The sequence below is a fragment of the Zosterops lateralis genome, assembly GCF_965231275.1.
Source record: "Zosterops lateralis genome assembly, chromosome: 2".
Taxonomy (NCBI): domain Eukaryota; kingdom Metazoa; phylum Chordata; class Aves; order Passeriformes; family Zosteropidae; genus Zosterops; species Zosterops lateralis.
In genome coordinates this window covers 76,015,215-76,303,572 of record NC_139763.1, presented here as the reverse complement: position 1 = coordinate 76,303,572, position 288,358 = coordinate 76,015,215, and the positions used below count along the sequence as shown (strand labels likewise).

General features: G+C 39.0%; 1 protein-coding gene across 4 annotated transcripts; it reads right to left on the bottom strand.

The window, feature by feature from the left end:
- Positions 1 to 63,882: 63,882 nt before the first annotated feature.
- On the bottom strand, positions 63,883 to 205,312 carry PDGFD (platelet derived growth factor D). Of its 4 annotated transcripts, none has more exons than XM_083884808.1 (8): positions 204,655 to 205,312; positions 122,715 to 122,919; positions 118,509 to 118,689; positions 117,796 to 117,837; positions 93,679 to 93,738; positions 88,186 to 88,387; positions 78,095 to 78,309; positions 63,883 to 67,272 (listed from the first exon to the last, which is right to left on the bottom strand). In XM_083884808.1, the coding sequence occupies exons 1-8, from the start codon at positions 204,782 to 204,784 to the stop codon at positions 67,138 to 67,140; spliced, it is 1,170 nt and encodes a 389-aa protein (XP_083740934.1). In that variant the 5' UTR covers positions 204,785 to 205,312; the 3' UTR covers positions 63,883 to 67,137. The 4 variants fall into 4 exon arrangements, with proteins under 4 accessions (XP_083740934.1, XP_083740935.1, XP_083740936.1 ...); XM_083884809.1 differs by having other exon boundaries at positions 122,715 to 122,901; XM_083884810.1 differs by lacking the exon at positions 117,796 to 117,837.
- Positions 205,313 to 288,358: the final 83,046 nt, after the last annotated feature.

The window sequence follows — 288,358 nt, the reverse complement described above, 5'->3', positions numbered from 1 at the left end:
GCTCTTCAGGAATTACAGAATTTTTGGCAATTTAAACCAATTAATATTTGATCTTCTTTCCCCCCATGATTCAATATGTGACCCTAATTCTTCATTAAACAATATGTAAGTGTGTTAATACTTGCAGATAGAAAAAGCTTTGCTTAGGACTTTTGTTTTTTTAAAAAAAATCTTACTAGGAAAGCAATAATATAAGTTACTTTTTTATGAAGAAACTGCCTCTGAACACAGCTATTTATAGACTATCAAGAGCAATTTGGCTAATAACCAATTTTCATTTGCTTGCAAGTAAAACAGCCCAGAAGAAAATACCAACAGTTTTGTCCTAATCTAAAATTTAAAGAAAAATCTAGGTGATTTCTAATTCTGTTTTGCAGTTTCTGCTGGCTACAGATGTGCAGTGAGGTTTGCATTTTGTAGCTCATTATAAAACCCACTAAAACCATGGAAACCATGAAAAGCCTCTTGTCCCAAGCAAGGGAACTCAGCAATTGCAGCAGTTACCAGCTCACACTGAGACTCCTGTGAATACTTACATTTATTGTGACCCAGATCAGCCATGGTGAAAAATGTTTCCTTCCCTTTGTTGATGGTCCTAGGCTTTTCTATGACATGAATAAGTCCACTGTAAAGTTTGTACCATACGCATACTTAAAGTCTTCTTAATCATCACTTCAGCTCATGGATCAGGTATTTCTGCTTTCAGTCATTTCTCAGTTCCCTCTGAACTGGTATCTTAAGATTTTTCATGCTGCTTGGTTAAGCATCTTAAGATTCTTAAGAATTCTTAAGATTTTTCTCTCTGCTACAAGGCTTTTAAAGTGCCTTGCACTTTCATTGTGATCTATAACTGAGCAGAAATAGGAATTTAATTTCATAATTTATAATTATTATTATCTGGGGTTGAAACTAGAAATACTTAAAGCTTATGAGACAGATTGCTCTTCTAAGATTTTAAATTAACTTCCATGAATGAAAAAAGCTGGAAAATTGTAGGGAGTTATCTACATTAGGCATGAACTCTGCCTCACCCAGTTTCTGTATAAAAGTTAAATGCCTGGTCTGAGCTCATTATGGGCCTCCCTTGACAGCTAATGGAGACAATGACACCTTCCTGCTCGAACAGAGACCTTTGCCTAAATGAGATATCTTTCATAGTACAAGTTAAAATGCTATATAAAGGTTCGTATTTCTCTCTGCTGATATAAATTAGATGGTTACTCTGATTAGACGTTTAACTCTTAGCCCACATAAATTAACTGTGATGAATCCACTCGTTAATATCTGCACGTTCTATGTTTTGTTTTTAAACTGAAGTAGTAAACAAGGTGATTTGATATTGATTCTTGATTAGTCAGACATGATTTCTTTATCTGTGGATATTACTTTTCGTTTTTGGCACGTGAATATGAGGCTTGGAAACAAAATAATGGAAAGGGAGAAATTGTCTAGATGCCTGTTTTGTTTTCTTGCTTTGGTCATTCTTGTTACAATTTTGAATAAAAAAACCCCATAAGAACTTGTCCTTTTTATGTGCTTAATAGCAAAATATTAAAAAATCAAAATTATCAAAATAGGAATAAAGTTGTATAACTGTAATTAAATGAGATAATTAATCAAGTATTGCATTTCTTCAGACTAAGATAACTGAAGTCTCATCAATGAATTGATGAATTAACTATAGTAGGTAATTAATTCAGTTATTCATCAGTGTTGGATAACAGTTAAGATTCACTTAATGAAAATCTTCTACATACAGATGTTTCTTATAAATGATCAATTATAGAAATAAAAATGATGCAACCTGCTTCCCTTGCTGTCCTCTGTGTGGGAAGAAGGATTATCAATGCTTCTGTTTAATATGGGATTTACATAGTTAACTCTTGCTCCTTGTGTCAATCTAGAATAATGCTTACGTTTGTTTTAAGGATTTTGTGCCAGATTTCTTTTTTTCCATGATTACTGTATTAAGTTAGAGTGATATATGGCATTGTGAAATGGTATTTGCCAAAAATAAGGATCTTCTGGTGCATTTGCTGAATACACAAGGGCAGACTCATCTGCATCTCTATATATGCTTTGGAGAATATCAGAACAGTATTTATAGGCAGAGGTAATATGTTTATTAAACAATCTTCCTGGAAGGATGTGACAGGCTTTCAGACAGACAAGTCTCTTTCCAGATCTGAAGTAAAAAGAAGGAATTTAAAAACCAATGCTCAGAGGAATGCATTAGATGAGACGTATTTAAATGACAGCAGTTGGTACTTGGGGAGATGGAAGGAGCAGAATGGGAGAGAGTAGAAAGGCATTTATTGCCGGCGGTAAAGACAGTATTCCCTGCACGCCTCATTCTTGTGTATTTTTATTGTCTCAGAATGCCTTATCACTTCAGCAGAAAATTAACAAAGATTCTTGCTTATTTGGATCACATAAAGGACTGTTTTTAATGGTAGACTACTGGAATTCCACAAGATTCAAAGTACTTTCAAAAGAAAATTTAAAACTCATATACACTAGTTCTTACCCAATCTACATCCTCTGTCCCCAGATTTAACAATATGTAGTATAGCCTTAAGAAACCTATTTAAGACAATAAAAAGGTTAAAATTAATTTAAATAGGAACAAGACAGACAATTATGCAATGGAATAGAATGTACTTTACAGGTGTCTATGTGATACATTCCTTCTCAGCCGTTTGAACATTATGGAAAGGACATGACCAATTGGAATAAAAATCATGTCTAGTTATTTATCATGTATTTAAAGACAGGAATTCTGTCAAAAGCACATAAAAATTATGGATAATGATTCTTGTACAGTCTTTGTACTTCGTTTGTAACATTATTTGATGTTTGAAAGTGAAAGTTTATTCATCTTCTAATGCCAATGAAAAAATTATTCAGGTTTACATTGAGCAGAATTTATTCCCTGAATAACCCTACCAGAATCAGGTATAGAATGAATTTCATTGATTACTTTTTGTAAAGAATCATTTTAATTTGCATTTACACAGTGCCTGGTATCAAAGGATCTCAAAGCATATGACTGTTAATTAAATTTCATGACTGGTCCCTGTGGAAAATATGCCTAGTGTTTTCATTTAAATTTTTATTGTATTATTAAAATCATGGCACTCCTTCTCAACATTGTCTTCCCATTGAAAAGGCTGAGCTGAATTTTGTGTGAACTTTGTTTTTTGTCAGTCCTGCCTCTGTGATTACAGTGATAAACTTTTTTAGGTGTGATGGCCCATGGAATGGAATGTTCATTTTAGGAGATTTGGGGAGTATTTTAGGTCTCATTATAAACTTCTTAAACATTGAAGAATCTAAGATAATTACAGGAAATACTGAGGCAAAGAATGATTATTGAGGTCTTGCTTTTAGCCCCTTGTTTAAAGATGCAGGACATATTCCCTTCATGGGGGTTGCGTAGTTCTAAGTCCTAAAAATAGGTCCGCACCTCCATTTGAGACATACTTCTAAATGTAGGCCCTGTAGAGGAAGATAATGCTACCCTTCTTTCCAGTGTTAGATGTCTTGCAACAGTAAGCTTGATTTTGGATTTAGGCATCTAAAATTCACCCTCATCCAACTTAGAGTATTACTAGCCTTTTTTTTTTGCAGCTGACTTGATGAAACCAAGCAAATGCAACAAATCTCCCCCTTTTAGGAAATCATAGGAAAAAAGTGTATGAGGAGTATAGTTCAACACCACCACAAATTACCCAGGGAGATCACACAATTTCTGTCTTTGGAAATTTTCAGGAGCATATTAGACATATTCATGATACCTGATTTCATGTTGGAAACTCACCTCCTCCAAGTAAGACAGTGGTCTAGGTGACCTCATGATTTCACTTACCACTGAAATGATTATGCTTCTATGAAATCTTGCTGTGTGGATATCTGGTCTGGATATTCTGGCAGAAACCAGCAATGTATTGTCAGTGGTTTTTCTGGAGGTGATGCAACTACTCAGTCACTGGCAGTTCAAAACAACATGAAGATAAATGTAAAGTATATGTGCATACATATGTATATACAAACATAGCATAATATTTTTATTATGATCAAAACCATGGGACAGGATAAATTTGGTTCCATTGCTTACTTGCATTGATTGTTTTACTAAAATTTGCAGCCTGGGTAACCATAGGTAGATATTAATCTCAACTAACTACATGCAATTAATTTCAAGCTCTTTTTCTTCAATGAGTAATGAGAAGAAACTGGGCACTATAAAACAGTGTGTCATGCACGAAACATCTAACATAGATGCATGGATACAGGAGATGAATCCTAACCAGAACCTTCCCCCTTCAGCTCAGCAATCATTAATGTCATTACTTTCTTAAATTCTTCCAGAAAGTGAATATTCCAGCTTCCAAAATTTTTTAAATTTAGAAAAGTGGTGTGATGACTTCTGCACTCTTCTGTATGGTTACTTACATGATCTTAGTGGATTCTGTCTCTCATCATATGATTTATGAAAGGTGTTCCTGCCAATGGCAGGGGGCTGGAACTAGATGATCATGAAGGTACTTTACATCCCAAACCATTCTGTGATTCTATGATCTTCTTTCTCTAGGGATCTACCATGAATATTTATTTCTGGGTTTTTTTTTTTTTTTTTTTTTTTTTTTTTTTTTTTTTTTTTTTTGATTGCTCTTTTTTTTATTTTTTTAAATTCTCATTTGAGTGCACATACAAAATAAGATGCAGAAATTGATTCCTGTTGTCAAAAAATCAATAAGTATTAACTAAGATATTAAATATTGATGAGTTCAAAACCAATGCAAATATCAATGAACAATACATTTTTGCTGTGTACCAAAAAAAGACATAAACCCAGTATTTTTGCCCTAGTATATGTGTGGATATTGCTAAATTCAGTACAACTGTGTAGTTGAAGATAAAAAACTGATGAGTTATGCTTAGCTACATATATTGACCACCATAATCATATTTCTGCATTGATGCATCTAATTTGAACTTCCTACTTAAATTAATGGGTTGCTTTACTTATTTTTCTAAATGAAAATTCTAAAGAAGAAGTGAAACTAAAACCACTGAAAAAGAAATAATGGCTCTTCTCTTCTGTAAAGGCAGCATAAAATTTGATAAAGTTCATTGTTATGAATTAGGATTGAGTGAATTATCTTGACAAGGGAAATGTATTTCCAGGACTTGTTATTAACCATTCCTCATGATCTAAAAGAACAGAGATAGTTTCAGCTGGTTTCAGTCAGTCAAGAAATATGCTTCCTATGTGCAATAAGTATTTCACAATAATTTTTCTTTATATGTCATCTTTACCATTATTTTAAAATTTATTTCTTTATTAATTTCTCTATATCCATACTTTCTGGAGCTTTGCTTACTAGAAAAGATTCAATAACTGTGAATGAAATACAGATATGGAAAATATGATGCATGGGAAAAATGTTTAAGAAGATAAGCATGAACATAAACACACTAGAAGGTCACCTTGGCAAAGCTAAAGAAAAATTTGAGCAAAGTTAAATTCTAACCATTCTGTTCAAAATATCCTGATTCATCCATGATAAGTGGTTGCACACTTAGGGAAAAATGCTTAAGAATTTCACCCATATCTCAGAATTAGCCTCCTTGTTTTGGAGAAAGTACTTAAAATTTTTCAGGACCAAGAAAGAGTTGTTTGCAGTGAGTCTTCAAGTGATGAATATCAGGCTATACTGGGATGTTTTCACAACAACAAAGATTGTGAGAAAATATTTATTAGATATGGTTTTTGTATCTTTTTGGAGTATGTCCAGGTTTGGGACCCAACTACACATTCAGGAATCCAGACCACATGATGTATGAAAAGAGGGAGCTGGGTTTTTCCAGCTGGAGAAGAGATTAGAAAGGGAATCTGACTGTTCTCTTCCCCTACTTGAAGAGAATTATAGAAAAGATGGAAGCAGATTCTCTCAGTGGTGCATGATGAACAGACAAGAACCAACAACTGCAAGTCATAATAAAGGAAATTTCCACTAGGCATAAGGGAATAACTTTACAGACTGAAGGTGACAGAGCCCACAGAGGCTGTGAAATCTCCATCTCAAGAAATGTTGCAAACTGGTCTGGAAAAGTTGCTGAGCAGCCTAGTCAGACTCCTTGAACAGGAATTTACATCACATAGACTCCACAGATCCCTCCAAGCTTAATAGTTTCTTATTCTATGCCATCCAGCTTCAGATCAAAATATTAATTCCTATCCATCTTTTACTCCTAAAAGTGTCCAATTACTGTCTTCCAGTAGTCTTATAGTTAGTCTTTGGGTCTAAAAAAAATAATTAATCAATCTTAAAAGGAGAAAGAACATAAGCCAGGTTGGGAGAGAATAAAAAGAATACTACAGTGCAAGAAACCTCACAGTTCTCCAACGGATGGAAACCTTATGTGGGAAGTTTAAATTGTGGATCATATAATTGAGATGGCTTTCTGTTAACTCAATGGATTTAAAAATGGTGCATCAGAGAGGACATGACTTAGTACAGACACATTATCAAAGAAGCCCCTTGGCTCTAAGTTTTTGCTGGAGGAAAAGTCATTAGTGACACAAGGACCTGGGACCAAAGAGACAAAAATAGTACCGTTTTCACTATATAAAGTCTGGGCACTGCAGTTAGGAAAAGAACAGGCAGGCAAGATCTTGTGCATGTATGAAGACTTTTAAACATCAGTGGGAATGCAGAAACTGTGAAAAGAGCTAGCAGAATCTGTAACTGGCCAGGGAAAGTGTTGCTGAGGATAGGCAGCCTGACAAGTGAAATGTGATACAGGCTTGCCGAGGAAGGAAATTGGAACAAAAATTGGAAAGAAATTTAAATAAGAGTGTCAATCTTCATGACAAAGGCTCTGTTAATCACTCCATGAGAAATGAAGTACGGATCTGGTGAATAGACCAATCCTCCACCATCAACAGAAGTGCATGGAACATACTTGGTAGCATTTTTGCATCCTTTTCTTAAGTCTTTGGTACAGGTTGTATTTAAATTAGGTTATATGGAGCTCTGGAGCCTCATAACAGAAGTAGATGGACTGCTTGGACTGAGTCCAGAGAAGGGCCATAAGGATGATCAGAAGGATGGAGCACTTCTTGTATAAGGAAAGGATGAGAGAGTTGGGGTTGTTCAGCCTGGAGAGGAGAAAGTTTCAGGGAGACCATATCGCACCTTTCTGTATGTGCAAGGAGCTACAAGAATGCTGGAGTAGGGCTTCTAACAAGGGCATGTAGTGATGCAACAAGGGCTAATGGCTTTTAACTGAAAGAGAGTATATTTAGACTAGCTATTAGGAAGAAATTCTTTATTCTGAGGGTGGTGAGACACTGGCACAAGTTGCCCAGAGAAGCTGTAAGCCTAATTTCTTTTTGCATTTTCAAATTCTGATTCTGAAGTCATATCCAGCTGCAAAGCAGGTGGCAGGACAGAGCAGCCTATGGCAATACTAATGGTGATGCCTTGTTCATTAGATGTTGAATTGCCTTTTCCACCCTGAGAGAGTTTGTATTTTATATTTGAAGCATATGGACGTTTATGTCCTCTGATAATTTTTACACTGTACTAGTGCCATTCAGAGATTTATTTTTTAAAATTCATCCTACTTTTTATTAAAAAAAAAAGTCTTGTTGAAGTTTTGATATTGGCAAAATTTTTTGGCTGTTCCCCAGGTTAAGTGTATGCCACAGAAACACTATTTTGTTCCAGAACTTCCGCATCTGCCACTTTTTTTTTTTTTTTTTTTTTTTTTTTTTTTTTTTTTTTTTTAATATTCTCATGATGCTAGGAAAAAATGCTAAGGAGAGATATTTGCTGTGCAGTAACTTTTTAATCTTGGGCCTTGCATTCCCCAGTTCACAATGCATGGATGTAAGAGGGTAAATTCTTCACAAACATAATTCCGTCACGAAATACTCTTTGTTTTGGAATATGGAAAGTAGCCACAGGCTACCTTTGTTTTACCAGTGTTTCCTCCTTTTTGAAAGTTGAATTTCGAAAAAAGACCTGAAACTCTGAAATAGTTTCTTTAGTTTGTTTTTGAGCTTCCTCTGTCTAGATAAACATGTCAATCAGTCTCAGATCCTCTATCTTTCATAGGCCTGGGAAAAGAACAAATAAAAGACGTGTCTCTCTTCTCTCACCAACTTCCTCTGTTTTCTTGAGTCTTAATCTACAGGGTCTGTTTGGAAAGAAATTAAGAGTCTTAATTTCTTTCATCAGCTTTTCAAAGATCTGAACTTTTTAAACTAAATGTTCCCCAGGCTTCACGCAGGAAACATTTTACCTTAGCAGAAAACTGACTGAGATCAGTGCTTGGCATCATAATGATAGAATCATAGAATGCTTTGAATTGGAAGGAATTTCTCAGATCATCCACCATCTCTTCCATGAGCAGGGGCACCTTCAACTAGACCAGGTTGCTCAGGGTATCATCCAACCTGGTGTTGAATAATTCTAGGGATGGGGCAGCCATGACTTCTCTGGGCAACCTGTGCTAGTGTCTCATCACTCTCATAGTGAAGAAATAATAGTTCATTTTATTAAGTGATACTTAAATTAACTCCAGCGGTGTTAATTTTGTTTTCTCACAAGCCCAGAAGAGAGCTGGAAAAAAAAAGGAAAATGAGAGATAAATGAGGTAGGTACACATTTGTGGTCTGGCTTGCTCGGTGATTAATTTCTCTATGCATTTTCCAGGTTCAAATAGAATATTCTGGTCAATGTCATTCTTTCATGCAGCAGCACATTTTTTCATGAATTATGTATTTGCACAAAGTACCTATGAGTCATGAATGGTGTGTTCAGTACTCAGGTGCTTCTTTTTCCTATAAACAGGGTAATGTGTAAATGAAACAAAGACTCTAAAATTTCATCATTAATCTGTTTGGCTGTAGTTTATGGCTTCTCTGCTATTCATGTGTATTTTCTCTTTGCTGTTTTTTTGCTCATCTTCTTGCATGGAGGTTTTATTGTATCAGGTTCCCTTTCCATGTCCTTATGCAGCACTACTAAGCTTTCAGTTCAGAATTGCTTACACAGGCAAAACTTGACTTCACATAGAGATTTCCTTCAGTGAGATACACTCAAAGTACTTCATTTTCCCCTGCAAGAAGTTAGAGGGGGAATAGAAGAGTTTATTTCTTTTAAGATAAGTGACTCTAAGACAATATGATTAATAAGTGATTACAGAACACACACCGTAATAGAATATTTTTATGCCAAAAGATATATCTTATTAGCTGACTTGTTTCCTTTCCGGATTCTGTGTTGACTTTGTACATCTATTAATTTTGTTTCCATCATAATATATAAAATACAGTTTGTGTTGTAGAAGCTCTAATTAGCACTTCATGTTGAGTCTACAGGCCTTTTTTTCTTTTATCTTTTTGAGCTTTCACTATAATTTCAGGTTAGTGTGTGCCTTGCTCTTTTCCATCTGTAAAACTTAGTTCATGTCAAATGATGTGTGTGTATATATATATATTTTAGAAACTGAAAGAAATAGCTTACAATCTGAAAAAAGAAAATTTGAAGCCAACGTGGGATAAGAGCAGGTTAGGCAAAGAGGATCTTTTATTCATTTTGATGCCTGCAACCTGAAGAACTGCATGGAAGTTGCAAATCCACATTTCCAAGTCCACACTTGCATGTTCACTATGTTCAATGCTGACAGTGGACTGGAAATAGCAGGTATTCCTTTAACAGAGAGATACAAGACAAATAACATAAAGGATGGAGTCTTGTTCTAAGATCTGAAGTGTGGAAAACCATGTGTCCCACAATGTTTTGTTAACTCAGTGGTTCCATAAGTGTCTGATTCTAGGCCGTAGAAACCCCTTTTAGCAATGAATTTCATAAATACATACTTTATGACAAACAAACCCAATCTTTTTAACTGGCTTTGTATTTCCTACTCCATAATACAAACTTCATTGTTTTATAAGACAACGGTGAAGAAGCAGCTGAAGCTCCTTTGGTGTTCTGTGTTTAGTATTCCATGCAGAAACAAACAGTTTAGTAAATAGATGCAGGAATTTCTAACTTCAAAGAGAAAGATTCTCCCAAAATGACTTCCCGTATTACTAAATTATATAAAAAAACATTTAAGTTGAAAAGAAAATTTGTAAACAAACACATCAAAACAACTTATCCTGCTGATAGACCTGAATCAAACTATTAAACTAAATTTCCCTATGGTTCAGTGGGCACAGGTGGCACCTGAGGACTGTGGTAGGTCATCCTGCCAGAGGAGATGTGTACAGCTTTTGTGTTGCAGATGGACAATCGCGCTTTCCTTCCCAGCAAAACAACACAGCATTGCCTCCTGTTCCCAAAAGAACAAAGAAATGTTATTTTGCACATTCTCTTCTTTTTTGTACTTGAATTAAAAATCGGTTGAAGTTGCTTGACTGGGAGCATCTTGCTGTCTATAAAGCAGCATGTGGAGCACTGTTGGAAATCCCTCCACCATGCTGTGAGCCTTCTGAGAAGCTGCTCTACTGGTTCCCTAAGTTAAGACTGCCAATTATTTTTCCAGTAAAGGCTAGATTTAGTGTTACTTTCTGTAAAGGGAAGCCATGAGGCTCCTTTCAGTGAGCCATTGGGCAGGTTTTATGCACCTTTTCTTTTCTGTCACTGTCAACAGGAGCTGACTCCAGTAATGGCCTAACTCGCTGTCATCCAGACATTTCTGGCTGTGTCCCAGTCACTTTTTGTGGTTACTGAGGTGTCATTCAGTTCCAAGGGAACCTGAGACTTATCTATCCTTTTGATGCTGCTCTGCTATTATAATTGCACAGATGACTCACTGTGGACTATAACAAAGTCTTCCAAGACAGTTAATGGGAACAATAAGGACTTAAAGATATTGGCTGCTGCTTATTCAGTGGAAAAGTTTCACTTTGTTGTTATGTGGGGTAGGATACTGGGTTCTGGCTTCTCCATGTTCGTGATATAAAAGCCTAGATACTCAACCAGAATAGACCAATGCACTGGGTTTGGGATGGATCTCAGTTCCTGAAATCAAGAAATGGGTTCCAATAAGACTTTTCCCAGATAGACTTACACTTGCTACATTTAATTTTTTTCCTTTGAAGCTACGTCCTGAGCTTTCTAATCACTATACATTTACATACAGTCATTCATCTTAAGTCCTACCTGTTCCCAGATATGTTTAGAAATCTGAGGGGGTGGGGGGGTGTTAAACCATTTCAGCAAATGTTTAATGCAGGAAATTTTTGTTGGGTATAGGAGCTTATATGAAGAGTCATCTGTCTGGTAGCCCTAAAAAATAGGGAAATTCATGTATGTTCCTACATGAAGAAATTCCTATTGCTTAGCATGTGGCTTCTGCTGACTTTCTGGATATTGCAGATTCCTTTTCTGAGGTTTTCTGCTTGTAGTAACAGTGACCTTTATGTTTTCCATCAGTGCCAGGCATGTAAAGTATTTGTGCTATGATATCCAACTTAAAGGCAAGTAAAACCATGCTGAGGCTTGCTCTGAAGTCTACTTTTCTTCCCAAATCAACTTAGTCAATACAGCCACAAGAAAATACAGTGCATAGAACTGTAGCAGAATCTGTATTATCTCTGAGATCCTAAACAATTAAATCTATCAGGCTATTGAAGAGCATATCCCTGAGGCAAGCTATCACTTTTTCTTCCATTGATGTCATGACTTTTACTTCAGGCTGATGGTCAGGAAGCCTGAAGAGATGATACTGCAATGGCCATTTGTCTCTCTCTTCAGTGGGTCTTTCAGGATGGCTGAATAAAGCTTGTCACAAGGAAAAATGAAACTTTTCAAGAGTTCTTGTTATTAGAAAATGTGAGGATAAAATTAAACCTAAGACTGAAAAAACCCCAAACTCCTTACTGACTGGATCTGCAGCAATTTAATTATTCACTATATTGCACGTTGAAAAGTACCCAAAGAGTTAATGTACCTTTTTCAAAGCAACTATAATAGGCAAAGTTTTAACACTTTTTCTTTATTCAGTCTGCTGAAAACATTCACCTGAAACTCATTCGTTCAGCTTGTTATATCTCCCTGACTTGCAATTTGTTCAATACATCTTTTTCCTGCTAATTTTGTATTGTCCCTCTTTACTGAAATGTGAAAGAGACCTATAAGCAGAAACAATTATTGTAGCTTTTCCCTCCAACTTCAGAATGTAATTGTTATTATTTTGATTTGTTTGGGTGCTATGGAAATTCTTAATTTACTTTTAATTAATACCCAAGCTAGATACAGCTGAATATTGTTTAACTGGCATATATACCTTTAGGATTTACAAACCACCACTAACCCACTTCAAACTGTGCTTGAGCATGCCAAAGATTATGCAGAGTTATTCAGAGAAAGGAAAGTTAAGAAGGGCAAAAGTTGCAGTCATATGCTTCCTGGGAACTTATCAAGCAGAAACAAAGTCTATTTAAAAAAACCCAAGGTTATTCCTTTGCCCAGGATAATCTGTTGTGTTCTGGCAGATCAAAACTTGAAAGTACAAACACAGTTTTGGAATAGAGAACTGCCATGAGCCAGGAATTTGCAAAAATGGAGCTGGCAAAGAGGGGAAGGTGAGCAGGCTGGGCATAGCTTTAGACACGTGTTTTTAGACTACCTTCCTCAACTTCAATTTCTTCTTTAAAACTGTATCTGTAGCCATGGAATTTGTGCATAAAGGACATTGTTTCAAAGCTTTGCATAATTTACATTCTCTCCCTCTGAGCTTTCTGTTGGCTGCTTACAAAGAAATCCATAATAATTTATCACTGGACTAACCAGGAAAAGGCAAGGATGCCAATGCTAAATTTTGACATTTACAGTATCTCCTGTATTTCATCCTTATATTCAGTGATCTCAAATAATTTGAAACATTTTCATATAGGCCAACTACAAAATCGTACCCACAAAAAAATTATGGAAATACTTACCCATTCAGAAGCTGTCAACCTCTCTGTTCAGGATACTGGATCCAGACTTCCAGAAAAGTTCATCTGCATAAGCCAGTTCCCTCCTGCCTTTTTATTTCAGAAGCCATCAGACATGGGTAAATGGGTAAATCAAGGGCTGTTATGTTTTGGCCACGTGATGAGTGATCAACCTGTTACTTGATGGGCATGAGTAGAAGTACGTGACCAGTTTGATTGGAAGAGTTTAGTTAGCTCAATTTAAAGAGCTTCGTATGACTAATGACAATGCAAATGTTGTGCACCGAGAGTACAAAGTTACACAACCCCATGTTATTTTTTTTTTAAAGCTGCAAAATGAAGTACTTTTGAATAGCATTTATCACAGTCAAATGTTCTCTGTCAGTGCAGTTATTCAGCCAGAGCAAACTGAATTTGCAAGAGAACTTTTTGAGAGCTCTACTCCCATTTAAAGAATCTCAGTCAATGACTAGAAACTACACTTGGGGCCATCTCCCTCCAAGTTGTACATGCCTGTATGGTGGCTCAGTAGCACAATGTAGGATGAAGAATTCCAGTTCACACACTTCTCATGTCCTCTTTTCTTCAACCCTTTAGCTTCTCTGCCATCTTTAGTTCAGTATCTCAAATGCATTTTGGTTCATAGAACTCTTAGGAATTTAAAAGAGTCTGGGCAGTATTTGTGGAGTCCAGTGTAGTATACAAAAAAGCAGGGGGTCATATGATGCCTTGAAAAGTCATTCTGATGATTGTAGAAGTTTCTTTTTCAACCTTGAAGGAAAGGGAAATTGTATGTATTACCTTTTATGAAATGATCAGAGTTTCTTTGATGGTAGCATTTCAGATGCACTTGTTATTATCAAAGAATCAGAATAGCAAGTTGATATCTTGTATTTTCAACACTATTTTAAATGCTTTCATTACATAGGTCAGGTTAATCTGCTAGTGAATGAATATTAATACAGTTCAATGTCATCTTTTGGGGTGTGAATTTTGATTTCATAACATGCCAATTTCCCTGGAATTACTCCCAATTTAAACTGGTGAAAAAGGAAAGCAGAACGAGTCAAAAGTTTATGAATCAAATAGATTTTCTTTGATTTTGATAGGACATGCTTATATATTCATAGTCAGAATTGGTTGTGCAGCAATCATCTGGCATTTTGCAGCTCTCACACTACTTGAATACAGAAAATGAGAAAGAAGTTTCGGAAACTCAAATAGGTCTCATTACTAAGTGATGCATGAACACCCTCATGTGCACAGCCTGCAGCACCTAGGAGATATGAAAAATTAAGAATGGCATAAAATTAACACAGAGCTTGCTGTTCCTGTATCTCTTAGGATGTAATTTAATGATTATTTCTCCTGAGAATAGACTGTGTCAACTGATCAATGCAAATGAAAGCTGTTGAGGGGCTAATACCTGCAGTGATGGTTTGAAAAGAGGATGGAGCTAAAAAGTCTTAAGCACCAGAAGTAAAACTTGTATTACATTAAGAGACACTCTTTTTGCTTCACTCAAAGCAAGTCTAGTATGCCTGTGGAAAACAGGAAACACACTCACTGCAAATAAGTATCTTGTCTAACCCTGGTGAAGTCTATAGGGTGTGATGGGATGATGTTGAGTATGACCTTATGTCTTCTGTAAACTGTCTTATCGATTATCTCCTGTGAAAATATAGTTTTCTGTACCTGTCCCAATATATTTTCTCTCTGTCTTTTTTCTGAGAGCTTGGAATTCTCTATTTAAACTTAAAAGATGATACCATAAAGATCTTGGTATCTAAATATCATTCACTGATATGTTGAGTGACACATAGCAAGTAACTCAATTTTCCTGTCTAAAAATATCTGCATTTTTGTGTTTGTACTGCACAGTGCCATTTAAAGAATTTCTTGTTCAGTAAAGTTTCATATACAATGTCATCATGATGCATATTGACTTGAAATCCTAAAAAATTAAGCACAGTGATGGCTGTCATTTAATTAAAAAACCCAAACAACCAAAGCCCAACAAAATAAGTGGAGGTTCAAATGTGGCATTAGAAAACATTTCTTTACTGAGAGGGTGGACAAACACTGGAACAGGCTTCCTGGAGAGGTGATAAATCCCCAAGCCACTATGAAGCATATGAACAATGGCCATATGCTTTTATTTTGATCTGCTCTGAAGCAGTCAGGCAGTTGGACCAGATGACTGTTGTAGGTCTCTTGCAACTGGAACTATTCTATTTCATTCTATTCTATGAATGCCATGCAAGGTCAGGTTCTAATCTTTTGCCCCTGACTGCTGATCTTAATTTGATCTGAGAGCTCTTGGTGAATCTTCATTAGGAAATTTTTTTGATTGATATTGAATTATTGGTCACTGTGGCTCTTGTCCTTTACTAGTTTGTCTTTGCCAGTTGATGCTACTCTGCATCTCCAACTGCTTATGTCTCATTCTGCTGTTTTCTATTTTTCTTCTGTGGTCTTTATAGTTTTAAATTCCACTCATCCACATTTCACAATTTTCCATTTATTTCCCTACATTCATTTCATGGACCATTACTTGCATAAGTTTTCAAATGATCCTATGGATTAAAATCTCTCTTGGATGAAGATTGGCAGTAAACCATACTCATTCATAAAGTCTTATCAGATATTATGAATTTATAACACCCATTTTTTTCTGAAAAAGTCTTCCTTGCTTTTAGACCTTTGAGAAAAAACTGCATTCCTTATTTTTTATGCTTAGCAGAGTGAGGGTGAATTTAAAATGAACTGTAAAGACGAAATAGAATTAAGAGTAGAAAATGTACAAGACCTTTTGACTGGGAGTATATAGTCAGAAAGGCAAAAAGTAGAGGACAATACAGTGTGATATGGTGTGGTGTGGTATATAACTATCTCATGAAAAATCTGTTCTGCTGAGAAATGGCATCCTGCTGATGTTAGCTTTGTCATAAATACTGAGATGTCTCCTAAACAGGGCAACGTACTGAGAAAGCAGAAAGGATTGCCTGATGTATGTTTCTTTCTTGCTACAAGAACATTGTGCAATCATCATAAGCATTTAGATGTTATTTATGATGGAATTATCAGAGCAAATCAAAATATACTACCTTGAGTGCAGTGACCTCGTCAGCTGTAAGCTGAAAGCTTGTTTGACTTTTATATTTGGCTACACATACAACTTGAGAAAAAACTCCCTGACCTCATGGATGGATAGCACCACAGCAACATTATATGGTCCTTTGTGAACTTGGTTGTTTTTTTCAACAGATGAAGACCAGAAAGGCATTTTAAACACGTCAAAAACACATCAAATCTTTTTTTTCAAAGCTACCTGAGCAATATAATCCATCTTGGAATAACATCTGGCACATGCGATTATTGCTGTTGGATGGGTCACTGAAGCACTTAACACAAATCTGCATCCAAAAAATCAACCCAATACTGCCTAACAGCTGCAGAACAAATGGTGAGACTAGTTTTGGCAAAAATTACATGACAGGAAATCATGAAGTGCTGGTCTGATGCTCACAGCTGCTGCACCTGCTTCTGAAACTCTTTCCAAGAATTATTGTATTAGGAAAACCAGCAAATTTTATATTACTCTTTCTTCTTGCTTCAAATTCCTAGTTTAAATTATGTAAAAGTTGTTTCAGTTTAACAGTTATTTAAATAAGAAGCATAGATTGTGCTAGGTATTGTAGACCTAATCAGCAGCAAGATGACTGTTGTGAAATTTATTTTTAAGCCAAAGTCTGGTATTTTTGTGTCAAGGCTGATGAATCATATGCATAGCCTGAAAATAACCATACATGCACTGCAGGTGGAGGCAGTTTCTGGAAAACCTCTGGTTGGAGGGAACTAGTCAAGACCACAGACCAAAGATTGAGAAGATACATGCCAATCCTTAAATTTACGTGTTTGCTGTTTTGGTGTTGGTGTGACTGCCAAACACTGCGTGATTTGAGGAGTCTGTTCCCACTTTAAACAAGTTAGGACAAACTGAGTTCAGCACCTTTGGGATAACCTGGAATGATGCCTAGAGTTTTGATCTAGGCAGCAGTCTCCCAGCTAAATGACTTCGCTAATCTGGCTGATGTTGATGAATGTTGTGGGTTTGGACTTTATATGCTGGAAGTCACACCAAAGACTTTAAGGAAGAGGAAAACTTGACAGTAGCTGGCTTGGTCTTCTCTTAGATGTCCTAGTGTTGCTCCTGTGGAAAAAAGCAAAGCTTTTGCAATGTCACACTGGATAAGGTGCAGAAAAACAAGCTCCATTTTTATCCTTGGAAGTGTATCCAAGGCACTAGCAAAAGGTCTGAGAATTTGTAACAGATTTGATGGCATTTGACATAGTGAGCTGATGAGCCAATCTTGATTTCAGAACATCATGCTGAGACTGTCTTAGACAGCAAACTTTTGTTCAATTTTGACACAGAGAGTTCTGTGCTGGTATATTTAGAACAGAGCTTTCCAGTAAAATAATGGCCCAACAGTAATTAAAATGGAAATTCATTTCCTCATGTGAAGATTCAGAAATTATGGTGGATTGTTTTTTAGTACCAAAATCCAGTTTGAGAGTGTTTAAAATCCTTTCTATATCCTTTTATTTTTCACTAAAACTGTTTTGAGTCCACATTGGCTCTTATACACATTATCAAGGTTTTTTAAGCTTCAGCTCAGCAGATATTTTTGATTACTTCAGCAAGTTATATCAGCCACTCTAAGTAATGCATGTAAACTACATTCAACTATGAAATTCTTTTTACTTCCCTTGTTTTAGTCACTACCAGTAAGTAAAAACTGTATATGTGAGGAATTTTTTTCAAGGAGGGCCTACTTAATAGACAGTTTATGTTTTTGGGAACAAATTGTGTAAGTGTCATACACATTACTGGAAAGCATATACCAAAACATTCCCCTCAGCATAAATTTTGATAAGGTCTTACCAGTTTGTTACATCAGAGAAGCTTAATTTGCATGTATAGATTTACATTATGCTTGCTTACATCATATTGCTAAATATCCTATGATCCTGCCATAGTCATAAGAAGATAAAGGCCAGTTTTTGAGAAGTCTTCAATGTCCATGGAATTTTCTCATACTGTCATTGGCTGTTACTTTGTTGGCTAAGTTTCCCTCAGATCCAAAATAAACAAAAGAAGTTCTCATATTGCAGAGAGAAGTTGAGGGCACTGAAAAATAATGTTTATATGAATATAGTGAAAAGGTTCATGCCAAAAACTTCTTTCAGACTTTCTGCTTTGGCTGATCTTACAGTGTTGGATGTGTTACATTTATGATCTTATAGCACCAAAAAACATATTAGATGCTTTCCAAAATGTCTCAGTTAATGTTTGTTTTGACTCTTAAGACAAAAAAAGATCAGATATTTAAACCCAAGGATTTGAAATAATTCTGCATTGTTGTATAAGGACCCAGTTGGTAGAATCAAGTGATTCCATCTAGATGTATTGGTTTTATATAAAAATTTTCTTAGATTTTACTATTACAAAGATGTGAACTCAAGAGCCAAATGTAGTTTAAAAAATACAACAGAAATATTTGTTTCTGCAATGAGTTCTCTCTGAATATGTAGTCTTAAGTGAGGCTTTTTAAACCCAGGGTGTTTGAGACTATTAAGGGAGGATCATACAAAATATTTAGCCTGACTTGCATTTTCCTGACTATTTTGTGGAGGAGTTTCAGGGTTAACCCATTTTTGCCCTCTGTATTTTGTGATCAAGGGTGGTATCATTGAGGAAGCAATTGATTACTCAGTTAAGTGCATCTGTGATGATCACAAATGTTTTCCAACAAAATTTGCAGTAATACCCAAAATATGCCCTAATGATTGTCCTTTTATTCTGCAATGCTCCAGCATATTCTTGTGTATATTTATAACATTGCTGTACACTGAGTCTTCTTCCTTCTTTTATCTCAATATTCAGTGCTCTCTATTAAAAGGCATAATATCAAAGGACCTTCCTCTTGCAAGGCTTAAATTCATTGTAGGAGAGCTGCCTGGCCTCTTCTATGTCATTCATCAGAAGCACAGGAGAGATTCATCCTAACTAGGTGTAGACATCCCTACTGATAGCTATAGCTGAGTTTGTGTCTCTAGTGTGTTCATAATGACTGGAGGGAAATGGTAATCTCTGGTGTGCATCAGCTGGTCCATTCTAGACATCTACTCAGGATAAAATCCATCAGAGAAACACTAGGCACCCTAATTTCTTCACTGATTATGGGAAGAGTCTAAGGCCAAGATATTGGCATTCACTCAGATGACTCATTAGTTCCTTGGTGCACATTGTCAGCCAATAATTTGTTCTACTGCTTAGGGTAGAGCAAAGTGGTACTCAGATGAACATCTTCAGCAGACAGGCAAATGCCCCACACAGGATAAAATCCTGGTCTTTCAGAGCCATAGATGGACTGGGTTTGATTGACAACGAAGGCTGAGAGAATGATTTTGGTTGGAGAAGTGTAAAAGTGAAAGATGCAAATGTCATTTCTAGCTATATGTATGAGAAAGCTGACAGCTAGCCATGCCTTTTGCTTGGCTTTGGGTATTCTTCAGTAACCCAAAATAAAGATAACTATAATTTTCTGAGTGTTGTGAATTTCCATTACCTTGTCTGCCATAAACTAATTAGCATTTAGGTAAAAGCAGCCTCATATCTTGAAATATGCCAAGAGCCTAAAGCTTCTTCACATTTCAATGGTTCTTGTTAGCCTCTAATAGCCAGGCAAAGAAGAGATTTAAGGACAAATTTTAGGCACTGAAGACAGAGCCTGGGCCACAAAAATCTGTAGCATTTCTAATATAGCTGTCTGGGATGAGAAATATTAAGTGACCATAATCAGAACTGATACAGAAATCCAGGGCTTTCAGATGGACTTGGTCAGCTTTCTGGCCTTTTGAAAATGGAAACTCTTATTCACGTATTTCAGCATATATGTCTCTAAGACCAGAACTAAGAAACTGTAAGAATGGTAACCATGGAACTATAAAGCCACTATAAAACTACCACATCTGTACTATCCTATGGTTGTATACTTAAAAAAATAGAACAAAAAACCTTTCCTGGACTAATACAAGACTTAAAAAATGCAAATTATTACAGCTGAATTTTTCAGACCCATTCTGTCTTTCACAGAATCTAGAACCAAATCCTGCACGTCTAGAATATACGTTTACTTAAGAGTTTACAAGTGTCTCAATGCATCCCTATAAGCATTGCTATTATAAAGATTGAATAGTAGATATGCATTTGATGAGGAATTTGTATGAGCTTATAAGAGAATTTTTTCATCCCATCTTACCAGTGTCCTATTCACAATGAGTACAATGTGCTTTAACATGGCCTCAGGGAAAAGTCTATTTGTGGTTCATTAATAAGGGCTGTTTTCCAAAGAGCTATCTGTTATATAATTACAAAGAACTCTGAAAAATGACCTCACAGTGTCTGTGGTGGGGCTGTTCAATGCTTCCTGATGGCATGAGAACAGATGAAAACATCTGTGCAGTCCTAGCTTCTCGCCTAATTAGGCAGCTCTTTTATATTGCTTTGCTTGTATATTTGCTTTTTCTTAAACCAGGCAAATAGACTTTGCAATTTCATTCTCTCATTTGTAGTCTATTGGGTGTACGGATGAGATGTAAATTACTGTATTTAACCCTTTTTCTTTCTGCACACAGATAATATTTCTCCTTTTATATGTCTGTGAGTGGAATGCTGGGTATTTTCTGGGGGACCTTGGGATGTAACTGTGCCTGATCTATCATTAAGGGGAATAATATACAGCAGGACCAGCAACTGAGAGGCAAAACTTCTTTCTTTAGACATTTGCATCACATTTGAGGAAAAAAAGGAGTCATGACAGCCCTTAGGTTGGGCAGGAGCCTGCTCAGTAGACTCAGTGAGCAGGGTGCATCCTACTGATCCTCACTGGCATAAAACACTCTGCCATCTGTGTGACTCTAAGCAAGGTGCTGGATTCCTTGTGAAATATTCCTGTGAAATATTAATGCCAATATATAATCATCCAGCCTACTGTGAAAGGGTAGTTCTGTTTGTAATGGGCTTTGAGCTTCCAGAACACAAGGTGCCCTACCAAATGCTGAATATATGATGGCTCTGAAATTGAATTATATATCTAGCTGGATAGGGGAAAGGACCCTGCTGGACTCTGCATAGTGATTCCAAATACTCATTTTTATAAGTGTTTTCCAGGAGCATTTATTGTTTTAGAATTCCTTGTACAGGTGGAAAAAACAATGAAGTGACCAGATCTAGAAATGTTGATTCTGCTAGTAGGTGACAGTATTATACAGAAAAGAGAAAACCCACCTTCCTCTTCCTAGCTTTCCTCCAATCTCACAGTGTAGTTCTTAGGAATGGAAAATCAATACAACTACCACCCAACTGTGCTCTTTTTTCAGCTCTGTAAAACAAATCCTTAATAATAGACTCTTCTCAGATCATCTCATAATATGTACTGAACTGCTCCACATTATTAGATACTATTGCAGGCTTGTTCTGAGTCATTACTGCATGAGTAGGAAAGAAGGAATTTTTATTAAACCTTTATATATAAATTTAGGTATAGAGGCTAAACAGATGGTTAATACATATTTCAATAAATAACTAATTATTACAGAGCGTATCAGGTCATTATTTTGCCAATTAAATGTATTTATGTACATGATGCACTCATAACCATTTGGTACATGTGCAGCTTAGACCTGTTCCATGCTCTTAACATCTATTAATTGCTATAAATTATTTTAAAATTTAATATTTTAATGATATGTGGGTTTTAGCATATAAAAAAATAGCCATTTCAGATTTTTTAAATGGAAAAGAATAATTTAGTTACTGGTTGTATGTTCAATATGTTCAGCATCTAATTTAATTTTAGCTTCTCTTGGTTTATGACATGATCTTTCCCTGACAGCTTTCCTTTGACAGTGCCAATACTTGCAGTTGCTTGTTCATGTGTGAATACTATTTGATAAGTCTCTATATCCATATGCTGTCATTATTCTGCAGTAAAATAAACCACCATCCTTTTCAGACATGTGTAGAATCAGATCAGAGCTTTTCTTTTCACATGAAGATAAAGTAAAATGCTGAAGGACAGTATTGCTGTGTTTTGGGTGCTTTGTGAACTGAGCTGATGAGGAAGCAATTAAAGACAGGAAAAAACAGTCCTGCTGAATCCTTCTCATACAAATTACAGGAATCAGAAAAGCTTTTCCTATGTAGGAACCCGTTTCAAAAGCTCTGAGCAGTGAGGAGTAAAAAAAAAAAAACTGATTTGTGAGCAATGCACAAAATGGACTATGTGTGAACAGGCATTAGCTCCAGGAGCTTGGAAATTGTGATTCACCTCTATTGTATAAGTGTTTTGGGGAGCTAGATGTCCAAATTCTTTCAGAATCTGTATAATAAAAAAGAATTCTACTATAATTGCAAAATGTTAAATATTTCTCACTTACATTTCCTTCAGGGATTAAAGGCCACCCTTCCTGACTGAGACAGAAGGCACAGGTTTAAAAAGAAAGTTTAATTTCTTGCACACTGGAAGCAGATAGGTAGAGATAGCACTTAGTATCAAGGACTACAGATAAATCTTCATATGACATTTAGTGACTGACATATGATGTGCTGTAGCCAGGCAGCTGCCTCTGAAAGTGCCTATTGCCCAACCTGTTCCCAGGCTCAGGCAGACTCCCACCTCTCAGCACTGCTGCTGCTGAGGATGTCACATGTGCTGTACACAGGTTTGCAGGGTCCTCCACAGCCACACAGGGAGGCTGGTGCAGCACCAGCCAGCACACCAGGTAGAATTTTACTCAGAAGACTGAGAGATGGACCAGGGGGTGATAGAAATGGTTTTAGCAATTTTCAGTATAGCTAAGCCATGTGTAGGAGTCCATTTTGCCTTAAACAGCTTCCCCAGGGTTGCAAATTCTTGCTGCTTGCAGGATGAAGATAAAGGAAGCTCCAGTGTAATGCAATATTACAGAAAATAAAGTAGATGCCTCTCTTCTCTTCCTCCACCACAGATGACTGTGGATTAAAGAGTGGTGAAAAGATGGTTATGGGCACTGGAGCTAAACTGACCTGCTAGTAGAGTTCCCTGTATGCTTTTCATTCTCACCCATACTATTCCTGGATATGACTCAAAGGCTATTTCCAAGGGACTGCCACATGATCTTGGAAGCTCTGAGAGTTCACCCTATGGACACAAGCTAGATCAGCCCTGTGAGTCTCAGGGCCAAAGAAAGACCCTGGGAACATTTAATTTACTCATACATGTGGACACTCTGTGCTTAACTGGTACATTAGTAAGTCAGGTTCCTCTGCAACCTCCCAAGATGAGGAGGATGGAGCAGACTGTCACTGTAGATCTCTCACAAGTCAATGAAAAGCACAAATCAATAAAAATCTGATGAGCAAAATGTTTTGCGAAAGATGATATTGAGTGCATTGATCTTGTTAATCGGGAAATTAGATTCAAATTGTTGGAAAGCAGTGCAAAACCAGGCATACAAGAAGTAATTCCTGGAAAAAACTGGAGGAAGTCAAGGGGCAAAATGCCACACTGTTATACACAGAAAGCAATACAGCTGTAGCATGGATGGGGCCCTGCATGATAGCACAGGGTTGACCAGACAGGGAGGATAGAGGTGGAGAATGCTGCAGCCACTGCTGTCCCCTCCAGCAGAGGCACAATATGGGTGGAAGAGGCACCTCACCATGACAGGACCAGATAGCTTCAGTTCATGATTTCATCATGGCCTTTGTGCATGGACAGACCCCTAGGCATCTCCACTTTCGAGTTTTGTAAAACCCAAAAATATGAAGTAAATTTATGTCTAGAGGTGAACAGCACTTAGCATTCTTACAGTGTTTAGTGTGAGGATCTCAATACCAAGGAAACTCACCAGCATTCAGAAACAGCAAAAGGGTATTTTTATGCTCAGATTTTTTCCTGAACAGACAGATAGCAAAATCTAAAGACTGATCAAATAGCAAAATCTAAAACCCATTAACTCAGTACAGCATCACAAATAAGCATGGATTTACAATTCTAGTTCAACAAGTAATTTTTCAGTTTGTTTTAACCTTTTCCTTTTTATACACAATATCAATAATATAGTATGAAGTCAAGCCTATTTAACACATATAGGATACCCTATATGTGCTAAATAATGTTAATTGCAAACTACCTCTACAAGATAATTTATAACCATAATTTTCCATTGCAATTTGTGCATTTGCTCACTCTATGGGATCCCTGGTCTGGGGCCGATCTGGGAACCTTGTACTCCCATGGCAAAACCCATTAAGTAAATGAAGATCAAGCCCAACGCTATTTCATTTAAAGGACGAAATTCTTTCTATGTCTTACAGGAGCCCTAGGTAGTAAGCTTACATTAGATTCTAAATTTACAGATATCTAGACTCAAGCGCTGTGACTGTCAACACATGTTATAAAACAGAGGTCTTTATCCTAATTAAGGTTACATAAAGCTACAAAATCTCTCTCTACTTTTGCTCTTAACAGGAAGAAAAGCAGACAGCAGTCACCCTCTTCTGTCCTGCAACAAGAGTGGGAGAAAGTGTGTGGTAAAAGGGTTTATTTGTACAGTCCATGTAGAAAGGACTGACTTGTAGTCTTCCACCACTGCCAGAGCAGTGGGTGCAAGTAAGGCAAACAAAGTCTAATGTTCCACCTGCCATACATCAGCACCTCACAGTGCCAGGCTTCTGCTAGCACAGGACAGAGGATGATCCTTCCAACAGTTTTACCATTCAAAAGCATAATAAAATATTCTTTCTGCTAGCATTCCCTGATCCATACTGGTCTGAATAGCAATACGAGAGTGCACCTGAGACAAAACAATCTCTTCAGCAATATGAATAATACCTGAATCTCTATTTTGTAATTTATCTTTGCTCACTGCTCTTGCAGCTCATGTGTCTGGCAGTGAGCTGCAAGGCCATTCTGTTTGCTGCTGCTGGAGGACCCATCCATTCCCAGTCATCTATACTTCCTTCCATTCTATTTGCTTGTTTTTTTGAATGTATCCTCTTAATGATTCTGCATTCTTCCCAGATGAGTTTCACTCTCTCAATTGAAACAGCTTCACCAGCATCTGGATGTTTCTGAAATCTGGAAACTGGCAAAAAAAGTAGAGATTTAAAAAATGTCATGTAGTTGTCTCTTACATTATAAGTAATTGCCAGCTCTGAAGGCCTTTTTTCAAGATAATCTGTGATGAGAGAATTTATTCTGCATGTAATTAACTGGGTTTGTTTTATGGAACTAAGGATAGGCACCCAAAAAAAAAAAAAAAAATGCATTAGCAGTGATTCTGTTTTCACAGAAATAGGCCCATCTAGTGCACAGAATTTAATTCACCTAGGAAAAGCACAGGTGTGTAAAAGGACATGAAATGATAGTGATGTAAAATATGGAGAAAACATTCTGAGTTCAGTTAATGGGTAATGTAATAGCGAAAAAAAATCAGGTAAACAGAATACTTTGTGAACACAAAATATATTGCTTCAAATTAACAGCATAGCACAGACATAGATGACAATGAGCAGAGCCATATATTTGTCTTTGTCATAACTGTGCATTGAATACTAAATTAACTCAAAACCAAAAACAATTCAGGGACATAGAAAGCTTGTGTCTAAGTCATCAGTACAGGAATGCTGGTGTAGAGCCAGAGCGATATAGTCAAGACCAGGGGCAGTGGTTAAATCAATTGTCCTGACATGTCGCAGTTCTCATAAAGAAAATAATTTATTACTCTTGTGTAGCACTCTGAGTAAAGACAGAGAAATGCAGTGGAGTTGTAAGTGAAGAAACTTTGATGCAGTAAAACTATGCCCTGATTCTGTAGAATAAATGATAAAAAAGAATTACAAACTCTCACAGATACTGAAAGATGATGAAAGAAACAGTATCTGTTTCCCTTATTTGTATTTCCTGTCCAATTCTGATTATATTCATGTTTATTTTACATACAAACAACAATAATGTCAAGATCTTAAAAATGGAGATAAGGCAGGCCATAGACAGTCCTGCCTCACCTCCATTTGTGTAAACAGAATTTGGACCTCTGACAGCAGCAAGATAGAAACTATCAGGGAGAAATTATAAAACCCAAAGTAGAATGATTTTCTCAGTGTGGAACCATCCTTCATCTGTGAAGAGCTGCTTCACACAGTATGGTCAACTGCTTTTGTCTGTGGATTAATCTCGCTAGAAGTCAGGAGAGAGAGGTCAGGATTCAAAATGCTAATAGTGAAGGAAATTAATTTCCTCTCTCATCCTCCAGAAATGAATTGGAAAATCTTTAAAAACCCCACCTGATTTGTGGGATCCTGCCTAGCTCAAGGGTAGTAAGCAAGCAAGCTTCAGCATGGGTGGTTGGGGAGGAAAGACCTGAACGTGGTACAGGAACCAAGTACCACTTGTTGTTTGGAAATACTTGAAGCTTTCAGGGTTGGTGTTGAAAAAGCAAAATGAGCTGGAAAATGTAAGGAGCTCTCTCAGCCTAGATGTGACAACAGAAAAAGAAATGAATAAACCTTGTTGGCAGTCATCTAGGGGAGTGGAATCAGGTTCCTTAACTCCAAGTGTCCAAAGCATCTTGTTTCTGGTAATACCAGTTTCCTTTTGGGTAACTGTAGGGATGGAGGAATGTTCAAAGATACTACAGATTGCTCTCTGGATGTGCTTTTCTTTTCTCAGTGACCAAAGGACCTCAGACAGTCAGCTTGTACCAGACACCATACTCAAGATGCATGGAATTAGGTAAATCCTATCTTTACTAACCCAAAACATACCAGAATTTTGCCAGTCAAAGGGAGTGACAGAGACACAAGCCACACCAGGCTTGCAGGTATCATCAGAAGCTCGAGTATTTCTCTTTAAGAGTGGGATTTGGGACAAAACCAGGTCTTCATGACAGCCTACAGTGGGACAGTTCTACCAGTTCAGGAGCAAGATTCCAGAGCTGTGTGAAAGCTGGTCAGCCCAGACTCCTACAACATGCTTGGTGCTCAAAATTAGTGAGTCAGTGCTGTTTTGAGTGAGGATGTGTGAGTGAGCACCCATTGTGCTAAGAGTTTACCAAAGCCAGTAGAAATTTCTAACTTCTGGAAAAAAAATAAAAGAAGATTTGAAAACTGGATTCAAAATATGAAATCTGTTTCTACATAACAACTTTTCCACAAGGCCCCACAGTACATGTTCTTCATATGCCCTGCATGTGTATTAGGGTATTATATTCATTTTATTCTCCATTTTAAATTGTGTCCTTCTGATACCAATTTTGCAATATGCTACAAGCTCTATGGACAAAAGATCCAGGGATGGTTATCCTCACTGTAATTCCTTAATCCCCCAAAAAAGTTTGCTGAAATGATTCTTTATTACTTTTGGATGGTTTTGACTTAATATTCCTGTGTGCACATGTGAAGAGACAGGTACCAGATGTTGACAACAATATCTGCATGATCAAAATTAGTAACCATTGTGCATTATTTCTTTCATCACCACCTTGAATGTATAACTCAGAAGCTGACCGGTGAGCGCTGGCTGCCGTGATCTTGGCAGCGTGAAGAACAAACCTCACAAAGATTTACTTAGGAGCAAAACACCTCATTAAATAAGGGACTAGAAAGAGGTAGAATAAAACAGCTATGAGGTTGAAAATAAAGGAATTGTTTCACAAGTTTGCCCATGCTCAAGGGAATAACTCTAGTTCAAAACATGAAAGGGATGCTTTGACTTACAAGCATATGGCAAGGTTGTTCAACTCACAGCCATGAAATCTACAAAAAGTAGGTAAATATTATGGCAGCTTTATTAGGCATTCTGCTTTCTCTAGAAAGGCATATCCTGGACTGGATTCAGTTCAGAGAGAGGTTCTTAGGCATTACCAAAGACATAAAATGCAGCAATTATATCACCCAATTGAGGAAGCTGCCATCCCTTCCCTTGGGAGGCTTTTCAATCTGGTAGACCTCACTACAAGGAAAATCACAATAAAATGTTAGGTTGAGATCCAGTCTATTTTTTCCTTTTTTTAGATTTCTTTTCTTTTACTAATGTATCTTTCTCCCTCTTCAAATTAATGTGAGACATTGTTACAATCATAAGCACTGAGGTAAAAACCCTTCAACTTCTGACGCTTAGTTGTATTTCTCTTGATTTTTGAGCCTTTTGGGTTAAGTTGTAATAATTTCCAGTGTATTTCCTTTGACAGACTCAATCAGGACCTTAGCTGCTGTAGTGACCAGCTATTACTGCCAGCCAGGAAAGCTCTCTACCTTCAGTGTAACCTGTGCACTCCTCTGTGCAATTCAAGGAGACATACAGGCATGTAAGCAGGGAATTTTCAACAAGCACAGTGAACTAAATATGACATGTCTAATAGGAGCAGACACCTCATGAATCCCTGCCATTTAAAAGCAGTGGATATCCACCTGCTCTTGGCATTTCCAGTCAATGTATCCAGGTCAAGCCTTTACCATAAAGGACCTCAAAATCTATTGCCAATGTGCTCCATACATGAGGTCTGTGTCTTCTCTTCTTTCCCATCATTTCTGCGGCGTGTAGTCGGATAACTCATTCTGCCATGCTCCTGTGTTTTCTTCTAGAAAGAAGGAATTATCATGTCCCCGAGCTCTTGGACTTAACCTGCTCCAAGAAATGTACTTGTCTGTGTTTTTTGAGGACAGTAACCTTGTTTAGCCTCAGATGGCATCATCAGCAGAGGCTGTGATGGAAGCTCTCGGCTGTTCAGCAGGGACACATTGTTGGTGGGCTGGAACAAGCATGCAGACAAGAACATAAGCACCTAATGGGTGTTGCTGTCTGTTTAGGCTCTCATCTACTGTAAATTTAGGCTGTAGAGGTTTGAGAACTGAAATATCACTTAGACAGTCAGTCCATTGTTTTCTCTGGAGAGACCTGAAGCCTGTATCTGCCATGATGTAGGTGTTTGGTTTTGTGGAACTAAGAAAACATTCCTTGAGCAGAAAGGAAAACACACCTTTTGAGGGAAAAGGGGGATTAAAATGATGCAAGAACTTTAATTTTTTCTTTTTTTTTCCCCAAAAGGACTGAAACACAATAGCTGAGTAGGTCCTACAAACAAACTGGTAGTAGTGAAAAGGTTGTGTGACTGTACACATTACAGATTTATTCTTGAAGCTGAAGTGGGTTTTGCAGCACTGTCTGTGGTGACACCTGGCCTCTGTGAAGTCAGTGGAGAAACTCCAATGACCCCAGAGGATGAGCAGCCTTGAATATGGGAGCCAGTGAGCAGGATCTGCTGTCTATCCCATCAGCTTCTGAAATTCTGACAGAGGCGTGCTCAGTTACTAGTGTTTTGGAAAAATACGCTAAGTGTAACATACTCAGTTTCTAGGCCAGTATCTTGTAGCCAAGATTTGGCCACGTCTTTTTAACCTTACACACAATTTTAGATTATTTAGATATACTTATCTCATTGCATGAGATATGAGTTCTTTGGACATGGAAAAGCGACATCCTCAGCCTTGAGACAAAACAATTTAACATTTCCACTTCTTTTTCACTGAGATTCAGGTCACAATTTGTGCTCTCTTTGGAGTGGAATGGATTTTTTTCATGGTCCAGACTACAGTTTTGTCCTATGTCTTCTGAACCAAACAGCTTCTCCCTTGCCCAAGGGCTCATCATCAAAACCCACAAGATACGCAGTGCACTGTGAAGTTTGCTTCTTTCCATTTAGTATTTAAAATGAGTTGGACAGGGAAATACAGAGTATGCAGAGCCCCAAGACAGCCTGGCACAGTTGCTGAGACACGTCAAGTGCATTAGTGCATGTCAGCCTATGCCAGGCTCTGCACAGGTTGGGAAGTAACACAGCCGCCATCCTAATCATCACTGCCCTCCCGGGGAATTCCGTGCATGCTTGTGAAACTTTTCCTGGGGGATGTTGCTGGCTGGGAGGGTGTGAGAATAGAGCAATGGACACAGCTGTTTTCCTCATTCCGTGTGCTGAATGTTTTCCCTTCTTGTTTACAATGCTATAAATTATTTTTTAGTTGAACCTTTGTTCTGGGCGCAGCTTAGCCTTGAGCTGGGTTTGCTTGTTTGTTTCCGTTCCTGCTTAATTTCCTCTGCCTGCCTCCCAGCATGACTAACACTGTCTGTGCTGCTTCCCTTGTCTCCACGGCTTCCCCCCCAGCTCTGTCCTGGACACAGGCAGTTGCCGTGCTGGTTCTCCGTGTGCTGCCAAAGAGCGACCTGCTCAGCATGGAGTAGCACGGGGAAGTCTGCTAACAGAGACAGAGAGGTGCTGGCTTCATGAAATCACAGAATTGTTTAGGCTGGGAAGGACCTCTGAGATGGTTGAGTCATTAACCCAGCCCTGCCCAATCCCCCACCAAAGCATGTCCCTAAGTGCTATGTCCACACGTCTTTCAAATACCTCCAGGGATGGTGGCTCTACCATTTCCCTGGGCAACAGACCTTTACTTCTTGTTAAGAAAATGAAAACTTTGCTAGGTTTTCTATTTTTTCCTCTTGTGCTACATGAGCAAAACAAGATGGATGTGTAACAAAGAGAAAGAAGTCTTGTGATCCCCGATATTGTGGTCTAACCCCCACCAGCAACTAATCCCATGCAGCTGCTTGGTCACTCCCTCCAGAGGGATGGGGGAGAGAATCAGAAAGGTAAGCATGAGAAAACTCATGAGTTGAGATTAAAGACAGTTTAATAGGTAAAGTAAAAGCTGTGCATACAAACAAAGTAAAACAAGGAATTGATTCATCCCTTCCTTTGGTCAGGCAGGTGTTCAGCCATCCTCAGGAAAGCAGGGCTTCATAACATATATCAGTTTTTGGGAAGACAAACTCCATCCCTCTGAATTTCCCTCCCTTGCTTCTTCTCCCCTAGCTTGATATACTGAGCATGATGCCATAAGGTCTGGAATGTCCTTTGGATCAGCTGGGGTCAGATGTCCTGGCTGTGTCCCGTCCTTGTACACCTTTAGCCCACTGGTGGGGTGGGGTGAGGAGCAGAAAAGCCTTGGCTCTGTGTAAACCCTGCTCTGCAGTAATTAAAACATCCCTGCAGTATCAACAGTTTTCAGCACAAACCCAAAACACAGCCCCATAACAGGTGCTAGGAAGAGCATCAACTCTGCCCCAGGTAAAACCAATACCTGATGTAATTTCTGATGGATTAATATGTCTGGGAGATGTAAAGTGGCACCTGCCTTCATTTGATCATATTCATTTGAACTGATATGCATTTTTCTTCTTTCTTTTGTTTTATGTTTTGCTGGTCTGGGACAAGCTTTTTGCTCTCCTATAATCAATATGATACATCTTCATAGATAACAACTCACTTTATCATTTCAAGCCTCCCTGCAGACTTCTACCACAGTCCTTCAGACTCTGCAGTGCCTTTGCTGCCTCTGCAGCTGCTGGCAGCCTCTGAGCTCAACTTCTGGTTCATGGGTTTTCCATGCTTCTCAGAAAGTGCACACACACCCTTAGCACAGGAATGGCTTTGTGCAATCATGGGTGACAATGCACTACAAGTGAGAACCTGGTGGTGGCTGACTGCCTTGAGCAAAAAGGGTTGAAATATTTCCCTTATTTACTACTCCCTTCATGTATTTTGCAAGCTGAAGTGAAAATGAACTTGAACCAAATCGTACTGCCATCAGTGAAAAAAATCCTGTCTATTTCAGAGGATTCTGGAAACTAGTCCTGAAACCTATAGCTCCTCAGGGCATCTACACTGACCAGCTTTGTACCTCAAGTTATCCTGACTTCAGGCAAGTATTTAGAAGCTTTGCTGTATTCACTGGGAGCTCACACAGACCATGCTTCAAAGGTTGTGTGTCAATGGAGCAATGACAGCTCAAAATGCAGCAAAGTAATGGGAAAAGCAAGAGTTCTGTTCCTTAACAGGAATTGATTCAACAGAATCAAAATGAGTCAGGGTAAGTTTGCGAGTGGATTTAATGGAAGATTTGCCAAATCTAGCACATGTTTTGCAATGGACTGATTTTACAAAAAGGCAATGTTTTATCTTTTTTTTTTTTTTTTTTTTTTGTTTGTTTGTTTGTTTGTTTGTTTGTTTGTTTGTTTGTTTTTTGTTTGTTTCTTTGATATAAATTAAGATCTTAATGGCAGTATTTTTCACTCTGGACTGTTACCTGTATCCTCTCAGGTGTGAAAAACAGTGCTGTGGGAGTTATTGTATCCAGAGCCTGAGATGCCTGTTTGGACTCAAAGGACTTGGATCATTCTAAAGCTTCATTATGGACATTGTAGATGGTCTGTGTCAGCTATTGCCTCTCATTTCCTCATTTATAAATTATGGATTGCAGTGCCTCTCTGTTTTAGAGAATGCTGTCAGGATAATGCCTCCTAATGATTATGAGACACCCGATAGTGATTGAAAGCACATATGTTGATAGATGAAACCTGCTGAGAGACACACTGACAAAAATAAATGGGGATAATCTCAGTCCAGAGAATTGTTTTCTGCTGAATTACATGGTAGCTAATCTGTTATTACACACACCACCCCAACATAAAAACACATACATTGTGTACATCCTTTATAGGAATACTTCTGAATGTATATGAGGTCCCAACAAACAAGGGAAAGTATTTCAGTGTATTCTTCATGCATGATCTTAGTCATTACTCACTGGCAGGAAGTAAGCCAGCTAAGCATATCCCCAGCTTGTCAGCCTTCTGGGAAGCTGAAGCCAGGCCTACGGCTGGGCAGGACTGCCAGTTGAAGGCTTGTCTTTCTTGAACTGGAGAGCCCAGACCTGGACACAGCACTCCAGATGTGCCTCACCAGGGCAGAGCAGAGGGGCAGGATCACCTCCCCTGACCTGCTGGCCCTGCTCTTCCTAATGCACCCCAGGATCCCTCTGGCCTTCTTGGCCACGAGGGCACTGCTGGCCCATGGACAGCTTGTTGTCCACCAGGACCCCCAGGTCCTTCTCTGCAGAGCTGCTTTCCAGCAGGTCAGATCCCAGCCTGTGCTGGTGCCTGGCGTTATTCCTCCCCAGGTGCAGGATCCTTTGGGTATCAGTCCCTGCTCCCAGTTCTGTATCATCTGCTCCCAGTTCTGTATCATCAGCAAACTTGCTGGGGGTGCACTCTGTCCCCAAATCCAGGTCACTGATGAATAAGCTGAACAGCTTGTTTAGGCAAAGCTGTGCAACCTGCTGACCATATATAATGTATTTCTGATTGCACATTTTATTACTGTATAAGTCTGTTAAAATGCTCTAGCATGGAGGCATAGGAGCTTAAATAAATATTAGAATGCTGTGAAAAAACTACGTGCATTTTAAGCAATAAGTTCCCCATGCTGTAGGGCTCTTTTATGTATCATTCAACAAAAGGAATAAGGAACATTTATCCTTATTGACTGAAAATGAACTACAACTTAAAATTAAAAAGTAAAATTTAAAATAATATTAAATTTTAAGTAGGCTTAAAAGCAATGGCTGTAACCCTTCCTGGCCTAAGCCAAATATCTTATTTGTATGAAGTCCAGATGTCAATTATAACTTGTATAGTGCAATGCAAGTTCTTGGTGCAGGAACATTGCCTTGCCCAAGTGTTTTATTCAGAGTAGCAAACAATATGTTAATAACTTATTTAAATGCCAGTGCATCCAGTAATTTTATGATATTGTGATTTAATTTACTCCCTAATTAAACTGAGAAAACTAAGACATGAGAAGAAAATTTTTAAAAAGGGCAAGGAAGGTGAGATTTGAATGTTAATGTAACTCCATCTATGATTTGGGGCTGGAAAGAAAGTGTGCATCCTATAATCCATATTCTTTTTCAGAAAGATAAGCATAAAATATGATTTACCTAAAACAGGTAGCATCGGAACAGCTCATTACATAGACAGCATGGAGTGAGAGAAAACTTCTGTCTTGCTATAAGGAACCTGTTCAGGAAAATTAGTTATTGAGGTCCTAAAGAAAACTGAACAAACGTAAATAACTTTGAATTAAGAAAAAAGGATAAGAAAATTTATAAAAATGATGCAATGTGCCCCCCAAGACAATCAGGAAAATAATCTAACCTCTCCTGAAAAAAAAGAGGAAGATACATCTGCTCTCAGCCTTCTCCATGCAAGGACCCCAGGATATGGATGCTTCCAAAGAGTGACTGTCAGCATTAGTACTCAAAACAGCACTAACAGGATGAGCGTAACACCAAAGAAAAGGAGGACATACTAAGAAGCCTTTTCTATATAAAATATTTTAAAGATATGGCAGTTTTTCTGTATTAATTTGGGTTAGTATACAATATGGGAAGATGGATATGATGGGTAGATTGTGACATGGATAGGAAAGTGGTTGGACAATCACATCCAGAGGGTGGTGATCAATGACTCAGAATCCCAATGGACATCAGTGACAAGTGGTGTCCCTCAGGGGTCCATACTGAGACCAGTGTTATTTAATATCTTCATTAATGGCACAGATTAAGGGATTCAGTGCACGCTTAGGAGGTTTTGAGAGGACAGCAAGCTGAGTAGTGCTGCTGACACACCTGAAGGACAGGATGCCATCCAGAGGGACCTGGGAAGCTTGAGAAGTGGGTCCATGGCAATCTCATGATCTCTCTTTATTAAATGAAGTGCAAGGGGCTGCAGCTGCATCAGGGCATCTCCCAGTATCAACACAGGCTGGAAAAAGATGGACAGCAGCCCTGCTGAGAAGGACTTGGGGGTGGATGAGAGGCTGGACATGAACTGTCAGTGTGCACTCACAGCCCAGAAAGCCAAACGTGTCCTGGGCTGCACCCAAAGCAGTGTGGGCAGCAGGGCCAGGGAGGGGATTCTGCCCCTCTGCTCTGCTCTGCTCAGACCCCACCTGCAGTACTGCATCCAGCCCTGGGCTCCCAGCACAGGGAGGACAGAGACCTGTTGGAGTGAGTCCAGAGGAAGCCACAAAAGTTATCAGAGGGATGGAGCACCTCTCATCTGATGGAAGCTGAGAGAATTGAGATTGTTCAGTCTGGAAAAGAGAAGGCTCTGGGGTGACCTAATTCCAGCCTTCAAGTACCTGAAGGGAGCCTACAGGAAAGAAGGAGAGACATTGTTTGCAAGGGCATATAGTGACAGGACAAGGGTGAATGGCTTAAAACTGAAAGAATAAGTTTAGATTACAGATGAGAAAAAGACTTTTCATAATTATTCTTTACCTCATAAATAATGTATCTGAGTTTTTGAAAATAGCCTAGCTGTTCAGCAAAGCAACTAAAGTTCTTCAGACCATGGGGAGCCTCTTCCTTTCTATATGACTGATTCACACATTGTATATAATACTTATTTGCAAGGCTATGATGTGTTTTATTTCTCACTGGTAGTATTATATAATATGATATAAGCTTTGGAGTACAGCATTTCAGTTTAAGTAAAACTTTCTTCACTGAATCATTTACAAAAAAGCTTTTTTCAGTGACTAAATTATGATTCTGTTAGCAGCTTCCTGTTCTATTTTATTTTTATAAAAATATAACTTCCTATTAAAAGGAGCTTAAAGTAATAAAAAAATATGGTTTACTTAGGAGTTCAGCTGCATCAGAATGGATTAATTTTTGACAACTTGTTTCTGAACTGTTAGTTTGGCTGTTTAGAGGGATCAGGCAGAGGTGAAGTTTTCAGGTACTTCGTATTTGTCCTACGGGTAGAAACATGATACCACAGGAAATACATGTACTCTGTTTCAATATTTTTACAAAAAAGACAGCTTAAGCCTGAGACCACAGGTTAGGAAATGGGTACTTAAGTGACTTTCTTTAGATGGGTATTTTCAAACCTAGATTATTTTTTTTAATCAACATTTTGGTGACTGAAAATAGGACTAAGTTTTTAAAAGAACTTAAACATCGCAACGATTTAAAGTGAAGCATTTAACTGTAATTGTGCAGCCTTTGGCAAATCATGTAATAGTTTTTATGCTAGGTTATGCAGCATAAAGCTAGTCCCCACACATAGAGAAACTCTCAGAATTAGCATGAGGAACCCTGATTTCATCCCAAGTGGCTGGTCTTTGGGCACTGAAGGAGGGTTGTTCTCTACCATGACAGACCCTAAGGCACAGAGACACATGGACTCCCAGTGTCCCCATCCCTGACACGAAGCCCAGTTCACCCCTCTGGGATGTTCTGGGAAGCCTCAGGCCCTGGGCTGGAGTACTTCATCACCACAAGACAAAGGAAGAGTTGCCATCACCCCACTGACAAAGAGGTCACTTCCAGGGATGTGAGGAACACCACTGGGGGTCAGGGAAAAGATATTTTAGGATTTCTGGGATTTCTGGGATGTTCTGTGAAGGATAGTGGAAAGGGGGACCAAGGTGTTTTGGAGAGAGGTGAGTGGAAAAACAGTAGAATAAGGGGGTGCAATGTACAAGTGTGAGCTGGTCAGTGTACCTGCCTAGCTGTGCCCTCTATGTGACCAGTGTAGTCCATCCCAGACTCTGACTAAACCCCACTTGTAGCCATTTTTCCAGGCAAACATCCCTGTCCTCTGTGCAGGGGGTCTCAGCGACAGCTCCTGGATTGAGACTAGAGGCTGGAGACCCCTGTCTCCCTGATGAAAAGGAGACTCTGGTGTCTGGAGAGACCAAGCTGGCTGTTGAAGGGAAGAGAGGGTCCAGATCAGAGAGACTGTGGAATATGGATGTCAGCTGAGACCCACCTGTGTGTGTGTGTGTTTTTGCATATCAGAGTCATCCATTGCAGCAGCTGCAGGGTAACAGCCTGAGAGGCTCCTATGTCCAAGTGCCAGCAGCTGGGGAAACTGGGAACCCAGGGCAACTCCTGAAACAGCTGAGCCCAGCTGCTGAAGGAATTCACCTTGCAAGATCACATTTCCCAGCAGGGGACATTCTGCCTGAACTGACAGACAGGGGAAAGAATGAAGCCGTTGGTGTGTTTTGTCTTTTGGAGTGGTAGATTCTCTGTTGCTCTGTGTGATCAGCATATATACATGATGTATATATGTGCATGTGATATATATATGCACATGTCCCCCTTCTGGGGACACCAGTGCACCCTCACTGATGGCTGGATCTGGGGCTGTGAAGATGTGGCAGCCTTGCCTCTTGTCAGGCTGTGGGATTTAGCAATCTCCTAACATCACTTATAGCTTCACCTTCCTGTAAGTGCCAGTAGCAAGGCAGTCCTCTGTTCTCTAACATACAATCAAAGTTCAAATTAAAGAAGTTTTCCTTAAACAATTTTTTACTTGGAGCAAAAACCTGGTGTTCAAAGGACTCAAAACAATCTATATTCTGTGACTGTGTGGTCTCTGATCTGAGCTGAGATGGGAGGCCAGGCAGTTCAGGTGAATAAGGAAATTATCTGGTTTCCAGGAATGGAGTGCAGAGCCAATCTCAATGAAATCTTGGGAAATCCCCTTGGAAACTGAGGTAGTGACTGAACCATGAGGACGTTATGGCAACTTGGACTCTAGCCTTTTTTTCCAAATTGAAAAACTCTCTTGTGTTAATTTCCTTATCTGTGCTGAGATTTTGTTTCATGAGTCAGTACAAATAATTGTCTTGAGAATTACAGTAATTGCTGGGAAACAAAGCTGAAATCCTAGATAGTGACTCTTGGATCAAAGCAGCTTTGACATTTATCAAAAATTCTTTTTCTGTCTTGTACTCAGACTGTGCAGATGTGACAATTTCCTCTACACCAGACGACAGAGAATGATTTCCTGGGACTAAAAACACCAGTCTTAGCCAATGACCAGTTTTCAGGTTTTTTGTTTTTCTTCTTTTTTTTTTTTCCTTGACTTAAGAGGGTCATTTTCTATTTCATATTGCTACCCATGTCTTGTTGCCTGAATGGCAACAACATTACTGACATGCGAGATGGATTGCTGTGATGGATTGCTTGAGCAGCAGAGCCAGTGTGGGGAGAATACCAACAACCGACACTGAGAGAGAAAACAAATAGAACAAGAACCAGCAGATGGCTGGGATACACATCGATAAGAAATGTTTGTCAAACACCAAACAGAAGCTCTAGAGGGTCATTTTGTAGGCACATTTTATGCATTGTTTGGTGCTTGTTTAAAGACTCACCACATCTCTTTCCCAGTGAAGCCAGGTTGCAGAAAAACATAGCAAGCAGTTACATGGGAGACTTGGCCCATGGATTCTGGTTTAATTTGGCAATTGGTGTCTACTGGCAGTAGACATTCAGTGATATACTAAGAAGTATTCAAATTAAAAGACAAGTGATTTCCTGTTTCTCAGGGTCCTACAATGCAGTGGGGTGTATCACTCTATCTTTGCAATCCTCATGTTTATTGTAGAACTCAAGGATAACTTTTGTCCCCCACAACAAGAAAATCCTGACCCTACAGAATCTCTTAGACATTTCATATTCTTAATTATTTCTCTGTATCTCTCATAGGCACTATTTTTCAAACTTAGAACAATATGATTAGACATGCCATTTGATTTTTCTGTTGTGGTTTGCTTATTTAATTACAGAGCCCAGAGAAATCCAAACCTATGAAACCTTTGTTCTTCATTCTAAACTATGAACTGAAGAAAGGTGAAAGGGCTGGTTGATAGACTTTTTTGAAGACAAGGGTCAAGTAAGAGTATATTCAGCTTATTGGTAAATAGGACATTGTTTGTGGGAAAGGCACCTGGACTTTCCACACAGTTCATCCCACAAGCTGCTTGGACAAGCCAAAAATTAGAAAAGCTGTGGGAGATGTGGTCTTTTGTGCATCTAGTGAATTTTGTGCATCTACCATATAGTGTGCAATACTGCAATGTTCAGAGACTTATAAGGACAGGCAAGGGAGTGCACAGGAGCCAAGGATCCTCACACAGACATCATACTATATAAGATGGACTCAGACATTTAAAGCTTAAAGCAATTTATTACCACCCCGCAAGGTTTTTGATGCACTGACTTTAAGAAAAAATGCTTTCCTGCAGAGCACAGCCATGCTTGCCCATCCTTGCCCTGACTTCCTAGAATCTGTACATTCCATGGGAGCAGATCACCCAAGCTTTCTCTGCTCTGCCACTGTGGTGGTGGCAGCTACACAAGCCTAAAATCAACATACAGACTGCAGCACCTAAAGGCCTTGGGTATTAGCATTCACACAGAGCTGTGTTACAGCAAAGGGGTTTGGGTCAAAAATGCCATTCACAGAAAAAGAAGATAGAATACATCAGTTTCAGAGTCTTTATTTTTGAGGTTTTTCTTCAAAGGGGGAACATGAGCTGAATTTCAGGAGTATTTTTACTTGGGATGACTCCTCATGACTGACAGATCTTTGAGTTTAGAAGGTTAAAACAGGTTAATAAAAGTGGCACAGGGTTGATCTCCCCAGTCCCCATCCTGTAGTGCAATTGCACTAAGTGTGCTAAGTATTGCTGACTGCTGCAGCTTCTGTGGGTCCATGCTCATGGCTGCATTTTTTTGGGGTGCATGTGCAGTTCACCAAGGGCACAATGGCATGTTAATTCTGCAGCTTTTTCAGTTTGGAGAGTTTCCATGATACTCTCAGTATTTCAGGTAAGGAGGATTGCTCTTTGTGGACACCACCAGTCCCTCCAGCCCCACAGTTTGGCCACCCACAGACAGCAGCAGGGGTAGTGGGTGCTGCTGGCACCAATAAGGCCTTTGCAGTTGATCTTGCACTGCCACAGCTGAACTCACATCTGGTTAAGAGCAGGGTGATCTGTGCAAATGCAGATTATGGTATTCTTGGGTTTAGATCACCTTTTATAGAGAGGCAAGGGACGGCTTCACACCAGTGGCTGATGGGATGAAGCTTGTGTAGTCACAAAGTCTTATCTCATGGTATTGACTTTGCCACGATGGGCACTCTCAGATTCATTATTAGATGATGGTAAACGACCCTCAGAGACAGAGAGACTATAGAGTGACAGTGATTTAGTGCCTGAGCGTCCTGATGCACAGAGCTTGCTGAAATCAATACCTGTTAATTATCTGACCAGCTCTGAAGATCTGGGCCAATGGACTCTAAAGCTTCATCAGCTCAGCAAGCACAGCTTTTGATCTGAAAAACAAGGACAGAGGCTCCTGCTGAGTGTCTAATAATGCCTCATTATGCCAGCTGATTTTACATAAGAGGTGCTCAGACCATCTGCAGACAGACAGCAGCACAAATCTTTCAGGAGCTGCCTAGAGAACTCAGTGTTGGTGTTCAGTCCCTTGGATGCTGCTGTTTCACATTGATGCTGCTTATGCTCCTTCTTGTTGCAGCAGCGATAAACTGTCAGGTTTATCAGCAAGTTCTTGTCAAAGGTGGGACTTGCATGTGCATTCAGAAATCTCTTTTATCAGTCCTACTGTAGAGTTATCTATCAGCACAAATTTTAATCATTGTTATCTCAAGAGGAAATGCTATACTGCAATTAATGCCTCAAATAATTGTGCTCAGTGTGTGATCTGGCTGACAGTCACAGTTCCTGTTAACTGTATGATCACTGTTGTGGTGAGTACTGGAAAATCCTGTTATTGCCATTCCAAGATAATCAGCATTAACTCTGTGAATTCGAAGCTGAGCAGGACAGAGCTGCACAGACCAGAGTTACTCTCTGTAACATACTGCATTGCAGCAAGACAGCTAATAACAGCAAGACAGCTAATAACAGTGCAGCAAAGCACATTAGCTGTCAAGCAATACACTACGCTGTGGAGAACAGACTGACACCGTGTCATATTTTGTAATCATGCATACACTGAGGGATTTTTTAGGAGCTGAGGCGAATTTCTAACAGGGATGCTAATATAATGAGCACTCAAATGCTCATTTCTTTCACTTCTGTTATTTGCAAAATATTATCACTCTGCTATTTGTAGATGTTGGTGAGATAATTCTCTATCTGTTAGAGTGCACTGTTTGTCTGATGGCACATCCCGTTGGGGACAGAGAATGATGTGATGAGCCTGTTGCAGGAGTTATACCCTGGTTTAAAGCAAAATCCAACAGCAAGAGTTATAGAGCCACAATATTTTAGGATGATTATACTTTTTCTGTGACGATTTTTTAATTATACAAACCAGAGATGGGCCTTTGTTTTCCAGTAAATATGAGCTGCTCCTCTAGAACAAATGGAAATTTCACTAGATAGTTATCATTGCTGTAATGATTGTCACTGTTTTGACTCCTAATTGAGGATGCTTGCAGCAGAGAAAGTATGAGAGCTAGACCTACTCCCATGGGTAAAAAATTCTACTACATTCTCCCAGGTCTTTGCAGATGATGTGGGAACCTCATTAACTCAGCTATCCTGGACTTTCCCACTGGCCAGAGCATAGTAAGGGTTGTGGTAGAAAGAAAGATAGGCCAAGTCTAATGGCTGCTCAAGTACCTGTGCAGACCTAAGCACAGTAATCACACCTTGCAGTAAATAAATAAATAAAACAGCTTTCTGAATTTTCTGACACTGCTTTTAAACAGATCACATAAACCACACAGTGATCCAATGTAAAAATCAGAAAATTTTACCATGAACACTGCAGCCACGATTTAGCAAATTCACAAGGATATATTAGAAAAACCCCCCTCATTTATTGTATACAAAAATAGCTGTGCAGAAAACTGAAGAAAGGAAAGCATCTTGCTGCATTATATATGTCAATAAATGGTTACATTATATATATACAAATTAGGTATAGCAAATTTTAATGCAAACATAAAGAAAACAGAGGAAAGGAAGAGAGAATAACTGCCTGTCTGGCTTCTAAATTTCTGATTAATCAGAAAGGTGTTACTGTGGAGAGGAATTTAACTGGTCTATAGTCTATATGGCCTTTTAAACTTTGTCATGAAACAAATGAAGAATCATGAATAGAAATGTTGATCTCCTTAAAAGTGCTTTATATGAATGGAATATTTTAATAATAAAACAAAACAAATAGCAACAGCTCTTTAATGACCTTGAAGTGATTTAATTCAAACTCTCTCCAAATGCTCCTTTTGTCAGAGATAAATACAGGAGACTCCAGGTTTACAGGCAGGTTTTTGAGAAAAAAATGAGGAATGCATGATAATTTTTTCCTAAATTATAACCTTTAATATAGTGTCCTTTTTCAATAAATGATGACTACTTTTTAGTTTTGAAAATACAGATTTGTCTTTGCATCTTTGCATTCACAACTTCTATGAATATAATGGTATTTTTATTAAGGCGATTCCTGAAGTTGATTAGTCTTTATCAAAGAAATTTTAGGTCATAGGTAATTTTTGAGTGGTTCTCTGCACTATTTCTTCAACTATGTGACAGTTTTAAGCCATCACGATGCTTGTGTGGCTACTGAAGATAGAAGGTGAAATTAGTTCCGTATAAGGAAGCCATGAAAATTATTTATGCCTGCCAAAAGTAAATCAATCATGATTTCTCCAGCAGTGTCTCTCAAAGTGTGATCACGGAGACTTGTTTTTTATGCTGCTGCTGCTATGTGCATCTTTGCAATGGGCTTCTGTAGCATTTATGAATAATTTTTGTCTAATTAGTTAATTTTCTTAACAAGGCAACCTGTTAATTAAAATGTATTCTGCTCCATGTTCAGGGAGTTAATCCTTCAGGATCCCTCTTGCTGACCAATTAAAAAATCTTCTGTAAAGTATATGTGAGAGGCAATACTAAATTAACTAAAAAATATGGAGATGAACAAACTACCCTTTATTTAAGAGTATTGATTTCCTGAAGTGTTGAGTTGTAGAGCTCTGTGCTCCTTATTTCAGCCTCAGAGTGAGCTTTTTTAAATTATTCTTTTAACAATTCTTAGTATTTTGGTTTGGAGAAGAAACAATATAGCTCAGCTAGGAAACACAACTTTCCCATCAGGAGCCTTGAATATTTTATCACCAAGTAGCTAACAAAATGAAAAGTACTGAGATATTCTCTTTCTTTAAAGTCATTTGGGCAAAAGAATGGCATCAAAGAAACATTTTCTGAAGAGGATAAAAGGCTTCTGGGCTACTAGCTGCTAGTGGAGCTTTTTGTGCTGTTTTGGGGTCAGTTTTGGCTCAGACTGAACCAGCTAATGTTGATCTTGACTGGGACATTAAAAACCATCATGGTCTGGCTCCATCTCCTCTGCAATATCCCATCAGATGACTGTAGACATCACCCATTTTCCAGTCTTTGTTCCAGGGTGAACAGTGACAGCTCACTCAGCTTCTCCCAGTATGACATAAGCCAACTTTATTTCCTGTCACCATCAAGAGTTGCACTCCACAGAGCTTAGTTAGAACTACTACACCAATGGATCACGTCTAAGCATTGGCTGGGGAAGTAAAGGATTTGTGTGCTCAGCATCAATTGATTTCTGCTGTCATAGTCTTGAAAACTAATGATTTCAGCTAATTCAAAATAATTAGAATCACTGTTTGAAAAAAATACAATCTAATGCACTGGTTTTGGAAATGGTCATGGGTTTCTTTTGGTCATTGAGAAAGCAAGCGTGGTTTTGAGTCACTTGGCCACTCTTGTGAATTATGAATTTCTTGTGTTCTTGTTTACACAGAGCCCTGTTAAGGTTCACTTTCCACCTGCTCTGATTAGAAACAGGCACTGAATAGTCATCAACAACAGAGATAATGCATCCCCTATCTACTTCTGCAAGTTGCTTTCCTGTGCACAGGTAAGACAAAGCATCCAGAGATTAATTTGTTCCATGCTTCGTAAAAGAGTGTTAAGCATTATGAACTAATGTGATTTCAATGGGAATGCCATAAGTACCCCAATGCAAATTCTATTTTAATGTAGCCATTAATTCTGCTATAATTTCACCCAACAAGATAGCTGGCAATGCAGCATTAGAGCTGATGCACTGAAATGATGTGGCTTTTGATGCAGACCACTGTTACTGACAGGATCTCCCTACTTAAGCCTTGAAAATAGTGTGGGTCAGGGGGCTGGAAGGGGGTATGTACAGACCAAACTTGATTCTCTACTCTTGTTTCTTACATAGTAATTAATCCAACTGAAGGAATCAAAAGCAGGCTACTAGAGGATGACTGGCCAATATTTGTGATGGAGAAACTTAGTTTCTAAATAATTTAAGACAATAATTCCTAATTTTCACAAAGAAAAGGACCTCTGACTCCACTAACCAGCATGACTTATTCTTTTGTACTCATTTACCTCTACTGTCACTGTCTCATTACTTGTACTATTACCAAGAAGTACAGACACCAGAACAGACCTTCCCAACTCATAAAGAAGGGTGGAAATTTCCTCTATAGTGCTGCTGAAAGAAATGGCCATCTTCCCAGTGAGCTGGGACAGTAACAAGGGTATATAGCCCTCAGTACCTGCATCAACAGCTGAGAAATAGGTGTTTGGAGAGGTGTCTTGAGGCTCTCTCCCACACTTCTATGGCTACCTTATACTGAAGTGGTCTTACACCTCCCCAACTCATGTGAGCTCATAGAATTGTAGTGACCTTCAAAGAGAAGAGAGGAGGGGGTATTAACTCTTCACAGCTACTGATAGACACAGTAGCTATGGTTGTCCTGACTTTGAGCAACAGTCTTCTCTATCAGTTGGGAAGGGAAAGGCTGACGTTCAGGTCACTGGATACAAGCAGGAGTCAGGCTCCCTCCCAGGCATATTCAGTCCTGTCAGCTGGAATTCGACTTGCCTTGTGTAATACCCCAGTTCTGCTAGTGGTGTGATATATATATATATATATATATATTATTTTTTTTTTTAAATGAACTAAGGGCATATTCTGGGAAGGGAGAGGAACCAAGAACAAGGAATTCAAACCCTCAAAGCCTGAGAAGGAAAAAAATTCCAAACTTCCTCTTTTTCCTAGGCAGCAGTCTGGTTGATAAGTAGTCTTCTGAAATATATCTCTTCTGAGGAGATTTTGAACGGTCTATACTGTGTATAGAAAGGTTTTAAAGGTAGGTTGCAAATAAATTGATGCTGGCTCATTGTAAAAATATGGGTAATATTTCTCCAAGGTGGGTAAGAGTCACTTGAACTTTAGGGCTTCTCTGGGAGGAAAATTAATTGGTATAAATTGGTTATAAACAAAAATAGGTCAGAATTTACAAGAAATTTCTTAATCCTCTGAAGACTGAATCTTTGGTAGACTTTTCCAAAGCTCCTTCGACTGAGGAAAGAAAGTCAATACTTTTTAAGGCAGAGTTTGTTAAAGATAATTAGGAGAAACTTATAACTTGGCCAAATGTAACATCAAGGGACTGGACTGAGTGAATCAGGAAGTTGGTTTATATTCTTATAGCTATCGTCTTAGCAAGTGCCTTTAGGGCAGGACTTGGCAGCTTACATGAGAAGATTATGAGGGAATTGCTATTTTTCATCCAGTCAATTTTGCCTCTTGTTTCTGCCATTTCATTTCCACTTTTCATCCAAAGTGATACCTGTGATGAGGTTTTGTTTTTCTTGTTTTCAATCAGGATGAACAGAGGCAATAAACACCTGAGATAATCCCACAGCTGTTAGCAATTGGATTTCTTTTTTTTTTTTTTTTTCTTTAGGAAAGCCTTACAGCTACTGAATTGGAATCAGAAATTAATTTGGAAGTCAAACAGTTTCCTGACTGATGCACATTCCTGTTTTCTAGATGAGACTCCCGTCCCCCAGAGCAAGGAGAACTACATGCAACTCATACAAAGCTTGAGCCTTTGCTTGTGGCTGTTTCCTGCAAAATGTTTTCAGAGAAAATTCACTCTGCAGCATAGATCTCAATTACACATTTATTCCAATTGTTAGATGCATTGTCAGGGGGATAATAAGGATAGTGGGAACAGGGAAGATTTATCTGACTAGGAAAAATCACATTGTGTTCAGGCTCCCTGTAAAGCTTTCATTGACTCTGCTGCCAGCACAGATTAGTGCAATGCAAAATGTTAAATACGAAACCAGCAATTCCCATTTAAATGGTTCAAATAATTAGCAGTTCTGAGCCTTTCCACTTACATCTTTTTAACAATTGGCAGACTAATTTTCAAAAATATATCTACATGGATTTTTCTGCCCCTTTAACACTTCTGAATTCAGTCTTTTACTGGGTAATCAATAACTTCGGATAAACGTCTTACCCAGTGCAACATTTTCAGAAGAATAATAAAGGTGTTAAGTCACTGCCTCTTCACAAAATTAAAGGAGCCACATTTCATAGGAAAATAAATTTATTCATTTATATCAGTCATATAACTCCCATACATACAGAGCTTTACATTGTGTGGTAGCACAAATACAATAAATTACTTTCTGATTCTCTTTCAATCAGATTTCTTTCCACTGAAAATAGAGAGACCCTGAAGGGATTCAGTCCCATCTTGACTTCAGTATCTAATAGTTTATAGAAAGTTGTCAATGTTTGCTCTCAGGTGGCCTTTCAGACAGCTGGTATTCAGCACTGGATGGGAAGGAAGTGAAGCAAGGATGAGTCTCCAAAGTGTATTGCAGTTTGTGTACTGGGTTTTCATGGACAGGTTTTGGAAGTGGGAGGGACTACAGGAATGGGTTCTGTCAGAAGCTGCCAGAAGCTTCCCCCATGTCTGAAAGAGCCAATGCCAGCTGGCTCCACGGTGGACATACAGACACTGGCCAAGGCCAAGCCAGTTAGCAATGGTGGTGGTGCCTTTGGAATAACAGATTTAAGAAGGAATAAAAGTTATTGCACAGAGGTAACTGCGGCCAGAAGAGAGAGGAGAGAGAATATATGAGAGGAATGTCCTTGCAGACCTCGGGTCCATGGAGAAGGAAGGGAAGGATGTGCTCCAGCTGAGATTTCACTGCAGCTCCTGGTACAGGATATGGTGGGCAGCTGTGCCCCTGTTTCCCCATGGAAATCCATGATGGAGCAGAGATCCACCTGCATCCCCTGGAGGAACCCCACACTGGAGCAGATGGATACCCAGAAAACCACTATGACCCTGTGGGAGGCCCACCTTGCAGAAGTCCCCTGGCAGGACCTGTGGCTCCATAGAGAGAAGCCCACACTGGAGTAGATTTTCTGTCAGGACTCCTGATACTGTGGGGGGACGCAGGTTGGAACATCCTAAGGACTTCATGCTGTGGAAGGGACCCATGCAGGAGCAGTTCATGAGGAACTGTAGCCTGTGAGAAGGACTCACATTGGAGAAGATTTCTCCTGAGGGAGAGACCCCACACTAGAGCTGGGAAGGAATCCTTGCCTGAGGAGGAAGGAGCAGAAGGAGCTCATTGTGGTATGAGCTGATGATAAAGCCCATTTTTGTCTCCCTGTGCCACTGGAGGGGAGGAGATGGAGAAATGGGAATTAAGTGAAGCCAGGGAAGGAGGAAAGAGTGGTGGAAAGGTGTTTTTAAAATTAGTATTACTTCTCATTATTCTACTCTGATTTTAATTAGTAATAAATTCAAGTAATTTCCTTAAGTCAAGATTGTTTAACCCATGACAGTAACTGGTGAGTGATCCCTCTCTGTTCTTATTTTAAGCCATGAGAATTTAATTATAATATTTTCTCTCCTGTCCAGTGTCAGAGGTGAGTGATAGAGAAGCTTTGGTGGGCACTCAGGGTCAACTCCCCATGTACAGTAATCATGTTCTCAGCTCTATTTCAGATCCAAAGGGTTATACTTCAAGACAGGGATGATACAGGAGTAAACTTTTTCTGTGTGTTCTTGGGTGTTCCGTTATTGTTGTGTGTGAGCAGCACTTTGCATTGGTTTGTACAGTGCCATATAAAATTTTCCTTCTTCTGTCCTCTTGTCTAGTTGAATGATGCTCGACGTTTGCAGTAGAAGAGGCTCAGAATTCAAAGATATGTGGACAAAATAGTGATGGAGAGGAGGTCCATGCTGTCTATAAATTGTCTACCTAAGAGCAAGTAGATAGAGTCCCATCTTCAGACAAGATGGGACCTTGTGAAAAAAAAATTATAAAAGGGACTCTAAAATATTCTTAAGAAAGGAAAAGCCGATGTGACCCTGCCAGAAGCTTATCCACCGAGCAGTCAACTTCCTTTTCTTGTTTCCATAAGCCCACTTTCCCCAAAAAGCAACAGCAGCAGGATTAAAGGGAACAGTATATACTTTGGCTGTACCACACAACGACTGCAGATCCAGCACTACGTGCACTGGTATTTTTTTATTAGTTTTGATTTATGTCTTCCCTCCTGCCAGACTCTTTTGAGTCTGATACTTGACTTGAGAGAATTGGCCCCATGAATTTGCAGGGATCATTTTACTTAATCTGTTCTGAAATTGCAGGCGTCTTTAGGGTGTAAAATGGGAGACATTAATTGGTAATTGTAATGACCACATGGCTGAAGTCCAACCCTGTAAAAGTTGCTGCCTTCAAATCCTCTGACCTTGGTATCACTGTATACTCCCAGGCAAAAGTTCTTTACACTGGTAGCTGTGGAAAATCAATTTCAATTCCCTAAAGATGTCTGTCGTTAAATGTCACTGAGAGTTAGAAGCTGCTTTTCACTGGCTGTAGCTTTGAAGAGAAATATTAAAGAGCGAACACTGGTTTGGGGACTGTATACAGGTTCAAGTCTCTGGGTTGATGTTTCAATTGTGATTTTTAATTTTTGGTATCCCTATCTGAAGAGATTTCATCTCAGTGTACACTGTTGTCCTTACCTCTCCTAAGTTTATAATGTCTTTTGGGGGTCATCCATAGAGTTGTGTGTGTTGTGGGTCCTTCTTCCAGGCTATGAAACGGAGTGGGGCTGACATTCATATTATTTTGGTCCAAATTCTCTGTGAATAATTAGTAAAATAAAAGACCTGAATTCATGAGAATATCTTCTTCTATTAAATTTAAATCAAACTCAGAACCAAAACATCTTAGGAAAAAGACCCCACAAAGATTAAATAGTAAACTGACAACTAGAATGTGCATATGTGTACCACTATATCTGTGTTCTTGCTTTCTGCTGGGTATAATAGGCAGTTATTGGGTTAAATTTTTAAGTCTTTGTTGGTTTCTTGATGATTGATACATTAGAAAAATAAATAAAACAAAGAAAACCCAAAAAACAATCAAAGGAAGAAAAACAAAACAGGTGATTAAGCATGGAATTAATAATGAAAAGTTCCAGAAGTCCTTATTTCCTCAGTGTCTTTGGCAACTCCTGAAACCCTCTTCTTTCTGGAGCATGGGCATAAAAGAAGCTATTTGTCTAATTCATTGTGAATTTGAGGCTTTTATAATAGATTTTTTTTTATGTCTTAACTGTTGTTACTCTGTGGTTTTTTTAGCACTCAAAACTGCTGAAGGACAATATCTTGAAAAAAATAGTTATGTTTGTCTTCTATTTTTCTCTGGATATTTCATTTCTCCTTCAAATTCTGAATTGCACACCAGCAAATTATAACCCTGCCCAGATAATCCTGTATCTTTCTTTTCTTCACAAATTTGTAGTATTACAGTTATTAATTTGGATAACTGTTATTTATAATCACTGGTGTCAGTCTTGACTACACAGATTACAGGGTTAAGGGAAAATAGTGGTTAAAATGTAATTATGCTCTCCAGGATATTCATAAATCCTTTTCAGTGTGTTTGATGACAAATACTTGAAGGAAGTACCCTAAGACCCTGAAAATTATTTTAAATGAGATATTGCAATTTTATGTTTTAATCAGCAGTATCAAATTATTGCTGACATTAACTATCTGCCACAACCGACACATTTAAACAAAAAAGCTTCACTGAAATGTTAGTCTAACCATGCTGCCAGTGTGCTTTCTCAGAAATACAATAAATTATTTGACTAATAGGGTGGGATGCAGTCTTCTAAATACAGGTTTCTGCCTTTCCAGAAGGGTTTGGGACTCTACAGACTCTGTTTCACATCTACTGGTCCCAGCTGGCTGTCTCAGATACCACAGAGCATCTGAGAAATGTGTTTCTGAATATCAGTGTTCAGGCAACTGGTCTCTGCTCACTATGTGTCTTATCTATTTGATCTGCCCTGGGGGAAGGAAGGTAGAGAAAGAGGAAGAGGATGCAAATTATTTGTCATCTACATACGTTGTACATTTCTAAAAGACCTTGAAATTATTTAACTAATTTCTGAAAATTAATCCTCAGTCATTCATACTTTTCCCATGCATCGGGACTATGTGGGAATCTTGGAGAGTCACTTATTTGTTTGGAAGGAAGTCCTGGAGTTTTTTCGTCCAACCTCTTGCTCAAAGCAGAATTGTTGCTGACACTAGGTGATGGCAACGTGGCTTTAGTGAGTTGTGGAGGATGGAGGTTTGAATGACTCTCTGAGCAGCCTGTGACAGGGCTGCACTGCTGCAAAAAATTTTTTTCCTCATGTCCATGCAGAATGTCTCAGGCCAGGAACTGTGAATGTTACTCCTTCTTACACCATTTTATACCAAAGTGAGTTTCACACTGCCGCTTCTCTAAGCCTCCTTCAAACAGCCACTGACAACTCTTAGCTTTTTCCTAACTCTCCTCTTCACTAGATCAATCAAACCCATTTCTCAGCCTTCCCTTATGGGGCATGAGCTCAAGGTTTCCTCACTCTCTTGTATTCTCCCAGTCTTTCAATGTTTTTCTTGAACTAGGGTGACTAAACCTCAACATGGGATTCCTGGTGTTGCCTCATCAGTGGTAAATGTGGGGGAACACCACCCATCAACTTCAGCTGATGAAAATCACCCTAATGTATGATGCAGTTTGCACTCTTTGACTGAGAGCACACAGCTGGCTGATGTTCAGCCTGATGCCAACAGGAATTGTCCTTTGATTATGGCTGCTACTCAGCCGGTCATCTCCCAGATTGCATTGGTGGACTGACTTGGTCCACCTGGGCACAGAGATTTTTGCTTTCCACTACTGAAAACTGTGTGATCTCTGCTGGCCAGTTTTCAGAGTCCCTTTGAACTGAGACTTTATAATGCACTATCTTCACAGTTCCTTCCTTTTTTTCACCTCCTATGTATTGTCATTTAAAGGTATTTAAAGTTTTTACTTCTCTATATACAGGACAACCATGAAGACACTAAACAAGACTTCTTTTGTTCTGGCCTTTGGGTATCATGTTTACAGTCTTGCAGAGAATTCACAACTGTTATCTGGTTTACATTATTTCCCAGTCAATACTTTGTTGTTTGTTCACATATATCAGATTACACTGGCACTGCATATTCCTAAACTCAATAGACCTCTTAAATTAAAACAGACAGTTAAGGTCCAAGTGCTGGGAACATATGCTTCCTGCAGAAAACAAAGACAGCTGGGTGAACTCAGTAACTTTGAAAGAGTAGAGAAAAAAAACTAGCTTAAATATGGACTTAGGTACTAAATTTTTGTGATGAAATGTCATATTATTCATTAAATTTATGGCTTGTACCACATCCAGAGAATGCACTAATTTCTACAGTCAGCTACCTAACAGATGTCTAAGGTAGAAGCTGCATTTAATTACTAAATTCAGTAAAGGAAGATAAGAAGATAGGAACAGAGAAGCACAGCTCCAGCCACACACAACTTTGTCCAGTGGGTACTTCATCCTACCTCAGAGGCACCTTTGACTCCAACAGTTTCATCAGGGAATTCATCCTGCTACAGGGATTCATCTCTCTTCATCTCCACTTCTGTTGGAAGTCTACAATGCAGATACTGAGCATGCTGGTAAAAAAATCTGTAGGGAAATAAGTATTTTTCTGGGCATAATTCTTCTGACTAAATGTAGAAATCCACTTTAGGTTGTCTATTTCTCTCTTTTGGTTATATATGGGATGTTCTTATTGTTGATTTACTTCTGAATGCTGATGTTATGGACATCTTCACCTTGTTGACTGAATCTCACCCTTGTTGACTATAGAGGGATCTTCTCGTTTGCACAAATACCAAACATCCAAACCTAAATGGAATTTGAATTAATATGCTCCTTCTTTATGTTCTGGAATGAAATGAAAGCTATCTCTTACTGATTTCTGTGAACTCAGATCAAGAGAAGTTCATCTATTGCTGTCAAATATCTCATCTAAATGCTTTGTAGCGACTTAGATTCATCTTTGCTGTACTCATTTCCATTCTACATTTTAGTCATTGTAAGAATGGGAGTGGGTCCAAATATTAGAGTTATCCTTTCTCCTGTACAGCCATGATGAGAGGACACCTCTGGAGATTATCAAAATGCATCCTAGACATGTGGTTTATCCAAACTCTAAAACAAAGTGATCTAAAGTGGTTGAATCTGTAGGTGACAAAAAGAAAAATCTTTGGCAGAATCAGAGAGGAAAGAATCAGGAGAACATCTAGGGGGATCACAGAACTTAATAAAATTCAGTATCCAAATAGAAAATTCAATTAACCTTGCTTTTACTCAGTTAGGCAAGACTGGCTCCATCACGGTGAATAAGCCACTTACATAGCTGTCATTTTAGTATTAGAACATATGCACAAGATTTTAGTTTCTTGTAATTGTACACAAATGACTAGAGACCTTGAATCACTAATATTACCAGGATTGAAGAAGATACCTGCTGTTACTGCCATGTGGGAAGAACAATGTAGTGTCCATAGAAATAATCCAGTAGAATACCATTAGTAGTATTAGGTAACTACTAGTATCAAAGAATCACAGAATCATGGAGTTGGAACAGACCCATCAAGATCATTGAGTCCAACTCCTGGCCCTGCACAGGACACCCCATGAGTCACATCATGTGCCTGAGAATATTCTCCAAAAGCTCCTTGAACTCTGTCAGGCTGGTGCTGTGACCACTTCCCCAGGGAGCCTGTTCCAGTGCCCAGCCACTCTCTGGGTGAAAAGCCTTTTCTCGATATCCAACCTAAATCTCCCTCAACTCAGCTTCATGCTGTTTTCTTGGGTTCTTACTTACTTTTTTTCTCAGCTATTTCCTGTAATTTGGGATCTGCTACCCAGAAACTTCTTTTGCAATCCTCAGCAATGTTCCAGCATAGAAGAACCCTGACATAAGCCTGAGAGCACTCAGAGGCCTTTTTGTGCTATGGAACCACAACTCTGGCCTTCAGTGGGGAAACAGGATCCTTCACAATGCAATGCCAGACACTACCTAGAAATCATAATTTGTTTGACATAAAAAGCTATATTCTACTGTTTCATATTCTGTTTGTTACATAGAATCCCTAGTCTGGGAATTGGACAGTTTCCCAGTCGATCTCAGTGGGAATTTTTCTAGTGAAAAAAGAGGTAGTTTATGCAGTGTTGCATATGATAAAATTCCTTAATGAAATCATGCTTTTATAGGCTATAAAACACACCCCTTCTAGTGTAGTAAAATTCTGTAGGTTCTATGGAAAGCCCTGGTGTGCACTGCTCAGATAGTCTTTCTTCTCTGGCAAGCTGATGAATCTTGCCTCAAAATCCAAAGTGGTAATGTGTGCTTTTGGCAACTAATTAGGTGGTAAAAGTTTCTACTTCTTTTGAAGACTGTGTAAAACTTACAGCGTACTTGTTTTCATTGCAGAGTTTTAAGAATAATTTGCTGACTGCAGCACAGCATTACTCAAAAAAAATTTTGTTGAAAAATTGGCACTATTTACTGTGCAGTCAGCAGGGGTGGCAGGTAACATTTAATTACATATTTAAATGCCTGCGTGTTCTGCTATGAACATTCAAACAAGAAAAAAATACCACATTTTATTAATAATACTAATTCCCAGTCTGGCTATTGTTCCTCATGGCAGGTGGTGTTGCTAGGATCACAAAGCTGTAATCAAGAGTATTAATGCAAGATTGATCCTGTTGAGAACACTTACTTTTTTCAACTTGCAGGATTTTTAGAGTTTTTCAGAATTGTCTTAGTTTGTGCCATTGCAACTTCATGCAAAGGCATAATTTTCTGCAGTTGCCTCTCTCCATAGGGATTGGATTTTATTTTTTTTTTTTTTATTTATGTGTTTCCTTCCTTCCTTCCTTCCTTCCTTCCTTCCTTCCTTCCTTCCTTCCTTCCTTCCTTCCTTCCTTCCTTCCTTCCTTCCTTCCTTCCTTCCTTCCTTCCTTCCTTCCTTCCTTCCTTCCTTCCTTCCTTCCTTCCTTCCCTGTCTCTTTAAATAGTTACCAATAAACTTGAGTTTAGCTAGCTAAAGCAATTAATTATTAAAATTACCTAATTTATGATAAAGAGTTTACTTCCAGCTGCAAAAAACCAAAGCTGAATAAGCTCCACACTATGCTGTCAGAGAACAAGGCGATATTGCCTTCTCCAGCCAGCCTTTCCTAACAGTTTAAAGTAATGATTCCAAAGAGGGGTTTTTGTGTGGTTTTTGTTTTGGTTTGGTTTGGTTTTATTTTTATTTTATTTTATTTTGTTTTATTTTTTCAGTTAATTTTAATAATACTAGATACTTCCATAGTGTAGCTCACTTCATGATTATGTGTTAGCAGCAGTGGAGGTCAAGCAGAAGCAGCTTAAGACCACTAGACTGCTATCAAAGCTACTGGAACTTGGCTTTTTGGATGAAGTACAAACCGTCCTAAGTCAAAGTGACAACATTACTAAACCTCATTACCTTCAAGAAATTAACTTAAGCATGCACACACAAGCTTCCCTGAAATTCCATTCTGAACAAGTCTCTTTGAGATTCAGAGATCGAAGCTGTACCCTCTAGACAGGCTCAGATCCATGAAACCAAACCAGAATTAGCAACACACAGATTAACTTGTTTTCCAGCTTATGATGAATTTTCTTCTCAGCTTCCAGGTTGGGGACCCTTATACCCCTCTGACACTTTTCTTTCTCTTTAAAGGTATACCATAAACCATAAACCCTAAACTGTAGGAAACTGATGCTTTATATATTCTGTATATAAATATTTCTACTTCATTGTAGAACAGTTCTTGTAAGTGGTTTTTCTGGATAATTTTGTTTTCTGACTCAAAAACTGCACAGGTAATTATTTTTAAACTCACATGATATTTACTGCCTACAATTAAAAAAAATGGTTTGAGAAATAAACTGCAGCACAAATTTGTTTTAGTGTTTAGAATCTGTCTCTGTTTACTAGATCAAAACAAAATTAATCCAGTCTTTCTCTACAGTATGAAAGCAGCACTAAATTAAATGGAACCTTCTCTATCATTCTGCCAGTGCTGCTAAGAAATACAGCAATAGAAATAAGATGCCACAGTACCTATCTTGCACTTTAATTCCTGCAAGGCTTCTGTAATTTGTTTCTCTGCAATCTAGGATTTCTTTAGCACAGTAAGAAACACAGAGAAGATTTTGGAGAGAGCAAAAGCATAATTTATAGCATGCTCCTTGACCCATTCCTCAACTAATAAGACCAGTTCTACCCTCTCTGATACCTGAATGTCATGGGGAGTTAATCATCAGAGCTTTTGGTTGTTGCACAGTTCCCATCAGGCTTACTGCACCATAGTTTCTCAGTCTAATATCTCTTCTCAAATTCATATTGCTTATCCTGTCCATAATATTCTCCTGAATTATTTCTTTGGGCTTTTTACTAATGCATCACACACTTCAGTGGGCCTAACATTGAGTAAATGAAGACATTAAGTGTCTACAAAAATTCTCAATTTCGGAGGTGATTTTCAATATCCAGTTTGTCTTTAATGTGACTGGGAAATTATAATCAGCTATGCTAGACAGCTACTTGATAAATATTTTTATTTTTCTGGAACCAGAATCAACATATGTCTCTTAAAAAATAATCCTATGAGTGCTAGGTTTCTGTTATTACATCTGCAATATTCATATTTTCCTTGAGTGCTCAGGAGTTCAGCCTCTTCCAGCAGGTTTTATTGGCACCCATTGCTCAGGAATGAGCACTGGCTGATGCCAATGAGGTTTGACTGAGCAATGTTGCTGCAGGGAGAGTAGGCACAATCAGGGCTTGCAAATCACCAGCTGTGCACAGGTTGGAAAGGAACCCGTTTTAAAGATTGTTTTTTTTCTGTTTTTCTCAGAAAAAATGGTTTTAGGTGGAATTTTATCTTCAATTACTCAGGAAAGCCTCTACAGAAAATAGATATTTGTAAAGAAGGTATCTACATATTCTAAGTTTCACTATTTTTTCAAATAATATCACACATCAGGAAATTCAGGGGAAATGAAAGCCTAAGTTGTGTTCATTTTTGGATGTGTGCTCTTAGAATGTTTTTTTAGCCTGTGGTGATGTCACTTTCATGCATATAAATAAATACTCAGCACAAGCTGAAAACTATGGCTCCAGTGAAGCATGGCTGCTCTGATTTGGACAGAGAGGTTTGCCCCATCGTTTCACCAAAATAACTTTCTTGCAGTCAGAATCTAATGTAAAATAATTAGCAGGACTTTCACAGAAAGAATATCTGTTCGTTTGTGAACAAGAATCAGCAAACTTGTGAATCCATAGGGAAAAAAACTGATATGGACATGAGTTTAAAATGAAATCCTGCTTTTGCACACTACCTGATATGGAGAGACCTGAAAAACCTGGAGCAAACTGGTTGTGTTGGAATAGAAATAATAGAAATACCAAGCTGTGATTTCTTAGCATGTACTCCAACTAAGCTTGGGAGCTTAGGAATTGGCATTTTGCTGTAGAACTACCTCTAGTAATGATCCACACCACGAATGACATGATATATGGCATTGTACGCCTGAATAGAATTAGTACTCCACAAGCATGATAAATCCATCTGCCATCCTTCCCAAAGGAAAGAGGAATTTCTATAGCTTCCCCTGCCTCACACAATCCATTTCAGCTGAATTCTAAACAACAGTTGGGCAGGGTATGTTTCCCAGCCACTTGTACATTCTCTTGTAATGATTCTTTTAGGGAAACTCAGCCTTCCTGTTATTAGTCGGAGTGTACTTTATAATTGCCCATTGATTCACTCTGTCCTAACTGTTCAGAATTAAGAGACAGTTCAGAATTAATAGACAGGAAGCTTCTGTTTTCTGCAGTTTTTATGACTATTTTGTTACATTGCATCCTGCCATTCAGTCACCACTGGAAAGAACAGAGAGCATTGTTTGCTGATAGATGTGAGAGAACACTTTGCAGTGATCTATAATTTATTTTTAGTTTCAACAGATTTTACTGTGAAATAATGAATGATGTAATCATCATGACCAGTTTAGTTAGCAAGCACTGCCTTGGACTATGCAGTGTGAATAAACAGCATTATATTAGTAATTTTCTTCAATGAGGAAAATTATTTATTTGCAATGCAATAGTGTGCTTGTTCTTGAATTTACCTTACTCTGTACAGAATATGACAACATATCTGCATTCTAGTCTTATAAATGCCACCTCAAGATCATATTTAACAAATATAACTGTATTTAACATCATATTCCAGTTCAGGTCTGTGTAGCAATAGCATGTAAAACCACTGTTTTAGAAGGAAGAGGTGGGGAATGGTTACACAATCAAGTAGGAACGGTTAATCTAGATGACCTTTATTCAAAGCCCTGGGAGGGGTGTGTTTAGTTACCAGTGACAACTCAGCCCAGTTATTCAGCTTTCCATCTACAAATGTGTCTACTGGGACCAGCCTTCAACCTTCACCAAAAAGACTTAGTAACCCTCTGTATTACCTTGTATGAGCTGTTCTTCCTGTGCCTCACCAGTCCCTACTTCTTATGGTACCACCTGCTAATTAGCCACATGCATTAGGAACTGAAGCTGTGGAAGTTGTACTGAAGTGAGCTTTTGGGTGACCTTGATGAAGGAGCTCCTCTTTCTCTCTGTTCTCCTTCCCTGACCTGGTTTAGATACTTGTGTTATGGTCAGGGAAGTTGGCTTGCATGGACCTGATTCTCTTTTGTGACTGGCAGAGGATAAAAGACTGGGCCAGAGATATATTGCCAGACATTTTAATAATGCTAAGTTTCTGGGACAAAGATTCAGTTAATTATCCTGTGCTAACAACTTCTAAGCAGTGTACAATCATGATACTGAATTGAAACAAAGAGTCTTGAACCAGACTAATCTTCTTGACGCTTTTAGAGGAAAGAAGACTTCATCATTCCTCTGTGTGTCATTTCTCAGTCTGTCAAGACTGCTGTAGTACATATTGGATAACTTCTTTAAGATCTCCTCTCTCTGTAGGTTGTGGCCTATGAACCCGAGACTAATTACCACCTTAGATGAAAATGATAGTGCTAGAGGGTTTTCTAGGAGTTACAGCCCAAGGTTGCTGCTTGCAAGTGAAATAAGGTAAGGAGAATGTTCATGCTTTCATGCAGTTCACCATTTCCCTAAGATCTTCAGGCTTTGCTGTATCTTGAGACAGTAAGACCTCAGGGTTCTTCTAACAGATATCTGAGGTCAACAGCAATGCCTAATTCAAAGACCTTGGCTGAGGTATATGTGGCATTTCCTCTTTTCTCGTGCATTGAATTTCTCAGTCAAAGGCACATTTCTTTGATGTCTTGCAGGTTTAAACACCCAAAAGACAAAGCATAGCTGTTGGCAATCTTTCAAGTTTTGAGCAGAAAAGCCAAACTGCAAAATTCACAGGAAGAAATTCAGCTGAAGAGTTACAATGAAGTATAACTAACAACCTTCAGTAACTGTGCTGAGAAGACATCTCAGGATTTCTGGTGTGAACAATGGAAGCCTGGAAGAGAAGACTGTGAGAAAAATGAGACTGTCTTGCAGAACACTTTTATTAAAAACCCTCAGTGATTTTTAAAGAAAGGAAATTTAACTGCGGTATAAGAATATTTCTCTTTGCCTGCTGATGAATTTTATCTTGTTGGAGGATTTGAACTTTTTCTGTCTATTTTTAAATATAGAGTTATGTAATAGTTTGTACACTTTTATATGAAAGAATAATTATATATATGCATGGCTATATTTATACATACACAGATAAGTTCCCCAAGATGCATTTGATCAGAGACTTATTGCAATTTTTTAATTAAACTAAGCAGAAGAAGCTGCTTGGAACAAAATGCAGTTAAAGAAATCACTCTGGGAACTTCCCAAGACCAGAAAAATCACTACAACCTAAGAGTAATTTATCATACACTGTTGTACAGCAAGTTTCCCCATTATTTGGTACTTTATCAGGTGCTCTACATGCAGGAAAGTTCATCAGGTCGTTTTCAGTTTTCAATTTCAAGGACCACCTAGATAATTTGTTTTTTTCTGGAGCATGCAGCCTCTGTAAGTTTTCTCTGAGTTAAAGGCTTTAGCATGGTCTTTTAAAATTTCCAGCATTTATCTACAGGCAACTTTATACCTACTCTATGCTGCATGTAATTGTGTGGCTTACACATTTTATAAAGAATAAATAACAATATTGTATGTCAGCCTTCACTTTGATAACATAAAAAAGGTCAGGTTGCTTCTTTGGTCAAACCAGTTGTAGAGTGTTTACTTGCATATTCCTGAAGGTCAATGTCACAGGGGATCAGAGATTGCAGTTTGTGTAATGTTAATCTGGATTAGTGTCAGGATGCAGTGGAGAAGGCAGGAGGTGTCAGTGGGAGGAACAGTTCACTTAGCAGATGCCTCAAATACGGTTTATAGGTGGATTATCACTTTCAGCTGATAGGTGGGTTATCACCTTACCAACTTGTAGCCACTGTTGATTATTCAGTAGGGCCCTAAATGAATATTCAACAGGGTGTTTTGGAAACTATAAGCAAACTGCTGCCTGTAAACACATCAGCCACAAAAAAACTCTCTCAACACATACCTACAAATCATTTGAAACATGCTCTGGGTTTATTTTTTTTTAATGTAGAGATTTGCCTGTCCATGGGAGCTCTAGTCTATGCAAGGAGTACCCTTTGGTCTCTGTTTTTCAATAAGCACTTTTGTGAGGGGTTAAGAACAACAGTTTAGTATTTGATGAAAGTTGCAGAGCTTCTTAAAATGGTTGTCGGACAGAACTCAGATAAAATAAAAAGCTCTCGATGCTGGCCACAGCTTTTTACAATCAGTTATGATAATAAAATGTAAGGACTAGCTTTCATTTGCTCCTTGAATTAGCTTTATGTAGAAGGACTTTTCAAGGGATACTTCCACTTTGTTTATTAAAATTGATGACTCATTCACTCCTAAACATTTTAGGTACGTGGTAGCTGCATTTCCCAATGAAACTAACCTTTGTTTGTCAGGGTATTAATTTGGACCCAAGTGTCCTTATTTTAATTGAAAAAAGCAATTAGTCTTCTTCATGCAAGCCTACATGGCTTATCTTCATTTAATAATCAGTTGTGTAATTGGTGCTCAGATACAGTTTAACTGAGAAAATTGCAGCACTTTGCCTATGTGGGGTTATTTGAATACTGAAAGTGAAGCTTCCTATAAATGCGATCAATTCCTTGAGGGCACACAAATCCTTGCCTGACCTTTGAAATAAATTAACAACAGAATTCAAGGGTTGGTATTTTGATGTAAAGGTTGCAATGAATGCCATCTGTTGGGTATCAGAATGGTTTAATGAAGGCCTCTCACATCAGGTGCTCTACAAGTTCAGGAAGATGCTCTGGGGGCTCTGCTCTGCCCTGCATCTGACCTGTATATTCCGGGAAAGCTGGACAATTTGCTTTCCTATGCCCTAATGAGATAATCTATCTGGAAGCTGCAAAATAACTGCAGCCTTCAGTCTTTGCATGATGTATAAAGGATCCCTGTGATGGCTTGCTGAAGAGTGAGTCTGGCAGGTGGATGGAGCCTGATGCAATCACCCTCCCATGATGATTCCCTAGCATTGACCACCCTTATCTCTGTGGGGTGATGGGGACCCTATCCTCTTGGCTTGTGGTGATGGGTATGCCACATCCCTGAGACTCTCCAGGGCAGCCTGGAGTGAGGGTTTTGGGGTCTCCATTGTTGTGGTGAGGTGACTGGGGCTCCCTCCCATGCCATGTGTCCCTCTGCTCCTTCTTGTGCACTGGCAGAGAAGTCTTTAGTCATTTAACCTAAAAAAAAAAAAAAAAAAAAAAGTTACTGTACCTTGGGAAAAAAATCCTCTGGCATGGATGTTTTACCCTTATCCCCACACCACCTAAGATACTCATTCTGGTCCTGGAATTTACCATCCTGGTGATACTGTTGGATATATGTGGCAAGGAGAAAGGCCTGGTCATCACAGATAGGAGAGTCTTCTATGAGGCACAGCCCTCAGTGGAGGTCCAAGGGTTCGTCAGACTTTTCTCTGTCTCCACATAGTTTGTCAAAACCAATGCCTCACCCATCTCTTACATAAAGTCTGGTAAAAAGAGATGAATCTCCATCCCAAAATTCAAAACCCAACTGGACAGGACTGAGCACTGCTGTAGTGCTGTAGATGACCCTGCTTTGAACAGAGGGCTGGACAAGACCATCTCCAGTGGTCCCTTCCCACCTCAGCCAGTCTGGGATTCTTCAATGTAAAATGGGCCCCCATTCTGGGGGAGGGAATCCTCTTTCTTCCCATAATACATGCAAGTGGAAGTAGAGTATTACCAAATCAAATGAAGTTTTTTACTCTTTCACAAAAAATGATGAGAATGGGAGCACATAGAAAGATTTGATAGAGTTGCATTGATAGGAAGAGTGGTTCTCCAGACCACCTTCATCTCAGAAAGGGTAAACTGATTGCAGACTGAAATGAGAGAGCTCATTTCAGTGTAGCCCCTACTTCAGATGATACTCTCCAAACTCAGAACAAAAAGGTTAAGATGTCTGCTCTTATTATTTTTCTAAGGTAATGCAATGAATAAAACTTTAGTTTTTTTTTTTTTCTTATGTCAAAGAATTTGACCCTTTATGTCAAAATATTTGAAGGTACCCAGTCGTTTTTATCCTGTTTGCTTTGTACTAGTTCTGAAACAAATTCTTTCAAGTGAAGAAGAAATCTTTGTCAGCTTGAAATTGAAACATCAAATACATTGTTATTACATAACTATTTTCATTTTTATTAAAGCATGTCTGTGCCACAGCAAGTTTCTATAAGCAATACATAAATGAGGTTTTGAAACTCAGTTTCAAAAATCAGGTTATATAAACTCAGTTTTGAAATACAATTTTTTGCGACAAGAATTTTATACCATCTTAAGTCAAATTAATTTTAGAAGACAGACTGAACCTGAAACATTTCCCTCCTATTATTCATGGCAGAACATTTGCTGGTTTGGAAATTCCATTTCTAGGACAATATTTGGAAAGAGATGATCTTTAAGGTCCCTTCCAATCCAAGCTATTCTATGATTCTTTGAAAAGAAATGGAAAATTGAATTTGGACTTTGGACACTTAAAGCAGTTTTTCACAGCCTGTCAATGAATGAGCAAAAAAACTATGAATGTTATGTATTTCAACATATTTGACCAAGACTGTCAATAAACAAAGTTAAAACTCCTAGAATGAGAGACAAGAATACTGATTTCTAAATTTTCATTATGTGCTGCACTGGAGTCCCTGGGAGAATAAGTACAAATTTGACCTCTGCTGAATTTACATTACAGCAGTGTGTATGGGCAATGCACTCCAGACAAGAGCAAGAGAAATCTTTACTGAATTTACAGGCAAGTATTTTTACAGCTGTTACATATCTTAAAATCAGCTAGAGGAATATTCTGTGTTCTTCAAAAAGGAGATGAGTGTTTAAAAATCCCACTACTTTTTCTAAAATGTGATGGTAAATTCCTGAATGACATTGTGAACCATATACTTTTACAGATGAAGGAATGTAGAGATGCTTTCCAAGTTTCAGATTTATTAAAGCTTTCACTCACACACTCCCTGTCCTGTGGGCATAAGGACAAACTGGTGTCAGCTAGCCATTAGTTCCAGAGGTGTGCAGCAATGTCAGGTGGGAGGAGCTTTATGCCATCCTTGAACATTTTGCAGTTGCTGAGTTGCTGTCTATGAAGTGTATTCAGTGCATTTCCAAAAGGCAAAAAACATCTCCTCTACCCTGCTCACTGTATACAAGAGAAATTATTCCTTTGTTAGAAAATGTCTCTTCTGACTGCCTTAAATAAAAATGGAAAAAAAATATACAGTTTTTTTTTTTTCTCTGAGTAACAAGGACCAAACCAAAGGGGATAAATATGCTCATCTAAATGGCTGGCTGTTTCAGATCAGTAGCATTACTGTACAGGAAAACGTGCTCATGCACAAGGACAGACTAAAAAGCTGGGTTCCCAGACTACCGTATTCTATCTGTAGTTCCCTTATCAGACAGTGGATCTAGCTCATGAATAATCAATTGGGCAAAATTTTCATGTTCTTATTTAGTCCAAGATCCAGCAAAGGCCTAAAGCAGCTTCAGCTTAACACGAGAACCTTAAATTGAAAGCAGTTACCAAAGCTTTGAAGGTTATTATTTGCCGCAACACAGCAGAAGTTGCTTCTGGCAAAGCTGGAGGAAATGCCCAAACTCAGAAGCACATCTCAGATTTGCCCAGCTCGAGAGGCTCTAGGCTCCTTCAGCTGCCCTGAACACATTGGGTGCTTAGCTCTGCTCTTGCTCAGGTGAGACACAGAGCTTCTGCAGCAGCTTCCTCTGGCAGGAGGGAGCAGCTACAGCAAGACAAGTGCAGACATCTCTGCTGGAGTGAAGCCAAGCCTGCAGGGGCTGAGATCAGCACCAAATATAGGGGGGTGCCCTAATCCAGCTGTAAGAAATGCTGTGCTGCTGTCATTGCTACTGCTCCACGAGGCAGCTGTCAGCTCTGCCAGCTCAGGGGTTCAAACTCAATTATCCCAAAATTGAACTTTGGTCATTCCCTGATGCTCCTGGGAATAACTGCTAAAATTTAAAAGGAGACCTTGTGAGTATAGATACTGTCATGTTGTGGGAATGTATTTCAGTAAATAATGGGTTTTTCTTCATCCAAATATAAATAATCACTCAAAGTATCTTCTTTCAAAAGCAGTATTTATTTTTTCATCAAGATAAGACACATTACATACTGCATAAAGTAAAAAGTACTGCTTGGAAAGCTGCATTTAACTGAGATAAAAAAAAAAATACACATAGATTGCACTTGAGAAAGTAGGCTCTATCCCAGAAGAATATAGTAAATAAAAAGCTGATGAGTGGTTTGAAATTAGGACTCTTTCTGAATTGCCTTTGAAAATGTATTTATTTTGGGGGGTTCAAATTCCACCAATAAAACTGAACCAGATTAGTTTTTTTAACAGCTTTGCTCTTTAAGTTAAAATAGTATGTAAACAACACAACCATTATATGGAGACAAAAGAGGAAAAAGAAAAGTATGGAGATACATCTTTGCAATTTCTGCTAATAAATAAAAAAGAAAAATTTTGATGGTATTTGGGTTCACCGGGGTCACTGCATCTTGAGGCTTGGGTTTTGGGGAGTTTTTCTTAGTTCATGTGTATGTTATCATTTCCACATTGCCACATGAAGCCCATCCTTAACCCTCCTGCACTGGCTGGGAGCATGGTGTCTGTACGACAGCAGGAAGCAGTGAATGGTTCCATTGATTAATAAGTGTCCCAGGAGTAATACTTTAAACCTTATGACAAGCTTAGCTTATATTTAAGAAGGTAAACCCAAAGCAAGAGGATTTTTTTTTTAGCTTGCATCTGAATTTTTCTGTTGGACCCTGGCATCCACTGCTGCCTTTATCTCAGTTAGCTGAACCCTCAGCTGTCCAGTCTCCAAAAGAAGTATCTACCTCTGTGTATCCCACTCAGATGTCCAAATGAAATTTCTAATCTTTTTATATAGTCAAAGGAGGGAAAGGGATGCTCCCAAACTGGGGGATTTCAACCTTTGGATTAAGGCACACTGTGGGAGAGTCTCTCTGGGTGGTGGCACACACCCAGTGCACCATTGCCTGCTGCCCACTTTCCCTCAGAGGGTGGGAATTAAAGGACCACTTAGAGCACAAAGTCCTGAGAAACTTGTGTATCCTGCAACCAATGGTCACTATGAAATCAGAGTGCTTAGGCATGATTGAGTCAGAGGGACAAACAGGAGTGCGGTATCTCAAAAACAATCCGTACTGCCAAGGTCTTGCATGCAAATTTATTCCAAATTTAGCCAAAACTCATGGAAGGGCTGGGTCAGTCTTGCTATTAAGCTAGAGACAGAAAAAGAATGAGATGTTCCTTAAATAGTCCTGAACTACAAAATGAAGGTGGTAATCTTTGGTTACAGGGCTGTTCTTTAAATGTGAATTGCTTTGAAAAATGATGAATCACTTCCCAAGTAAGCATTCAGGAGCATTTTTAAGCAGACATCTGGGAGCCAGAGAGGAAAAATTAATATAAATAATAAAGCCCCTACACTTTCTGAATCTCCAAGGTTAAAGTACAGGAAAGAAAGTAACACAATATTTCTAAAGGATCTTTCAGCAAAGTTTTGCTAAAATTATAAAAAAGCACTTACAAAATACTTGAGCTGATGAAGAGGGAAAATGATAACATTAGGGTGCATTTGTAACAAACCTGTGGAGTACTAAAACATACTGAAGGCCTTGTATTTTATAGCACATGCTATTTTCCACTAATTATAATGCATTATTTTCAACCTACTTCACTCTTTCAGAGAGACAGAAAGACAAGAGCTAATATAGACAAGATGATTTGATGCAGCCTGTATCTACTATAAAAAATAAAACCTCAGCCATTAAATGTGCCATCCTATTCCCTCTGTTACATTCATGATCAAAACTCCAATTTTTTGCAAAACTTAAATCTGCTGGTTTTTTACATTTTTAGAGCAGCATTTGAAAATCCTTAAAGCTAGTTTGGAAGGATTTTTTTTCTTTTTTCAGCTAGAGCACTTTTGCAATAGTTTAAAAGGCATAGGAAGCTATGCTGTAGCTTTTAAAGTGCTAATTTTATTATGAGGTGGTATTTAGTAATATTCTCCTGCAAGTTAATAAATGATGCACATTTTCTATGACTGACAGACATTACTTAATGAGTTAATATGCTTCAGGAAATGCAATCAAAAAACTGAAATTCACTGTCAACACTTTAACCACGGTGATGCACAGAGCTGGAATGAGACAACTAACCTCAGATAACTAAGATTAATGCATATATGACAAAGTTAAAAAACAAATAAAGAAACCCCAAACCAAACAATGATAATTAAATCTCAAACACAGCTTTTTTTTCCCAGTAACACAACTGCAAAACAAATCAATATTTTCAACAAACAAATGCCCTGTCTTCATTTCCTCCACAGGAAAGCATGGCACTCCTCGAACTGCAGCGAGGAGGATCTAAGGGGAGGGCTGTCTCTTCCTTCTCATATGGAGGGGGCTCCACTTGGGCAACTGTGGGGCCACTCTGGGCAAGGGGCAGGAATCCAGATCAGGTAGGTAGTGACCAAAATCAGTTCCAGCCCACAGGTATCTGCCTGGGGAGCTGGCAGGAGCCCCCTCTTGCAGAAGCACTCGGGCAATGGCTGCCATGGAGCCACCACGGCAAAAGCACCAGCCTCTACACACCCTAACACCCTCAGTGTCCTGGCTTAGGCAAAGCATCTACTAATTTCAGCACATGACTTGCTCGAGTACAAACAGTGAGATTTGACTTTATGGATGTGTAATTTCATGTAATGATGGATTTTATGCATTCTATCTCACTCTGTTGGGCCAGAATGCTGGGAAGTTCCCTCTGAGAGTGGGGAGTGCAAACCCTTTTGCACTCCTACAGGTTCAAATTCTCTCTTCATTTATACCCACCATAAAACCCTACCTACCATCAGGAGAGCTGAAGAGGTAGAAATGGGAGCGGAATTTGAGTCTAGGAACAGGCAGGTGAAAAACAAACACAATGCTATTTCATTGCCAGATACCACAAATACCTACATACTTGGTATTTAAATTCAGTGGGCACTGTGTGCCTAAGGACTGCAACTGAGCTTTTAAAATCTCAACCCTCAGAATCTAGCTATAGATAACCACAATCCTAAATTCTTGGATGCTGATACATAAATGTATGATATATTTGTTTAGTTGCCATGACACTAATCAGCACAGCAATGATTTTTTGCTAATTGCAAAGGCAGGCTAGTAGCAAATTTCAAATGATTAGTGAGTAAAGGTCCTCAGAGCAATCCTGCTTGAAAGGAAATGTCCAGTAAGATGCAATTAGTGTGTCTGTTTTTTTGTTTACTTTCTTTGCTTTTCCTTTTTTATCGGGGTGGTCTTGCACTGCAGACACAATCACAACGCTCATGGTGATCCAGCTGTATATCTACCAAGGACATGTTGTTCCTGATTTTGCCTCTTCTTCTGGTATGCCCAGCCTCAGGGATGAACTTCAGCACCTGGGAGGATCAACAAAAAAGGACTGAATTAGAAAACGCTGTTGGAGACCTGAGGATGGGAGCGCTGGGGCCCCAAGGGCACTGACAGCCCTTAATGGCCCTGACGGCATTAATTTGGACATATTTTTGTTTTATTTCCAGCTTTTTCTTTGCACCCTTTGACATCCTGCTGTATTGTTTGTCACAGAGCTTGGACAGACTGTATTTTTTCCTATGTCAGGTATCTTTATATCATACAATTTCCTAACCACATTCAGAGCTGCTCCTTTGCATGTGAACTATCAAGCATGTTTCTTTTGGCTCATTTTTGCAGCCCCATACTTATCTGAGTTGTCCTGTCCCTCTTCTCCCTTGTTAATATTTCTGCTCTTAAGAACAAGGAACATTTTTTAATGCAATTTGAAATTTCTGAAGCACACATCATTAGAATTGGTCCAAAATTTCCACACTTGTGAAGGGCAGAAGGAGATGAAGGAGCTTGCACAAAAGTGTCAGATGCCACTGAGTTTCTGTGGAATCTGAGTTTTGCTGGCTTACCTTAAAAATCTCTGCCTCAACCTAAATGATTTCCAAAGAATTTACCGTGAATAATGTCAAGCAAACAAAAAACCAAAATTACTTCCTACGCAAGTATACCTCATAATAGATACTTCTGAAAAAAATCTACCTAGGCAAGATGATCTTGAGATCCCTAGGAAGTGGGTTGTAGGTTGTATAAAAGAGCTAGCTTGGCCAAGTGACTGCTAGATCAGCTGGATTTCTCTTGCTTGTTCAAAGATGGAGAGATGTCAGTCTGTTAAGGGCATGACCTCCCAAAGCCAGTAGCCAACTGGGACCTAAATGTCTGCAACACCTCAACCACTGAAGCACTCACATTTCTGCCCTAACAGATCATACTTATTTATAATTAACAGATCACTCTGTGATCTCAACAATCTTTTTTAATTTTTTTTATTTTATTTTTTTTACAAAGTAGTTTCTGTATTTTGATGTTGTAACACCATATAAGAGTTGAGATGGTTTTGGAAATGGCACAGAATAAGAGGTTGTGTGCCAGATCAACAGAATATTAGCATTTTCAATAGAATTAGAAAGTCCCAGAAAGTAAATGTGAAGCACTTGCCAAAGGACAGCCAGAGCGCAGGGTGGGTGGGGAAGGGCAGGGAGGTTAGCATCTCAGGACAAGACCACTTGTTCTCTGGTATTAATGCCTTGAGGCCAGAAAAGTAATGAGATATAACAGAAGTGATAAGCACTGAACACAGTCTATTATTTTGTTCTCCATTTTGTGATGAAACTTATATTTAGCCTATGTAATACTGAGAAGAAGGACTGTTCCTAAGCAAGGTATAGACATGCTGCTGTACTGTGTTGGGAAAATAGAGTTACTTTGCCCTGTTAGAAATGCAGAAACATGTAATTTTACTTTTTTAAATTAAAGCAACAAAAATATAATATCTTTGAATTGATTTCAAACATTGGCTGCATCCATATATGCAATAAATCCTGATGGACACTAGGACAATTTGCTGTATCATACTGTGATCCCAAGCACAAAAGAACTGAACCCAATCAGGTTTCTGCAATTATTACAGAGCTAAAAATAGACTACATCTTCAAAGATGCTTTTTTAAAGAAAAATTACTTTTAAAATCTATTACAGATGCTGTCACTAAACTGATGATAAATTCCTTATTTAAAGACGTCTTCTAGCAAAATATGGCAAATCCAGATGACTGGCAGTTTGTAAGATCACGGGTAGTTAGAACTGATTTCTCCAGCTGAGAGCAAATCAAAGTATGCAATGGGATGAGAGCAAAGATGTGGACTGTGTTTAAGTTAACAGACCTGACAGCTATCTGACAGCTTGGGGACTTTCCCTGTGTTTTTTATCAAGAAGCATGAGCACAGTATATAGGCTTTGCTGATAAGAAAATGAACTGTCAGGCACTTCCTCAGACAAAACAAGAAAACTGTGATTGAACACAGCTGAAATTATCAAATCATAGAATGCTTCAGGTGTGAAAAGACCTCTGAGATCATTGGGTCCAACTGTCATCCCAGCACTGCCAAGTCAACCACTAACTTCTGACCCCTAAGGCCACATCCCATATGCTTTTTTAATATTTCCAGGAATAGCAACTCTCCCACTCCCCTGGGCAGCCTGTTTCAATGTTTGACCATCCTTGCAGTGAAGAAATTTTCCCTTATATCCAGTCTAAACCTCCCTGGATGCAACTTGAGGCTGTCCTCTTGTTCTGCCACTTAATATCTGGGAGAAGAGGCCCACCCCACCTGGCTACACCCTCCTTTTCAGGCAGTCAGAGAGAGTGACAAGGTGCCCCCTGAGCTTCTTTTTCTCCAGGCTGAACACCCTCAGATCCCTCAGGTGTAAGACTTGTGCTCCAGACCATTCTCCAGCTCTGTTGCCCTCCTCTGGATTTGAGGTGTGGCCTCAGCAGTGCCCAGGACAGGGGGACGGTCACTGCCCTGGTCCTGCTGGCCACACCATGGCTGATCCAGGCCAGGATGCCATCAGCCTTCTTGGCCACCTGGGCATACCTGGATCATGTTCAGCCACTGTTGACCAGCACTCTCAGGTCCTTTTCTGTTTGGCAGTTTTCCAGCCCCTGCTCCCAGCCTGTAGCACTGCCTGGGGTTGTTGTGACCCAGGGGCAGGACCCAGCACTTGGCCTTGTTGAACCTCATACAATTGATCTCAGATTCAGCCTGCCCAGATCCCTCTCCAGAGTTACTTTAATAGCTGATTACAGAACTGGTATTCAAAGCTCTCTGTCTCACCTAATAGTTTTATTTTCATCTAACTGCAAGGGAATTGAAAAGAATCTGGAAGTAAGGCCATTTCTGGTGACCACAGCAGATGAAAGACAGCCCTTTATTCTGCTGTTTGCTGCAGTTTATTTATCACATGGTCACGTCTTTAAAGCTGAGGAACTACTAATTAATGACAACAACTCAAATAAATTCTGTTCAGGACACTTTATCACCCGTTTTTTGCTGGGATCAGTAGCTGTAAGAAAATACAGATATGACAGGTCTAGAATGCTCAAAAGCTCAAAAGCTTGGTGGTTTTTTGTTTGTTTGTTTGTTTTTGTGGGGGTGGAAAAGAACAACCTTGTAGTTTTCAAATTAAAGGATCAATGTCTGTCACTTCTCATCAAATTGCAGTGCCTCAGCTACTCAGATCATTGCCTCACAAAGAGCATGTAACTATAGTCATGTCCCTCTCATCAAATTATGGTCATAAAACTATTAAAACAATTAAAATAAAATCAAGACAGATTATTCTGCTTCTGAGCTGGATTTGATGCCTATAGGTAGTATGAAAAAAAGTGCAGCAGGGCATTTTCTATGCAGAGAGCCCCATAGGAGCACACCAATATGCTGGACAGCATTTTACTTTGTAGATGTGCCTGAGCATCTGAGAAGTTTCAAGGTAAGATGACTGTAGACACTGCATAACTTTCCTTGGGGGCAGTGATGTAGGAAATATAAGAAAGTATTAGCTGGCATGTGTTTCCTTGCCAGCTATCTTGCTCATTGATCATGCACTGGATTTGGATGCCAGCTTCTGAAAGCCTCCTTAAATGAGATCAAAGCCATGACAAAAACCAAGATCTGGGAGCTGAAGCCAGCAAGTGGAGTTAGGGCACACTTGTTTAAGTCAGGCCCACACACCACTTGGACAGTCCTCCAAGGAACTGGGTGTTTCCATTCTGTCCGAGGGCTGCCTTTCCAGGAGGTGTACGGTACCAGTTTGGATTGTGCTCTGGGGGCAGCAGGCACTCTCCTGCTGCCTGTAGATCACAGGAAGTCAGGGCTGATGGCCCCTATCAGGTCTGTAAGAACAAGATCAGGGCTGAGGACAGCAGAGTGGCAATAACTGCCAGGAAGAGGACCCAGCTGAGGATAACCTGCTCACCCTGATCCATATGTGGCGTGTCTCCAGTAGAAGCTGCCATAAAGCAGAAACACCAGAACATGATTCACCTGAAACAGCCACCTCTGGGGATAGGAAAGGAGCCCAGAGCTTGGACCCACAGTGTTAGATGGGTAGAGCCACATGAGGGGAACCATCCCTTCAGCATTTGCTGATGGTCCTAGCCAGGTATCACTGACCTTTGAAGTCAGGCAACATTTAGCCATGACAGTCCATGATGGCTGATTTCTGTTTTATTAAAATGCAAAGAGGGATAGCAAACCCAGTCAAAACTTTAAAAAAGCTCCCCACAGGCATTTTTGACTTATCATTTACTTATTAGTAACAACAGCAATGTTGTTTTTTTTAATTATTGACCAGTATTTTAACCATCAATAGAAAAATGAAGCATCACTCAAAAATGGGCTTTTTTGTTTTTTTTTCTTTCTGATTATCTTAAGAAGCCTACAGAAAATCAATAATATGATTATGGCTTAACCAATATCTAATTAGCTTCATATTCTTGTGACAGAGGATGGTGAACAACTTTGGATGCTATTTTAGATAGCAAAATTTGTACTTTGCAGAACTTATTTTAAAATTGGCTATGCGGCATTATCTAATCTCCTTCTGCCCATCTAAAAATAACACCATTCTAGCATGCAAACCAAATTATATTTGTCTGAGATTCACGAAAGAGGAAGCATCAAAAGTGCAAAACATTCAACACAGATCCAAGTTCTGATAGACATAAAAAATCTTACCCTGAAATTTTTGAAAGTTATCTAATCCAAAGGTCACACAAGGTTTAGCTGTGCTCTGAGTACAAGAAGTCATGTAGTATGGGATTGTGGTTCATAATTTAGCACAAGGACCTTTACTCTAGTAGGAACATAGCCTAAACCAGCAACATAGACCCAAAGATATATTCTTTCTTGCCAGAGATAATTACAGGGTATCAAGGACAAGAAAAATGAGTTGGCTTGCTGATCAGTGATAACAGGCAAACTAAGGGATTATTAAATATAGATGGGATTATTGTTTCTATTTTTTATTTGTATGCATAAGAAACACCTGGTTGTAATACAAAAAACATGGGAAAATGAATTTGCTAAAAACTCAAGACCTGAAACACTCATTAAAGCTATGATGTTTTTGACATATGTGACACCAACAAGACACTTCCGCTAATCTTGTCAGGAATTATGCGAGCATTATGCTACAGCTGCTGTTTTATCAGTGACTAGATACAGGTGTTCCTCCTTCACAAACTGCCTCTCTGTCCTGACATGTATCACAGGATGTCTCACTTGCTAAACTTCCAGATGTCAACCCAAGAACTTTATTTTTTATCTAGTTAAAAATGAACCTTTTTTTTGCCTCACTGCACTTCTGTGCTCTCTCTGCTCATCCTGTGACCTAGCAGTCATTTCTGACTCATTTTGTTTCCTTGTACTTGCATTCCAAATAAATCCCATTGCTGCTTCTTGTACTATATTGCATGAATTAACTCTTTTGTCAGGCTAATTCTGTGCCTTTATTACCATAACAACCTTTTATCTCCTTTATACATGTACTATCAACTCCAGGACATACAACAATCAGACCATATTCCTGCACACTGCTTTTATGATTCTAGCTCTTTTTAATCCCTTACAAATTCCCTTTGTTGTGTCAGCAGCATTTAGATCATTTATTGACCAGTTATCTTATGTTTCCCTGTGTAAATACAGGGTGAGAATTATTGTCTTCTCTCTCAAGTGCCTCCTTAAGGTTTGTTTGTCATTTCTCTGAAAAATAAAAGAAGAAAAGAAAAAAGCCCTGGCACCATCAAATTGTATTAGTTACATTTCTTAACTCCATTGCAGTAATTTCGTCTTACTGAAGTTCCAATTTTTAATTCTCGATTGTGCTCCCGTGCTCTTTTCTCCTGTATAATATTCCATCTGTCTTGTCCTTTGCAATGTTGGGTTCAGTTGAAACCGTTTCTATGCCCCAGAAACTTGTGCCAACATACAGTATTGTGTGCTCTGGGGTACCTACTGCCTCTCTCACAGCCACCAAAGGTATGAATTTGCCATCCTAACACTAAACAAACCTTCTTTCTGAAAATTAACTGAATGTATGCCCTGTGAAGTCACCAGACAAGCTCCAGTCAACATCAAACTTGAATGGAGGCATAATGCTTCAATATGGGGTGGGATGGGGGTGGGGGAAGAAGCATCTTACAGACAGAGGAAAACACATCAGTCTTTACAGAAGAGGCAAATAAGTACGTAAAAGTTGCAATCAGCTGCCACCATTTTTCTTTTTCCTTATATGCTCCTTAGCTGTGCAGCTCAGCACTGTGTTTGCAGAGGTTTATACATTCTGACAAATTCTGGTTGCTACCTTATGAGCACTTATTCCCCACGGAAACTTGTTTCACATCTCATCAGTTACAGCAATGAGATGAGGAAACTGATTTCTTGTTTCTCTGGGGTATGGGCATGCTGGCCGGATAGCACAGCCACAGCCACAGCTGAACTGAATCCTGGCCTGAGTTCACACACACCTTCTCTGTGCTGAGTAATCTCCAGGTTCAGAGCCTGTGCCTCTTTAAAGAACAGCTCCAGGTCCACTTTAGAAAGTTAGAAGTAGGGTTGAGCTTTGATTAAAGTATGTTGCATCCATTTCCATGTATTGCTTTGTCTTTCCCTTGCAAAGAGCATTGCAACATAACTCAGTATCACTTATGGCAGACTATGCCTGAGAGACATTTTCAGACACTGCCAGGACTTGGCCCGTTTGGTTTGAAAGGTTTGTAACACTATGCGGTAAGTCATGAGCATTTGTCCAGAGTATTTGCTCTGCTCCAAAGCAAACCCAGAAACCACAAAAACAAAAACAAAAACAAAACAAAACAAAACAAAACAAAAAAAAAAAAAAAAAAAAAACCAAAACAAAAAAAACAAAAACAAAAACAAAAAAAAAAAAAAAAAAAAAAAAAAAAAAAAAAAAAAAAACACAAAAAACAAAAAACAAAAAACAAAAAAAAAACCACAGAGCATAACAGGACTCCTGCAAGGAAAATAAAATAACCCACCAATAAAACTATCTCTTTACCCAAGTTATGACCGTATTAATTTCTGAAAACTGCTGAGTATTTTGGTAAAGTCATGGCAAACTTCCAGGCTATAAAGAAGACTGAAGATCTCATGATTAACATCGCCCAGAGCAATAAAGAAAAAGATGCCCCTTCTTGTGACCATCTCATGCTCTTCTTTTCCCCACTGTTGCATCACTTCTTACAGTCAGACATGATAGAAAAGAGCTGTACATTCCATTCAGGGAACTGGAGCAGCACTCTCAGCTTGTGAAAATTAAAGGCTCCATGTGACAGCTGTTAGTCCTGAGAGGCCAGGCTAGGAGAGAGTGCTCAGTGATTACAGTGGGAGGCTTTGAACAGGAACTGAGAGGAAACTAAAAAGCATAAGGAGAAGATAACCTTGAAATCTCTCTGGACTAGAAACCTCTCTTTAAAGAGACACCCTGAACTTTAAGGTCCCCACAGCTGCCAACATTCAGCTACTCCAGCACTACCCACAAAGCCAAAAAGGCTGCTATCACTTCTGGAAAATTTGCCTGCCTGTCTTCCTTATACAGAAATACTGGGTAGCTCAAAAATGCCAGGGAACTTTTAAGCTCTCTCTCCAGAGACACTTTTACTTTTGAGGACAAGCATATCCATATGCAGGACACAAAGCTCTTGCAGGTTCAGGAGCTCAGTAGATGAAGCTCCAGGATAGAAGTCAGGGAAAATCAGTCTGGCAAGAGAAGGGGTCTGGGGTCTGCAGGTCTCAGTTCTAGCTACTTCAAACACCTTCTTTGCTCCACCATCTAAAATTTCCTTTTGGTGTCTTCTGTAGATAAAATTAACTGAAACTTGTGTTTGAATCTGGCCCACATCCTCCTGCAGTAGAAAGCTGAGCTTTTTAACCAAATTAATGGTGCTGGGGATTTCATAAAGTGTAAAACTCCATCCTTCATTGTGCAACTAAAGGCTCTTTGGATAAGGTTAGTGGGTTTCAAATTGGCTTTTAAGAGTGTAAACTGTCTCTATGGTTCTAAAACTGGTGTGTGGAGAGGCCTCTCCTCAGTGCCTTTTCCACCTGGTATTTAAGTAAAATTAAAGTGTCAAAGGAGAATAAGAATAAAACTGATTAACTGTGTGTGGCTAATAGTAATAATAAAGTGGAAAACATTTTGGACTAAAATTAATGGACACATCTTTAGTATGTCATACATGAATTTATCTGCATGACTTCCACTCATGTTAATGGGAGACACTTGGCTAAATATCTGCTCAGTGAGCTGTTAATTCATCCCTCAGGGATAAAATTTAAATTTAAACTTACAAAGGCCATTTAATGTTAAAGATGAAACGCTGTCTTGAATTCATATGGTTTTCAGAGTAGAAATGAGTAGGAAATTAAATTAGAAATGATATATTTGTGAGAATGTTGAATTTCCTGAATTTAGTGATTAATTTGGGGCAGCCATAAGTCATGACATCCTGATGCTGAGCAATACCTGGCTAGTGTGATATACTCTGGTGTTCCAGCACTAGCTGTTTCCTAACACCTGAAAAAAGTAAGTTCTTGATAACATAATTATAATCAGCATTTTTCATTCTAGCTACTCTCAACAGATGACCTAATTTCTGATACAGGTGTAACCCAGAATCCCTTAGTTTATATTTGACTTCTAGGTCTTTCAGAAATCTTCTGAATTATGCATAACTCATATTTAAGTGTTGAAATTCCATACAGATTTACTGTGAAAAAAAATTTGCTTTTTATAATTTTAATTTAGTTCCCTTCCAGTCTCTCCCTTGTTCATTTCTTAAGGAAAGGATTATTTAGGAATAATTTTAGTTCTAGTTTTCCTTTAGCTACTATTATTTATTTCCTATATTTCACTGTGTCCTCTCTTTAGAATTTTTTTTCTAAATGAAATGATCCACAACTTTTGAGCCACTTCCTTTACAAAGGTTTTTGATCTGTATCTTCCCCTACATCTCTTGTGATGTATGTTTGCTGCTTCTCTTTATTTTTTCTAGTCCTGCCTTTGTCCTTTTAAGCATCAATCGTCAAAACCTTGTATAAGTGCCCCACCAATTTATCCAGATAGCAGTATTCACTGTGTTATTACCCCTTCATCTCCCTTCTTGCAGAAGACTGTCACTTGTCTGTTTCTTGTCACTGCACTAAACAACTGTTTTCCTGAAGCTCTTCACAATGATTCACTGCTTGACCTTTAGCCCAATTTCCACCCCTCATTTCTTCCTCCTCCCCTCACACACCCAGTGTTATATGAATAAATAGTTGAGACCACTCATCCTAATGCTTGCTGCTTTTCTAACCTGCATTTATAAGCAGTTACAAAGACCTTTTGAAATTCCTCACAGCCTTCTCTGCTGTTCGAGTATGTTATCTCCTGTGCCACCTGTCATTTCTGCCACCTCTCTGTTCACCTCCCTACAAAATGAACACACATAAAATAATAATCTCTATACCGGGGGCACCCTCATATAGCCCTTTCCCATTTAGAAAATCGCTTGTCTCTTCCACCTCATCACTCTTTATCTCTTAACCAGCTTCTAATCCATGTCTGATCTTGTCTGGCTGACTGTTTGCTCTCTGCAGGAGATGCCAGTCCTTTTAGCATTCTTGTACAATGTTGTGGTGCTGTATAAATATTTATTCATATATAAGAGGCATTCTGAGTTAATTTTATCAGCTCATAGTCATCTAGGTGCTATATAACTATTAATTTTTTTTCCAATTAACTTTTCTATCACTGATACAAGGCTTTCTGTAATTACTCTGTAATTACCAGGGTCATCTCTTGCATCTTGTTTAAAATTAGAGAAAATATTAACTGTTCTCCAGTCCTAGCACTTGGAGTATGCTGTATTCTGCAGTTATGTGTGAGAAAATATCTCTTACCTTTGAAAAGAGTAACCATACTGCTCACAGTGTGGGCAAGTTCTGACCTTCAACAACCCTCTGCTGCTGGAGCCTCAGGGTCTCTCAAGGTAATGCCTTAATGTTATGAGCCTACATCGCATCCAGCTTTAAAATCCATAAAAATCATTTTCACTTGGGCCTTAAGCCAAGTGGTAAATCAGGCTCTGACAAGAGATATGTGTCAGAAGTAAGTCAGCATGGCATGTAGCAACCCTACCTTCCAACAACTGAAAGGCAACTACCAAGTAACTTTCCTAGATATGTCTTGATTGAAAATACTGCATTAGAGACAAGAACACAAAATGCTCTTTCCTTGTGTTTTTTCCTCTCTAGATGTGCTCTGAATGGATTAAAATAATGGGCATTGTTCCTATGCAAAAATTTTGCCTTCCTTAAAAATTGCTGAGTGGAAAAAAAACCTAAGGCTGAATGATTCAGGTGCCTCCTATAAGTAATAAATCTGGAAGGGAAGGGAGTGTAGAAGTGACTTAATTGTAATTTCCAAGTGTGAACATAAGTTTAAAGCAAGAGGAAATGAAGTTAAACATCTCAAGGAGCCCATGTCTCTGTGTTAGTATTTCCAGCAGTATATACATTTACTTTGTATTAGTCCTTGACTGGGAAAAATCAGTCCAACATAAGGCTCATTCTTGAAACAAAATTCACTAGGATGCTGTAGTGGCATCCACTCAGAGGTAGCGAAAGTTCTCTCCAACCTCTTCTAAGTTAACTCACTCATGAATATTGCCAACACCCCATTCTCATACATACATGGTCTATTAACAAGCAGCACACACAGCTCTGAGAAAAGACTTGAATCCATGAAAGCAGTAAATACCCAAAAGAAGTAACAAAGAAAGAATGCAAATACCTCATGATATTTTTTCACTGTTTTCCCTGACACACAGGTGCAGGATTTCCAGTTTGGAGTCCCACAGCCACAGTTTCCGCCACAGCGCTGGACAAGGAGGCAGCGGGGGAAGAAAACTGCATTTGTCAGCTTCAGCTCCTCCCTTAAATTGACAGAGTAGTTCCTTGGAGTGCAGCTGTAACGCTTCACATCATCATTCAACCTGTCCAGGTCAACTGCAATGCAAAAGAAGTTTCATTAGTGAGGTTAGAGTGGGACATTCCTCTGCTTTATGCTGCTCTCCAGACATTCAATAACACAGAGTGATGGGGTGCTTGTTGAAAAATATGTGAACTATAGGAGTGATTTCTGAACAGATAAACATCAACCTTCCTATTTTAAATCATTACAGGTGGCCATCCAGGCTGTCATCCTTCTCCCACTGTCTGCCACAGCAGAGATCACACTGACTATAAAGGTGAAGGGAAGGTTTGCTGTAAAATACTGGCCTGAAAGCTGAAGACTGGTCATTTTATTTGCTTTGTCACACATTGTTGGATCATTGGGCAAGACATTCCACCTCTGCTACTCTCTTCTCTCCTCTGTTTATACCTGGCTTACTTAGATGCTAAGATCTATTTTTTTATTATGGGCAAAACCAAAGCCCTTCCTGTGGTCAGTAGAGAAACATTTTTGGAGAATGATTCATCCCTTCCTAGGTAAGAGCATTTAGGACAGCCTGCATGACTTTCTCCCTCAAGTTCCCTGTCTCTACAGTTTGTGAATAGAATTTAGATAATTCATTTTTAGATGGAGAAACCAATCTAAGCAGTATTAGCTTCATCTGGTAAATGTTACTATAATAGGCATACAAATAAATACAATTAAAATTAATAGGCTCATTGAATGCCAGTAGTTGGTTGATGTTTAAATGCCTAGTATCTGAGATCTGTCATGTAAACAAGTGGTAAAGCCAGTCATAAAAATAACTTATAGACTATCAAATCTGAATTTAAATGCTGTTTCTAGCTTTAGCTTGTGAGGCTAAAACAAAACAAAAATCTGCTTTTATAAATACATTTTCCACAATTGTGACACAGACAAAAGTAACAAATTGAATGAGTTCTATTTCTAAAGAAATAGATTTATTTTTTCTTCCTTTTCTGTCTTTTTCTTTCCTCAGGATTCTATCCACCAACTAAGTGTTCAAAGCTCCGTAAATCATTCAGGAGTGGGGGCCATGTAAACTTTTGTTGAGTTCTATTCCAAATAGTATTTGCTAACAGAAGCATCAACAGGAAAATAGGGATGGAGCACATGAGAACTGAGGTAACAGTTCAGTGTTTGTGAACATACCAGATTTTCAGGGCATGTTTAACAGGTCAACATAACCTCTGGTTCTGAGAACACTTATGCTTGTGTTTTGACACAAATATGTCAAAACTTACCTCAAAGACACTTCATACTTTCTGTGACTCAGGCCTTGTCAACATCACTAAGTTAATTGTGAAAAAAAAACCCTGTTGATTTGTAAATATCATGGACCTTTACATTTTGACCTGGAGATATTCACAAGGCTGATATGCAAGAGGCAAGGGTACATAAATGTCAGAAGTGCTATTATAGAAAATCATAGCAGATTCACTTTCCTGACAAGGTGTTATCTCAGTCAATGGGAATTTAACAGATAAATTGCTATTTTATAGCAATTATGATACATTCCCCCATGAAATCTTGTGGTTCTCTCCAGAGAGCTAGCATCTCTCCAAAAGAGGTATAGATCATCCTCCTGCTATAAGCACAAAATCAATGGGACTGGTGGTACACTCATGCACTGAGAGAAAAATACACTGTGAGTGTTCTGAGCCAGGGCTGGCAAGTCCAGGGTATATTGATTTCTTTGTTTTAACAGATGATATTTTCTTCTTCACTGTCATTCTTCAAAGCCACCTCTTCTCACTGCAGGCTTTCAGGCTAATTCTTTCCACAGGGAAGTGTTTCCCACACCTCCAAACATTCTCATCAGGACCTTTTCCATCAGCTTTGCTAACTGATAAAGCAAAGCACTATCTGGCTAGTATTCATTTCAGCCAACTGATATGAAAGAAAAATCTACTAAAGATTTAGTAGAATCCAAAGATTCTGCTAAAGAAGAGAAGGGCTGAAAATTTTCTGTCTTCATCACTAATGAGATTGCTTGAAGGGAAAGCCTGCATCATCCACACTGACACTGCAGCAATGCAGGGGAATATCTATGAGATATTCAGATAAGAAGAAAGGTCTTATTTTAGTGATGCTGAAAACATGAAAATAAGTAACCTTAAGCAGAGAAGAAAAGCCTAAATAAACAATTTAAGAGATACACAAGTCATCCTCCATTAAAATTTATTTGGAGGCAAATACTTACACTCTTTTTTTACTCTGCTCTACAGAACTGCAGTGTTTGATGGGAAAAAGGTGAGCATGCAGTGTAATCTGTGAACGATGTATACTGTACTCTGGTAGCACCACACTGACACACAAACAAGAACAGTTCCCATTGCTTAATTATTTAAATACTAAGCTCTAGATCATGGTTTATTGCCCCCTAACAAAAGAACACATTTTATTCTGAACAACTCTCTCTGCTGAAAGCTTCAATATGCATTTTTTTCCTGTCTTTGGATTGTTTTACTGTCTGGAGCTAGTCCATTTCCTCATCCATATAACAATGAGATTTTACAGTACAGTCAGTTTCATGCATCACTTCACTGCTGTGACTAAATGTAACCGAGCCTTGGTATGATTGGTGTGAAATCCAGCGGCTTTACTTATCAAGGACTGAAACTACTGGAGTCCTTAATTTAAAACTAGAACTAAAAGGTTCTTTAGACTGGATGCAAATAATTCCCAAGTATTATTACAGAATGTCTGCATTGGACACAGCTTAAAAGTAAGGCAAATATAAAAGAGATGCACTGGAGCACTAAACTGGATACTTGGGGCCCAATGTTTACCCCTTCCTTCCCTTAAATCCTCTGCTTAAAACCATCCTCATTTCACATAGCTCTACGGCATTTGTTTACCTTGAAGAATTCATCAAAATATTCTGTGATTTTGTGATCCTAATCAGAGGTAGGCACTGAAATCAGAGACTGCAGCTAATGCCATGTTTTATTCTGAAAAAGAGAGCCCCTAAAGATTAAGGAGAAAACATCTGCTGCTGCTCACTGATTAATTTTAAAAATACAGGTAGTCTGTTAGTGTTCATTTTAACACTTTATCTGTTCCAAATTCACACATGGTCTTAACACCATCATAACTGAACATTCTACACCTTTTCATGCACCAGTCACAGACGAGAGCTAAGGTGTAGGATGGTAGCCACCTTGCCATGGTGTTCCTATACCACATGTCAAAGCCATCTAAAAACAAGGCACAGAGGATTTGGGCAGCTGCAGGCTGGTCAGCCCGTGATAAAATTAAGGGGCAAATTCTTCTTAGAAGAAATGCCCAGGCATATGACAGACAAGGGGATGACTAGGAACACCCAGAATAGATTTAACAAGACCAACCCCACGGCTGGCTATGATGAGACATCTGTCTTGCTGGATGAGGTGAAAGCAGCAGAGACATCTGCTGATTTCTGAAAGTGATCCATAGCACCCTTACAGCCAGATCTCTGAGATATAATGGAATAGGTGGGCTACAAATTCACTAGATAACTGGTATATCTGAGACACTTGAGGAAAATGGTCAGCAATTCCAAGTACAACTGGTAGCTGGCTAATATTTGTGTTCCCCACAGGGTAATGCTGGGGTCAATACTGCTAAAGATCTGCAGGTAAATTAGAGGCACTGTAAAAGCCATCAAAGACATTCAGAGCACTGTATCTGATTGAAGCTATGGTGTGGCTGAACTTGAGTGGGAAAATTCACAAATAAGCTGGAGAGGGACTTTTTACAAGAGTAAGTAGCAATAGGACAAGGGGATATTTCTTCATACTGAAAAAAGGTAGGCTTAGATTAGATATTAGGAAGAAATTCTTTACTGTGAGGCTGGTGAGACATTGGAAAAGGTTGCCCAGAGAGGTTGTGGATGCCCCATCCCTGGAAGTGTTCTTGGTTGGATGGGTTTTGAGCAACCTGGTCCAGAGCAAGGAGTCTCTGTCCATGGCAAGGGCATTGGAACTAGATTATCTCCAAGGTCCCTTCCAACCCAAACCATTCTGTGATTCTATGATCTCAACAATGTAGTAATGAACATTGGGATTACCAACATAATTATATCCTCACAATTATATGGCAATAACAGATGAAATATAATTTCCTAGTTGCCTCTTCCACTGATTAAATCATCTAAATGCTCTGACATGAAATAATTCTTCTCCATACCAAATTTTGACCAAATCCTTTGGCTTTTAGACTTCAGCACATATAACTGATGGTTTTGACTGTTCCACTGCACATGCTTAATGATATCACAATAAGCAATTCTTTAAATATACCTGGAAGCAATCTAAATCCTTCTCAAGGGAGCTAGGAAGATCTTGCAATTTGAATTTACTGCAGATTCACAGCACCAAGACAAATCTCCTCAATACAGCAACGATTATTTTAGAGAAACAAAAGATCAAGATTTCAGTAGAATTATAGCTGTTTTCATGGAACAAAGGGCAAAAAATATAGGCCTATTATGGACTGGCAAACCAATTATCAGCTGTGGTACAGGTCAAGTAGCAAAAGCAGGCCAAACTACTGGACACAGCTTCATTGAAATGGATGGAAAAGAGCAGCTTATTCCAGTGATAAATAACAAGCTATAACTTTCACTAGCATTTTAAAAAAGGGTTTAACAAGAAAACCTTTCACTGCAGTGACCAACAATTACACTGTGTAACATGTGAGGGAAAATCTCATTTGTCACCGAGAGGGAGAAGGTAGGAATTTAGATCTGAATTAGATTGTGAAATTAATGAATGTGTGCAGTTTGCATGCAACAGACGACTTGGTTCCTAACCAAAGAAGGGTGGGAAAAATATACTGGCTTTCAAGCACCAGGAATACTTTAAATTATCAGCTATTTAAGAAGGTATTCCATGTACTTGAAATGTTCAAATTTGCCATGAATGAGCAAGCATTCAGCATTTGTGATGCCTGCACTCACTGAAACTTGCTGGCAGCCATCCCAGAATCTTTCAAGGAAGAGTGCATGGACGTTTGCAGTAATTTATTGGCCACTGTTTGCAAGCCTCTGAGAAATAACACTAAAATTTTAACTTTTTGCTAGACCATTTTAAGTAATGACAATTAGAAACTATTGTTAAGGGCATGGTGAAACTTGCCTGATCTTGGGAACTGATTTGGCAATGAACAGCAGGAACATTCCGTGAAGACCCATGGTCTGACCTCACTACTCCCATTCCAGAGACCATTGTGGTTATGCCAGCAAGTGTTTATTTATTTAACTTGTAAAGCTGTCACTGCAGACAGATGCTATTGCAAGAATGTCCCACCTGATTAATTTCCTCTGATAGCCAAAGGCTTCTTGTGTACTATTTCCAAAAAAGAAAATGAGCTTAGAGGCACGGGTAGTCTTGTTAATTACCAGAATGTATCTATCTACATGTGTTCCTGCTCCCAGGTTTATCTATGGGAAAACAAAACAAAACAAAACACTCCATTCCTTTCTAAAGACAACTCCTTTCTCTGGGTACCAGTCCCATGACATTTGGATTTACTTCCATGATGAGAAACAGGGAACCTGTTCTTTTTCCTTTCTGTCTTCATTTGTACACAAACCATTTCACAGGTGGAGGTCTTTTTTTAATTAAAAATCCTTATTCAATGGGAAGTAAAAAATCAGAGACAAAAGCAAAACATAAATGCAAACAAGTATGTGGGAAAAGTTAAATAATATTTAAATGATGGTTGGAACAGTTTACAACGGTATCTCTTAGAAGCTCTTCTAATACTATTAACCAGATAACTTCATGCTTTAAGACATTTAAACTAGGAGGAAGATGCTTCCTTGAAACATGTCTGAACTCTCCTTATGACTCTCTAGAAAAATAGAAACCTGTTTGTGAAGAAGTTGAACATAATTGTGAAGCATGGATGTTTACTTCTTTACCTGTGTTCTTGCCATGAAGAGTATTAAATAATCCAGTAGCTAGTGATATCTTTTTGTAGATGCTTAATATTTGTAATAACCAAATTACTCTGACACTGAGGTCAGTAATATATTACAGCAGTGTAAAAGGAATTATTTTAAAGTATATACTTTGGTATGACCTGCTTTTTTTCTAGGATGAACATAAAGCTGAAAATGTGTACTCGCAGAGTTTCTAAACCGCAGCAATTGGTAGCAAACCTTCATAAGTATATTTACAACTGCAGAGGTTATTTGAAATATCTATCATATTTTCATGTATCTGTACACCATAGTTGATAGTTTATAAAATGCCTCTCATTTTGGAATTGTGAAAATCTGAATGTGTCTTCCTCTTTTCTTTCCTGTTCTGCCAGTCTGGATTGCATTGTGATTTTACAGTCAGCTTTCACTGGAGTGGTTAACAGCAAACCTTGCTGAACATATACAGAATTAAATTTCAAACTTCATGTGGCTATTAGACACATTTCATACCAGTATCTCACTTGAATAGTGAGAAATGCAATATAAATTTCAATAGAAATGCAATTTTGATTTCAATAGAAAGAAATGCACTTAACTCAATAGAATGGCATCAGTATTGTAGAGGTGTGAGACCAGATTTTGTAGACTGAATGGAATTACCATAAATACAGATTTAATCACTTTTCAACTTTCAGGTACTTGCAAGAAATGTCCAGGCAAGGACTGATCTGTACATGCATATATTAATGTGTACAAATACAAAAAATCATAGAATCCAGAACTGAGCACAGGATTTGAGGTGTGGCCTCAGCAGTGCCCAGGACAGGGGAATGGTCACTGCCCTGGTCCTGCTGGCCACACCATGGCTGATCCAGGCCAGGATGCCATCGGCCTTCTTGGCCACCTGGGCACACCCTGGATCATGTTCCACCACTGCCAACCAGCACCCCCCAGGTCCTTTTCCACTGAGCAGTTTTCCAGCCACTGCCTGGAGTTGTTGTGACCCAGAGGCAGGACCCAGAACTTGGCCTTGTTGAACCTCTTAGAGCTGGCCTTGGTCCATCAATGCTGCAATGACGGGACAAAGCAACGATGGAGCCAGACTAAACTTTGAAAGAACAAAAGGTTCTGGACTCAAATTTTAACATAGGAAAACCTATTTAAATGTTGAAACTACTTTTTGCTTGCTTGTTTGTTTTTGTTCAGAAACTGGTTCCAGAGAGATTGAGCAGCCTCCATTCTTGGAGATATTAAAAACCTGACTTGACATGATTATGAGCAATCTTCTATTGATGACTCTGCCTTGAGAAGGAGCCATTTAAGTTCTTGAGGTGTCTTCCCACTTCATCTATTCCCTGATTCTGTGAGTTTCAGCTATGACAAAATACTGTCTTCTTATTTGCCTGACCTTCATATTTGTAGATTATTAACTGGCTAATTAAGAAAGCATACCTGTCATCAGAAAAAGTATTCAGTAACACTACCTCTTTTGGCTGAATTTTGTGCCAGAGTTTGGTATGGGCAGAAGGTTGGATAGGAGTGAAATTATTAGTGATTATTTTATACCATTTATATGGTGTGATCTGAAAATGCTGTGAAAGATAGGCAGAGATTACATCAAATTGTTCTTGCCTGCCTCAGGGCTGTTCTAACTTAGGATAACAAAAAAAGCCCCCAAGCTGTAAGCCAAAACAGAGAGGTATCTGAAATAAATTATGATATAATCTACTGATCTCTTTGCTGCAAGGTTACCCCAGTGCCTATAAACATTCCTCAGAGATCCACACTCTCTGTGTTTAAAAGACACCAAGCATTTCTAATTTAAGGATTTGTTAAAAGCTATTCCTTACTCCTCACATCCTCTAAGAACAAGCCTTTAATCTTGCCAGAAGTTTATGACTAAATAAGAATTCTTAACAGAAATTTTTAAAAGATTTCATTGTAGCGAGGTACATTAGCCCAGAGAGCTGCTAACTGTCAGGGAATTCGGCCTTTAGCTTAAAAACAAAAGGAAAACTGTTCTAAAAGCTTTTTTTCTTTTTCCTGTAACCAAACCACCAACACCGCCAAACAATCCTATTAAAATAAAACAAGTACTAAACGTGAAACTGGAAAAAATTTTAGCTTCTTGCTGCACAAGAAGCTGAGTTACATTTATAATAAATGGAGAAAATGTTATGCATCTGAATTTTCTGAGCACTTCCAAATCAGATTGATACCTGTAGCCTGCATAATTAGCATCAATAAAGCATCAAATGCTATTTTATATTTATATGGTTATTTAAATATATGGGATACTGGGCCAAATATGATCTGAGAATGAAATGATATCTGGAGAAACAGATTCTAACCAGCTTCTATTTAAAACAGAACAGACCCTTCATTTCTTTTTTATACACATCTACTGGTGCCAAATCTAGTCTGGATGAATAAGGGACACACAGATCATGTCCACACACCCCCACAGAGACCACACCACTCTTGAAAGTCATGCAGTGACACTCAGGTGAAGTTTTTCCCTAAAAAAAGCTGTGGTGGTTACCTGAAATATTTGGGGTGCCAAAAGGGAGTCAAGGGATTCACTTTTTGCTGAATGTGTGCTCAGAGTTTATCCCATATTCCTTTGCAGTGCTGAGCCCAAAAATGAAGAAAGCCAATCTGTCTTGGAAATTGTACACCAGTAGTTGTGTCTACTAATACACTGTATGTGCTTGAGGTTATTGTCCTTGTCCTCCAAGGACAACAGCCACAGTCCTACCACTCACCTCTTATGTTCCAGTTAAGGTAGACACATGAATGGCAGGTGGCCTCTGCCAGATCCTGGTTCATGCCCAGCAATGACCAGGCTGACAATTTAGCAATATGGTGATTGTATTTCAGGGCCTGAAAACACTTCTTTAAAAAGTATTCCCTCATACATATACAGTCTATATATCTCTTTTATGAGCAAAGCCTCATAATTTGATAATAAATAAGTCACAAACACAGAACTACAATTCTCTCTCCCTCCTTAGAACATACTTAAGGTATGGGGGGATGGGATCTGAGATGTAAATAAATGGTAGACTGCACAGAATTGGAACTGTGATTTGGGAATTATAATTTTAAAGTTATAAAAAAGAATGCACGTGAATACAAAGCTTGAAAATAGATAACAATAAGAGAAATCAAATAAAATTCTTCACTCCAGATCTCCTGTGAAAACTATAGCAACTATCATTCTGGAGAATCCTAACAGACCTTCTACATCTCTACTGCACATGAAGGGCAATTTTATCAGGCCCCTCAGTGCATGGTTATCCCAGAGCACAGTTGTGTCTTCTCCATAGTGTTTCTTTATCATTATGGCTTTGTACTGCCAGCTAAATGCCCCTTTGTTTTACCATTTGGTGGATGATTTGAACTAACAGAAGGAAAAAAGAAACATAACCCAGAAATGTGTGCTTTGCTCAATTACAGACAAAGATGTTAAACCATCATAATGTTCCCTGCCAACATAATGAAAAACAGTGAGATGTTCACGTCCTAAAAAAACAGCTGCACATACAGGTGTCTGCACCAGATGCTTCCCTAAGCACAATGTGATAAAAGTGATTATTCCTCACTCAACAGAGAACAGTCCCTAAGCAGGGTATTTAAAGAAAGATGATAACACAGGTAATTAGGAGCCCCTCGCTTTACACACAAAACAATGCTTAAGAGGGTAAAGCTGAGAACTATCTGTATTTAATGTAGACCTGTGTTTTTATTTGTGAATTTATCATAAAAAGGGGGCAGTTTTCAGTCTGATTTCTCAAGTGAGATCCTACCTGGAAATTGATTAAGGATTAAAAGACACATCTCTGGTTTAAATGGGTGGCACCTTGCCCTGTGATTCCAACAGGAACATGAGCACCAGAATGTAATACCTGACTGTTGAACTTTGCTATGAGGAGTGAAGGAATACCCTGTCCTTGTCCCAAAGCATGCATAAGTATGTCCCAAAGTCTATTCCTACCTTTGGATTTCCTGTCATGGTAGCTCCTGCCTCGATAATGGTGCCCACTGTCTGTGTAGAGATTCTCAAGATCTTCTTGCCAGGAATCCGGGTTGAAGTGTTTGAGCAGATCCTCCACCGTGTCAAAGGCGGCAATGGTCTGATCCAGCGCCTCCGCTGTGAGCGTGGGGTCAGTCACTGATGGAGAGGGATAGGATACCCCCTAAGAGTGACATACATCTCAGTGTACTTGGCAGAAATTTCAGCACCATTTTAAACAACTGAAAACAGTTATTGACAAACTTGTTTCATTATTGGGTGAAACTGTTACTTTGGACCATCCTTTCAAGTCTTCCAGCCAGGACTTTCTTATACCTGTGTTTTCTTTTTGTAAGGAGAAGAGATACCAAGAAATTCCCAAGCAAATCCCAGGGGAGATGCAGGGAGCAAAAGCACTGGCACTGGTAGAGTGTCAGTATTTACATGCACTCCTCAAAGGGAATGATGATTTGCACATATACAAAGATGTAATGAAAATGTCTTTTGAAAGCACCATGATGGACATGGCCACAGAAATGAAGATGCCAGTTCTGTTGGTTACTTCACATGAGGCAGATCAGAAACTACACCAGAGAAAGACAAATGCAAGAAGTCCACTATCTTTCTCTGGTCAATTTGGAAAACAAATTTGGCATGGTTAGAGACTTGGAAAAATGGCCCTTTATTACCCAAAATTAAATGCATTACAAACCACTGATGAATTGACATTGAACTGACCTTTTACCTAAAATACAACTTACTAAACAAAGAGAAAAAACATGATTTTTGGATCATGGGGGTGCTTGTGGGTGAGAAGCTGGACATGATCTGGCAATGGGCTCACAGCCAGGAAAGCCAGTGATGTCCTGGGCTGCATCCAAAGCAGCAAGGGTGAGGGATGGGATTCTGCCCCTCTGCTCTGCTCTGCTGAGAGCCCACCTGCAGCACTGTGTTCAGCTCTAGGCTCCCAGCACACCATAGACATGGATCTGTTGGAGTGAGTCCAGAGGAGGGACATTGAGATGATTAGAGGGATGGAGGAAAGACTAAGAGAACTGAAATTGTTCAGCCTAGGGAAGAAAAGACTGATGCCCTTGTGGTCACCTCACAAGGGTGACCTAACTGTGGCTTTCCAATGCCTGAAGGGATCCTACAAGAAAAATGATGATAAATTTTTTACAAGAATAGGTAGTGATAAGACAAGGTGTAATGGCTTTAAAGTGAAAGAGGGTAGGTCTGGATTAGATTTGAGGAAGAAAATCTTCACTGTGAGGGTGGTGAGACACTGGAACAGGTTGCTGAAAGAGTCTGTGGATGCCTCACCTCTGACAGTGTTCACAGTCAGGTTAGAGCGGGCTGTGAGCAGCCTGGTACAGTGAAAGGCATCCCTGCCCTCTACAAGGGGATTGAAGCCAGGTGATCTCTAAGAAACCTTCCAACACAAGTCATTCTATAATTCTATGATCTCAGAAATGTAATAATAAATATCTGGATGACCAACATAGTAATATCCTCACAATTATATCATAACACCAAATGGAATATTTATTTTCCACCAGTGAGGATCAAGTACCATTCTTGAGTGTTCCCACTGAACTTCTGGCACAATTTGACTTCTACAAAATGATTGCAGCATTTTCAGTTTTATTGGAGAGGACTTGAAACATTTTTAAAATTCTTAAATTAGAATCACAATATTCACTATCCTGATATCACTTTTTCCCTTTTCCAACCACAAGGCCAAATAGTATGTAAAATATGTACAAGAAAAACTATTAATGCAGATCTCTTACTTTCCAAAGGACTATAATCAATTTTTTCCAACAACAGGCATGCTATAGCACATGAATTGTTTGGTCTTGTAAGTTAAAATATTGGGGAGAAACCCCCACAAACCTAAATTCTTTCATGAAAACCCACCTTGGAAGTAATGCAGCAGAAATATGCCAGTTAAAACTAATGGCTTCCCAAAATATTTGTTTTGCCTCATCTCCCAAGTAAATGTGTATGTTAAACTATTAATCTTTGTGATTAACTTCACTGTCTTGGGTCATAATGGGAGGGCCAACTCATTTGAGGAAATTCACTTACTCGTTTGCAGGATTGTGTCCTTATATTCCTCCTATAATGATTTTAAAGTATATATATATATATATATTTTAAAATAAAACACTTGTCTTTAATGGTAAGCTATATCACAAAACTAACAATTCTTGACATTGTCCTGCATAATGTTTGCTTAAAATATAGACAGTCGAAATTATTAAAAATCAGGAAGAGAAGAAACAGCAAACATAACAATACTGCACTCAAGAATGCATAGCTGCACTTTATGGCTCACCATCAACAGCCTGAGAAGTTTCAGTGGGCCCACTTGTGACTGCAATGCCTCCCTAGTGCAGTGCCAAGACATGGTGCAGAGGTCTGTAAAATTTTATGACCCCTTAAAAAAGGAAGGCACACCTCAAAGCCTCTCTCCTGACTTCTACATGGCTTGGAATAGAAAATATCAGAGAGATGGACGTCCCAGCAGCTGAAAAGCTCGCACCAACAAAATGAACACAGCATTGTTATCTCAAGCAATGCTGCAGGAGAGACTATGCTGCAGCCAGCATCAGTGTAATAACACAGCTGCTGAGGTTACAAAAGGAAAAGTCACCTAAATGCTACTTTCTTACTGAGGAGAGCTTGGTGGAGCTCATGGCAGTCCATCAGGGAAAGATCAGACTCTGATACTGCCTTTCAAAAGTGAGAGGAGGTGGTCCAAGGATGCGGAAGAAACAAGAGCATAAGAATCAGGCCACAGGTGTGTGACTTAATGCAGGAGGTTTTTTTCCCACATGTTCAACTGTACATTTCATTACAGAAGTGGAGGTCAAGCTGTGAATATGCAGGGCATTTCAAACTCACAGAGGCAGCTGGGATTCCCCATTTTCTTTTCATATAAAAGCTCTACTCAAGAGATTTGTGCAGCCTCGTTCAAACACAGAAGGAAGCTTAACTTTTTCTCAGTGACAGCCAAATCAAGAGGAATTATTTCAACAGCTGAGATAGCCTCCTGGCAGCAACATCATGTGACAGGCCCAAAAGCAACTTCAAAGCTGCCAACCCAACTGCCTCTCTTTTGTCCTGCCAAGAATGAGGCGCTGGCTTTAGGAGAGTTTGTGCTCGTTGTAATCTGACTTCTGAGATCACATCCAAAGAGGGGGCAAGAGGCAATGTAAGAAGCAATGAGGAGCCAAGATATTCCACATTATGTGTCTCTTTTGCATTTCTTATAAGCGCTGAATACATTTTTAATTTACTGGAACACAAAGGTATCTTTTTTTGGTATGTACTCTTGCCCTTAATTTCTGTTCACTCATTCTTTTCGCTTTCCTATCTCTATTGTGAATGTGACAGGCAATTCAATGTGCATCACAGTTTTTTCTTGGTCATAAAATTACTTTACATATAATGGAAACTAACCTGATAAGGAGTTGGATTTTGTTTCTTTTTTTTTTTTTCCCTGAGTTTGCCATGATGGGTTAAGGGCAGAAGCATTTTTTTTAAACTTTCTGAGAAAAACCCAAACAAAAAAAAAAAAAAAAAAAAAAAAAAAACCAACCCAAAATATAACTGTAATATGACCTCAGACATGGAAGAAAGACTTTTCTCACTCTAAAATTTTCATTCTGAGAGTTATAATATGTCTATGGGTTAATTGTAGGTTTGAGAGAAGAAACTCAGACCTGCCATGCTATCTGAGCATCAGCAGAATTTTATGCCATCTTGTCCAAGACTGACAGGTCTGAGTTTGTCCTTCTGCCTCTCAAGACCGTAACAGAATCAGTGAATCTTTCTCTCCTGAAGAACTTGGATGTCTTCAGACATTTTCCTTGGTGCCTTCATGAAAAATTGCTCAATCTCCCTGCCTTTTTTTCTCTGAGGATAAAAGGGACTTGTGGGTGCAATGTGCTGGAGAAGGTGTATTTTATCAGATAGGGAATTAAATGGGAAAACCAATGAAGCTGAGGTTCTGCTTCTAGTTTAGCTTTTGTTTCCATGTGACCTTGGGCATCAGCTTGCTACCTGTAATATTTGTATTGAACTTCCTTAGCTGCAACACATTGAAAAACAATTTTTCAGGAAATAAAAGGAAGCAAAAACATGAACTTGATTTTTCAGTATGAAAAGGATACTGGGTTATTGTTTGGTATATTGTGCGTTTTATGATGTTAAGGATGCTAACTAACATGGCATTTACCACAGGCTTAGTCTCATTTACATAGTTACCTGATGAGGGAGCCCTAGGCTTACTTTTTCAAACATCAGCCTACCATATTTTTAAACAAAATATTCCATCACATTGATTTTTTTTCCCCCAAGCCCACATTAGAATGAAAAATGAATTTGTGTCTTTCAGTAAAACTGTTGTTGCATCTCCTGCTTGGCACATCCAGTAGATCTCAGCCCTGCTAACATCACTCCTCAAGACTTTTAGTGCAGTTGGTTCCAGGCAATCAGTGAATTGTATCATGAAGGGCAAGTGTCATTTTGGTGTCATTTTGAGAATTTAAGAGTAAACACAAGTGAGATTGGCCTAACATCTTCTAATTTTGGCATCATAGAGTTTTCTTTCTACTTGCTGCCTTGATTGGACCCTGATCAGTGCAATTTACCCATATTTCATTTACTGCTCCTTCACCAGCTGCTCCTGTCAGCTACTGTAACAAAGGTGCTATCACTAAGCTCTCTTTCATGAATGCTTCAGACATTGGCTCAAGACTGCTTTAAGCACTTACCCCCATCTCATGTATTCTAAGAGGAGTTAACAAGAACCGTGACGAGCAGGCAGCAAAGCACACAGAAGTGGATTGCCCATATTATGAATTCTCATGCTTCTATGCCATTCCCCAGCAATAGGAAATGGCAGAAAGAACAGATTTTTTGCCAATGACACGAGTCACATGTAATGAAAAGAAAATTAATTTTTTCATTAGATTACTTGGGCTTTTTTCTTTCTTAATTTTTCTCCCAAGTTGCAATTCACTTCTGAATATGGAGTAACTGTATCTGACTCCAGATATAATATTTTATTGGAAACACTTAAAAAATATTCTCAGTACTGACAGTGAAAGGCCAGATTCATTTTCTTGCCAGATTGCTTTCCATATAGTCTTCCATGTAAGTCAAGACATTTCATGATTAAAAATTTTAAGTTTGCATCTTGTATTTTCATACTGGCAGGATAAGTTTGAAAGCAAGAAATATTTCACAATGGCTCTCTCACATGCTTACAACAGCTAAGGGCATATCCTGAATCTTTTATCCCTAAAACATACTGTTTGAATCCAGTATCAGATGGATAAAAACTTTATTCATCCTCTTTCAAAGGTGAATACATGGTTTCTCTGCGCAGATGCCATTTTATTGAGTTGGATTCAAGCCGCCCTATCAATCCATTCATAGGCAAAACAGTGAGAAATTACTTACTGAGACAGAGCTTGTGACTGACTCCCAGTTGGTTTCTGAGGCTGCATGCTGGAAATCATCCTAAGGGGACAAACACACAGGAAAAATCACCATTAAGGCAATATCCTAAATTAACTACAGAACCTAAAAAATGTTTTGGCATTCAACATCTGTCACTTTCTCTAACCCTTTTTAATGCAAAAATCCCTCACCATGTGTTACTTCTCAATAAAGCTACTTCCATTCAGGTTTCTCCCTTTTCAATGTTTATAAACTCCTTGTGAGCTTGCTTGAAAAGACTGGGTGAATATTATTATGGCTGTTGTTATTATTATTATCAACAACAATAGCAGTAATAATAATACCAATCTGATATATGCTGCTTTGCATAGCAGGACCTAATCTGGTCAAGGACATCACAATTCATCTGCCAACATAGATATTAAACACCATCTCCGTATGTTTACAATGAGAGTATTAATGCGGTTGCCAAACTAATCCATTTAAAAGAACGTGAATGTGCTACTTCCCTGATACTACTTAGTCAAGGTGAAAAGCAGGGTAATCTAATCCATTTGAAAAGTAGTCCTAAAATGACTGTACTGCATTTGGTACTTGTGCTGAACAGTACATGATGACCCCCGCACTATGTTTTCTTATATCGAAAAACCCAGGAACAGAACATTCCCATTAACAGTGTCATTGCAAAGAATCTCTGGATATTTATGATTAATTTGAGCACAAGGATGGGATTATATAATCTATCTTTGGACATCTACAAAGCCAACATCTAAGCTAGTTAGTCTTATTTCCATTTACAATACTAAACCAAGCTAGTTAGTCTTATTTCCGTTTACAATACTAAACCTAGCATTTCTGAGGTGCAAATCATCTGGTCTGTTTTAGAAGCTTTACTTGGGATGACAGTGCACCCTGAAAATGCATTTTTTTCGTCTCCATTGTCTCTACAAAGGGAACCTGGAAGGCTAATCTTAGATACAGATGTCAAAATTGTAGATATTGACATGTGGTCACCTAAATCCCAATCCACTTGTCTGACCAATGATGAGCAATCACTACTTAAATAATGAAGAAGCCATTTCTTTAATCTGTTGGCAGCTTTACTCATTTCCAACTGAAATAACTAAACCGTGAAAAATAGAAAAAAAAAAAAGGCAGCATCACAGAATGGTTAATGAACACACACATGCAGTGAATAGCTAATGATCAGCATGAATATGCAGGTAAGGAAAGTGGACTGAAGTGACAGCATACCAAGATTTTAATTTCTAATAATAGAATTTATAATGAAAAGGTTTAAGGAACATGGATCAATGCCTTGGCTCACAATTTTACACTGACTCAGTATCTGATAAGCTTTTTTTTAAGCTGGCAACTGAAAGAGGAAATGGAAAAGAAACCGCACAGCTGATGCTTGCTAGACTTGATCCTACATTGGACCATACACATATATATATGCATATATTAAATTATTTCTTAGGAATGGAAAACAGAAAATTGATCTCATAATTTGCTAATTCACCAATAAAGTGTTCCTTCAGTCAAGAAGGAACAGAGCTGCTTTCAGATCCAGAATCAATATATTTGTTTTTTTAATGTTTTTCATTTGCTATAGAAAAATATTTAAATGCCTCAAAAGTCACAAGATTGCTTATTCAATACTGTTACTGTTTCTTCTTCTTCAGTATTTAAGATTAATAGAAATCAAGAAATCCCATCACTAAGTGATCACTGAAGCTGCTGAGCATTTAAAATGTTAAAAATTATGTGGTCATTTTCTGCTAAGAATATAGAAGAGAAACACTGGTGAAATTTTCAATGCAGACTTTTTTCTTAAAAACAGTAAAGAGATCTGCAAGCTATAATCAGGTCATACACCATTCTGAATATGCCTACCTTGGCCATATTCTCTACACATTTGGTTGCCCAGTTCTTGACAAGCCACAATTTAAATTAAATAAAAATATATTTGAAAAGCTCATGAATCCTCTGGTAAAGGCTGCCAGTCGCAAAACTTGGAAATAATTTCCCCTCTGTCATTAGCTTCTATTTAGCGCTTGCAGGAAAAAAAGTGGCATTGAGTTCTAAAGCATTATTTTAAAACAGAAACAATTTGCTTCACTGAATGTTTTGAGAAGACTATAGTCTTGTGTTCAAAGGGATGGACCACTTGTTTTATCTAAACGCAGATATCAAAATTGTTTCTTTAGTCTGTGATTCTTTGAGCTGGTTCATGCCAGGAAACCCCTCCAAAATCCAGACATAGACACGTGTACCACCTGCTTCTTGGATCTCAAACCTGATGACTGCACATTTCAACTCTGATTATATTCAATCTGCATAAACTATTCACAACGCTATGGCTTTGTTCCACCACCACTCAAGGCAGCTGCAGTCATTCTTGGCTTCTCGGCACTTTCAACCTCCACAGTTTGGAGATTATTATTATCTATGGCTTCTGCTTGCAGCTATTTCAAATAATAATATCAAAGTGGTTCTCATCACTACAAAACCCTCTCCTTCTCACTATTGCCCCTAGCAGAAGCTGAAGGACAAATCTATTTTCAGTGCTATCTGTTCAATTTATTCTACCTCGTTCATGTGAATTTGCCTGTGATTGCTTTGGCTGTTGTTTTGCTGTTGTTTCTTCATTACTTAAAACATTATTAAAACTTTTAGTTATAACATTTCAAAACCCACAAAAATACTCACATCTTTTCTTACTGGATCAGGAACAACAGGGTGGTAATAATTTAGCCTCATCACCCTGACAACAGCGCTTCTATTTTTGTATTTGTGTCATGGTAACATAAAAACTTTACTAGATACTTCAGCAAAACATCAAATTAACTGTTCTACAAGCAGCAAAAATACAGGCAAAACAACAGGACTACCAATCACCTTCTGATGGCAGCTACACTCAGTGAAGAAAAATGACTTCCAAACATCAACTTCCAAAATTACACCTCAGCAAGACAAATTGTGAGTCAGTCCTCAGAGTTAAATATGTATGGACATTGATATATTGTTCCTGGCTCTGTTTCAGACAAAGAAAAGCTACTCTCTCCTTTGCAGACGGACTTTATCGCCTGTCTCCCACCACTGATCGCCAGTAAGTGACAAGGAGTCACAGGGAATAATCTGTGTTTCACCCAGGGCTTTCACAAGTGGAGATCATGATGCAAAATCACAGATATCAATGATCTATGAGACTGCAGAGCCAGACAGAACTGGTTTCTGAGGAAGATGATGTGCAGCCTGAGGGTCCATGACCTGCAGCAGCACAGGCTCTGCTGTGTTGAAGCCATGGGGCTTGGCAGGGTCAGTAGGAACAGAGAGGCATCAAGAAAACACCCGGGATGTGGCTGGGAAGCTTGCCAGTTGGAGAAACATGTTGTCATGACTCACTTTGTTGTACCACCCATGTGGCTAAACATGCGAGTTCTCCCAGCTATGCTGAGTTACTGCCTGGTCCTCAAATTAAAAGCAAGAAACACTGTGATTTTTCACTTTTTTACCTAGCTTTTCACTGTACGTTAGTCTTTTGTCATCTTGGTGCATGACTACGAGGAGGAAGGATGCCTGGGATAGGCAATAACCACCAGAGGACAGGCAGAGCACACTGACAGCTCTCTCCCGTGCAAAGAAGCAGCCCTATATAAGCAAGCTTTTCTGTCAATTCTTTTCCTTACTCTGCAGGTTTCTGGGGTGACTGGATTACAAAATATTGCTCATGAAAGTTGAGGAGATGCTCTCCAGTGAGTGGGAAAGGTTCTCAAAAAAAGTGTCATTAGGAAGAGTCCAGTCGAGGCAGCACCCCTGACTCATGATTAGGGCTCACCAGTCCAGTAAGGTGGAGTAAAGGAGCCACCTTCTCTACTGTGCCCCTCTACTCAGAAGAGAAGTGAGGGAGAAAGAGTCAAAATGCAGGCATGTTCCTGGGGCAAGTAAGCATGAGAAAGGGGGAGAATGAAGTAAGCTAACAAAAAATTAAGACAGAGAAGCTGGAGCATTGAACTCTGCCTGTGGTCACTCCATTTGGGGTATTTAGACACCATAATTATAAATGATCCAAAAGAAAAGCAGTTTCTAGAAATTTACAGAAGAATGGGATGAAGGGATGTACTGAGACACACAGAAGATCCTGCAGAAATGAATCATGGGTGAAATGGGGTGTTTTCAGAGGTCCAGTACAGAAACAAAAATAAGTTGTGAGGTCTTCCCAAAATGTAAGAATTAGGGATGAAGGACAATGGAAAGTTAGTAAGGAAAAATTAAAGTAAATTGCAACTTGAATAAGAAAGAGAGAAAATTATCCTAACATTTAGATTAATAAACAGAAACTCAATGATACCCATTGCTGAACAACAGTCAACATGTATCTATTGCATTCAGAGCTATGTGCAGACAAGTAGCTGATGAGCAGATGAACTTGTATTTTGTACCAACAAAATATAATAACCTGTAAATCTCTATATTTTTTTCCTCCCACAAGCAATAGTACCTATATTCTCACTAACAACTGAATTTACAGATATTACATTTCCTATACAAAGCAACACATATTTCAAGCAAATAAACTCCAAATTTAGAACATGCTGTATAACAGAAATGGTGTTATATAAGTTAGAAGCAAAAGAAAGATCATAGTTCCATTCAAAAAAATGCTGTGATACATATTCAAAGTTGTACACTGCAACTGATTAAATTTCATATTGCATGTAGCATTTCAGTACACTCTGATTTTTATAAGTATATTGATTTACACTTTGAAATATCTTTTTCTTGTACCATACTTTCATTTTGTCACATTGCTGGCTTTTAATTAATATCAGAATGGTATTTATAAGCACCTCCTAAGGATGCTAAGAGACCTACAGCAGGCTACTAGGAAGCCAGAAGCTGGATTTTTCTTACAGTAATGGTCAAACTGCTGCTCTGCTCAGCTCTGGTGACCAGACATTAAAATAAAAGTTACTGAATTTGGAGAGTGTGAAACAATGATGGTTCTTAATCTGGGAATCATGCCTTGCAATGAAACATTAAGTGCGGGCCAGTGTCTTTCAAGAAGGTGAGATGTGAATTGACCTTGTCTCTCTGGATAACAACCCACTCTCTGCTAAAAGAGCCTATTACCAATGTCAACAAGCTCTTTCATTTGGCAGTGCAGGCATTAACCAATCCAGGTAGCTGTAATGTGAAGGCAGCAATATCCAAACTGGAAGTATGAGCAAATTTTACCACTGACGCCAGCTATTACTGGAACTAAGAAATTAACAAATAACTTTAATCATATTGAATTTTCTTTTCTATTTTTTGATGCAGTCCCATAAAGGCAGGCTATCCATGACAACAGTATTTTAAAGTCAGTAACAAAAGGTCAGACACCCACCAAACTGTCTGATCTCAAATGTAATAGTGTGATTCTTGCCCCTCAAAAAAGACATAAATTGAGTTTCTGAAGCCCAGTTGCCACTACGTTTCAATAGTTACAACCTTATTAGCTAAGTTAATACTAATGCAAAGCAACATATAAAATCCCTCTTGATTTTTTCTGACACATTTACTGGCTATAAATTAACAGGAAACATAAGACACTTAAAATTTCAGAAGTTTAAGGCTGTAATAATGTCTTAGGTTAACTGCAGTTTGTTACTTTTATTTATGAAAAGCTGAAGTAAAACTGAAGCAGAAGAATATATTTAATAAGTTATGTTTCATCAATGGTCCTCCTCATCTTTCACCCAGCTCTGGAAATAGGCATTCCTGGGTGCATATTGGGAGAATGTCCAACACAGACTTTTAAATGATCTCTCTAAAAAGTCACATAATACTTGTTCAAATGAGACAGTAGTTATGCCTTTAAAAAATCCGATGTTATCTGACACTATTATGCCTATGAGCATCCTGTTTGCTACTCATACCCACAAGAAAGTGTGCAGGACTTCATTAGCATACTGTGCAAATTGTGCATTACCTTTATTTTTTCCATTTATCACAGAGGCCTGTACTCATATCTCCATGTACAAGGGATTTGCTAATAGCTAATCTGCTGCACACTGCAGTTAAGCAATTGTAAACAAAACACAAATCAAGTAACATTCATTGTAAATATTCTGCAATTCTTCCTTTGCCATTTTTATCTCAATGGCAAATTTTGATTCTGCAATTAAACACCGGGACACAAAACTTGAAAGGCTCTACGAGGCTGTCTCTTCCAAACTCCTCAGACTGGTTGGCTGTTTCCAAGCTAAATTTATCTTTATTGCACTTATGTAAGTACCAGCTTTATCCTTTTCTTCCCTCCCCAAGTTTGCTTCCTGCAGTAATTCTGAAGACATGTTATATCTCCTCTCAGCACTCATTTTATTACACTAAGCAAGCCAAGCTGTCTTGGCCCTTAGTAAGAAATGTCCTCTTCTCCCCCATTGTCCCTGAACTCAGTCCAAGAAAAATGTGGTTGCTCTGTACCATGGGGACCAAAACTGTACAAAGTATTCCAGAAAAGATGCAACTACAGCCTCATTGGTCACATGCCTAGTACGCTGAGAAATTTTCTTTGCCCCTCTTCAATAACCAGTGATATACCATTTAACAGCAAATACTTTTGCTATTAATCTCTACAGGAGTGACCTCTTTGCTAATTTTTGGGCTGTTCTATTTCACTGCAAATCAATTCTGTGCTGCTCAAGGTCATCCAGCTTGCCTCTCTGATACTCTGATTTTCCCATTCATGAGCAATGCACTGTGTGTGCTGCAAATACCATTAAAATGCTACTCTGCAGGCTGTACTCTGGTCCCTACAACATCCCAAAAATAAAAGTGACTATAAGATCATCCTTTTAGAAACTCTTATTAGCAATCTGTCCCTGGCTGGATACTCTCTTCTGTCTTACAGGACATTGCCTGCCCTCTGACTGCCACGCGCCACCTTCTCCAGCACAAGGGACTGTTTCCTGTGTGACACTGAGTGAGATGTGCCTCTGAAGTCCAACTACATTTGCTAGACAGCATTTACTTCCATTCCAGGCTACCCTTCAGTCTAGAATGAGTTTCTTTGATACGGAGATGTGGAGTTTATTTTCTAGTTTCCTGCATACCTAACCACCTATTTCGCTGACAAGTGCCCTGTAGGCATTCTAGGTCAGACTCAGGAAATGTGAAGGTGCCCTGGCTACTCTGCTGCCATGGATGCTATAGGCTGCCACTGCATTCACCATCTCCATGTCAGCCCTGGCTCACCTTACTGCAATTCAGGGATACAATCCTGGTGCATTACACTTACACTGCATCTGCTCCTCACTCCCTTTCTATTCCTGTTGTATATAAAGGAGACCTGCTTTCAGAAGTGACTCTTGCTGCCTTATGGTCTGCAGTGCCCATCTTTCAGCAGTGACAGTGGAGCAGTCTGGAGGTGATTTGGCTCCTTACTCACCTTGGGTCTGTGTCTAAGCACACCTGGGCCACAGTGGCATCCCATTTTGCAGGGCTTGCTGGTGCCCCTGTGATGGCCCGTGCTGGCTCTGCCAGGGCAGTGGGAAGCAAACATCAAGAGGGGTCCTGATCAGGGTAATGCTGCACATCCAAGTGGGGAGCTTGGGAGGAGTGATCCCATGAGCCAAAAACCTGCTGTCAGGTCAGTATCTAGTGCCCTTGTGAGGACAGGGGTGAACTTCTGCCATGATGACTGGTAGGGTTTTGGAAGCAGCCTCCCTGGTAATAGGTGACTCTGCCCTGAGCAAAACTGAAAAGCTGATACTTCACTTGCCTGGTAGTGTCCAGGTGGGCAAAAAATTCTTTCAGAGTTAACAGAAGGCAGTGACAGCTGGTTATTTCAGGTCCTCCTTCTTGGTGTGACTCATACCAAATGGGAATGTACTGAAAGGCCCCAGCACCAGGGATAGAAGGAAAAATATTAATGAGAGAGAACCTCTTAGGAACAAGCTATTAATTTTCTGACTTCTTTCCACTTGGGTTTCTACATATTTTTAATAGATTCAAACATGGTCCATAATCAGAGAAAAATAATCATTAACAAATACAGTGTAATTTCATTTAATATTCCAAGTTTTCCACTGTTCTACCAGGAAGACCTGCTAAGTGCTCGGACATGCACACTTAAATTTTCAGATGTACTTTGGGAGAAACATGGAAGCAATAATAATAATAATAATGAAAAACTCTAATGGAGCTAAGCAAATTTAATTCTAAAGCTGAGTACAAAATGTAAAAGGGTACTGGTAAGGGACATTAGCTATCCTAGCAGCAATCCTAGCCTATTGATTTTTTGTGAAAGATCCATTTGTTTTTGAGCTCTCTGTCAGAGGATGATGTTTAATTCTGCTGTAAGCATGCAGAAGGAGCATGTGTTATGTTTCACAGATAATGCAAAACAAAGCATTTGTTCACCCTCCTGCTTTGACTGAAAGGCATTGCATTTTCTAGAACAACAAAAAAGGACTGCTATCCAAGCTTTCTAAGATGTTCGATAATCATAAAAATAGCGAGAAAATCTAATCTTTGAAGAATAAAAGAACCATTTTCTCTTATCTTTTCCAGGTTTTTGATGTGATCAAAAGCATGCAATTTACTGCACACAGCACAGGATACTGCTTACTGGGGAAATTGTTTAACCTGAGTTTTATCAAACAGCTAAATTAAGGAAAAACCCCAACTATTACAACTGAACTTCCAGATCTATTCCTCAGAAACACCACTGCTGTTAAAGCTAAATACAAGTACTTTAGAAGCAGTTACGCTTCTCATTTCTCTTATGCACAATTTTACAAATATCAATTGTAAGTGACACTATGAGTAAAGACCAGATAAAAAAACACCTTACATTGGCCACCTTTTGCAAACAATCTAACTAAACCATGTATCAGTTTTCGGATCAACTTGCCAAAAAAATGGCCTTGAAAGTCCTTCTAAACACCAAACTGAGACCATAATCTCAGGACCAGGAGGGTGTGTACTGGGCCACAATTAGTGTGTGACACATTTTATTTGCATAAAATATAAGCATAACCAATTAGACTAAGGATGGCTGTAAAATTATAACAGGCTAAACATTTTCAAAGCGATGAAAATCAAGACAAACAGTTTAATTCAGTTTCATACTGATTACCTGGAAAATGTCACAGAAAATTGAAACTGGCAAAAAAAAAATAAAAAGAAGTTGTAAACATCATTTAATACAAAGAAATATGGTAGGATTACCAGAGGTCAGAAGCAGTGACAGGTATGAAAAACAAGCTTTCACTTTAAAGAATGTAAGTAGAGAAAATGGTACGAACCATAAACTCTATTTGATGGCACACACAGACTCAGAAAGAAACTGGTGCCAAGAGCCTGGATGGAACAAAGATAAAAAACATGACATTAATCTGGAATGTGACACAGTGGCACAAATGGAGGATGACTTATGCTTGCACACACAGAGATCTTCCCCAGGGCACAAGGAGATGCTTCCCCATATCAAAGGGACACCCACCTACCACAAATCACCACCAAGGGGTTACACATCACCACAAATCACCACCAAGGGGATACACATCACTACAAACCACCTCCTCCCAGGGGCCATGGGCACAGGTAGGGCCTCTCCTCACTGGCAGGGATGTGTGAGCATTTGCATATCTTCACCACCTTCCCATAGGTGCCGAACAGGGTTATGCTCAGAAAAAAAGTGATGTTTATGGGTGCAAGCAGCTCTTCTGGAAACTGAAAATGGGTATTCTCAAAACGACAGGCACAGTTAGGTTTAACCTACATGGGGGTGTGATATCAATATCAATAAAAATTGCAGGAAATAACTACAAAGCCCATCTATGGAGAGGCCAAGGTGACACCAAACCCCTGCCATCCTGGCCGTCAGGGCTGGTCTGTGCAGTCCAGGCTTTTCAGCTGCCCACCTCCATCAAGCTGTTCAAGAAAACATTGGGGAGAGCTCCTAGACACTCTGGCAGAAACACTTTGCTCTGTAGCATAAAAACTCTGAGTCTTTCCTGAACACCAGACAGTATTTTTAAAGTACCAAACCCACAGACTGTTTAGTTTTTACTGCTGGTTTTTAGCACAGCCCTCCTGGCCACCCTGTCCACCTTTGCCCACTTTGTCCAGGAGGACTAGACTTGGAGTGAACCAGCAGTAGGCCCCCACCTATATAACAGTCTTGGTTCCAGCAGCTGGTATTACAAGCATTGTCTCTGTTCTTAACCTATTCCTTAATGCGCCTGGAAAATGTACCTGAACCAGCACTGAGCTAGCCCCGTCAGCACACAAAGTTGCTGCTAAGGTGGGAAAACTGAGCGTTTATTTTCACATATTCCTGATGGAGATAAATTATGCATATAGGGAGCAGAGTGTCCTATTTTCTGCTGCCTTACATTATCTTCTCTGAGTTGGTTTTTTTGCTCTCTCTTCAGAGCTTAATAATGCCAATTTTTCTGTATAAACACATGCATATGCAAAAAGAGGTGGAAGACCTGAATCAGAACATGACTGACACATTCAGGTTTTTTCCTAACCATCAGCATAAGATAAGCACACAAGACCTTGTGTACACCATGCCTGCTTAGAGGAGAGGTGGCTCAGAGATAACACACATATGTTTTTAAGTACAGTGCACATTTTGAAATAGGATCTCATTTCTCATCAGACACAAAAGTTCCACCTCGTCTATAATAAACAGCAATTGCTTTGTGAATGGCTTAGGTTCCCACACTAACACAGCATTCCAAATTTCTTGTAGAGAAAGGAAAGTTTTCAGTAGCCTGTTTCTATCACTAGTGACCTCTTCAGCATGCAACACAAACCACACAGAGCAGTCAGACTACCTGTCCTCATGATGCTCAGGTTCTTTGAAGAATTTTTTTTTGTTTCAAGTTTATTGGCTTGGTGTGAGATAAATTTTTGCAGTCCCAAGGTGAGTTTTTTTTACCATGCCCTACAGCAGTGGAAAAATTAGCCTTATACTTTCTAAGCGGTCTTCTCAAGTTTCAAGGGTTTTTTGTTATTTTCATTTTTCTTTCCTCAAAGATAAAATTCTTTTTCAAACTTACCCGTAAGTCTGAAAACAGTGAATGCCAGGACTCACAAATGCCATTAACTGTGTTGCTCACAGTGTTGTCAGGAGTGACAAGAAAATGAAAGAAAATATGATCTCCATGTCAGAACTTCTGGACTACATCTATATTAAGTGGTAAAATGAGGTAGAGATTGATCAGATATGTGTGAGTCATGTCTCCAGACACAACTATTACCCTGTAACACAAAGTGGCCACAACAAACTGCACACTGGAAACAGCCCGGGGCTTGTGCTAGCTCTAAACTAGCCATGCTAAAAATGTGATGTGTGCAAACAACCCTATGGCTATGCCTTGAATCAAATACATCCTGTTGAAAAGTCTCTGCTGACAATTCTGGGTACACAGACTTACTTATTAGAGGGTCTGATCCTGCAAGAGATTGCATTTAAGCTTCATTTATATGGTTGATGGCTGGACAACAATGGTGCCAAGAATCAGGAACACACAATGAGACAACATAGTGTCTGATTCCTGCAGTCTGAGGAAAAGTTTATTACTGTTTTTCACAAAACATGACCTAAGGAATACATCAGGACACAAATATTGATTGAAAGGAAGGATTTTTATAGCTGCCAAGCTCAGAAGTATTATTAAGGAAAAAAAAAAAAAAAAAGCTTCTTCAGGTTAGGAAAGGGACCTGGAAGATAAGTTTGATCTACCACAAAACACCATTTTGTACAATTAAGCTATACTCCTGAACAAAAACTATTAAAATGAAAAAAAAACTCCTATTGTTACAGGTCACAGAAGAATTGGATGTTGTTTGATTCTGCTGAAAATGATCTAAAAATAAGATACACTAATTCCATCAACCTAAAAGCTATTTTTAGCTTTCAGTGCTATAGATGAGTTGCAAAATATGACCCTGTGTTGTTATAGGCTCAGACCTTCTCTAATTAAGCTCTGACTAGTTATCAAACTAACAATTGAGGAAAACAGAACTGCATTTTTCTTGGTATTACAAGAGATAGGAAATATGATTTTTTTTTTTTTTTTTTTTTTGGCATGCTACATATGCTCAAAATCAGTTCAACGGGGAGAGAAATCTGTGGGTTGGAAAACAGAGACAGGGCTGCAGGCAAAGAATGATGGCAACACCCCAAGCCCTGGGCTGGAGGAGGTGTTCAGTTCAGTAGCACAAAGCTCAGCAACATATAAGGGGTTATTTCGTGTAACAGTGCCACTTAGCCAAAAATTTTCAACTATGATTTATCTTATCAAGTCTAAAAATGACAGGAACCCTGAAACTAATAAAAGATGTGTGTGTGAATATACATGTGTAAGGGCAAACCAAAAACACACTGCCATGTCTGTCACCTATTTTATTATGAAGACATGGACTTTATCATGTGCTCAGGGCAAAACCAAAGGTTGTAAATTTAATAAAGATGTATGCATACAAAACACAAGTCAGTTACACAGCACCATGATTGTCTTTGGAAATGTGGTTTAGAGTGTGAAGGTTATTGAAGCCAGAACCACTGTGCAGAGCAAACAACAGCAACAGCCTGTGAGCAAACCAGCATCCCCAGCAGGGAGGAAGGACTTTCCCTGATGACCTGTGCCTGGGGCTTAAAACAAAACTAAGAATTGTTAAAATTTTTAAAAGGAAAATTTTTTAAAAGGAAGTGTGGAGATCCCAAGAGTTCCACTCATCAGGCCACCTAAGGAGGAAGGGGGTGGGATGAGAATAGCACAAGCTTTCTCACACCCACCAGACCAGTGGTTCAGTGTGGTCCAAAGCTGATTTTCATTCTTTCACCTTCCTGGTTTGGAATCTGGGATTGTTCTCTATTTTCCAGGCATGAAATTTCTTACACTAGAGAGGACCCAGGTAAATCTGGCAGGCACAGGAGAAGTGAGTATCCAAATAAAACAGCATGGCAGACAAACCCCTTTGTTCATCACTCATGGTCTGGCCATGCAGCCCACCCTGCTGCCATAGTGTCCCAGACTGGAAGCTGGAACACCACCACCTGCTTCTGTACTGTCTTTTAGAAATTAATTTCATGGCATTTTACAATTGATGTGCCTATCTTTGAGGTGGGAAGGTTTCAGGCTATGAGAGGTGTTAGGGCAGTGGTGGAGCCTGGCCTGGAAGCCAGCACTCTCCCCGAGGTCATGATGCTGCATCCAAACCCATGGAAAATGCAACTGCATGCACAACCATTTTCACTGAGGACATCCAAAAATCACTAATGGTATCATAACCCAACACGAGGAAAGTCTGCTCTGGGAAGATGTAACCTAATTGTTTTTAGATTACACGCTGAATGGGAGGAGGAGCCCAGGAAACCTGGGACCCCAAAGAGAGACTGAGCTGACAAAAGAAAACCCATTAAAGGACACATTTCCACTGTTAGGGCAGACGGGCTGTCAGAAGTCATGCAGACCTGCCTAAGCAAGGTAACCTGGCAGGTGACACTGATGCCAAAATGATTTTTGACAACACCACCACTCATAACACAGCCCTGGTGATTACCAGACTCAGTTGCATTCACTACCATAGAGACATTGTAAAAAGTTAGGAAAATCTGGGGCAGTTCTGATAAGAACGTCAAAAACTCTGAAGGGATTAAATAGCCTGATTTTTTGGATAAGATTAAAAGCTAAATATGGACAGTATTTCCTGACTAAGCAAAAAGCAAAGTGTGAAAGCACATTGCAAATATCTAAGGGAGATATACACCCACAACAAAAAGAACAGACTTCTTTATCATAAATCAAGAAGGAATATAATTGCAGGCAATGGTATGGCATAAAAAAAAAAAATAAATTAAAACTTACTATGCAAGAAAAAATGTCTTTGCAATAGTGATTTATTAGTCCACGGTTAAATGTTCCGTATGCATTTGTTATATTTAAAAATTATACTAGATGATCAAACAATGAATTTACAATACAGAAAATTCTTGTCCTGAAGGGAAGTTGATTGAATGACCTCACATCAGAATTCTAGGTTTGTCTGCATAAGACATAACTGGAGGGAAAAAAAAGCGCCTAAATTTAGATTCAGTAATCTTAAAACAATCAGTATCATCTGATCCAGAGATGTAAGTAGTTTACAGCAGTTACAGCTGTTGCAACAAACAAGGCAAAGATTTATTATGTAAGCAATTAAACACCCATTATACACAATGCATTGTGTTCCCTGGCTTGCCAAGAATGACAAAAACACATTGAACAGTGCTAAGGTTGAAACAGACCCTGCAACCCAGACTTTGCTAGAACTGTTCAAGTGCAGGATTGTGCTGCCAGGCTTTGCAAGGTGCAGACACACAGTCAGATAAATAGTATTGGAAGAGTACAGAACATGAAGTTGTGCCTTGGAGCCCCTCTCTACAAAAGGCTGTGAAGACATGCAATCCTTGTTTTGATTTAAAAGACAACTTGCAACCAACACCTGCTGTGATGGATTTTCACAAGTTCCCCAGTGCAGTTGGAGGTCTAGCATGTTTCAATGCACCATACCGCTTTTAGTATTTGCTTCTGACAGACTTCCAGAGGAAGCAGACTGACTTCCTACTCTTCTCCAACACAGTTGATACACTTAAATTAAGCTGTGCACCTTCATCTTTTGTAGAAAATCTAGAGCAGAGTCTGCTCAACAGGAACAGGGCCTGGAAAGAACTGGCCATTCCCTCTTCTCTTGTGGCCACAGTGGTAGGTCAGACTAGTGTTGCCACATTAAAGAACCAGAAGGAATTAATTAACACCTCTTTGAAGCATTGCAATAGAATGTGCCCAATTAAACTTTTTACAGAATCAAGCATGGCATCTCTTCTCCCAACAAATCTGCCATTTTAACTAAATTTGTAGAAAACACCCTCCAGATTTACCAAACCAAAATAAGTTCTTCATATGTTATGATTATTTCACATGCCAACATTCTTCAACTGTTGCTGAAGTGGAAGTAAAGGACAGAATATGGATTTACAGAGGCAGCATTACATCCTCAAGTCAACAGTCTAAAATAGTCCTGCTTTTCAAACAAACAGCTAGTGTGATCGACAGGTTAATGAGTGCTGTTAAAGAAGTTTGACAGTGTAAATGCACCTCATGTTCATACATACTGATGTGCTTTTAGGGTTATCAGGGGACAATGGTTGGATTTAACCCTCCTCTTTAGTGCAGATACAAAAGAGGATCACAAGTCTACCACCAGCACTGATTGTGTGTCTATGGCAGGCTCAGTTCTCTACAGCATTTCCTGCCTCTCCCTCTGGTGTCTTCTTAATGGTCAAGTCCAAGCAGACAAATTAGCTATGGGGCCTTTCTATGTCTTCAAACACAAACTGAATTAAAACTGACTGGTCTCTTGTACAGTGCCAAAACACCAGTTCCAAGCTATTTATATACTCCGTTTGCTTGCATAGCCACAGGAAGTAAAATCATAGAACGGAGGGTGGTCTTTGTCCTCTCCCAAGTTATGCTCATAGTGCCACATAAAATGTACCCCTCATTTCATGCACTATGATTTTTGGTGTTGAATCCATCCTAACTTTCTGCTACCTACACATATTTAATGTTAATTTAAAATATTGCTTTATAGATACCATAAGAAAGCTGTCCAACTCACCTGGTAAGTAGAATTATGGATTTTAACACTGGTAAGATCTAAAAAAGGTTTTAAGTATTAAATCTCTTTTAAAACTGACTGATTTACCCAGAGTAGTTGTAATAAAAAATATCTTGAATATCTACCATTCATTTTCTAACCAAACTTAATTCTGAAGATTTCTAGACTACTAGCAATCATTGATTTGTTTCCCTAATTAAAACAACTACATAAGATTTTCCCAAGTTTGGGAATAGGTTTAATTTCTTACTTGTCCAATAGAACAATTTTGCCACAACCAGCATCATGAACTCTGGCTCACTGAAAGTCTACTTTTCATGTATTCTGTGTGGTGTTTGTTTGTTTGTTTTTTGTTTCAGGGTTTTTTCTGGCTTTCTTTTGTGTGTGTGTGGTTTTGGTTTTGTGTTTTTTTTTTTTTGGTTTTTTTTTTTTGTTTTTGTTTTTTTTTTTTTTTTTTTTTTTTTTGTTTTTTTGTTTTTTTTTTTTTTGTAACAGAGATTGCTTGACTGTAATGACATTTGAAGAACAGGGAAAAGATTAGCTTTCATATTGAATTTTTTAATGTATCCAGATATAATACGACTAAAATGTGACTATGAACCAGGAACCAGTATGGGCATGTGTCCTGGTTTCAGCTAGGGTAGAGTTTATTTCTTCCAGCAGCTGTTACAGTGCTGATTCAGAAAGAGAATGGTGTGGATAACACACAGATTTGGGTTTTTGCCGTCATGTTTATCTTAAGTCAAGAACTCTTTCTTTCTCTCCTAGTATCATGCTTTGCCAGTGAGGAGGCATGCAAAAGAAACTGGGAGGGAGCTGGGACAGCTGGCCTGAACTGACCAAAGGGATATTCCACACCACAGAACATCACTTTTTGTTTACTGTTTGTTATCATCATTATTACTATATTTTACTTTATTTTCAATTATTGAACTGTTCCTATCTCAACATACAGATTTTACTTTGATCCTCCTCCCCATTCCACCAGGGTGGCAGGATGGAGAGAGGAGGGGGGATGAGTGAGCAGCAGTATGGTGTTCAATTTCCATCTGAGCTTAAACCACAACAGCATGAAAGCTAACAGGACAGAAAATTTACTGTGAATCTTCACACATGCCCTCATTTAGTCTAATACGGTGGCAAGACAATGGCCAGTTGCTATGATACCATGGCTCCCCTTCATTCAATTAAAATGCTGAAGCTACTATTCTGCCAGTATTACACACTTCCCAACAACGGCAACATTCCTGTGGCTCTTATCTGCTATTCTTACATGCTATGACCTCATGGCTAACATGAATGTGTGCTCCTTGGAATTTGCATTTTCCAATTTGCTTCTGCTGTATTTTGCAAGAAAGCATCTTCATACTGGATGAGACTTTTGAAACTCTTGATTATTTTTGTCTAACATAGGTAAGTAACCCTCTTGTACTGCACACGATGATCTTTTCCTGTTGGTGTCTTTTGTACATCTAACTTTTCTTGGAAAAGGGGAAATTTCCTCTGGGTCACTAATTTCCTCAGAAATTCTTTAAACAGGTAAGTTCTGACTGCAGGAAATGCAGTCCTTCAAAATCTAAAGCTGTTCTAAATTAACAATTCCTCTAAGTCACGTCAGAATCAACTATGTGAGACAGGATACTGGGTTCAAAAATAACAGACTTGTGTTTGTACAGTCCTTTGAAGGTGCAAAGGGCTGCATTTCCTTGTCCTTGGCCACCACCATGAGTGTGGTGAATTCTCATCCAGTGTATAGCATGTCTGGGGTTAAGATGTATCATTTTCAGCAGGAATTGGACATTAACAGGACTACTGCCATTTTAAGACATATCAATGACAACACCCTGCAAAGAAGCCACACTTTAACTGAGCTGTCAACAAATCAAGGACAGAGAAGAGCAAATGGCCAGTTCTCCCTCATGCTGTTCAAAGAACAAAACTGTCAGGCACACATGCTTGCAGCTGAGAAAATACAGGCATAAAGGTCTATTTTCCTTTCTGATTAAAACAATTACTTTATCAGTTGAAGTCTGACAGCTTCCAGGAGCTTCTGTGTGTTTATATGGTCCCACTGCTTCTGGTTCTGCTATCTTCCTTGCAACTAGGTCTGTATTTTCCTGGCCATAACTCAATTCCTCATTCATGTTCCCAGTCAACTCTTCATTTTTGAAATATATTCAAACACAGTTCTCAAGTTCACAGTCAGGTTTTGCAAAAAGAAGCTGATCTAGTGAAATGGTCTTACTTTTGTCTTGCTTTTATACCTGATCCATTCCTGCCCTCCCTCCTTTCGTGGACACAGTCTTTCTTATTTCAATAAGTCCACTTTCTCTTTAAAATCTCTCATTCATTTACCTCTTTTCCTTCCCAACCACACCAACATGACTCTTCTGGGTTATGCAAATACTTCCTTCCCTTCGTTACCTTGTTAAAAATGTTTCCTTACTGCCATTCACCCTCTTGAGTCCAAGTGAAAGTGCATTCATGTGACTGTAATGAACAAGTGACATGTGGACACATTCCTAGTAAAGAGGTAAGGCTCCTTCTTTCATGGTGTGCTTGCCAAGTTTCATACTGTTAGTCACAGCCTCTCTGTCCTTCGGTTTTGTAATTTTTCCTTTTGTTTTCAGGAATATTTGCTTGTCTGGGGCTTCACCTACCTCTCCCACCACGGCATTTTGGTGTTTCTGCTGCCTTCTCTCTCTCTGTGGACTTGACTCCTACTATGTGTGTTTGCCTTACCCACAAAAAACCTTTATTTCTGAACTGGTACTATATTTAACAGTCCTCCTTTGTCTTTGCTACTGCCACTGTTTCATTGCCATTCCTGGATGATCCTGTACCAGCCCTTCCCTTTAGTACTTGTAGCATCCTCTAATGCCAAGCTGGTAGGTGATTCCTCTTCTCCCTGAAATCTCTGAATTTTGAATGGCTTTAAAAATTAAGACACAAAACAGAGAGAATCCTAATAAAGTTTAAATTTTAGAGAGCCACATAGCAGAAGGATTGGGACCAATCTTAGTGTCTGAGACAAGAGTAAACATGGAAGGGGCATCAGACCTTCAGAAGACCTGGCAAGAGAAGGACTATGTTAGGATCACAGCCTAGGAAACACTGGAGGACAATGCAGCCTGGGACAAGTGACTGCGAAGCGCTGGGTCATGTCAGGTTTGGCTGCTCTGCTGCAGCCCCAGGCTCCCTGTGACTCACATGCTGCATTCAGCTGGTGCATTTTAGACTTGAACACCTGCAAGTTTTCCCACCCTGGAGGAAAAAAGTTTGGGTGGACAAGACTTAGGATTCAGTCAGTAAAGGTTTAGGGTTTTGGAAGCTGTGAAAGGATGCTGAAGGCAGAAAAAGCTCCTGGTTTGATGCAAGTATCAGAATGAATCTTTTGATCAGAAACTTTGGCTGTCCCCGGAGCAGCAAATGCTGGCTGTGAAACTGATAAACTGACCATCCAGACATGCCTTCTGAATCCAAGAATACCCTTTCCTTATTACCAAGCTATCTGACTCCTGCTTTCGCTCTTTTTTTGTATCCTTCACTATCTTTTCTTCTGCTCTGAGTGCTGGGAGAACCAGAATGTGCCTGCCTATCACACTGCTTTGCTCTTCTATCATGCCACCTTCCTCTCGTCATCAAATCTTGCAGGAGGACAGGCTAGGTCATGTGAATTAAGAAGCAGGTTGAGGGCTGCTGGATTCTCAGGAACCCTTATTAAATGGAAAGCATTCCTCCTCCCCATAGAAAATTACTCTGAGATACTCAGTGTCTCAAGATGCACCAAGAAGTAATACCTCTTTTTAATGTGCTATCATCTTATGTTGCTGTTTAAAATTTTTAACATCTTCCAAAGTTAAAAAAAAAAAATTGTGCATAGATAATCTCTTAAATTCCCTGCTTATGTGAAGTTGGAGAAGTAATGTTAAAGATTTTAAGCAAGTCTTATCTAATTAGAACCTAAGACTTAATTACTTCTCTCCTGAAAGATGAGCCTCTGGCAGATAATTTTATGAAGAGTATGCCTTGAGCAAAACACAGAAAATAGTTTTCTTTCAGAACTTAAGAAAATAGCAGTTTCATCATATAAGATTTTACATGCTTTGCACATGGGTTGTATTATAAAAAGTCTTTGCTGTCCAGTATATACAGGTAATCAAAACTGAAATCAGAGAAAGTAGCAGAACTGATCAACTTCTTCTTTTTCCAACGTGAACTTTGTTTCATGTTCAACCACTTTATTAACCAAGAGATGCCACTCTACCCCATTTTTTTCCTTTTGTACTCCCAGCAACTACTGGGATTCCTTCAGTGGATTATCTAATAGCAGGGAAGTTAGAGATGCACCATTATCACTCCTGTTGTCACATGAGATATATTACATGGAGTTTCAGGCAGAATATTTTGTCCTGGATACAGAAATGAATTAGCTATCCATTCTGGAAAGAAGTGACAAGCTGAACCAGAAGTACAGCAGCAGACTCATACAGCTTCCAGACTGGCTTCAGCTTAATATTAATCATTCCTTCTGATCTTTATGAATCTGTATTCCCACTGGTGAATCTTTTTGTGATTGTGTTAACTCTTAAGGGCATTTATTTATTGACTCGTTTAAAAAAAAACCCCTTAAGCCTGTTGCTGCACTACTTGTGCAGAAAAGTGTAGTAAAATACAGGGAAACAGTTGTTTAATTCAGAGTGATAGCAGTGAGTGCAAGTATCAGGATAAGGTTCTTATTTTTCCCATTTTCATTTTCTGATTGCTCTTCCAATTTTGTTTGTTTTCTTCTGAGCTTAACAGGTAAGTATTAAACAGTTTCAGCCCAGAATTTGAGCAAACTTTGACTGGTCAATATTCTTTGCATGGGAAAGTAATTGAATTTTATTGTGGTGTCTTACCCCTGTTTGTGACTAATGCTCTCTCTTTGATTACAGGAGTGGTGACCTACATACAGCGTGTTTAGCAGAAAGCTACTCTCTGCAAAATTCCAAATATGAATTCAAACTCAAAGTTCCTCCCTCCACCATACCATTAATTTCTTTATGGCTCCCTCATCCATAAAACTTAATTTTTAAACAAGACAAAATTACTTAGGATTTAACACAATCATACATATTTTAATGCATAAGCTTATCTTGGGACAAATGCTCTTATTTTCTCCTGTTTAATACCACATGTCCACATGTGTATCTGTAGGTATGAAAAAGACATATATGTAACCTTACATCTCTATATATATGCATGTTTATACAACTATATATACATGTGTTCCTAGTTTTTTGGTAGCCCTTGTTTCCAATAATAATTTTAGTTGAAGTTCCAAAGTATGTATTTCATTTAGGATTAACCAAACAATTAGTAAGGCAATAGGAATTTATTGCTATAAATGTATAACAAATATATGCCTTTTACAATAAACTTAAAATAATGTTTGTAATTAGCAAACAGAATCCAACATTTTCTAGCTGTCTCATTAAAATGAAATTAGATGCAGAGTTGGGAATTTTAATTCCAAACATTCACCTTTATTGGTGAAACATGTTCCCAAATGAGTTCCTAGACTATTTCACTAAGTGTGCATGCAAATGAAGTAATAAAACATGGGAGCCAATCTTGTTAACATTCCTTTTCAGAAAAGAACTTCAGAAGGAAACATTGAAAGAACTTCAGCAGGAAAAAGGGTACTATAAAAATTTATCTTTCTCTGCTTCAAGAATTTCTACACTGTTTCTTGTGAATGATTATGCCCTTAGAGTAAAAAATAATATAACAAAAAAAAAAAAAAAAAAAAAAAACAAAAAAAAACAAAAAAAAACCAAAAAAAAAAAAAAACCCCAACAAAACAATTCAAACAAACAAACAAAAACAAAACCAAAACCAAAACCAAAAAACAACCCCCCCACCACCACCCTAGAAAACCTCAGTACCTTCTATAATAAAATGTAATGTTTCTAAGGAAACTTAGTAAATAAAAGACTTTAAAAAATTTAAAAAAAAAAAAAAAAAAAAAAAGGAGAAATAATGGCTTTAAGTGATAATGGTAAGGTGGAATTTCAAACAAATTTGCAATCAAATGAAGCTCATGCCTAATACCTGTCTAGGTCTTGCTCTAGACCATTTTTGCTCTAGATCTGTGAAGCTTAAAGAAAAACACAATTTTTGAAGAGGTTCAAGGAAAGCAATTCTTTTTGTGGATACCCAGACTAAGCTAACAAACTGCACAGCTACAACTGGGGACTTTTGAATGTGAAGTGTCGAGTGTAGAGGTCAGCCTCCAGCTGTGCACACCTACCTCCTCCTGCAACCAGCATTTAGGAGAAAGGACTTCTTCCAGAGAGGTTAGGACACTTTCGACTCTTAGACAACTTGAGATCATCAGTAGGAAATGGGACACATTCAACTCACTAACAAACTCCTGGAGTCAGGTCCACCCTGGAGCTCCCACTCCAGGGAGTGTGATAACTTTGTGAGGGAAGAGCAGATCTGGGACAGGCAGCAGCATGCTGGACCTTTCCCGTGCCTTCAAGACCACCGTCACTGCTCCCCCTCCAGCCTTCCAAGACCCTCAGACCCACAGAAGGGAGTGTAGAGGTGCCAAGACACAGAGGATGAGGGAAGAGGAAGAGGAAGAAGGTGGAGGGAGACAGCTTTGGCAAGCAAAAGTTGCTAAAGGCTGTAATTAGATGGTCAGACTTTATTTCAAAGATTTTTCTCCCCTGTCCATTATATCGATACAGTTAAATATTCACACATATCAGTATAGTTTTCAATCTTATACTGTTAAAGACCATCCTTGTATCTTTTTGGTCTGATTTTCCAGAATCACTCTGAGTTCTAATCCCATGGAGCCCTTTTGTCCTACATGGGATTTTTACTTTCTGTACCTTGTTTAACAAGGGGAAATGTGATACAAGTGATACAAGTCTAATTTATGTCTTCTCTAGAAAAAGAATTGCCTTTTGTTTCTCCAAATGGTACTGATATGTGAAGTTAATAGAAAAACACAAGTATACAAAGATAGTGTAGGATGTTTCTGCTAAGCTCTGTGGTGCCTTATTTGTATCTCATGTAGAATGCTGATCTAAGTAAAAGCTTGATCTTCATCAAATCTAGTGAACTTCATTGACTTCCTTAAAGATTTATAAATGAGAGGCCAAAGAGTCAGGCTGCAAGGCTGCTTGGCTGCATGAGTAACTGTGAGAAATTCATCCAGTCATTCTGGCATGATGCACAGAAGATGGAGCTGATCGATAAATTCCAAATCACTTGCTTTATTTTCTCTGGAAAATTATCAGAGTCTAGTATACAAATAAACAACTGCCACGCAGATCCAAACTCCAAACATAAGAAAATGCAAGGGAATTAAGAGATTTGCACATATCTCGTGCACCATGTTCCAAGAAAGGCAGCAGGAGTAGCCCTTTGTTGGAGAAGGTTAGGAAGGGAAGGAAAAAAGTCAGTGTAAAGGTCTTTAATTTCATCTCGTACAAAGTACCATATGTTTTTGCATGCTTCATTAATGCTCACTCTGGTTTACTGACTAGAAACACACAGCCAGTCCAACCTTCAGGGGTCAGCAGTGCTCAGCATATCCATGAATCGTGCTCTAGACAACTGTGGGGGCTATGGAATAAGGGCTGACTCTGCTCAGTATCAATCCCGCACTTGTAGGTTGGAGAGGTTGGAATCTGAAGACCAGCTGAGTACAAATCATCCCCTAAGTCACAAATACCACCAATCACCTGTACAGGGATCTTCTCTGAAATAAAGTAGTATTTCATACAGAGGGTGCACTCAGAGATTATTCTTGTAAATAGATTTGCTAGATTGCAAATTCACTGTTTACTCAAAATTTTGAAATGAGATAAACAAGCAGCCTTTTCAGAGCTTTCTAGTGCAGAGTCCTGTGTCCTATGAGTGATAACATGCATTTTTGGAAAGCCTAATACTATCTGTATATTCTCTGGAATAAAACTTGCTAAATACTGGAGTTTCTGTGGCTGTGCTGAAATACATACAGTATAAAGAGAGGCTGCTGCTTCACCTCTCATTTTTATGCCCAGTGGTCTTTCATAAACTGTTCTGCCTGAATTTGAGTTTTAGTAGTTTATTGTCAAATTAGAGTTCAGGATGTACTTACAATTTAATGCCTTACTCCACTATAAGCCTAACAATTTAAATGCAAGGGAGCAAAATCTTTATAGCTTTGGTCTGTCTTAAAATGTGCTGTTTATGGACTCTTTTTAGCATACACAGGCATACATGCATGCAAAGCCAAGAAGTGGAAGTGAAATGACTCAAACAACGAATCTTTCCTGTTACAGCATTATTACTATTTCAGGCTTTTTTATTCTTGTTAAAGGACAGCGGATTGAATAAAAAGGGAATAAGAAGTGTGATGGATAGGAAAATATAATGATGACAGTATAATAAATTATTGCTTACCATTTCCTGAGTGTTTGCAAAATCTGCCTCTTTCGAGCTACACTGCACCAAAAGCATTATAATATTAATGAGGGCAATACAAAGGAATACATATTTGTATCAAAATCTACTTAAGAGTACTGAGCATTCCTGCTCCCTAAAAACAAAACCAAAATAAAAACAAAAAAAAAAAGGGAGGTTTTCATCTCATTGGAACAGTACATGACACACTACTAATGCTTCTGCATATACAGAGGTATGCTGATATCTGATTAAAAATACAATCTGAGCCTTAGTACACTGTCTTGCATGCAGACTTTTATTGCATACAGAACAAACTACTCTTATATCTAAGAATCACAGCCATAACCCATCAAGGTATTTTTATTTGATCTCAAATGAACAGGAAAAAGGGGTTCACAGAGCAGCCATTTCTTTGCTATTTCTGCAGCATCTCTCAAGGCAGTGGCAGTGCAGCTTTAGTGTAGAAAGTGTTAGTGCTTCCGAAACATGTTATTAGACTAGATCTTGAACTGAACTTGACTTTATTTTATATTTAATGACACAACGTCAAAAATACCTTGATCTGCAGTAATGCAGTTGCTGGAATAAAATTACTTTCAGTCATTTAGTGTTTTGATCCCATGGTTAACTACACCATCCAGTCCTCAAGAACTGATGCTCTTTTACACTGCAAGCTGTCTCTTCAGCCTTATTATCCCTAGGAGACTTACCACAAGAGAGTAACATATCTTGAATCCAGGTTTAGCCACAAAGTAGTCATCGGATTTGAAGGTTATCTTTATGTGATTTGTTCTTGATGTTATTCTTGGGGGTACTTCCTTGTGTCCACACCACCGTCCTCGAATAACTGTGCTGGTCTCTGATACATCTTCCACTTCCACAAAGTCATACCTGAAAAGGAGTATGAAGAATCAGTTTTTGCTGACTCTGGTTACAGATGGTGTTTGCAAATTGACAGGAGCACAGCTGGAGACAAAAAGACAACTTTGCCCTATTCTCCACCCCAAAACATCAGACTAAATATTACAAATGGTGCACAAGTTTTGTGTGCCACAAAATATGCTAAGCTGCAAGCTACTGCCTGAGTGTTCAAATGACTGATTTCTGTGCTCCTGGAACATGACAGCATTTGCTACCACATTAAAACAGCAATAAGAGGCACTTGCATGTGCTTAGTATACAGTAAGCACACACATTGCGTTTCATGTGGTGGGTAAATAATTTAGAGACCTGATAAAATATTATTTAAGGCAGGCTGCCCAACCTGAGCAGCTGCAAGCACTTGTGTGTGCACTTTCTGGTGGTGGCTCAACTCCCTGCTGTAGCAGCAGCAGCAGCCACAGGCACCCACTTGCTGTGTCAGTCACAGGGCTAGAGAGGGGCAGCCACTGTGCCAGGAGCAAAGGGAGATGCTGGAGGGACACAGGGCACTGCATGCTACTGAAAGGTGCTTTTTACAACTCTCCTTGTAGGTGGCACATTGCTCCTGTAGCTGTTTTGGAAAGATTTATGTCTGGCTTTCAAGCAGGAAAGCATGGTGCTGCTCTGTGTGCTGCAGTGGGGAGTTCATGTGCATGCTGTCACCAGGGAAAATGCAACAGCACATTTTATTCTCTGAAAAGTCACACCTGGGCCAGGCACTCGTGCCACAGCAGTGGTCCCTGAGCCCAAAGAGGGCTGTGCCAGGAGCAGAAGGCACTAAACCCCAGGGATGAAGGGGCACAGAGGCAGCACTCACGGCTCCAGCCTGCGCATTCGCCTGCTTAGGTGTAAATGACCATATAAATAAATAAATAAATAAATAAATGACTACTGTTATTGAGCTGGAGAATAAAGAGGATAGAGAATAAAGTTCTGCTTTTACTAAATCTGTGACAAAACTTCTTTCAATATCTTTGGATCCAGCATTAGGCCCCACACATTGCTGCCCCCATGGCAGAGGTGATGACAAGAGGGGCAGGCAGCTTGAGTGCCATCCTCACAGTACAGTTAAGCCTTAAAACTCTGGAGGTCTTTACCAGGAATGTTTTCTATTATCAAAGCATCTGCTCCCTCCAAAGAGGGAGTTCAGAACTTTTAAGTTATTCTTGCTAGCAATGCACTGCTCCTCACCCCCAGGTCTGTGAGCCAAGCACCCTCCTCCTTGCCCAGCTGTGGGAGCTGAGTAGCTCTGTAAATAACAGACCTGCTTTCCTTTTTCTGCTGAGAGCCCATGAGAAAAAACCCACAAGTACTATGTGGTTTGAGAGTATCATCTCTGCTGCTTTTATATCCACAACCCCCAAATTTCAGAGAACAGAAAATAACAGATTCACCACGACCACTTAAATCTGCCCAAACTCTGCTGAAATATTCTTTTTTTGTAACACACCAAAATTTAGTTCCAGGCAGAGATAAATTTGCCTCAATCTCTCTCCACCATCCCCAGCTCCCACTCCCTGGTAGTGATGGATGTGATACCCAGCAGAGCTCCCAAGTATCCTCCCCTGTCCCCCGGGCAGCACAGATGCCTATTGCAATACAAGGGGTGTGAAGTCCAGCAGGAGATAACCTTGTAAGCTTTGGTGAAAGCTGTCCTGACTGGCCTCCCCACTTTTGGAGGCCAGAAGCCAGACTAAGTAGCAAAACCAGGGAAAATCCATGGACTTTCAAGGATTATATCTGCTTTCAACAGAATATGCTTTGCTGCAACGATCATGGAAGTAGGTGTATTCTCAGTTGCTTTTGTGCATCCAAGGAGCCTCAGAGGCTGGGTAATTTAATTGCTTTTCAGAATCATCTCTTATCAAGTGCCTGTGGAAATGCTAACTGCACTTCTTGAACATTCTGTGAGACCTTGAATATTTCCTCTCCTTCTTCAGAAGCTCTGAAGAAATATAGCTCTGTTAAAATGTACCTTTTCATTCCTCAGCCTGAATGAATTTCAATCAGTTCAGTCTTAATAGTATGCAAATTACAATAATTAGCACTAATGAAAAATTGAAAGAAAACACTAGAAAGTTTCTGGAGAAAAAAGATTAAGGTCAAAAGCAAATACAAAAGCAAGGTAAGGTGCAGAGGTCATGAATTACTTGTCCAGTATGCCCAGCCTTCCAGCATACACTCAGCTCTCGGCATTCATTTCAATTAAAACAGTCCTGGCTGTCTCTCTAAAGCAGCACTGCAGGGATTTTCAGGGACTGAAGCTGCAGAAAGGATCTAGTTTTGAAATATATATTGAGCATTAGCAAAAAATCCAAATGCACACAGTACTTAACAGACTTAAAACCATCACAAGCTGTCTGACCAAAACATTCCTCACTCTAGAAGTAATACTACCCAAATAAAGGTCTTCCAGAAACTCTAGGGAAAGCTTTACTGCAGAAAAGGATGTGATATTTCTCCAGCTTCTATAGACACTATGGATGATGGAAGGTCTTTGCTTTTCTCTGAATTCTAAATTAGCTGCTCTGGAAAAAGCAGGCAGACTGTCTTCCAAGATGCTCTCCAAGCACATAATGCCAGTAACAGCTTGACTTTCCCTCACTGTGCCACCACCTTTAATGGCTTTTGACAGAGAATACTTCATCTTTTTTTCCACAGTAAATTAGCCCTCTGTTTCAAAGTTGCAATGCTTTAAGGTCAGCCACAGTTTATCCACTATGTAAATATTAACAGCCCGCTTCTGTGTGCATTAGGCTCTAAATCTGGGAAAGCATTTGGGGTACTGGGAGGTTACTGTTGTTACTGACTCTGCTGCTGATCTTGGACCAACATCACCAGAGCAGACCTGCCAAGGAGCAGGGAAGGAGAGCCAGTTTTAGGCTGCATTCTTTTATTACTACATGGAAAACAAACCTGCAGGAACGGTTCCCTCTATCAGTAATGTAGAAAATTTAACAAAGAAAAATGAGGGAAAAAAAATCCACCCAGTAAAATGCCTGCAGAGATGCCAAACCCTACAAACACAAATTAATTGACAAAGATAAGATAAGAAGAGGCTGGGTGTGCAGAAACACTAACAACCAAGTTCTCTGCATAGATAAGGTAAAAGTAACAACATGATCAGGCAGAGTTGGAGGCTGAGACTTGAGCATTTTAAGTAAGTAGCATCACAGCAATCTGCCTTTTGGAGGGCATGGGAATCCTGAGCCTGTTTTCTACCACAGAAAACAGAGATGAATACAAGAAATATAAACACCTGGATTTATACTGTTTTAGTGAATGTTGGCAAGATTCACCTCTGTACTCTACCAATGCAAAACAGTTTATCCACCTAGGTAATCAGCCAGATCATCTGAGCTGAAGGTCGCTTTTGCTTAAAAGGGGAACCAAAGCAATTAGGATATAGTAGGGTAGGCTTTAATAGATTTATAGATACATCAGCATGCATCAGCATACTAATGTTTGTGGACCTATATTTAAAAGTTTTAAAAGGAATTGTACTACTGAAGAGTAAAAATAAAGATAAGCAAGTAATTTGAACATAATTATATTTTTCAATGTGTTTTTATCTGTCCCTCACACCCCAACATAAATGCTTACCTACTCACTCAAACTTCCTAGAGCATTCCACCTAGTGAAAAAGAGTTTTCCTGCCTGGCTGAAATGTGGCAGAGGTAACAGAGGACAAAATACTATTAAAGTAGCACCTATGTTGTTAGATAGCTGATTTGAGCATACAAGTACCTTGTGCTTAAAACATTAAAGAAGGACTAAAACCTGACAAAACTGCTTCAGGTGCAGGACAGTTCAGTTTATTTATGAACTTAAAGATCAATTTCAGCTGGGAAGGCTCCATAAAGGTCTGTTCTCCTTGCAAGAACATCTCAGACCCAGACAGAGATACCCTGGTTTTGCTTTGCTGTGCAGTCTCATGCCAGCGAGCTCAAAACTGGTCTTAAGGAGCCCTTTGCAAACTTCCACTTGCCACTCACCTGCAGATCTCATTTTCGGGTTCCTCCAGCCCGAACTGATTATCAAAAGCCAGCTGGATCCTGGTGCTCTCTGGGGAGTGGAGCCGCCACGTCAGCAGGAGGTTCCTGGGGTAGCTGCTGGGGAAGCGAGGACTGTGGATGCAGCCGTTCCCTGCCACGTTGATGCTCTCTTCTTTTCGGTACAAGTCTGTGAGGTGATTGCTCTCTGTTAGTAGTCACAACTTGTAGAAATTAGTATGTTGTTCCAGTTACAGGAAGGCAAAAAACACAACAGTTTATATAACACAGCACAATTATTTGCATTTCAAGTCTATAAAATAAAGTTGGGTCTAGGAGCAGTTATTATTAAATAGGAACTACAGTGTATTTTTTCTTAATTCAATCCCCTAATGAACAACAGAACTCAAGTACACAGATTCTTTATTTTATAAGAACTGTATCATTATTTTTACATTTATATTGATTACATAATTTCATTCTTACCACTTTGGTTTTAAAACAGAATTGAACTTTAATAAAAGCTACAAGCTTAAGAACAATGAAGTAAGACAGACTAAAATAAAAAAGGTAAATAGTCCTGCTCCCCAAATTTTGTGCTCTGGGGAGCAATACCCTTTAAACAAAAGCAGCAATGAAGGGCTGCAGGAAAGTGAGTATGGGTGAATTTAAATTTCTTTAAATATTTCCTCCCAGAAACATGTGTTGATTTTACTCATACGGTGTGAACCATTTTCTGCCTGTGGTCCATTTACCCAAACAGCTACTCCATGGTTATACTGATGTAACTGAGGCCAGATTCTGTCCCATCAACCATCTTAGTAACTTCAAGACAAATAGCCAAGTCTTTATTTAATTAAAATTCCACAACTTTTGCCTGAGCAAATATTCAATTGTTCCTAAAGTTTACTCTTACTGAGGTAAAACCTCTGCTGCTGTAAATCCGTGACTCCAAGGATTACAGAAACTGTGTCAAGACCCAGCTCTCTAAAAGTCAAAATGTCTTCTCAGTTGCACCACACACTTGCACTGCCCAGCTGGTTCTGATACCAGAATTCAGGTCAGCTTGCCTCAAAGAACTGCAAACAACCATTCTTCTGTGCATTGACAACTTCAGTCTGTGGACATTTGGAAGATCAGAAGGCTCCAAGGCAGCATGCAGACCACAGCAGGTTTCAGTTCCCAGCCAAGACACGCACCTCTGAGCCTCCTTTGGTGGGACAGCTACCTGTGTTCCTTCCCCACCAGATGTGTGGGGATCTACATGAATTTGGACACTTGTTTTCATGTAAACACCCAAATTCTGTGTCTTTATCTTAAACTGAACATCGCTCCACTGTGATGAATGCCATGTCAACCTCCAGTTCCACTGCAAGCAATAGAAATAGAAAACTGGTGCCTCCTCCTGAATCTGGCTACTAAGGAAGAACAAATAGGGGAAAAATATCTCCACCAAGCCACCCAGTGAACGCTGGAAACACAGAACCAAAGCAACCAGCCGCAGCCATCTGTCATACATACTAATCTAAGTCTTCACCCTTAAAAAAAATATTTAATGTGTGACTGAAGTTTTCCAAGCTCTTTATATGAAATAAATATACTTGTTTTATAAATGCTCATTGAAAACAGGAATCCAGACAAATGGCTGAAACTTCATGATTAGTACATCTAATTTTCAGGTTGCTTTTCACTGGTTCATGGCAGTAAATACCTCCCTGCATGAAGCTATAAGCAAAGCATGGCTGTGTAACAATAGTTCATTGTATTCTTCCGACAGCACAGTAATTCTAGCTTCCAAAAAAACTGAAACTCAGAACACAAAAGTCTCTGTTTTGTATAATCTCCACAGATCTAATTGTGACACCTTTCTAAGAGGCTTTTACACTCTGGGCCACCCTTTCTAAGCAAACACAGCCCTACATCACAAGGTGCAGAACTAGCCAGTTTTGTTTTGTTCTGCTTTGACCAAACAATTTGCATTGGAAAAGTGCCAATTTGGTGAAACTAAAGACCACCCACCTACTAGTCTTGTTGCGATTTTCATCAGGGACATCTCTGCTGAAATCTGTTTTGGATTTGCTTTTATTCTAAAAAAATGGGAAAAAGGACATCTGTGGGGATTTTTTCCCCTGATCTGGAATGAAACAAAATGTCCAGCCAACACAACTGAGTTCTTACTGAAATCCTGAGGACCTTTGGACTCTGAAAACACCCAGTACATCAAGAGGACAAGATATTTCAGAGGACTTTATCCAAAAGGTCCAAGAAAAGGGATAAAAATAAAACAGATTTGATGACAATAAATTCTAGTGAAAAACAACCATTCCCTAAGTCAGAACAAAAGTTACTGCAGTAAAACATGGCAAAACTCATCCTGTGCCTGAGAGTAAAGAGAGTTTACTCCTCTTTCTCATACAGCAAACCATTGCCATTTTCCCTCTGTCACCATGCATTTCACTGTGTGGTTCCATCTGGTTCACAACTCTGAGGGACAGGTTCCCTTTTCCCAGGCAGTCCTAGCACAGGCTTTACCCTCGTGTTGTCAGCTGCTGAAATTAGAGATCTAGGGACAGCATCTCTGAAATATGCTCATACATATACCCCCAAACAAAACATCTGTGCACACAGCACACCAACTGAGAATGAACACTATCTGCTCTCTTGCACATCAAGAAGACAGTCTGACACAGCTTTTCATTTAAGTTAAACTCTGAATCCCACAGATTACAGTGCTCTGCCTGCAAGGCAGTCACACCTGACCAAGACTAGTGCTGAAATGTCATGGCTGGCACAGCTCTGCAGCATCCAAGCCGTACAGGTACATGGAGCAGTAGAGCTGCACGTGTTATGAAGCTTAAAAATCAAAGCACAGTGACTTGTTCTTTCCATCATGGTAAATGTGGCAACTATAAAGTCATTGTAGAGGAAAGACTGCAGAGAAACACGGGGAGGAAAGTTTCACTAGAGTAAATTAAGGGATATTCAAATATTCCACTCTGAGGAAAAGCCCTTTCCACAAAGGAAGAAAGTGTGTTTGATGAGAATGGCCATAAATACTGTTTCTACAGCCCACATGGGATGAAATCTAAAGCTATTCAGAGCCTTCACCTGATGCTGGAGCAGATTCCTCAGGAGCTCTGAAACAGCCTGATTCCCTCTCACCCTCCTCGCCATGCACTAAATTACAACCTGAAGTGGTGTAGCCAGCCCTGTAATCAAACACATTAGTATTTTCTAAGGGAGGAATTTCATTGGGATTTCACAGTGTTAACAGGCTTGGATAGAAAACAGTCTACCCAGACTCCCTCTCAGGAGGTTGGCTCCCCATGCATCATCAAGCATCTGGGAAACAGCTTGAGGAGATGTGAGCAACTCTTGTACCTTTTGTATCAACAAAGCTATGAGACTAAAATAAGACTTTCCAAGCACACAAGCATTGTCCTCATCAGATACACTGAGGGAACTCATGGGAATCCCACATTCACCAAGGGGAAAGCCAGGATAAAAAACACTTAATAAAAGATATAGGCAAAGACAGTGCATCTTTCAAGTCACTGAACTGTCCCATGTTGCAACACAATGCAATGCAGCATTTCACAGTGTCCTGGATGTCACATTCTAACTGTATTCCATAATGCTCTATGGGAGTAAATAAAACATGACAGTGCATAATGCACTGCCTGTCACATTTACTAAAAAGCATATAAAGTCATCTCACAGTGAATAAAAGCAGGTGCTAAGTCATAAGGCAAAAAGGCCATTTAGGCCATACACAGAAAGAGGATATTCTAGACGGCAGGAGCCACAAACTCATCCTTGCACTGGGGGAGAAAAACTATCTCATAAGGAAGATGAGTGGTAAGGAATCTGGAAGACATCCTTTTTGGTGAGGCAATTCCCTGTAGAGAGTTTGAGCTGACTGAGAAGCAGCTTGCTCTAAATTTTATTTATTTGAACTAATCTCTCCTTTCTTTTTCTCTTAGTTCTTTTGCAACCACTACTTTTAAACGTAATGGCATACATTATAGTCCAGCTGTCCAAATCAGAGGAGCTCCCATTTAAATGCTCAAGACAGCTGCATTTTCCAAAGTGCTTGCCTTTCTCCCCCTGCAAGGCCTGCAGCTGGGTGTCAGAGTGGGAATGGGAGGTACCAGTTCAATATTCAGGAAAATGTGCTTGTCTGAAGACAATCCCCACCATGGGTGCCCAGTACATCCAATGTTTCCCTATCCTAGCTAGGCCATGCTGCAAGAGCAGCAAGAATAAGAAAGATAAATTTCATCCTATGTTATCTCTGGATGCCTGCACTTCCTTGTGAGCCTTAGCAATGTATCAACACTTCCCTCTTAAAGGAACTTCTCCTACCGATGACATGCCTATTACTACTGACAGAAGTCTGCTTCTTTCATCATCATTCAACAGACAATGAATTGCTTCATTAAAGCAAAATAACAATAATTTAAAAAAACCCAACCAACCTAAAAGGCAATTTCTAACTGATAATAGCTAATCTGACATCTGTTCTATGATACATCCAGCAAGGAGAGTCTCTTAAGTGTCAATTCCTTTAGAAAGAAGAATAATTAAGAAAATGACTTTGTCTAAGGACCTAACCAACAATATGGAATACGTAGTTCCACCTTTTTAAGGTCTCTAGAATTTCAGTTTCACTTCCTAAGGTGTTGTCTTGTGTGTAAGTTTGCTTCTGTCTCTCCTCCTCTTGGGGAAGTTGGCCAACCAACTTTGATACAGTGGTAAAAGCTGAAAAAAATACCATACTCTGAATGTACTGTGACAAGAAATATACCCTCTGAAATGCCATGGGGCGTAACTTGATGAGCTCATCCTCTGGTATAGCTAAGGACAGAGTTTCTGAGAACCATGATGAAGTTCATTTTATTACTTGTGAAAGTATTTGTTGTTTCAGGAAAGGACCTTGGGATTTTGCACATGGGAGTTTCCAGAAACAACTCTCCTCCCCCATTGCTGTTGTCTTAAAATAAAAATTAAAAAAAATACAGCGATCAGTGGTTTGCCACCAGTTTTTAAACAAATTAGATAACCTTCAGAGAGAATAATAGCTCTTCAGTTCATCCAGTTGAAAATTACCCTGATCTAAATAGCTGAATCCACAGAGAAGCAAAGAACAGTAAAACACTTTTGATTCCAGACCACAAATCAGTTCATCTCGGGGACAAGGCATGCCAAGTGAGTTGTATTTATGGCAGCCTGTTCAGGCAGCCACTGGCTTTTTTTTTTTTTTTTTTTTCTTCCCCACCCTCCTGCAATAAGCAGAAACTTTGTTATCCATAAGGTTCTGTGTAAATCAGATGAAAAGATGACAGAGTTCATTGTCAAAACAGTGTTTCCCATAGCTGGTCACAGCTTGTTGGGAAGATGTAAAACTGTTAAGGTTGTTTTCCTTGTTAAAAATGGAGTTGTTTTGGATTTTTTTTTTTTTTTTTTTTTTTTTTTTTTTTTTTTTTTTTTTTTTTTTTTTTTTTTTTTTTTTTTTTTGTGGCTTTATTTGTTTCAGTGGATATAAACAATAAAATAAATCCTAGACAGTGAACACAACAACACACTTCTTCTCTCCAATGCAGAATATTATACTTTATGGTAGCACCAGTCCTAGACATCTCTGTCTTTTTAATGACAAAGGCCTAACTCACCTAAGTCATCTCTGCTCCCACCATGATTCAACAGCAGTTCTCCAAGAAGGCAAACCAAAGGAGGGAAAGGATTGGGATTGGTCAGTGATAAAACAGGTACAGCCTAATCCCAGCAGAGGCACTAAACTGAGAAACAGCCAATCTGGTATAAGGACATATATGCAGGAGTATATTAAGGCAGTGGATCCACCCAAAACACCACTTCAAATTGCTTTCAGCCTTATACAACTTCAATAACCCCATTTATTTCAAGGACACAACAAACTTATAGTTAAGCTCATACTTAAGGAGTTTGCTGGATCAAGACCCAAAAAAGAGAACAGCATTTTAACACCACCTAACATGTTATTCATCACCCAGCAAGTGAGCAATTAAAAAGTGAACCTAAATCCCACGGGAGATGATGAAAGACTATCAACTTGGTTGGTTTGACACTGGACTTCAAAGAAGAAGCTCCAGGTACCTGCTTCTTCTCTTATCAATAGGCCTCTTCTTTTTATCAGGAGCATGAAAGATACTCCAAGCAACATCAGAGTTCAATGCACGACCTATTCTGTCATGGAGGCAATATCAAAAGATGCTCTGTGTATGTTCAGCTAAATTCAGACCTCACACACAATCAGCTCACTCCCAAGTCCCTGAGCTGTGTGCAGATCTTTGCTAGAAGAGTACATCCACAGAAGATTTACAAAAGAAAAAAAAAAAATGAGCTTTAGTTGAAAGAAATAAAATTATCCAGTGCACAACACCAGTACAGAAGGTATAAAGAATGAAAACACTCCAGACACCTAAAATTCAATTCAGAGCCATCATCCATTTGTAACAGAAGGGTCACTAGTCTGCCTGTGGTTCTGTGCAGAGCACCCCCCACTAGTCTTGGTGGTACACAGTCCATCTGTGGTTGAACATGACCTCAGCAAAGACCACTTTTGAGAATATTAAATGAGCAATTGATAAGGAAGTCCAGGCACATAATTCAAAGAGACAGCCTGTCTCTATGCTTCTCATTGTAATAAGCAGAATTTTATTTTCATTTGATACTACTAATGTCCCTGTGAAATGGGCACCATCCTAACTGTATTTTGCATACAGAACTAAAAAAAACCCACTGAAATGAAGAACAGGTGGGACTGCGTTTTGTTGCTTTTAGTGGACTTCTTGATGGAGACTTTCTTCTACACAAAAGGAAATACTGAATGTCTTATAGTAAAGCAAAAGTGTCTTTAAAAAAGTAACATATGTTAGGCCAGCATATAAAACATTTTGTTTACTGCTAGTTCTTTCATGATGTGTAGTAGTGATGAAATCCATCTCTGCTGGACTCTTAAATGAACAGCAAACTGAATGATGTATATTTATGCATTTTTTGGGGAGGAGGGGAATTTCATAATTAAGTATGAAAGAGAAAAATGTGTATATCAAGAATGTGTAGCTCTAATGATGTGCAGTAAGACTAGTACATATATCCCCATGATCATGAGCATAATAACACATAAAACCTTGAGAAACTGTGAAAAAAAAAATACAGAGGGAAATGGTTCTTCTGGTGCCACAAAGAGCTTAAGGGAAACATGATAACTGAAGCAGATGTTTGCAGTGTGTGCAAACATCTTTGTAAGAAGGCTTGTATATAAAATTTGTGTAGTGGCTTGGACAAGATGGTGCCAGTTAAAGACACAAGTGCTATTAAGCACAAATATCAACACTGGACATCAGCTCATAATGTTTTGCAAAGAAATAGCACACTGTGAACTTAGACATGCCAAATTTTCCTGTTTAGGCAGTGGCTTCAAGAAAGTAGACCTTTATGGGAAGCTTCCTTCAGATTCTCCTGGTGCAATGAAAATATATTCATTTTCCACTTTCCCTTCAATATTTTTCTCTTTTTTACAACCAAACAAGGACTTTTTGCCTTGTAAGTCTGGCATAGCTCAAGTCTTAAAAGATAATTTGTTTTAAAATACTGTTTTAGAAACTGTTTCACTCAAGCACTTCTAAGCCTGAACAAGACATGGAGTTTTCTTACAGAAAGAAAAATGCTGATAGAAGGAAAAAGAAAATCGAATCAAAAGGAAAAAGTCTTCTCATGTTGAACATATTGTAGCAGATAGATAGGCAATTACAGAGTGGAGGTCACATGCTGGAACATTAAGCAGTAAAAAGAGATCTGTTCCATAAGACAAATCAAGGCAGTTTTCTCTTGTGATGTGATGCTTCCTTACCCTCTATGTCAGCATTGAAGATCCAAAATCTCTGAAAGGGAGTGAAAGGTCACCTCTCATAATGGAAAGTCTGGCAATAGTATTCTAACAGATATCCTTTCCTTGGACTGCATTTGCCATGGGCATGGTTTTATCTCTTAGAGTCCATATATCAACCAACTGTGCAAAGATAAAAGCTTGTGGGGATATTTCAGTCCCTTTAAGGCAGGTGCACTAAACACCTAATACCATATAGTTACCTAAATCCTTTTTTAAAAGGCAGATCTTATTGTATTAAAATATAATTGTTGGTAGTTTGTTCCTTTTTATACAGTAGCCTAACAGCTAAAAAAATGAACTCTATTCTCAAAATCAGGACACAGCTTAATCTCCTCCAAGAAACAGAAGCCTGTGTTGTGATTCTTCTATTTGTTCAAGAGAATTCAGACCACTTCTGTCTCATCTCAAGGGATGGATGGGCTCTGGATACTGCTTCAAAGATGGCTTGTCTCTTTTCCAAGGAATGGATGGAGGTAAAATGTAGGAGAAATACTTGGCACAAGGACCAGGACTTAAGATTTAACCAAAAAAGTAAAGACCCAGCAGCTTTTCTGCTTTCTACTCCAAGGCACTCTGTCATCAGTCTCTGACAGTTCAGACCAGAGCAGAGCATGCCATAGCCTCCCCTTTTTGCCCCCATACCTCAGTTTTCCTCTGCTGAAAACCACAGCACTGGTGCAAGGAGAGCAGAAGACATTGAGATCTTTTCCTGGCACGAAGGCAGAACACGAGTAGGGCCACAGGGGCAACTTTACATCATTTAGATAAAACCCATGTTGAGAAACAAAATTCCAAGTCTGGAAACTAATTTAAGTCATGCATACTGACAGTACCGAGAACTTGAAGTGCGGGGATCTTTCCTGTAAGTGCTTAGGATTTTCTCTGGAGGTTTGGCATCAGAATGCTGCAGAGTTGTCATGTGGATAGATACTGCAATTCAACAAAGTTTCCAGGCACATAAAATCCTTGGCTGCGGCCTTGTTTTATTGTTATGATCTTGCACCAAAGGATCATCTAGACATTTCCTTAGTCCTTCACCTAGGAACAAAATTACATGTGGTTGAAGTGCAGGAGAGCTCATTCACTGCCAATATAAAAGGACCATGGGCTGGGAAGATGATACTGGTGTGGATCAGCATAGCCCACAAAAGCTCAGGAGCTGCTGTACCACAGGCAGCAACCATCTTTCATACCAGTACAGACACATCCTGACCACTGTAAGCCAAAACCAAAACTGGAAAAGGAGCTTGCTCCAAAGGTTTGATTTACACACCTCAGCTTCCTAAGTCCTTTCTGGGAAAACAGCTGTTTGGCTCATTACCAAGAGGAAGTTATTGGAAACATTCCTTCTAGCCCGTATGGGGGACTGTTGATGAAAAAAAGGGAAGAGCCTGACTTATTCTTAGGTTTATTAAGTTAGAGGCACAACAGATCCTACGTGAGAAGATGAAAACACACTGAAACATGCATGGAGGCAGTGATAACCAGGACTTAGTGCTAAGGCTCCACGGGGAGCAGACATTATGTATCTTTATGTTCTGAGCAGGGCTGAGTTTAGTGTTGGCAAATCAGGATGTAATTAAATAATCTTTCACTTTCATGGACCTTAAATGAACTCTCACTTTTAAAGGGAAAGCTGGAGTCCCTATGCAATTGCACTGGAGACAAAGCCAAACTTCAAAGTCGCCCTTTGACTGTGGATTCAGTGAAATGTTTGACTGAAAAAAAGGATTGAGTGGTTACGATGAAAAATTCAGTCAGCTTTAGCTACAGATTTCACCAGCAGGAACACCAAGGGACACATTTCAGTTCTCCAACTTTCAGAAGGTACATGAGATGACTTAAGGTTAACCAGCAGACACCATCAGCACCCCCTCACATTAAGGCTTCCAGAGAAACATGGTGAACCAACCAAACCCAGTTTGCTCCCACCTAGCTGAAAGCCCAATGGTGAGGAGAAATGCCTGTAGGTATCATGGCAGGGGGTTTAAGGGGGCAATCTCAGGTTCTGCTTTACATTTCCTGATGTAGATTGCACCACAAAAAAGGAGAAATGCACACAGTAGTGGTATGCATGTGCCTGGACAGCAGGTAGGACTAGGATGCTTGGCTGAGGCATGACCAGAATAGGTCCCTAAGAGCATGTGGAACACAAGAGTTCAGCACCAGCCCACCAAGGCTTGCAGCCTGCAGGTGAGACAGTCTGACCTCCATCTGTTTTAGATGGGGAGGTCAAAGGGGACTATTTCACTCCTGTGTCACCCCAGTTCTGTGCTGGTACTGATGCTGCACATCTGGGCAAACACCATGTGCTGAGGTCCTGTCCTCTCAGAGGGCACAGCTGTGTGTTGACTATTAAACACAGCTCCGAGCAGCTGTTCGGCCAAAGAGGAGCTAGATAAGACGCTTATGTAACTGAGATAAAAAGGGTGAGAAAGTCCAATAAATACACTACTCTCACATCATTCTGTGAACACCCTGTATCAGAGCTATTAAAGGGAGACGGGGACATACTGCACCATTTCCTTTGAAAACTATTTTCCACACTAATGCTTAAAATGCATAAGGATACCTTGGCACTCTTTGGACTACCCAAACAAGTGACTTTTACTCAACTGGCTTTGCATATTTTTTTGGCATCTAGAATTACAGTCCAGTAAGACAAAAAACATCTCTAACAGCAATGAAATATACAATGTAAGAAAAATGTTTAAATTGTGTGTTTGACAAAAGAAAGAAAAAAATTATCTTGGAAGAACACATATGAAAGTTGTATTAATGGCAATTTGGTGTCAAAATTTTCTGATTTCTATTTATTGGCAAGAATTCCAGAGACCACCTTTTTTGTTGTTTGAATTCCCAATATGTTTCATTTATTCCTGCTTAGTTTATCTCAGTCTTTTCTATGGAAGCCGTGGAAGAATAGTCCATCAAATAATGAAATATTAAATCTTTCTTGATTTAGAAACTTCAGAAGTCCTGCTTCACAGCAGACTTTCTAGATTACTCCATAATAAGGAGTAGCAGCAATCACTTTTGGATTCCCTAGGGTGAAATGCTCTGGGTCTTCTTATAGTTTAGACTGTAAATAAGGAAATACCACAACTATGACCTTAAATATCATCTGGTATAAATTATAATTAAGTAACTGACAGGCTTGGTAAATGACAGCTTCATTGCATGTTACTAAAATCAGTTGTGAGCAATTTAAGTACTCTACATAGCCCTACTGTCCTATCATTTGCTGGCCTATGAACAGATTTACTTTATTTAAAGTGGTCAATTTTTTGTATTTTCATGGGGCTCCTCATCTCACAACAGCTCCATCCTTCTCTGACCTTCACTTCTCATTTGCTACCAAAACAAAGTTCCCACATGGTAAAATTCCTGAGTTTTACACACTGACACACTCCATGATGAGCCATTTCTCCTCTCTGCTCACAGCTGCACTGGGCAGCTGCAAGGACCAGCAGGATGCTGGACTTGGCTACAGCAGTAGGGGAGGGGAGCAGCCACCAGCTAAGAGAAGCTGCTGGAGTGCTGGAGCACTGGTGGGGTCACAGCGAGACATTTCACATCACCTCCTTCCCACAGAGCAGATTTGCCAACCCAGCCCTTGCCCTTTCATTGCACAAAATGAGGGGCAGCATCTCAGAGCCACAGTTCTCACTGCACTCCCCAAGGGCGTCACAGGCTATGGACAGGATGGAGTATGCAATGGTACAGGCTGCCCACATCAATACACTTTTTCTCAATTACAGGTCTGCATGAATTTTTTAAGCCCACACTAACATATGCAAACGCTACCAAGATTTGTACAGCAAATATTTGCCAAGGAGAAGGCAATCCTCCCTCTCTCTCCCTCGTGCTCTGCCCAGGAACAGCAGGGTCAGTCCTGGCATGCACTGGCAGAAGTTGGTGGCATTCCCCAAAAAGCAACTGGAAACCTTAAAACCCAGCAGAACCCCCAGGCTTTCTCCAGCTGAGGATTTGTCAGCTACACAGCTACAAGGTAGAGGCTCAGAGTCTTCCCTGATTCATTCACCTTAATTAAGGGACTAGGGGTCCCCAACTGCCAGTTCAAGTCTAGCCACATATACATTTACTTGGTTATTTCATTTAAAGCTTTAAATAAAATGCTTTTCTTTTTTGTTTCTACTCTTTAATGGATGCCGAGAACCATTCTGTCAAGAACAAAACAAATGCTCCATTAAACCACTCTCAATGGACAATTTGTTTCTTCAATGCAGCCTTTAAGTAATAAAGAAAGAATAAACATAACATTTTCCTAAGAAATAAAATGAAAACACTTTTAAAAGAACCCACTTGTCTGAGGCATACTAAGATGTTGATAAACTCAGCTCAGACATTTACAAAAAAAGCTAACTCACCAAACCCATTTTGATAGAGCAGTAAAACAGCCTGGAACCAGACCACCTGCTTGTGTAAATCAGCACCATCCCTACAGTGATCACAGATATTTACACCAGCTGAGGATCTGACCAGAGCAGCAAGTGAAAAGAGGAGGAGGAAACTTTAATCTGAACAAGAGCAGTAGCAGTAAGTGCCCAGTGCAGTGATACACTGAACTCATGAGAAACTGAACAAAATCAGCTCACAGGGAAATTTCAAGGTGTGCCTCTCTGACCTGTTAAACAGAGTTGAAGAACTTGTGCATTTTATTTTTTTTTATTATTTGCAGGTTGAGTAGGGGAAGATTCCTAATTATATCAATATGAACTGTGTTGATTCAAAGGAAAACATTTTAATTTATTTCTACACAAATATTAATATATTGTTAATTTTTTTATAATTTACAAATTATCTTCTGTACATAAACGTAATAGCTGAATTCAGCAAAATTTGTGATTTTTGTTCACTCTTTTCACACTTTTAGTGCTGTTAGAATTTTCTGGGATCAGCAAGTCAGGCACCCTTGAAAGTCTCACCCACATACACTGGGGACTCCCATGTGATTCAAGAGAATGTCAGCTCATCAACCAGTGCAAACCAGTGTTGTTCATGTGACCCAAATGGAGCTTTCACTGAGGAAACATCATTCCTGTCATGGCTTTTTCCTTTCCTGGTCACACCTTTTGAACAAGATTGCTACTATGGCACAGAGCTAAAACACAGATTTTGAAGTAAGAATTTGACATTGAGATAGTCAGTTCACCATTCATAAAATCACTCAGATGCTGTATCATTTCTGGGTTTTTAAAGGCTAATGTAATGGCTGTTACTGATGTAAACAAATAGATACTTTCAGGGCCTTATTTCAAAATTCACCTAAAATCTTGTCAATTCCAGATTTCTGTACATGATACTTGGCTTTACAGGCTTTTTTTCTCCCTTTCTTTAATCATCTGAAATATTTCCATATGGCTATAAAAAGACTCCTTTTGAGAAACAAGTCCTGAAAGAAATGCTAACTAGTCATTAAAAGCCTAGGAATCAATTACATATGTGCTGAGTTCTTTGCATTCTCCAAACACATGTTGCTGTTTTGTCATGATGCAGATTTATCAGTCTTTATGTACTATAACAATTAATGAAGAAACCCAAGAGTAGAAGGAGATAGCTCAAAGAAATGATTTGGAGAAGTGATTTTAAAAAAGTTCACTGGCAACACCACCTTGTTAAAAGTAATATTAAAGGAAAAAACTCAAGCCAACTACAGGTTTGAAAAGGACAAACAATGAAAAGAGAATTTTTAAAAAATAGCGATTTATTTTCTTAAATGAGAATGAATAGAATGGATGTAGGGATTAACTTCTTTCTCCCCCAAAAAGAAAAGAACTCACTAACTGCACCAAGTGTTGGGAAAGAAAAAAGTTTGCAGAGAACGGCTTTCTACCAGAACATAAGACATGTCTGATAAGGGGGAAGCCAGAAGACTGTATCTTCTCTCAGAAACTAAGGAGCAGAACACAAAGACTGTCAAAGCAATTGGTGTTACCATAAATATCTAAGGTTAGTGGAAGGACATGAAAGAAAGTATTACTCTCCAAATTCAACAGTGGTAGATAAGAGAAGGGAGTTTTCTTGGCTGCTGGAAAAGATATGAGACATGTTAGAGCTATAAATTAATAGCATCATGGCAGTAGCAGAAATATTGTTAATATATAGTTACTTCCTGCAGATTAAGACCAAGGCTGTGTTATGGCAGGTGTTGAAAAATAGAATAAGAAAAAGACTGTAGTCCTCAGAGGCCATGTATTGAATAGGTATCACCAAAGCAATCTAAATTACCTCGGGATTCAGACAAAAATTTGCAATTCAGGGAGATTGGACACTGGGTTGCTTTATACAGAGAATCAATACATTTGTCATTACTCATATTATTTGTACTCCAAATTGAGGCTAGATCCAAAAATACCACCTGGGCATCACATTTGTACTACAATTCTGGCAGAACTGTATTTCTTAACTTCGCTGTAAAACTGTCACCTCTCTTCTTAGACACCTCTGAGCACGACATCTTCTGCAGGTCATTACTTTCTTCCATGTGCCCCAGCCCACCTCCAGGAGATCCCAAAGACAGACTGACTGGACCTGAAATACCCCTGATTCTGTGTTTGTAAGAGGTAATAGTTATCTTCTGGCAGATCACAAAAGCTTTTCATCAGGCATGCCACAGAGCACGCATACTGTGACAGAAGTCAAAATGTCGATAGTTTGAATTTCTGTGCATGGAGAATTATACATTCACAGCCCTTTTTTTGAGAATTTGCATACACAGCTAAGACATTTCTGCATGCATGCCTCTGGTGATTTCTTCCCCCTAGATGAGTACATCTATGATTAAATTATAATAGTTTTTTACATAGCATTCTTATGTTTAGACAGATTGATAGAAGAATATATTTTACTCCCATTACTTGAAAAAGCTCTTACTGAAAGTAAACAGTGATTAAAGAAACCATAAACATTGCTTCATTCACAATTAAAGCCACTTCAGCTACATCTTTCACAAAAACTACGGAAAGGAGCGAGGCAGACATGGCGCTGTTATTCCACAGAATCTGCTCACAGCACAAATAATTTTTAAGTGTCGTCACATTTTGACAGGAAGAAATGCAATTATCAGAATAGGTCTGCATCTCAATATATTTTACTATCCCACCCACTTCCATTGCCAACAGGAATAAGAGAAATGAAGCAGACAGAAACTGAAAAACTTCAACCACAATTAAGTAGCAATTAGTTATGAAAGGCTCCCTTGTTATAATATCCTTCATTCTAGATTCTGTTTGATTTTTGCAGAGGACACCCAATGGCTTAACCACATTTTTAACAAAAAACAGAGAGCTGGATAGAAAAAGCCTCATTTTCTTGCCAAGCAGAATTAGGGGAGGATAGTATTAGTGGATGTTCATGTAGAGTCTTTCTTAAGACATGATCTTATTCTTTTTGAAACTGTGCTAGTTTCATCAGTAACAGGACTGGGCTCCAATTTTTCATTCATAATGGATTTCGTTTCTGTGCTTCTTTTCTTCTCATCCTGGCTTCATAGCTGGGAAAGATGTAAACCATATAAACAGATGGGATTTTGCTACACTAGTTAACATGTTGATCAATCACATCATCTGCTGTGTGAGCCATCCTTCTCCTCCCTTCCCTCCTTTTGCAATCACACAGAAAACCCCAGCAGACTGCTTGTATATCATTGGTCACAACGACAGGCAACACATTTCTTCATCTGCTCCCCTCTTTGAATGTAAAAAGGTCGAAAGAAGGTTTTCACACCTAACTTAACCACAGATACAAAATACTCAGGAAAAACACATGGTCCTGGTTTCTGCTGAGCAGTGTAAATTGCAGGAAACATGTGCCCACAGCTCCCTGGGTTGGCAGAGGAGCATGCCACAACTGTCTCGGGACACCTTCAGTGACAAGATGTCTCTCCATGATGTGGCTGTTGCTCTCAAAATGCACTCATGGCAGCAACCAGCAGTCCTCAGGATTCAAGGCGTTCCCTGAGCTAGGCACCATATGGTTACACAAATCTCTTCTGCAAAAGCTGCCATGATGACAATTGTCAGGACAGGAAAAGAACTGGAGATGGAGCACAAACACCAGGTAAGTGCAACAACGATAAGTGATAGAACATATAAAAAGCAAGTCATCCATTACTAATTATATGCCCATCATTTGCCAGTAGAAAAACAACGTGGTCTGAGGGTAAAAAGAAAGTTTGCAAGAAAAAATAACATTTTTAATTAGACTAACTGAATTGGATTTAAAAAAAAAATCAAAATGCCTTTGGGCACACAGGATTTTTATTGATCCTCTCTATTTTTTTGCATCCAAGTCCCACTAGTGAGGTTTAGAAGTGGATGTTTTGAGGTCTCCCTCCTTCTTATGCCAGACTTATACCAATGTTTCCTTCTTATGCCAGACCCCCCCCCCAGGGGCGTGCAAGGAGGGCAGATGAAATATGCTCTCCAGACCACTGGGACCAGAGCTTTTCTCCTGGAGTGCACACCTTGAGGATAATGGAGAAGGGCTGAACCACTCCTGACTTAAACAACAGGCTTCCTTACTGCATGCCAATGAGATGCCAGGGCTGGACTTCACTTTTAATGAAATCCATGAGTAGAATCACACCTACTTTATTACAAGAATTTTTAGCAATAATTAACACAAATAGATTGCAAAGCTCTTCTAGCAGCTGTGATGCTGCTGTTCTCTAAAGATGCTCAAGAAGACATCACACTGCTCCCTGCCTTAAAAACTGCTAATAAGAGCAGGCTTTAATTCTGAAGTGCATTCAGAGCACATGGGGGAGCAAAATCAATGCTTGGTCAAACAGATCAAGAAAAACAACTCCGTAGCAAAGTAACCATGCTTTTCAGACTCCTACGTGCCCTGTTCAAATACTACTGAAGTCAATGCAAAAACTCCCTTGGAAATTTGACAGATTTAAAAAAGAAAAAAAACCCCAAAAAATCCCAATAAAACAAAAACAAACAAACAAACAAAAAACAAACAAAAAACCCAAACAAAATAACACCACAAAAAATCAAACAAAACAAAAAAAAAAAAACAAAACAAAAACAAAACAGAACAAACAAACAAAACAAAACAAAACAAAACAAAACAAAAAAAAAACAAAAAAAAAAAAAAAAAAAAAAAAAAACAAGGAAAAAAATCCAATCCAAACCCAAAACCTTGACCAAAGCACATTTAAAATCCAACCACTATACACCTCATACTCTCTGGACCAAAGTGTTTTAGTATGAGAATCAGACGAAGGTGTACAAGATCCCTTCAGGTGGTTCACATATTAGTGAGAGAATTCTACCAACCATCAAGATTTGAACAGAAATATCACTTTTGTTTAACATTATCTGAAAGAGCTATAGCTTCTAATATTTAAACATCAAAGGAACTGAATATATCCCAGCAAAACTATTAATCTTTAAAGGCAGAATAGAGCCAATATTTTCAACACAATGAGAGAGCGAAGATTTCTCTGTATTATCTTACTATTGTTCAATAATCTGCGCCCATTCAGGGGTAACAGCATATGCTTAAAATATTGAAGAAAAAGAAATTGCATTCCAGCCATGGCAACGGTATGGATGCAATCAGCTCTTGACTTTGATTCTTTTGAAGGAAAATGGTTGAAAAAGGGGCTGTATTTATGGTAAAAGCAGTGCAAAAGTAGTTAGAGAAAGACAGAAAGAAAAGCCTTTTAAAGGGACATCTGATCTTGAATATAAAGATTCAATTATTATTTAGATGTCTGTTTTCAACAGACCTTTTCATAAACCCATAAAGGAACAAACACTCCAGCATTACATCAATAACTTTTATTTCGCCATTTTTTCATTTCTGTGAATAGTTTACTACTAGAAAGTGGTTGCTAAAAAACATATATTAATCTCTGAATTTATTTTAAAAACTTCCAAAGCTTTCTTTAAAAAATACATTGAATACAGGCAAAGAAATTAAAGTGCACTATGTAAGAAGAAGAACTTGCTCCTCTTCAGAACATGATTTTTTTATGCAATGCTCATTCATTTATCCTAGAGAGAAACCGGGAAAAGCTATTTTGGTTTCTTAACTTCATCACCAAAATGTGAAAATCTTCTGCCTGCTGAAGTCTTACATATATTTGCATTTTGTGACTGGATTCAAATCATTCAGAGCATTTTCCTTGTAACAATCAGGCTCCTCTGCAACATTCTGATGACATATTACATGTCTGGCTATTGCAATTACATTAGAGAAAGAGTCTCAGAACTGACTAGGGACCCAAAATCTGAACCTGATGCACTCTCTCCTGCACAGTTTGCTTCACCAAAGTCTTTGCACAATGCCAAATTTCCAGAAATATAAGTCAACAATTAACAATTGGGATCAAAAATATTTTTGTGACAATCAACAAACTTTATGGAGCACTAAGATAAATAATTCCCCAAGAGGAAGAATTTTTGCAGAGAAAATCTGGTCGCAAATAAACTCAGAGCAGTGTTGTTTCTCTGTCTTTTTTATGCATCACTGATACAAGAACTGGCAAATTCTACTGTGAAAAAGAAACTTGATAATGTATGAAGAGAATTATTGTTCATGCCTCTAAGTTGTTCCTAAAGGTGCTAACACACACTATAATAATATCTAGACAGGTGCTGTGGACACACAGGACCACCTCATTCAGAAAGTTCGCAGCTGAAGACAGAGTAAAATACAAGGACAAAGGAAGTAAATATTGAGATCTCCTTCTTTCAAATCTCACTGAAGAGGTGATTTCTAAGCAGTTGTGAGATAACAGGTGGCAGTTAGCTATCTAATCAATAAATAAATAAACAAACTAATAACCCAACAACACCAAACCCCAAATCATTACCTAAATCCATGAGGTACAGTGTCAGTAAAAAAAAGGAAAGAGAAAAATGGGGACCAGGTAAGTATTGATATGCATCCATGAGACAAATACATTATTGTCGGAGTTCACAGGTGATGAAATCAAAACAGAGCACTATAAACATCCATTTTAACTTTGGCAGGATACAGGCTATAGCCCACGGTCAAAATGCATTGGATTAGAAACAATGGTTCTGCAAACAGCAGAACAAATGAAGATTGGTTTCTCTCTCACTTGCTCAACTTCTGAGTTGAATTATACCAAGACATTCTGTTATCTCTTCCTTTCTCGATATTAATTTTACCTCACAGCATCTGGCAGCATTCTAAAGATCACTCTAGCAAAGATGTCCCAAAGATGCTATGGCTGCACTGATCTCTTCAAGGTCATACAGTAAAACAGTGGCAGAATGGGCAGAATAACCTGACATGAACAGCAAGCACCTGACCTTCAAGGGCTCATGGTGGGTATTTTCCAAGGCCAGCCTCACTCTTAGTTTCAGACTGAGTGTCTTAATAAGAGGGATCAGAGAGATCTGTGGGAACCAGATGATGCCAAAATTGCCCTTTCTTAACCTCAAATGTGAAGATCAGAGATCTGGAGTTAACTGACAAAATGCTGCATTGGATTTTGTGCGGCCAGGTTTTGGTAGCAGGGGGCTACAGGGGTGGCTTCTGTGAGAAGCTGCCAGATGCTTCCCCCATGTTTGACAGAGCCCATCCCTGGCAGCCCCAAGACAGATTCCCTGCTGGACAAGGCTGGGACAATTAGAAATGGTGGTAACACCTCTACAAGAATGCTTTGAAGAAGAAGAAAATAAAACAGATGTTCTTGGGGCCAGAGAAAAGCGGAGTGAGAACATGTGAGGGGAACAGCCTGGCAGACACAGAGATTTGTGGTAACCAATACCTGCACATGGGAAAGAGATATGGCACTTGGCTACTTACAGGGACAACATTAACAACTCAGCACACAGGAGTCTCCCAGCTTGATTCCAGCAGCAGGATGGAATATATGTTCATGAATCTGATTTCTTCTAGATGCCTCCAGGGATAATGAGAAAAACTAATTAAAACTACATCAAAAAAGTAATGGCATTATTTCTCCAGTAAATTTGGGTATGAATTTAGTTCTCCAAATGCTGTGTCAATTATAGACTCTGAGAAGGACATAACCACATCTCAGGAACTATATATGGTATCTATATATGGTATCTAAAGTATCTATCAAATTGGCAAAATAAAGGATGGAAAAGTAATGCAGAGAAAGTAGTTCCAGGCTGCATTAATTTCTAACCCTGTCCTTTCCCAGAAAATATTATCTAGCAAACAGAAAGCACCTTTACTTCCGTTTCATCCAGTGTGACAGCATATTTAGTTTTTTGACAGGTATGAGGATCATTACTTGTCACCATTTATTATGGATCCCAAACACTTCTCCTTGGCACTTGCACTTTCAAAGCACTTGCTGCTTTGAAAATACAGATTTATCAAAAAAAGCAGAAAAGTAGATCAGCAATTGTATCAATTTATTCCACTTTGGATCCTAAGCATTGGAAGGAGCGTGTTTGTCAATGGTTGTTTTAATGATACTTTTAATGATACTTTTAATGTATCCTTCACAGGGAAACCATGTTTAGAAAAATGGAAGGGTCAACTTAACAAAACAAGCCAACTACAATACCAGGTAAAGAAAAAAGGTTAGAAAAAATAATCTAACTCACAGTTACAGTGGCAACATTGTGAAGTTTTGGGCAATCTAGACAATGTCTTAAAACAGCAGTAGTAGAAGGAGTCAAGCAATAAAAATGTCCATTACAGTCTTTTTTGTGAGTTTTATTTTTTTTTCTCAAACTCCCCATTTTATACAAATGAAGCAAAAATTTCCAATTTACAAGATAGATATGTACAGTTCAGTTCCAGGGGAGATAATTTTCGATGAGCCTATAAAAAAATTCCAGGAGCCCTGCAGAATTTTTCCTTTGCAGCAGCACCTTGGCTTTATAATGCCAGTCAGACAAAACTGCTATGGGACTCAGCAGCTGCTCCTCAACATTCTGAAGACATTCAGATCACACTTAGTCAGGTACATAGCATGGAAAATATTTTTATTTTAAATTGCTTTTTCTGTAAGTCCATATTCAATAACCAGCAGTTTTGACCTTGAGAGCCAGCTAGTTATTCATAGAGCTTCCCTCATGCTCAGGGAGAGACTGAGGTGAAGGGAGTTCCTGTCCTTTGCCAAAGGGATCTGAAGTCCCTGAACAGCACTTGGTGTAACCCCTCATGTCTCTGAAGTTACATGTGGACCTAAATGCCTGGAACAAGACAAGTGTCACTGCATTCTCTTTGTTTTCTAACAAGCATGAATAATATATGCACAAAATTCACTCCCTACCCTCTCAGGATTATCTGTCCTAGCAGAGATAAGGTTGTGTGCATTTGGTTGTCAAAAGTTAAATAATGGGCTATACTGTATTTGTAGTCCATGCTTGCTGGAAGAACTGTGGGTAGCTCAGCCAGCCCTGAGATGGACCATGGAATGGTGGCATTCTGCCACTCACAGTTTATTTTGTTTGCTCTGCGTCCTGAGGTCCAGAGCCAGGTCAGGTTGCCAATATGACAAAGCTGTCTTGGAAGAAGCATGTGGTCCTGCACACCAATGTTCACGAGCACTCAAAGCAAGCAAGGCTCTGTAACAGAACTGAACAGCATGCTGAACTTCAGGTCAGGGAGCTCTGATATGCTACACTCAGCAAAAAAAGGGAGCAGCAGTAGCTTAAGTTATTTAGAGATACAATGCAAGAAAAAATTTTACAGGGTAAGAAATAGCTCAAAGAAGTGCATTTGGTTTTTTGATTTCAGGAGCAAATACGACCTTTATGGAAGACTTGCTTTGTTCCAAAGGTAAAACTCTAACAAAAACTACTTCAAGTTTTATTAGTCATGTAAGTCTTTTCAAAGTGCTTTAAATCCAAACATATAACAAACATTTATTTTTAAAGGCTATGCTCACGGTTTTCAGAGGCCAGAGTCTGAAATTCCTTGTTTGCCTGCTTTCCCTCATTCCAAAGTAAGTTGCAGAGTCCACAGCGTGTCAAGCTGACAGAGTGCCAAGCTCCTTACTGATGCGACCATCACAAATCTTGTATAGGTGTCACATTTCTGAAGACTGAGAACATCAATATTCTACAATACTAAACAAGAAGAAAATTGAGTAAATCACCAAACCTAACATGGCAATGCTCACAATACTTCTCTGTGTACCTTTTCACATAATACAACAGCAGCTATTAAGAAACCATCACTGCCAGGCAGTGAGACATCAAAGCCTTGCTGCACACTCTAAGCCTGGGATAGTTCATTCCAATTAATAGCTGACATGCTGAGATTTGCTGTATCCAATAAAGTAGATATCTATGACAAAAGATGTACTAATAAGGAGGAAAAGAAACAGGTAGTCCCTTACATCTGATTTACTGGGATTCTATCACTGTATTTGGCCTGTAGTGTTGGTAGCACTTTCTCTCTCCAGGTCCTGTGTTAGTTATGTCTGCCATGCATAAGCTGTATCTGTTGTCTCACAGCAAGCTGTATAGCTGAAATGTGGTTTAAGCTGTCATCTCTACCTTCATCACATGGGCTTGTGCACTGTTCCTATCCTGAAAACTCCTGCAGACATCATTTTCTCAGGCCTATGTCTTTGACCATATCATGTTACCAAAACACCACTTACTGACACACTCTACTCTGCTGTATCAAATATACAGTACTTGTCCTGACTTCCAAAGACTATATAATTGTATACTTGTAACTTCCTTCTTATGTGCTATAAAACTCTTGATTACAAACTATGTCCTATGACCTGCAGCTCTTGACTGCCATAATTAGTTTGCTGTGTAACTTGGAAAGATGCGTGTCCCCATCAGCCACTGAGGAACTCACTTATGCTGCCTTACACTCTCCTGAATATAAAACCCACGGAAATTTTACAATGACCAGGTCAGACCAGATGTTGGCTATTATGCTAACTTGTTTTAGAATGGTTTGCATTGGAGGGTACTTACTTCCAAAGATCATCTAGCCCAATCCCCCTGCTACTGCCCCTGCCATCTGTCATTACATCAGGTTGCTCAAGGCTCCATGCCATCTGGCCTTGAAAACTACCTATGATAGGTTATCCACAAATTCTCTCACCAACGTGTTCTAGCATCTCATCATCTTCACTGCAGAAATATCTTCTTCACATCCAATACAAACTTACCTTCTTTTCAGTTTAAAACCATTGTCCTTTCAACTGTCACTACATGCCCAAGTAAAAAGTTTCTTTCTCATAAGCCCACTTAACATGTTGAAAGCCTGCAGTAATATCTTCCCAGAGCCTTCTGTTCCCAAGACTGAACATTTCCAACCCTTTCAGCCTGTTTTCAAAGGAGTTGTGTTCCACCCCTCTGATCACTGTCAGGGCCCTTCTCTGGACTTGCTGTAACAGACTAATGCTTATTTTTATGTGCTCAGGGCCTCAGAGTTGGATGTAGCATTTCAGGTGAGGTATTATCTCAATCTGCTGGCCATGCTGCTTTGGATGCAGCCCAAAACTTGAATGGCTTTCTGGGCTGTGAGTGCACATTGCCAGGTCATTTTTAGTTTTTTAGTTACCAGTACTTCCAAGTCCTTCTCTGCAGGACTTCTCTCAACAGTTTGTAAATTTAATTTGCCAATGCTTGTGCTGGACTCCATCTGGGCAGAGTAACCTCCTCTTCTTTTTCATTCATGCCACACTCAGGACAAAAAAGATGCCCAGCAGTACTGATGGCAGAAGGTAAGACTGGTCTTTCTTTGGGAAATGTGACCTAAGCACAACCAGGACTGGGATGTGAACACGCTGAAGAAGGTTGTATCTTTGCTGCTGAAAATCCCACTAAACCTGTCACATAGGCTCCATTTACATTCAGTAGATTCAGAATTAACTAAGACATTTATCTGCTGGCAGGAGCAAGTGAATCATCCTGCTTTAGGATGCCCATTGTTTGGTGTGGCTATGCCCACCTCGAAGTAGGATGCTGTAGGCAAGGGCTGTTGGTTTCTCCAGCTCCTCTCTGGGGACTTTGGGAAGCACCCACTCTCATCCACTGAGGACCTGCTCACACCTGGGCAAGGGCCAACAACCTTCTTTGCTTCAGTCCTCTTCATCATCCTGGTACTTGACCAGGACTATCACAGCATCTGGTGTTACCAAGAGGCCTGAGGACTTTGGAGACCACTGCCATGAGTTTAACCAGCTACTAGAATTTAACATAGCCTCTATAACAACAGAAAGTGGGGTTTCAGGAAAGATTAATTGGCTTTCAGATCTGCCTGCCCTGCTGTCAATACACTGCACTCACTGGAATAACAGGGGGCTTCTCATACACAGCTTGAAGTGAATGGTTTGTGTTAAGTTTTAGCAAGAGGCAGAGAGCCAAACTACCTCAGGAGTACTTTGATCATGCCTAACTGTGGACTCCAGAAATTTAAAAAAAGATTCGCTATTCTTTTTCTTCTGGACAAGACCATATATTTCAAGATTTTTTCTTCCCCTCCACTAACTCAAAACAAGAGACAGCACTCATGCCTATAAAAGACTCGACACAATCTGATGCACACTACAATACTTGACAACACTGACAACTTTATCTGATTTTGTAGAAATATATTGTTTCTGACTACTTCTTGAAAACCCAGTTTGATTCTGTGTTCTCACTGAGTGGCACAAGCTTGGATACTGCAGGCATTTCTTCCTCGTTTCTTATCCATAAGCCTCCTCAAACTAGTAGAGCTTAGGAGGAACAAAGAGGCTAAAAAGAGTAGGGCTTGATTTATTTTTTCCCCCCTTCCACCATTTGGTGCTGCTGTGGCATCACAAACCTTGGCTCCTTGTCTTTTTTTTTTAATTAACATAAATGTGGTGGCCAGTCCCCAAGCCATGTGATCACTCTTTACATCTGAAAAAAACTCATCTGCACACAAGAGACAAAGTGCCTAGCTCATCTAAAATCACTCCTGGGGTGTATATCAGTGTTACCTCACCCTCAAACACCCAGCCGTAGATAAAGTCACTTGCATAGGTTAGAAACAAACTTAACAGGGCACACACCAGAACAGTAGCCCCACCAGCAGTGACCACTGCTGGCAGGGTTCAGTGGCAGGAGTGTGATTTCCAACTTCATGCTGCCAGCTTTGGGTATTCTGAGCACCATGACTTAGGAGTCTGTGAGGAGTGAACCAGAGACACCAAATGCTGTAGAAGCCCCTGACGCATGGGTGCACACTCCAGTTCCTGTGCTGGAGACAACACATCTGACATGAGGCAGCATATCACCCACTGCTCGGAGATGGAGGAGCAGATGTGGAGCTCCCTCCTCAGCAGTCCCTTCCTCCTGGTGATCATTGGTAAACACAGTGCTTCCCTTACACAAGACAGCAATATTCTACACTACTCAGACAGCTGGGATGTCACAGAAAGCAGAGGCAGCTCTGTGTTCCCCATAGAATCCCTGCTATGACCACAGGGAAATTAATCTTCAACCTCAACCAGGAGATGCTCCAACATGGTTTCACTCACAGGAGCTCCATGGACTATCCCACTCAGCATAGACACACAGCTTTTCTCTTGGATATGTGTGGAGTGGCACAACAAACCCTTATTTTTTTATTGGAGATTCAGCCCCTCATCCACTCCACCAATCACCCCCTGGCAAATTTCAAACCTTTGTCAAAATCTAGAGAAGTAATAGCTACTTAAAGTCAACACATTTATAAAGATCAGAGAACAAACATTTTTTTTTCCCCTGCTTTATTCTCAGAAATTCCTGACATTTTCCGGTCATCATTTTTCTAAAGAAAATAATTATAATAATTTGGCTTAGGGCAGATATTCATCTTGGAAAAACTCATCCCAACCTGTCAAAGTGTAGCAGAGTCATCAATCGTGAGGGAAAAAAAAAAAAAAAAACAACAAAGAAAAAGGAGGAAGCGAATGAAGTCTTGATAAGAGATGTCATTCTTAAGAAAGCTCAGTGGGGTTGTGAGTGGACCTGAACTGAGCCAATCCTTCCTTCCAAAACACACAGGGTGGTGTTTCGTGGGGGGTACAAACCTCATGGTGGGTGGTTTGCCAGCCAGCTCTGGAGTGTGCTGAGTGGTGCCTGCCCTCAGGGCATGGTGGTCAGCACTTGGGCTCCCTCTCCAAGCACAGAATTAAAAGGATAAACTCCAGGCCATATAAATGGATTGAGTGTAGCTTTAAAAGCAAATGGATATGAGCAATAACCCCACGGATACTTTTTAAGAGCACTGTAACTGTTTGTCCAGGAGCTTCCTGTTGGGAAAGATGAGACAGGAAAAGCTTATAAATCTGATTGCCAGGCAAGAAATACTGAAAATACAAAACGGTGAGTGAAACAGAAATTAAAGCAAGCTTTGAGATGTAGGCACGGCAGGCACGAAGACGGGGAGATGGGCTGAGTGATAACAAACAAAGGGACACCAAGGGACCCAAGGGTGTAGCCCCACCAAGCTATCCTAGGAAAAGGTAGATAAGAGAGTAGTCTTGAGAGTTTAGAATACAGAGTGATATGATAATATAGGCTGTATGCAAAGTCTGTAGGTTTTGTATCTCGTGCTGGTTGGTCACTGTAAATTAGAATATTCAACACAAAAGGAGGTATAACGTATTGTAACAAGGACCTCACTCTCTTACCTCTGCCAACTCTCTTACCTCTCTTATCTCTTACCCTCTGGTTCTCTCTCTCTCTCCCTTTCTCATTGGGGCCTCCCTTCAGCTGAGGCTGGTGGCTGAAGGAAAGGCCCTTTCTACCCAGGACCCTTGCAATAAAACCACATGTTCCTAGAGTGTCTCAGGTCTGCAGAGTTCCCTCTCCCTGCCGTCCATGGATGCTCCTACAGCTTCCCTGATCCATCTCCACCACAGACCCCTCCTTTTCCTTTGGTGTGACACAAGGGTTTATCAGCACTCCTCTAAGAAAAGTGCGTAACTGTGCCAAGGCTCATCTCCAGTAATACAGACAGACCCTGTAAGACTCACAATAAAATCCTTATCTCATATCTCACAGAACACTTTTTTCCCCTTGTTTCTTCCCACCATTCTCTACCTATAAACACATGTGACTCAGGAGTGTAATCTCCTATAAAACTTAAAAAGTAAGACCACCATGAAGTGCTGATCACATTATAAAATTCAGATTTTGGAGACTAAGACTGAATAAAATATGCACACATCCACACAAACTGAGAAGCTGAACATATACTCCCAGAGAAGACAACTTTAACTGAAAATTGCCTTTATATCTTGCCTCCTGCCAGGATACAGTTCTAATACAGTTGTAAATCTAAGTAGAAAAACCTGCATTACTAACTAATATACATCAGTCTCAACTTATTCTCCTCTTCAGGCATTGATGTTTTTGCCCTTTAAGGTTAATCATTTAAGAAGACAATATTTTGACTTTTCAGAGCACTGTATATTACAAGAAGTGTTGAAGAAAGAACTTCACTGAAAGCCCTTGATGAAACATTCCTCTGAAAAAAACCCCAAAAATCAATAAAACCTTTGAAGTGTTGTTTTGAAGTACAGCTGGTTCCATTTTCTGATGTGCCAGCATAAAACTGACTTCTGAGCAAATTCTAATGAAAGAAATAAGTAGGAACTGTCTTATATGAAATTAAAGCCATAATAAAACCAGTAGAAAATGTATTCAATCTTTTAGATAAATGCAGTAAACAATTAAAAAAAATTAATGGCAGAGACAAATTCTTGAGCTCAATGAGGTATATGTTCAGCATCTACCTGTAATTTTGGACTGGGGGAAGTTTTGAGCTTCCTATTCCCAGGATCCTGACAACTGTCTTGGAAAGAGAGCTGAAGTGGTTTGTTGGTAGTGGCTGCAGCCTCCCCAGTGCTGGTGTGGCTCAGGAAGATGACATACATCCCACGGGAGAGGGCACACCCAAACCCACAGCTGCAGCAGACTTGGAAGTCTGTCTGTGCTTAATAAATGTCAGGTTTTAATAGCATGCATCATTATTGTTAATTGTATTCAAACCCAGCAGGGCCCATGCCTATATTGCATTCATCAATTTGTACAAAAGCTCACAAGCTTTAACCTCCACATGTGCAGAAGCAGCCTGTGCACCTGGCACAAACCCAAGGAAGCTGCAGCAAGGTGGGAGCCAACCTCTTCCCCCAGGTCACAAGCAAATGGAGTCACACTGCGCCAGCTGAGGTTCTGGTCAGACATCTGGAAGAATTTCTTCACTGAAAGGGTTGACAAACATCAGAATGGACTGCCCAGAGAGGTGGTGGAGTCTTGAACACCCTGGAGGTGTTCAAGAAAGGACAGGATTTGACACTTAGTGTGATGGTCTACTTGAGATGGTGGTGTTTGGTCACAGGTTAGACTTGATCTTCGAGGTCTTTTTCAGTCGTAATGTCTCTGTGATTCTGTGATTTGCACCAATGATATCCTTATCTATTAATTCAACCCTTGACTAGAATGCTATGATATCTATGGAATTGTATAATCTCAATTAATCCTAATCAATAATTAATAATTGCAAAGCCCACAAAGGCTACTGGAGTAATTTGGAACCATTAGATAACAATATTATCTGATAGGGCTGCAAAAGACTTTGTCATCATTCCTTATATAAAATCTGCTAAGCTACAATGAGCAATTGAAGGTGTCCAGCTCATTATTTTTCTTGAGAATTTCAGAAACATCTCCCCATATTTCCAGGACTATCATAGCACTTTTGGAATACTCAGAAGTATCAAAGTAATGTTTAGCTGATTAAAATATCACCACATTTTCATGTTGCATTGGTAAGAAATGTTATTGATATAACATGCTGGTTTTTAGGCATGTCATTCCCTTAATGCATTTTCACACAGTTTTTTGTTGTGGTTTGTTGTTTTTGGTTTTTGGTTTTTTTTTTTTTTTTTTTTTTTAAATACCATGATTTTTTTTATGTGTTAAAGTACCCTTGTGAGATTGCTATTCAAAAGGCAGTCCTGGAGCAAAGGTTAAAAGCAGATGGGAGAGGAGACTTCCATTTTCTCCCAAGCACCCATCAAGAGGTGAACAAGTAAGTGTCCACTTCCAAGGGGCCATGGGCAATGCTCACAATGCCTTTAAGCATGGATCACTGTCCTGTCCATGTCTCACAGTTCCCACCTCTGTTGAAGAGATGCTTCCACTCCCGTTTTGCTGTTCCAAATCTTTTTTTTTTTCCTTTTTAAACGTAATTCAGCATCACCCCACACTGCAGTGGTCTGTGCAACCTCAGAATTAAGTAATTTTCAGTACACCAATAGGCTGTCAGCACTGATATGTCCCTGCCACCCCAGGCTTATGACCCTACACAGTGTTCCTCTGTCCAACCAGACTCGTGTCACTCTGACCTTCAGTCAAACACTAATGTCAGCAACTATTAACTTTGCTAAGTTCATTATGCACTGAGTGTTTTTTCTTGAAATTTTTCTTGTTTTCAATCTTGCACTGTATAATGTTATACTGAGGATTCTATGATTTTCACAATGGTGTGGAATCAAACTTTGAATACCACTATTACAAAACCAGAATAGCCATCTTTATATTTCCTCAATTTGGAGATAAATAATTGCAAATAATACAGGAGAAACAGATGGGCAATCACAGCAAGCAGAAGGAGACATGGTCTCTGTTTAAACTGCCACTGACTCATGCCACCAGAATATCACTTGTGCCAAAAAGAGGCAACACCCCACTCTTCCATGAGCTACAGGATTTCATGAAATCAGGCAAAATTATAGGATTCATACTGATATTATCATGAAGTCTCAATGTTTCTAATTAAATATGTACTCACTTCATGACTACTGAAATATTACAGGGCTAATTTTTAAAAGAGCAGTGTCCATGTAGGCAGTCATGGACTTACTAAGATCTCCAGGTTCATGCAGATGAGTCTATGCCTTCAAAATGATGTTTAAATGTCTAATCTTTTAATGATCTCTAAATACCTTTTAACACCTTCTGCAATATTAATGGGTCCTGGTAGGGTTAATGGGAAACAGCTGTTCTGAAATAATGTGAAAACCCTCTCAAGATCTCTGTTCCAATTTGTCCTTAATAACAGGTCCATATTGCAATAACAGTTTTTGTGTCTTAGAACAATTCCTAAGATATTCCAAATAGTCTGATATGTGTAGGTGATATAAGGGAACTCGTCTTTCACTCTTTTTCATGCTTCTGTGAGGAAAAAAAAACCTGGCTTCATGCCTTCATTAATATTTCGCAGTTCACTAATAAATGCTATGAAATACAGCCTCAAGTGAGAGGGAAATTAATGAATTTTCTGAGCCACTGGCAATTAGTTTTGAAAGACTGCATAGATCTGGTGAGCTCCCAAAAACAGAAAAATGAAAATGTGGCCTCTGTTTTTCAAAAATAAGAGTTAACAAGTACCTGGAGAGCAAAGCAACGTGCCTCTGACCCTTCCAAAGGAAAGCAGCTGATGCCCCAGCCCTCGACTTAACCCACAGGGTGGGTTTGTTCACCACAGGGTGAACAAACTACTTGGGTATCATAGTGAAGAAGCATCAAAAGAACAGAAAATTGACAAACTATATATGGGACAGTGACCAAGCTGTGACATGAAAGAATAGCATTTTTCTGCTTCATGACTGCTTTTGCAAAAGCAATAAAGAACATGGAAGTTCATTTACAATGTAGAAAATCACATCCAATAGGACAACACTGCGTCCCCAAAATAAGTGCTCCACATGAAGCATTTGGCTTTTTTTTTTAAACCCATTTAATAATTCACAAAGAAAGACTATCAATGAACACCTATTCAGAATTTTACCTTCTTGAGTTACCAAAACCAACAAGTCTGTCATTGCAAACCATCTGTTAGACACAGCTGGCAATTCCTCTGCTTATAAATCTGATGCTGCCTTTTACGAGCCCTTGCAGAAGTCATGGTGATGAGGTTGTTACTTCATAACTGAATAATGCAGTTTCATAGCTTGCAAATTCCCTGCTGAATGGCTTGAGGTGAACTTGTGGAAAACAGAGAGAGACAGAATGGCTGAAGAAGACAACTACTGCAGAAATCTGCCATCCCGCTGCCCAGAGGCAACTTCACGTTCTCTCTCACCAAAGGCTGAGTCTGCAGCTTGAATAGGCACTAGAGATTTGAAAAATATTTGAGGATGCATGACAAAAATGGTGCAATGTGTTTTGTCCCTGTTTTCTGAATTGGTTTGAGAGCAGGAAGAGAGCATTCAGAGGCTGTGCCTACTGTGTTTGGCTCAACAAATAACATTTGCTCTCCAACTTTATTTCTGTTATATTTCTGAGTTACAAACTTGAAATTTTTGCAGGTCAGGTCTGGGCTTCTTGAACTTCTTGGATAGTAAAACCACCCTACTACCTAAAATTTCTGTTCAGAATATGAAATGAGGGCCCTGGGAAAAATAATAGCAGAGAAACTCAAATTATTTATAAAAAAGTAAGCGCTTTATTGCAAAAGATAAAGAAGTGAAACTACAATACAGCATTGCAGCAGAGAAATGCATGAAATTGAATGAAAAAGTACAGTATAAGTGGGGGAAGAATTCACAGAGAAACACAGTAAAGAAAATTATTACAAAGCATTGAAGATTAAATTGCTACATGTTAACCCCTAAGGTACTTCAGTGTATACATTTGCAGACAGTGTGCCCAAACAAGAGCCTGGAGAAAGTTATTTCTGTCAATGAAAGGCAGATTTTTCTGTCACCAGTGCTGAAGTAGCCATTTTATTCCCTGCCAAACTACAGACTGCTTTGAAAGAAAAGAGGTTTCCTTCTTATTATGAGGACTCTAAACCAGTTACAGCTGTGCAACAAAACAGATGTGGGATGGCAGAAGTGGAGGAAAGTTCACTGGATCGAGTGTAAAGGAAATAATGATGAGACAATACACCATTCTGGAACCCAAAGTCAGAGCAGAAATGCTGACATCTTTAATGTGGGTTCCCCCTTCCCAACCCCATGATCTGCTGACAAATGCAAGCGCTGCTGAATTGCATTTCCTTGCTCCTGAAGGCACTGATGCCTCGGCGGCTGCTGGGATGGTCTGAATTTTAATGCTGCCCTTTCACAAGAAGAAATGGACACAGTAATTCTTATCATGATGGTGTCCTGTATTTCCCTCACATAATTTTCTTCACGTTTTTCATTTCCTACAGTCAAACTGAATACCTGAAAATGAAGAAAAGCACCCTTCCTTTTCCATTTTCCATTATCTTGTTGGGTATACCCCATATATTATATAGAATTCACTGTGTAATCAGAGTACTTATTCACAGTCAAAACTCCAGGAGTCACCAGAGCTCAGGGGAACATATTTGAGCTATCTTTAAATTAGCTATCGCAGTACTGATGGCAGGGTAGCTATCATAACACACAGCACATCACAGCATGCCAAATATTGCAGCTTCTTGAAAGTTACCACAGGTATTTTTAAGAGAGCTACAACCTCAGCAGCATTTGTAATGAGAGGGTCTTTTTTTTCTTTTTTTTTTTCCATATGTACTGTAACCATTGTAAGTTCACAAATGGAGAAGGGAGGATAATGAAATAAAGAGAAGAAAGGATGAAAACCAACATGAATTAGCTGAAGGAAGAAAATAAAAAAAAGCCCAGGTTTCTTCATCCCTTAACTCATTCAGGTTATTAAGTAGTATTTTTACCATATTATCAGGTAAAAGAATCTTTTGGCCAAGATCTTCTCAAAATGAAGTCATCAGCTGAAAATTTGAAAAAAAAACACAAACAAAATGAATGGGATGATAGTATCAGGTTGAGTGACTTCCCAGGACTGGAAACTGCATAGAAACATGATGACAAATGATAGGAAGTTTGGAAAGTGATTGCTTTTACTAAACCTCAGGACTCTGAAAGAAGCTAAATTTGCAGTTATGTAACGGACTCTTACACATCTGCTTACATTTTCCCAGGAAATCAAGAAAGCATATGCCTACTTTCAGGTGAGAGAAGGATGTAGTCCTGGTCAGTAGAATGAATAGATACCAGGGAGGCCCTCAGGTATGATGCTAGAAACATCTAAGACTATTTGATGTTTCAAGATAAGCACATTTCCAAGCTATTAGTGCTGGGAAATTGCCCACATCTGGAAACTCACATCAGGCATCATGTACACAACAGAAAGAATATCAGCGAAATGAAAACACAACTTGCAAAACAAACTTTGAAATTTCTTACTGGTCAGCCTTGTTTGCCTTAAACTACTATCTCAGTGACCCAGTGTTCTGGATCAAGTATCTTGACCCAAGGGAGTATATGCAGACAGATGAGCTGTCAGTCAGTTCCCTCTCCTCCTGTTTCCTGTTTTGAGACCTTTGATCTATCTACTTTTCTTAAAGAAATGTCCCTACTGATGCATTTGCAGTATCTCACTCACCTAATCTTCATTTTCACCCAGTTCATTTCCTTAGCTAGACAACTTGAATGATCAATATGTTATGAATCCAAGAATTATCAGAATATATTATGAAATATCTGGAAGACTTTAATAACGATACCGGAAAAAGTTGTTTGAATTATATTTGAAAACTTGCATAAAGCCTCCAAACTTGTGTAAACCTATATTAAACTGAAAACTCTTCTCATTCCACTGGATTAACACATGTCACAGGTCTTGTGCAACTGAAGTAGAGATATGGAATAAAAATGAGCCCAAAAGCCAAAGTCTATCATAAAAGATTTAGTTTTTTAAAATATACTGCTATAAATACCCATGAAAAGCATTCCTGGCAAGTACTCACCAGAGGGAGTGCCACAGATCTAGGAAGAGATACTAAAGATGAATGTTGAAGTTTAATTTTCTAAGAGATATCAGTTTTTTAATCTCTGTAGCCTCTAGACACAGAAAGTGAATTTGATCATGTAAAAAGACCATGATCAAAAGCTTGGACAGTCATAAAAACACTCTCGGAGAAAGAGATAATACTGAGTAACAAAATATTCCATGTTGTCCTATGGTCTGTACAGCTTCTTATCAATAACAAATGTACTTACCTGAACATATGCAGGGCAAATATTGTCCCCAGCTTCACCAAAGCCACTCAACTGAGGTCCATGAGTTGAGACAAATGCAGAAAATGGCAGGATTATGTTATTCACTGCAATTCATCATTTATGAACTATGCTAACAATATCCACTTGCAATAAAAAAAATAATGTAAATATCTAAATAGACTGTTAGTGGTTATATTTTTATATAAATTTATATTTCTCCTATGGAGAAATTAGTCTTCTTTAAACTAATGCAGCATATTCATGGGTGACTATGTCCTCAGAGAACAGTAACATTAGAAATAATTATGAACCACCTCAATTAATAAAAGCTGCTTTTCCACCCACTTAAGTTTTTAATCTATTGCTGTGTTAGCCAACTGAAAAGTGACACATTAACAGTAAGGAACTGATTATATCACTACCAGAACTTTCTGAAAAAGCCAAGAGCTAAACGTTGACCTGTCCTTAGGCAAGAATTCATGTCTAGGAAAAAAAGTCAAACTAAACCTAGTAAAAGTAGTATCAGATGCAAGACTTGAGGTATTTGTGTACTAATGTCTCTTCCCAAAGCCCAGTTTCAGGAAAACATGTCCATACTGGCACAGGTAACAGGCCAGGAAGAGATCAATGTGACAAGCGCACACAAAAGACAGCAGAACTAACTTAACCCCTCTGCAATGTGAAGGAACAAAGACACTATTTTCCTTATGTCTTTAATTTTGGCTTATCTTTAAAAAGGCTTTTCAGAAAGAATGGTTCTGACATGCTCCACATTCAAGGCCACATTGTCTCCAAAGAATGTTGAACATTTTGGCCAGGAATAACTATACTGTGGTTCTGCTTCCCTAAGTGCCACTGCATGGAAACACAGGATAATACTTAGTGGATGACAGAAGTAATGTTCATGGCACCTACAAAAACAGAGCAGGCCACAGTGCAAATCTTCTGGAGCAAGACTTGAGGGGAATGATGCTATGAATTTTCATTCATTCATTCAAAAAAAATAAAAAGTAATAAATGAAAGATACCAATGGCTTGAGAAAATGTATCTTATTTCACAGCTTTAAAAACCCTGTGTCTGAGGATTATTTCGTTATGTCCAACTCTGCTGGATCTGATCTTCATCAAAAAGGACTGATCAAAAATGTGAAGGCTGGGGGCAGCCTTGGCTGCAGGACCATGAAATGGTAAAAATCAGCTTCCTGAGAAGATGGAACATGGCAAACAGTAGGACCACAACTCCCAACTTTGGCCTCTTAGGGAATCTGCTTGGAAGAACTCAATGGGATATCATCCTAGAGCAAAAAGGTGTCCAAGAGCTGGTTAACTTTCAAGGATCACTGCCTCCAAGCTCAAAATTAGTCCATTCCTAAAAAGCAGGAATTCAAGGGCAGGTGGCAGGCAGCCTCCATGGATGATTAAGGTCACACTCAAATATGAGGAGTGTAAAAGATGGAATCAGGGACAGGAGAAATACTGAAATAACCTGAATGTGCATAAATGGGGTTGTGAAAAACTAAAGCAAATCTGGAGTTTGATCTGTTTATAGGCAACAGCAAAAGCTTCCACAAGTATATCCACAACAGAAAAGCTAGGGAAAATGTAAGCCTGTTGCTGAATAGGAATTGAGACCTACTGACAAAGGACAAGGAAGGAACTGCATTTTCTAGCTATAAACTGATGAAGCATAGTCTAGGTAAGTGGACAGTGAGTTGGACTGAAAACTGTCAAGCTCACAGAGTTATGGTCAGTGACATGAAATCCAGACCAGCCTGAAAGCCATTCACACTAGTGGTGCACCCCATAGTTCATACTGGCATCTACTAAATACTGCCTAGTATCCTCATTAATCACCTGGTTGATGGAAGAGAGCGCAGCAAGTTTGCAGATGATACAAAATTGGGAGGAGTGGGTGGTACATCAGATGGATGCTGCCACCAGAGAGACCTCAAGAAAATGGAGGAATAGGCTCACAAGGACCTCTTGAAGCTCAACAAAGAAACACTGAGGGAATAATGCCAAAGACCAGGACAGACTGTGATCAGAAGCAGCTCTTCAGAGAAGGACCTGGGGGTCCTGATAAGCAGCTAGCTCAACATAAACGAGCAATGCGTGCCTGTGACAAAGGCAAAGAGCCTCCAGGGCTCCATCAGGCAGAGCACTGGCAGCAGGTGGCCCTGCCCCTCTGCACAGCACTGCTATGACATACCTGGAGTGCTGTATACAGTTCTGGGGTCCTCAGTTTAAGGGAGACATGGAAAGGAACACAAAGGAAAGGTACACAAAGATGATAAAGGTCTTGAAGCCCCTGTCATATGATGAGAGGCTGCAAGAGCTGGTTCTGCACATCCTAGAGAAGGCTCTGTGGGATCTTACCAGTAAGTGTGAATACTTGATGGGGGTGTAAAGAAGATGCAGCTAGAATCTCCTTCCTGGTGAACAATCAAAGAAAAAGAGGTAATGGCACAAACTGAAATGCATGGAACTTTATTTAGACATCATAAAAAAACCGCCTTGGTCTCAAGAATGGTTGAATTCTATAAAGGGCTGCCCACAGAAAGTATGGAGTTTTATCTTCATAGATATTCAAAATGCAACTGGTCACAGCCCTAGGTCACCTGCTCCAGCTGACCTTGCTTTGAGTGGCCTTGATTTTCAGAGGTGCCTTCTGACCTCAACTATTATGTGACTTCAATTCTGTTTCTCCTAGTATCCTGACAGTTGCCTTCCTACAGTGTGAGAATACATTTTAAGAACACAATAGCAGAAAGTGCATACATGTTTGCATGCACTCAAGCAGTCTACACAAGCAGAATAGCAGATGCTTTTACAGGCTTGCAATACTATGTGGAAGTTGTACCACAATCTCTGTTCTTCTGCCAAGAGAGAGAACTGACCCAAGTCCCTACACAGTAGAAAAGCAGTGTATTCAACATTTTTCAATCAAATGAAAAGAGAGAAAGTGTGATGTGCATGCTGCACAGATCAGGAATGCTGGGAAGCAAGCGCCAGCCATCAAACCACATCTGTACTCGTGGTGTATCATTTTACACTGCTCATGGCTGGAATGTGCTGCAGCAGCATGGCCCAATTGGCAGCTGGAGTGTCAAACCCAGTGACTCCATTCAGCTGGCTGCCTTTTCCCTGGGCAGCACAAAAAATGGTTGGCTGAACAGCCAAAAGCCTTCTCCCACGCTGGCTCACAGGCCTTGGGGCTTTCCTGCCTGGCTTTGAGGGAGCAGATGGGAAGAGTATGCTATTTCTGAGAGTGAGAGAAAGAGGGAATAATCTTTGGTTGCCCATGAGTTGGCAGCATACCGAAGGAGGGAAAAGGTGTGAGTGGGTTGCTGCTGCCTGCTGCTGCCTTGAGGTGGTAGGGAAGGTGAGTTCTTGTGCAGGAAGCGTGGATATGGGAAGATGCTGTTAGAAGAGTGGGCAGTGTTTCAGGTGGAGTAGCCCTCTCTGAGATAACACAGAACAGCTCCAGCTGTCCAGATAACTCTGTACAAGTGCAGCTCCACAAATTCCTTCTAACAGCACTAGTGATGAAATGCCTTGTTTCTAGTACCACAGTCCTGTGCTATTTAATTCCCCACCTTCCCACTTCAGGTGTGAGCACATCACCTCGCTGCCCTGGCTGATGCCCAGTTTCTCTGCTACATTCACAACTGCAGCTACTCTGCCATGCAACCATGCATGCAAGATCACAAGGATGGAGCTACCAGTCTGGCAAGCCTCTTCCAGACCAGCACATTCCTTCCTTATGTACCTGCTTCTTTGACATATGATACTGCTTAAGCACCTTCAGTGCTTTGCCTGAATCCTGTTTACAGGAAGAATCCTATAAATATGAAGAAGAGGCATTAGCTTTTTCTCTACCAAAAGACCATTAATAATCTTTACTGGCAGTTTCCTGTTCCTCTCAAGTCAATTTTTCAGGTTAATTTTACTTTACTATAGCTATGCAAAATTATGAGGTAATTTTCCGCCAATGCATATGAACTTATCTAGATACATGGACATATGAAGTATTAGACATAAGGGACACAGCACCAGAATTTATATTCAAATAGAGTTAGTAACTTAATTGACCCAAGAGAGAATGTGTTGGACCCTGACAAACAAGAGGAAAATGTACTTGAAGCTCAGATTCTATGCAGTCACTGTGCCATAACTACACACATGTACAGAAATGCCCTCACCACTCCTAGGCAGAGTACTACTCTGGCCAAATGCATAGCTCTGCTTTCAAAACAAAGGCAAATTCTAAAGCCAACTTGCTTATAAGTTAGAGTCACGAAGCTAATTCCCCAGAGAGCCTGAAGTGAGGTGCCCATCTGCTCTTCCCCACTGGAGATACATTTCCACAATGATAAACAGCTGCTAGAAAAACTTTGAGACAGTAACTGAGAACAATATAAATTAAGAGAAGTTATATCCGAAAAAAATCACTATGAAAACCCATGAATTTCTGATAACAAACTAAAGGGCCTGCCCAAATGCAATGACCCTCTCCAGTTACTGGCCCCATAATGGCACCCCTAATCCTCTATGATCCGCAGCTCCAGAGAATTTTTCCTACCCCACAGGAAAATGATCCATCCCTAATAGCTGCAGGATGCTAGACAGATGCAGAATTACAGCTACATACTAAAAGACATTGAGTTTTGTGTGGCTATCTCTCTTGTTTGGCAGTACAACTGTTATGCCAGACAGGGTGATGTGGCCTCAGCTGTCAGGAAGGGGAGAGTCCCCACAGGAGGTGTCTGGAAACAGCTGGGAAACCTCCCCACACTTTCTACCCCATGATAAATCAGCAATAAAACAACCCTTTGTAAACGAAGCAAATACCTGGATTTAGTGTGGGCTTTCTTTCCAGTGACCCTTGCAGTATTGTACAATGATGGGAAAGTGTCACAGTGTTCATTTCACATCAGGGGAACAGGCAGTACTTCTGATGGAAGTAATGGAAACTAAATCCAAAGCTTCAAAACTGGCTCCATGGTTATCTAAGAAGTTTTACCATTAATATAATTGAAGCCAAATTTCACTTAGTTTCTCTGAGTCCTCCACATTCCTTTCAGCCTCTTTTTGGGTATGAATTTGCTTTGGCTTTTTTAAGGTGCAGAAAGAGCTGTCCCCTTGGATTCCTTATAGCAGTACCTCTTTATTTTTTACAAACACACTCATTATATACCAGGGAAACAAAGACCAGTTTTGCACTTCTTAATTCAAGAGTCCTAAGGTAGATATAGAGAAAGATGAAGACTTTGAGAAGCTGAGAAAAGAAAAAAATGCCTGAAATTCAAAACAATAACCTGCAAAAATTGATGAACTGCTTTTGATTGTATTTAAACTGGCAACATGCATGGGACAAGATGCAAACTTTCTCCATGATATCCCCAGAACACACTATCTCCTGGATCCACTGGCGTCGATTCTAGGAGCACAAAGATAACTATCTGATTATACAAAACCTGTAATCATTCATGTTGAAGCCTCTGAAGTGAGGCACATGGCAATGTCAGCATCACTATGCCTTGAGCATGATGTAGTACCTCTCCTGTCATTTTCTGTCTTATAAAATATTCATTACTTTTCTTCTATCCTATCACTAACTTCTCCTAGAAGTTCTCTCCCATACTTGACTCTTTCATCTTGTCTTTGATCCCCCCTCAAAATCTGCCCATGACTTTCTGTTCCCTGATTCCATCATGTTAATAATTCTGTCTTCATGCTTCCAAGCAGTGCAGACCTAGTGTCAAGACCCCCTTCAGCTCCATGGACCCCCATTCCTGCCCCCGGCACAGATCCTTTCTGAAGTGATTCTGCTAGTTTAACACCATTAACATTTACTGAAAAGCCATGCGACTATTCCTTGAATATGGGTTTTTCCAGAAGCTCTGTATTTGTCTCACTGAGATTTGTCTCACCTCCAGCAGAATCCAGCTCATGGATTTAGGCACAGTGCCAGAACACTAAACCTGGTATGTGGATAAAAGGTATTTCTTGAAACAGCATCACAGAAGGACACAGACTTCTCTTGTCACCACAGACAACCAGAACACACTCTCTCCTTACTCCAAACTCAAAATACAAACAAGCAAAAAAACTCAACCCAACCAAAAGCAAACCAAATCAGATCTTTGAAAAGTCAAGAACTGTTCTCAAAGACATCTATGCCCCGAAGGTAACACCATAACTTCGGTTACAGTGCTCGAGCACCATCAAGCCACATTATATAAGCTGGAGCTAATTAATTTCTAGTCACCACAGTGCTTTAGAGGTTGCAGTCCTTACAGAAGGAAGCCCCACTCCACATCTGGCCACCACTTAAGGCAGGGCTATCACTCACCATCACTTGGAAAAGCAGCAGTGTTCATCACCAGCTCTCATCACAGGGAGAGGAGTAAAGCCACTCCATTTGGCTGATGCCAGGATGCACATGTGATGATGCCTTGATCTGCCTGCATCCAGCATTATATGTCATCAAATACAGTTGGCATGCTACAGACTTTTTAAAAGCCACAATGAGAAGACAGCATGTTCTTCAATGATAGATGGCTCTAAACAAGATTATACATAAAATCAGAAGCAATCTGTGGAACTGCAGTTTCCATTCTCCCTTGGAACTGAAAGGAGGATGATTATTATAGCAGTAATTGTTAGGGCTGCTGTATAAAAGGTCAGTGTGCAATTACCTACACCCCTCAATACATACGCACAGAACAAACAGCAAATCATTCCCATTTCAAGAGCTTGTACCTCCTCCAGACATGTCATGCAGTATACAAATCTGAGCCCAAGAGCACTCACTCACCATAGTAAAACTAGAAGGTCTATTTGTAGGTATATTTGAAGTTGAGAAGGGCTTATAAAACCTGGGTGCATTTTCATGTCAGCTTGTTCCACACACTTCAGCAAAACAGCTTTTATTTTTTCTTACTGAGAAATTTTGCACCCTATTAACCTTTTTCCTATTGTATCAGGAACATGAGCACAGCAACATTGTTTCCTTGTGCAGGAACCAGAGGCCAGACTTTGAACAGGGACTGATGCTTCTCATTGATCCTTTCACCCTCAGTACTTTTGCAGAATGTAACCAACTTACAAACCACATTCCTACAGGACTGAAATGTCTACCCACAGTAAAAGGTGAACTACTTTACTATAAAAAAACTTGAAACTTGCATTATCCCTTTAACATTGCAAAAGCTTTTTCTGAAATCAAAGCCATAATATCTATTGTTTCAAGATATTTTAAAAATTGCTAAATGTTTTGTGATTATGATCAGAGAAAACTAAATTATTTTATTTCACATAAGAGCTTCAACTTCTAAAATATTATCTATGATGAAATGATATACTAGTTCAATAAGATGTTCCACTACAATGCACCACAAGAATATCACTGAAATTCTGGGTGATGAACACTGTAATACTGAGCACTACATAAGACCGAAGGAAAAAATATGAGGGAATCTTCAGTGCATTAAAAGCAATTACCAACTAAACTAAGATCAATGATGTGACAAAGTACAACACAAGAATGATTTTGCTTGCTTGCACTGCTTCATCTACTTTAAAGTTCCAAACAGAAATCTAACTTGGAGCTTCTGAATTTCATGAGCTTCTAGTATAATTTGATTAGTTCACAACAAAACCTTGCAGATAAATTTATCAGTATAGTTACTTTGATGGCATAAAACTAGTCTGATCTGTTGCAATTCATTCCATTTCAAAGCAACAATACACCACAGATCAGATACTGACGTTATCTCAACCTAAAATGTGCATTTACTCTTGACAACAAACACAGTACTTATTTTTAAAGGGCAGTTGTAGTAAGATCATTACAAAAACTACAAGAAAATAAATCTCCAGTGCTTCAGCAGCATCACACAGCTTGGTGTTGATAGCAAACTTTCTGAGAGTGCACTAAATCCCACTGTCTCCTCTTGGACACCATCTACACAACTCATCTAGGAATTCCTTAAGGAATTCCAAGCAGCCATGCTCCTTTTCCACTCTACTTATGCAGACTTAATATTTACTACCTTCAAACCTCCTCTGGGCTACCTATATTTGCCATCTGCAGAGGACTTCACAGCAAACTATTATTACAGAACTATTGCTCCTCCACAATTATCAGTTTAAGAAGAGAAAGGGGAACACATATCAGGAACTCAAGCCTCTTTAAGCTTTTAATGAGGAAGGAGAAAGAACCTAGGAAATTAACTGGTTTCCAGTTTATGTCTGGCATCTTTTGCTCTATAATGACTGCTTCTACACTGAAAGAGAGGAAACAAAGGCCTTACCTCAGTTGCAGTCTAGTGCCTAAATGCATTAGGGATTTTTGTGAAGTGTCAAAAGTATGGCAAAAGCTAGGCCATTAAAAAGAAAAAAAAAAAAAAAAAAAAAAGTACATATCTAAATAGCATGGTTATGTTAAGGATAAAAGAAAAATGTATTGTGATTGAAGTCTGGCATGTGTTTGGGAATGTAAAACAGAACACTCTTGCAGAGGAGACATTGGGAGAGTCTCAGTTATAACACACAGTTATTTCCACTATAATACAATTCTGATATTTCAAATATTTCAAACATTTATACTTTCTGTACAATCACAATACTTTTGAAAATTCTCTGTGTTTGAGCAGTGCATTTACGGGGCTGAAGGACAGGACGTGGCAGGCACAGACGACATTCATCAGTCACGAAGCGGGGGATGCCCCTGCCTGAGGCAATGACACAGCTCTAACACACATTTTTACATGCAGCTGTAGAATTTCAGACTCCAAAAACAGAGTCAGATTTTACCACCCTATGTCTCAAACAGTTTTTTCAAAAGGTGTTAAGTACCCTGGTCTTTTGCTTTGGAATAACAATTCGTGCACAGTAAGTGAAATTTCTTCTTTATCACAGCTAACCATTAAAGTAGTGTTAAATTTTAGTACAAAAACTGTAAGAAACTTATGAGCATTTCCTATTTTAAAATGGGACCAAAAAACTTTGAAGCAAACCAATCTTAATGATAACATCTCTACCTATTCCTATTCAAAGCCTACATTAAAAATAAAACCATTTAAGCATTTAATTCCTTAACAATGAAAATCTTATTAAAAAAACCCCTGAATATATTTAAAACTTATCCACTTCGGACTTGATGAAATGCAGAGGAAACCTGCATCTCTACCTCTGAAACCAGCAGGTTTTAAATAAGACTGTGCCTTGTTTTCTTTCCATGCAAGGCAGTATCTAAATCATTACTCTACACCACCCACACATTCATACTCTTATGCCCTTGTGTACTCTTACACCTCAACACAATTCTGCAGTTTCTTATGTTGTTCCCTCCAAATAACCTTAATTCACATCATGTCAGTGAGGCCACATTGAGGCCACTCCTTCCAGTAAGAGTTGTTCCTATGAATAAAGGTCATTTCCTTGACCTCAAATGCAAAAGATGTCTACGAGAGTAGCACAGCCATTCCAGCAGTCTGAGGCTGTGAGAGCCCTATGATTAGTTTATTAGAGGAGTGCAAATGGCCTTGCATCAGTGCCATATCTAGCACTAATATCTGATATCCGATTTCTCATATCTAACAATATACTGTAGAGAGTGTTTAGCTTTATATATTCAAGCAAGAAGAGGAAGCCACATTCACTCCAATGGAACACAGTATTCACTCCAATTACTCACCAAGATGTGAAGAATCTCTCATCTCATGAACATAAAAACAAACAACAGTTGTAACACATATTCTCTAAGAACAAGCCATGGTTGTTCACAAAGCTTTTGAATTGTCTGGCAAGTCCTTTCTGCTTATTGACAGGCTGTAATTGCTGCCTCTTAGCTAAAGTGAACCTCCAGCCTGATGCTTGACCTTGTCCCTGACCCCCACTTTCATCTTTTATAATGACTTAGATACAATCTGGGCCTAACACATTTTGGCAAAGTACCACAATTTGATACTGTTTTGCTTTTGACAGGCTTCTCCTAACTCTGGCCACTTCCATGGTTTCACTCACTGCAACTATCTGGTATCATCTGGGGATTGAAATGTGCAAATGGTATGCTGCTTGTAAAAAAAACAAGAAAATCCCCAAAAGCCTCCTTCAGGCCAAAGGAAATTCACTGCCTGCCCTTGAGCTGAGCTCTCCTCATTCTTGGTCTCGCTGTGCTGGAGTCTGGAGGCAGAGATTGGCCCCAGGTCAGAGCAGAGGCTGCCAGCCCCCAGCAAGGCTCAGATCTGGCACAGACCCCAGCAGAGACCTTGGCAGCAGGCGTGACAGCTGGGACCTATGACAGAGGTGGAAAGGCTGGAGCTTTCAGAGCAACCCCAATGAGAAAGCTGGCAGTTCTGCTATTAAACAAGATTTGAAACAGATATTTTGGCCACTTTTTGCTCATATATTTGGAAACAGAAAGATCATCAGTAAAGCTTCCCAACAAGAAAAGCCACAATGATATTGAGATAGAGAAGAATGAAAGCCTTTATAAAGATCCAGGATTTCTAAGTAACAAATTACAGAAAAGAAGGCAAAGCTGACAGTTTCTTGGTTGTTGATGCTTTCTGAACAGAAAGATTGAACTGGCTTCTTTATGTCATGCAACTATCCCTGGCCCAAAAGCCTCCCAGAGGGGAATGGATCACTCCTGCCCATTTCTTGCTTTGAGTCCAAAATATTTAACAGCTTGAACCCACACAGGTAATTTTCCTCTCTCTCTCTAAGTAGCAGAAAATAAATGCATGTTGTGTTACCCAAGGTGGGGGTTCATCCAAGCACAGTCATCTAAAGCTGAGGTATCTCTGTCACCTCAAGGCTCTTTCTGTGGCTGGTCAAGAGAGGCTGCTCTTGGCCAGCTAAAGAAAAGAAAGGAGCTCAACCTCCATACACCTTGGAACAGGAGGCATTTACTTTTAAATAGACAAAACTGGAGAAAAATTTCCCACTAGACTATGTGCGCCATTTTTCAGGTATGTTCTTTCTCACACAAGAATAAGAGAACTGTGAGGAGTGAAACAGTCGGTAAAATAATACTAAAATGCAAGAGATCTGCATCAGTTTAGGGTAATCCCAGCTTCAGATGAGGTCAGAAATTTCTGTAGCAGTGAATGGGAGCTCTCTGGACTTCACAGTGGGGTCTACGGTCTATGTGACTAAGCTACCAAGCTGTTTCTGTGTCACAGGATTGCTCTTCTATCCCTACTGCAGTGTGTTTGTGGCACTTCTATGCTGGCAGGAGAGCATACACAGACTGTCTGGGACAAGAATCATCTGCTATAATTCACTGTGTTCAAATGTTAGAAGGCGGCTGGCTTCAGCTCTTTCATGCCAAGCAAAGTGATGGAGAAGAGAGACAGAAGGGAAAGGCACTACTTTAGATGTTCTTTGCAGCCTCACTCCTCTGCTCCCTTGGTCCTCATTAAACGTTTGCTCAATCCACCAAATTTATTCAACTATTGTTTTCCCAACTCAGCTCTTTTTCAGTTACTCTGACAACACAGCCATTCCTGATGAACATCCAGGATCCCCAGTGTTATGAATAAGGTGCAGTGACTGGCTCATGCAAATGAGGAGTTATTAAGTAAGGTGGGGTGTTGGAACCCTGGTCACTGAAAATTTTAGACATTCTGTTAAGGTTTACAGTTCTTCTGACATGTGCTTTTGTTGTTCCAGTATGGTTTTGAACCCTTTATTGTTCTCCCTTCAATCCCCCCTTCCCTTTTGTGGTCACTGTGGCAGCTCTGGCTGACAGGGCTGTAAAACGTGGGGAGGGCCCACACTCGCCCCTGTGAGAGGTGACAGGGATGGGGACACTTGGGGAGGCCGGGCAGGATAACACGGCACCACCAATCAGGATATGAGAAGGGCTCCACCAATGAAAGGCACGGAAGGGCTGATTGACAGGCCTTGGGAGGAGCCAAGTGTCCATATATGGGCAAAGCCATGGGCTGTGGGAGGGGCCAGAAGGGCCTATAAGGACTGCTCATGAATATTAATGACGCTGAGGCAACCTGCAGTTTATAAAAGGTGGAGACGCCATTTTGTGAGCCTGAGCCTCTGAGCAGAAAGTCTCACTACTCTCTCAGTGCTGTCCCCTTCCGCTTTGTAATTTAAACAGGTTCTAATTAAATTTTATTTACTCATTCCCACCCAGGGTTTGAGGAGTCTATAACATCAGCAAAGTATTGCAGAAGAAAGAATTACACATAGTACAAAAGAAAAAAAATTGTGGCAAAATATGTGGCTTCATCCAAACTGCAGACCACAAGATTCAGAACCTCTCTTTTCCATGAATAGAAATGAAGAAGGAAGGCTAAAATGGTACCTTGAATGAGCACTACCATGCAGACTGCTTTGTAGAATATATACACTTTGAGAGCAGTTTTTATGTATCATAATAAAAAGTGAGCTGAAACAGAACAATTTTAAAGCTCCATAAAGGACAAGAAAGGCAACAATGAAGAGGAGATCTAAATAAAAGATACTAACTGAGTAAAGAAAAAATCACTAGAAACTGAACTGGAAAGAGTCACTGGAAAGCTTTCCAGCAGAAAAGAACTCAATAGTGTTATTCGACAGCAGCTGAACATGATCCTCTGTGTGCCCAGGTGGCCAAGAAGGCCGATGGCATCCTGGCCTGGATCAGCCATGGTGTGGCCAGCAGGACCAGGGCAGTGACCGTCCCCCTGTCCTGGGCACTGCTGAGGCCACACCTCAAATCCTGTGCTCAGTTCTGGGCCCCTCCCTGCAGGAAAGACATTGAGGGGCTGGAGCGTGTCCAGAGAAGGGCAGCGGAGCTGGGGAAGGGTCTGGGGCACAAGTGCTGTGAGGAGCAGCTGAGCGAGCTGGGGGTGTTTAGCCTGGAGAAAAGGAGGCTCAGGGGAGACCTTATTTAAAAGCAGCTTGTAGCGAGGTGGGGGTTAGTCCCTTGTCCCAGGTAACAAGTGAAAAGATGACAGGAAATGGCCTCAAGTTGCCTCAGGAGAGGTAAATTAGATATTAATACAAATGTCCTCACTGAAAGGCCTGTCAAGCACTGGAACAGGATGGCCGGGGAAGCAGTGAAACCACTGGCCATGGAGGCATTTGAAAGACTTCTATGTGTGGCATGCAGGGATATGGTTTAGTGGTGGACTTGGAAGTGCTGTGTAAACAGTTGAACTTGATGACATTAGAGATCTTTTCCAATCTAAAGGATTCTGTGATTCCATGAATGGGTGCTTAACCCTAACCCTCTGCACAAGGTTCAGCTGTCTATGACCTAAGAACTAGATGGAACTTGGCTCTCCAGGGTGCCTCTTGTCCAACTTCAGGTGAGTAAGGGTCAATTCAGAAAGTACCAAGGAGAACGTAAACACTATATTTTTAATGCTATTGCATTTGAATTAATCTGTCTCTAATAAGCCTTTTTAAGCTCAAAATGAAAATTATGTCTATTAAACATATAATATTAATCCTGTTTTACTTACACTGGATAATTGAAATGATAGGTGCGTGTTGTTAAAGTTTCAAAACAAGTCAAATACCTAAAGTGGTTTATTAGTAACAAGTTAAATGGAAGACAATGGTTAAACACCTAGAATACAAAGCGCTGAAACTGATTCTGACAGCACTAGTCTCTTCTGCAAATACAGATAATGTATCTTTCTTGACAGTTTATTTAAGTATTTTTGGTTCACTGAATAATTCATTCCAAGCTGAAACCAACCAAGAGTTGAGGAAATAAGAACCAAAACAAAAAGCTTCAGAGACAGTGTGCTTTCTAATTTAATCTTATGAATAAAAGCACAGGGTGAGAGGATGAGCACTGCAGTTCTGAAGCCTTGAACACAGTTATTAGATATAAACACATTAAGTCAATAATTAAAATGTTTTTGTTTAATGAATTACTTTGTTATAAATTATAAAACTTGAAGAAAAAATAGTGAAAGGCAAAACATGTTTCACATGTATAAAATAGTTCTGACTTTTAAACACTTTAGGAATGCTGCTTTTGAAGATTATTCAGTAAATCTGATATTTTGTTTTTAAGCAAGTTGGGACAATAATACTTATCCAGGAAGAACTGTGTTATTCCTTTCAGCTTGTTTGTTTTAGTAAAACCTATAGATCCAGGATCTGAGTGACCCTGGAGTTTCTGTGTTGCAAAAGAGATGCTAACAACAAGTTGCCACTTGACAGCTGACAGAATGGGAAGGCTCTGCTCATGGAGCAGAACTACTGCCAGGGAAGGTGCATTGTATGAAGTGAGGCTAACTGCAGTGCAACCTTACAGCCCCTCCCTTAGCCCCTGAGCAGGGAGAGCCAGTGCAGAGAGCAAAGATGGAGCTGCACTCGAACACAAGAGTCCTGGCAAGGGTCAGAGGCCACAGCTCTGCACTGCAAATATGTGAGGAGCAGGATTAGCTCCTGGCAAGTGTATGCCAAGTCTGCAGACTTCATGCTCAACACACAAGTGTTCTACACCCAACATCACAGCCCTGCTCTACCATGTTTCCCTACTGTCCTCACAGCCATGCAAGGAAAGGGATTGAGCTGAAGCTTGGTGGGCATACCTGACTACAGAAAATATAATATACTTTAATTGACTGAAGAAATAGTACTTAAATGAACCAGAAAAAGAAGCAGAAGAAAGTGTTCAATAATGCTTCTTGCTCCCATAGAAGCAGATTCAAACGTGTAAATGATCACTATAACTAAGTGCAAAAAAGAACAAAAAGAGGAAAGTCAATGTGAAGAATTCCTCTTTCAAAGATTATGTCGCTGAAGTATTTGCTTTCTGGTAAAATTCTTCAAGCTGTGAATTTAAAATATCATAGGTGCTTTATCACTCTGAGAAGATAAATTTACACTGCTTAATTTGTATCCAGAAGAAATGTAGGCAAAAAAGCTTCACCTGACACTCAGTTATGCAGTCTTTTCTTAGCTCTGCTGTATTACTGTATAAAAGAGATAAAATACCATCACTGGTGAAGCTTTGAATGCTTCAATGTAGTGAACAGCCTCCTAGGTGCTTATCCTTGAACAGCTCAGCAACAGCTTCCTCTGAACTTTGTGCTGGAAATGAAGGGCTGGCAGACTCCAGGATCTGCAGACATTCAATTGCTGGAAAGACTCTTCACAGTTTTCTTCAAAGAAGCCACTTCATTAAAACTTCAATATGTACTGAAGTTTGGTCATGTCAAACACTGTTTGGGCACAAGAAAAAGACTGCTGTTGTGACAGACAGAAAGTCTGCCTGAATTTCATGATTTGGCACTAGAAAAACCCCAACCCCTTTCCGTACTACAAGCAGAGGAACAGCAGCAAGAATTAGTCAACAGTGGGTCACAAAATCTAAAACGATGCTGGCCTACCTTATTTCCACTAGCAGAAACCAGAGTTTATTCAGCACCATACCTGTACAAACAACTTATTTCAATGCTTCATGCCAAAAAAGTGAAACAAGAGGGTTTACTTCACAGCATATGACTACAACACAACTTTGCTATTCCTGAGATGCTGGAGAGGAGAGGAACAGTGCCAACACTCCCCATCACTCTCCACACACTGAGCTGCCCAGCTCCATTTTGGGGGTCAGGAGAACAAGTGGTTAATTGATTGGCTCCCAGTGCAGAGAGAGTCACAACCCCAAAAGTGGGGATCTTGGACAATCTTAACTCTGCCTGACACCCCATGCTGCCATCACAGGTGACCAGTACCTGGCAGTTCCAGATACCTGATACAGACCCCTCACTGCTCTCACGATCTCCAGCATCACCATCACTACAATGTTACCCTCGCAACGCAGGAGGTCTGAATTGAAGAATGCTTAATTAATTCCAAAGTCTTCAGTGAGGAAACAGAAGCTGCTGAAGTATCTTGGCTTCCCAAGGCAAAGCAAGAGTTAGCTGTTTTGTTTATCTTCTTGGCTTCTGCCAGAGTGGCCCTGTGTGATGTGTCTTGACCACAAGGAGTTGCACAAACACAGACAACATTCCTGGGCCTTTGAGGGTATTTCTGGTGTGTGTGGAGCCACTCCTCACCAACACTCAAGCTGCTCCACTCAGCTGAACTTGAAAAAGCAGTATCTCCTGAGGCCAAGCTCTATCCTACAGTATCATCAATTATCTCATTAAGAATCATCGACTTAAGGCAGTATTTAGTCTCCGGCGTGGGGAAAAAGTTACTGGGGAGATGCCAAGAGATAGGACCATGGATACTCAGTGCACCATAAAAAAACCACTACAAAACAAGCCAGGCTGTAGCAGAGCAATCCTATGGAACAGGTATTCTATATCCAGGACCTAGAGAAATGTTAGAGTTCAAGAGGAATTACTCTCAAGAGCCACAGGATTTATTAGACTGTGTTAAACTTTCTGTTAGCATTTTGACCTATCACATATAAAATACTACAGGTATGCAGCTTTTGAGAGTATGTTCCCAATATAACTTCTTTCTTTTCTTATTTTCTATTACAGGTTTCATGAGCTTTCAGCAAGCATTTTATTCCTATAGAATTTATTTGAGATCCTTGTCTGTTAGTTCAGTGGTGGTCCAAAAGCACTTGAAAGGTCTCTGGATGACATTTTTCCCTCCACTGTTAGATCTTTGCAAAAGGTGACACATTCTCCACAAACTGCTGGCTAGCTGCCCAGCATAGGAAAGAGATGAAGCACCTGCCATCTCCCCTCCTGTTTCTGTAAGGAGGAGAGAAAAGGAAATCTTTTATCTTGAAGAACATGAGCTGAGCTGCATAGAATGCTATTGCAGATGGCTGCTGTGGGAAGACATGAGGGAAAGTCTCCAATGTGTCATCCTCAGACAAAATGGAATTCTAACTAAAAAGTGAACAACACGGAAAGACCTTGAAAATTTTCATCTGGGGCTTTTGAGCATTTCTGAGCAATGCTGGAATACTGGGGAGATGTTGTACTGCAAAGTTGATGCTGCTGCACTTGTAGTGTCCCTCTCCTGCCAGAGGGCCCCATTACTGCACAAGGAGCTGCACCAGCTCTGCGAGAAGCACCACAGTCACAGGGGGTTTAAGAGAGATTGCAGCCTCCTCCCTGCTCCTTTCTCTTGTGCAAGCTAAGAAACCAGTCCAGCATTCAAACACAATACCAAACAAACAGCTCTGCCCCTCAGCTTTGTATTAAAAGAAACCACTCAGATCTCGATGGATATTCTCACCTTATATACTATTGCTACCCACCATTTAAAATACTATTGGTTGTGTATAAAAAAATACATGTGACTTTAAGTTTCTCTTTTTTAACTAGCAGAAGTGTGTTTAGGAGGTCTGACTAAAACTAACTGAAATAATTGGCTGGTGGTTTTAAGAATTAAAATTTTTGATTCCTAGGCTGAAAATGGGACAGCATGTTAGCAACACAGAGGGTGTGGGGAAGGTCAGACACTTCACTGAATATAACTTCACTTCAGTCTCTTTCCAGGAAGTCAGCAAAAGTGCCACTGACACCTTTTTCTGCCAAAAGAAAGCAAGCCAAGAAATTGTTGGGTTGAACTTAAAATGAAAAGGATATTCCTTTGCTTTTCTATAGCCAAGGAATGTCATGTAAAGAGGCCAATCACTCCAGTCACGCGCTATTTGGCACAGGAGAAGAGGCAAAAGGATGGTCACCACGTGCCCATGCTCAGCCAGTACTCTGAGCCACACTTTCCAAAACCTCTTACCTCTTACCACAGAGACATTTTCATCCATAGTGATGAAAATGAATATTGAGGAATATAAGCAGAACATTTACAGACAGCAAAATCAAACAGCTTCCATACAGCATATAATTACCTTTTAGAGCTCACTGTAACAGAAATGGAAAAGGTTTACATGAGTTTAAAAAATATTAGACATTGGTAGAGGATGGATTCATCATAAGCTGTAAAATATGATAGTTTGGATGCAAACTATGGCTCAGCAAGGCTCCATAGTGCTATTGATTACTGAAAGTTGGGAGAGTGTAGCAGAGAAAATGTCTCCAGCTTTCCCTTGATTTTATATTCCTTGGCTCAGCCTCGTGTTATTGCAGTCTTTGCACAACTGAAAATAGCCTCTCTGCGTGCAAGAGGCTACACCAAGAAAGCCAGAAACTACTTTATATTAGGTACTGAATGTCTTTATGGCCCTGGGGAAGGCATGTGACCTCAGTTCTTGTTCCGCCGTCATCATCTTGCAAGCAGTTTGCTGACAACTCATTAGCTAATGTTTATATGTCTTAAACATGAAATAGAATAATAGAATCATTTCAATTTGAAAAAAGCTTTAAGATCATCAAGTTCAACCATTAACCCAGCACTCCCAAGTTGCCACTATAAACCATGTCCTTAAACACCATGTCTTTCAAGTACCTCCTGGGGTGGTGACTCCACCACTTCCCTGGAGAGCTTGTATTTCCCCCTGTATCCAGTAAATGACAGAGATTCTCCCTGACCATTTATTCTGCTGCTCATGTATTTGAAAACATATTTTTGTTGTCTTTTATGGCATTAGCCTAAGTTCTAACTGGGTGTTGCCTCTTTTCATTTTCTCCCTGCATAACCTCATGGTACTCATTTGTAGTCTTCTTGAGTTGTCTTCCTCTTCTCCCAGAGGTGACAAACTGTCCTTCCCAAGTTCTATACAGATCTCTCTGTTCAGCCATCCAATAATCTCCATTCCCCACTGGCTCATTTTCCGATGTATGGAGACAGCCTGCTCCTGCATCTTTAAGATTTCCTTCTCAAAGCACATCCCACCTTCCTAGACTCCTCTGCCTTTAATGACTCATTCCCACTTTTATGACTCTGTCAGCTGGGCTTCTAAAATGGATCAAAGTCTGCCCTCTGAAGTCCAAGTTCTCTTGGAACCAAAAACTGTCTCAGCATGACTGCCTAGGATGGCCTCCAACTACCACACTACCCACTAGTCTTTCTCTGCTCACAAAAAGCTGGTTCACGGGGACACCTTCTCTAGCTGGCTCCCTCCTCAGCTGTATCAGGAAAATCTTCTCCACAGACTCCAGGAATATCCTGGACTGTTTCCTCTCTGCTGTGCTGTACTTCCAGCAGACATCTGGTAAGTTGAAATCCCCTCCAACAACAAGGGCTAGTGATTGTGAAACTTCTCCCAGCTTCTTACAGAGTATTCTATATGCCTCTTCATCCAGGTTGGGTAGTCTGTAACAGACTCCCACCAGGACAGATGCCCTGTTGGCCTTTTCCCCTGGTTCTTACCCATAAATTCTCAACCCTATGGTCACCATCGTTAAGCTCCAGACAACTGAGACACTCCCCAACATACAGGGCTACCCCACCACCTCTCACTCCTTGCCTGTCCCTTGTCAAGGACTTGTAGCTGTTCATTGCAGCATGCCAGTTGTGAGTCATCTTGCATTTCTGTGATGGCAATGTCATAGTCTTCCTGCTAGGCCATGGTTTCCATTTCCACCTGCTTGTTGCCCATGGTGTGTGCACTGGTGTAAATGCACTTCATGGGCTACTGATCCCAGTGCATTTTTGGGGGGAGAAATCCTAATTCCAATGTGAACATTCTCAGGCACATCATCAACCCTACTATCTTTGCTGCTGATTGGATCTCCATCCCCAGCTTCTACTGAGATGGCAGACAGAAGGACCTTGCTAGGACATCTCTCAAACATTGGTGTGATGACCCCAGGCTTATCTTGTCACCCTGGTTTTAATCCTTTCCACCTCCAAATCTAGTTTAAAGGTCACTCAATGAGACCTGATAATGCGTGTGCAAAGATCTTACACATCGTATTCTACGTATCATCAGGTAATCTCATTTAACAAACCCCAAAGAAAAGTATTTATTAAAAATCCATTCTCTTTAGGAACTTGGACAAAGTAGCTGTTACGGCTTCTAGTACAGAAACCTGACATTAAAAAACAATAAATCATCAGTATATTAAAATACCATATTAAAACTGTACAGTTTTGAGGGTGAGATGTAGATGACATGGTCACTTCTCAATTGTTACACAGTACTAGCTTCAAAGTCACAATACTAAGCTTACATGGATACAAACCAGAAACTTGTGGAGATGAGATAGTACATAAGCAGTATCTTCCAGATCGATCTCACCTCAGACTGTAGAACACAAACATGACTATGCCATGGTCTGCTGCAATGGCAATTCATGGAAACCGCTGCATTATCTTTCAAACTATCTAAATCTGGATGCCTATAACAGTACAGGTGCACCACCATAAAGCTTAAGGTGAAATAACTACCAAGGCATGTGCCCAGTTCCTTGGGAAAGATTCCTCAGTTATCCAGAGCTCTATATATATCTTGATGGCAAAACATAATCAAGGTACTCCAGTGTTACACTGGATATATGCAAATGTCCCTACAGTCTTAATAGGTGGGATAAGCCACCTGAAGCTTCCTACCTATCTAATTCAATTTTTGGATTTCCTCCATAGTTAAAAGAGTTGGAATGTGCAAGCGCGGACCTAAAGCTGACATTTTGTGTATAATAATAAATATCCAGTTCTGGACACAAGATTTTCTGGCTACCAGATGTGAAGTACATTTCTATCTCCATACTTCATTCAGGTTGTCTGCTGTTCTAATTGAATAAAGTAATAAAACTATCACTTTGCTATGCAAAAAGCCTTAATGTGGCTGCCAGAGCAAATTAAGAGACAAAAGGATCAGTAGTTTATCACATCATTTATTGCTGAGAAAAACAGTGCGTTCAAGCTATTACCACTATTATGCTACAACTTATAACAGGGAATCAATAAGGGTAAGAAAGAGAAATGTCCACATTCATCCCCAAGGCACAGCAATCTCCTCTCCTTTATGCAAAAGACAAGGAGAGAATTGAATGACTGCAGTGTTACTGAATGATGTCAAAAGGCACAGCTGTTGCTCACAGGAAAATGTTGCCACCGCAGCCATTTAGTGAACTTTGAATATTTTAAATTCAGTGAGTTTCCTATCAGACAAGCATCACACTGTAACAAAAGGGGTGCAGAAGAACATCCTCTGCCCAGCAGAGCTCTACCCAGCCCTGACACTGACTTCAGCTGGCACCTCAAGATGCTGACAGTCAGGTCTAACACCCATCTCCTGTGCAAGTGCCTGGAAAGGAGCTCTCCTCTCCTCCTGCTCTGCTCCTGCTCCTGCTTTTCTCTCACCATGCCCAGCAATGGCACAGGCTGTTCTTCCCTCCCCAGCTCATTGTTTCCTGACCTTCTAGACTTTTTGCTGAATGTTACTACTTGCTATTATCATTGATATACTTAGAAAGAAATACTTATGTACTACAGAACAGTAGTAGACCAGCAAGTAGCAGACCTCTGAATGAAAGGTCAGTACTCTCTCCTTGAGAGGGAAAAAAAAATTAGGAATTACTTTTATGCAACTATCTTGCATCCATTCTGGTTATAGTGTGACTCCCCTGAGGATGTGAAGGAAAGAGAAATACAGGCAGTGAGGGTACTCATGATCACACCTACTGGAGTCCTTTCATTCCACTCTGCAACTTCTGCTACCACTCACATTAACCCACTTTTGCTGCATGATTTTCTCCAGCCTGTGCTATGCAAGAGTTAAGTCACTAGAGTTACTTCTGCTAAATTACAAGGAAAGTAAAATTTAACCTAAGAAGTTAAAATTATAAGGGGCAAACTCTAAATAAACATTCTGCATTCCCACTGATTTTTCATTTATCCTCTACCCTGTGTCTTTTCACTTTTTTTTTTTTTTTTTTTTACTATATATTCAATGTATTAACCTCTCTCTAGCAGCAAGACATAAACACAGAAATTGGCAGTTTATCATAGCTTTCAACTTTTCCAGCCATTTTTGGTCCCAGTTGTGCAACATCTTTCATATGCTACAAGCTCTTCAGAGCAACACATGGCCTAGCCTATTTATTTACAAAGAGAAAGAAAGGAAGTTGAAGAAATAATGTAAACTAATATATTTTCCCTTGGGACTAGAGTAAATAAAATAAGGAAAAGAAGGAGGAAGACAGGTCATAGATCAAAGAAATGCCCTAACCAAAATTTTTAATTGAATGGAAATTCAGAAACAGCTAGCTTGTTTTGAAATGCTAATACTGGGATGCAGACTTCTGTTGTGCAAAACCAGTCCCACAGGACAGTCAGAAGGTTGGGAAAAAAAAAAAAAAAAAAAAAAAGAGCGAAAGAAGAGGGGATTAGTATCTTAGTATCACCTTGCCTTAACATCAGTCTGAGGTGTGGAAAAGACTTCTCAGGATGTGCCTGTCACTGTTCACTGCCTGCAGACAGAACTCCAGATGAACAGCTTAACGTACACAGTGCTTAAATCATTGAGTGAGATGAATTGAAAGGTGTCACCAACTCTGCCCCATTTCAGTGAGGTAAAAGAAAATATCTGTAAGGCAGCCTCAGAAAACATCTGTCCAAGTGTGTGACTGAACCCACTGCAAGTCTGTTCTACTGCATCTCCCTGTAAACAAGATGGTATCACTTTCTCTTTTCATCCTCTCTGGCAAAGTATTTCATCAGCATTTCTCCTATAGTCACCAACTGACAACAAGTTAGCATTTTTAGCACAGTATTTAACATTGTATATACAGAGATCTCTGCGGAAGTTTCATTATCTTATTGGCATGTTAGGTAATGCTAGAAATATAATCCAACCAGAAATTCTGAAATCCTGCCACTTTCACAATTTACTCTTTTTTTTTTTTTTTTTTTTTTTTTTTTTTTTTTTTGGAAAACTCCTTGATATTCTCTCTTTCCTTACCCTACAAGACTCTCAAACTTTCTGGAATATTATCTTGGTCTTTGAAAGCTTCATTACAACAATTAATATATTAATATAATTTCCAGTTAACTTCACAATGTCCTTTTTTCATAATGACATCCTAAAACACAATCCCTTGCTTCTGTTAAGCAAGAGATAACAGCTCAGACTAGTTATGTGTGGGGCTAACAAAGTGTCATGAAGCTACATCAAATCTGAAGGGTCACCATACTGGAGACAGTGATTGCATTCAGGTATTTCCCAAACAAAATTTAAACATCTCTCTTCATGACAGGAAAGAAAATAAAAAGGCTTTACACATGAAACCATGTTCTCCAGACTCCATGATTTAAATAATTTTATATGTGTTACTGTCTCACAGCAATCCAGTTTCCTGGGGACTGATAAGCATGAATCATAAGGATCCACACTTTTAAAGTTTTATGTGAGATTTATGTGATTTCTTCAGCAGTAAGGAGGACAGAGGGCAGCAGATGTCAGAGGGAACACAACATGCCCTAACAGGTAGAAGACAGGAGATAGAGGTCCCCTTTTATCAGCTGGAAAACAGCTAATTCCAAAGTTCTCCCATATGGAAAGGAACAGACCCAACACTGTGGGGTAGAAAATTCTTCTCAAAATAACAACCTTCATGGAGGATCTAGGATATAAAGCAAGGTATGTATTTTTGGCAAAACAGCTGCGTTATGACCATGATTTTCACTGGTAGATCATAAGCTGCTCTGAGTCTGGAAATCATCCTGACACATATCTCACATAAGTATAGCAGGGCTATTTGACTTCATGTCTCGTCTTATTTTAAAGTTTAGTAATAAAGTGTAAAGTTATCTTGAAAAATCAGAATTCTAGTCAGTCTCTTAAGTGACAAAACTGTAAAAACTGACATAAAGAACAAGTTGTTTTATTGCTTTATAATACTGGGAATAGTGTCTCTCACTAGAGCAAATTCACAGACTGAAAATTTTCTTAGCCAGTACACATCTTCTATTCTCATTACCATTATCACAAATATTTATATTTGAGGCACAGCAAGCTGCTGCAGTTCAGACAAGCCTAGAAAAATTCAGACTGAAAATGAGATTAAATTAACTCCAAACCAGTGGAATAACTTAACAATGGTTTCTAGCAAGTTTAAATGTTTTTTAAAAGGATTTTTAAGTAATGAAGCTAAAATTTCCTCCAGCCCTATTCAGAAATATGTCATTGCAATGAAGTAACCTTTTGGTGAAATACTGTACTCTGTTTAATGAAGAATGCCAGAATCAATCTAGTGGTTTTTTCTGGTCTATAACTTGCTTACTAGTTCTGCAAGAACTCTTCTTGTAGAATAACTACCCTGGCATAAAACCTCCTGCATTTATAACAATCATATGAGCCCACCACAATGGCATTATTTGAAAGGCCATGTCAGCATTACAGCTGTAATGCATCATCCTTTGTACTACCCTACTTCTGCTGAAATCATTCAAGCTACAGTGGTGTAAAACAAGAAAAAAGTCTCCAAGACTCAAAAAACCATAGCCTTTGTTTTTGAAATGAGAGAGATGGTGAGATCAGTCTTTCAATTCAACATCCACATGGTGATCGGCAACCACAATGGAAATAAGAGTCATACACAGATGGCGTGGAAAGAGATGTCAGTTTAAGAGAAAGATTCCTCAGTCTTTCTACCCTACAGAAGTAGTCAAGTTTATTATACTGTTTATGTTAACCTCATTCATTCTTAAAACACATTATCCTTCTCAACAGAAAAAAACCAAAACCCCACCAACTAATAATACCAAATATATTATGTAATGCTGAAAAAACTGCCTGTATTGATCACATTTCATCCTGCAGTAACATGCAACTTTTGCTGAGAGCCCCTCTAGTTCTAGCTGCTGGCATATAGCAGCACTGTGATCTCCTAAGTATGAGGATTTGACAGTGCATCTCAGAAGGAGATTGTCACCTTTAGGCCACTGGTTCATATAATTTATGCAATCAGCCCTTTGTTTAAGATGTACACACATGGACACAAAAAAGCTTAATGCTACTGAAGTCAGTGGGACAAAAGAATGTGCTTGAATGTTATCTTGATCCAGAGCCAAAAAATAAGTGTCTTGAAAACAAGAACTTCAAAAAATGGGTGCTAAAAGTTGAGATTCACTCTGATGGAGAATTCTAAGTATTTAACAACCAGTAAATCATGAGCATCAAAGGCTCTTGCTCACTTTCTTCCACTTAAGCCAATGGAAAATCCCAGAGGTGCAAAGCATTAGAGCTCTACCACTTAACCACCTGAATGGGTTGTGTGTGCCTGGTATTTCAACATTATCTCCACTTTCAACAAAGAACTGCGATAGACAGAGCTAGCCCAGGTAGGAGACAGTCTTCAAACTATTTCCACAAAAACTCTTCGATCATATATGTTTTTTGTCAAACTATCTTACTATTTTTAAGTATATGACATGTGCCCTTGGTGAGCTATAATTTAATAATTACACTTTAATTGAAGCATGCACAGTAGCATTCAATACCAAAGAGATCCTGTACAAGGCACATACTTACGCACAAAATTTTAGAGCTGGTTACCCATGGAAGCACAAAAAGTCACCATACTTCCTTATCAATGCTCACTACTGGATTTTTAATCTTCAAGCCAACTGGAACCAACGTGAAGTAGGAAAAGAGGCTGCAAGGTACAGTATTTCTGTAAGTTAAGAGAAAACAGGATGCCAGCTAGAAAAAGGGACTCTGCTAATGACACTGGCTCAGGAAAAGACGGCACAATTGGAGGACCCTTACCAAGTATCAGGGTTCCACACTGGCTCCTATCATAAAGGCTGAAAACACCAAAGAAACCAATCTTTATTGGTTCATTGGTCATAAAACTACTTATTGTCATTCAGGAAAGCATTTTAATAGCTTAGCACCCAAAAGGCAATTCATCTGTAATCTCTCTAAGTCTTCAACCACTCTTAATATGCTGTCCAAGGCTTGAACAGCAGTATACCCCTCATGTGCTAAAACTGGAGACCAGCGTGCTAGTTCTGCAATCCAGAAGGTACTAGGAAACAAAACTATTAAGACATCTTTCTATTAGCAAGGGTCAGTTTATCAGTAAACAACATGATCGTTTTCTATAAATACACCACGGTGTTAATTTCAAAGAAAGAGGAACACCCAACATGGAGGGAAGAGTTCATCTGGGAGCAAACAGATGAAAACTTGGCACATACAAGTCATGGTCAGAATGGTAGGAAGGCTGCTAAGAAGCTTTGTTACATCCCCCAAGTAGTACCAGCAGTAGCAAAGAATATATACTATTTTTTAGATGGAGTTCACTTGACCTGTACATAGAGACTTGGACTGAGGCAACCCTTTCAACTGCAGTGTCAGCAAAAAAAGAAGGGCAAAGGTGAAGTACTGGCGCAAATGAATTTTAGCAAAGGATTTCACAGAAAGTGTGAAGGGCAGGAAATCACCTTAGGAATACTGCCTAGCAAGAAGACAGATGCAGCTTTGTTAATGGGCAAAACCTTGTATCGCAGAAAAATTAGTTTAATACAGTGTAACAAAAAAGGCATGAGAAGAGAAAGACAACCTGTGGGCAGTGTGAGGTGGTACTCACCCCTGTGGAAGGATACAAATTGGAATGAGCTGCACAGGAAAATGAAGGACAGAAATAGTTCAGTGGAAGAATGGGAGAGGGCAATCAAGATGAGGAAACTCCAGCCACAAGGCAAAACAAGTCTCTGAAAGTGGACTATTGTTTAGAGTAGAGACCACAGGCTTGCAAAACGTGAAGGACACTGAGTAATCTACTCCCAGGATTAAACACATTTAAATTTGTTGCTACATCTGAGACACAACTCTCAGCATTCTTAAGATCAAGTCAGAAAAGAGGAGGAAAAAGCCACCTAACAACTGTGAACCTCATGAAGATGTCAAGTAAAAAGATGGAGAGCTGCAGAAAGAGAAAGGAGTACCTTAGCTTTATTTTTAATGCATGTTGAAAGCCTTCAATTTGCAGACTAAAATTCAGATATGAAATACCATTATTCTCTTCAGTTCCTTCATTCTGAACCAGCCATTCCCCCAGTGGACAGCTATTCAGTCCAAGAGAGGATTGATGCTGAGATCCTTTGGTTCTGATCACTTCCAAGAGAATTTTTTTACTGTGTCAACAGACAATAACCAGAGGAGAGGAAAACCAGCCACAGCTTGTCCAAACCATTATCTCCAACATATTACACACATCTGCCTTTGCTCTTCTGTTTAATCTATGTGCAATAATAGGAGCCAAGAAGGAACTCTGATGAAATAGGTCAGATCAGTCATTCAGTCTGATAACTCTCTACAGATAGTGCTTGTGCCAAGTTCCTCAAAGGGCAACTTAAAACAACAACAGGCATAAGCAATTCTGTAATATTAGATAACAAAGGAAGACATCTTTTGGTTCATAGCATTTTTTTATTATTTTTTTGCATTCCTAGCCCTATAAACATTCTGTTAATTTAATGACAGTTTCTATTCAATTTCATTCAGGGTCCAGTACTGAACTTTGGAAACAAATATAGAAATGTCATCTTCCAGGGTATATGATTAACTCCAAAAGTGTCTTAGCATTGCTCAAAATATATTAAACCATTTGTCTCACATTAGATGCAATCAAATACCCTTCAGAAGTATTCTGAATCAAGCCTTCTACCACATGAACTTTTGCAAGTGAATTTATTGAGTAAATAAATTCTTATGAGACCTCCACAGACTTAGTTTTTCTTTTAAATTGGGTTCCATCGTATTCCCAAAGAAGGTAAAAGAATGAATTCCATCTTAGCTTTTCTATATTGTGTCATTTATGCATCCTCTCACTTCTGCATTTGTACTTACTAGCTCTTTTATTACTATATATATATATATATATATATATATATATACCGCATTTTTTTTCTTTTAGGTGCAGTTCATTTGACCAAAGAAAAGATGCCTCACAGCAGTAGGACAAAAAAAGGCAACACTCAAAGTGCCCACTGAATGTTTCTGTAGATCAGCTTTTCAAGCTTAATTTTGAGAAGACAACTAGTTCATAGTTATATGATTTAAGCTACAAATTATTTGTGGAGACAAACATCCAAGTCGCAAGTAATTTTTTTTAGCATGAGTAGTTGAAAGAAAATAATGTAAAGGAATGGTAAGAACTGTCTGGGTCTTTTCTTGTAAAGAAAGAAATGGGGCGTGCAGAGTTATGAAGTTTTAGTTGTGTTGTAAATTCAGTGTTGTGTGAACCAGAAACAATATCTGGATGGTCAGAAAATACTCAGTTTCTAGCTGCAATTATTTTGTTTTCAGAGCTATTGCACAGTTTCAAACAAACCTTATAGACTCATGGTGGTCCTGGCACAATATAAATCTCAGTCTAATATCCAAAACATGATTTTCCTCTCTACTACTTCTGCCATGCAAACTATCATTTATAATATTATATATATGTTCAACTTTTGGATAGGAATTACATATTAACTACCTTTACTGGCAAGTTTAGATATATAACCTTATGTTCATTCTTAATGGAGCAGAATCTCTCTTGCTTTCATTAATTTCTTTTGACTATTATAATTTTAAAGAGACATTAATTTTCTCTTCTTGAAAAACGACAGATTCCCTACCTTCTACAACCTGGCTTTGTTCCTTTATGCGTTTAAATTCTAGTATCTGAAATACTCATAGCTCTCTGTGAAATAAAAAAATACCTGGATGGGGATTTCTGAAAGCTCCCAATACTCTATTCCTGCTGAAGTCACTGCTAGTTTATTCCACACTCCTGTGAGATGAGAGCTTAGGCAGCACTGAGGCCTGATCTCATGTTGTAATGTTTCCATAAATGCACTTCTAGGTATACACAAAATCTATTTTTAATCCATAAGCACTCAGTAACATCACCAATGTGGATTTGCTCTATGCCTATATTCCCACCTGTGAGTTTCCCTAATAACTGCTGAACCTGTTGGCTAAATCGAGGATAAAACCTCAAAGGCATTTCAGCTCTGTAAGCCTCCTGAAGACTGGCATGAAAACAGAGAGAAGAGAGACTGTATTAATGTCTCACAGGGAGCTGGGAAGAGCCTCATCCTCGCTGTTCAGCAGTCAGTCCAGAGGGAGAACATTGTGGTATGCCTTAACACTGGAAAAAATTTAGAATGCAGATCACATCCACAGAATCACAAAATAAACTGAGTTGGAAGGGTCCTACAAGAATCAAGGAGTCCAACTCCCAGCCCTGCAGAGGACCATCCCCAAGAGTCACAGCATGTGCCTGAGAGTATTGTCCAAACACTTGAACTCTGTGAGGCAGCCTACCAGTGAGGTACAAAGCCTTAAGGTTTTGCAATACTTCTACTGTATGAAAAATTACATTTGATTTGAATGAAATATATTAAGTAACATTTAAGCCTTAACACAGTAAGATTTAGACATTTTATATCTGCATTTAGGTATTTTAAGCAAGAAAATGCTAAAAAAAAATCTAAATATTGTTGGGGTTATTTATCTTTGCTTTCATATCTTCTGATCAACAAGGGAAAACAGCATCTTACAACACGTGAGTTGGCAGACAGGTACCAAGTATTTCCCACTACACAGTCTGAGGTGTCAGAGTCAATGACTACATGAGTCCAGCTGCTCCAGGGAGGAGATCCGCAGGTACTGATCTTTCAGTAAGCATTATGCCTGAGTGGGTTTGGTGAAGAGTGGATGAATAAAGAGAGTAAAGGGAAAAGAGCTGGTTGAGCAGTGAGACTATCACAGATGAAAAGATTCAGAAGGTAGAGAGGTACTGGGCTCAAAAAATGTAAATACGTGTTTGCACTTACATGTTTGTGCAACCAGCCCACACCCAAAGTATATTCCTATGGATGTTACCACAACAGGATTTATGATCTTCTTTGCAGTATTCAATCAATTCCTTTTCCCTCCAGTACTGCAACTCCGCAGCAACCCCTGGCTCAATTTTTGTGACAATGTACCTTCAACCAAGTGTTGCAGGCAGTGATTTTAGACCCCACCAGAAACCTGTGTTAAGTTCATTCTCCATGAGTCAGATACTAATGCCATTATGAGGTCTAAACCAGCTGGCAGGGGTGAGATGTATTAATCTCAGTTGACCTCTGTACACATAAAAAATTGCTAACATAAGATCTTGTCAAGTATATGCTGGCCTAAGTCTATTTAATAACTGCCTGAGATCCTGGAAAAAAAAAAAAAAAAAAGAAGCTGAATCTAATCCTAAATCTTCTCTTATTCCAACAGTAGTGCCAACCCTCCACATTTTATCCCAGAAGCAGTGGCAGTGAACGTTTATTCTTGAAGCTCACATTTTGCAGACTAATGGACTGTTAGGACTTGCTAGTCAGAAATAACTACTATAATGCCATTGCTCATCACTCTAAAGAAATCTTTAATCTTCTCCTAAAGATGCAGTATTTTGAAGAGATCAAGAAGATCCAAACCACATTTCTCAGACAGTAATAAAAACTGAATTATTTTTAGGTACTTTTGTGAGCTTGCTGTGCCAGTGACCTACTTGCCCTAGACTTGCTCTGAGTGCAAAAAAGAAGACACATGCAGAAGGGATGAATTCATCCCATCTGAAGGTGGACATCTAAAACAAATGGGATGAACAGTTCTCTGCAGGTGTCTTTCTCTCCCCCTTAATTATAAGGGAAACTTTAGCAAGAAGCCCCATTTTTCAAACCACCATTTTTAAAAATGAACCTATTTTTTCTACCAGCTGCATTTCAGCCTCATTTAAAAAGTAAGGCAGACTGAATCTAAATGTAAATGTGTATGAATCCCTTAAGCACAAGGCAAACCAACACATAGGTACAGATGGCTGTACATACATACACACACACACTTTTCAAAGGCTTGCAGCCAGGACCTGAGATAAAGTGACTGAATTCATGATGTATTTTCTGATCTATTGTGGAGGCAGGCAGATGGATTGAATCAGATCTTAGATTTCAGCTCAGTTCTAAAGGTACTGGTAGGAAACCTAGCTTTATATCTTAATTTTATTCTGAGTTTTCATTTTTACTTTCTAAGATTCCTTGCTTTAAAAGAATATTTAAAGATACCACCATCAAGAACACACTGTCTGCAATTAAATATAACTCAGCACAAAATCAAGTAGTTCTGCTCCCTAGGAAGATGAGTTATGTTTAATAATGTTGAAAGCTATTTTGTATCATCATACATATATTGTGCAGCCTGAATTTTATGATTTTTCAGATGTCACAGAAAATATTCATAATAAAGTTGTTTTGACTATGGTTTGCAGTAAGCTCCATTTAGACAGAAATCAGAATTCAATTAAAATGTGTATATCCCAGCTTTTTAAGTAGTTCTTAGTTAAGAAAAAACACCTACTTGCGTTGAAAATATCAGAAAAAGAAGTACCATAACACTTTTGACTTAGTAAACAAACATAATTGGCCCATTAATCAACTCTCTCTGCTCTTATTCACCCAACAGAAGCCATATTTCTGAAATGATTCACGGGCCCCAAAACAGAACTAAAATTTAAATTTTTTGAAAGCATCTGTGCAGGTGTATTACTATTTTTATTTTGGATGTTTTTCTCTGCAGTGCTGACTTCATACATTTGTTTTCTGACTTCATACAAGTTTTTTTTACTTATGGACTGTAAGAGAAAACCAGTTGTTTTGTTTGTGATCTGTTTGGTTTGGGGACTTTCATAAGCCCAAACTGACTTCTCAATTTTGAGTGAACTGAAAAAATGAAAAATGAATATTCACTCTACAGCTGTCAGGTAAATTGAAAATAGGAATAATGAAAGCAAAATTTCTGTACCCTAGCAATTGAACACTGCAGATTTTGAAAAAAAAAAAAAAAAAAGAAAAAAAAGAAAAAGAAATGCCAACACCGTTATTCAATCTACTGTAAATGTGGTCCATACTGATATTTAATGAACTGCATCCCACTGTGCTATGGTTGCAAAACTTGAGCTGACCCCAAGAGATAAAAATATTTCTTCAATTCCATATATAATTACAAAACCAGCAATACTTCAAGTAGAATTTGACAGATTTCAATGAAAGCATTTTGCACTTATCCAATAACGTGTCTTACATATTGCAAAGTATTACATTTTGCTCACATCTTCAAATAGGCTGCCATGATTTCAAATGGATTTCTTTAATAAACTAGACAGCATGCATTTTTTATTAATAATGTTTTTATTACACAGTTGAGCCCTGGGTTAAAGAAAAATATATTTATATATAATATCAAAGAAAAGTTGCAGATTTTATGGAGCTTTGTGCAGAAGAGTCTCCAGAGTGTAGCAGCACCACCAGCATTCAGTTTGCAGTGCAACAGATGTAAACAATACAGAAAAAGTAAATAGACCTTCAAAAAGTTACTGATTTCATAAAGACCATATGATATCAATTCTTCAAAACAACATAGGAGTAGAAAGATTTTCATTTAAATATAAACCAATATTATATCTAAGAACAATACATTTGGATTTTAGTATTAAAGTTTTATGTCCAGATAAAACCAAAACTGTAGAAGCTAAAAAAAGCATGACCTGCCTTTTCAGTCTATCAGAACAATAAAAAGTCCTACATAGATTTTAAATAGGAGGTTGTAGGGCCTGTTAACAAAAATGTACCATTTTGTCACCTGAATTCAGAGTTAGGTCCCAGCTACTGAGAGTTCAGCATCAGCTTAAGACCATGCACACTACCAGGGACTGTGAAATGAAATGAATCTATAAAACTTTGTACTTATTTGTGAGAAATCCTAACTCCATGTGACACAAACTTTCTCACTGGCTGACAGTGTTACTCAGTCCATAGCAGGAATTCTTTACAAAACGGAGGCAAACATAAAAGGATTATTCTGAAATTGTTCCGGAAGGAAGAGCCAAAGGAAAAATCGCAAATGCTACAGCATGGAGACTGCATATTATCTTTGTAATGCTCTATGGAAACAGATATTTGCACTAGAATCAAGCAAGACTGCACACTGTTTGATTACCTTTCCACAGACAGACTAGCTGCTACGCACACGGGCACAGGAGCTGCCTCTCTTAGACAAACAGGATGTGGGAGGAGGTGGCAGAATATGGTTAAGATCTGAAAACTAGATCCTTGAGAGCACTATAAACCAGAGAACTCCAGAGAATTGCTAAGACTTCCACTTAACACCCCCAGCACTGGCATGATGCATGCAGGCCTGAAACATTTTGCAGCAAAGGATTTCTTTATGAGGAGCTGTCTGAGGTATTCATTTTTCAGTTTAGAAGTTACCAGAATTATCATAAGGACAGAGACTGTAATCACTAAAGGATAACACAGATCATAAAAGAGTAACTCATAATTTACATATTTAAAATTAGACAGAATCAGCTGCTGACCCAATACTGACTGAGTGACCTTGATGGATTTATGAGACACAATGCTAGGTATTGTATTCCTCAGTCAAATGTTTCTTTGCATAGGGGACAGCGTCCACACACCAGATCTAGAGGGGAGCACACATGAAGACATTCCCTCTCATGTTCTCTGTAATATTTCTTTCTCCTCTGTCAGCCACAAGGGAGAAAAGCCATGATTGTTTTATACACTATTCCTTCTCTTCTCTACTAGAAGTCAAATATGGATTCATAGAGTATGAATGTAAAGATACTAGTTAATACTGAAAAGACAGACCTCAAGCCACAGTGGCAATACCAGCTTCCTTACAGCTTGACTACTTTTGGCAAAGATGCCTAAAAATTGACAAATTTGAGAAACTAATCAGTGTACTGAGGAAATTAGTTCTAATTAAGTTATCTGAGTACCTGAACATTCACAACACAAAACCTGTAAAACAGATTAGCAGTTTATTTACTGTTCATTATTAAGTGGTGAGTAGCAGCTGAAATCACACTAAATTAATAAGGTCACAGTTACAGTAAATTACTTTTTTACAAATTAACACAATCAGACAATGTTTAAAATTGCATTTTTCCCAGTCTTGGGAACAAGGTGAAGATGGGATCTACACTTAGCCTCCATTTTCCTCAGGAAGTAAAAATGGCATGCATTGACAAACAAATGCACAGAATATGCATATACCTCACATGAGGCACACATGGATGTCTCTCCAACAGCTCAGTGAGGAATACAGAGACTGAATACCTAATTTTTTTTTTTCATAGAATCATAATTTGATTGAACCATAAATTGCTTGGAAAAGACTTCTGAAGGTCATCTAGTCCAACTAACCTGCACTGATCAGGGACGGCTTTTTCTTAGCAAGAGCCACATGGAGGAACTGTTAAAAAAAGTCAAATCTGGCAATATATCAGACTGCTTGCTGACACAGGACTAAGCTGTGGCTTCAGTTACACGGACATAAGGGAAGGCAGGATGGAGCCCCATCCAGTGCACACTGAAACAAGAGGATGCCCTTCCACATTCACCAGCAAGACGTGGAGCAATTACTTCAGCAGGGAGTAAGGAGGAGTCTTAGCGCACTATCCAACACTCCTTCCAGCCTCTCTGCCTTATCAGTCATTTACAATGACCCTCCCTTCTATTGCACTGTGTTGGTACACCTAAGAGGAAGATTATTCGAGAAAGCGAGGCAGGGCTGCAGCTCCTTCATCTTCCCTATGACACTCAGTACATGGTTGGTGATGCACCTGGCTGAACATGGATGATTTCACCCTTTACTCCTGCTGTGTCTGGCCCTACAACGCATTAACAAAAAACCCAAAACATAAAAACTGCTGCCACAACAACAAAAAAGTAACATTTTTAGTTCATCTCTTTTCTTTATTTTGAACATTAAACGAGGCTGCATAGTCAATTCAACTTTGTACCTAATGTGATTTTGAAATTCTTTTAAAAAAACCTATGTTTCAGGTTCACCCCACATGTTCAGTGATCTGACAGTTGGGGGGGGGGCGGTTTGTTTTGTTTTTTTGGGGTGTTTCTGTTGGGTATTTTTGTTTGTGTGTTTTGTTTTGTTTTGTTTCTTGTTTTTTTTTTCATGTTCTGGCAAAAGCCAAAATGAAAATATCTCTGATTTTTTCTTTATTTCTGAGTACTTTCCTTTGCGCTACTTTAAAAGCATATATTTAGTGAAAATTCCGTGAGACCAGTGCTTTGTTTTGAATACAGTAAATGTGGGGATTTGAGAGATTCTAGAAATCTTCAGCTTCGAGTATTGCCAGTGTATTCTCAATTTTCTTCTTCTGAGCCTCAGATGTCAGCATCAGCCAGTCAAAATTTACCAGCTTTTTTAACAGAAATGCTGTGCATATGTGCAGGAAAAACTGGACACTCCCATGTGAAATGATTCAGCAACCATTATGGGTAAGAACTCTTTGTTAGTGTCCATCATAAGCAAGCAGAGTATCTTGCATGTCTCTGACAGAGCTTCAGCCAAGCCCCCAGTGGGAGCTCCCTGGGTTTCTTCGAGTCAGCTCTTTCACCAGGCCCACTCATGCTCTGTGAAAAGCTCTGCCAGCTGCTGCTGCATGCACAGGAACCCCTGTCAAAACCAATTTAGAAAACTGCCTGGCTTCATGTGCTGGCATCGGATCCTCTATCTTATCTGGCAATTTTAAACAATTTTTAAGTGGAAAGAACATCAAGTCAACAAGATAATGATAAAACTCTGGAGTTCATAGTGGTTTGTCTCTTAAGAATAGGCTTTGCTTTAGCCATAGTAAACGTAAAATAAAAATAAAAAAGTCTACAACACTGATTTATAATAAACAGCTGAAGGAAATGCTTCTCTCCCGAATTTGGAAACAGAAGGGAAGCATGAGGTGACTAGGCTGGGTACTTCCCTAGAAAAAAACAAGGCAGCTCACGGTATTTTTGTTCTGGTTTGGCCAAATATCTTTGAAGGTACCTTCAAATGCCTTTTTGAAATTGATGCGCTAGCAATTCATTGTCAAAACTGCAATGGCATGTACTTAAATTTGCAGTCCCTGTAAAAGCATATATAGAAATGCATTCTGTCTCACTTCTGATAAGAAAAACGTGACACTTTTTCCCTAAGCCTAAGGTAGGCTTTAAAAGCAATCTGCCTTGACAAGGTTTAACTTCAGGTCCTGCAAGGGTTGGTGATGGCACAAAAGATAGCAGGACAATCAGGAAATGGCACAATCACTGGAGACAAATCCTGAGACAAGATCCCTGTACAAAAATAAAAAGGAGCTCCTGCAAGCCTTGAAAAATATCCTGCACACATTGATAAAAAAGCCTTTAAAGTAATTCTTCAAAAAATAAAGTGAACTGACATAGCAAGTCATTATGATTTCTTCTTCGTGACCTTCCTCTATATCCTTATGCAGTAGATGAAACCAAACCCAGGGAACAAAAGTGCAAAGTAACAAAACCAGAATAATAGCTTTCCCTGTTTTGTTCCAGGGTTTCTTTGGAGAAGAGACTGCTATTTAACTCCCATGCCACTGAAGTCAGGCAAGCATGTGAAAACTGCGATATTTGATTTTTATACAGGACATCACACTGTCATCTTGTGTAATTCTTTGTTCCCCAAAACTGGCTATTCATGTGCCCTGTTATTTTACCTCAGGATGTCACATAGCTCTCAGTCTGCAAAAACAGTGGCAGCTCTGAGCAGGAAAGCAGACAGGAGGTAGGACAGCACAGACATCAAGGCCACAGCATTTTAAGGATGGCTGCACCCTGGTAAGGATCTCCAGTCTTTGCTCACATGCAACAGTGGCTGTGGGTGGCACTTCTGCCTCTCCAAGCTGCCAGGGCTCAACCCTTACAGTGAAACTAAAGGTGTTTACATATAGTGATACTGCCTGAAGGAAAATATTGTCAAATGCATGAACACTTCCCAGGAAAGGATTACTATGTGTGCTGTGACTGGTTAGGAGACTGGGGAAAGAGAGGCTAAACAGCCACACTGATCTACTTCTCATCCTCCTTTGTTTGCCAGTGTGGGAAAAACACAGGTACAGGATTCAGTCCTCAGATGCATGCTCGATTATAGCATGAGGTTCCTCTGTAGTACACACAAGTTTACTTCTGGAGTGATCCTTGTTTCTATGTTGTCAGGCAGCCAAGAGAATTACTCATTTCTCAAAGTCTGTATGGAGGCAGGCTGTATGTGTGGAGAGGGGGCTTTACCAAGTCAAGTCCAAGAACAGACTTCAGACACTCTGACATTGCTCGAGGGTTCTGCAAAGATGGGGTTGTCACTGCACCCATTTCTCAGAGGTGCCACTCAAGACAACCTAAGTATATTGTAAACAGGGTATGCACCCATAGAGAACTGACTCTGGAGGTTCCAATGTTTGCACATGCTAATCATGTCACAGCAGACCACACACATACTAGGAGCAGCCAGATCACTACTATATATGATACAAGAATTTTATATTTGGATTAATTTAATTTTCCAGGATCCTATAAATGACAAGAACTGGTGAGAAACATATATCATGTCAATAAGCTCTCCTGGGTGACAAGTATTAATTCCAAACAAAAATAAAACCAAGCCTGTTCACGTACAGAATAGTTTTCTTCCGTTAAGAGGATGAAAAAACCAAAGAATCCCTTTCCCCTTCTCACAATTTTAAAGACATCTTATGAGAGTAGCAGTAATACATGCATACCTGGGGGTTTGGGAACCCCAGGTCACACCATATGGACAGCGAGGAAGCAAACCAGCATCCCCCTGTGCTGACTGCCAAACATTCAGAAACCTAACAAAGCAATGTGAATGTGGCTAATGGAGCAAGGGAACCAACTTACAACCTGATCTACAAAGCGAGACAGTGCCATAACTTTGGGGCTTTCTATCAATTTCAAACCAGCAAATTCTCTGTAGGCCTCTGCAAGGAGGTCTTAAACCCTTTTATTGATATCTGGATGTGTGAGTGAAATCACTCCTATCAGTCATTATCCCTGCTGTGGTATCACGATTAAGAAGCTGTTGGTCCATCTCCACGAAGAATCTCAAGGCATTATCACCCCCTACTTGCTGTTCTCACTCAGTGTTACTGCCACTGGTTTGTTAAGGCAAAGGATTTATCTTTCAAGAAAAATGGATCAAAAATTAAGGGCAGAACAGTACATAAGGTGTTTCTAGGTCCCACAGTACTTCAGTGATCAACATTCTATGTATCTATTTTTATTCCTTCTCTCTAACCAGACTGAATCTCTGCTTCATCCTCAGTCCACTTTTTCTGTGAGTCACATCAGATCAGAAATACATTCAACTATGAGAAAAATCTTTTGCAACTGATCCAAGAAGAAACAATAAGAGAAACCCCTGCATATTACATTTGGAGCCTTTTTAAAAAACAAACAGAAACAATGCGAGACACTGAAAAACACTGACAGGTTTCCTTATGGCCTTGTTTAGAAATGTACTGCAGCTGAAGTCACTTGTAGGATATCCTGTGGGTGACACATAACATAGTCAGTATGAGAGAAAAAGAAACTGGACACTTGAATACAAGGCTTTGTTCTGTATTTTTGCTACGCAATCTGTAACTACATCAGTTACCCCTCCATCTCTACCAGTGCAAAGGATTTGTTTGGTTTGTCTCAGTTTATGGACACTAACTGAACATCCTAACTTTGAGTACTGTACACAAGCCCCTTACTACAAGGAAAAAAAAAAAAAAAAAAAAAAAAAAAAAAAAAAAAAAAAAAGAGGTGCTGAGGCACATCCAAAGAGAAATAAAGCTCAGGAAGGGTCTAGAGCACAAGTCTCATGATGAGTGGCCAAGGGAACTAGGGATGTTCAGTCTGGAGAAGAGGAAGCTCAGGGGGACTTTATCACTCTCCACAACTCCCTGAAAGGAGGGTGTAGCCAGGTGGGGCTTGATCTCCCAAGTAAACAAGCAATAGGACAAGAGCAGGTCTCATTAAGCAAAATCAAGTGAGATCTTGATTTGATATTAGGAAAGACTTCTTCACTGCAGAGGTTGCCAAACACTGGAACAGGCTACCCAGGGAAGCATTTGAGTCACTACACCTAGAAGTATTTAACAGATGTGTAGATGTGACACTAAGGGATATGGTTAGTAGTCGGCTTGGTGGTGCTGTGTGGACTCAATCTTAGGGTCTTCATCAAACTGAACATTTCTATGAGTCTTTGATTCTATTCCAAACTCATCATTGAATTCCTAAGCATTTCATTCAACCCTGTATTAATTCATGTGAACTGTGTGCCAGGCCTTGCTACAAGAAGTGCTGATGGTAGTTTTGTCATCAATTTTAGTACAGCAAAAGTCAGGATGGCTATTTTTCAAGTTTTTCATGGACCTAGTGCTTAATAAATAGTTTTACAGAGTCTCAACATCATCAAGTCCCAAGGCACAGCAGTGCTATAATACATTGGCAGGAAGTTTGAACAGAAGGTAAAAGTGTGTCCTCCTGCACCATCTCCAAATACACAGAGCTCTAATTAACAAAGCAGAAACATGGGATGTTGGCCTTCACAGCGTGGGATACAGATCAGAAAGGAAACATGAAACTGAACATTACTCAAGCACAATAGGAAGCTCGAGATCATGTAGAATTCATTCACTACCAAAAATACTAGAGCCAAACCCAAACTCCCAAAAGAAAGTATCTCCAGTTTCACACTGTAAACAGGACACTTCCTTAGCTTTTTAAACAGGAGACTGATTTGAAACAAACTGCCAAACAACTCTACGCAATCCAGTATTTCAGCCAAAAGAACCTCACCGGAAGCAGGGATATAGGTTCTTTCTTTTTTCCAAAATGTGGTATCATGTAATCAAACTCATAAATACAATAGCAGGAATTTTGGAGGCAATTCTTGAATGCAGCTTGAACCAACAGACTAAAAGATTAGTACTAAATTTCCCTGCATTAGTGAGCAAATTCTTACTACAGAGAATGCCAGCACAGAGCCTTCAGGATAATTCTTAGGACTCCTTTAGTATCTTGATATCAGATCCCTGCAGGTGCACAAAAGGCAAAGCAAGCCAGGGGAGCCCTTATTTGGGGTTAGGATCATGTTAAAAACTTTGAGAGTTAATTCAAGGTTTCTCAGCTGGGTAAGCAAAACTGAGTGCAGCTACACAAGGAATGGAGGAGGATGGGAAGGAAAAGGGACACAGCTGGGCCCACAGATGTTGAGAACTGGACTCCATGTTCCTGCTACTGCTGCACACAGAGAAAGGGGGAGATTGGTAAAGAGGAAGAGAAGAATGGAAGAGATAGGAAAAGCAAGCACTAATTCTTAGGACCAGTGTGTTCCACCCATCACCACTCCCCTCTCAGCTGGAGTAAATGCCATTGTGGAATGGTTGAGGATGGAAGTAACCTCAAGAAACCACAATTACTGCTCTGGAGACAAACAAGGAGATGGTATTTTGAGGCCTTTGGGACTCTGGTATCATATGCAGATGCCTACCCTGTGTTCAGTGTCAGTCCTGTAAGATATTTTTAATCATTTTTAAAGAGATCAGTCTGTCATTTGTTGCAGATATATTTTAATATTATCCAGACTATCCACAGGAAAAGCATAGATATGTTTTATAGACACATGAAACACATAAACTCGTGCATCTTTTGTACATATAGTATATTAGAGGTATTAAATAAAAGTCTTTCCTTGTCCTTCTAAGTTACAGCCCCCAAATGAGTTTCTTGCTGTATAAATAATATACATTTTATAGCTATGTTTATTTTATGTAATTGTTACACACAGTCTAAAGAAGAAGTGACAGAAATATACTGTAGTGAATTTGTATATTACTTTGTTCAAGAAATTTCTGCCTTAATAATCCTTTTTCTAGTAAGTTCCTTTTCAATTAATAAAGAATTTAATAATGTGAAAATTACTTTCAGAGCATCAACTAGCAACCTGAAAATGTGACAGACATTATTAAACATAATTACTTTCAACCCGAATTCCATAAATTACATAGCTACCAACATCATGCAAAGACCTTAACTAGCTTGAATAGTTAGGCTTAAATATTGATCTAATATATCACTGCTCAACTAGGACTTTAAAGAATTATATTAAACCTGGGGTGTGGGACGGTTTTTTGTACTCTAAAATAAATTCCCAGTTTATGATTTTAAGGCTGATTTGGAACCAACTATATCAAGTGTACTTAATCTCACTTCCTTGTGCTTCTGTCCTTAATTTATGTATTCTGTACAATTGTTTCGACAATGCTCTCAGGCACACGGTGTGACTTTTGGGGATGACCTGTGCAGGGCTAAGAGCTGGACTCAATTATCATTCTTAGTCCCTTCCAACTAAACATATTTTGTGATTCTGTGATAGGTGAATATCCATTTTACTATATTAGATGATATTTAAAAAATAAAAAATATACTTATTCTGCAAATGCATGTACAAAAGACGCATGCCTACGATATATATACTCATTTTGATAGACTAAATACAACTGATAAAAACAGAGCAATAAAGCCTGTAGAAAAGCCAAAGTTATGGATGCCTTCTTTGCCTCAGTCTTTGATAGTAAGACCAGTTTGCTTTGGGTATCCAGCCTCCTGTTCTGGAAGAGAGGACAGGGAGCAGAATGAAGCCCCCACAATCCAAAATGAAATGGTCAGTGACTTGCTACACCATTTAGACACAAGCCTATGGGGACAGATGGGATCCACCCAAAGGTCCTCAGAGCTGGCAGAAGTGCTCACTCAGCCACATTCCACCATCTACCAAGAGTGCTAGCAAATCTGGAAGGTCAGTAAATGTGACACCCATCTACAAGAATGGCCAGAAGGAGGACACAGGGAAACACAGGCCTGTCAGCCTGACCTCAGTGCAGGGGAAAGTCATGGCACAGCTCAACAGCAGAGTGTCAGATAAAAGACACATATCACACAGAAAATGGATGAATTCCACAGGATCAGGCCCAGTCAGCATGGCTGTAGGAAAGGCAGGTCCTGATTGACCAACCTGATCTGCTTCTGTGACCAGATGAGCCACTCAGTGGAGGAGGGAAAGGCTGTGGATGTTGTCTGCCTGGACTTTATGTAGTGGGTTTACCTTGGCTGGACACCAAGTGTCCATCAAGTCTCTCTACCACTCTCCTTCTCAGTGGGACAAAGGAGAGAAAATAAGATGGAAAACAACTTGTAGCTTGAGGTAAGGCACTTTACTAAAGGAAAAAAAAAATTGGTGTGTATAAACAGGGAGAAAAAAGTTTATTCTCTACTTTCCATCAGGGGGTGATATCCAGTCACTTCCTAGGAAGCAAAGTTGCAGTACACGTAATGATTGCTCTGGAAGGCAAACACTGTAAAATAACAAATGCCCCCCCATTCCTCCTCTCTCCCTTAGCTTTTATATCTGAGCTGATGCCATATGGTATGTAATATGCCTTTGGTTAATTTGGGCCTGGTCGTGTCTCCTCCTCCTCTCCTCCTTTCCCACTCCCAGCCACTTGATAGGGGCAGAATGTTAGAGAGACAGCCCTGATGCTGTGCTAGCAGTGCTCAGCAGTAGCCACAACACTGCTGTGTCATCAACACCTTTATAACTACCAATGCACTGTGAGGACTGATGTGGGGAAAATTAACTCCATCTCAGTCAGTCCCAAGACACTTTAAAGATTCTGACACAGAATTATCCTGCAGAAACCAGGCACTCATGGCTCAGAGACATGCACTATTTCCTGTATAAAAGACTGCCCAGTTGTCCAAGTCCAGAGAGTGGTGCTGAATGGAGTTACATCCAGCTGGTGGCTGCTTGCAAGTCAGCTCAGCAGAGCTCAGTATTGGGGCCAGTCCTATTCCATATCTTTATCCATGCCCTGGATGAGAGGAGCGAGTGCACCCTCAGCAAGCCTGCAGATAAAACCAAGTTGGGCAGGAGTGTTAGTTTGCTGCAGGGTAGGAAGGCTCTGCAGAGGGATCTGGACAGGCCAGATCAATGGCCCAAGGCCAATTGTATGAGTGCTGAGTAAACAGCTGGGCTTGATGATCCTGGAGGTCTTTTCTGACCTAAACAATTCTACGAGTCCTAGTTTTGCAAGTACTTGGCACACTTGGTTCATAAAAAAATACAGTTATTTTTACTCACTTCATTTACATATAAGCTATTCAGGCTTTCTTATTACACTGTACGACTTGAACCCCTTGACTTGAACAGAATTATGAAGATAGTCAAAGGCAATCACATTGTGAATATTATTGCACTAATGATCCCCAGTGAATTTTCTATTTATGCCTATTCCTAGATGTTTTATGAAACACAACATCTCTGTAGCACAAGAGTAGAAAAAAAATCCCATTATTTTACATTTTCAGCACTGTTCAGTTTCTACAAATCAAAGAAATACAACTACCAAGTTTTCTCTTCCAGCCCTTTAAGAATTAGCTGGCCTAATTCAGTTTCATAGTAATACTTAAAAAAGCCCCAAATGAAAACCAAGAAGTTTCAAGAGACTGTCTGAAGAATTTATAGTGACTTCCACCATGATATACATCTGCCTGATAAAACATATTTCAAGTTCCTTTAGAGAATTTCTCTATGCAGCTTGCTGCTGAGTCAGGGTTGGAATTCTCATGCAATATCCTTTGATATTTCAGTCCAAATTGTTAATTATACAGATAAGAGACATCATCAAAGTCAGATAATTGTAGACCAAAATGCATTACTGCAGGGAAATTATTAATGTGGGGGTTTTTTTAATTGATGAAGCCTGAAATACACATTTCTATACAAAATCTAGAAAACAGGGAAATAAAGCCTATAGAAGCCAATTTATTTTGGCCATTTTATGGTCGACACAATTTAATGTTACCAGAGTCCTCTAAAAAAATGTATACAAGCCTATTATAGAAGAACTCAATAAGTGCATTCCAAAAGTGATGGTCTATACCACTGGTGATAACAGAGACATTTCATAGAATCATGGAATGGTTTGGGTTGAAAGGAACCCAAGGTCCTTTGAGGGTCATCTAGTTCCAACCCCTCTGCCATGAGCAGGGACATTTTGCACTAGATCAGCTTGATGAAATCCTTGAACAGACCCCTCTGGGCAACCTGTGCCAGTGCCTCACCACATCCACAGGAAAGAATTTTTCCTAATACCATAAAATCACAGAATCGTAGAATGGCTTGGGTTGGAAGAGAGCTTAAAACATTTAATCTAAACCTACCCTTTTTAAAAAAAACAGCCAGTCAAACAACCAAAAAACAGAAAACAACACAATCTTCTCCCAAGAACAGACACTTAACATTTATTTGGTGAGAGAATATCACCCAAACCACCATATACTTTTCCCTGTGATTAGGCATCAGCCAATACAGGAAGGAAGAGGGGAGAGTTAATGGCACACATCCATTTGGACTGGCCTTTAAAGAGGCAAAAGCTGCTGGCAGTTCCCCAGAATTATAAAGTACAGTTTTTTCTTTGCATTTTGGTGGTGCACAAGCAAAGCAAAGTTTGAAAATTCCTTTTTTTTTGGATTCATAATGAAAACCACAAGAGCACAGAATCTTATCTCGAGTCATCTGATGTTATGGTTTCAAATCCACATCAGAAGATACTGATTCCATGGCTTTCAGTTGTTTACATACTGAAATGACCTGCCACTATGCTGTCTGTTCTGTTCTGTCTTTTCTTTAAACTCTGGAGTTTGAAGTTTAAAATATGTATGGTGATGCTTAGTCTGAAGATACAGACTAGGCATACTTTCTTAGACTAAGCAGATGTTTGTGCAATAACTGATAAGAAAAAGCATGTGATGTTTAATTTAGACATTATATAGTAAATTATATTATTTAGCACTTTTTATCTTCTACTTTTCATCTCCAAGTACACATAAACAACCAAAATAGGAGAAACAAAATACCAGACTTCTTGTAATTAGGCATTATTACCTGCATCCTGCAAACTGGGAAACTGAGTCAAAATGTAACAATGGAAGCATCTGGAAGACCTCTGTGTTATTCCGATGAACTTCAAGGTACTTAACTTAATATCATTAATAAACGCTCTAAGTGAATACCAGTACTTGTGCTATAAATGTCGCTGGCACCTCCAGGACACTTTACAAAATTGATTAGTGCTACACTGGACTGCTGAGTCATCAATGACCCTCCTTCAACTAGGACAAGAGGATGTCTTGTAAGCAAGTTATTTATATTCTTAATATCTTCAGCAGAAAGTACAGTCTGGTTAGGTTTGATAGTCATTTAATGGCAATTTTTTGTATGTGCTGCCCTCATCTATAGATTTCTTATCAGATCAACTTCAGTCTTAAGTGAGAGCAATTACAAATAGGCCAACTTCTTTTAGTCTAAAAGAAGAAAGGCAGTATTGAATCATGCACACTACAAAGGTTTGTTTTGGCCAGAAGCAAGACCAAGCCTCCATATTAAACTCTGTGTATGCAGTATCACTAGTTTATCCTGCTTGGAAGCAACAGAAAACTAGAACTCAAAAGAATATATATATATATTTTTTAATAAAACATACAGTGGTTTTGGACTTCCCAAGATTATTTTTGAAGCTAAATGGGCCTCTTTCCTCTTCAGTATCTCTTTTAATTTCACAACCTAATAATCATGATCATCAACCCAGAACACAATAAAAACTACTTTTTATCTTTGCTGTGTGTTTTGAGAGACTGTTGTAACACATTTACCCTAATGTATCATGTGCTCTCTCAGATCCCATTTTGTATTGTCATGTCTGCAAATATTTACAAAGCAAGAAATAATGTCTGACTCAGCAACACAGCTCACATGTCTTTCATGCTGTTCCATATCATTGCTTCAGACCAAAACAACACAAAAACACCACTGCAAATTATGAAAGACAGAAATACTATTAGTGGCCTGCAGCCAACTGTGGTCTAAGCATTTGCTTGTGAGCTCATCACATGCATGCAACATTTGGAACATTGCTCAAAACCTTTGGTTGCACTAATATAGACCCTCAGTCAAGAAATTCAAGCAACAGTTTCATCTGAGTAAAATCAGGGGGATCAGCAGCTGATACGCTTTAAATGTTGCAACCCCACATCCAGCTCCACCAGGCCACACTAGAACACATGGTCCTTTCCAGAGAAAAATCAACAGGATTCCCAAGCACAGGCAGAGAGCAGGGCTGCAGCATGCCAAGGGTCTGCATGTGGTCTTCATCAAAGTCTGTGACTTCTTCACTACATCCATAACATCCACTCAAGAATCTCAGAAGTGTCTGACTTTAGCATGGGCACATTCACTGTAGGCTGCATGTCCCACTAGCACATGTCCCAGCAAGGATGGGATGGGTAAGGTTGGATGTAATTACATATAGATCTGCCACCTTCCAACAGCCCCAGTCCACCTGGTACCCACAAAAATCAACCACTACAAGTTGCCTTGGATAATTTCAAAGGTACCAAAGCTTAATCAAATTGTAAAATTATCAGAACTAGGAAGACAGCAATTAACTAATCATTTCAGAGGCCTGTTCTCTTCATCACTCCAAGAAGCAATTTCACCACAGTAAGTCTTTTGAGGAGTAAAACACCCATCATATTGCCATGAATATGAAAACTTTATTTATATTAGGGGTTCATGATGTCTTCATTGACTATACAGAGAAGATCACAGCAATACACATTTTGATGTTATAAGTATATAAGTTTTCAGTGAAAACACTTGTTTGAAGCTTGAGCTGGATGGAAGCTTCCTTAGCTTAGTTCAGAGATGGTCTCAGTTCTATGAAGATGGCAGGATAAGAAGTCATGAAGCTTGATAAAACACAGAATAATTTTAAAGAATGAAACAGAAATAACAAATATATAGTTTTATTACAAACGCATACTTTTTTTTTTCCTTTAATGAGATTAAATTTGACTTTTGCATCAGAAAGAGCTGCAGTTCTGTCCTGCTTCCTGACTCAGCATTTCCATTCTAACAAAAAATCCTCCACCTTCTCTAAGTCTTCTTTCAGTGACTAGAAAAGGCATAAAAAATATTAAGTTCAATATGGCTGCAAACTTTAAACAAAAACATCTTCCTAAATCAACTGCAAACCCATTACATGCATTGTATACATACTGGAAAATAAACACTGGCAAATACAGTCTTGGAAATGACTCAAGTGACTGGGTTTTTTGAAAAGGGTTTATAAAATATGTAAATGCCGTCAACTGGGAGATGTTAACTTGAAGGCTGATGTTAACTCTGTTCATTTGCAAGGAGAACATCCTGCATTTCGCCGTGTGAGAAGGTACATGGCAACGTGCGAGAGCCAGTTCTCCCACGTGAGGCTGGAACACACCAGGCTCTGGCTCCCTGGACACAGGCCCATCACTCTTCCCGAACTGAAAGTGGTGGATTTTCGAGGTGAATCCCAGCAGCGCTATTTTACGCAGTGTCCCATTCCCTCCCCGTGGGGCCAGGGCACAGGGCCGCGTTCACTGGAGGCACCTGCGGCCCGCACTCCGCGGGCAGCGCCTCGGCCCTCAGGACATCCATCCTGCCGGCAGGTTCCGCAGGGAACCGCACCGGAGTTAGGGCTGAGAACACCCTTCCCACGGGGCGGGCGGTGTCCGGGAGCCCGCTGCCGCCCTGAGGGGCGCTCACCATCCCCGGCACCACAGGGGACGAGCTGGGGCAGTGCCCAGCAGCGCCAGGCGAGCACCAAGCCCTGGGCTCAGACCGCCGGTCGGGGCTGTCCCCCAGCCCGGCCAGCAGCACCCGACAGCCCCTCCAGGAGCTGAAGGCGGCGAGGCTGTGGCAGGGCCGGGAGAAGATCCCGCTCCCGCCAAGGAGCCCTGAGGCGACACTCGGCCCCGGGGAGCCCCCACAGCGGCCGGAGAGGCCACAGAGCCCCGCTCGCCCCGCTCCGGCACTACACGGGCCCGGGGGACCCAGGGCCAGAGCACCCCGCCTTGTCAGCGCCCTGCAGCCCAGAGGGGACGGGAGAACTCCTGGAAGTTGCCCCGAGAAGTTTGGGAGCGCCCGGGCAGAGTCGCCCCCTGTGCCCACAGCTGCCCACACGCCCCCGGAGCGGAGCCCGGGACCGAGCCCATGAGCGGGCTGATCCCCCCGGGCCGGACCCCGGGACCGAGCCCATGAGCGGGCCGATCCCCCCGGGCCGGGACCCCGCCCGCAGCCTCCTCCGGGCACACGGCACTGCTCCCGGGACAGGGCAGCGGCAGCCCCGAGAGGCTTCCCCCGTCAAAGCAGCCCTAGAGAATAAATAAAGCAGCAGGACACTCACCATCTCGCCTGATGTTGGAAGCCCGCAGGGCTTTTATAGATGCGCCCTGGGCCGGGGCGGTGGTGCCCTGCCGGCTGCAGAAGTTCGCACAGACGACGGCGTAGAGCAGGAGGAGGATGAGCAGTCGCATCGGGACCAGCTGCCGGCGGGACCGAGTCTCTGCGAAGAATCGGGCTCTCCTCTCCCGCCGAGGGCGCTCCCCTCGCTCCTGTTCTGTTCCCCCTCACCGCACTTTTTGGTTGTTGCGGGCTGCTGGTGTGTTTGGGGGAGCCGTGTGCGGGGAGGGGGGCGGGAGGGGGGAAAAGGCACAATCCCCGCAAAAAGAAAAAGCGCAGAATTCCAGAGCAGGCGAAGCAGCGCTCACCGCCGCCGCGTTACTCTCCGAGCCGCCTCAAAACTTCCTGCATGCTGAACTCTGGGCTGCCCTTCTGGGCCGGCCAAACTCGGCAGAGGTGCGGAGCTCCCGGGCCGGGGCCGCCGCCCACTCCCCGGGCCGGGCCGTGCCCCAGCAGCAGCAGCACCAGCAGCAGCAGCAGCAGGCGGGGGTTGCCGCACCGCCCGCACCGCCCGCACCGCCGGGGTCTGCAGCGCCGGGGCCGGGAGAGGAAAGGGGGCCCGGGGGAAGGGGGCGGGAGCCGTGCCCGGGCCCTCCCTGAGCTGGCGGCCGCGCCGTCTGCGCTCCGGGCGAGAAGGGGCAGGAGGGATGGAGCGAGGAGGGGGCTGGCGGGGATGCTGCGCTCCCGGCCAGTGGGGAGGACGGGAGCGCTGTGCCAAGGGCGCCCCGCCAGCACAGGGGACACGCACCCGCGGTCCCCTCACCCTCCAGCCCTCCTGGCCACGTAAAAGTATCGCTGGGACGAATGACTCAAATCTCCAAGCCGGTCAGACTTAGTGGGACAACTGGTGAATAACCCGCAGTTGTCCCTTGGAGAAATGTATGGGCTTCTTCTGTCATACCACTGTCCAAAGCCTTTCATAAAAAGTTAGTTCTTATTAATTTAGACCCTCATTAAGTTTGGTCTGCTATTAAAAGATTGTATTACTGCCTGCAAGAATTTAGGTCTAAACCAAAGGTATGTGAGGGTTGTGATCAGATTGCTGGTTTAATTCTCCTTTTCTTTCTGTTAGCCGCAATGAAAATAATCAAAAGGAAGGTGCAGGGAAAAAAGAAACAAAAAAATGCTCCGGTTTTAACAGTTTCCAATAAATTTTCCCCTACTCAGTTTATTTCTTACAACATTTTATGCAGTTTTAGCCAGTGTAACAAACTGTTACATGCTGCCAGATCTTTAACAACACGAAATATACGTCACTAGCAGAAGAATGTCAATATGAGGCTGTATCAGGAGTCTCTGATGAGGCCTGCTACACTGTGAGGACTGCCTCTGGCTGTGTGAAGCATTTTCTCCAAGAGCATGCTAGGATGACAATGGGACTGCAACATCTTGTATGTCTTAAGAAACCAGTAGGGTGCAATTCTGTTATGCATAATTCATGCTTCTTTATCCCTTTCATGTTCCCCAAAACTGACAGCGAACCTAATCCTGCTCCCATGTGGTAGATAATGGAAAGGCTCCAACAGTGCTTCATTTGTGAGCAGATGTGCCTATATTTTAGGTGCCCATTTCACGGGGGGGGGAACTGGGTGAACAGAGGGAAGGTGGCCAATTCAATCATCCTAATAGAAACACAAAGTCAGAGGACACAGAGTGAATGAGTATTGGGGAGCTTGGGAGATGTTCTCTATTCATCCAGTCAATGTGTCTGCCTCTCTCCAGTTACCTTAGAAGGAACTGCCAGTAAACACCAACAGAATCCCAGCTCCTCCGCTCTCTTCTGGCCTTTACCACAAGTCATGGTGGTCTTGCCTTTCTTAGTGCCTTCAGGCCCTCCTTCTCTTTTAGATTCAGGATGCTGGAACCCATAATTGGTTCTCTTTGGGGAAGTGGCCATTTTAAGGTGAAAGAGAAAGAAAAGGACAGATTACCTTCCAGCCAAAAGTCAGACAGAAGGTGTTTTGACAGTGTCTGAGCAGTTGTGCAATTCAGTCAAGAAATGGCACAATATCCAAGGCTGTGTCTCTTTCTGTATCCAAATTCAACCATATAAATTTGCTTATATAAAATTCATACATCTTCCCAAGACCTGCATCTAGAGACAGTCTCCCTGGCCCCATGCCTCCCTGGCTGCAAAGGTCCAACTTTAATAGAAGAGTAAAAGAGGCTTTTGCCTTAAACACTCCACAGCTGTTTGGCTGACCTGCTCCCTGGCTTAATAGAGACTATAAGTTTAAACATCCTCAAGCTGACCAGGGCGCAGAACCACAGAACTGAGGTTTACTCAGCTTTTTTTTTTTTTTTTTTGAGTACATACTCTTGTGGTATGTAAGATGAAATTCCTGTTTATATAGAAGAGATACCTGGTTGCTTAGAGAATTCTCAAGCTAAACAGCATGAGGCCTCATAAACTAGACAATGATGGAGACAGGCAAGTAGATTCCACCACCAGTGGCTTTGATACATACTAAGAGGAACCCTGTATATCTCCTATCATATGCTCATGGTACATTTCTGTTTCTCCCTGTACAAAGCATGAGATGATGCCACTGTTTTTAAAGCAAAAAATATTTCTGTAGCGAAACAGACAGTCTCTTTCTCAGGTCAGAAAATAGGGAATAACATCATGGGGTTCAAAACAGAGGTCTAGTTCTATGAATTATCAGATATTTATTTTAGCCCTAGTATCAAAAAAAAATGCCAGATTTTCCAATTTGATATGAAAGTGTGCAGAAAGATTTTGGGACAGAGAAGCAAAAGTAACATGCATTGGTAGACTGTTAGAGGAAAGGCCTGCGTTCCAATGACTTGCTACAGTTTCTTAGTTCACATTAAAAACCACTAGACCCACTAAAACCCAGAAAAGTATATTTATAATAAGATGTCATAGAATCCCTTTCAAAGAGAGAGAAGTTTGGATTATACTCAGACAGTTTTATAAGCATATCACTGGGTCTTTACTTTCTGGCAAACATTCTAGCACATTGGCTAACCTGCATTCTAAGCGTTTGGGATAATTTAAAGCATCAGGTGGCTTCTACAGGAAGACCCATAGCAAGTCAAAGGACACACTGATGTATAAGTGTGATAACATAGGTAATTACAGATTTGTCAGCTCAACTAGGATCCTAATAAAAGTCTTCATAGTTGATATGAAACTCAATTAATAGAAATTAAAAAGAAAATAATATAATTATTTTCAATCAACCTGGAAAATCGTATCATGCTGACTTGGAAGTCTGGTTGACAAGCAGGATAGCATCCAATTATGGCTTTCATAACATACCAATTGGTGCTGCATGATTTGAATCATATGAAATGAAAGGCATGCATATGAAATGTTTTCAAAACTTCTTAAGTGACAGGCTTAAAAATGTTTATGAAAAAGAGAAACATTATTAAATGGATTCAATTTAAGAGTGAAATGTAAATCTGACCCCTGGTACAGCTTGTGCTTTAAATTAGCCACTGGCAGCACTGCCCAGTACCTATGACATCTGCCTCACCTCATTTTAGTCCTCTGGAAGTGCCTGGTGTTAGGCAGTCACACAGGTTCTCATTGTTCATGGAGGCAATTGGATTCCCATCAGAGGACCCTCTAGCCCAGAGGCAGTCATGCTGGGGTGGTTTGGAAGGCCCAGTTTTTCTCCCCTGACTATGGAGAGAGTACAGGGAACAAATACATTCATAGTTATAGGATGGAGTACTTAATCCTAAAAAGCACTGATGCAGAAAAAAATGATGGGGCTGGATGATCAAGGAAGTCAATGGGCTGTAGCCATCTTTGTTATCATTTGTTGACTGGGAGATGACCCAGAGTTTGTCTATGGAGCACAAATGCACTTTTTTTCCAGAACATTTGAACTATGTTGATTAAGTAGCAAAACCCAAGAAAACTCTGTGACTTTTCTCTGGGATCCTTGAATATCTGTTTAAAGAAGGGAATATCAGTTTGCGTAGGGGCATTATACCTTATTCTGTTATTATTAGACTGCTGCCTCAGTTCCTATGAATAAAGTCTTAGAAAGGATCATAATAAAGTGAGTAACACTGAGAGGAAAACCACAGGGTTAGCTGGAGGTTGAGAAACATGCCACTCAGGGAAAAGCTTAAAAATCACAAGCCGTTTAGCTTGTCAAGGAGAAAATCAGAGGGGTCACAGCTACCTCCCGGAGGTAGGATATTGATTGTAGAAGGCTATTCTGTCTAGTGGACAATGACATACCAAGGTGAAAGCTGGAGATAGATAAGTTAAGGTTAGAAGTAAAAGGCACATTTTTCTCTGGAAAGCTATGGAAATATCAAAGTTCTTCACTACTGAAAATCTGAAAGGCAACATTTGATGTTTTCCCGAAATCAGTCAAGCAGTTTCAAGCTGTGCTTAGGAACTCTTGGGGTCTATTGATCACTTCTAGAAAGTCTGTAAAGGCAACAGAGGAAAGCATGTTTGTATGTTCTATACTACAAGCCACAGATAAATTTTAAGTGATTTTGCAGTTTCTTGGAAAATAACAACTAAAAAAAAAAAATTTACCTCCAAGAATTAATTCCAGGCACCGTGATTTCTGTTATAAAGAAGGGCAGCCAAGTGAGGGCAATGACCTCATCCCCCAGTTTATAATCTGTGAATAAGATATAAGAATGAGCAGAGGTGCACAGAGTAGGATGGAGAAACATCTCAAAATTGCTAAAATATGTCTTAAGTAAACAACTGTAACCATGATGGAAGACCGAAAGAATGTAAGGAAAATTAGACCAAAGCCATTATATGTCTGGAATTAGAAAACACAGGCAGAGTCATGAGTTACTAAGAAAATCGCCCCAGGGACCATGACATCAAGAAAATAAGTGCAGCACAGGGACCTATGGCCAGATTTATCACCTGAGCTACAGGCAGCAATTCAACAACACGCAAAGAAAATCCCCAGTGAAACTGATCACTTTAGGTGATCAGACCTATCAAACACAAGCCCAAGCACTGCTGCCTGGTATCACTACAAACAGAGCATTGATTTGTGGAACCTGTTAAAACACTGAACATTAGATCTGAGCCACAGACCTGCGAGTGGTGCTGGTGTTTGTCCTCCTCAAGCAACCAGCTGTGCAAGGTCACTTGTCTGGCCCATTCTTGAGAACAGCTGCAGGCAGCTTTGATTTATCCAGTCTTCTGATTTTCCTTCTTGTGCCTGCACTGCTACAGGATGCTGTGCCCTTCTCCCTTTCAGCGTTTATCTGCTTCTAGTCTCAACTCTTAAATTACTTTTGCTGGCTTTATGTAACTTTTGGATAGTTCTCCACTGCAAATGTTGAGACAAATATTGCACCAGCGTGCACATAGGAAGGGAGAAAAAAAAAACAACAATATCCCAAGCTGAACACGCTGATATATTAAATTTTGAGAAACTGCTATATCACTCAGGTGATGATTCCCCCTCTCCCTGGTACCTAGTGACAGTACCAATTGACATATAGTGTGCATGCAATATTCAGAGTCGTACTTTCAAAAATTGAACATAATCCACAATGAAATAAGAAATGTTGCCCTCCTGAGGTTAAGTAGGATTCTTACCCCCATCTATATCAGTGGAACCAGCATTTAGACATAAATTCAGGTTTAAAAATATTTGGCTATGTTTTCTTGTAAGTTTTTCATAACAAGAAAGTAATAGCTTCAAAAAGACTGCATTTCTTCTGTAGCTCTTCCCAGGTTTCTAGATTTAAAGATAAAGAGACCTTTTTGATACGATATAGTTTGTCTTCTTGCATTAATAAACCAAACCATTTTGCTGTCTGACCTCCTGCTTTGTTTAAAAGCATGGTATCTTTTAGAAAAACAAGAGATAAAAACTTGATTTTAAAATGGTGGGAAATCAATTTTACAGTATCTTGAAACAGAGAATCACACACCATCAATGTTAGGTAATTCAAGTGATTAATGACTGTTTTTAGGTTTTTTTTCCTCTGGATCTTGTGCCATGAATGAACAGTAATGGTTTATCAAGATCCTGTGCTTTGTCTTAAATATTTGGATGCAACTAATCTGAAACTATTGGTTTGGATTTAGTAAAAGAGCTGTCCTCAAACCCTTGTATCTTCTACCTAATCACTTGTGTTAATTCTGTGACCAATTTCTTTGCACCTATCAAAATGATGTCAGATTTTATTTGTCTTCAATACATTTGAGAATCTGAGGTTTCAGACTCAGAATTTTTCATGATAATTCATGCTTTCTGTCTGCATGTTACAGATACTTCTTTACAAATAAAGCAATGTGTTTTAGTAAGACAAAGAACAGTATGGTGTAGATTCTCTGTGTGTAATACTGCCCAGACATTCCCTCTGGACTGCTCTGTGTTCTCTCCTCTGGGGCAAGATGTATTTGCCTTCTCTTGACTTACCATCTGTATCCTTCAGCATGTTCTCAGCATGGAAATATTTTTCAAATTCTGTAAATTATTATCTTGTAAACAACTCAGGAGATATCACCCAAGCATTGTTGTAAAGACTGAAATGCATCTTGATGCTGAAGCCTGAGAGCAATAACTCATGTCTTGGTACCACAAAGATGGCAGATGAACTTCTGGTCATCTGCTGTGTTGCAGTTTGGGCTCAATTCATGTAAAAGCATTCATGTAAAAGATCAAATATCTTCCTTTAGTGATTGAAGATTTCCCCTCAGTTTCCCAAGGCTGAAGTTCTGAGCAGCCACCATACATATGGGTCCTATGTAAATTCCTCTACTCAGCCACCTAGACAATCAGAAGTTTATTGAAATATTTTATGGATTTTATAAGGACTGAACCTTCTAGTTATGTAATTTTTTTTTCTTGTCCTCTCGAGTTACAGCTTGCTTTTAATCCTTTGTTAAGTTCAACAGAACATCACTGATTCATATTGTCCACAGTGTTTCAAAACTACCAGGCAATGATCCTGGGCTTTTTTTTTTTTTTTTTTTTTTTCTTTGAATTCCTTCATGGGTAATTTCATTCCTTTTTAAGGTTTGGGCACAGATGTGCAGTGGACATACTTTCTAAATCTGATCATCCAAAAACCTCAGCTCTTATTTTTTTCTGTTTTTCTTTCCTACTCAAGAATTTTCCAACACCACTTCATAACTAGGGAAGATTCTGGCTTGCAGTGAGAAATGTGCAATGCAGAATGGAGAACCCTTTTTCCATTGCTGACCCTCTTGGTACTGAGTTTAGTTATATTGTTAGAAAGCAAACTTGTCGTATTTCCTCTTGATTTACCTTTATTTCACAGATATAGCAAAATGAAGCTTTTTCAGTTGTTTCACAATCAATAATTACACATCATTAAATGGAAAAATCTAGAACGTTAAAGTAAAAAATGCAAAACTCTGAGGCTGAAAATTTAGAGCTTTTATCATAGAATCATAGAATGGTTTGAGTTGGAAAGAACAATAATGATCACTTTGGGAAACTCCTCTGCCATCAGCAGGGACATCTTTCGCTAGATCAGGTTGCTCAAAGCCCTGTCCAACCTGATTTTCAACATTTACAGTAGTGGGACAACCAGAACTTCTTTCAGTGACCTTTTCCAGTAGCTCACCACCCTCACAATGGAAAAAACCAAAACAATTATTCCTTACATCCAATCTGAACCTCCTTCTTTTGCTTTAAATCCATTTCCCCTTGTCCTGTCATTTACAGGTCCTGGTAAAATGTCTCCCTCATCTTTCCTATAAGCCCTGTTTGGATACTGAAGGAAGTCATTAAGGTCCTCTCTGAGCCTTTCCTAGGCTGAATATTGCCATCTCTATTAGCCTATGTCTATAGGAGAGGTATACCAGCCCTTGGAGCATTTTCAGGGTCCTTCTCTGGACCTGCTGTAACAAGTTGCTGTCTTTTTTGCTGTGGGGCCTCCAGAGCTGGATGCAGCACTTCAGGTGGGGTCTCACAAAGGGGGGGAAACACCTCCCTTGGCTTGCTGGCTACACTTCTTTTGATGCAGCTGAGGATATTGTTGGCTTTTTGGGCCATAACAGGTCATGTCCATTTTCTCATTCACTGATATCCCCAGGTCCTTCTTCCCAGGCTTGCTCTCAATCCGTTCATTCCTCCAGTCCATATTGATACTAGGCATTGCCCTGACCCACGTGCAGAGCCTTCCAGTCACCCTTGGTTTTGGTAAAATGTACTCTGCACTTACAATTTGTTTTTTTTTGTTTTGTTTTGTTTTTTTTTTTTCTTCTTTTTTAATAAAGATTAATTTAGATCATAAGAAAAACAGAACCCATATACAACTGATTAAAAAATATACAAGAGATCATATTTTCAAATGGAATTGATTTATAAATGTTGGAGAAAGCACATGAAGCATACTTAAAATTTTCTTTTAAATATATGCAGTTTTTAAATCAGCTTGCTAAAAACAATTATTTTGAATCTGCTTTGGATGGCAATGAGAGCCTTGAATTTATCTTAGGGGCACTGGTGAGAATGACTTATCTCTGGTTCCACATTAGTGGGAACACATTCAGGCTGCCCAAATCTTTCTTAAGATCACATTGTCATAAAGAGGAGTTGAGTTCACAGTTTTATGCACACAACACATTAACACAAACTAGTCAACCACCTGGCATTGGTTAAGCAGAATTTATGCTGATACAGTGCTAATGACCTTGCACTATCATTAGACTAAATCAGTCTCCTGGGGGAGAACCCAACAAGGCATACTAATTCAATGCATTCCTAGGAATTAGCATGTACAGTAAAATATATTTTGTCATTTATTGAGCTCGATTTTAATTCAGAAGTATTAAATTACATACCAAAGCCTCTCCAGAGACCTCTGGAATGGCAGAACAAGGTAAAAACATGCAGGAGAAAAAGACAAGGAAAGGAAAGATTTGTGCACATCTACAGCAATTGTGGAGATTTTTAAGTAGTGATGTACTAAAAAAAAAAAACAAATGTCAGAATAATCTGCTCTAAACATAGATTTAAAAACAAAACTTAAAAGAGTAAACAGGCCTAAATCTGATGTAGACATGGTATATTTAGAGTTTGAGAGAAAAGCAGCTGCCACCAGAGGGTGCTTGATCTAACATGCAATTTTCATAATTAACTTAGGAAGTATTGAGTTCCCCTTGCCCTTCCTCCACCTCCAATGGCTTTCTTTTTGCCCAGGAAGACAAATATGGATGATTAGCACAGACTTAGATGTCTATCTTAAGAAAACCTAAGTTACCAATCAGGAGTTATAACATTTCTGAAATAAAACACTGTATGAAACTTAATTCAACCTCCTTTTTGCATAAGTAGGGCATATGTTGTAATTACTATGTGTGAAAACTACTTTTTTCAGAGGATTAAATATAATTAATGGAGATAAATCATGACTTTGCATTACAAAGGGAGATAGTCTGTAGAACCTTTACGTTATTTGTTGCAGTGCTTAAAGTTATGAAGTGCATGGGGCAGGAGGTGGATGGAAAAGAAAACTGAATCCCTGAGACAGTTGAGTGATATGGAAAGGTTTCTGCACTCACCTGTGTGTTGTTACACAGATGACACAAACCAGATTTCTCACAGCTGGTCTTCAGCTCTATGTTTCTCATTTTCTGGATGCCCAGCTGGAGACAGTAGAGTCTCATTAGAAGTTCGGAGCATGCATAACTATATTTGAAGTTAACAGTTAAGTTGTTGTTAGCTGTTTCTTGAATATGTGTAGTGCTATATAATACCAAGCATTATAAATCTTAGTGTCTAGAACTAATGGAAACTTAATCTTTCTGCACCCCAATCCCATTTGAAAAAAGGGATGAAGTACTTCACTATACACTGTAGCACCCAAATTAAATGACTAGTATATGATCTGCCAAAAAAATTCCTGCATCTAACCATAGATATATCTGTAGCATAGACAAAAATTGACAGTTTTTGAACAGTGTTAATGTGTCCATCAAAGAATAAGCTGAATTGAACCCTAGAAGTACCTTTTTTTTTTTTTTTTTTTTTTTTTGTTTTTGTTTTTGTTTTTGTGTTTTTTGTTTGTTTTTTTTTTTTTTTTTTTTTTTTTTTTTTTTTTTTTTTGTTTTTTTGTTTTGTTTTGTTCTTTCAGTGGAACTACGGGAAACACAAATTGTCTACTACTACACAAGCTGTAGGTGTAAGGGCTGCAGATATCTGGAGGCAGTACAGGTGAATTCTACCTTCTGGGCTGACCTCCATTCTGGGCACTGAATGAGGCAGAGACTATAAGAAAAAATAGTCTCTGATCACATTATTTGTTAGTTGTCTTTGTAATAGCTATGCACAAGGGACCAAACTAAGTTTGCACAGAATGTTTTTTGAAAGTTTGGCATAGCAATCTTAATAGCAGTCTAATAGTTATTCAGTGGGAATGAAAAGACATCAGCCTGAGGCAGACACTTGGAATGTTGTATTTCAGTTCAAACAGTTGAAGTTTGAAAAGAGAGTTGAACAATAGGAAAGGAGAACAAATTGATGATAGGTAATTTTACCAGCTCTTCTTGAGAAACTCATCATTTCTCAGTCCTGTGGCATGCAACAGAGCTTGCAGGGCTGCCCTGTGAGCCTGTGCATGTCTCAGCTCTAGTACCATGTTCAGCATTCCTCTGGAGGTAGTAAGGGCATTTCATTTTCAAGAGTTTTCACAAAAATGGCCAAAGCCTCGGAGCCTTTTGTTGGAAGCTGTCTAGGTGCTTGTTAACATTCACACTGTAGAAACAGGGAAAACATTGACTGCAGTTATTTGTTCAGTGTCACATTGCACAAAATTATCAGGTAACAAATGGAAGTACGAGTCAGTGCTTAACTCATTATACTAACATTCTGTATGAGGTTTTCTCTCTGTGTCTTCCTGGCAAGGCTGCACTGTCCCATTCATGTGGGCAATGACTTTGCATGCTGATGTTACAGGCTTGGCTAAAAGGAGAAGGACCTTGACTAAGCCCTGAAAACTGTGTGATATGATAACTTAAAACAGCTCAGGGATTACAGTGTCTGACAGGAGGTGTTTGTACTGCTTGATTCACAGTTCCTCAGACAGAGTTTATGCTAAGCTTACAGGGCATCTTTCATGTGTCTTCCTGGTGTAAGTCTTGTGGATATTTTATGAGCAACAAAAGGTCTTTCAATTTTACCAAACATTAGATGCCATTGTACTTCCTTCCTAAATTTCTTTCATCTGCACTTTGCTTGCTTAGAAGCTGCCCTGGATAGGGGGGAAGTCAGTGAGATCAGGTATTAGAGGCTCTGTTGTGGGGTGACTCTGGCTGTATTGCAATGAAAACTTACTTTAAGCAGAGGTAGGCCATGTGAGCTTTATATTAGCCACTGAACAGTGTATGAAAATTTGTAACCTTCCTAGGCAAGGCATAAACATCTAATATATTGTAAAAGGGCTTTGGAGGCATCAGTTCTGAGCCTGACTTGATTTAGTTTACCACGGGACGCCAGAAAACTGGTCTTGACCTTTAAATAAAGATCAAACCCAAAACTACCTGCTAATTTTGGAAATCTGATTTTCAGAAGAGTGCATCTTCAACCACAGTAGATATCCAGGCATTACAATTGTATGCCTATTGCTATTGCAGATTTTCTTGGGAAGGAAGGAGAAAAAGGGACCATGGACCTTTTAGTCATTCTGTTAACACTGACCAATTCAGCACATTATTAGATATATTTGCATTACTACTACCATTATCCACCTACAGTTTAAATAAGGACCGTGGGACTACTCATTGAGTAACCAAGATTTTTTGGAGAGCTGCTGTTTGTGTGGCTACACTGGCAGCTACCTTGTATCAAGTCACTGGAGGTGGGAATGAATTGTATTCATCAATCTGATGTCTGAATTTACCCTATGCAGATCTGCATGACAAAAAGTCACATAGTGATGCTATACACAGACAGCTGTTTTAGACTGAGCACATCACAGTTCTGGTGCAGATCTAACATACCAAGCAAAAACTTCAACAAAGACATCTACAGATATTTACTAATGAAAGAAATATCCCTGCTTAAAACCTCAGGACTAGGAAATCTGCAGCTCTGCCTTCAGTCAGGTGTCAAAGTAAACTAATCTGGAGCAAAATCAGCTGACTCACTGAGAGCTAAAAAGAGCAATTTGTAAAAGAAGAAATTATTAGTCTCTTTCTTGGATTAAAAGAGATAAAAGAGGCTTACTGAAGATTTTATGAAAGCATTTGAACAATGTTTTCTGATCAAATCTCACAGTTTTAACAGAGAAGGAATTTGTTTAGGTAATTGAAAAGGAAGTTACATGCCTATTTTTACTGTATTCTTACAGCTGACACTTTTCCCTCTACACATCTGCACAAACACAGAGTGAATCATATATTTGCATGAGAAAGATCCTATTTTATGCCCCTCATTGGATCTAGTCAGTAATGAAAAGGACCTCAGTTCTACTTAAAGTCATTTCTTGACAATGAGGCAGGTAACCACTCTATGATTTACACTCTGACTATTTTTCGATCACATTTTCTTTGCATTTTCATAACAAAATAAGGATAATAACCCTCTGCAGAAGCAATAATAATGCATTCTTCTAAATTCTGTTGCTGAACACATAGAAGAAAAAGCAAATGAGGTGGAAGGGGCAATTTTCTATTTGTCTGAAAATGCGCTTCAAAGTCTGTTATACTTTAAATAGTGTAAACAGAGATTTAGATGAAAAATTAGAAGTCTTGCTCTTATATTAGGTGTTTGAGAAGCGTGAAAAAAAAAAGGAATCCAAGGAAGATGAGCATTTTTAGCTTGGTATTCAGTACATAATTGCCGAGAAAGGAGCTATGGTTTAAAAAAGTAAATCAGCAATGGTAGTTTTCTATTCATAAAAGTTGTACAGTGGGTGATTTTAATGCTTCCTTGACAGGAAATCAAACATTGACTTCCTTGGTATTTTCAGACACAGTTTCAATGTGATTGACAGCTGAGCTGTAGTCCAAGTAAGTAATTGTTAGTTGTAGCCCCAGTAGCCAGTTATTAATGTATGTTGAACTACCCTACGCAGCATTTATGTGTTACTTTACTGTTACCCTGAGTTTTAAGATACCCAAGGTGATCATTTTTCCCTTTCTGAGGGAGTGATGGAAATGACCTTGGGCTTATTTGCAAGCAGTACTGATTCATGAGCAGCAGTTTATTTGAAGTTTTTTGTTAACCTTCATAAAACATTATTAATTTTAAAGTTAGAAATCCCATCATGTTAGACTTGCTTGGTTTGGTAAGAATATCTCACATTTTGAGTAAATTAAGCTTTTGGGAGCTTACACCAATTTGTATCTTTTCAGAAGTACTGAATATCAAGTGACAATCTACCTGGTAACAGGATGGGGTGTCTCAATATGTTCCCATACCCACTGTCTTAGGTAGAGTCCATAATCAGGAAATTCAGACCTTGTATAATTCATACAGAGGTGACAAACAGGCGTAGTAAAATAATAATACATCTGTGCCTTCCTTTGGTTTATAATTAACATACCCTTAATTTCCCTACGATCTCCCAAAATTCACATTTTCTTCCCCTTTCTGTAGCTATTCTTGAACTTTGTTATGCACATCTTAGGCTTTCTGAAGGCAAGTATATTGGCCTATGCTGCACTAATCTTCCATAATTGATTTGGGATGTGTGCCAGTCTCTTCTATTATTCTGTGCTGATATCTTTATATGACTGGCTTTTATCCAAATGCTGTCATCTTTTGCATTCTCTTTATCTTTTTGCTTTTTTTTGTGCTGAGAGATCATAATTTTACCCTTTGAGTGTTCCCCCTTCTTCCCTCTAATTTGCAGTGTAAAAGGTACAAAGGGCAAACTTTCCAAATAGTGAGATTCTCCATGTTTGGCCTTGCTAATATTTTCTCTGCTCTTTTTGGTTAAGGCCGTTGTCGCATTTAGTTATTAAAATGACATTTAAAAGGTTTTGTTCATTTTATTCTGATTTAGTGCTTTGGTGAATTTATTTTCATTGCCCTATTTATTTTTTTTTCATCAGCATTTTACTTTGTATTTTTCACACTATATTTGATTCATTAAAGAAAGAGATGTGATTCATAATCAGAACACTGTACTCCCACTATGTTCCCAAATAGGTTTCTCATGAGGCCGCTCCTCTGTGGCTGCTCTACCTTCCCATGTGCCCTGGAATGATAGGGCACAGAGTTTTTAGGAGTTCAGTTGATAGAGTCCCTTGGGAGGCAGACCTGAAGGGCAAAGGACTGCAGGAAGGCTGGACATTCTTCAAGAAGATCTAAAAGCCACAGAGGAAGGCTGTCCTCATGTGCCAAAGATAAGCCAGAGGGGCTGGCTAAACAGAGAGCTTTATCTGGAACTCAGGAAGAAAAGGAGAGTTTATGAAACACTTTGGAAAAAGGGGCAGGCAACTCACAAGGACTGTGAGGATGTCGTGAGGTTTTGAAGGGGAGAATTAGAAGAGCAAAATCCCAATTAGAACTTAATCTCTCTACTGCTATAAAAGCCAACAAAGAGTGCTTTTTAAAATACATTGGCAAAAAAAAGGAGGGCCAAGGAGAATCTGCATCCTTTATTGGAGGTAGGGGAACACTTAAGCAACAAAGGCTGAGAAAAAGGCTGAGGTACTTAATGCCTTCTTTGCCTCAGTCCATAATACTAAGATTGGTTGTTTCCCAAGTACTCAGTCCTCTGAACTGGAAGACAGGGATGAGGAGCAGAGTGAAGTCCCTATAATGCAGGGGGAAATGGTTCAGCAACTGCTACATCCCTTAGACACACATGAGTCTATGGAGTTGGATGGAGTTTTGAGTAGGGTGTGGGTCAGTCTCTTCTCCTAGGTAACAGGTGACAGGACAAGGGGAAATGGCCTCAAACTGTGCCAGAGGAGGTTTAAATTACATATTGGGAAAAAAAATTCTTACCAAATGTGTTGCCGAACACTGGAACAGGATCCCCGCAGCAGTGCTGGAGTCACCATCCCTGGAGGTATTTAAAAGATATGTAGATGTGGCACACAGGGACGTGGTTTAGTGGAGCACTTGGCAGTGCTGGGTTAAACTTGAGGATCTTAGAGATCTTTTTCAACTTAAACAATTCTATGATTTCTGTAAAACATGTTTTAAAAGTGATAACTTTATAATGAGCTTTAATGTAATGGAAATTCATCTTGGTTTTGTACTGAGCATCATTGTGTTTTCATCTTCTTTATAAGGCTTATAATATATATGACTACAAAGCTCATAATATACATGACTTTTTTGAAGGAAAGAAGCTATTCCTAGACAAAATAAAAACCCTGTGTTGCTTATATTTGATTTTTTTTTCACATTGTCCAGCTCTTTCTTCATATGTTATCTGTTGCAAAATGAGCTCTGCTCTAGATAATATAGAAGAAAACTAGTTCCTTGGTATCTTGCTATGAATTTTCAGCAGCAATCTACAGATTAAAAAAAGAGTAAAATTCAGTTTAATTGTGGGCCAAGAGAAAATCACATATAACCGATAATACATATTTTTTAGTTTTTAATACAAATTCCAACCAAACCATTTCTCATTTCAAGCCATTAAACCTTGGATAATAGAGCAACCTTATTCAGCACAGTGCATTTTCATTCCCTTAGCCAAAAATGTGGGGCTAATTCAGTCACTTGGACTAATATGATTAGTAGGCTGTATATCAGGTTGACATTGAAAAACTAAGTATTTGCTGGAGAAGAGGGCTTCAAAAACTTTCTTTCTTTTTGGATTTATTATCAGTCAGATGGCTATCATCAACTTAATGAAGACCTTGTAGCCATCCTCTCCTGTGTTCAGTTCATGACATCATCAGTGATTCATTTTTTACTACTCTAAGGCCCAATTCTTTTGTATATGGAAAAGCTCTCATGAATGAATCCAGCTGGTATGACCCTAGGTATGTGAGTGAGTGAGTGAGTGAGTGAGTGAGTGAGTGAGTCAAAAATACTTTTTGTTGTGTTCTTTTTGTAAGCAAGATTATGATTCTCAGGTCTATGGCTTTAAGGTTGTAATACTGGAGAACATATGTGTAGAAGCTGGAGATCTGAGTCCAGCAAATATAAGGACTGTTACCTGGATGCTTTAGAGGTTACACTATTTGGATGCATTTCTGGAGTATTAGATTCCCTTTTGTATCATCATGCAAATGCAGATAACACCTTGTAACTGTGTATGGGTTTTTTAGTAGTACTAAAAATAATAATGAATTACCACGTCTTTAATACAATTTATGTAATGTACTATGTGGAACTGATACAGTTACAATGATTCCACATCTAAAATAGTATCTGAGCCATTTTCAGAATATGTTCATCTCCATAATACCTCTGTTATGCATTATTAATTACATCTTGCCAGTGTTTTACAAAAGAACTGGAAAACCGAGATTCTGTGTACTCTGTTCTTTGAAAGTAGATTCCCTATTTGCCCGTATTATTCATGTGGAGTGATGCAAAGGCCAGGTTTAGGGTAAGCCAGCTGCTGTACACAGTAGGAAAATTCCTAGTTCCTCCTGCACTGTAAAGTGTATCCAAAGGCACTGTTATCTGCTGTTATCACTGTTATCCATCCCAGCAGAATGTGTCTGGCTGTTTTCATATTTCTTATCCACCTTTGCAGTGGCATCACAGGACTAATACCATGCATGCAAGAGAGAACAAAAATCTTAGGAGGTGCTGATTTACCATTTACAAGGCAGAGTGGAATTTTTAGACAGTCCTCATTCTAGCTGCTAACATGGACAAGGTAGATATCATATCCCATAGTAATATTGTAGATATTTGGCTTTCTGTCCTGTAACTGAAGCAACTTTGACTTGCCAGCTAGTGTTCAAAAATTTTGAGAAGGCAGGAGATTATTATCCTGTGTACACAGGTATTAGCTCTGAAACCAAAGGCTGCAGTGTTTAGCGGATTTAGATCATGGATTTGAATTTTCTGAGCAATTTGAAATTCAAGACATTGTACCACAGAAGATCGAATCCTTCTGCAGTCTATCCAAATGATTCAGTAGGCTATTTTGCCATCTTGTCCTATGATTAACTATAGCAAGTTGTAATTAGCAAGGGTGCTTTAAGCTCTTGATTTAATGTGCTTTTAAAAAAGGTACAAGGTAAATGGAACCCTGGACAACCTTTCTGGCTTTCTCTTCTCTAGCATTTCAAAGGCACCTAGAAACTTGGCTTCTAAGTACTACTAAGCAGATTTTAGACCCAAAGGGCATGAGATACATAAAAATTAGTCTGGCTGTAACAGAAAATGGAAAGGGCAGATTGGCAGCATTACATCAGAGAACACCATTTCTTCAGCATAAAAGAGGAATAGAATGTGATACCAGGTTGGACTATCTCTTAAAACTCTTAGACTTCATATGACATTAATAAGCTAATTTTTCTCTCATGCTAGCATTATTATGTATGGGAGAAGAATATAATGCTTTTGTGCATGATTTATTCATTCTCCAAGCTAATCTCATATTCTGGGGAGAACTTTCAGAGTTTGACTCCTAATTTACAGGACTTCAAGAGATGTTGAAGTAATTTAGCTGCAGACACATGAACGTGAGTAAAGCTGACATTAAAAAAAAAAAAAGCATATAAGCAAGCAAACCACCATATAATTCATTGCTGCAAAATGTACTGAAGCTAAGAATTCAAGAGGAAACAGAAAATACTGGATGATTTGTGAGTAAGCATGCATCAGACTTGCAGTGCCTGAAGATCACCTAGATGGAAGCTGGAGAGGGATTTTTCACAGGACATGTAGTGTCAGCACATAGGGGAATAGCTTTAAACTGAAAGAGGTCAAGGTAAGATGAGATATTAGAACTGTGAAGGTGGTGAGGCAGTGGAACAAGTTGTCCAGAGAAGTTGTGGATGCCTGGAAGTGTTCAAGGCCGGGTTAGATGTGGTACTGGAGACATGGTTTAGTGTGAATTTGGCAGTGCTTGGTTAACAGTTGGACTGGATGATCTTAGAGGTCTTTTCCAGCCTAAATAAATCCATGATTTTGTGATTCTTGACTGATAAGTCACAGAAAAGCAGTGCAACCCACCATGAAGTTTAATGTATAGTATCATCTCAAGCCAGCATAGAAAGAGATTTCTATTGCAAGCTTGTATTGTATATTGTATATTTCACAGTAATTTCCATCGAGAAATTTGCTCTGGACTTTGCTTTCTATTCAAGATTTAAAAGGGTGAGGAATTTGGTTCTCTTTTGAGTCAAAAATTATTGATTCCGTTCATTAAGCAATTAATCTGTTATTAGTATGCAAAACTGAAACAAAAATTCTATGGAGATAGGATAAGTGTCCAAAATATTTTGGGAAAAGACTGCAAAAGATCTCTTAGACTGAATTATTATATAAAATTTGTTCCTGCTGTGAAATGGGATAAAAAGCTAGTGGTTGGAACTGGTCTTTCAGAAAATATTCCTAATTAGCAGTCCCTCAGATTTAGTATCAGATTAATTGTATAATTTGAAGTAGAACAATGTAAAAAATAAAAATTAATTACTGTTCATGAAATAGAGGTTCCTTGCTCTCTCCTTTGGTGCAGTTTAGCAGATTTTTCTGGGAAATTACACTGTCACACTTGGTATAACAATCCCTGTCCCAGTCTCAGTCACTATATAAACATCTACATCTACATATAGTGCATGTAGTGCAGGGGACTGATTCTAGAAAGGATTTGGGCACCTAATTCCTACCCTTCTGTCCTCCAGTATCTTTTCTAATCAAATCACATTAATCTATCAAACACTTCCAATACTAAGATAGGAATCTACTTTGAAAATATAATTTATTAAAATCTCAGGGTCCTGTCAGTTTGGCAGAGTTTGGGCAGCTATTTTAAAGACCAGTACATGCAGGTTCAAAGGTGCTAAATAGATGATGAGGCACATCAGTGGAGTAAATGCATCACGTACCTATCAGACTTCAATTCCAGTCTTCTGCATTCAACATTTCTTTATGGAGTCACCTGTATATCATACAAAGCCCCAAAAATGTGCACTTTAATAAAATTTCTTGTACTAACTAATCTCTAGTATATTTCTCTGTGGTATTCTCTTGTACTTGAGATTCAATACATAGATGGTTTCCTAGAAATCAAAGCAAATGAAATATAAATGTGAGTTTCATGAGTTCCTAAGGCATAAGTAAATGGGATTTTTCCAAAGTTAATCTTCCTGATGAAGTTTATTGTGACTTTTTAGTTATTGGAGGTAATTTTCAGTCTTTTGTGCAGTGATTTGCTAATCTTTATTGCCAGAGAATATGGAGCTGTTCCGTGCAGCTTTCTTTGCTTTATGGACAACAGCAGGAAGACACTGACAAAGGTTAAACATGGCAAAATTTACTTTATTTGATACAAAATAAAATAGAAAAGATACAAAATTCTGGGTTTTCACTCTGTAAGAGATACTACTAATTAGCTAAATTGCAAAGTACCTTATCATTGAATGCTAATTGGCATTCTGAGCTGCATAAATTATACAAGATGCATAAGATAATTTCACATATAAAGCATTTTTATTTGAACTTTTTGTATAGGCAGAGAAAAGCCATATGTAGTTTGTAGAAGAAGTTCATACATATTGCTCAGCTGTAGTAGCTTGAATTCCAGTAAGTGATATCTAAGTCACCTTAGAGCTTTCACTACATACCGACTCAAGGCAGGCAGAAATCCTGCAGCACTGGCAAGCCATAAAATTGTGAAAGACTCCATGTAAAGGCTTTTCCAGCTGCACTGTTCCAACTAAAGAAAAGCTTTGCCATTATTTACAGACTTTTCCATGCCTGTCTTCTCAGGCAGCTATGGTTACATTACTGCTGGATGATTTTCTGTGGTCCTTTAATACAGCATGCCTCAGATATAAGGAAAAATAATGAGGCCCTGAGTCTGAAAAATGTCTTGAGCCTTATTTTAAACTTTGCAGCATCCATCTCCAAATTGAACCACTTTACAAACCTAAGTGTAAGCACCCACTTAATTATTTTGTGGAATGGGAATGTTGATGAGCCACAGAAGTAGTAGAGAGGGAAATCTTACTGAAAGCATTTAGTAGAGCTTTGCTCTGTGCCCCGGCTTCTCAGCATATTGTAACACCAAGGGTGTAGACCAATAAACCCCTCCACCTCACTGAAAAAACAAAAACAAAGAAACCACTCAGAAAACAATTGGATGGAAAATAAATGAAAAAAAAAAAATACATAGTTGGTACTAAGGGAAAGGTTAAAAATATGTATAAATATTTATTATTTTTTTCAGATATATGTAATGTGAAACATAACTATCTTAAGGAATACAAAGGTATTGAAAATGTATTTCAATTGCTATTAAAAAAAAAAAAGTGTAGTGACTAAAAATGGATTATTTTCAAAGCACTAAGCTAATTCCAAATTCCTCTGAAAATCTACCAGGTGCTCTTTTAGATGTGCCAAGTGTATCTCTCTGTTATTTTTCATTTTTGTCTTCCTATAGATTTTTTACAAAATTTGCTATGTGATAAAAAGTGATAACTTCCATTTTTTTGTGGTTGATTGATACTACTGTCAAGATTCAAGTTTTTGGGCTACCTCACTGCTATGAGAGGGAAAAATCCATCCCTGTTATCTGTTTTTATAAATTTTACCAGGTCAGTACTGTACTTTGTGTACAGCTTTGGAACATGGGGGTTCTAAGTGAGAAACCTGAGTATTTTTCAGGTGGAACTGATATCTGGAAATACTAATGATCAAATTATGGAAGTCTTGGACACCTTCTCAGGGCTGCATGAAATTTAAACATTCCAGTGCAGAAATGCAGGTTCTAATCCCATTCCTGTAACAGTAAGGTCCAGGAGATGCTTTGTGTCCTTCTCCTGGACAAGACCAGACACATGTCAGTCTTTGATGGGGGCTGAAATGTTTGGCTCCTGACTCAGTAAGAAGCCCTTTCCAGAGAACAGGAATTCCTACAGTCTGTACTCGTAAGCAGCCCAGCTCAGCAGGAGAGCCTTTAACTTCTCTTAGGAGGATCTACAGAATTAGCACAGCATCAAAACAAATGATCTCTGTGTTCACAAAACAAGACTTGAGAATATTTAATCCACTGACTTAGCTGGATTTAAAAAGGTACATTCTACCCTCTAAAATAAAAACATAAGACAGGACTTAGAAATCATAGAGGTTGGGGGTTTAATTACTTGACCAATTCTGAATTATCATCCTTTACAGGCAAAAGAACAAGATTTCTTAGTAAACAAGTTATCAAGTTGTTGTGGTTGGAAAGCAAAATGAGTGAGAGGCTCCAAGTCAGAAATATAATTTAATAAGAGCAAAGGTAAAAAAGGTAAAAATAAAATAAATGCGATAACACAAAGGATCACTGACAGAGTCAGAATACAACCTGAGCAGGGTAGTGGAACCAGTCCAGATGAGGTGGTCTTCCTGAAGCAGTGATCCTGTAGAAAGGTCTGGTAGCTCTGCTCCTCTGGGAATCCAGTGGGTCAGGGCTCCTTGCACTGTCCCACATACCAGCTTATATCCAGGTGAGAATGCTTGGCTCCTCCCCCTGGGTGGAGCATCTCACAATGGGATGAGGAGTCGTGAAGTGGGTCCTTGATGGCCCATTAAACAGAGATAACTCCTGGAGGGAGTTACCTGTGAGTCATGGGCAAGGTGTTGATGGGCCATTAGCAGAAGACATCCCAAAGGCCATTAGCAGAAGAGGCAGGGGCTTGGGAAAACACTGCCCCACCTGGTTTCAAAAGTTCATGAAGATGGTGATAGAATAAATACTTTGTGTACATCCTACACTGCAACCCAGGACACAAGTAAAGGGAAAAAGAGAAGTTTTTTTAAGTAGTGGAAATTGTTTTACAGAACAACTTCATCGATGCTAATGTGGAAAGAGATGAACAGAGTACATACAAAATTTTAATGATCATCTCTATTCTCATGAGACACCACCTAAAGTAATGTGTCCAGGGATTGTTCAGCCTGGAGAAGGCTTCAGGGGGAATTTTATTGTGGCCCTTCAATATGTATAGGAATCTTACAAGAAAAATGGAGACTTTTTAACAGGGCCTGTAGTGACAGGAAAAGGGGCAATGGTTTTAAAATGGTTCAGAATGGATGTAAGGAAGTTTTGGTTTTGTTTGGTTTGGGTCTTTTTGATTTTTTTTTTTTTTTGGTGGGTTTTTTTTGTGTTTTTTTTTTATTGTTGTTGATTTTTTTGTTTTGTTTTGTTTTGTTTTGTTTTACTGTGAGGGTGGTGAGACACTGGAACAATTTTTTGAGAGACTTTGTTGATGCCACAGCACTGGAAATATTAAAAGTGTATGGTTGTATGAAGCTTTGAGCAACATGAAACCTGTCCCTGCTTATGGCAGGTATGTTGGACTAGGTGTTCACTAAGGTTCTTTCCAACCCAAATCACTCTGTTATTCTATGTTATGGAGCACTTTGCTCAATTCTATAGCTCTCAAATCTGCAACCTGCCCCACTGACAGAGTAATGGTCGTAGTATCTCTTCTATACGCCTGTGAGTAGACAGAGGCTGTAGAATTTTGCTGAAAGTGGTCTGAGGCTCTCCTTAGCACTCAGCTGACATCATGCCCTTAACAGTTTGGCAGCACAGAAATGGCAATGATACAGATGCTGTTCTGGATGTCACACCAGTTCTTTTTAATTATTTGGAGCATACATAGTATGATTCAGTTATCTAAAATGTATGAAAGATTAGAAATGTTCTAGAGAATTCATTGCAGCCTACTGGTACCACTGAGGGCTTGTAGAAGTCTGTTCCCTTCTGCAGTAGCATCTGAAGGCCCAACAGGACACAGAAGGCATTTAAAGTGGCACCAAATAGCTCTAGAAAACAAGCCCCATTGGCTTGAAAATGTGTGGATGGAAAAAAAGGCACAAAGTTCACAGGTTCACTAAAACACCACTCTCATAGGACAGATTTTGGGGCAAAACATCCAATCAGTCATTTTTAAGCGGTTTTAAATCACAAAGTTACTTTCTTTAATTAGTTATATTCTCATAATAGAAACAAAACCCCTCTAATCATTCTGGGTTGTTACAATATCCATGTAAATTAATTCCTGGCAAATCATATAGGAGTTTCATTCTGATCATTGTTGCACACTGAGCTTGAATGCTTTCTTTCTTAGAGACCAATTTATTCTTGTGAAATCACATTTTATTATATATTTTAGAATTAATTTTTATTAGTAGTAGCATAACTTGTTGGCATTTACTGTTAGAGGACCTCAGTATTTAAAAGACTTTTTTTTTAGGTGCTCTGGGTACACAGTCCTGAAAAACCAATAGATAAATAGACAAATTCTCTTGCATCCTATGAACTGCTTCTTTTTTATTAGTGTGATTTATATGTTTTGTAGGAAGCTTTTACTTTCTTATATTTCAAACCAAAATTACATTTACTTAGAGGAGCAAAGCATGGGTTTAGCTGTCTTTAAGAATGTCTATTTAGGATTCACTGGAAAATGGACACACATTTCAGGAGAAGAATTCACATCCAAAGAAGAAGGAAAAAGGCAACACCACCCATTACTGAATCATATTCTATGTAGCCTGACTTCTACAGAGTGGGTGAAAAAAAAGACAGTTTGAAAAAATATTTGAATTTGATCACTGCCTATGACAGTTGGAAGCCTTTCCCAAAGCATAAGTAACAATGCCATGATCTTTGTACCATTGGTTTTGTGATCCAGTGCAGAAAAGAAGCAGAGAAAATGTGTGGGTGGAAAAAAAGGCACAGACTTCACACGTATCAGTTTAGAAGTAGAAAATGGAAAAGTTAGACATCAGAAAAATTGTAAACTATGAAGAATGGTACAATTTTCCCAGGAAAGCAACATCATCTAAAATGCAGTGTGGAATTTGTTCAAGTGCACTTTCTGTTGTATTATTACAGACATTAAAAAATAACATGAGGCTCATAAATGTCACCTGGGAATAACACATAATCAAACTATAACAAATGATTTTCTGAACAGCTGGAGTCTACCAGTGTTCTTTTATGTGACTGGGGTTTTATTTCCCTAGTTTTTGATAACTGTGCTGGAGAATCGATCCCTATATGTGATCTTCTTCACTAGATGACCTTACTAAGCTTTAACAGTAAGAAGGAATGGATTAGGCAATAAAAAGGAGTTTTCCACTGAAATAAATAGAGCTATGGTAATTTACCTAGACTGGTTCTAGCTCTGGAAAGCCAATAATGCACATAGGAAAAAAGGCTGTGGTTTGGCAATGCCTAGACCTGCAAGTAAAGTGGAGTCACTGAAAAGTAGTGCGGTGATAAATGTGACAGAGAAAGTCCTTGGATGCCCTGAAGCATTAAGCACACAGCTTTATTCATGTGCAGGATTACTTTGTGGGATAAAAAAAAAAAAAAAAGAAAAACAAAGCCACCATGATGACCTAGCACAGTAGATATTACATACATTAAAACTCACAAGCAAAAGTAAGAACTGAAGAGTTGCTGCAGGTGCAAATAAGAGCGATGAAAAATGTGGACAGTTGTTTTTGTGTGAAAAAACGTTACCTTTGGCACCACAAATATTTATTTAGTGACAAGTTATTCATTATTCATGACCAGCATAAAATAGCAAGGAGCAAAATAATTGTTTATGCTGGATGCATAATATTTATTAATCCAAGTCTGTGATTAAACCTAATCAATTAATTCCCAAATGGCACTCTTCAGTGGAATTCTATATACAAGGACAAAATTGTGCATACTTCCATTATATTAATACAAATACCAAAATCCCTTAGGATTAAAGTTTTTGCAGGAGAAGTACATCATATAACACATGAGTTAATGGACTAATTATGAAATTATGAAACTTTACCAAGGCATTTAAAGCTGCAATGATTAAGTAGCTTGGTGGAACAAGTCTTTCAGATGAGATCATCTGGGAAATATTCTGCATTGTTGGTTCTGGGACAGTTGAGTACAAACTGACCCATCAGGAAGAGAATTATTTAGGTCTATGAAATAGTGAAATGTTAAGGAATAATGAGATTTGAAGCTCTCAGTTATTGTTTAGATAAGTCATCACACTAAGACCAACAACAGTATCTTGCCTTCTGCTCAGAAGATGAAAATACTGGATCCTGAGTTGAGAGCAGAATAAAATTCCACTAATTATTGCTTTGATATATCCAAGATATTTCTGACTTGAAGTGTACCAGAGAGTTAACACTGTGCATAAAATTATTATTAGATATAAAAATTCTGATGTGAAGGATCATTCTACTTAAATGGAACTATTTACCAAATAGGCGATTGAAATGGATAGAGAGCTTCATGAAATCGTGTGATTTTGCAGTTTGGTCACAGAGATGTAGAAATACGGGTCTGTCACTTTATAAAGCATGTGTATCCAGTATAATTTTTTTATATATAAATTATATATATATATATATATATGTAGATATGCTTTCTGAACTCCTTTCAATGAAAATTAGTTTAGACACAGTTGCTCCTATGTCTGAAGCTGAGTCTATATCTTTGTCTATTTTAAAGCCTCTAAGCATGACAAAGGCAATATCAGCTATAAACCAGCTTGCATAACAAGAATGAAACTTGTTTCAGTGAGATCATTGTTGTATAAAAATGCCAACTCACTACCCAAATATATGAAGTAATACAGTCCATTTGACCCAACAGTCTATTACTTCACTTCAAGCATCAATATTAGTTTTGACTGGATTTTTGCCTTGTTTGAGCTTCCAGTCACTGAGTTACTCTTTCTTTTTTTCCCAGGTTCCGCTTATTGTAATTTTCAGATTTTTTTTCCATAAATACTGAGTTTCTTTTTTTAGTATGATGCAGGATTGCTTAAGGTTCTAGTGATCTCTGATACCTTTCACTTTTCAGCATATGTTTTTAAATTAAATTAATTAATAACCAGATAGAGAAGGAAATCACCTTCTTCTTTGTTACTGTCTTACTTAGAGAGACAAAGTTTATATTTGCCCCATTAGATGCTGCAGCAGCTTTGTTTAGGGATTGTACATTCAGTTCATGACTGATGTTTTCCCAAAGACATTTCATCTCCCTGATGATAAAGAAGATGCCCTTTTATAACAATATATCAAATAATTTATCCAATAGTAACTCCATTTCAATATGATATATGCTCCTTGCTTCCAGATCTGTATTATTTGATTTAAAGCAATGGGATACCAGAAAAAAAAAAAAACAAACACCAACCTGGAGGTAATTCTCAATGAAAACAGTTTAAAGAATGGAGAAGTCTACTTTCAAACAAATATCTGAAATGATATGGCAATGTATATGGCTCTGGTCTTTTGAATAGTGGTCAGAGTATCTTCTTTACTCTATTAAAATTAAATTCTTAAATATCTTCTTTACTCAAATTAAAATTACATGTGGTGGGTTGAGCACCCAGCACTTAAAAAAGCTGTATATAGTCATCATATTGCACAATCCTTCCCGTATTATCTGGGAATTATAATTTCCTTACCTCCTCTGACGTGTCTGAGTGGAAAAGCTTTCTGTTGCCTGTATCATTGCAACCTAGTGCACTGTCTCTATAGATAACAATTTGTGCAATCCTCCAAGCATTGGCATTTGACAGTCACTTCTACAAAATTTCCAGTTGGATGTTTTTGTACCAAAGTCAAAATGTAGAAGGTTCACAGTGCCTTCCACTGAGAGATCTTCTCTGTACAGCATACATTTGTTCTCCAGACAACCTATACATAAATGAGCTGAAGAGCATGTGCTCTGAGGTCACAAAGTCTGCTGATGATATGAATCTATTCATAATAAAAAAAATCAGGAGGTCACTATGAAGAACTACATAGGGAGCTTATGAGATTGAGTGACTGGACAGTGAAATGAAAGATGAAAATTGGTGTAGATTAATGCAAAGTGATGCATGTGAGGAGAAAGAAACTCAGTTTCCCATATAATATGACAGAGTCTGAGGTGACCATTAAAGTTATAAAAGTGAGACTTCAGGTTATGACAGACAGATCAGTGGAAAAATACACTCAGTGCCTGACAGAACAACCAACCAACAGAAACAAAAAATCCCCACCAAACCAAAATCAACAGATTGCATCCCAGAACGTACAAGAAAATTATTTAGGATAAACTAGAAAACAAAATATATCAATGCATAAATTAGTGGCTCACCCTTGTGCTGAATCCACAGAGTATTCAGAGCAAGAGCATTCCTGTCTATACCAAGCAGTGTCCATTTTGTGCAGAAACAAGCACTTCAAAGGAATCAAAATTACAGCCAGATGCAGGGTCAGTTTGAAAATGAATCGTGCTGACAACCATGATCCGAAATGGTCATTGAGTACTGTAATAAGGCCTTTGTTTCATTTGTTTAGCAAAAAGAAAGAAAAGCACTTAGTAAAAAAGTTTGTGGGAATGAGGAATATTTGTATTTGTCTAGCTTTTGTGTATATACATATATATCTATATATATGTATGTAAAGGAAGACAAGCTTTCAGAAAAACAAGCTTTTCACCAGGAGAAACACAGTAAGTATCAAACTAAATTGCAACTGTGATCAATTGAGATGGAAAACAGACTGTTGCCATCTGTGGGCAGAGGGAAGAAGTGACTGGAAAATTGTAAATGGTTGTGAACCCATGTCCCTATTCAGTCTATGACTCCACTAGTTCTCAATTTTAGTTGCCAAGATTGTAGATGACCATTGAAGAACAATACTCAAGTGTAGTGATTAGTGGAAAAGAAAGGGAAAAAGCCCATTATGATCAGCAACTTGGCCATGGAAAGCAAGAATTTCATTTTCTTCCCTAAGGAGATGAGTTTGCTTTAAACTACACTCTTCTTCCCCAAGGATTTAGGAACCCTTCTTCATTCAGAAGAAAGATACTTATAATCTTAAAAATTTTCATCAAATGAAATGCTTCACTCAAATTTATTTCACAAAACATGGCTAAAGAACTACTCGAAATACTTTATTCACAGATTCTTAGATTATTGTACTCATCCAACGTGTGTTGGACTTACAGCTTCAGTTTATTCCTCCATGTGAGGGAATTATAACAGTGTCTTACCTATGTAAAATAGAGATATTATTGAATGGGGTATTCAGCCAGATACTTTAGTGAAGTTGCTTCATGTTGTCTGAGATAGGCAGGTAAATTCTGGGCAGGACTTGAAATATCCATAGTGGTAACAAAGGCCAAATATAAACACAAGAGCCAGAGTTTAATTTTTTTACTGAAAGAGTTATTACAGTGTGAACAGTTTTCCTGATCTTTATCTTAGGTACAGCTCTAATCTTTCCCTTAAATATTCTGGGACTTTTCTTTACTTTGTGTGAAATTCAGTTCAGAATGTGTCCTCAAGACCTCCCACTTCTGCCAGTTCAAACCCTCACAATGCGATAAGCAGAAGAACTAGTTTGAGAATCTGCTAAAGCACAGGCTTTCTCCAAAATGTTTTTTAGTACTTTCAGGACTGAATTTATGCTGGCCATGGCAGTAGTGATATTTACATCCTCTGAGGGGAAGGTAAACAGCATTATGCATAATTTTTGTACTAAAATTTATAAATAGGTCTCCATATTAGATGTGCTCACAGACAGCCAAAGTTTGCACTGATACACTGTACTCTGCCTTACACAGGTGAATCCATAAAATATGTGATGGAATCCTAGATTTCATGTCTTAACACTAATAGAATAGTTTGCATTAGAGGGGTCTATCACAGATAACTTAGCCCAACCACCTTGCAATAGGAAGAGACACCTTCAACTACTTCAGGTTGGTTGCTCAAAGCCCCATCCAACCTGACTTCTAATGTTTGCAGTGATGAGGCATCCAGAATTTCTCTCAGCAGCCTGTTCCAGTGTCTCACCACTGTCATCATAGGAAATTTCTTCCTTGTCTCCAATATAAACCTACCTTCTTTAAAACCAGCCCTTTGTCCTGTCACCCTGTGAAAAACTCTCTCCATCTTTCTTATAAGTTCCCTTTACATTTTGGAAGGCCGCAATAAGGTCACCCTGGAGACTTCTCCAGGCTGAACATTCCCATCTCTCTCAGCCTGCTTTTTAGGGCACTATTTCTATTAAAGCCAGGAGAAAAACTTCCAGAAGTATTCCAGGGAGGGGCACAGACTAATTGTTAAAGATGAAATTTTTTTTGGATGACACTAATGCAATGAAATAGCATTGAGTTCTTCCTGTTTCCCTCCTTAATAAGTCCAAGTCTTCTATCAGGAAAGAGCAAGAAACTGAATGAAAGAGAATATAAGTATGCCTAAAGAATTTAAATAGAGGAAGAACACAGTATTTCTGATTTCCTATATATTTCTGTTCTGCAGTGATGTGCAAGCTCACTATGGAACAGGGAGGAATAGTGAATAAGAGGAAATTATATCCTAGGGAAGTAGAAATCATTAATTATTTCTGTTGCTGGAAGCTTTACATGGACTGCCTTATATTGGTCTACAAAGAAGGAAATGCATCTGAGGGGCAAGGGTATGAAGAAAGAATGACCCTTATTTCCTGTAACAGGTGAGCAGCTGGCACACGGGTCAGGCACAAAGAGTTACAGTAAATGGGGTGACATCAGGCTGGCATCCTGTCACTGGTGGCATTCCACAGGGCTCCATCCTCAGCCCAGTTCTCTTCAACATCTTCATAAGTATCTTGAATGCAGGGCTTGAAGGAATACTGTTTGTCAGTGACACTAAATAGGGAAGAGATGTTGACTGCCTCAAAGGCAGGAAGGCCTCAAAGGCAGAGAGACCTCGACAAATTAGAAAGATGGGCAATCACCAACTGTATGAAGTTCAGCAAGGGAAAGTTCTGGATTCTGCACCTGGGACAGAGCAACCCTGGATGTGTCTATAGACTGGGAAGTGAAAAGCTGGAGAAAAGCGCTGTGGAAAGGGACCTGGGGTAAGTTGGACATGAGGCAGCAGTGCCCTGGCAGCCAGGAGGGACAACCCTGTCCTGGGGACATCAGGCACAGCACGGCCAGCCGGGCAAGGGAGGGGATTGTCCCCTCTGCTCTGAGCTGGGGCAGCCTCACCTCCAGTGCTGGGGACAGCTTTGGGTGCCATGATGCAAGAAAGACATTGAGCTATTAGAGAGTGTCCAAAAGAGGGCAACAAAAATGGTCAAGGGCCTTGAGGAGAAATCATATGAGGAGATGCTGAGGTCACTTGGTGTGTTCAGCCTGGAGGAGACTGAAGGGAGACCTCATTGAAGTTACAGCTTCCTTAAGAGGAGAAGAGGAGGGGGATAGGCACTGATCTCTTCTCTCTGATGACCAATGACAGGACCTGAGGAAATAGCATGAAGCTGAGTCAGAGGGGGCATAAGCTGGATATTTGGAAAAGGTTTTTCACCCAGAGGGCAACAGGCTCCGCAGGGAAGTGGTCATAGCAGCCAGCCTGTCTGAGAGTTTGGACAATGCTCTCAGGCACATGGAGTGATTCTTGGGGTGTTCTGTGCAGGGTCAGGTCCTCCATATTGAGGACTACTACCAAAATATGTCTGCCAACATCCTCTCATAAGCTTGCCTGAAATAAGTTGCAAGTAACTGCTCACAACATTTGTAATTATGGTTAAGAGGACTGTTTTGTTCTGCTGATGTTGTATATTAATTAAATGGCAAGATCTGAGTTGGAAGTGCTGGGAAAGGGCTTACTCCAAGTCAGAAGGCTATGACACCTATTGAGCTTCACATACTTTTTCTATTTCCTACCACATGGTGTTTTTCCTGAAGGGAAGGAAAAACTATAGGGAGTGAGAGGACAACAAAATTTTGTGACTCATGTAGAACTGCAGCCAAATAGGGTACAGTAGAAAAGTGGACTTCTGTAAAGTGAGAGTGATATCATTTCCCACACACCATCTCTTAATGCCCTTTGTGTTTACCTTCAATGCTGTTTGGGATCAGACGTCCTTTTGACATAGGTTACAGACAATGACTGCTAGGCTGATGCTCTTGTGCAAGGGGATGGATGCCAGCAGCAGAGAAGCAGAATCTGCAGGGACCTCTCTGCCACGATTTGCAAAGGTGGGATCAGGTAAGACCTGTACCACACACAGTAACATACTTCCTGCCATGCAAAGGGTAGAAGGGATACTGAATTGCTTGGTTCCTGGGGAATAACTCACTATATATACTTGGGAAAAAAAACCCCACATTTTATTGACATGTCTAGGACAATCTAAGAAACTTGGATTTGGACAATCTAAATGGTGGTGTTTGAAAAGAGATAACAGGAAAATAAAAGTCAAATTTTCTGGGACAAAAGCTGCTGGAAAAAAGCCACTAACACACATCTTTTCTGTTAAATCTCTTTGTGTGAAATTTGGCTTCAAAAACATGGAATAGTTTCTCTAGGTTTGAAGGTAAGAGGAAAACAGTAGATTTGGCAAGTCTAAGAAGAAATCTATTGCTTATTTTTGTTGACCTTTGCATTCACTTTGCTGCTGAAAGAATATTTTTTCAGAATTATGCAGAGAGGAAATCTGTTCATAATAAAGTCCTGACTTTTTCCCTTCCTGCTCAGATTTTATCCCCAATAAAGGATGTTGTTACATGGTACAAGTACCCATGGGAGCTATAAACATAGTACTAAAGTATTTTTTACTGGTTGGGACCCTGAATCATGTTATGGTAGAATAAAAAATAATAAATTGGAAGAAAAAAGGCTTTTGATGCTACTTTTTATATGTATTATTCAATAAATGTCCCATGCAGACTGCATAAATCGCCCTGGTGACACCTAGAACTTCTCCCTCTTATGTGAATGTTTTAAATATTAGTGTACAGAATCAAGACTTTTGGAAGCAGAAAAGTTCATGCAGTTAGAGAACTTACTCCACAACCACTGGTCTGTGATGCTGAAGAGGCATCCTTTGTCCTTAGGACTGATTGTGTTAGACTCTCGTTACAGTCAGTGGAGAGAAACAGGAACATTTAATGTTGCTATTCATCTTAATCAAAGGGGTCATCTGCTGTAGAAGTACTGATCACTCTCCTTTGACTCAATTGTCTATGTATCTATAGAGACAGACATCTCTATATATATGTCACTAGTGTATTTTCCTGTGGTCAAAGGAGACAAATACCAATCCCCAGGCATTTTGGTGGTACACACATGTTACAAAAACAAAGTCAGTATGAAATGAATGATAAATATTGTGCTACAAGACCTGCAGAATCAGGCCTCAAGATTTTGAGGCTGGGTATCCCAAATTTGCAGATGCTTTCAACTTTCTGTTCCTAAAGATGTTCACTATCCCTGTGAATAAAATTAATGCTGATTTACCTTGGAAGGCGGTTATAAAGTCTGTAAATCTGTATAATTTTGACAATCATCACAGGTAGACCAGAGAAGAGATAATGTCCCCTAGCTTTGGATCAAAAGTACTTTGCCAAAAAACAAGTTAGAGGGCTGTGAACCAAATAACACTTTGTCATCATTCTTCAACTGAGTATAATTCATCCTGTGCAGTAACGGCCAGCATTTCATTTCCAAGATTTACTAAAAGATAGGAATTCTGTAACAAATGACTGGACACCCATTCATATAATTATGACTTGCGAGGTGAAATGCTCTATTAAGAGAATAAAGGGTCATCACTAGTGCTAAACCACTGTGAGGTGACCACAGCACTGTCTCTGTGCACAGAGACAGGATTGACAGCAGATGTGGCATATACTGATCCTAAGCCACACAGACAGAAAATCTCAGGGACACAAGATGAGAAGAGAACAAACACTTCACTTTAATGTGTTAACAGCTCCGTAATGTGCCTGAAGTACCTCTGAAAATAAGTGACATGATAAAATAAGATCATTCCTTTCAGGAAAGGAAATGAAATCTTGAAATCAGAGAATCAAGTGGAACAAACACTCTTGAAAGGAGATATGATCAAAGAAAAATGCAATTGAAACAAAAGCAGAAAATTTGAAATGCAGTGACTACAAACAACGTACTGAGATGAAACGAAGTGCAATGAAAAGGACCAAAACTTCCCAAAATTATTCCCACTGAAATCCCAAAATCACAGAAGAAAGGTAAGTAAAGAGACAGAGAAGAAACTGAAGAAACGAAATTCCACAAAAAAACTCCCCAAAATAAACAAACAAACAAACTTGAAATTAAGTGGAAACAAGAAAAGCAAATGGGATGACATGAAGTGCAGGGAAATGGACCAAAGCTTGCCCAATTGATGCTCATTAAAATTGCAAGATTTCATTCCCTTTCCTGAAAGGAATTTCTTCAAATGGATTTTTAAATTTTGTGGATATTGGATTTTTCTACAAGGTATTGATAAGACACACATGATATGTGTTTCATGCTAATTAATCCAATAAGCCATATAAGGTAATTTTTGTCAGCAGCCTGAGTTAATCTTCTAGATACGTACATTAAGAAAAGAAAAGAAACCACCATCAGGTGTATTCATTTAGTAAGAGTAGTTACATTAGACAGGCAATGTGGTACTTAAACATGGAAGATATTAAGGCAAATACTTGAAAATAGATGGTCTCTGCAGAAGAAAATTAATGGGCAGAACTAGGAACATGGGAGGTTGAGTTCAGGAGAAAGAAAATTATTATAATGGTGAAGGAGCCCGAACACTTAAATAGATTGTTTGGGGATACTGTGAAATCTGCATAACTAGGATATTTAAGATCAGGATAAATAAACATAGGTCAGGAGTGATTTAGGCAGAAATAATTGTGCCCAGGCACAAGATGTACTACATGACTTCCCTTTGTGAATTATGTCATTATATGTTTCTTTATTGATGACCTTCGAGGAGTCCAGGAATTGTATGAGTAAGGTGAATGACTGCTCCTATTAACAGTCTTACCAGTATAGTTGCACTTTATTTTAATGGTGCCTTTCTTTGGAACATGTCTACAGAAGACTCTGACAGAATTTCTGTTTTTTTATAAGCACTTTGGAAAGGGAACACTAATTTTTACAAGAACATAATCAGATATTTTGGCAAAAAAATTTGAAGAGTTTGTGCTTTTTTATATATGTTTTTAAAAACTACAATCAATCTCCTTATGTAAGAATTTCAGGGATGAGTCTCATCAAGGACTTCAAAAGCACTTTAGATGAGATCTAAAACTTGTTTATGGCAGCAGAAATTTTCATATTACTTCTTAATGGGCTTCATGTCAGGCTTTTTGTGCACTGTTCATGTAGGGACTGCTATTTTCATACTAGGAATGGACATACAGTATGACAAATATTCCTTCTATCTTTTATCTTATTCCTTTTATGCACCAAGGTGCATGTGTCCAACACCATGTTCCTGGGCTGTGTTGAAGAAAGTTGTGATATATCTCTCGAATCAAATGTGCCTGCCTCAGCGATTGGAGGAGATTTTGACTATTTTTGGCTGTTAAGAGATCATGATACTTCTTATAAAAAGGCAAGCTTTGTTATCAAAATACCACTAGCCACACAGAAAAGCATCAAACCTCCTTACCTTGTTTCTTTAAATGTATCTCAGACTGGATTTAATGGTGCTGCTATTTTTTCTCAGACACATTTCAGACTACACCCACTCTGCCTGACATAGACAGCCCCCTTAAGAAAAACAAAAAAGAATTTTAAAAATTGTCTGCAATTGAGCCCATTAACATTTGTTATCTTAACATGCCAAGACTAGAAGTCTGAAAACTTGAAAGTGCTGTTTAAGACTGTTACACAAATGAGCATTTTTCCCCCTTCCCTGTGCCTTTAGGTGGGTCTTTCCCTGGCTTCCCTCCCTCTACCAAATGCAGGTATTTGCTGAATTTTTTTTAACATCTATTCTCAATGCATTTTAAGAAAATAGTTATTATTTAAAAAAAAAAAAAAAAAAAAAAAAAAAAAAAAAAGTAAGAATTACAGTAAGAATTACAGTAAGATGAAGCACCTGGATTGTCCAGGCTTAAAACCACACTTTAAGTGTACAGACTTTAAATGTAACTTAAAGATGCTTTAGGAGGAATATTAGAGATCTATGGGAATTAATATTATTGAAGAAGGTATAAGCATCATTAATTTGAAAGTAGATGGGTTCAGACTCTGTGTAGCGTTTTCAAAGTTTCTCTGCAGTCCAGTAGAGTTGCTGTTATCTCTTCAGATACCTTGTTGGCATCTTTTCCATGAAAGGAAGAAAATTTGACAAAACACATACTTCCAAAGCTGCATTTATCTTGTACTGTTTCTGGTAGTGAGACAGTGAGTAATCATGGCTTGAAACTTGGGTGGTTGTTCTTCAACAAAATCCAGAGGTCTACAGGAAGGAACCTCAGGGTGAACACAGCCTATTGGATGCTGAAGGCCTGTGACACTGGGGATCGCAGTTTGAGAGTTTTGGAGTTCCTTTTCTCAGAGATGCCTGATGGTTTGTGTGGCCAGAGCTTTGAATGTCTGCCTGCCTCCCTGTGGCTTGTTCTTGAGTAACATCCAACACCTGTGCCTACTGTGAAATTACGATTTCAGTCAGGTTGCAGGAGGTAAGCAGGTGATGACAGGATCTTACTTATGGTTTTGAAGCAGTGACAGGGAGACACCTTTAAAATGTATCAGTGATGCAGGGAAGAGGTAAAAGCCAAAGGCTATGAGAGAAAGACAGGTTTGTTTAATGGGTTTTTCTGACAGAAAAACTGGGGAGTGGCTACCACGAGGAGTAGCTTAAAAGTGGCTACCATCTTTTTGGATATTGAGAGTCTGTACACTTTATGTAAGGTAAATAACGGGAAGCAGAATTGTAGGAAGTGCTATAGAAAAGGATGGAATACAGGATCATATATCTTGTTCTGGCTTGACTTAATTCACATGTAACAACTGCTCACTTACTGCATGTCTCTCCAGTCTGCTTGTCACATGCTTCTGATAAACAGGTAATGACTTTTTGTCACCTGGAGTATTTTCTGCCAATATGTGAAATACAGATCCAGCCTCTTCTGCAATAGTCCCAATAAGTGAGGTGTGTTAGTAAATCAAGGTGTATGGGCTTGAAACACCCATGAGTCTTCTTAAGTAGGTTTGCTGGAATCACAGAAAAACTATTACATATCAAATGTAATATAAGGATAAGGATTTTTTTATTCATGGGGAAAGAGAGATTTGATACTTATATTTCAGTAAAAGCTATTCTTGTTGTTCCATTGTAGTCTTGATAGTTAAAGTTTCTTAGCTGCAGTATGAACATAATGCATACAGATTTACATTTGACTAGTGGCACTGTTATGCCACCTTCATGCCAACTATTTATGGAGTTGCACTATATAAACTGCTACCAGCTCACTGCATTTGTTTGTATTATAGATATTCTAGACAGATTACACTTAGGTTGCCTTTCCCCCTGCCCCACCCCCGCCCCTCTCTATACTCCACTCTTAAAGGTTTTTTGGCTTCCTTTTCCTAGAATAACATTTGAACATTTACGTAATAAGGAGCAAATAGTTTAATAATTTATCATTGTTTCAGTCATACTGAAGTTCATCAGTACATGCAGTCTTTCAACAGTAATGCCAGTTAGAGTGAATTTAAATAATCATTTGATTCTTATCAATAAATACTGAGGAAGCTTGTAACTCAATAACTAGTAGAGTTTGTGACAAACAAAATGGGCAATTGATTTCACAAAATTAGACAAAATTAGCTACAGTATTAAACCACAGCCAGTTATGTCTCCTTGCATGCTTCTCCTTAGATTTATAATCTGTTAGACCTCCAGTTACAAGTGATTTTTAAAATAATTTTTTCACTGAAGTCTACAATATGATGTAGGGTGTTTTTAGAACAGATGTTCTTTGAATGATTTAGTCAGCTCCAGTTACTGATAAGAAATGGTTGAAACTCCTGCTTGCTTTGTGGAAAATATTTTTGAAGAAACAGAAACAGGTGTTTCTGCCTACAAATATCTCTTATAAAATAAATATATAAAAATATAGCCTTGTCACCTATTCAGTGTTGAGGGTTTAGTTTATTTTATTGGTGCTTTTTAAAAATTCTTTTCATTGTTTTGGACAACTCTCAGAGATTCACTAGAGCTGTTTAACAGCAAAATAATGCTGCCAGAGCAACTGGGCAACTAGTGGGCAGGGACTAGTCTGAACATAATTGTGTATTTATTCCACAGCCCTTTGCTAGGACATTTGCAGAAACAATAACATCGTTTTACTTGGAGGCAAAGGCAAGGGCAGGGTGCTGTTGCTACATCCTGCACATGGACCAAAAGGGGCTTCTGAAGCCCTGGTTTGTTCTCTCAGGTGACACGGAGCATGACAACAAAAGACTTGGTTTTCACAGATTTGTTTACAAATGAGGAAGTGTAATCCACTCTATATTAACCCACTTTGGTTGTATGGTGTTACTATAACACCTCTTGTTTCTTTTTTTCCTCTGAGGTAAGTCTGCTCATTTTTCTTCACGAGTTTCTGGGACCTTTGATCTATTTGCTGTTCTTGTGTTTTTCCTCTCCTTACTTTCAGAAACCAAGGGACATCAGAACAGAGGTTTCTTTCTACCACACTGTTCACTGCCATATCCATATGGGAAGTGCATAGAGCAGCTTTTGAACTGATGCTTTTTCCTCTCTGTTCTGCAACATAAAGAGATTTGAATTTCTTCTGCATATATTAGGCTGCGTGTCTTGGGGATGGTTTATTATCCCATCCCATCCCATTTTTGGGGTCTTTGATCTGCTTTCTTTTGTTGTGTGCCCAGGGTGGCTGTCCCACCCCCATCTTCCCTGGCTCCAGGACTGTTGTGAGGAATGAAAGCTGAGCCGGGGTTTCTGGGGAGCGTTGGGGACGAGGCAAGAGACAGTTTCCTCTCTTCCAGCAGATGTTTAACTAGACATGCATGGCCGGTATTTCTGACCAGGTATCCTGCTGTTACTGTGGGTTTTGCCTGCTTCTTTTTGTTTTCTTTTTGCTTAGGTGCTGTGACTGAGCTTGCCGGATTGGCTTCTTTCGCTGCTCTGCTGTTGGGGAGCCCCAGAGCCAGTGTGTGCCCCACTAGGACCCAGGGCCACCCGTGTTTCCGTCTGGGGGGCTGCCCCCACCCTCTGTAGAGCCCAGATCCAGAGGACCAAACAGCACCAGTGATAAAAGCCCAAGGAGCCTTTCATTGTGTCCTGGAGCCAACAGCCATTGCTATTGCCCAATCCCCACTGCACCTCCACCATTGCCCTGGGCTTGTGCTGCACGGCAGCTTTTCACCCTCTGCCTGCCAGAGGTCCTGCACTTCTAGCTTGCTTCTCCAGAGGTTTCCTGCTACAGCTCGTGTTGCTATCCAGAGGGACTCCAGGATCGGCTGGCCCTGGAGAGGCCCCTGCCCCCTCCATAAGAGGAGTCTCTTCTCCATCCCTTCCTGCTGGCCACTTCCACCATCACCGCGTGCTGCTCCCTTTGCCCTCATGTTGCAGTGTGCATTTTGGGTTTTCTAAAATGTTTGTCATTTTTGGTATTAAGTTTCTGTAAGTGTTCATCCACCCCCACCCCGTCTCCCTTAATGGCTGTAATCAAGCCACATAATAGGCCCAAGCCATCTCCATTGTATCTCTTAATCTGGACCCAAAGGATTAACTCGTTTGTATGGTATCTGAGGAGCAAAGCTAGCCGGACAGACAAGCTTAGAAGGACCATACTCTCTGCAGCCCCGGGGGAATCACCGCACCCGCCCTGCCTGCCGGGAGCCACCAGCGCCCCTGCTGGCTGAGACCGGAACTGCACCCAAGGGGAAAGTGCCTGCGGTCAGGGAAGCTGTCCCTGGGCTCCTGGTGCTGTTTGTTGGTAATGCCAGAGTTGTTGGTGTTGGTTTGCTTTATTATACATGCTAGTATATTCACTAGTATGTATACTTTATTAGTGTGTATAATAGTATTTATTATATTATTATATAATAAGTACTATTGTACATACTAGAAAAGTATACATAGTAGTAAATATAATATCTATATATAAATATTAAATACTATTTACTAGTATTTACTAGTAAATGCATACTGTTATTCCTTTTCCTGTATCTTTGCCTGAAAGCTCCTAATTTCAAAATCATAATAATTCTGAGGGAAGGGAGTCATATTTTTCTGTTCCAAGGGGGGGCTCCTGCTTTCCTTAGCAGACACCTGTCTTTCAAACCAAGACACTGCCATAAAAGTTTTGAGAAGTTAAAGATCCGTATTTTTTCTCATGAGTGCCTGCAATGAGTTGAATTCAGGTTGTTTGGGAACTGAGACAGTGTTCTCACCACCCAGCCAAAACTGTTCTTATTTTGAGCACTCCTAATTTACATTCAGAATAGGTTATTGGAAATGATCTAACAAAGAACTTTGAGTAGTGACTGGACCATTGAAAAAACTCCATGATCTGCTAAGGGATAATTTGTGAGGATATAGTATAAAATAAAGCAATCTCCATAACAGCCACAGACAGTTTTCCTATTTGGTATGTGTTTTGTTATGTTGCTACAGTGAAACAGCCAAGCTAGAATAGCAGTAGCAGGAAATGTACAGATCCTTCTGTTTAGCATACTTCTGCAGAGCTCACCAAATTGTGCATCAGCTACAAGCAGCAGGAGAGCACTCAATTATTTTTTCAGTGTTTTTCTAAATGTCTCAGAAAGAGGCTGCTAATATTTTGCAGGTTCCTTAGAGAATTCATCTCTGAGGTCTAGGTAACTCCTCTGGTACCACAAAGGAAATACTATATTATTGGGTCCCAGCAGTGCAGAGAGCAGCCAGCATCCCATCATTTCCTGTTGCTATCACTTGCTGCAGAGAAGTGATGCTGACAGGTTACATAGAGAGCAGAGAGCTGTTGGTAAGCCTATTTGATTTTCAGTTTTCTTATACCATGTGCAGCATAGCTGGGTACCCTGCAGTCTCTTCTGTGAATAATTGCAGTGAGTTTCATAGATGAATTAGAACGTAAAGATCCATCTCAAAAGATGAGATGTAACTGAAGAAGGAATGACTGCATTTGAGAAAGGAAGTTTTGGTGCATATGATTGTGGGATGCTGTGGAGGCTGTTTTTTCACTGGCTGTTGATAAATGTCTGCTGAGGCCACCAAGGGCACAAACAAGTATTAACACAAGGAGAGGGCAGGAGACCAAACCACCCCTCTTTCTCCTGCTGAAAACAAGAGAACATTCCACTTTTATCTCTGCAGAGGATTTGGTTTCAGAACTGCACACTGTTATAATTGCTGAGAGCATATGTATTCTGCTTGCTGCACTGTATGAGCCCTCTGAGCTTCATGTTTGTACTAGAGAGATTTTTCTTCCTGGTGGCTAAAACTCAGGTTGCAGAGTCTGAGCACCAGCTTCACCAGCTATGTCTACCATGCATCACTTGGTGACCTGGGCTTTTGGTGAACCCCCATTCTTGGGGGCCTCTTGGTGACCCCTATTATGCCAAAGGGGGCCTCTCTCTGTCCATGCTTATTGTCTTGAAGATGCACAGCAGATGTATCTTATGAGGTGATGTTATGATGGGCCAGTGCTATTAATGTTTGCTTCTCTGCCCCTTCTTTGACCTTACACTACTGTGCATTTTTAAGACTATAATCATGTCAGAAGGCTGATGTCATTGCAGAGCAAAACAGTGGGAAAAATGGAGTCAGAGTGAAAGCTTTTATTCCAGTATAAATATCTGAAATAACACAGGCACTCCTAAGTCTTGACAATGCATTTCTCTTTCCATGTGTTTCCTTTCCTTTTTAATAAAACATGCTCTGTTCCCAAATTCCTGCTTCTGTGATCGAAGTGTTAGAATTGGATGTGCTACATGTTAACCTCCTGAAAGATTAATGATCCTCTAACACAGATTTTAATGGCTCATTAGTGTAAAAGGAAGGGCTGCTGGACTAGTGGGACATAAACATTATTCATACTCAAAAATAATATCTTGCTCTGAGTTCACTTGTTAACTCCCTCTTGGCAAAAAGGGCAAAGTGCAGCCATTAAAAGGTAGAAACCAAGAAAACACAGACAAGTGCTTCTGACCTGAGTGATGTGCAGGCAAACTCATCACTGAAGGAGGTTAGATTGCTTTACAGGTCTGAGTGGGTGCAACTCTCTGGGATTAAGTAGAAGTACTTGTCTTTACAGCAGCAGAGAATGTAACATCAAATGTTTAATAGTCTGATACACAGTTCAGCAAAAACAACTTTACCAACTTTACATCCATCACTTAATTTTACTGAACATTTGAAACATCCACGTGTTTCCAATGTCTCCAGCTCACAGTGGGACAAAAAAGGAAAACACCTGGAACAGAAACAATGAGATCTAGTCTAAAAATCAAGCATTGGAGATGGTTTGAATTTGAACTGTTTGCTTTGTCTGTTTCTTCTGTGGGCATCCCCTGTGTACATCTTACTCAGGTCCCTTTGGCAGAGTTCTGGGTGTAGCTGTTCTAAAGCCTACATTGCCGGTAACTGCTGGTGAGCTAATCACCACTGGCTATACACCAGGAGCTGGTGTAAAGGAGTTTGTTTGGCATTGCTCTCTGCTGAGAGCTGCCTGAGTTAACCTGGTTACTTCTCTGATATCACTGTTTGACTCTAGAGACACTCATGTAGCATTTCCTCTGGCACTTTGGATGGGGCACTTATATGTTTGACACCTCCTTTGACATTTTCAGGCAACTGGGGGAAAAAAGATGCCCTGCAGAGCTGTGCTGTAAGTGCCTATGTAGTGGGAATAGAGTCATGATATCACTGTGCTAGCAAGATGTACTTAAGAGTGTTCTTGTCTTGCAGGTACTCAGTAGCATTACTTTAAGTTGTAATTCTTTCAGGAGTAATTAATTTTTTTTGACTTACCAATATGATTCAGCTTAGAAATTATTAAATTTGGTTTCACTTGCATTTGGACCAGTGATCTAAATTAAATAGTTCTTCTCTGCTTTCTAGTGCAGTGATTCATTCAGGAAGAGTTTTGCTAATATCAGTAAGTATCTTAAAATGCCATAATTCATTTTTAGTACAGTCAATAATGGCAGATCATGATGAAGGCTCAACAGTTCTTTTTCTCTACCTCCCGTAGTGAATCTACATTTATGTGCATATTCTCTTTAATAGCTAAGGCAGTATGCCTTTGCTGTGTGCATATTTACACTGAAAGGGTTTTTCATTGAAAAATTACTTCTAATGGACAGTACTGCCCCTTTTACATACTTACATTATCTGCTGTCTTTTTTTTTTCCTTTCTGTTTGTCTTCCACTACAAATTTCAAGTATTTTAAGCTCTGGTTCATGTTTCTTCCTCAAGGTAGATAATAGATGCAGACAATAAGTTACGGTGAGTTAAGAACATTTCTTTATTCCTAATGACGGATATAATTCATGTGTCTGAGGCAGTTTCAAAACAAATATGTTTAACACATGCAAAAAGTCTTCCTGAATTTTTTTTTTCTATCCTTTTCTTTTCAAGGATCAGCAATACCTGCAGAGGTTGCAGGTAAATAACTTTAGAAAAGAAGAGTGCATGATAGGGAATAATGTTTTTTTGAGAAGTTGCAGTAGGATACGGGATGACACATGGAGAGCCAGTGAAAGGAGGAGCCAATGCATTTTTCTGACCACATTCATATTTCTCGTAGTTTCTTACCCCTAAGTTGGCTATTGAACCTTGTTTTGTAGTCAGTGGAGAGAAACAGGAGTTTCTGAGGTTTGTAGACAGCTAAAATAGATCAGATTAACCAAACCTTAAAAAAAACATTTTGAGTATGTTTACAGGGAGATCTTTGAGTGACTAGATTCAGAGCAGACATTTACTGTGGTGTCCCACCATGAGTCTTGATGTTACCTGGCTTAGTTTTAGAGCAGTGGCTGTGATAAAGGGAAGGTGCTCTGTTCCAGATTCACTCAAGTGGATGTGGCTCTATCTAGCACAGTCTCTCTTGCACTGAGTTGATGCCATGAAGGCTGATTTTTGGATATGCAGGAAGGCAAGGCTGTATCCCATGGTGGTATTGGAACCTTAGTGATACTTCTCGATCAGGTAGCTCAGGTGGCTGGCTGAAATTAAGTGGACAAATCTCAGTCCAACATGGTCAGTGTGTCTGTTTGGCTACTCCTGTTTCATGAGGAAAACTGAGAAGCCATGATGAGGACCATGAAAAAAATGTTTGAACTATTCATGTGAGCAACTCATAGTAAAAAAAAGCATCAGGAGAGACAAAGTCTGACTTTTTAAAATGGGAGATGAGTTTTCAACTACTTGAGGGGATGCCCAGAAGTAAGAAAGTCAGTCTTTGCAATATTCCTGTAATTTAAACATATATTTTTTTAGTACAATTACATAGTGTTTTTTTGGTTGTTTTTATTTTTTTTTTTTTTAAATCATTGCCATTATTAATTTAATATGTACACTGTATGCATACCGTATGTGTATCTGTTCTTTAAAAAAATCCTCTTCTTGGAAGACCTTAATTATCTGTTTCCTCTTTTTTTTTTTTTTACTATCATCCCCTGTGCTATCAATCCTTGCATGCTTTTTTTTGTTTTGTTTCTTTTCTTTTTTGAGAATACTGAATCTATTTGTGTCTCTTCAAGTCTCCTGATTTTTGTTTGAAGACCTGAAAAATAAAGCTGGTTTCCAAATGGAATTTCCATATATATTAAAATAATGATGGTATTGTGTCTAAATGCATTTTCCACAGATTTGTGTTCCCTCCAAAATGCAAGCTGTAGATAAATTTGTAGATAAAGAGAGCTTATGGCATTTAGCTGAAATGAAATTTTTCTCTAAGAAGTTCAGAATCGGCTATGGAAATGTAGTTCTTAACAGAATGGTGGAGACACTGCTGCAATTGATTGCTATGATGTTAGCCTAGGAGATCAAGCTGACTGCTCTGTGTAATTAATACATTGCGATAAATGCACTGGATGATGTCACTTAATAGGAGGAACTTGTGCTAACCATCATTATCAATACTGCTTTCTCAATTTCAGATTGTGGTTAACTGATTTGACATTAAATTCCCCTTTACTTTTGTCTTGCACTGCAGAGATTAATTGTTTTGTGGCCAGAGATCAACCAAATATTGATCCATAAGTCAAATCTGTCTAGCCACCTTTTACACGCTTTTTGCTTACTACATGGTGGAGTAAATTAAACTGATCTGCTGCTGTAAGCTGCCATTTAAATATAAATCTTGCCTTTTATCTTAAGCTCTCTATCACAGTTTTAACACTGAATTCTGCTCACTCAGTTACTCCTGTCTGTTCAGATTCACCAGTCTTAAGATCCTTCATGCCAGACAGTATCTGCTTCAGTAGGATTGGAATAATTTAGCAGCTTTGAAAACGCTGCTGTCATTTATTCTAGGAGTCAGCTGTCTTGGAAGGACCCAGGAAAGGCCAAAGTAGTTTGCATTTATTGGCAAACTATTGCTTGTGTTAGCACTGACTTTCAATTTAACTGCAAAGATGAGAAAGTAAATATTAATTTGGAAACTTTGGTCAATAGAGATTGTTGAGGAATTTTTTTTTCCTTATTAAAAAAAAAAACAAACAAATGTTAGTACTGGGATTCCAAGTTATTAAAAAAAAACCTGGCTAATGCTCTAAAAGGCTGGAATATCCTCAAAATTCTTTGATGACAAAGCTGGTCACTGTATGCATGTATTTACCTAATTGAGATAGACTGTTTCATGAGCAGAGGAATAAGGTGCATTTTAAAAATGGCAGAAAAAAAGCTATCCAACATTATGCATCTCGGGAAAAATAAAAGATCGGTCTTTAAGTCAGAACAGTGACAATTCAAGAAAATTCAAACATGAATCCAGAGCAAACCAGTCTGTGTGTCTTACGTTTTGCCAAGGATGTTTGTGAAACCAGGCCTGTCCCTACTTAGAGAGGAGCTTGTGAATAAATCCAAAACATACTCTTACCAATGACAAATGCCACCAGAAAGAATCAACATAATTCTGTGAGTTGTGCACCCATATTCCTTTGCAATTACTGCAAGAAAGACTTGGAAATAAAAATACTATTTTGTTGAGAACTCTGAAGTTTTTGTACATAAATTATGGAAAAGTCCAAATTTGGTCACTAAATAAACACCACCACCCATCTACAAAGATGCAGGCAAAATGAAGACAGTTTCTGCTGTAGACTATATACAGTGTGTAGTGGAAGGGAACAAAACACCAGTGCCCACTGGTTTTAGTAGAAGTGTATCTGACTTGCCCTTCCAGAAAAATGAGTTGCAGCCCCACCTGTTCATATAATAAAATCAGTGATATAAAGGGGGACTTGGTTCTTTAGGAGTGTATCAATTAAAGCTATCATAAAATTTAGAAGTTTCTAAACTCTGAGGCACAAAGCCAATTTTAAGAGCTTGATCTTTCATGATATATCAACATGACCCATAATATGGCAGATAACCCTCACTATTTATTCAGCTTTTGCTAAACATTGATTCTTTATATAAAACTCTGATGGAGGAATAATGGTGTTGCTTATCACTGCTTAGTCTTAGCAAGACCTTGCAGATGTTACACCCATTCATTTGTATTAGAATTGTAAAAATGGTTTTACTGCTGATTTGGACTGCAGACATTATTAATAAAGCCTTTTAAAAAAATATTTAGCAGCACAGATTAGAGATGAAAATCCTGGGTTTATAATTGTTTTGGGTTCCATAATTCTACCTGAAGTGTTTTGCATATATACTTTCAGCTAGGTTGGTCAAAATATTCTACCAGTACTGAAGTACTCTGGATTTAATGTAAGGAAACAGCTAATCAGCAAAAAATATTTGACCAGTGTTTGAGTACAGTAACATTTTGAAATTTGTTAATGGTTTTAGAAATCTTGAACAATTATTATTTTGACATTCTTTCTAGCAGTGCCTGTGCTTTGTGAGTAGGAACAATGAGTAATTACTCTGCCTCATTTAGATCACAAACATCAGTATCTGTCTCTGCCTTCACTCTGAATCAAAGTTTTCTTGCAGGTAGAAAAGAAAGAGTTTATTCTACTGCAAAAATAAGAAAACTTTTTAAGTTCTCTAGTGCACTTCTGTAGTGGACAAAAGTTCTAAATTTTTCACTGTTGTTAAGTCCTGTGATTTTTGTAAATTTTTGGGGGTGGTAATTAGCATAAGCTTTAATATTCTCTTCAGATTTCAAGATCTGGGACTTTGGTACCTATATAAAAATCCTGGCTTGTACCAAAAGAATTTTTTGTTCCTGGGGGTTAAAATGTGATCCTTAGCAACTTCACGTTTTTCAAAAAGAAGGTAGAAGCACTCTCTTCACTTTTATTTCATGCTGTTTGGTCACAAGAGAAGAAGAACAGAAAGCAGAGCCAAGCTTGATAATTTAAAAACAAATGCTAACCTTCAACATGTTCAGTCAAAAAACAACTCTTACACCCACTCTGACTTCTCTGCATCACGTCTCTGGTGGTCAACACCAGAGAGGTATCTTCTAGAGGAGGTAAAAATAACACCATAGGAAAAGTCTAGTCTTGAGGTCAGAGATTCTCACCTGCATCAGGGAGGCTCACCAGGGAAGGACATGAGGACTGTGAAACCATTGAATACCAGAAAGGCCATCTCACACTTCCTGGAGTCTGAGTAAAGAGGGCACTGACTAGCACAGACAGATCTATGCTGACTATTAGTGATGCCTTAAGTTTTATCTTTCATGTTTTTCAGATCCTGTGCTGCCTAGGGCTGTAGTTCTGAGCCTCATATTAAGTGCTTGGTGAGTTCTCTTCACAGAGTAGGTAACAAAAAAAATCCTTTTCCTACTGAAGAACAAAGACAACTTTCAGGCCCAACAGCACAAACAACAGTGGACTGAAGGGAGGAAAAAGAAGGATGGGACCTCACAACCTGAAGCTGTAATTGGATAATTAAACCCCAATATGCAAATGGACCGAATTTATGGTAGTGTGAGGCTTCGTGACCAGTCGTGCATTTTGTGACCATTTCAAATTCCCTTTGAGTGTAGCCCTGGTCAGGCTCCTGTCCTGCTCAAGGTGTACCCTAAAGACCTTTCAATAAATACCTACTTTATTCTCTAGCTCTGTCCAGTCTCTGCTTCAGGCCAGCCTTCCCAAGGCATCATTAGCAGTAGTACTTCAGGATAGTGTCTTTTCTAAAATGCCAGTTTACACATGTAAGATGGTTGCTGTAGTGTTGTACTTTTCCAGCATGAACAAGTGCTACTTCCAGTAACTTTGTTTTCCTACAAAACTATAGGCAGCAGAAAGGGGCACTATGTCATCTCAGTGACATTTTTTATAATCATTAACATTTCAATTTGAAATTCTCAGTAGTTGAAGAGAGGCTCGGTTGCTGAAATAAAAGTGTCCACAACACTGATTAGAAGCTGAAAGGATTAGCTGGATGTCTCTGATGTTAATGCTTGCTGAAATGAAAAGGAAAAAATTGTTCAAAGGGCCAGACATAATGTACCTGACTTCCTCAGACCTATCAAAGGGTTAGCATCAATAACCAAGTAATGGCTGCTTTATAGTTTGAATTTTCTGACCTAATGTTTTCAAAAGGCTAATAAAAAGCCACACTGCTGAGACAAAATTTTAGGTTGGAATGACTATAAAAATAGTAATGATAGAGGAATTCATCTCGGTCTAAGAGTGGAAGTTTAACCTGTAACTGTGCCAGTCTTGAAGAGGAAGCTGGAAAAAAATAAGTTGCATGTTTTCATGTGCATAGCTAAGCATTCTAAAAAGCAAGGATTGCATAGGAATGAAATTTTTAAAAATGCTTATGTTAAATCTCTGCTTCTCATGGAAAATGCCCCTTTTTACTCTACAAGAGGGTCTTAAACACTATCAGTGTCTAGGTTTCTGAAAACAGGCATTTTAAGGATGTTGACTGCAATGTCATTTTGAATGTAATGTCAAACTTCACGTAGGCTACATTTTAGGCTTTAGTCATGCAAATAATTGTTCATCTATAAAATTTTTATGTATGCATCAGCCTTCATGGAACTGGAAGTAGATTTCAGAAAATTTAAACTCTGTTTAAAAAGAGGAGAGTTTGGGCTTATAAGAATGTGATAACTCACTCACTTGAGCCATAGTTTAAATTAACTTCATTTCTGTACCTGCTTCAGTTTTCTCTAGTATTCACAATAACTTTTATGGAAGGCAAGCAAGTTATATTGGTTATATTGCAGCTTAAATAATTTGTATTCATCACTTTATTTTTTGAGCAATACAAGTATACATGCATGCAAGTATAAAGGCCATCTGGTAGAAAAGGGTTTTTCTCTCTCAGATGTAATAAACACTATTGTTCTATTTTTATCTGAAGCTTGAAAAATCTTCTATCTAGAAAACAGAGTGAAGGAAAATAGTTGCTTAAATTATGCACGGTTTTTGGAAAACAAGGTTCTGCAGCTCGTATGTCAGATAATGCCATCAGCACCTCTGAAGATTGCACCTACCTTCCAGGTTATAAAATATCACAGTGGGACTCCTTTGGATCTCCCTGGACACAGAGAATATGTACCAAAATTTGAATTATCAGAAATCATATACTCAGTTATAACAATGTGAGTTTTGAAGGCTGTGGTGTCTCTGAGTTATTATCCCCCATTCTATACTCAGAAGCCAGGTCACATACTGCCAGCTATACCTTCATTTTTCCTTCTCAGTTTGGGGTTACATCCAAAAGATTTATTTTCCCTTCATAAATGTAGTCCATGGAGTACCCAAGTGCACTTCTTCATACAGGACAAATAATGTGAAGTAATGGGAAGAGAAATCCTTTAACCCTTCCTTTCAAAAAGCAGATTATTTTCCCTCTTGTTGAATAATTTTTGTAGGTATAAACTACATTTATGTAACTGTGTACTGTGGTATTTATTATGGTGGAACTGAGAAGTGATATCTGCCTGTGTAAGGCCAGAATTTGTGATGCAGCCAAGTTTCTTCTGCTGGTCCATTTTCCACACCATCTTTCCAGGTGGCTTCTCTAAAATACTGCCAAGAGTTACATTCTTCATTTTCTTTCCTTGTCTAGCTTTTAAATTTCCATTATGTTGATTGTCTGTTTTGTCCAATTTTTTTTTCCCTAGCTTGTAATCTCAGCATATAAAGGAAACTTCATCTAGATTTATACACTTCATCTAGACTGAGGCTTTTCAGGACAGTTTTTTGTGCCACTATAGGAGAAATAAACTCCCCCAGTTATAATGAAAAATTACAGAAGACAAGTATTCTTTCTTAAAGTAGTGCCATGTGGGATTTAGTCATAGTTAGTAAGTATTATGTATATTCCACTGTCTTTTATGTGCCTTTTGTCAGCTCTATTAGGTAGACAAGGTCCCTTGTTAACTGGTAGCCAAGGTCATCCTGTATTGAATGACAACATAAACCTGAATGTCAAATAGGCTGGAAACACTGGAAAATTTCCTTTGATCTGTTACAATAGGCTAAATTTCTGATTTGATTTTATTTCAGTGAGGGTATATCTAATCAGTGGTACAGCACATAAAATGAAAACTGTCTAAGATGCTATTTGTAACATATTAAGAAACAATTTAGCTCAAACACTTATTGTTCAGCCTAAAACTCTGAATAAAACTTCCCTTCCTTTTTTTTTTTTTTTTTTTTTTTTTTTTGTTTTTTTTTTTTTTGTTTTGCTTTCCCCTCCAGTGATTAACTCACGTTTTCAATGCCTCTTCTTCACCCCATGCAGAAAATCTGAAGATAGCTGTTGGGTGAGTTATGGGCTTCTGGCATGAAAAAAAGAAAAAAGTTGGTTTCTGGTATTAGTATGCACAGGAAGGAAGATGTGCTGAGAACCTGTATTTGAGCTATAAAACCAGTGGCAGCTTTCAGTCATTCTTGGATGCCCATAAGGGGATTGCTTGTCCAAGAAATGAGCTGAGTTCACCTGACTCTTGGCTCCATCATCAGCTCTAATGCTTTTTCTTCCCTGCTCCACCCAACCCCCCCAAAAAAGATGAAAAACATGGAAGAGCAGTAAGAAGATATTTAAAACGGAAAGTTCAAACACTATATATTCAACTGTCCAAAAATGTGTTTTTCAGTGAGATCACTGCTCGCATGATTTGTTTCACAGTGAAACTAGAGAAAGGATTCCATTAATTTTTACATGGATTGACATTTTTACCAAGTTTGAGCTTGTCTAGCTGTGGTATTGGAAAGACTTCTTCTTTGCTTTCCTAAGAACTTGGAAAAAGCTTTGTGCTTGGTCAAAAAACCCCCAACAGACTCTCAAAAAACAAAAACAAAAACAGAAACAGAAGCAAAAACAAAAACAAAAGCAAAAACAAAACCAAATAAATAAATAAAAAACAAACCAAAAAAAAAAAAAAAAAACAAAAAAAAAAAAAAAAAAAACACCAAAGAAAACCCACTTCTATTCCCTTTTAGTTTTTTGACAATAAAATACAAAATTTATTCTCCTCCTTTCTCTGTATGATCACACAGGATCTGGATCCCTTAGAGCCTGTTCTTTCTGCTGCTCTTAGTTACATTAGTACAATTATTCATATGTTATTTTAGATGGAGAGCTTAAATGATCTCAGTGTTATACAGACGATCTCAAGAAGGAGCTGGGCTTTCCCATCAATATTGAGGTGTGGGCTCTTCCCTTGGCCAAGTTTTACTTTGTGGCCCCTAAAGCATAGTATAAATAGGGTTGAAACTTTTCACATTAAATTCATGAGTATGAAATCCTCCTGTTGCACCTTTTCTTCCATTTTGTATTTACTGAGTTTAGCTTTGGAACAATTTATGGGTGAAACATTCTTGATACAGAAAACAGACATCTTTTTATTCTGCAGCTGTGGTTGCAAGTTGGTATTTATAGTCTCTGTAAATTGATAAAAGAGCTATGGAAACCAGGTTCCCCTCTATTATTTCCATCCTCTCAGTAGTCCACTTAGTTACCAAAGGCTGGTAGAACTGCAGTCTTTTCTTCCAGGAAATGTGGTAGCCTAACTCCTTTAGAAAAAGTCATGGGGAAAACATTTTTTTCTACAAGTAACCCAAGATTAACGAGTAGAACTTCTCCATATGTCTGCTCTTGCTGGTCTGCAAGAACTGGTGGTTCTCATCACGCATGTTGAAAAAAAGCATGACTCCTGTGTTTCCAGCCTCTGCTCATAATCAATGTGCTGTATGATCTCTCAATTTTGCTTTCATTGTAGAAAATTACAGGGATAGAGCAAAGTGTTGTGGCAGTGTCTCTGTCAAGGTAACTCAAGGACTAAAAAAGAAAGCCAGAAAATTATGTGAAGCACTGAGGCATTGATCACAATGCTCAATTGTTTGTTCTTTCCGTGGCCCATTTTGGTGGTATTTCAACTACTCTGCTCCTGGGTAAATAGAGAGGGCTGGTGCTAAGCTGTGTTTGGATGAGCTGCTTGGACTTGCTGGCTTCACAGCCTGAACCAACGCCCAGAACTTTTCAGATGGGCACTAGATACAGCTGGCCTCTGACCTCTGAGAGTAACACAGCAACAAGCAAGCCACTGGCTTTCCTCAACCCCCTGCATGAGCATCCTGAGTGATCACTGCATTATGCACTAATGAGTCTGCCTGGTCCTTCATAGTAACAGTAATAACTACACCAGAGCCATATAATTCAGCATCAGTAGAAACTTGTCTTGTTGGCTTTTGTAGATTTTTTAATAGGCAGATCCATGTTTTCCTCTGACTTTGGAAGAAAATATAGCTCTGCAGATCCTACTGAAATTGAAATAATTGCAAAAGGAGTTGTATTTTGAATGTTTGGAAGCCCTTGCTTTAAACAAAGCACTACAGGGAACCGCTGCACTGCATGGACAGTACCTCAGCAGGATGAGTAATTCCTTAGATTTTTATCCTACTCCACTTTAATGAAAAATCAGTCTGCCACATTGGTGTCTTTTAGAAAATTCAATATAGTGAGTTTTAAGGCCTTGTCTCCTGTCCTAGCAGGGGTACAGTGATGAGTTTCTACATGGTACCAATTATTGTGTAGTGGTGAGAAAACCCTAAGTGCTGAAAAGAAACATTATATTGCTTTTCAATAAATATTTATTTTCATTGCTGAGAAAATAAAATGAAGATATTCCACATGAATCTGAGGCAGAGTACATATTTCCTACACTCACTCATGAGCAAAGCAAGGCAATGATGGAACATCATTCTTTACTAAATTTTTGCTTTCCATCAGTCAAGGCTGAAAGCAAATTTTCAGTTTATTTATAAACAAGCTTGTTACGGTATACATTGAGTGTATCTGTTGCTTCAGTTTTGCCTTTCATTAGTTTATTCATCTGGCCAACCTAAAAAGAAGAGGTCTAGTCAAGCCCCTGGACATTTAGTGATAGCTGCATGACTTTCAGACAGCTCCTTTTCTCTTAGTGTCCTCTCTGTTCATCCTCTACTATACATCTGTACTAAAAAACCCAAAATCTATCAATCAAAAGATTTTGTGAACTCTCCATCCCTGGCACTGTTCAGGGCTGGATGAGGCTTTTGGGTAACCTTGTCTTGTGGAAGGTTCCCTGTCCATGGCAAGAGGGCCAGAACAAGATTAAATTTAGGGTCCCTTACAAGCCAAACCATTCTATGATACTATGATTCTATGCCTGCAAAGAAACTGAAATTTTTTTTTTTTTTTTTCCTGTGGGCACTAGGTAACATTCTATCAGATTTTAGCTGTCAAAATTCCAATTTTGATTTTTTTCTTGAATTCAATAATGGGTCTACTTCTTTTTCTTCCAGTCAGAAAACCAGTCAGAAGCTGTTGTTACACAAGGTACAACTTTTCTTTACATTTGTTGCTTTCCAATAATTCTGGTAATCTCTGGGTCTATAAAAAAAGCATTGTCTTTTTAGAACACCTGTTTTTAGGGGCCAGAGCAAAAAAGTAGAAGTGTTGGCCATCATCCCTCCAACTGTATGCCAGAACATCTTGCTTGACTAGCCCTAAGACAAAAGTAAAAATATTCAGTGAGGCATTTTCAAGTTATTCACTCCAAGTTTGGGAGCTTTTTATGCCTCCTGTGAAAACATATGGGACTGATTGATTTTGTTCTATCCAAAGGAGCTGCTACAGTTAATTATGGGATAACAGATATAACCATTTATTCTCTTCTAGTGTGAATGTGTGAATATCTTATACACCCTTAAAGAGTGAAAAATACCTGTTGAATTACTTCATTAGTAGGAATCTGGCTGTGAATTGAAAATATGTGAGCCCAACAAATCAAAACCTTTCCCATAAACTATCTGTTGACAATTAGTGCTTCTGCCTACAAAATAGCTGCTTCTGATATTCTCGTGTGAAAGTGGTATCAGGAATAGTGATGCAAGTAGTACTTTGAGCACAGGAAACTAAAATATCTTGGCTTCATGCAGATTTGTGTCCCATGACTGTTTGATTTTGCTGTGTCTCTCTGTGAGATCCAAGTGAAGCTTTGGTTAGTACGTCGGGGAAAGGAGAGGAAAAAGGAGTAACTTCATCCCCCTTATGTTTTCTAGCACCAATGACGTCTTTAGTTCCTGCATCACCATACTGTTTACTTGGGATGTTAATAGGTTCTTCCTTCTCTGCTTGATGATCTGCTTGATGATCTGCTTGATCACTGCTAAAAGTGTTGTATATACACAGGTTTCTCAGGTATTGACCTTTCCACAAAACAGGTTTTGAAACTATTCAGTGAACAGAAAAACTAATGGCGAGAAAAAGCACAAAAAATACAATTAGGGACAATGTAACTTCCTAAGGTCGCCCAAGGACCTTTCCTGCCATGGCAGCCAGGGTGACAACAGAAAGATGTGGTGGCCTGGCTTCAAGAATACAGCTGGGACAAAGGTGAGAGACAGTGAATGGGGAAAGGTGGATGCCAAAAGATGAGATTTGCAGCAGTGTTTGGTAGACTGAACAGGGAATGGCTAAACCAGCAAAGGGGGCATTCCAAAGGGGCTGTATCCAGTAAACCACCTTTCTCCTTGATTTCTATGCCACTACAGCCAGGAACATGAGTGTAAAAAGTGTGTAAAAAGCACACTCTATGGGAGAACAAACCACTGCCTGCTTTTTGCAGCAGAGCTCTTCAATTAGAGCATTCTCTGACAATATGTATGTAGGCTTGATTCCCGAATTTCCTGGATGTAATTAAACATCCTACTTCACAGTCAAGGGTCAAACTAAAGCATTTTTGCTGAGGTGGAGAGTTTTAGGCTAATGCTGGAACCAGATACCTCCACCATTCAGCTGAAAAGCTGTCGCTTGCACTCGAAGCAAAGAATCTGTCAGCTTGCTTGCTGTCAGCTGTTTCCTGTCTTCAGTAACATGACTTCAAGCACCTTCAGAAAGCTTAGTTTCCTGATAAGCCATAAACAAATAAACTGTATGTAGGAGACATGGGAAAAGTTGTCAAGTTCTTTTTCACATAAGCCGTTAATGCCTGCCCTTTGGAAAACTTAGTGCTTCTTTAGATTTCATGCAAGTTTTCTGCAAAACAATTTATGTAGTGAGTGAGACAGAAGAAAGGAAAAAGTGACTATTTTTAGTTTTTTGAAGAACAAAAAGTATATCAAACAATTTTTCATCTGTAAAACTGAAAAGTTTCCAAAAGAAATTTAGTTTTTAAGAAGTTAAAGATAACCTTAATGTTGGGCTACTAGTGAAAAAAATAGTGCACTAAAATGATTAAATTAGATTAAATAATATATCTTTTCAGGATGCAATTATTGATAAAAAACTAAATGTTTTAAGTGTCCTCCCTCTATGTTTACCAGTCCCCTTTGCCTATGCTATTTCTCCTTGGAATTTTAGGCAATTTAATTTTTCTTACTTACTTAACTCTAATAGGATACAGTGAGTTTTTGAGGCAACATGATTCCACCTCAGAGAGCACCTGTGACTAGAAGAACTTGCAACCAGCTGAACCCACTGACCCTTAAAGTTAAGGCCTATGTAGGCAGTTATAAATCTGTAATTATGTCACTCAGGATGACTAAACATTAAGAGACATTTTCTAGAACCACAGAATCAAGAGCAGTCAGGAGCAAAACTGATGTTTCCTAGTTCTGAGTGTGTTTGCTAATTGGATTGCAAGTCGATATTCAGTATACTGCATATCAGGTTTAATTAACCTGGTTGGTATTTTATAGTTAACATGAAGTATTTTTGGCACAGCTCAGTGAAGGACTGTTTAAGCACTGAATACAATGTTTAGCAGGTGAAACCACAATGCCACTTCTAACAATATATGCAATACTCTAGACATTACAGTCTACATATTCAGTGTGTAACATACGTAGTTAGTCAAGGAAATTATATCTGGTTATTGGCATGGCCATATAAATGAAAAAAATCTGCCTTTATGCATACAAATAACATCAGTATTAAAAACATTAATATAACATTTGCTTTAGCAAATTTATCTTTGAAAATTATATCTCATGAAACAAAACTGTTTGGAAGAGCACGTCTTCATAACACTTCCATGAAGCCTGAATTATTTATTCTGTCAAATCTACAGAACTGGTGTGGTATGCCTGTGACTTGGAATCATAAGAAGACTATCTGAGGAATATACTTTTGCTAGCCCAGTCTAATCTTTGAGGTTTTGATGGTTTTTGTAATGGATCTTGCTGAGAACAGTGGTCTACTGAAACCATCAACTCATTTTTATGGAGTTTTGTATCCCAGAAAAGTGGTCATAACTTAGTGATATTTCTATCTTGACTGAGTTTGCACTGTCATTGAAAAAAAAAAGTTATTATTCACATAGCTATAAATTACTGGGAAAGATGTGATGTTTCAAATTCAACTGTATGATAAATGGAATCTGAAAAATCCCTGGATTCCATTTTATGAAAAGGCTTACAGGGACTCACAGAGACAACTGAATAAATTAAAGACTTAATGGTGAGGATGAGGATGGATTGACAGGGCAATAAAAGAATACTGCACTGCTTATCATGTGATCTTGCAGCTCCCAGCAGTATTTCAGAAGTTTGGTAGAGTATTCACTTAAGAGAGTTAAGATATCTTTGGCACATTATAATGCAGTTTATATTGTTTCCATGTGGCTATTATGAATTTGCATTTCAAGGTTACTGCTGTCATCTTTAGACTTCATCTTGCAAGAATGAAACCAAAAAGCTGCTGGTACTGCATCCAGGCCTCTTTTCAAACATGGTGATAAAAAACATATAAAGCCAGTCAGAAGTGCATCTGCTCTGCAAGATGGTTTCATGCCATATAAAATTGACATTGTGCATTGAATTATTGCTGTCTGTTGTATTTTTAGAGCCTTATACATTCCTAATGAGAGCTTCATTCCTTGAATAAATCTATATGCAGGTAATTGTGTGATTTCTGCAAATATGATCATGTGGCACTCTGATTCATGGCCTTTCTGAAGAAATGGGAACAAGGCTTGCAGCAATGTCAGAGACAGGAAGAACATGAATGGATATTGTCAGGTTATCAGTTTCTCCTAAATATTTTTTATGATCTGAATGAACACTCAGAAAGCTAAAAGATTAATTGCCAGTGTGACAATCTTTTCTGGAAAAAAAGTCAGCCCCAATATGTACACTGCTACCTAATATAACTTTGTACAGACAGATTTTTCAGTTCTTATTGACAGCAATTCCATGGCATCTTGTAACAGCACAAGCAAACTAGAGGCAATAAATAAGTAAACGAAATAAAATTTGATTTTTGCTCTGTAATCCTTCAGAAGCCAAGTTAATTGAGATTAAGAGATTACTTCTACTGTATATTACATTCATTTTTCATACTGAAGTAGTTTTCCTTGTGCATACCCAAGGGTAATGCAGTCTTAAAGGATTGCACAGTGTGCTTTAGTATCACCTGTATATGAGTGTTGACTAAAGGAGAGGCATACAAAGAAAGGCCAGATTTAAAAGAATTTTTTGCCTTATGGAAACAAAGTAATGGCAGGCGCTTCTTTGTGGATTATTAGTATTTGGGTGGTGAAATGTGATATTCATCCATATGTAAAGAATGATTGGAATGGAAAGAGTGAGGTTTGCTGTACTGAAGCAGTACTATGAAGTGCTCAGAAAGGGCTCTTTGTTTCCCAGGTGCTGAAGGTTATCAGGAAAATTTCCATGAAATCAGTTGGGAAAAGTCACAGTTACTTTGAGGGGAAACTGGAACTATGGCATGGATGCAGGGGTTTCACACTGATTCAGAACAAGTTGTACCTCTTTTCTTTGTATTCTTTTGAGTCCATAACAGATCTGCCAAGGATGCCAGAGGAGGTTTGTACAGAGAGACTATAGGTAGAACAAGGCCTTAATGTAGTTAGTTAAATTTATTTGTTTTGTTAGATGTAACTGGATGGACGTAACCTTATATTGTCATATAAAAGCTACATGAAAGGTTTTAGTATCCTTCTGTAATTATTGCAAACAGGGAAGGACATCCAGGGAAAATTTATTCAAGTTTCTCAGGTATCTTCTATTCAGTTTGGATCATAGACTCATAGAATGGCTTGGATTGGAAGGGACCTTAAAGTTAATTTAGTTCCAACTGCCCTCCCATGGGCAGGGACACCTTCTACTAGATCAGTTTTCTCAAACTGATCCAACCTGGCCTGGAATACTTTCAGGAACTGGGTACCCACAGTTTCTCTGGGCAACGTGTTCACAACACCGTCACAGGAAAAAACTCATAACTAGAGTAATCCTGAAAGCAAATTCTCCTCTGTTGCTTCAGAACTATGGAATAACTATTCTTCTATAATTTGTCTGAGGCAAGACCTAAAGTGTTTTCTCAAGTGCCTCCAACTTGGGCACTGCATTGCAAGATGATATGGAGGGTCTATAAAACATTCCTAGCCTTCTTTTGCAGTCAGTTGTGAACACTGGAGGTTTTCATAGGAGCTCCATGTATATTTTGGGGCTTTCTTCAGGTAAATAAAAGGAAGTAGTGACACTGCAGTGGTGTCTGGAATCTTGTTCTGGAGTATATGTGACCACAAATGTCTGTACATAAGGCATCTCTTTCCATTTCCTGGTTTTTGGTGAATGCCTCAGTTAAACTAGATCCGGTCTGGAGACTGGAAATCAGACACTGAGACCAGTCCTGGTGCCACAGCAGATGGGGTAAAGCCTGCACAGACAAGCCACCAGTGCCAGAACAGGGTACTGGACTCCATTATAGTCTGGGCCTTGGCCTAACAAAAATCTTCCAGACAGAAGGCAGAAATGGTTTTGGAGGTTACAAGGGCTGGAGGTCACCCTCAATAAGCACTTGCTTAATTGGCTCTGGCCGCACCATTTTGGGGAGTAAAGAGTGAAAATTAATTCTACACAGGAACAATTTTTCCATCTCTAGAGAGCCTTCAGAAGGGAGTTTAGTGTTGCATGTGGTAAGTGATGCAACCACCAAGAAGTAGACTTTTGGGTTATCTAAGTGCCACTCATACCTACGTTTTACTTGCTGGACTACAGACTCTATAGCTTTCCCTAGAGACCAGTACTTAGTTCTTTTTAAAGTTATTACAGCAATGTTTTTATAGGCATAAATAACTGGTAGCATCATTGCCTTTCTGCACTGCTTTGTGATTGTGCCAATAAAATAGACAACTGATATTGAAAGAAATGATCTGCACAAGAAGCAATACTGGATCTCTTATTATTCTAAATCACAAACTCTTGCTCAAATGGGAGGTTTGGTTTTAAAATTCTCTGTAGAGGCAGGTATTTTTACAGCTTGGGCATTTCCATTGCACAATATGAACTATATTTGGTAGTTAACTGTTTGCTTTCAGGTCATAAAATACTTTGTTAGAGTTACTCCAATAAATGATAGCACAGATTATATTTTGTAAATGATTAGGAACCTAGGAACTGATGATAACTATAAAGTACTGTTTCATCCATACAACAGGGTAAGATATTGATATTTTAATACTCATCTGTAGAATTATTTATTTAGTTAAATGGATAATGTTGATATGCTGAAAGAATAAATCACCATCTATCAAGTAAAAAGCTGTCAAATCCCGATGCAGCAGTAAACAGCTCAACAGTGCTCAAATGCAGGATAGTTAACTGCAAAGCTGAAAATACATATCTCAAAGAAATGGACATTTTATTAACTTTCTAGAAGCTGATACTATTATCTATAACTCATCCTAAGAGATGATTTAATGGGATTCAGGTAATATCATAAAACACATATATAGCAAATGAAAAAATAGTCTAATCCATATCCAGACAAAGGAAATGTAATAGAATGAGGGAAAAGTATAACAGAATAATAGGACTAGAATATCTTTGGCGGTGGGAGGGGGGAGAGGTAGTCCACTGTATCCTTTAAGATATATCTTGACAAATGCTCAGTTAGTTTATTCTTAAACAATTTCTCCCTTTCCTCTTTGCAGTTCATTTCAGCAGTTCACTATCTTTACCAAAGAAAAATGCCTTTGAAGTCCTTCTTGATTTTTTCTTAGTACAATTTCAACCTCCTATTTGTTGTACTAGCTGTCATTAGCATGGAAGACAGATTATTCTCTCTCTGTTTGGCAGCCATGCTGTGTTATCAGCTACCTCCTCAATCTTCTCCTCTTTAGAGAAAACAATTTAATTTTTTTCAGTCTTCCTGATTTTAGCTCACACCATGAGCTAAACATATAGCAGTTGGATTTCCTGTCCTCTCATCATTCTGCTAATTCTCTCTTGGACTTTCTTAATTGGAAAGTTTTGGTCAAAACTGATCCAAATGCTACAGCTGCCTCAGCATGAAATTTCTTCAAAAACTGCAGATTCTTGTTCTTTCAGTATGACCTGGAGATGATGCTACTTTTTTTCACAAATGTGGCACTGTTGGCTCATATTCAGCTGTCATCTGCTGTAATCTCAGACCCTACTCTGAAGTATGTTTCCTAAACAGTTGTTCTGTATTCTGTTTAAATGGATTGTTCCTGCACAAGTGTACAACTTGTCCCTTATCACCCTTTGAATTTCACTTATTGCTTCTACTCCTGGCATCCAATTTGTCAAGATTACTTTGAATCCTGTCCTCCACTCCCACTTTCACATTTCTTGCAGATTTCATAAGCATAAACTCAATTTCATAATCTGTGTCATGAAGGGAGATAAACCCAAACCCAGGTGAAACTTTATGTTAGACATTCCTCCGTTTGATTGCTGGTAAAAGATATTATTTAAAAAACCCCCAACAATATGATTTTTAAACCTAGATCATATGCTCATAACTTGACTGTGAAAGCATCATTTGAGCTACCTGGAGACGAAATTCCTAAACATCAGATAGCTCATGTCCAGACTTGAGTATTTTCTATCTGTGTATTCTTGCTCGTAGAAGACAATGAGACTGATTTAACACAAGATGTTCTTGAACACACCTACATGATAGCCATTGTGCATGTCTTTTGCAAGCTGTTAGCCAGTGTCTAGATGACTTATTTATTACAAAATCTCCTGAGAATTTAAGTTGAAATGGTCAGTGTATAGTTCATAATCTCTTCTGTTCCTTTTTTTAAAAGCAGCACAATATTCAGTCTTTTTTCCACATTCCAAGTGTTCTGCTGCCTTTACATTTTGTTGTTTCTCAGAGAGAAACATTAATTGCTTTGATATAGCTTCAGCTATTTCTTTGGGTGCTGTTGAATTAATTTTATTTGACCCAATGAATGTGCATTTGATACAAAAACCCTCAGCAACTGGGGGTTGTTGTAGTCAGTGGTTTTCAGAAGTGAAGACACTACAAAAGTGAAGACACTACAAAAATGCAATCATGCATTTAAAACATAGTGGAACAAGTTTGGTTCTGCTGTTTTTGTAAAGACAAGTTAGAATTAAAGCTGTGGCTGCCCTCATAGCCCCTGTGCAATTCTCTTTATTCATAGTGCCATATGCTGGGAAAAGTTACTGTTATGATCAGGGAAAAGAAACATTTTTGTAACAGGACTTTATGGCTGAAGCTTCTTTTTCTTGAAAATATAAATGGAAAGGAAGACAGGTTGCTGTTGATATTGCAGATAAAAAATACCACTGTTATAAGACAGTGTAGAGGTTTTGTGTTTGTAGGTCACCATGGTTATAGCTAATACTCCTCTTAGGATAGCTGCCTTTGATTAGCCAGAGGTGGAAATTTATGCATTTTACCATCTTGATTGGTTGAGACTACAGTTTAGACTGATAACCTTGACTGAACCTGCAAGTTGTACTAAGTCCATCCACACTCTATGAAAGAAAAGTAAAAATAAAAAAAGAAAAGAAGAAAGATAATGAGGTAAAGAGAGGAAGATCATTTGAAGTCAGTTCTCCTTACAGGCACCCAGGATAATTACTGCAAGGAGTGTTTACCACATTTATTATAAGATGTGTATGGCCAAAGAGAAGGTCTCATGTATTTTCTGTATTACATAACTACAAAGCAGATTAATGATTCTTAAAAAAATAATTACCAGAAAAAATATAAAGATTTTCTTTCTTATAAAGATAGATACAGACAGTTTAACCTGCTGCAACGGCACTGCCAAACAGACAGGAACATCTGTTTTTGCTAGTTTGACAGGCAGTGGTTTTAAAGACACCAGGTGCCTGGATTATGCACCACTAAGAGACCCACTTTTCAAGCCCTCAAGTTCTATGCTGGAAAACATCCAGAAGGATCAAACTGAAAGGTAGATTTCCTATGACATAAGTGGCACGCATTTGTTTAAACTAAAGATGTGAGATGTTCCAGTGCTGCTATGACAGCAAAGAATTCTATTTCCTTAATTATGAACTAAAGTTTTGTCTCCTGAGTAACTCAACACTGCTGTTAAAAGCAACTTACCCTCACTATGATAAAAACTTGTCATGTTGCACTACTAAATCTCTGAATAAAGAATAGCCTGCCAAAATTTAGAAAAAATGACTGAATAGTTTAAATAGTCATTCAATTTCGTTCAGTGTATCTTGACAAATTATTCTCCAAGAATAGGATTATATGCCTGCTAACCAGTAGAAGAACATTTATATACAGTCAGAGCTCATTTGACTAATTTGGGATCAGGAACTGAAATTTGCAGTGCATATGGCTGGTGAGGAACTGTTTGGATATATTGTCTGTGTTACTGGTGAGCATTGGAAGACCACAATTCCTAGCTTTACAGTCTTCTGGTTCCCCTCAATTTCATTTGCTGTGATATAGCTATGAACCAGTCAACCAAATTCTCAAGAAAGCAGTGAAGAGAAGCTTTCTTACTTGGGAAAAAAGACCTTTTTTTCAATCTGCTATTCTTAAAATAATGTCTAGAGGACACTTTGAAGTACTGAAAATCTCTGTACCAGCAGTTTTTTCTCAAATTAGCAGGCCTTTAGTAGAGTTCTACCTAATTGATTGAGTGGCTAGGATAAGTGATTTATGAGAAAAGATTAAAATAACTTTATACATATTGCTTGGTTAAATTACAATTACTCTGCCTTTAATAGCGATCTGCAGGTATTATTTGAGAAGCATATGTTCCTTAGATGGAGATGAATTGTTCACTGTTATCCAGGGACCTATAACTGGAAATATAGCTGCAAGAATGATACAAAACCAATCAGCAAGACAATATTTGTGATCCTTTTAGTCCGTTAAAATTAAGATTCATGCAAAATCAATTTCCTTGACAAGCAAGTTCATAGAATATTCATATCAGAGTATTCCTACAAATGGAGCCTACTATTTGTGTGCCTAGATACTCTCCTTGTATTGACAGCAGCTAAGAATCAGCATAAAAACGTTTTGGGTTTTGGGGTGGTTTTTTTTGTAATGAATGGATTGATTCTTTGTTTTTGATAAGTGATGCTGGGAAATTCAAGCTGTTTGGTGTGGGTGGGACTTGCCATGTGGTTTCCTGGAACAATGTTAGGCTGGTGCATTGCAGATTGTTTTCCAAACCAATCTTACTGCTAAAGTACAGGACAAATGAAAATAAACCATTTTTCTCTCCTGTTTAATATTTTCATGTTTTCGTGGTGTCTCAGCCATGAATAACCAGGAGTAGAGGGTTGCACTACAACTGGAAAAACTTCCTCTGGACTGTAATAGACCTTTGGAAACAGCACTGAGCTTTGTGACCTTTACAGGATGATTAGAGAACATAGGCCAAGGAAAGGTCATGAAGGTAAATGAGAGAAGAGTCGAAGCATAGTCAGTCCTGTGATTCCCGCAAGATCATTTATTTGTACTTGTACACTTAGACTGTTTCCAGTGACGTCAGTTTTTATTCACCTGTATGCCCAACATAATTTGAAAGTTTTGATATATATAGGTGTTTGCCTCATATATGCATATATATATCTACAGATATATCCACACATGCACCTCACCAACATCTTTTACAGAAAAAGAATCCCTCTGCTAATATTTCTGATTCAAGGTTCCTTCTTAAAGATTTCATGTCACATATTTCTCCTTAAAACATATACCTGTTTTCCTGAAATTGGACAGGAAGAATAAAAATGAGAGTGAAATAGCAGAGCCACTTCCTATCAAAAAGCCTTCCTTTGTATAGTGAAGTGGTCATTACTGCCAGACCAAGGGATAACAACTTGGTACCCTATTCAAATCTAATAGAATCTAATAAGATGCAGGGCTTTATATCCTTATATGAAAACTCTATTATCAATGCTTTTATAGGTAGACAGTTCAGTGTAAAGTGCTAGAGGAGACAAGTCGCAGTTACTTTGATGCCATTTTTTCAGTTGTAAGTGCCCTGAATTTTACACTGCGATAAACAGCTCCTATGAGTTTGAGTGTGTTTTACAATGAGATGGGAAGTTTTTAGAGACATGACCATTGTCTTTTTTCAGATGTTTCTGACAGATGAAAGGAGCCCTAATAAGAATGCAAAACAAGAATTTGTACCCACTTCAAAGCTCCTTCATACTGCCAAAGTGGCGATTAGTGGCTTTTGTGCAAATGGCAGACCCATGTGATTTTGAACTGTTTTTTGATGTGTGGAGAACAGCTTAGTAGCATTATGCTGTGTGGAATGGCTTCTCATAGCTACAACTTCATTATTTTTTTATGGTTAAATATGGAAAGGAGTGGCGGGGTTAATTGTAATTTTATTTAGTTTTTCCTACTGGTTGCCAAGTGTGAAAGGGTTTTTGGAGAGAAAGAAATTATTTACTTTGGTTAATATGCTGGTTTGGGCTCAAATAGTTATTTTTCTTCAACATACTTACTACAGGACTGCATTTTTGATTTGTACTGAAAACAGAGCTGAAAATACAGCAATGTTTTACTTCTTGCTGAGCAGGGCTTACACAGAGCTAAGGATTCTTCACTCTCTCACCCCACCCTACCAGTGAGGAGGCTGGGGGTGCACAAGAAGTTTGGAGGGCACATAGCTGGGACAGCAGACCCCAGTTGACTCAAGGGATACTCAGGACCATATGGTATAATGTTTAACAATAAAAAAACTGGGTGAAGAAAGAATGGAAGGATGTTTGGGGTGATGGCATTTGTCTTCCTAAGAAATTTTATGTGTGATGTAGTCCTGCTTTCCTGGGGATGGCTGCACACCATGCTTTGCCTGCTTAATAAACTGTCTTTATATCAATCCACCAGTTTTCTCACATATATAATTCTGTGCCCCATCCCACTGAGGGAGAATTTAGTCCATTGTTGGTTGGTGCTTCATTGCCAGCAGGGGTTGAACCATGACAATTCAAAAAATAAAGAAAAGGTTGGGTGTGAAATATCCAACAGTATCTTATTTAGTTTCTGACCTGATCTGTCTCTGTAAAGCCTTGTCAACCTTTTAAAATGTGTTGTTCAAAACAGTGGGCAAGGGGGCTTCTCCTAACATTTTCTTGTTCAATTTGTTCTGCTGCAGCTGGTGTCTTCTTTCTGACAATTTCCTTGAAAGTTGTTTAGGGCAGGGATGTGATCTCATTAATTTTAGAGTGTAGTAAGGACTCAGTGTCTCAATGAAATTTTAAGGTGATGTAGTAAGTAAATACTTATGACTACAGTATTCTGATTGCTAAAAGAATAACCATTTTTGGTGATGTTACAGGTACAAGACAAAGGAACAAATTAGAGATTTTACTAGAAAGAAAGTCGTAATTTGACTCCTAAGGAGTCAACTTGAAAGCTTGTTAGGCCACATGAGAATGAGGAATCATTTGTTATTCTAGGGGAAATGAGATATGAAGTTCTAATTACTGATGATTTATCTGTTGCATTTCAACCTCCTGTAGTTTATTCTGACTAAACCAAGCTTCTTTTCCTAATGCATTAAGTACACAGAATAAGTAATGTATTCAGACCAAGGTAAACTCAGTGAGATACAGGGAGCAGAATGCGTGTTTGCCCTGAGTAGGATTGGCAGTTAAGTTAAATTTTCAGTGACATTTCTGTGCCTGTGAAGGCTTAGAGGATGCTAATTTCTGAGAGCCTTAGAAACTCCACCACAATGGCTCAGGACAGTGATAATATTTTTGCTGGTTATATTATCTAAAAACATGCTGATGGTTCTAGATCCCACCTGCAGTGCCACCACAGCAGAGCTCCTGCTCCAAAGAGCTCTATCTCATAATATTGTAATACACAGTAGAAGTGTAAGGGTGCAAGAGAGCAGTGACATTTTACAATGATAGAGCCAGAAGATACCTAGGCATGATTTTGAAACTTTTAAGGATAAGGAAGTAGCTTTGACAACCGCAGGAAACCCTTTCTAAAAGGAACAGTAGTCATGGAGAAGGCATGAAAGTGCTTCTCTGAAAATAAACTGAGAAATAGTCTTGGATCATCAGGATAAGGGAACAAAATATTTGATGCAATACAGACATAATACATAAGCTTGTCTGGGTAGAGTCCTAGGTGGGATTAGGTGTGTACAAGATTCATCCTGAAAGTTACTTTAACTGATCTTTCTTCCACCATGCTGCACTGGCAATATTGTCAGAAACCATATGTCAAACCAGCCTGGAGGGAATTTTTCTAAGTTCTCATCCTTTTAAGACTGGGATTTAAAGGAGGAGCTAAGATACAGATTTAACTATTGCAATCATTTTGAGCGCTGCTGTAAGCTGAAGTGTCGAAATAGACAGATAGGTGGATGGATAGATAAAAAAGGCTTATGTATAGCTTCTAGACTTCTGCTTTTTCCCATGACACACTCCTGCAAGTGATTGTATGGATTTACATTGCATACAAATTACTCAAGACTTTGGCAGTACATACTTCAATTATCTGCTATCACTTGCAGAATCATTGCTTCATATGCACAAGCTTGCATGCAGAACAGTATTTTAAACCATTTAGTAGCAATAAAAAATCATATTAAAAGCAAGAGGAGGAAAAAAAGGTAGAAAATACTGATTAATAGACATAAAGGCAAACCCTAAGTGGAAACTTTTATTAGCTATGAACCTATGCTATGAAGGTAATTTTCCTGTGCATAGAAATGATTTTTTCCCTACCTTTGCAAATAAAACCTTGAGATGTATTTCAGACTCTAAGGAAAGTTATCCTGACAGAGAATTATATAAAAATGTGATGGAGGGGGAGAAAATGTATAGGTTTTACTTTGGAGTCATCTAAATGACAAAATGATTACTACTGGGTGTAGTCTTTTTACTAACGATATTTACCTTTTTTTAAAAAATAGATTCATAGTTTCAGCACAGAAATAATTGCAGATTTCTCTGAATGTAAATAACATTTTTCTTGGGAAGTTTAAAAAATCAAACTTCAGTTGCATATCTGCATTTCATTTATATGCTAAAGAAGAAGAAATTAATACGGTAATTTAATTGTGGTGAGCTTTTAAAAATCACTGAAATAAATTCATCTCATGACTCTTCTTGATTTTCATTTTTTCTGGCTCCTCTAAAGATAGACTGTACCACACATTGCTGCACAGGCAAGAGGTGTGTGAACATCAAACTAAACTACTCTGGCTAGCTGGAGGCAGTCTGCCTAAGCAGCATAAGGGTCCATCCAGCTTGATTAATAGCAGTGAAAAGCACAGGGATGAGTGCTGCAATGAGTTATTTGCTAACAGGAATTAGGGTTGCAGTCCTGAATTCAGGATTGCTTTGTTATCTGTGCCCACTCTCTGACCTAAAAGACAATGGCTTGGCATAATTTACCATTCCCTCCCCATGGCTTTGCAATAGTTTGGTAACACATTTGCCGTGACAATCTCTGCTGCTTTCTCATCTGAAAAAAACAGTTTTATTAAGTTGTGCTAGTTTTATTTGTAAATGTGTGGGAGTCTGTGTGTTTTCCTTGCAAGAATGATAGATAAAAGATTGTCTAATGCTATTTTGATTGTAACACATAATAAAGAAAAAGAGCATTGAAAACAGAAGATTCAAAATGACAGAATGTTGATAATGTCAGCTACCTGCTGGGGTTGCAAAACACTGAGACAAATTTCACAAAAAAATATGATCCTGGTTCTGTGATCCATATGTAACTAATAAGTTTAACAGATAAATTATAGCTTTGGAGTAATTAATTTCTTCCTTTCCACACACTTATACATACATATGGACAATATGCACAAAAACCTATAAATAAGTGTGCATATTATCTACATTTTTAAAAATACAATAGAAGATTCACAGAAATGCTTACTGAAAATGAAGAACAAGAAGATATTAAAACCAAATTCCTTTTTTAATGAGATTCTTGGAAATATAATGAGAATTATCTTTCTATAATAGTTTGAAATTACTGAGCAACCTTGGGAGTTCAAGTAGAAAATCAATTTACGGCTCTTGTGGATGGATACATAAAATTCTACTGGCCACACCAAATAGTTCTGCATAGAAAAATGTGTCTTAACTTTAAAGTCCATAAATTGCATTAATTATATGTATATATAAAATGATCCCATGATTTAAACATTGACCTTATGATTTGGAAATAGGCCATAATCTGAGCACCTGATGGAGAACATTATAAAAGGTAAATGCACTATAACATGTTACCAGATTGCATATATATGTCTCTACAGTCTCACATGTGAGAAATCAGGCATCCAGAGAATGACCATTTTAAGAAATCAATGAAAGTCTAATGCTTTTTTGAAATTTCCACTCAAGAACTTGATTCATTGAAGTTCTTCATTCAGAAGAGACTGACCCAAGGCTTTGTCTTCTGGTGCAGCAGTTCTGAAGTGAATATGAAGGCAGAAGCTGTAACTCCCTTTCCAAGTGGCAAGTGGCAAACAATTCCTATAATTCCCTTTCCAAGTGGCAAGTGGAAAACAATGTTACTGGCTTGACAGGATTGAGCTGTGTGCAATCCTGTTCACTCACAGCTGTACATATGTGACTTTCTCTTAAAGAGAAAAGACTTCCTGCAATAACTTTTAAAGAGACTTCTTCTCATTATTTTTAGGTTTTAATGCACATTTCCAGTACGGGTACAGTTTTAATTTTTTTGCTTCTGCAATTATTTATTTTTTTCAATCAAAATACAGCCCCTGACATGGAAAATTTTTTCAAGCTTTTTAAATTTGTGTACAAAATATCCCTATGGGCTGTGGTATCTGTAAGTTTCAGACCATGGTGGTATAGCAAGACAGTTCTGCATGCTGTTGCACCATATGAATCCAGTCCTGTATTACTGTATTGCTTTAGCAGAGTATCCAAGACATCCCTTGACTAAGTTGAGCATCATTTCACATTGTGTAAAGCAGCCAGTTCTCATAGAACAGTTGTGTTTTAGTGGTCCTTTAGTACTTTCATTCCATAAAAGAGAAAAAGAGAAGTAAAAATCAAGCTCTTCTTGGAGGGACTGTCTCCTCAAAAAGGCACTGACCGTTTCATGTAATGGTTATTTGTCGCAGTGCACCTCCTCGCCCGGCCAGCCCCGGCGCACTGAACAGCCTCGTGTCCCGTGGGGTCTTGGCCCACGCTCCACTCAAGGGCAATCGCAATAGGGTCGGTAAAGGAGAGAAGGGACTCTCGTAGAGGTGGAACAGGGGAAAGCTTTATTCTCCGTCCACAGCCTCGGAACAAGAGACCCTGAGCTGACCAGAACATGCACTTTTATCCCAGGCTAACCCAGGGGAGGGGACGAACAGCACAGCCAATGAGGATGTAACAAGGAGTGGCAAACATGTGAACAAAACCAATCACCAGAAATGGGGAGGAGAGAGGGTCAGGACCCAGCCAATCCCTAGGCCCAGGCCTCAGGGTGATTGGCATGGGGGGGTAGGGGTGATGGACAGGATGGGTGGCGGGAAAAGCTGGCCAATGGAGAGTTGTCTCCAAGGGCTGGCAGAGGGAAATGTAACAACTGTATGCTTAAAATAGTCAGGGGGGGGGATAAACAACAAGATGGAAACCAGGGGAAAGAAACTTGGAAGCCATTTTAAACTGGGGTACATAAAACTATAAAATACATAAAACTCAAAAACACCCACAGTTATTCTTGGGAGGACACTCTGTGTTTTCAAATTTCTTTTAACAAATCTAATATTTTTTTGCTAAACCAGCTTTAGAAAAAAATCACCCAAGGCATGGAAGTTGCAGACAATATGAAGTCAAAATTAATTAAAAATGGTGTTAAAGGAACTCTCCCATTATTGCCTCTCTGAAGTCTATATTTAGCATCCATAGTAAGTTATTACTTTGCCGAGAGAAGGTTCAACTACAATGTACTGAAGGAAGTACCAGGTGCCATATACACTTGTTCTGTCATTTTACTTCCTTCTCACTTCATTTTGTATGTCTAACACCTGCCTCAGGATTTTCCTGCATAGCCTGTTCTAAATCAAATATGGTGTCATTTTTTTCTCTTCAGTTCCTGCTATACGAAGAAATCCTATTTTTAACAAAACCAGTGTTAATTAGGATAATTACTGCCTTATCTTTTTACCTTATCTTTTTTTCATATTTTTACATTTACTCTCATTATCTGAAGATCCTCCCTAACGTGTATGGAGTTATATATAATATTATTTTATGAATGTTTTGCTTAATTCATTGCTTAGTTTCCAAAGCCTTGCTACATGCCACTGACCCATTGCTGTATAAGATGCTGTGTTAAATATATTGTAATTAATTAGCAATTACTGGGATATCAACAGGTGTCATTCAGCCAACAGATCTCTGATAGACCTGTTTGTATTTGTGCTACCAAATTACAACCATTATTTATATAAATGTCCACTGTGCAGTTATCAAAGACAAAAACTGCACTGATTTCATGGGGAATATAATGAATTTTAGAGTGAAATCATAGGCATGTGGATAAGTTCATTTTTTTCTCAAGTGACAGTTGTCCAAGATATAGCTGGATGATGTGGTAAATCCTGTAGTGTATTTTACTGTTACTTCCAGCCCCTTCTCCTACTTAAATAAGTACATTATATGAGTTAAGGAAGGTTAACTCAACACCTGGACAGATTAAAGGTTAAAAATTCCACCTGTTTGTGCAAGAAATCTGTTCTTATGTGTCCTTTATACCATTTCTTAGCTTTTTGTAGAAGAGAAAGTCAGGACCAAGGCTTCAACTGATTTAAATTTAGGGAAGCTGGTTTGATTTATCGGAGTTGCATGGACTTAGAAGGAGCCAGGAACTCCCCTTAATTAGCACGTAATTTTACTTGATCTCTAGGAAATTTGATTCAAATTAAGTTGGAATTGTAAAGCTTCCAAGAGCTCTAGGTGATGAAAATTGAAAAATTTTAGTGCCAGTTGTCCTCTTACCATCTGTAAATGACAATTGAGGTGATTTCCTTGCCAAAATAAAGTTGCATTGAAAAGTGGGAGGCAGGTATGCACACATGGCAAAAGGCAAAGCAGAACACTACAGAGGAAAGAAATCAGGATCAGGACTGACAAACCATTCCCTCATTTCACATGGAAGGTAAATAGAAAGATTTATTGCACACAGATGCCTGAAAACTCTGTCTAATGCAGCAGAATTAGACACACATGAATACTTAAATCAACAGAACTTTTATGTGTGACTAAACCAAACTCATAATAGATATACTATATCAGCTATGTTGCAGCTGTCTCTGGCTATCAAAGCTTCCTTTTTCTGACCTAAGGGAATGGTAACTCACTCATAAAATGCAAGATCCAGTAAAAAGGAGCATTCTTTAAGATTTTGGGAATAAAAAACCCCAAACAGTCCCATTCTGGTCACAAAGTGGAATATGATATCAGGTAATACACAGATCATCTGTTTGTAGAAGGCTGTCTATATTTTTCTGCTTACATTATGTGGGAGGAAACAGAAGGACCTAAATCTTATTAAGTACCTTAAGTCTAGATGATGCTTCTCTCTAAGAGCTGTTTTGACTGAAACAATTAAGGCAGGCATAAGATGGGAGAAGGGAGGATGATGAAAAGTGTAGCTATTTCAAAATAATGCAGTTTCTGATGTGTACACAATACATTTGTGCTTAGGAACGATAATGAACTGTGGGAGGGGTCTGGGTACAAAGAACTGTAGCTTTGCATGAGCAAGCAATGTATTTGTATCTGAGAACTGAAGGAAGTTCAGTAGAGATGCTTGAAATCTTCCATCTCTTATTGGGCAGGCTTAGAGACTCTGCTTCTTCCCCTTCTTCATAGATGCTTCACCACTAGGCATGGACATACAATGAAGCTGAGGGGCTTTCTGCTTTCTTACAGTTTGCATCCTGCTGCAGTAGCTGCCAGGGTTAGGCAAGACAGTTTTACCTCATTTCTGCCTCCCCAGGTTGCACTGCATCCTGACATAACCTGCTGGCTTTAGAGAGATGATGCCTTAGGTAGGTACCAGTTACCAAGGGCTACCCAGTTAACTTGTGTCTCTTCTGATAGTTCTGTGAAAGAGACTTCTGTGCCACAGTGTTTTAATGGTTCTTTCTGCCAATAAGTAATATTCATTCTCTTCTATGCAGAACTGAAGTAAATAAAATGAAATGTAAAAGCTTTCAGGCTTAGATGTCAATTAAATTTTCTCAGAATAACTGTCTGTCCCATAAATAATCGTATCTAGTCTGTTTGACCTGATAACACAATTTAGTTACATCCAATTTGTCTCACTAAGCTCAGGGAGGCATAAGAGATGAATAGAAGCTTCTGAATAAGAAAATCAAGGCCAGCTGACTGTAACCAGTGTTTTCTACAAATATGAACCCTTCTCATTTTGCCTGTCTAAATCAGTGTAAATGATGCAGAATGCTTGTAGGGCTCAGATATTACCTGCATCCAATACTTCCAACACAATGTGTGAGTCTTTTGGAACAGCCAAAACAGGCCAGACAGAAACAAAGTTAGGCTTCTTAAAGGAACACAAAGGAAGAATGTCCAATAGATTTTGAGACTACTTTGAAGGAGTTGCCTTTGCAAGAGTCTATGCTAGTGAATTCATAAAAATCTCTCACCTTCATAAAGCTTTTTAGTAAAGTCTTTTCCTCCCCACTTATATGGCAGCTTCCTGGAGTTTTGGCATAGACTGGAGCTATGCATGCATAACATTGCTCTGTCTTCTTCAGATCTGGTTCCCTGATATATAAATGTGCTTTTATTTTGTACTGATATTTTCCTTTAGCAGTTAGAATTGCTTACCTGATCCAGACTGTTACAATCATTTGCTTGGGAAACCTCCTCTTATATCAGTAACTTTTATTGTTGAATTGCACTAAGGAGAAGGACTCTTTATGAGTATATTTGGGAGTAGAAGATGTTGTGCTATGAGATGATAATGAAAGAGATGGTGGTAATAACATGTTATGGAGATGGATGTTTACAAAACAGCGGCATTCCAACAGTGAGCAAACCAGTAAGAAAGGAAAAATATGAGCCCTTTATAGATAAGCAAATTAAAGTCCAATCTTTTGCACAGCTTTTAAAAATGTAATTTTAGCAGTTTGTGTGAAATTAGCCTACTAATTGTAAAGCAGATTGTTGGGCTAATTAATATTAGTTAATAAAGATGAAATTTGACATCTCAATGACTATTTTTTTTAATTTCCAATATGCTCATATCAAGAAAAAGAAGGTGAAAAGTAGTTTTGGCATCCAATCCCAAATTCACAAATTATTGCCTAGTTTCTAGATAACATCCTATAGCTTACAAAATATGATGCATCAGATATCATACATGAAATATGAAGTAATTTCTGAGAGTGATGAGAATATTTGAATTCCTCTTCTTTAAGGCTGCAAATGTTGTCAGTGCAGAAAAGCTTGCTTTGATATTATGTTTGAAAAACACACTTTTATGGAACAATAACTTTTTTTCATATCTGAATGCTCCTTTAAAGAGTATAGAAAACTTTATAAGCAGATTTTTATGAGAGTGGCCATAATCACTTCTCACCTTCCTGTTATTTGCTGAGCAGGTATCAATTTGTATTTCCCTCAGATTCCCTACCTGATTGATTGACATACCTGCTTTGAATTAGAGCAGTTATTCTGCTCCACAGCTGTGAAGTCTTATGCCACTTTTTTTTTTTTAATGTGAGAACATCTCAGATGCCCAAAACCAAATATCTTTACCTTTTTAAAATTACATGAGTTAGTTTAATGAAAGTTACTATCTCTACAGACCTTGCTTGACTTCAGATAGCAAATAACAGTCTAAATTCTCTTTCTGACACTTTCGTTAGATCACTCCAGATAAACACTGCTAATACTCCTGACTAGGTTTTCCTTATGTCTATACAATCTCCAAGTTGACGTGGACATTAGGAAAGAATTAATGACAACTGCCTTTTTCTTACAGGGAAATTTTTCTTTGCAACCTATTCTAGGTGTTTTGGTAGGGCCTTGAATATCTCACACGGCAATATTGTTTTTCTCTGGAGACAGTGATTGCTATCCTTTTTATTGACAGAAAACCGTGATAGAGAGTGGTCGTGTGCCAAAATCAACCAAGCATGTCAGGCTACCTTCTGATTCCTTGATTATGACCCCAGGTTGTGAAATATCTTTCTTTATTAGTATAGTCAGGTCAAGTTTTGCTGAAAGTACCAAATTAAAGTACCAGTTAAAGAGCCTCATTCAAAGAGTTGGAATCATTTCAGCTTAGTCATTTTTCACAGAACTATATTGGAAATGTTTGAAATGAGCTGAGGAACAGCTGCTACAGAGAAAAATGCTATATTAGAAGTGCCATAACAAGTGAAAATGCAAGTGTTGACCAAATACAGATAATGCTGGAAACAGCATCTACTAATCTATGAAACTGATGACAGAGAGGCTAAACATCACAGATTTCAAGGCCAGTGTGAATCACAGTTGTCATCCAGCTTTGACCACTCACAAAAGCATGCTGCGGAATTTGGAGGGCTGAAGAAAATTATTCTGGAAAACAATAATGGTCCAACTCCCAATAGTCCAAAGAATTATTTCAGTTTCTTGCAAAAGATAAGTGCTTTCCCAAGTACCTCTGTGACAGAGTCCATCACAATTCCTTGGAAATTCTTACAGCTCTTTCTTTGCCGAGAAAATTAGCTTCCAGCCCTGTAAATGCACAAAACCGCTCTCCATTTTGTGTTTTCTTTGCACCCCTTCCAGCTTTATCTGCTTCATTGGGATAATCAAGGCAGATGTAGTTCCCTTCCCAGTGGAAAAATCTTAAATTACAAATCATGTCCCTCGATTTTTTTAATGAGGGACATTGCCTCCTTTCCTGCCACTCCCTGTGTTTTCCCCTAGCATCTGACATGGCAATGAGCAACCTCACAAGTCTCCTTGAAGGTAGAAAGAATGTTGAAGCTGCTGTTTGAGGACAAGAGACTGCAACATTTCTTAGACTAATGGGATTAAAACTTTACATTCTAAAGTACTACAGGAGTAGAGAGGGTTCCTTTGTAGGAAGGTGGTGCCATCCTTGCAAAGTTACAAAATCAGGCTCCTTTTCTGGTCTCTGGCTCCACTTTTGAATGGAAACTGGATGGGTTAGTCTTTTCCTTCAGCTCTTCTATGAGAGTGTTTATGAGGAGCTTCAGGCTTGATATGTGGCAGCAAATTGCTGGCTCCTGCTCCCTTTGTGGCTAGTAGGCTGTTGGAGAGATGAAGGGGAAAGTATGTGGAAATTCAGGAAGAGTTTTCAGGCTATAATTTTTTCTCATAGGCATTGAAAGAAGTAAAGAAAATAGTTTCTCTACACAAGAAGCTGACATTGGAAGCCCTTTTGGTATCTGACTTTCCTCAATGACTGTATATGAAATTCCGGTACTTCCCTTGGGTTTTTGTGTCCCATATACTTTGAGAATTTGGATCCACAGATACTTGTGAAATATCTCACAGTGCAGGATAATATGTATGGGCATTTAGAAAATCCAAAGTGTTGAATAAATCTTCTTCCATGAATGCCAGTCAGAAGGACGCTTGGTCCTTTAAAGTGTAGGAACATCTTAAAAAGAAGTGAATTTACTCCTGTGAAAACATGTAGTCATTACTACTAATATTACTAGTCTGTGAAGATTAATTGTAACCAGCTAAAATTCCTTTTTTTTAATTGTCTAAGAAACTGATGATGATTCAATATGCTTTACTGCATCTCCTTCCAATTTTCTCTGCAAACGGTGTATTCAGTCTAAATTAGAATACTGTTTTCCAATGCAGAGCTAAAAATTTTATAGATTACCTTATTCTGTCTCTAATTAGCCACACTTTTAACACATTGAGCAAAGAGTCATGATGTTATTCTAATCCCTTAGAGTACTTTCTTATGATTTTTTTGTGTGGTTTTTCAAATCACCAAGCAGCTGATATATAAAGAATTTCTTTTGTATGACATCTGTACTGTAATCTGTATTTATTGAAACATCCATGATGGGTTGCTAGGTAGTTCAGCCTTGCCTATACAGTGATTCTGTGGTACCTGTGTATAGCAGTAGCTATTATTAAAAAGTACCAGGTCATTTGCTCTCAATTTGTATTATGTTAGCCAACAGTAATTTTTTCCCCTCACATCAGCTCTGGACATCCTATTTCACTGTATTAATTTTTGACTTTGATGTACTTGATTCAAAATATAACAGGATCAGGGACCTGCAACTACCTCATTTTGGTTATTTGGACCTCACCATTTAATTTCATAGACTGAAAAGGAATTATATTTGTTCTCTGAGTGGATAAGCATGTCAGCAGTTATTGAATAAACAGTTACAGAAGCAAATTTAGATGCATGAAATTGAAATTTGTTTTGCCATGAACATATACAGAAATTAAGGTAAGTAAGATTTCAGGAAACCAGATTCTGCTCCTGTGCTTTCTGCTGATCTAATACTTGGCTTCTGGGTTCATGATGTCGTGCCTCTATTTCTTCTCTATTGCCTGCCTTGTTTGGTTAGACAGTATTAAAATACAACAGCAACAGCAATAACAACAGCACCCAAAAGAAATGCATTCAAAATTGTTTCTTTCACATTTTGTAGGAAAATTTCCAAAGGCCAGTAGTATGACACGGGCTCAGGTCTGACTGCCATTGTATGACATATGAAAACTCTGTCACAGGGCTTGGAGCTAAGCTGAAGAAGCCCTGTGTATTTTCACTTGCTCTCCTGTCCTGACAGCTGGGATTCACCTCACTTTTCTTTAGGGTCCAGATGCAGTTGCATGACCAGGAGCATGTAGGTCTGTTTGAAGCTGTTGTACACTGTCATGAAATTCTAAATAATGATGGTACACCTGAACCAAGAGTTCCAATAGATCTGCTCCTCTCTGAAAAGGCTTTGTGAGGCACCAGGAGATGCACCACAGCACCTAACATGGCATGAGAAATCTATACTTAGATAACTGAGGTTGTTTGCTGGGGATCTGTGTCTGAAGTAATCATCCTGTTCTGCTTTATAGTGAAGGTCTAATCAAACAAACTTATATTGACTACCTCGTCAGACAATGAATTGCATTTATAGTCCACTGACTGCATTAACTCAATTTCTATTGACAGTGAAAAATCCATGATTTCCGTTCAGATGTGCATGCCTGCACCATGGACATCCAGAGTGAATCAGGCAAATCACGGCTGCTCTCAGTGCATGTGCTAGAGGAGGGGCAGCCAGACATGTAACTGTTGTTCACATGAAAAATGAAGATGTGCAGCACCAAAAAAAGTTGGGAAAACTGATGGAAAACAATGGGGTGTGCCAACGTTTTTGAACAGTAGGCTTTTATATTATTTTTTCTCCTCATTTGATTTGCACATTTGCTCTGGCAGCCTGCATTACAGAATGAAACTTTTCAACAGCTGTCTCTTTAAGAATTTCAGTTCAAAGTATGTATAGGATGAAGTAGAAACAAAGGGAAAAAAGAAATAAATTTTTTTGAGATCACATTTAACTTCTATTACAAACACTGAAGCACAGAAAATTAGTCTAAAATTCTTGTATTATGGTATACCAGCAATCACATGGAAACAAATGGGAAATCTAATTTCACCATTAGGCAAACAACTAAGTTTCAAAGACATATTTAAACTTTTCCCTCCCTTTCAAACACACATATTGTTGCACATCTTACCTATACAACTTTTTGAGTGTAAACTCTCTTGAAAATTCATACCCTTGATCTCAAAGGTGAAGGACAAACTTTGATCAGTTATTACAACATATCTATGTCTCAGAGCATTAGTAATTTAAAGGAAGTAATGCTGAAAAATCTTTGGGCCTCATTCTGTACTCACTTTTATTTCAAGATGCTGAGCTTTGATTTTGATTGTCATTAAAGTGAAATCTGGTAGTCATCTGTGACAGAGGTCTAGTACATGTTTATGATTGTTGGTCTGAATCTCCCTTACAGTCTGAAATTTTTAGGGAAAAAGTATACAAGAATACAATAATGGAGACTTTTCTTTGCTAGAAAACCAAGGGTTAATCTTCACACTTACTTTTTCGTCTCTTATTTGCTAAATAGTGTTGTGTAAGTCATTTGTACTTCTCTTTCATAACCAAGCACATTAAGAAGAACAAATTATGCTTGCAAGAGCTTTCCACTACAATTCTGCCCTCTTTTATCATTCATGTGTACCTGAAGTGATAATTGAAATCTGAAGTTCTAATATGCAGAGCTGTGAAATGTATGTCAGCCCACTGAGTCCTCTCCTCACCAGTACAGAACAGAAGGCAGCTTTCTGGATATTTGGAAGCATTATGCTACCAACAAGATTCCCAGTCTTACAGCAGAGACTGTCATCTGTTCTCACCAAATACAGAATTAAAGTGTGTATTTCAGGGTAGGGAGTAGGATGTCTAAGCTTGAGGCATGAGAAGAACTATCTGATGGTGTTTAGTTCCCATACCTTTTGCCTGGTTAATCAGAAAAGTGGTTTGTTGCAGATTTCTCTATACACACATCTCATTAAGCAGAGAGAGAACTTCCACTGAGAAAGGGCAAGATCAAAGGTTAAAATTAGCTGAATGTGGAGAGCAGTACTAGGATGTGTCTGAAAAGGAAAGCTTGGCATAGAGACAGAAAATACTGAGGCAGAGGAAGATCAGACTCCGAAGTCCATAATGAAAAGTGAACACTGGTCAGTCCTAATCATGAACTGATTGTTACAGGGAAGGATGGTAGAGAAAGTTTCTTTCGAAAAACATTTTTCAACCTGCATTTGTTTGTGTTTAGTTTTGAACCAGATTGTATTTGCAGAACAGAGTGTGTGTTTAAACTCTGTTGAAAGCCTGCAGCCAACGAAGGAGATAAAGGCCTTCTTTCCTCATGTTACACAATAATAGGGAAGGAATTAATGATGCTGCATTGAAAAAAACCCCTCTATTTAGATAGCTTTATGCAACAATAACAGGAGCCTGCCCACGAGCTCAGTGTACACTCTATTAACTATGTATACTATGTGCAAATTGCAAACATGCTGGAGCCTCTGGACTTGCAAAATTCACAAGCTAATTAATCAGAGCTTGACAACAAAGCAGAGTCCACTTCACCTCACATACAGTGTCAGAGGAAAGATAATTTTGTCATTCAGGAACAAGTCTGTGCTAGAAGACAGATGATTTTGACTCCTTACTTTGTTCACTCTGTTCTGCTTCAATTCTTCTGGGAATAGTGTTTCAAATTGACCAAGCTGTCAATGTTGATACTTAAAATTTGAAATTGAGGTGTTGGGGGTTGGATGGAGAAGCATGAGTACTTTTGGAATAGGTGAATACTTAGCTCAATCCAGAGTTACTTTTTGGACTTTATCTTTCTGTAATATAAATAATTACACATCATGTACAACACAAGAAATGGATGACTTACAGCTAGTGAAGAGGCAAGAACTTCTATAAAAGAGAGTCAGCTTCTCTTCAGAGTTTCTTCTGTAAGGTTTAGAATTTTTTTTTTTTTCATTTCTTGCAGTTCAAATTATTTGTAAGATCTATGAGATACCCTCCTTGTGTAAGATATTGTGAATTTCTTAGTTGCTCCTGTGTAAGTTTTTCTCTTTATATGCTAAGTGGAACAGCAGGAGCATTCTCAGTAAGGAGTTCTCAGCCAGTAGCTACACTAAAAAACAAATGGTTTGTTAGTACTGTATTTGACCATCAAAGATTGGCAGGCTGAAAAGCAAAACTGTGCATAAAGCTAAAGCTAGGAAATTAATCGCTCAAACTCCATGAAGCATATTTATTAAGTCGTGGAAATTCTGAAAAAAACTGAAATCTTCTTTGCCAGCAATAGTTTGGGGTATCTTTCATAAAACTTTGCCATGTTGGCCTTTCCAGAGATCTCACAATAACATTATCCTTAGCTTTAGTTTTAGGCTGCTTTGTTCAGTCGTTGTGGTCCAAATTAACCACAGAAATGTGAAGCATGAGCATTGCTTCATGTTGTGAGCACTGTTACAATAAACTGTAAAAATTTGCCTGTATCAGAGATTTTAAAGTAGTTTTTTTGATGTTTAATGAAACATCTCAAAAGCTTCCCAATGCTACAATTATCCCGTGAAAGCTTGTAATAAAGTTAAATGCATATATTACTTGGATAACCCAATTTTTGATGGATATTCACAAAAATTTTAAAGCATATAACTTATATTTTGGTTTTCTCTCTCTGTCTCCCAGAAGTGTACATAGGCAGACCTAGGGTACCAGGTACATCTGTAAATGAATAAGGATATTAAAAGACAATAAATATTTTGAGAGATGACAAATCTTGAAAGTTGGGTTGAGGTTTTTTGTAAATTGTATGACCTACATAGAATAAGTGAGAGAGAAAGGCAGAAAGAAAGCTTTACTGGCACAACCTTTACATAACTCTCTAGTGTTATTCACTTCTATATATCTTTAATGAAAAATGGAATATGAACTGGATTTTATTGCCGTTTTGAAAATGCAGCATATGGAATTTTTTTGGCCTTATATTCTCTGAAATGCATGAAAATCTAAACTCTCTTTTAGATTTCCTTTCTAAAGATAATTTCAAAAAAGGCTCAGTGGTGGAAAACATCTTTCAAAAAATGTTTTTGTAAAGGGAAAATTTTAGAGGGGTTATTGTCTTTGTGCATGTTAACATATCCTGTTGTTAATACTGTAGCATTTTCATGTAAAATAATAAGGAAAATATTGTCCATTTCTCAGCATTTTCTTTTTCTGAAAGAACAGATTGCTATTCTCCTGTCTGCACAGAACTTGCACCAGCTGTATCAGAAATTTAGCACAGGAAAAGGAAAAAGGTCATTTACATTGCAGATCCAACAGCAGAGAGTACTCCTCAAGTCTTTGGCTAGAGATGATCAATATATAAAAAAAAAGATAGTTTCAGGTTATGTAACATTAGACGATGGGGTCACACATTAGGAACTATTCTAAAAATAAAAAGGTTTATAAAGAAGAAAGAAAAGAATGAGATGTACTTCCTGGCCCTAAATTTTGCAGCTAAGGGTACTGTTTTTCTTAGTCCAACCTGTCAAAATTTTCTAAAATATCACATTTTGATGCTTTAGCTTAAAGCTTGATGCTTCAAAAATCTTACTTTCTAGAGGATGTCCTTTCAGACAATGACTATTTTGGAAATTTCTCTACAAGAATGTAAAATACTATGTTTAACTTATATGTGAACATATAGTTTCCTTGAGGTCTAATATATTTCTAAAAGACCCTCAGCTGAAGTAATAGCAGCTGCTAAAGAAAATTCGAGTTTTCTTGCACAAAAAAAACCCCAAAAAACAAAAGGAGAATATGACCAGGGAGTCTTGATCATCTTCTCTATTTTCAAGGCTCTTTTCCCCTGAGGAATTTGACAAAGTGTAAAAGGAATAAGGTAGGGAGACAAAAACGTTATGAAACTGTTTATACAGCAAACAGTTTTAGATAGATTTTCCACAGAAAATATCACTATTTTCCTTTGCGGGGAAAAAAATCCTTGGTAGAAGAGCATAGATAATTTGAAATATTTTGTGGCCATAGAATCTCAGGGTAGAGGTTTGGTTATCCCTGTCTGCATTCCTTGACATCCTCACCAGCTCTGAGGCTCTGAGGCTGTGAGGAACTGTCTTCCATCACAGTGTTTCATGGAAAGAATGGTCCTATTTGGAGATCCAGACTGTAGAAGAGAATGGGACTGTGACTCATTTCCCTATACTGGCCTGGAGTATAGAAAACCCCTTGTAAGTTAATGCGTATAGTTTGGTTTTCTAACTAACATAACATTTTTTGCTTTTGGCTAAAAGAAAAGTTACATGGGAAAAGTTTTATTTTGTCATTATTATTCAGGTCTCAAGTTCTTGTTGTTTGGGTGCATCTGTGCCATTTTGGGGTTCGAACATCCTGGGTTTTTATGACTTTAGTTTCCTGCTGACCACGGGCGTGGATCCTGTGTACCTCACCCAGAAGGTCTCATCTGTATGAGAAATTAGTCCTTACACTAGTGTCCATGAAGAAAAGAAAAAGCCCAGTTGGGCAATGATTTGAAAAACTGACAAAACACTGAAGCAGTATTTCACACACCCTCCAGATCACAAAAGGGAATGGAATTTCTGGAGGGAGTAGTAGCCATCTAACTAATTACTTTAAGCAAAAGAGCTCACTGTCAAGGTCAGACTAGAAACACAGTGAGGCAGGGTGTATTTTATTACAAGGAACCTCTCAGTGTTTTGATTATGTTATTAGTTCCATGTAAGTGTATTAACTGAAAAGGGATGATTAGCTGAATAAATTTCAGGAGGGATGTGAAAGCTGGTGTCAGCAGTTAGAATACAGACACCAGTTTTTGTCTAGCAAGGCAAAGAAAGCAAAATTTAAGGTGGAACCTCCCAGAAAAGACACAAAAAAAAAAAAAAAAAAAAAAAAAAAAAAAAAAAAAAAAAAAAAAAAAAAAAAAAAAAAAAAAAAAAAAAAAAAAGGGAAAGAAATTTATGTGATTTCTGCTTGTCCAGATAGAGGCAAAGCCTCTTTGATCAAATGACAAGGAAAAGGACAGATAACGTAGTCTTTTGAAGGTCAAGTCAACCTTTGAAAATTAATCTGGAGAACAGGGTTCTAAAAAAATTTCAGTAGCACAGTTGTGAGGCCTTGTCTGAAAAAGTTTTGTACACTGACAACTAACATTCACTTAAGAAAAAAAACCCCAGCAAACAACAACAAAAAAGTAACAAAACCACACAGCCTTTATTTTGATACGTTAACAATAAAGTTGACTCTGCTTGAGGGTATATTTGAGGACTTGAAAGGTAAGACTGAAATTTTTTTTAGATCTCCATTATATTCTATTGAACACTTTAAAGACAAACACTTTGACCATGCTGCCTTGAATCCAGATATTCCTCTCCTTTCTTTTTCCCTCTGCCTCTCCTTGCACCTCTGGGTATTCATCTGCTCTTTATGCTACTCTTGATATTTGAGGTAATCTTCTGATCTTTAATGTTGTCACTGCAGAAAGAAGAATTTGAGGACATTAAGAATTAGATAGACTACAGCTGTCTGGACACCAAATGGCAATTACTGTCTGGGCATCATATCAGAAAAAGCAGGTTTTTTCAGTGATGCAAAGGAAGAAAATCTGAACCAATGCAGGAATTCCATATGTGTATAAGTGATGTGTTTGTGTTCTTCCAGGATGAGAAAGGTCTCCAGCTGTGAAAAAGGCCTTGATGTTATCTTTGATTTCCTATTTGCAAGGAGTCAGGACTGCTCATCCTTGGTGCTGCTGGCAGAGGCCATGTTCCTGTCCATGCCTGTGCTGCAGAAAAAGCAAGGCAGGATGAGGGGGACAGGTTAAGACAATACTGAAAATACCCTCCCTGAACATAGGAGTATTCTACAAGACAAGGAGGCAAGTGCTTAAGACAAGAAGCCTGGGTGAAAACTGGTGTCCCAGGGCCATCAGAGACAACAGCAGTTCAGTCCCTCCAGGCCAGTGGGCTGTATCCAGCTGAGATGTGAGCAAATGGAGCCCCGGATTCTTTCTATTGCCCAGGACTTGGTGAAAGATTTTCTGCAAAAGGTTTGGTTCCCGCCTTCTTGAGAGATGAGAGAACATGTCAGGAGGGATCCTTTGTCTCCTTTAAGTTTAATGTGAGGTGCTGTAAGTGGATCAGACACTTCAGATTCTTTTTTACAATGGCACAAATTGCAAGTGTCTGCCCCTCTGATCCTCTCTTCTCTTCCTGTTTCTTCTGGATGAATTGGCTTTTTCTCTTCAATGCAAAAAGTATGAAATCTGGGCTACCTCTTTCTGTACTCTGATTTTGTC

What these genes read in the sequence shown, in the direction of transcription:
- PDGFD (XM_083884808.1), bottom strand. Translation starts at nt 204,784, where the DNA reads ATGCGACTGCTCATCCTCCTCCTGCTCTACGCCGTCGTCTGTGCGAAC. An exon ending in TTCCAACATCAGGCGAGATG is followed by an intron (nt 122,920 to 204,654) that starts GTGAGTGTCCTG and finishes GACTACTAACAG; the next exon opens with AGAGCAATCACCTCACAGAC. An exon ending in AGATATGTTACTCTCTTGTG is followed by an intron (nt 117,838 to 118,508) that starts GTAAGTCTCCTA and finishes CTTTTGGTGCAG; the next exon opens with TGTAGCTCGAAAGAGGCAGA.